Below are 288,358 nucleotides of genomic sequence, written 5' to 3'. Positions count from 1 at the left end.
AATAGATTACCTAGGGTTGGTGAAGAGGGGAAGCATGCAAGATGCTAGCTCTTGGCTCTACATAGTGTACCCCAAATTGGTGAAGAATAATATCTTGTTCAAACTCCCATAATACAAATTGATGAATGATAGACTTTTCTTTTATATAATCTGGTTAATCAAAGGGGATTGTGCAAAGAGATTATCTATGGAAACTATCACCCAAGTAGCACAAGTAGGTGCTTATTTTATCCATTTTAACATATTAACATATATCTAGTCTGTAGGGACCCTTATGTGTCCAAAGAATCTTCCTTGTTATCTATTTGATAGCATGATATTATTGGAGATAGCTAGGTAATTGGCATGCACCTATGGTAGGGTAATAAAGTAATACAACAAGACATGGGTGTGGCCTATCACCATTAGAGATTTTGAGTTCAAGAAAAGTAGGATATAGCCACCTATGAAATTGAATTAGATCAGTATATCTTGGATGACAATCCAGTGTCCTAGCCCTACTTTGATAATTTTGGGATGGTTCAGCATCTCGTAGGAATGCATTTCACACCTGATGTTTCTATTGAAGATCACTAGATGAATTATGTAAATGACTACAACATTCAAATTAGGAATTATTGTATGATGAGTCTACAACTTGTAGAAAGATCTCTCAATCTAGATATACCTTTGAATATATGGAACAAGGATAGCATAGATGTGTTGGACCCACTATACAAGAAGGAAAAAATCTTTGAGAGGCCCATAATGAATGTCAAGATTGGGTAGGAAGAGAATGATGACATACAACATTAGGCCAGGCATGTCATTCAATTGAATAGGGATTAGGTGAGGAAGCCTTTCCACTTGGATCTAGTTCCTAATGTACCAACATTGCAAGCTATAGTGAGGCCCAAGAAAGGTAAATGAAGTGAATTCACAATTCAAACCTACCAAGAAAAGTCCCCGGTGCAATCACATAATATATACTGTCATGAGCAGGAAGTGGCATACTCCTTTAGTGATGGGGTCATGGGGAAGAAAAGAAAGAAGGTCATACTGGAGGAGAAATCCTAGATAGAAGAGGGTTAGAGTGAAGAAGAACATGATCTGGAAGAGGAAGCTCTAGCTCCACCCAAAGAAGCCCCAACCTAAATAGAGGCCTCTTCATCAGTACCAAAAAGGACTAGAACCAAAAAATTGATAATAGGAGAAAAGAGGAGGAATTTGAAGAAGAAGAAGAGCACTCCATCTCCTTAAATCATAGAGACCATACCCAAAGAAGAAGAGGAAGAGAAAGGGGAAGAGATTGAATATATTCCTCTCAATAGGAGAACTCAGTCAATAAGGGTTACAAAAGAAGAGAGATAAATAAGTGTGACCTAGATGCCTCCCTCCATTTTGGAATAATTAATTCAACTTAAGGGTCTATGGACCTAGAAAAAGAGGGATAGATCACATCATTGGAAGGGGATGGCTTAAACATCTTTGATCTCTCTGAGTTCAATTTCATGCATACTAGGACTCATCTAGAGGGGCGAGTAATAAGGAACACTCCACAAAGAGAATCATTGGGTGAGGATTAGAATCAATCACCTCCACTTCAACAAGGACCAGTGAGCATACTACCTCCACCACCAAGAAACCCACAGTTACCTCCTCCTCCACCATCAAAATAGGTAGCTATCCCACTACCACCACTAATCATTGAATCTAATAGTTAAATGGTACAAGGGGATGACTTCTAGCAACTCCACATTGATAAGGTTTCAAAGGAAGGATATATGTCGGAGAGAGGGAATGAACACCTATATTGGAATTAGGAATCTCTCCTTCAAGGATGATGGTAGCTACTCCAATAGCCAAGCCATCCAAAATGAAGAAGACCCTAGAGAGGGGTGATAAAGGAAAGAGGCTAGTTTCAACAATGATCTCATCATTAGGCCAATACATGTCTCCTATGGGTACTACTCCAGCATGGTTTAAGTGAGAGGTATTGACTCACTAAATGAGATGTGTAGAATATAAGGAGGCAAAAGGATTGGAGGCATTGACGAAGGTAGTGACAATGTCAACACCTATTTAGGGTGATCCTAAGAAACTAGCCTTCATCATGAGGAACCAAAGAAATGATTTGATAGCTCATATTTCTATTCCTCATCCCCATGCATATGTTGAGGATATTTCTCCTAAAAAATATCAAGTGAAGGAAGTAGTGTTGGGTAAGGCCACCCAAGACACAACCAAATTTTTGACCACCATGGGCCTTAAACAAGTGTTCTAGAGCTTGGATGAAGATGAGGCTAATATTTTGGAGTTGAGAAAGAAGAAGAATTTTATATAAGAGTATGTGAAGGAGATATTTGGTCTATTAGATCTTGACCATCCTAAGATTACCCTATCTAATGGCCTTAACAAATGATCGCTAGCTTGAGAATAAAGTGGTATCACAATTTTGAAGATAGAGGTGTACAAATTATTGAGTCAAATATGAACTCATTGCTAGTTATACACAAGAATTCAAATAGGCTAGTTACTATAGCAGACCGGGATTTTGCATTGATGGATGAAGTAGCCACTTGGACTAATGACCTGAAAGTATTGCAAACAATTAAGGGTGAGAGATATTGAATGTTGTGAGATATATATTCAGTAGAAGATTTAGATAAAGTAGATGATTGGATAGAGAAAATAGTGACTCTCAATATGGTAAGGATTTTGCTATATAAGAATATCATAGATGTGAAGAAAAGAGCCCTCAGTCAAAATTTTAAAGCTAATAGATATTTTATTCTGTCTAGTTTGAAGATTTTTGAAGATGACACCATAACTCAGTTGTGCTATAGCAAATTAATAGTGCAATAGTTTCAAGCCTTTTTCGAAATTGCATCCTCCAAAGATGATGTTAGGTGCATTTTTAAATCTGAGGAAGTAATCACAGAGTTAGACTTCAAGCTATAAAATTTTGTAGGGGTTGGGTAAGAATTTAGTGAGTATCAATGAGAAATGAGAATAAAGTATGAAGCCCTATACTTGCCTGATACCCTAGAGATCACCACAATGATTCAAAAGTTTAATTTGGCACATCCAAATGTCATATTGGTGGAAGGGTCACAAAACCCAAATGTTGGAAGTTGAAATTTTGACACTTAGACAAATATTGTTAATTTTGGTTTTGTCACCTCTGAAGGTGCATAGGTACGCTAGTGCAAAGGTGCGGTATTTTTGAAGGTGTGCATGTATACCAACAATTATGGATCATTACAGTGGTGTCGACAATTAACTACTAGTTCCATTTTCTGAGCATTTCATGCACCAAAAATGTGTTTTGACAGTAGTATAATTGATGGAGACATACAGTCAAGCCAGATTTAGCATCTTAAAAACTACCAAAGACTCAGGTCATCTATAGACTTATCCCATCTTATCTTCTCCTTCTTTATGAGTTTTTGAGTCATCTAAAGGTCCATGCACCATGAAATTAATAAAATAAAGAGTGTAGGCCTACTTAACACCTAGTTAGGAGTCTGTTTGTACATAATTTACTTAAAATTAGTGATTTTAGAATGTTCTTTGTAAGGAAAAATCCCTAAAAAAAAATTGATTAAGGATGAGGTTTCCTATAAATACATAGATGTAATATATATTATAGGCCAATATTGTAATGCAATAAAGCATGCTATTGATGCTATCATTATGTGTGCAGTGTTTCTTGCTAGAATGTGTGTTTTCTTTATGAATTTTTTGTTCATGAATAGTGATGGAGCCAATGGTTTTATTGTATTTTAATTCTTGTGTGATCAATTAGTTTTGGTGTTTGTCATTTTCTAACAAATTCCTCTATTGCAACGAATTAGAGAAAGGATCACCTTCGAGTTCTTGCATAGTGATTTGTCTCATGTAAGAACACTTTTCGTGGCTATCTAATTTGATGATTTATGAAATATCTTATGAATTTCATTTTTCCTTTGATGGTTGCATCGGTGGAGTTGAGGACACACTGCTCCTAATTTCATTGGTTTTCTACTTGATCCTTTCAAAGATTTAATTTGTAGAAACATTATTAGTTTGACTTTTGTCCATTAGGTATTTCATTTTTAGAAATTTCCTTTAATTTCGTGTTACCCTAACTTGGTTATTTTCTTTTGAACATGTGGTTAGAATAGCATTTCATATAGTTGCATTGTTATATATTGCATTCATCATAAAATGAAAAATACAAAAAATACAATTTTCTGTAGATTGTATTTCTTCAAAAGTTTTGCATATTAAAGTACCAGCAAAGGCCTCCTTGTAAATATTTTAAGAGAGAAAATTGTAAGGATTTATGTCATTGACATTGTACAAAATGACAACTCAACACATACCTTATGAAATCTAAACATTCTAGAATTTATTTTCTCATGCAAATGCATGAGTGCAGTTCGAATAATAATCTCCTTATTAAAATAAAAAATTTCTTTTGTCATTTTGATTTTTTAGTTGCAAGTCAAATACCTCCTTAATTAGAAAATTAACATATTTATCTCCCTGAGGTGGAATATGTTAAAGTGACACTATAGCACTAGTTGGTGCAACTTGCACTATACTTAATTGTCTTGAAGAGATTTCCTTGTCTTCACTTGGAGGCATAACTACTCATAATTCAACTTCCTTTTGTTCCAACAAACTTACTTGAGTATGTAGACTAGTGGATATCCTCAATTTATTTCAATGGGCAGAAAAAATATGCCTAAACTTCTCTTGTAACTCTCCATATTTCCTCTCCTTTCCTTTGGCCACATCATGCACATAAGAGACACATTCATTTAGGTCACATTTTGATTAAGAGAGTTTTTCATCTTTTACTCTTTGTAAGACTATGTTACGTTTGATGCTAGTATTTTCATCAACAATTTCCTTTCTAGAAGTAGAGGAAGAGAATGACCAAGTAGCTAGAGCAACAAGATCCTCACTGTAGTACATTCCTCTAGTAGGTTTATCAAACTCCTTGATATTTGGTTTCTTTCACCTCAATTCTTGTATGTTTGAGTCAAATGCTACAACATCTACTATATTAAGATTTGGTAACAATAGGATTCCTAATTATTAAAAAAAATTCTCTTGTCTTCTAGGATAATAGCCTCAAATCTACTCATCATCTCTCCTTTGATTTCTTATATGAGTTCTTCAGTAATAGTTCTAGGCCTTTGTAGCTACTTCTCTTCTATTTTTTGAAGACATTATGGCCTATAATTTTTCCAAAGTAATTTCTTGAAGGCTACTGACTTGATAAATTCACCATCTTCAATAAATTCCTTGTAAGCCTTTGCTCTTACATCTCTAGGAAAAATTCCCTTTATCTTATATGTGGTCATATTGGGAACAAGTTCCATAGACACTTAAAGAATTCCTTCATTTAAAAATTCCTCATATATATAGAGGTAATCCTATTCCTTATCATCTTCCTCAAAGATATCCACTTCTTCTAATTGCTCCACATCTTGAGTGGACATTACATCTCTTGAGGCTTCCTTTCCTTAAGGCACAAAGTCATAGTGCCTACAAGATGGTGAAGGTGGAGTAGGTGGCCTTAGAGACTATGGAGAAGGGGTTCTTCTAATTGGATCATCTACTTCCTATCCGTCTAGAATTACTAGTTCCATTAGTTTTCTATAGACTTCTTCTTGTGATATATTTTTAGGCCACCTTCAATTGTTGACATTTTTGCAAGCTCCTAACCTTGAGGCTTTCACTCCACTCTTAGCCTCTTTTTCTTCCTTTTTAATCTTCTAGAATCATGTTAGGGCCCTTCAAGAGTAAATATAGGGCTTCTACATCATCCACAAATGTTACTTTTGATGCCTTAATGCTTCCACATTTCTTATTCAAGTATCATACACACCTAATAAATTTCCAAGGATTATTCTTAGGTTTTGAGCCCAAGTCTTGGCATCTAGTAGTGAACCATAATTTGGATCTACTTTGTGATTCTCATAAAATAAATCTTTGAAATTATTCCAATACCTTTTCTTTCTCTTATGAGATTCCATATTCTCATCATTCTAATTATATCTTCTAGAAAATTAAACTCATGTTCACCCTTTGGTATCATCCTAATCTTACTCATTAGCATCTAATAAAACCCTTCGATGTCATTTACCCTCTTGGAACTAACATCCATATTGTAGAAATGAGTAACTAAACTATATCCTTTTCCCCTCTATATTATTGTAAAATGATGAAAAATTGTGAGATCAAGGAAGAAGGTTTCTTTGTTGACCTTTGCTAGAAATTCAATAACTTGGAGCATGTCAATATGCCTCATAACCCCAAGAGATCCAATTTTCAATGGGGCATACCTAGGAAACACAAAAGGTCTCCCTAAGAAACCATAAATTATGATAATAGATCTGTGTGGGTAGAAATATACATCACTCCACTAGTGACACAATTTTGGGATAGTATTACAATATATTGGTCATAAGAATGTAAACAAGAAATGAGGATTCTAATCAACTGACAAGATGATTGACCATAATTGCACTAGTAATGTCTCATCATCTATTTTAAATTCCATGTATACATGCTTGGCAAAGTATTATATTTTGTGGAAAAGGATCATGTGCATAAGTAATGAATACCATCTACAATATGTTGTCTCTCCTCTGTCTAAGGCTTCCAACCCTTCACTAATTTTGGCCTCTAGGTATTAAGGGAAATCATAAATTGGTGCAGTTCCACATTTATGTATCCCCAAGCACATCCACATTTTTGACTTGCTAAATTTTCCCGTGTTAGTTAATCCTAGCACTTGATATAAAGCAATGTGTGTGTTCAACAAGTTGTCATCATAGTTATCTACATTACCCATAATATATGACACAGTTATAGGTGTTAGCTTGATCTCGTCCACCTCTTTTAAGAATTGAGTTATTAAGTTATGTACCACATCTTGCCTAACTTCATTGAAATTATCCTCAAATATTTTGAAATCAATTTCATTGGTCACACTTAGGGTTGGGTGGAGATCGAAAGATTTCCTAATGCACTACACTAACTTTCAATAAGACCTCTCTATCTAAATCCCTAATTGTCTGTATAATTAGATCAGATTTTGATGCTAGCTCCAATAGTAAATCTATATCCAAAAAAATTATAGGAACCACTAATTTCCCAAGGTCATACTGCCACCCATTATAGAAATGGATCATATATTAGCTTGAACATACCACCGAAAAACATATAAACCCTTAATTGGCATGATTGTGTCATGGATATTTCCATACTTATCCTTCAGACTTGGGCATACCTCATTCTTCAATGTTTTCCATTCCTTCGGGGCAGCCCTAACCTCCTTGGATAAGGGGAATTGATCAATAAAATTATCTTTTAGGTACCTATCCTCATAATTGAATTGACTAGAATGTTTCTTGGGTGACATTTTGACAATTTTGAGTTACTACGAAGACTAGGGTTTCATAAGCGTTAGAAAATTAAGACTAAGGTTTTGATAGAAACCAAACATACAATAGAGATCCTATAATTTCAATCCTTTGTGAAAATAATAATTGGGAATTTAAAGATGGCTTTACATTACTTACTTGCCCTTTTGCTTAGAAATTTCACTCGAGATTTTGCCTCAAATTCTTCTTCTACAAGTGGACATAATTATATCTAGGATCTCAAATTCTTTAAGATGGAAATGATAGAATAATTCAACAATTTTAAGTCCTTCAAAGTTTCATTAACTTACAGTAGAACCTGTTTGTCTAAATCCCTAATTGTCTTTATAATTGGATCTTATTTTGCTGCTAGCTCCAATAGTAAATCTATATCCAAGAAAAATGTAGGAACCACTAATTTCTGAAGGTCATACTACCACACATTGTACAAAGGGATTCATGTATTATCTTGACCATACCACCTCCTTAAAATATCTAAACCCTTAATTAGCATAATTGAGTCATGGATATTTCCATACTTATCCTTTAGACCTAGGCGTACCTCATTCTTTAATGTCTTCCATTCCTTTGAGTCACCCCTACCCTTTTTGGATAAGGGTAATTGATTGATAAAATCATCTTGTAGGAACCTATCCTCATAATTTAATTTTCCAAAATGTTTATTGGGTTGTATTTTCACAATTTTGAGTTACTAAGAAGACTAGGGTTTTACAAGGGTTTTCCAATTAAGACTAAGGCTTCAAAAACTACCAAACATACTAGATAAATCCTACAATTTTAATCCTTTGTGAAAATAATTATTCAAAATTTGAAGATGGATTTCTATTGCTTACTTGCCCTTTGCTAAGAAAATTTTCTCTATATTTTGTCTCAAATTCTTCTTTTACAAGTGGACGCAATTATCTCTAGGATCTCAAATGGTCTAAGATGGCAATGACAGGATGATTCAATAGTTTTAAGTCCTTTAAAGCTGCATTAACTCTTGAGTGCATGTGACATAACTTTAGTTGTTAATGAAAATATTTTCCTCCCATCCTAGTACAAAATTTGAATCTGCATCGTTGATCTTTGTTTCTCTTGTATCTGATTGCTAATACCTCCATCTACGTTGACCATCCCTATCATTACCTTGGACTCATTGTTCAACCAATGAAAAATGAGAAGAGATGTTTCATAGAATCCTTTGAAATTTCAACATCTTTGGGAAGAGAGGCCACATATTCTCATATCATGTTTTCAAGGGGATCAACCTGTTGGTGTTTTAAAAGGTACTAAAACTACTAAGCGACAAAAAGCTTAGTACCAGAATGACAGTACATACACAATCTAAAGACTAGCCTATTCTTATCAACAATTGCATATGTAAGGTATTTGGACCCAACTTCAACAAAACCATAGATGGTTTTCTACTCTTTTGGCTCTGCAAAACCAGGGTGGGTATACCCAGGGATGGTTCAAATATGAAACGACTATATGAGGATTATTCCTAGTTTCATTATGATTCTCATTTCAAAATCCTCAAATATATATATAATTCTTACTAATCTTGCCAAACACATCCCATAAACAGATATGGCCAAGAAGTCTTCTATAGATCTGTAGACGTTTTTAACAACAATGGCTAACTGAAGCTAAAAAGATTTCATGCAGACAAGTGCTGGCCAACTTTGAAGATCTATAGGAAATAAAAGTAAAATTTGATTTGATGATGTATTTGAACAACCATTTGTAAGATACTTCTCTTTTAGCTGAAATAACTTGATCAGTGCCTAATCCATTGGGGTTTTAGAGTCTATAGCAAAATCTAAAATCTAATTTGTTGCCTTACAACAAATTGTATCAGCAATTCTTATCAGAATTTATCATTCAAAATCCTTTTCAATACTTAAGGAATCTTATCACATTCATCAAAGCTTTTACTTAATCCATTGAATTAATAGCAATGATAGATGGATATACAACCTAACTAGATTGCATTCAATTGCACAGGCTTTTACTCATACAACATCAAGGTAGCTAAGTATTGAGTAGAAGACAAAATTCAGAAAGAAATGATATGGGGATAGTTCATAGTTTGTATTCATTTCCTTTGAAAATGGTACATCTTTTACAATAAATTCAGAATAGCCTTCAGAAATAAACATAGTTCATTCTATCTTCATGTATTTTCAGAAAATTTGATAGAGAAACACATTACAAACTTGCCTTCAAAATTTGGACCAAAAACTAGACTAAGCACAATACTTAGAAGAAAAAGAATTCGGACCCTTCTTTAGCCTTGGGATCTCACTTAAATAGTGTGAGATGCAACAAGCTTCAGGCTAAACAAATGACAGGTGTCCTTCTAAAGACAGGAACAAAATAACAGAAAGGTTAATTACAACAAACATTTCTTGGTGGGTCCCTTTCTGTTATGCTTCTTATTTGTTGAGATACAAATAAAAACAATCTGATCTTACAATCAATCTTCATCCTCGGAGTAAGTAGCCATGAGGTTTGAAAGTGATGTGTTGTCTTCAGTTATCTGTAAATTTACTTCAGCCTGGGGAGTTTCTGTGTCCTCAGTATTAACTTCGGGGGTGATTGTTACTTTTTTACCTTCTTCCTCATCATCTTTTGATATTTGTTCCAAAAACTGATTTTTCCATTTATTAAAAACATCATCCTCTGGCCAATCAAAACTTAGAGCTTCTCTTTGTATGTTTATTAAAGAATTTGCACTTTCTTCTAAATCATCAAATTCTTTCTTCATAGCAGTATAAAACAACTGTAGCTCTTCACTTGTATTTGCCCAGAACTAGTGGCCAGCCTCACTCATAATGTTTATTATTCTTTCATTGAATAACTCATCTATCTCCCTGTTCCATTTTTCCTTTACCTTTAATGTATCAACAGATTCTAAAGCATAAGAAAATAGGGTGAATTTTTCAGCAATATATTTGGAAAAACAGAGTGTTAATCTTCTCTGTAAAGAATCTCTTTCATCACCAAAACTCTCTAGCTTATTTAACAAATCAAAAATCTTCTCAACTTGGTGATAAGGCATTTGGACTGCAGATATACATATGATTGTAATATAATTATTTCTCTCCCTCCATTTCTGCGCAAGAGATGTCAGTCTATCCTTTTCTTTATTCAACTCATCCAAAAAGGTTATAATTCTTGTCAACTGATCATAAAAAGTTGACCATTGTATTTTATCCCTCAAATATATTACACCCTGCTTTAACTTTTCTTCATATTGATTTCTCAATTTTATCTGCAACTCATGCAACTTTATTTTTCTTCTTCAAATTCCTCTGTAGTATAGAATTGTGGCCTTTCAAGGGTGTCAGGTATTTCAATGATAGGGGTTGATCCAACAAATGACTGTGAAGGGTACATAATTCTAGGCGTACTGGATTCTCCCACCTTTCTTTTCCCAAGTATCTTCTCCAATTGAGATACCCTGTTTTCCAGCTCAATTCTCTTTTTTACTTCTTAATTGTAGGCATCCACCACTATTTCATACTTATTCTGCAAATTAGTCATTTCCTTTTCTTCTCTCTCTGCAGTGGCCAAGGAAAATTTAGAATAGTCCACATTCATGTAGGTTGCTTGTACATTTGAAGTATCAGCGACCCTCCTCACAATGATATTCCCTGTTAGTCCTGAATCATCAGGCTGTAATGGAGTAGTCCTGGATCCTCTTCTTAGTGACCACATAACAAGGGCAGCTTGATCATTATTGAATGTTGTCCCTAAGAATTCCTTTTTATCTGGATCCTATAATCCTAAATTATTTGATACATAATTAAAAATTAATGCATCAGCAATATCCCAATTGGGCAATAATAAAATAGTTGCATTTTTCACCATCTGTCTACCCTTGTCAGGGGTTATATTTTGGAATTCCTGTATCATCTATTCTTTTATTTGATTCTGAATGGAGGCTTCATCCATTTTTGGATGTTCTACTTTCATATCCCTACACCTTTGTTCAAAAATGTGCATGTTTGCCCTCCATGCAAACTGATGAAAAGCCCTAGATTTAAAAAAATTGTTATCAGACAAAAATTGTTGACTGGCCTGCTCCAAAACAAGGTCTAATTCCCTTCGTCTGAAATCTGCTACAGTCAATTCAAAACTTGGCACATGAGGCTCCTGGGGGTTCCCTTCATCAATTTCTACTTGAGTGACAAAAACTCCTCCTTGCGACCCCATTTGTTCAATTTGCTCATTGGTGAGCTACTCTTCCTCAATTCTCATTGGAGTTTGGGAAGGTGAGTAACCTTCATCATGGGATTCTTCTTCCCTTATTATTTTTCTTCTTTTGGGAGAAGGTTCAGGGGGTCTTTCTTCAAGGACAGTACTAGTAGATTCAATTACCTATTTTTCTTTGTTTACAATGGGCATCTGCTCTCGAATAATAGTATATCCTGTCCTCTTTCGGACAACCAGTGGACCTACTCCTATGTTAGGGGTGAAACCCAATTTCCTCATAACTTCTCTGGCTTTATCTGGAAAAGAATCAATAAAATGTTGTTTCTTTTCATTCATTACCTCCATTATTTCTGAAAATGTACTCATGAGTTTATTTATCCTATCTACATTATTTGTAGCATTATTAAGAGGACTGTAATCTTTGTCAAAACAATTACTGAATTCCAAAACTTTTGAATAGACTCTCCATTTTTCTTTCTTTGTTTCTTGTTCCTGGAGAGAATATTCATTTCTTATTATATCTTCAGGGAAATAAAATTCATGTTGACTTGGACGAAGCTTGATTCTATGTCTAAGAGCAGAATTAAAGAAGTCTTCTGTGTCACAAAAATGAGCATGAGATATTGCCATCTTATACCGATCCAAAAATTTGTAGAGGAAGATCCACCCTTCTTTAGTGATTACAAAATAGTGAGCTATAGTGCAAGTAGGAAAAATTGATCCTGTTCCTCTTTTGTGCAAAAAGGTTTCCTCCACTCCTCCTAACTGCCATAAAAATTCAGCTACCCCTACCTTTAAAGGTACCTGATAGGGTAGTACATGGGGTGTCCCTTTGAAACCATAGACCCTAATGACAGTTGAGACTGGATATGGGATGATATCTCCCCAATTATGTGACACTTTTAAACTATGGGGTCTATCCATAGGCCTAACAAGATGCATTAGTGCCTTAGGAATTCTGGGATTGTCACTTAATATGAGGCATCTTAGTTTAGAAGCAAAATGCCTATCAAATCTGACAAAACTAGCATTTTCTGACTCCCAAGTCATGTTTGCACTCCACAATTGAACTGGTAGTGCCTCCCCCTCTTGTTCCCTATTTAAAACCATTTCTTTAGCGAAATATGTAGCCCCCTTAAAAAGGAACATATGCATCAATAGGGAGTACTGACCCCAGACCTTTTCCACCTTGCCCTTTGCAATCCCCACCAATCCATTATGAATCTCATTAGCCAGGTAAGATGCAAAATCAAAAATTATTTCTACACCAAAAGAAGAGATTTGGGTGATCATATACATGAAGCTCACTGGAATAAAGTCTTCTTCACCCTCTCCGAACACTCTGCACAGGGTCATGTATATTTCTATTGCCCTAGCATTAAAGCATGATTTCTTGAAAGGTTCTTTAGAAGATGATGTTATTGTTGGTAGATTTCCAATCTTGCCTATGTGGGCTTTCAATGCACCTTGTCTAACTATATCCCTTTTGGACATATATTCTTTTTCTAACTCTATCAAATTAATGGGCACATGATACATGGTGAGAGGTCCCAAACTGAAAACCTTCCTAATTTCTTTTGGATTGATGGTGATTAAAACCTCACCATCCATTCTTCTCACTACCTTAGTGGCTGGATCATAGCTTTTTGCTACAGTTTCAAGCAGTTCATAATCCATAAACACACTGGGAACAACAAGCTTTCCAAGGTCAAAATTCCATATATTGGCATGAGGGGCATATAATTTCCTCTCTGCGAACCATTTTTTGAACAGACTCAAACCAGTTTGAGAAGTCTGAGCATCCTGAACCCAATTACCCTTATCATACAATCCATTAGCTACCCTTAGCCTAGGGTTCAATGAGGTTAACCTCTTAACTTGTGTTGTCTCTACAGTAGACTCAGGAAGCAACTCAAGCAAATCATCATGCACATTCCTATCCAAATAATTTACTGCACCTGAAAATCCCTTCTTTGGAGGCATCTTGGACTTATTTTTCACAGAACTGGAAGGCCTACGAGGATTATGGTAGTATTACTTACTTGAATTTTTTCTTTTTTTTCCTCTGTATTTCCGCAAACTTTTTGCGAACAGACAACTTCACAATTTCTACCAGGCTTTGGCACACTTTCCTTCAGTAATTGCTTCTGCACAAGAATGGCTTCAAATCTTTGCTCGCGTAAGATGAAACTGATGAAATCTCTCTGTATTATACTCTATTTTTTCTCACGAACGATGCTTTCATGTCTAATTAATACAAGGAGTGGCACTACATTTTGTGTTTAAAACTGCACCGTCGATCTTTAAAAATCCTACGATCATGTGATACGGAGAGAACAACTAGGAGTTGCATTTGACATGTCAGTCACTTTACCCAATGAGAACTTAGCACGTGTATCATTCTTTCCTTGATGGCACTTGTATCTGGACCTACTGACATCTGAGGACACGTGTCAGCATGTCGCTACTTCGTTATGCATAAAAAACAAGCATCTTGTCATAGCGAAGCAGCGACAATCATCGATCTGATTCAGAATCAATCAAATGATATGCTACTGGGTTTTCTTAGAAAGAAAATGGTGGGCCCTATTTTCTATGTCGCTATAATTATCTCCCTTGCAACTCTTCATAGAAAGAAAGTGATAGTCGTTGATCACATACTCAATCAAGGGTGAGGAGACTGTGCGGGGTCTTCTGATTCATACTCGCTATGTCGCATGGCTTAAAAAACATGCAATTTTGCATAGCGAGGTAGCGAGGGCCGTTGATTGCGTTCCAAGCTAACGTTCAGGATGTCTTTGCACATTTGGTCAGAAAAGCATTAATTAAAACAAAGATCTCTGCATAGTTGGTACCTAACAAAAATTTGTTGTAGTCCTAATTATCATTCCATGTCACCAAAGGTCATCGTCGATCTTTCTTTTTTACAGGGCCTCGCTACTTCGCTAATGGTGAAGTATCTAATTTTTTCGATAGCAAGGTAGCGAGCTCTGACATTTTAATGAATTCCGTACCAAAAAATGCAAGGGACAGAAGATAATAATTTATGTTTCTTAAACTACTTCTAACAACGGCATTTATGACTTGTCACGCCACCTGGTGAAGTCGAGGCACCGAAAAAATGCAACGTCACCGCCCCTTCAAACTTTACGGGGCCTCGCTACTTCGCTAACAATGAAGTGTCTAATTTTTTTGATAGCGAGGTGGAGAAGCGTCAAAAAAATCATCATTTTGACTCTATTTTTAGATATTCTACTGGGTCCCCTTCCTTGTTTGGACGGTAGTTGCAACGTGTACCTGCACAATAAATCATTCAGAAAACCAATGTCCGACCACCGTATCTTCACTTTGCGGTCCTGCCTCATAAAATACTTAGCACTCGCTACCTCACATGGATTAAAAAGCACGCAATTCTTCATAGCGAGGTAACGACAACGGTAGATCTACTTGGATCTGACGGTTGGAAAGATTGAGAAAAAGGGGAATCTCGAGGAAACAAAAAAAAAAGGGACAGAATATTCGTCTCACTTGAAAATTCAAAAGTTTCGCACTCGACAGTTTATGAATAGATAGAACATAGGGTTTTCATGAGTTTTTTCTTATGGATGGATTATCCAGAAACCCTATGTTTCACTTAGAAATAAAAAATTTGACTTTTCTATAATTTAACAAAAACCTCTGTTGCACAAAAAGTCAGACCAACACAACCCTCACAAAATATGAAGGTCAACGATCTTCATCCCCAATGTTTGTTTAATGTTTAATATTCATTAATGAAAGATTAAGTCATTTGTTGATATAGTGCATGTGTAGAATCTTCCTTTTAATTGGCTCAAACTCCCTTAGTGTTGTAAGGACATGTGGAGACATTTCATGTCTTTAAATTTGAGGAGAGAGAACCTCATGAAAAGACAATAACTATCAATCCATCTTCGTTTAAGCTCATGTTTCACCAGTTGCATTCGGGCCCACTGAAACCATCCATATGGACCAATAATATCTCAAATCCCTATTGACTCCTTAGGTCCCATAGAGAACTTCCCTTGCATCAGCGTTGGACACACATCAAGTTCTCACTTTTTAGTGTGATCTTCTACAAACATCCTAAAAATGTGACGGTCATCTAATCTTCTCTATAGGATCCCTCTTCAAATAACATTCCTCCAAACTTGGTGACATGTGGAATTATCCTATGTTTTTATGTAAGTTCCTTTAGATCCTCTAAAAACATGAAAGTCTTTTCACTATCTCCTTTATCAACTATTTTTTTGTCCCACCATGTCCTATCTAAGTTGGAACCAAATGAACTAATAAAGGAGGAATAATTATGTTGAGTCACCAGGTCCCACCATGATCCCCTAAGCCCAAGCTTCCTTCTATGTGAAACATCACTTGAGAACCTGGGACCACCCTACAACACATATACACATCTCATATTTTTGTATTTTTTTCTATCAGTTCTCCAAAAATATGATGACCATTAGATCTTGGTCCCACCTCATCTGCACAAGAAAATGCTTAAAACAATTACATACCAACATTATAACATTTAAAAAAGGTGTGGACCCCAATGGAAAACTAAACAATAAGTTATAAACACCTAAGGACACAAGGGGAACTCAACATATGACATGACGACCCTTACTTAAGTCACATTATTAGAAGGAAAATTTTCATGAGGTCAAGACATATCATTTAAAATACTAGGTAAAGGGGAACTACCTTTCATGACATAAGGAACCTCATTTAAGTTACTTAAAATTTTACTTTAAAATATAAAATTTGGAGGGTTTTTCACTCAACAACTAAGGTCTTTAATTTTATAGGGTAACTTCTCATTTGACTATACACAAAAACCCTAGTTCTGGTTAGTCCAACAATTCCCCCCTCAACCTTACCCAAGGAAATTCAAACCTGTGACCAAGCTCTGATACCATTTGTTACAAGCTAGAGTTTTTGTTACACCAAAAGATCAACCTATTAATGCTTGATACAACCACTAGACATATAGAACACAGGAGGCAGCTAAACCATGTCACAAATCCCAGAGGGGAAGGCTAGAGGTGAGTCCAACATTGGTCCCCTTTATTTTATATTTTATAAATGATTCTTTGTGATATTATTTAATTTTTAGGACCATTCAATTAATTAACCTAATTAAAATATTCAATTAAAAATTGGGGACATTACGAATCCTCGCCGCCCAAAGATTGCTTGTCCTCAAGAAATTCGCAAACTCTATGATCCATATCATGTGTAGATGCAGATTTCTCTATCTACTGAAAACTCCATGCTTATTTAGGATTACATGTACATAAATTAATTCAATTCAGATGAGTATTCTACTAGTTGGGCTCTGTTGCATCACTCTATTATAAACATTGCTATATCCAAAACCAATAGGATCCCAAGGGAGACAATCATTAAATACATTGATGTCTAGATCCACAACCTTCATGCAATCATCAATCTCCTTAGGAACTTTACAGTACATCTAGATTCTATTATTTTTATGAGGAAGTCCTTCACATGGAAAAATTGCAGTCATGCACAACTTAGGCTCAACTAAAGGATAAACTTCATATTCAACCAACTGGGGTTACTCGTGCAAGGAATCATCAGTAGCATCTCCATAAAGTTGAATAACTACTGGTAGAGATTTCTCATTTAGAGGATCACTGATATGACCTAAATTTTAAAGTTGATCCATGAGTGTTGGTTCCATGAAATAAATACATGCATCTTCTTCACCATTTTTTTCATCTTGAAGTTCCAGGTACTCTCCACTTGTAGGCATAGAAAAAGATTCTTCCAAATCCTCATGTGACTCTTTATTTTCCTCTTGTACCTATATCACTTCATCTTGTGGCCACTTATTAATCTCCTATGTTAGACCATTATTAAAGAGTTTATTATGCTGAGATGACAGATACTTCATTCATAATTCTATATAATCCTTAAAAGATATGTCTCTCTCACATCAACCAATCACCCAATCTTGCTTAATTTTCTTTAGTGTCTCAACCAACATGGGAGTTCTCATTTTCTATTGCTCTACCCTAGGAATGAATGTTTTCATAGATGGCCTTATACATGTTAAGAGATTGAGTGTTTCTTTTGACCATTCATAGAGCCTTTATTGACTTCTTATCTCTCTCATTGTATCAATCAACCCATGACTAAGTGTCATAATTTGAACTCAATACTTGATAGGCTGGAAATGTTACTAGCTTTGATATCACTATAATGTTGTAAAATAAATCTATGTTAGCAGGTGATCTATGAAAATATGAAATACTAACAACAGACTTGATCAAACAATAGAGAAGACCTCCAAAAAATAATGACCATTGTACTAAGTGTGCCAAGATCATCAATTGGTAACCAAATAAGATTATAGTTGAAAGCAGTGATGGTTCTCTAATTTTCTAGATCCATGAAAATTATTACAAGTGACAGAATAGGGTGAGCATTGAATCCCATCGAAACCAAAATAGCCAGGTAGGGAAGATCTTTCACTTCCAAAATGGTGAATAATCTAGAACTCCAATAGAAATTTGCAAATACAAATAAACAACCCAAATCACACCCAAAAAACTACCTACATATCGTACATAAATACCCCTCCAAAGAAAAAGTGTTGAGGGTTTACAAAAGAGTGTCAACACGACAAACACCTACAAATAATTAACATGATTTGGTCCCCTTTATTTATTTATTATTGAAATTAATTACAAAGCATGTGCTCATTTAAGAAACAATATGATAATTACAAGATCATTCAAGCTCCTTTTGAGAAACCACACTAGAAACAACATTTGGAAGACTAAGAGTCACAACTTAGAATCCACTTTTTTACAATGAGACAAATACAACCAATAGAAGACCAAGAGTCACAACTTAGAATTCCACAAAGATGTCCCTCCTGGGATTTGAACTAAGGTCTCCACAATGAGAAGTCATCACTTCAACCAACTAAGATAGATGCCTTATACTATTTTTTATATTGAAATCATTTACATATCTTGTTCTCATTCAAGAAACAATATGAGAATTGCATGCTTATTCAAACTTCTTTCAAGCAACCACACTAGAAACAACATTTGGAAGACCAAGAGTCACAACTTAGAATTCCATAAATATTTCCTTCTTGGGATTTGAACCAAGGTCCCCACAATGAGAAGTTATTGCTTCAACCAACTAAGCTAAACCCTTTGGATGTCCCCTTTATTTTATAAATTAGTCCTTGTGATATTATTTAATTTTTAGGACCATTCAATTAATTAACCTAATTAAAATATTCTATTAAAAAGTAGGGATATTACAACATGGTCTACCATTCATGGAAATTAAAAATCTCTAGCAAAAGTATTTCTTCAAAAACTATCCATGAACTGGCAGTTCAAGAAGATTAGCAAAAAGCTCCTTATTAATATATGAGTCATCCCCCTACTTATTATGAATCAGGTATGGCCCCAACCAAATAGGATCATACTTCCCATGTTTTCCTTTGTCTTCCAATCTAACATTCTAGAGTAGTACCATCATCTGGCTCAAACTTCCTATTTGTTGACTTCTTATCATATAGGCATTTCATTTGTAGCTATAACTTGGCATTCCCAGTTGATACTTCCCTCCTAGTTTCATCCAACTCAAGGATATCATTCAGTCTATACTTCATTTCATCGGTAGTATCATCCTCATATTTTTTAATAAATTTATACATTCCAATTAAATTTTTCTGAGGAATCTTGCATGAATCTCGTATACCAAATCAAATAGTGTAGAATCAATTGCCTTCTTCATTGTTACTTGATCTGCCCATACTACTAAAGGTAACTTAGAATCCCAAGCCTTCTATATCTCATCTAGAATCATTTTAATAACCTTCAAGATTGTTTTATTACTAGATTTTGCCTACCCATTCTGCTAAGGGTGGTATGGAGAAGAAGTGGACCTCGTTGTTCCATACTTATCACAAGATTGGATATACTCATATAACCTAAAACACATAGAATTGTCTGTCACAATTTTTTTAGGGCATACAAATCTAATGAAAATATTATTAATAATGAAATCATTAACTACTTTTCTAGTGGATTTCTAGTTGGGATAACTTGCACCCACTTTGTGATGTAATATGTTACTACTAATATCCAAGAGTGACCACCACTATATTTATTGGAAATTTCACCTATGAAATCTATACCACATTATTTAAAAGGTGCTTGTACTTCCACTAGCTTCAAAGGTAAATTCCCAAATAACTTCAATTTTCTTGCAGACCTTTGGCAAGCATCACATTTCTGCACCAGCTCATGAGAATCCCTAAACAAAGTGGGCTACTAAAACCCAACCTTTATTACCTTGTGATATGTGGTCTTTTCCATGTAATGACCCCACATACACCACTATGCATTTCACTCATAAACTTAATTGAATCATCTTGGTCTACACATTTCAAAAGTACACCTTTTGTACTTCTCCACCATACTTTTCCATTAACAATGATATATATGATGGCTTGAAGCTTTAGTGCTCATTTTTCATTAACATTCAGTTTAGGAGGAGTAAACATGTATTGTAAGTAATGAATAACATCTTTGTACCAATCATAAGAATCCATGTCACACACATATGGCCTATGGTCATCATCCACTTGATTTATTTGATTTGTGTCTAGGTTTGACTGTGTCATCAACTTTGACAATCCCTAGCCTCTAATATGAACATCAATGTTGAACTCTTGGATTCTATTAATCCACTTGCACCTTCTACCTGATACCTCTTGTTGAGAGAAAATGTCTTTAATAATAACACTTGAGACAAAAGCAACCATTGTTTCTCCCATTAAGTAACACCTAAATGATTTGACCACTTTTACCAAAGCATATATCTATTTCTCATTGAAATCATACTTTAGATCTACTACTTGATGGGAATTACTAAAAAAAGGCTATTGGTTGTTCAAAACCTTATCATTTTTCTAGAGTAATATTGTTGCAACTGTGTGGAATGAAGAAAAATAAAATATGTGCATGGGTTTTTTGTAATTAGGAATTCTCAACACTGGTGCATCCTTGATTGCTTTTTTAATGTTATAGAATGCAATGATTAGTTCTCCATCCCATTTATTCTATGCTCCTTTTTTTAGCATATTTGATATGGGCCTACTAATCTCTACAAGATTTTTTGCAAACCTTCTCAAACCTATCCAAAAAATGAGTGGATGTCTTTCACGTTTTTGGGCCTAGGAATCTTATCTATTACAGCAACCCTTTTTGGATCTATCCTAACCCCCTCCTTGGATACTAAATTACCTAGGATCTTATCTTTAGTTACTCCAAATGCATATTTTCTTGGGTTATGAGAGACATCATACTCCAACGCCCTTACAAAATAATATATCAAGATGTTTACAATAATCTTATTATTTCTTGGAGTAAGCACTAAGGTCATCTTGATATATCACCACGAACATATCTATAAAGTCAACAAAGGCTAGATGTATAGCCCTTTGAAAAGATGCTCCAGCATTAGTGAGTCTAAATGACATTCTTACATATATAAAGGACCTCATGGTGTAGTGAAAGAATTTATGCATTGTTCAACTTCATCCACCAATACTCAGTTATACCCAAAGAAACCATCCATCATTGATATTAGTTTAGAGCATGTTACTCTTTGTCACATAGCCTCCATTTTTGGTAGCCTATAAATGTCTCTTAATGAGGAAATGTTTAAATTTGAGACCTAGGTAGAGTGCCTAACTGGTTTTATAGTACCTCCATCTCTGAGTTTCATCAACTCTTCTAGCATCTTTGGAGCCACAGTGGGGTTTATTGGCCTTTACTTTTCCCTTAATGGATTAGCATTTTCTTTGAGAAGAATAACATGTTTGAAAAGTTCATCCCTATAGGCCTTTAAATCATTGTATGACCATGCAAAAAAAATGCTTTTATTTCCTTAACAGCTCAATCAGATATTTTCGTACAATAGGAGATAATTATTTACCTATATATACCTGCTTGGGAGCTTCACTTTTTCCTAAATTTATCTCCTCCAACTCCTCTGAATTCTTGTCTTTAATATCTTATTCCACCATGTCTTTGTTATCAAAGATTCTTTCCATAACAACTAAGCTTTTCGGAACCTTGTTAGTCTTGAGCTATATCATGTCATTACAAAAATAGTGTCCTTCTCATCTACCATATCCAAAAATGCACTATAATTGAATTCCTAACTATGATACTTACCTTTATAGTTGAAAAAATTCTAAATATCTTAGTCATCTTAGAACACTTTCCAATTTTCAACATTGTTTGGAATTAAAGGCCTGGTTTACACTTAACCCTTAGATACTCCTGCAAATGTTACATCCTTGGGTTTGATAGCCACATTTTTAAATAAGTATTCCAAATTTTTGTTAGATCTATCCATCCATGTGATGCCAAATGCATCAAAAGCCTAAATTTTATCCCAAATAGCATTCCTATATTGCTTTATCCTTTTGTTCTTTGATGCATATGACTATCTGATTTGTGACACTACTAACTTAGGGTCACTAATTACATGCAAGCATTTAATACCATGTTTTGTAGCCAATTTTAAACCTAAGAGAAGTGCTTCATATTTTGCAATATTATTTGTGCATGTGAAATCCAAAGTAAAAGAATATCTAAAGATTTTCTTTTTAGGTGAAATCAAAACCACTCTAGCAAACTAGCACCAACTCCTTTAGAATTTGCACCATCAAAATACATGGTCTATAGATCTCCCTTTTCAGAGCTAGTCTTTACTTCTTGTACTGTCAGTGTAGATGTTTTTTCCTTTTTCCAAGACAATGATCTTCACTCTAAAAGCATTGATGTGTGTCTATAAGAAACATGATGTATCATTGTCTATATTCTCCTCAATAATATGAGTGACTCTTGGTTCTCTATTTACTTTCATAGCCTTATCATCTATGTGACAAGTGGCAAATAATAGATCACACCGCATGCTACTCCCCAATAGTAGCACTCACTTTTTTGATAACAACATGTCATACTAAGGGGTAATATCCACTACTAATACACTCATATTGAGGTCTTTTTAGGATATGTAGCCAACTTATATGGTAATGCAAAAATAGTCTCTATGATAGGAACTTCCCAGGAATCAAGGGCACAACACCTTCCATTTTTTCTATCAACCTTTAAGCTTAAGGATTCCATTGTTTTGAAAGTCATAATAGTATTTGAAGCACCTAAGTCAATCATAAAATTATTTAGTGTTTTCCCATTTATAATGAGGCTTAGGAAAAAAGGATCAATATTTTGAATGTATGCAGCTACAAAACTATCCAGGTACATAGGAGGGATCTAAGATACTACCCTCTCTTATTCTTTAATCTTATGTGACACTTCTACTTTATCTCCTAAAAAATTTGTATCTTTAGTAATATCAGATTTTCCAATGGTTCCCAACCATACCAAAGCTTTATTCTTATGCTCTTTATTCTAAACCTCTTAGATAAAGGAACCTTTATAGTGATTTGTGAAAGCATGAATAACATATCTACATGAACATAAGGGGGGATCTTAACAAATATACCTTTATCATTTAGATGTAGGAGCATCCTGATTTGCCTTACTATCCTGCTCATCTTTGTGCATTCTATCAATCATTGTCAAGTTGTAGTTATTGCCAAGTTTTTTTATTGGCTGAGTGCATTTTTGTTGATTTGCAGTAATGAATGAGTTCCCTATGTTGGCCTAGTTCCTATTTTGGTTGAGTCTTGTGGTTGTCAAGTTTTTTCAAGTGTCAATTGATCTCATTGATTTTTTGATGCTTGATTCCTTCTTTTATCGAGTTTGTATGTGATTGGTTCCTAGTGTAAGATGACTTGTTCATTTAATTTGGTCAACCTTCTCTAATGTGAAGATTTATAATCTTCTATAAGTTTTTTTAGCAAGAATAAGTAGGTGTTTCTAGGATTAGGTTAGAGTAGTGCTTAGAGAGTTAGAATAAAATGCAAATGATCATGGAGGAGCAATTTTAGAGTCTATATTTGTAGAGATCGTGGATCTTGAATTTATAATTTGTAATCCTTTTGTTGGCCACAACTTGGAAGGCCTCACAATTGGGCATGTTTATGGATAATCTAATGAATCAATAAAGATATTGTTTTCTCTCTCTTCATAGTGTTGTTCTCTATGTTTTCATTTTTTTGTGTTTACTAAGAAAGGTGTTTGGATAGTTAGGTGCACCTCTGGCCCTAATTTTCAACCTCCCTTGTGTCACCTCAATTAGTTGGCTTGTAATGGTCTCCACATGATTATAAATCTTCACCTCAAGTATTGTCATTATTCAAGTATATTTCTTCTTCTCTATATTTTGAGCTATTGTAACCTTCTTAGGTTCCTACCTTTTTCCCTTTACATCCTTTACTTTCATCACTAGTGGATCCTTGTCTTTTCTTACATCAGGAATCTTATGAGTGATATCCTTAATGAATATCTTAGATAGCTTGCCAACATCACCATTTACAACCCTATTCCTCAAGTTGTAGTGCTTTAAACCTAATCCATCATATCTATTATTATGGAAATTTCCTCTTTTGATGGTTTTCTCAAACTTATATGGCTTACATCAGATACTATATTACATGCTCTATCATCCATTTCTTCATTATTATCAGAAAATACTTGTTGATGGAAAGATTCATAACTATTTCTTTAAATATTTCCATCCAATTTTGACGCATCTTGATTTGATTCATCATTATGTTCATAATAAGAACTTACCAAGTTCCAAGCTACATTGTCTGGATTTTATTCATTAACAACTTCTTCTGGCTTAGATTGCTAAAATTCAGAAATTGACTGGACAATTACACAATAGTTAGGGGAATGAAGAGACTAACAAGCCATATAGAAGGGGACACCTTCTACAACATTTATTGAGTTCCTCTGCAATGGATAGCATGTAACCTTTTCATTATTACCCTTAGTAGTATTAGTAATAGGCTTACCATCCTTCCATTAAGTAATATAAGGAAAGTTTTTTGTACTTTAATGTCTGTTGGAGTTATTATTACCAAATTATGATTTATCATTAGAAGACCCTTTATTATTGTTACCAAGAGCAGGTTTTAGATCCTTTAGCATATTCAAGACTTTATCCAACTTGTCTTCCTCTGGTTTTTTATTTCTAGCGAGCTTGTCATTTTCTCTTTTTTTCCCCTTGTAAACCAAAAAACTTAAGGTCATCCATTCTCCCCAACTTTCCCAAGGCTCTCCTATTGTTCTCAATATTTATCAAAATCCTAAAAGAATCCCTCAATGTCTTGGGGTCATTATCTCTTAGTATGTATGTCATTTAACTATCAAATGCATTAAAATAGGTTATTAGGTACACATTTTCATCTAGCCTCATGACTTGGAAAAAAATGTACATTTCCTTTTGAAATCTAACATTAAAATCAAAGGTAGACTCATTCTAGTCTTTCCTGATGTTGTTAAAATCATTTAACACAAATCCTGCATTGGTGTTATCCTCATATTGATATTTGAGACATTTCTCATGGTCATCACATGAACTAATATTATCATCAGTCTCCTTAACCAATCTCTAGCATCTTCTATGAGGGAATGAACAAAAAATTCCATGACTACATCTTTATGTTCTACTTCATAGTCATTCAACATGTCAATGAAGTTCCTAAGGTAATGCTTGGTTAAATGATTGAATTGGAAATTAAGGCTTGTGTTCATGGATTGGACATCCAAGATATCATCCAAAAATCTTCATTAGACCCATTTAGTTATTAACAATGATGTTTGCAAGGCATATGCTTTAAACCTCTTTAATTATCATTTCTATCCTATAGAATTAAGAACAAAAATACTAAATCTATATGCAAGTGTAAGAAACTTTAATTAAATGACAAAAATGGAAATACAAAAAGGATTCTACATTGTTTGCCTTTGTTGCAAGAATAACTAATGGTTCTGTTACCAATGATTGTAGGAGCAATAGAGTTCTTACTTAATCCTAACACAATGAAAACTAATTCTACTAACTAGGGTCGCTCACCAAGTTGGGCCCCTTGGATGAGTGAATAACTACAAATTCAAGCTCAAATACTTAAAACACAAAAATGATAATTTTATTGATATTAGATCATAAGATAGTAAAAATTGGAAAATGATAGTCTATATCTGAAAATGCTATCACAATTACAATCTCCCTTTCAACTAACTAATAGGGCTTGATTCAACATCTTTATTTAAAGCAACTACAAAAACTAAATTCCTAAGATTTAGCCTCAACAAAAGAGGATACAACAACATAATAAATTATATCATTATGACACACATCTCAGCTAAATAGATCTTCCAGCAAATATAGCACATATCAACTTCTAGATTTACACAATGATTACCAGTTATGTTGACCCGATCTTCAACTACATCATGAATACATAGTGGTTGCATAACCTTGTCATTAATTCTTTGTGCACACTCCTTCCTTTGAATTGTTCCTACAAAATATTAGTACGCATGAAATATACCAAAGCACATATTCATTCCAATAACTCATAATATGATTTTAATGCACACATAAACCAACCCTTTCTCACAATATTTGGCTGCAAGAACCTACCCCTTATAAGTAAGAAAGGAAAAAGAATTCATATCTTATAAACACACATATATAACCTTATTTATATCATATAAGTCTTTAATTATAGTAGTATGTTCATGAAACAATACAAAGTCAAGAAGCCATAGAAAAGAAGAGTAAACATAGGTTTATACAAAATGTCATAATAAAAATTCTTCAAACTATTAAAGGAGTAACCCCTTCAATAACCATTAAAACCTATAATTTTATACCATTTCTTGAGCCCATCATTCCCCCTAACTTAGGGGTTTGGTTGTCCTCCAACAATTATGTAGTTTGTGACTCTTGTCTTTAGCCTAGAATCCTCTACTACACTAACCTTTGATCCTCATGTCTGCCAACTCCAACAATATCCTTTAGATTCCTTCAACTTCTCCCAAATCTGTACTTTGACAGCCATGTCATGCTCATTCACAATCTTGTTGATTCCCAATAGTGGGTGTATGAGTAAAGGTGGTTACAATTGGAGTTGAATCCATAAGCTTCCTCCGCTTTGGCCCAACATTACATATCATGGGGCTCATTGGCTAGCCATAATTAAGTTCTGGAGAGAATGTGGCTCTCAGAGTTGTAAACCGTGGAAAATTTGTATCCATTACTGAGCTATTGATTTTTTTACCTCCTTCAACTCGCTTTTCTGAAATTCCTTAAATTCTGCATAAGTAGCCTTCCTAAGAGGCTTAATGTTCTCTTCCCCTTGATCACTAATTTTTATCTTCACGAAATCATAAGAATATGCATGTTGGTCTTTTTCCTCAAGTCTTAGATATAATGGCTCCAATTCCTCTACTTCTTGGTATGGTCTAGCCTGATTCTCTTTGGTAATCTCATTCTGACATAAATTCTATGAGTTGGATATCCCCTACATGCATTAAGGGATTCTATTCCTTATCATCCATAATAGTTAGGTTATGCATGTATAGATCACATAAAAAAAATTAATGGTTGTAGGAGATTGTTGAAATCCATAATAGAATTCATGGAGAGTGTTTAAAGAGGATTTAAGGCCTTGAACAACCCAAGTCATCTTATAATTTATCATTTTTTATTAATGGAATAAAGCACAAACCTATGTTGGAGGTCTACACTAAAGGAGTTTGGGAACTAATATAGTCAATTGGGTGACCTCATCATCTAATACCATAATATTTTCCTCTTTTTCCAACAACTCTAATTGTTGATTATTATTAATTTTCTGCATTTTCTTCTTTTTCTCCATCCACATAGCCTTGTTAGTTAAAAACTATTGGTAAAGAATAAGGCCTTCTACTAGTAGTGTGGAAAGGTCTAGTACAAGCATTGGTCCCTGATCATGAATATCTACCCACCTAGAACCATCATCATTGTTTATATCATTTCTTTTGGACTTGTCTAATTGAATATTAGCAGTAAAATTTTCTTTTCGTTAGACTAAAGCTTCATTAACAAATTGTTTCATAGCTTTCTCAACAATTCTTACATTAACAGTAGGTAAATATTCATCAAGATTATGTGGATCATCATTTAGAGGTTGTTCTTGTTCATTACCAGAAAAAAATATGGTATCATTATCAGACTCACACACAGTTTGATGATCTTCTCTTTTTCTTCAAAAAATGAATTTATCATGATCAGAATCATTGCCACTATTGTCACCCCTAATATGAACAACATCTTCCTGAGATTGACTAGGATCTTGTGGCACATTTTCTAAACCTATTCCCAATTCTTCATCCTTTTCATGTTCAAGGATTTCTTCATTAATTTTAGAGGTATCTACTTGAGGAATTCCATCAGCAATATTGTCTACAGAACCTTTAGAGATTCACTTATTTTGCCTCATAGGTGTTTCATGTTTAGACATTTTTTTTCTCCTTCATCGAAGATTCTCCTTTAGCACAAGCTATAGGAGTCTCTTTTTGGAATTTATTTCTTTTAACAGAGGATGAAGTCATGATATTTTTATCGTTAAAATTCCTTGACCCTTCTATTTGATTTGGGTTTGTTTTTCCCAAACTCTGAACTAGTTCTTTCTCACCTATACTTGCAGAAGTCCTAGTTTTTACACCAGCCTATGATTGGGGTGATGCAGGGTTATCTTTAGTCACAAGTTTTTCTTTTCCTTTCCTTTTAGTAGGAACAGATGGTGATTTTTCCACCACTTTTTTCTTTTTTTGACTAGATTACCTAGGGCTCTCTGAGTGCTTGATGAATATAGTCCATTCTAAAATTTTGATAGTATAAGTTTCTGTAGCAATCCTTCTTCCTATTCCTAAGCCCCTAGGTCCTCCACTTGTTGGAAAAATGCACTCATTCACAAAAAATCATCCCATTAAAAAGTAGAACTCTAATATAAGGCTCTCTCAACTAGTAATTTAACCAAATAGTGGTTTGAGACCAAATTTGTCTTACCTTCTTGAACAAATGCAACTCATTTCTTCAAAAGACTAAATAAGAAATTTGAAAGGTTGGTCGATATGTTGGCATGCCTAAAATAGCTGAGAAGCTTAAAATAAATACTATGCAACCATTGATGCCTTCCCTTAGATGTAATGTACTACATAATAAATAGAGCACATTGGTTGTAGGGTTCCTGAACAAATACTCACCTTGTGTCATGCCTTCTATCTATTTCCAATGGCATGTCTATATGCAAGGTGAATTGTGCTCTTGCCAAACATAGGTCCATGTCCTCTTCAAAAACTTTTCCTTCTAATGGTAACCCAAAGACTTCTACAATTATTTCTTGGTTACATTCAACCCTAAGCCCTTTTATCATGGCTACCCCCTTGTCTAAGGAATTCACGAGTTGAAATGCAATCTCCTCATCCCAAGCTATAGGCTTATGAAAATACTGAAGTCATCCACGATTTTCAAACAATATCCAATAGTCATTATCTTGGAGGATAATATTATGAATTGTGGGTTCATGCTGAATTAGATCTCCCTTCATTGTTATGCTAACAAGAATTCACCAAGAGGAAAACACAAAATTGGAAAAATAAAATAGAAGGCAAATTGCAAAGATTTATAGAGCACCTTATAAATGATAGCAAGCATAAAATAAATAAAATCTTTAAAATAACTATAATGATCATCTCAAATCATGCCATAACATAATATCATGTAATTATTACACTTACCTCTCATCCTTTCATCCTATAAATGCCTATGTTTTCATACCTTTGAAAGGAAGGTAAATGTCACATCATTCTAATAAGTTTGAAAGCTATGATATGGCATATCTTCAAATGATCACCTACAATACAACATATTAACTTATCATGCAATCATAAGATATAATGTGCATAAAATAAGATTTTCACACTATTCCCTCCCCAACTTAAAAGAAGGTGTGTATCCCACCATGAATTGAGAGTAAAGGATAATAGAAATACACAAAAAACTTAACTATGAAATTAGAGAAAATGAATGGTATGTACGATTGCATGGTACTAACCTAGCACTATAGTTGGACAAAATATTGTTATGTCATATGGTTAAATGTTGAAGTGGGGGTGAAGTGGATGGGTAGTATGGATAGAAGGTGATATGGATTTATTATGGAGAAAGTGAGGAATTGTTATGAACTTTGATCAAAGTCAAAGAAGTAGGGCATGTTGAGTAGAAGACCTAGGTTCCTCAATTGTAGGAGGTTCAACCAAATTGAATTGCTACAATAATTCCACTTTACTCTGAGGTTTATTGTAGATTTTAAATCTATGAACATTCACCATTAATTTGAACTTGATAAGATTAATTATGGACAACTGCATAGCTCCAAAATTATACACTACTTCAATTTCATATGGTCCCAATCATCTAGTTTGGAACATACCTAGATTATGTTGATATTTGGAGTCATAGAGTAGTGCCCAATCACCCACACTAAATTTCTTATCCTTAATAAATCTATCATGCCATTTCTTGCATTGTTTTTGTTTTTTTTAACTTGGTATTATGCAAGGCACATTTTCAAAACTTGTCAAGTCCATCTAGTTGTAGAATGTGTTCTTCTTGGGCATCATGGAGATCAATGTAGTGTGGAGTGTTTTGTGCTTAAACGCAATTGGAATCATAGTTTTTTTTCCCATAGACCAATTTAAAAGGAGTAAATCATGTTTTTGTCTTCCATGTTTTCCTATATGCCCATAATGCCTCTACAAGCTTGGATTCCTAGTCCTTCTTATGTATTTAAACAAACTTTGTCAAATTGCTTCTGGTTCCCTATTTGTTATCTTGGCTTGACCATTAGCTTTAGGATGGTAAGGAAATGATTTACCAGGTCAAATTTTATATCCATTCATAAGGGAATCAATGATATTAGATATAAATTGGGCTCCTTGATTAGCCACTGATTCTCTAGGTACGCCAAATCTTGTAAAAGTGACTTCATATAAGAATTATGCAATATTATTACCCCTAGAATATTTCATTGACATAATCAGTACATACAAAAATTTAAGATTTACCTTTTGATGGAGGGTCTATTGGTCCAACAAAATCTATTCCCCATTTGTCAAATGGTGTAACAACTACTTGTGGTTGCAGGGGCATTTCATCTTATTTAGTTGGTCTACCCATTTATTGACATTTATCACATTTCTTGGTGTATTTTGTTTCATCCTTATGAAGAGCTGGCCAATAATGACCAATTGTCAACATTTTGAATTTCATCCTTTTAGCTACAAAATGTCTGCTACATGGATCATCATGGAAGGCCTGCAAGATATCATAAATTTCATCTTCTCTGAAACATATGCACATAACTTGATCAAGTCTAGTATAAAACATGCAACCAACTATCCAAGAAAAATTGAAACTCTTTTCAGCTAGTACTCTTCTACCTTTAGGAGAGAAATGAGTTGGGGTTCACCCCATGGTGAGATAATTGGCGATGTTAGCATACCATGGATTGTTTTATATCAAAGAGAAAAAAATGTTCATCTAGGAAGCTATCATCAATGATTGTAGGATCATTAGGCATCTATAACCATGAAAAAAAATATGCCACTACATTAGCCTTCCCTGGATTATCTATTACTTTGATGTCAAATTCATGCATGAGTAATAACCAATGAGATAATCTTCCTAAAATGGCAGGCTTATTCATGAGGTGCTTGATGACAACATGGTCAGTGTGCAAAAAGTTTTTATAACTAGTGATGTAATGTCTAAATTTGTTAAGTGCATAAATAAAAGAAAACAAATTTTTTTCTTTGATAGTATGATTCAATTCAACTCCCTGCAAATTTGTGTTGATATAGTAGATAGCATGCTCAACAGTTTCTTCCTTTTGACCTAACACAACACTTATGGCATAATCTAAAGCATCAATATGAATATGAAACAAAATGTTTCAATTGGCACCTCTAAGTATAGGTCCTTTAGTCAAGACATCTTTGAGTTTCTAAAATGATTTCTCACATTCTTGAATCCCATGAAAATTCAGAATCCTTCTTTAGAAAATTATACAATGGAGCCCCTATTTGGCTGAAATATTTTATGAATCTCCTATAGTAACAAACATGTCTAAGAAAACTTCCAACATCCTCTTTTTTTTCAGGTGTAGGTAGAGTGTTGGTCACTTCTATCTTATTAGGATCCGCTTGGATGTCACTTGGAAAAATGTAGTAACCAAACACAACTCCTTCCTCCATCATCATATAACATTTCTCACTATTAAATGAAAGGTTGTGTTCCTATAATCTCTTCAAAAATTTATCCAAATTGGATTTAGCTTCTTCAAAATTAGATCCATAAATAGTGAAATCATCCATATAGATTTCCATATAGTTAGCATACATATCAAAGAAAATACTTATCACAACTAATTGAAAGGTAGCAAGAGCATTACACAATCGAAAGGGTAATATTGAATAAGAAAATTTTCCCCAAGGGTAGGTAAGATTTATCTTATCCTAATCCTTTATTTCTATTTGAATCTAGTTATACCCACTAAATCCATCTAGGAAAGAGAAATACTTCTTCCCAGCTAGATTGTCAAGAACCTAATCAATCAAAGATAAGGTAAAGTGATCTCTTTTAGTTGTTGTATTAAGTTCCCTATAATCCACACATACCCTCCTTTTACCTCCTTTCTTGGGGACTATTACCAAAGGTGAGACCCATTGACTATCTAAAATATTGTAGGTGAACTTAGCACCTAAAAGTTTTTGTAGTTTAGCTTTCACTATATCTCACAATGCTATATTGAGTCTTCTATGGGGCTACCTTCTAGGTTTGTACTTTGGTGTGATGTAAATTCTATTAGTATAGAGTTTTGGGTCAATTCCTTTCATATCTGTGTAGTCCCAAGTGAATGCTTACTAATTCTCTTGTAGCAACTTAAGGATACTTTCTAGGTTGGCATGAGTAAAGCTCTTATTTACATTCATCTCAATTCCTAGACTTACTTCAACTTGAGTCACCTTATCTAACATTGATAACTCAAAAAAAAATTGGATGTCCTAATCTCATGAGGTAACAAGGTATAGAGGTAACTAGTGGTTGCAGTAAAATGAGGTGTATCTTTAGGAGGAAGAATTGTCTATAATGAAAAATTATGATCAATACATAGAGGAGAATCTTCATCATATTCATTAAACAAGATGGTTACAAGGATATCATCATCATTTTAAGGAATCATAAATGGGTTTCTATCAATCACTATGAGTTGACTCAATGAATTTACCTTAGGTTCATCATCACCTAAATTAGGACACACAGCTTGATTATCTTTCAAAAGTGGTGTAGCAGGGGATTATAAGGCTAACTTCTTAATAGTGGAACCATTAGATATGGTCATCTTTCCTGAATGACAAGTGATGCAATCATCTAGTGTGGCTAACCAAGGCCTTCCATGGATAATAGGATAACCTCCTAAAGTTTCTTTCGGTGATAAGCTAATAAAATCTACTAGATATTCCCAAGAATCTAAAGTAACTATGACATCCTTAATCATGCCATCAGGTTTGACTATAGAACTATCAACAAGCTAAAGTATGGTTGGGATTTCTCTTATACCAATAATATTCAAGTGTAAAAGTACTTCCCTAGTCATTACATTAATGGATTTTCCTAGGTATATCAAAGCATTTTATACTTGGACCCCATCAATATGAACTATGATGATTGGACTCCCTGGGTCAGCATATTTCAAAACTATAGATTTATTCAGCATGAGGTCGGACAATAGACCCATAACATAGATAGTTTGGGGGTCCTTGTGCTTCCTACCAAGTTATTTAATGCAAGCTTCTTTAATAGCTTTAGTATATGTTGTAATTTCCTTTAGATCATATAATAATGGTATTTTTTATTGTCATTTGCTCCAACTGTGTGATTAGCTCTCCAACAAAAGGATTTTCAAGAGGAATAGAGGATTGGACAAGTCTTTGTGAAAATGGTGGAGACTTGACCATAGAAGACTATGGTGGAACATAAAGGAATTCATCATTTGAGGCATCCTCAGAAGTAACTTCAATTATTACTAAACCTTTAGGAGTTGGAAGAGTGATTCCAGACCTAAGGTGAATATCATTGATTCAATAAGTTTGTTGTTGAGTATCATTGGAGGAATACACTTTCTTTTGAGCAGACATGTTATTCGGATTTGGTGTTGGCTAAGTAGGCAACTAGTTTTTTTTGGGTGGATTGGTATTGGCTACAAGATGATGTGGCATTAAAGCTTTCTACTAAGGTTGTTGTAAGGCATTATATTATTGATTAAGTTGTCACTAAGATGACTATTGCTAGTGATTTTGTGGGCCTTACCATTGATTGGATTGCGACTGCCAGTTTTGTTGTTGTACAGGGCTTGCCAATTTGGCTATTGTCATTGGTCAAGTGGAGGTTGTTGCCAAGGTTGGTTATTCCACATGGGTTGAGATTGAGTAGGATAAGAAGGATTCCAATTATTTGGGTTTAAAAAATTAGAATTTTTCCATTGATTATTAAAATTCCCTAAAAAATTAATAGGGTCTTGAGGCATACCTTGTCTTTGAGCCCATGGTCTTCTTTGAGAAATGTACAATATATCTCCATTGTCATCAATTTCTTTGAACTCTACTAGAATATATTGTGTTTGAGTTTCCAAATTAGCAACCATCTTACCTTTACAATTCCTCTTCTTCTATTGATAGTGAGAGAATAATTCGGCTAACATAGCATCAACTTCTTCATGTTTCCTTTTGGCTTGCATTGTATCCAACTAATTTTCAACATCATTAATAATGTCTTGCTTTAAGTCAAACAAAAAATTTGAAAGATCCAATTTGATACACCAACTCCACTAGTCTTCAAGGAATTAGAATGAATTCCTCTTCCTTTCTCTATATTATCCCTTGAGTAATTCTTGTAGTACCTCTTGATATCCTCCAACATGCTTTGTGTAATGTCTCCTCCAACCATGAGGTCCGAGGCTTGTACACAAGTCTCCTCCATGCCCCTTAAAAAATGATTCTTTTGAGATGATGAATTCAACTGATGTTCAATATTCCTTTGCAAGTTATAGAGGAAACTTGAAACATAATCTTTAAGAGTCTCATCCTCTTTTTGATGCATCTTGAATATATCATCTCCTCTCATACTTCCTCTACAATAATATTTTTATTTGGAAAGAAGCAAGTTCTTCATTCCATACCAATCTACTCTAGCATTATCTCCTAACTCCATTAACCATCTTAGAGTTGCCTCTTTTAGAGTAGAGGGAAACAATTTCAGCTTATGAGAATCAAGTGTATAGTCATACCCACTCTAGAGAATTTCAAATTCGAAGAGAAAGGTCTCAAGGTCTTCAGTAATTAAGCCATAGAACTTGGGAAGTGCAAACACATGAAGATTTTTCATAATATTGTTATCCTAGAGGTCCAGTATAGCAAATGGAAAGGTGTCTTGCTCCATTCTGAGTGGTGGTGGTTGATTTCCTTGTTGATAATCACAATGGCTAAAGGATTATCCTAATATATAAGCGCAACCAAAATGTTATTCAAGCCTAATGATTCATCATATGATGATGAAGGAAGGTTTACATGGTAGGTTGCTAAAGGATTTTCCAATGGTGGTTCTTCTACAATAGCTTGGTATTCTTCAAAGGGCCAGTCTTCTTCTTACTCCTTAGGGTGTTGGGCTTCTTGCTTAGGATACACAATTTCTTCTATTTCAAATGAATCGTTCTAAGGAAGAAATCTCCCAAGATAGTTACTTTGCCTATTCATACGGATAAAGTAACACTAAGTTTGACTTAAATGAAACTGTAAACAATTGATTATACATACAAACTCCTAAAAATGACCCTCAAAAAAGGTTTAAATTTACACCATCCCCAACAACGGCCCCAAAAATGCTTGGTTAACTAATTGAACTAGAAACTAAGGCTTGTGCTCATGGATTAGACATCCAAGATAGCATCCAAAACTCTTCATTAGACCCATTACTTATCAACTAGTAATGTAAACTTGAAGTGATGTATGCAAAGTATATGTTTAAAACATCTTTAATTGTCATTTCTATCCTACAAAATTAAGAATAGAAATAGTAAATATATATATGAAAGTGTAAGAAACCTTAACCAAATGACAAAAATAGAAATACAAATAGGATTCTACATTGTTTTCCTTTGCTACAAGAACAACTAATGGTTTTGTTACTAATGGCTCCAGGAGCAACAAAGTTCTTAGTTAATGCTAACACAATGAAAACTAATTCTACCAACTAGGTTTGTTCACAAAGTGGGCCCCCTTGGATGAGTGAACAACTACAAATTCAAATTCAAATACTTAAAACACAATAATGGTGATTTTATTGATATCAGATCAAAAAATAGTACAAACTAGAAAATGATAGTCTATATTTGAAAATGCTATTGCAATTACAATCTCCCTTTCAACTAACTCATAGGGCTTGATTCAATAGTTTTATTTAAAGAAACTACAAAAACTAAATTCCTAAGATCTAGCCTCAATAGAAACATAATAAATTACATCATGATGATGCACATCTCGGTTGAACAAATCTTCCAACAAATATAGCACACAACAATTTATGGATTTATGTAGCAGTTATCAATTATGTTGACCTAATATTTAGTTACATCATAAATACATAGTGGATGCATAACCTTGTCATTAATTCCTTTGCACACACTTTTTCCTTTGACTTGTTCCGATAAATAAAAAGCATTCATATCTTATAAACACACACATACATAATCTTATTTATTTCATATAAGTATTTAACCATAGAATTATGTCCATCAAACTATATAAAGTTAGGAAAACATTGAAAAGGAGTGTAAACATAGGTTTATACATAATATCATAATAAAAATTCTTCAAACTATTAAAGGAGAAACCCCTTCAATAACCATAAAAACCTATAATCTTATGTCATTTCCTAATCCCATCAGTTGTTATTCTCCACTAATGGAATTGTTACCAGAAAATTTTGTGACCTTATCCCTTAATTCATTAGGTAAAGGATTAGGATATCCTAGAGTCCCTGCAAAGCTTATTTGCATGTATCTTTCTAAATTTGTAGGTCTTCTTTGAAAGCCTGAGCTACCACTAACACTCAGCCCAATAGCATTAACTATTGTTCATAAATTATTGTTTGTTACTCATGTAGACAAATTTTTGCTTGTTGTAGTAGAGGAAATCATGGGACCAGTTTGGGAAGTGCTTGTATTACTTATCAAAAGACCACAAGAAACTCCAGAAGACATACCTTGAGAAGAAGAAACTTGTCCAACAACAACACAAGAAGATTATTTAATGAATTGAATCATTCTCCTAATCTCTATAGCCTTAGCCTTATTTTCAGCCTTCTTTGGTCAGATCTTCCTACTCTTTTCTAGATTTCTTTGGTTCTAGATCAATCCTAGACATGACTAGTGCACTCTTTGAAGATATTGCAAGCTCTTTGATCTTTAAACCCACCACCTTTTTCTTACCTCTATTTGAAACTTTGGCTACAAGTTCTATTGTACTTTCTTCAATACTAGTATCATCTACAGGTTTGTAAGGGTGAATCTAGGTTATGGCAGGTCCCTCTTTTTGTTGTAAAGAATTTTCCTCTTCTTGACACTTAGACCTTATTACTCCAAGATCACCAAAAAGATTTGCATGCAAAGATGCATATTTCTCTTCTGATTTCTTCTTTTTCTCTTTTAAAAAAGTCATTCTTCTCAGCAAAATCTCTATTTCTATGAGTGTGTTCATGGTTATCTTTTCTTTATTTATTTATTCAAACATATAAATTTGGCATCTTCTTCTACAACTTTCTATGTGAGAGCATCTAACTTAGTGAAAATATCATCAGCATTGACAGTTGTATCTTATGATTATGTGATATCATCAAGATCTATAAGATTTACCCCAATAAAAGGAATATGTTCTAGATGAGACACTCTAGGTTGGGTACTCCTTGATCTCCCTCACTGATTGATTCCTTTAGAACCACTTTTCCTGAAAAAACATCTCCACAAGATGAAATAGTTTTATCCTAATATATCCCTTCATCCTGTAAAGGAGTAGTAAAATGTTCACCTAGAAGCCTAGTATTCTTAGATCCAGAGATCAAGGATGAGGACTCCTTCTCTTTTATGAGTTGATTCTAGGGATTACCTTTAACATTATCCCTAGGTCTCTAGGAATGACTAGACTCTCCTCTTTTTTTATGCCAATTCCTTCTACCACCTTGTGGTAACTCCATTTATAGTGGGACCTTAGGGTGTTCTCATCATGTTTTTTTTTTCTCGTCATCCATTTATTAAAATATGAACAAATCACTAGTTAGGAAACCTTGACCAAGTCACCACCGACTAAGAGAAATAAGAGTTTTCTAATGAAAAACCTTAAGAATCTAAAAAAGGCTAAATTAACCCCACATGGAATAAACCCCTTACTTTGTGACGAATGTGATTGTCTTCACTGGCCCACTTACAATACAAAACATTCAACACTTACACTAGAAGTCTAATCAAACACATTAGCAACATAGTGCACAAGAAAATAACTCTATCACACAATGCAAGGAGACTAGTTTGACACAAATATCATAAAATCTCTTACACAACACTTATGTAGTGTGTCCCTAGTAGAGTTGCCATTTTGTTGGCTCCTAATTTGACAAGGTTTTAATCACATTTTGGAATGTGAAATATACCTAGGATTTAGCTAAGAACCATGAACAGTATATCCAATCAAACCAATAGGACCAACTAACACGACAATGTAGTCTTCTTCCCTTTGAACTCTGCAAGGTTCAGATAGATATAAATGGGAGTAACATACACGTCTTCTATAGCAAAATACAAATATTAATCCCAATTAAGTAGATGGTTTCCCTTAATTTTTCTAACTTAAAATAAACCCAAAGAAATGCAAGATGGATAATCTTCCATAGTCAATGATTTTTAAGTCAAGTATGTACAAATTCTTTCAGATCCTCACTATAAAATAAAATAAAAGGTTTTTTGAATAAATATTTGTGAACTTGTGCAAGCCTAGATGTTTTCTTAGAATAACAAAATGAGAAATGATTTATCCATTGGGCTTTTATTCATAAATCTTACAAAACAACCTAAAATCTACTCCTTCACCTTGTGAATAAGATCAATACATAATTAAGATCTCATACTTATCAAAATATCCTCATGAAATCCTTCAATTCCCTCACAACACACTAAGCATTTATTTTAGTTCAATTACACTAATAATAAAACATGAGATGGGGTATAATCCTAAATGAGTTATAACTAGAACCCAATTTACTTGCTATTGAGTTATAGAAAATTAAAGAACAAAATGAGAAGAGACAAGATCTGAATCGAGCAACTTGAATGGCTTCTTCATTTGTATTAATTTTCTTGAAATAATAAAATTAAAGTATTATATCTATGAATCAAATCAGCTCAAGATGGATTCAAACCATTATAATTATATTTCCTCCATTAATGAGAAAAATAAAAATACAACACTACATAGCACTAGACCAACTTAAAATAGAAACATGTTATTTTATTCTTCAAAATTAGAACCCTTTTTCAAGTCTTGGGAACTCATTTATAGAGATGAGTTACAACAAGTAGGGTATAATTTAGTGGCTAATATTCATAAATTGGCTAATTTTAGAATTTTTTGGCTAGTAATTTGGCTAATAATTTAAGATTTGATACAACCTAAATCGCCATAGTTTTATAAAATTCAGTTCTAGAATATTTAAAATCGCTCAATAATTTATTTTATTGAAAAATTTAAACTCAAATATTCGCCACAATATTCATTACATGAATAGATTTGAGTTACCTAAATATAATATATTATTGGAGAAATTAAATTGAACTGACCAATAATTATCATAATTATAGTTAATTTAGGGATATATCACCAATATTTATTATTCACTATTGATTTAAAGTATATGTAACGATTCTCATAACATTCCACAAGATAAAAAAATGTTCAATTTTGATTTGTAATATTTCATGATGATTAATGAACTTCCTATTATTATTGAGATTCGTCAATATTTTATACAAAAAAAATTATGATTCAAAAATAATCGCCAAAATTAATCATATTTAGAATAAAAAATTGAGAGATTCGCCAATATAAATAATTTTGTTATTTCAAAATAATGAAAGATTTGCCAATATTTTATATCTTTTTTTGGAGGTGGCTTTCTTAAAGTTGACCCTGACAACAAGCTTCAGAATTGGAGGTAAATGAAACATGTCACTTGATCATTTGACAAAATTAATATGGTTATAATAAAACATATGACTTACTATGGAAAATGTGTGCAATTAGCCTTTTACCAGCCTAATGTGACATCTCTTGATTTACATGACTCTTTTCGTTCTCTTCTTAACTGTATGTCACTATCAAAAGGGAATATCTTTGAAAATCATTATTGTTTAGATGGGCCCTCATTGTTAGAGTCATTAGTAAGGATGTAACTTTTTACCCACTCCTTATACGCATCATCAGTTGGTCATTTGTGCTCAAGGATCTAATCTTCCACCTATCTATATGGATTATATTTTGTTCTAGCATGTGTAACCTCTTTCTCAAAATTTTCATAAAATACCCAAGAATCTACTAACATTGAAATATACTCCTGAAAAAGTGTCATATTCGTATCTTGTGCTATTATTTTCACCATAGCATTTACCTTAGTGATGGACTTGGTTCTCCAAACAGAAAATTCTTTTACACTTTTATCTTCTTTCATAATAGGGTACCGGTGTGTCTTAAAACCCTTCTAAATTGTCCTTTAGCTCCATTACTTTAGTTTCAATATAATCTAGCAAAACTAAAAATTTCTTAAGTGATTTAACAATTTTAATAGTGGTCATAGCATCTAGAGGAGCATTTGGGTCTACCCTTACACAATTCAATTTTTTTTATCTTTTCAATCCTATTCACCCACTTTTGATAAGTTTCTTTGACCAACATTTTATCATTTTCCAGCTTGTTAATGGAAAAATATAGAAATGAACATACCTGATGCAATCTGAACATTATAGAATTTATTTTCTCATGTAAATGCATGAGTGCAATTTAGACAATAATCTCCTTGTTAAAATAAAAATTTCTTTTGTCATTTTCAATTTTTAGTTGCATATTAACCACCTCCTCAATTAGATAAATGACATATTTATCTCCCCTAGGTGGAATCTGTTGAAGTGGCACTATAACACTAGCTGGTGTAACTAGCACTATACTCAACTATCTTAAAGAGCTTTCTATATCTTCACTTAGAGGCCTAACTGATTCTAATTTAGGTACCTTTTGTTCAAACAAACTTACTTTAGTTTACATAGTAGGGGTTATCTTAAATTTATTTTCATAAGCATCAAAAGAATTCCTATACTTCTCTTGTAACTCTTCATATTTCCTCTCCTTTCATTTTTGCACATCATGCACATAAGAGGCATATTCTTTTAGGTCAAAAATTGATTTAGAGAGCTTTGCATCTTCTACTCTGTATAAGACTATGTTACCTCTAGTGCTACTATTTTCATCAACAATTTCCTTCCTAGAAGTAGAGGTAGAGAATAACCAAGTAGTTAGAGAAGCAAGATCCTCACTAAAGTGCATTCCTCTGGTGGGTTTATTAGACTGCTTGATATTTGGTCTATTTGACCTCATTTATTGCATGACTGAGTCAAATGCCACAACATCTACTATATTAATATTTGGTAGCAATAGGGATCCTAATTCTTTTACAATTTTTCTCCCTTCTTCTAGGGTGATAGTGTCAAATCTATTCACCATCTCTCCTTCAATTTCTGTTATGAGTTCTTCAATATCAGCTCCAAGCCTTTGTGGCTTCTTTTCTTCTATTTTCTAAAGACATTCTAGCTCATAATGTTGCTAAATTAATTTATTGAATGCCATTGATTTAATGAATTCATCATCTTCAACAAATTCCCTACAAGCCTCTACTCTTGCATCTCTAGGTAAAATTCCCTTTAGCTCTTATGTGGTAATATTGGAAATAGGGGCCCTGGGAACTTGAAGAAGTCCTTCATTTAACAATTCCTCTAGTATATAGAGATAATCTTCTTCCTCATCATCATCCTCAAGGATATCCACTTCCCGTGATTGATCCACATCTTGAGTAGATATTACATCTCTTGAGACTCCCTTTTCTTTAGGCACAGAGTCATGGTGTCTACCAAATGGTGAAGGTGGAATGGGTGACCTTGGAGACTATTGAGAAGAGAATTTTCTAATTGGATCATTTGCTTCATGTCCCTCCAAAATGACTAGTTCCACTAGTTTTCTAGCAGACTTCTTCCTATGATATACCTTTAGGCCACCTTGAGTCCTTGATCTTTTTTCTCACTCCCCACCTTGAGGCTCTAGCTCCTCTCTTGGCCTCTTTTGTTATAATCATACATTAATGGCCTTCAATAGTAAGTCTAGGCATTCTACATCTTCCACAAATATGATTTTTGATGCCTTAACTCTGCCAAGTTTCTCATTTATAGTATCATATAGACGTGAGAAATTTCCAAGGACTATTCTCAAATTTTCAGCCCATAGTGGATCATAATTGGGATCCACTCTGTGAATATCATCTAATAAAAATTTGAAAACATGACAATATATTTTCTTTCTCTTCTAAGATTCCATACCCTCGTCATTTCTGATTATATCTTTTGGAAATTTAAACTCATGCCCACCCTTTGGTGTCATCCTAATACTACCCATGATAATATAATAAAAAATTTGATGTCATTTATCCTCTTAGAACTAACATCCATATTGTAGGGCCTAAGTAACTAAACTGTATCCTTATGTCCCCTCTTTATCATTGTAAAATGATGAAAATTGTGAGATGAGGAAAGAAGGTTCCTTTGTTGGCCTTTGTTGGAAAATTAGTATCTTGGAGCATGAAAATCTTCCTCATAACCCCAAGAAATCCAATTCTCAATGGTACATACCTAGGAAACACAAAATATCTCCATGGGAAACCATATATTTTGATAACATATGTGTGTGGGTAGAAATACACATCACCCTAATGGTGAAACAATTTTGGAATAACATTACAATCTATTGACCTTAAGAATGTAAACAAGAAATAAGGAAAGTTTCTAACAAAAGAAAATATTCTTCTCCTAAGATCCATTCTAGATTAATTTTCAAATAATGTAAAATTTGGCTCATTCAAATCAACGGACAAGATGGTTGACCATAATTGCACTGGTAATGTCTCATCATCTATTTCAAATTTTGTGTACACATGTTTGGAAAAATAGTCTTTGTTGAGGAAAATGACCATGTGCATAAGTAATGAATACCATCTTTAAAAAATTGTGTCTCCTTTATCTAAGGTTGCTAGTCCTTCACTAAATCTGGCCTCTAGGTACTAACAAAAATCATAAATCACTGCAATTACACATTTTTGTATCCCTACACACGTCCACATTTCTAACTTGTTGAATGTTCCCTTATTAGTTAATCCTAGAACTTAATATAAAGGAGTGTGTGTATTCAACAAGGTTTCATCATAGTGCTCTACATTACCCATAGTAGATGACAGAGCTATAGGTGTTAGCTTGATCCCATCCACCTCTTTTAAGAAAGGAGATATTAAGTTATGTACCACATTTGGCCCAGCTTGATTGAAAGCATCTTTAAACATTTTGAAATCAATTTCATCAGTCACACTTAGGGCTAGGTGGAGATCGAAATATTTCCTAATGGACTTAGTATCAACTTTCAATAAGAGCTCCCTGTCTAAATCCCTAATTATCTTTGTAATTGGATCATATTTTTCTACTAGTTCCAATAGTAAATTTATATCCAAGAAAATTATAGGAACCACCAATTTCCCAAGGTCATAGTGCCACACATTGTAGAAAGGGATTCATGTATTATCTTGACCATGCCACCTCCTAAAAACATATAAACCCTTAATCGACATGATTGTGTCATGGATATTTCCATACTGATCCTTTAGACCTAAGCATACCTCATTTTTCATTGTCTTCCATTCTCTTGAGGCATCCCTACCCTCCTTGGATAAGGGTAATTGATCAATAAAATTATCTTTTAGGCACCTATCATCATAATTTAATTGGCTAGAATGTTTCTTGGGTGACATTTTCATAATTTTTAAGACTAGGGTTTCATAAGAGATAGCAAATTAAGACTAGGTTTCGACAGTAACCAAACATACAAGAGAAATCCTAAAATTTCAATCCTTTGTGAAAATAATAATTGGGAATTCAAAGATGGCTTTATGTTACTTACTTTCCCTTTATGAGAAATTTCACTCAGGATCTTTCCTCAAATTCCTCTTCTATAAGAGGACACAATTATCTCTAGGATCTCAAATTCTCTAAGATGGCAATGATGGAATGATTCGACATTTTTAAGTCCTTAAAAGCTTCATTATCTCTTGAATTCATGTGGCACAACTCTAGTTGTTAATGAAAATCTTTTCCCCTCATCATAGTACAAAATTTGAATTTGCATCGTCAATTGTTGTTTCTGTTGCATCTAACAGTTAATATCTCCTTTTGATCTACATTGACAATCCCTATCATCACCTAGGACCCATTTTTCAACCAATGAAAGATGAGAAGAGATGTCACATGGACTCCTTTGAAATTTCAACATCTTTGGGAAGAGAGGCCACATGTTCTTATCTCATTTGTACTCCAAAAAAATGTCAGACCTCACAAAAATATGTGGATCATCAATCTTCATCCTTGATGTTTATTCAACATTGAATAATTATCAATGAAAGATTAAGTCATAGCCATTGATTTTTAAAGTGTGCATAATCTTCCTTTTAAATGGATCAAACTACTTGAGCATTGTAAGGACATGTAGAAACATCTCATGTTTTTGCATTCTAGGAGAGAGAGCCTCACGAAAACATGAGAACTATCGATCCTTCTTCTTTTAAGCTCGTGTGTCACCAGCTATGTTCAAGCTCATTGATATCATCCATGTAGACCAATAACATCTCAAGTTCCTATAGAATCTTCAAGTCTCACCAAGCACTTCCTTTGCATCAACCTTGGATACGCATCAAGATCTCACATTTTTGTGTGATCTTCTGGAGACACCCCAAAAATGTGATGGTCATTCGATCTTCTCTATGGGGTCCCTCTTCAAATGAAACTCATCCAAACCTAGGGATATGTGGCATCATCCCATTTTTCACATGAGTTCCTTTAGATCTTCCAAAAATATGATAGCCATTTGATTCTCTCCTTTAGTAACTACGCATTGGTCCCACCATGTCGTATTCGAGCTGGAACCACATGGACCAATAAAGGAGGAATTTTCCTTCTAAGTCACTAGGTCCCACCACAATCCCCTAAGCTCAAGCTTCTTTCTATGTGGAAGAATCTTGCATCTTTGTGTTGGATGAGAGAGAACATTCTGAAGAATTAGAGTTGTCAATTTTCCTTTAGTTAAAACTCATCACTTGAGAACCTAGGCCCATCGTGCAACATGCATATGCATCTCATAATTTTACATTTGTTTCTATTATTTCTTTGAAAATATGATGGTTTTTAGATATTTTTCCACATCATCTACACAAGAAAAGACTTAAAACAATTATATACCAAGGTTAAGACATTTAGAAAAGGTGTTGACCCCAACAAAAAACTAAAAAATAAGTTGGAAACACCTAAGGACACAAGGGAAACTCAAAATATGACATGACAACCCTTACTTGAGTCACATTATTACAAGGAAAATTTTCACGGGGTGAAGACATATCATTTAAAATACTAGGTAAAAGGGAACTCCCTTTCATGACATAAAGACACTCATTTAAGTTAATTAAAAGTAACCTTAGAATATAAAGTTTGGAAGGTTTTTCACTTAGTAGCTAGGGTCTTTCATTTTTTAGGGTAACTTCTTAGTCGACTATAGACAAAAAACCCCAATTTTGACTAGACACAAAGGACACAAATTACCACCATGACAATTTTTATAACTAGTTGAAAATAGTGACTACAACCCCCAAGGCCAAAAATGACTTCACTATTATAAAATTTGTGGGGAGTTTTTTTTTCTATTGGATGACATATTCTATCCCTAATTTTGTAACTACCATAATTCTTGTGTAAAATGGTGAAGGGATAGGGATTTTATGATGTATGATGATTTAGTTTCTTCTTGTGATGGTAGTGAGTTGCAAGGGATTATAGATTGTAATCAGGTTAAAATAATGCGATAATAATATTGGACTAATTATTTGGTGGATGTGGCCCAAGGATTGGATGAACCATGTTCAATATTTGTGGCTTTTGTTCATTTATGTTTATTTTGTTCCTTTGTGATATTTTCTATATTTTCATGTAACTATTATTTTCTATCTAACTAATCCTAACATCTTGGATGACATAAACCTTTTCACCAATGGTAGAAAGATCACAACAATGTGAAGATATAGTTGCAAAATAGAGGTACAAGTTATGTGATAATGACCAAGAAGTTGGGAAAAAGGACTACAAGAATGCTCTAGGAGATTAAAATAACCAAATAAGATGAAAATGTGAGAAATAGGTGAATGAAAATGGTACAGACCCAAAATGCATGAAAGGAAAAGTTCTTAAATAACCTAGATGGAACCCACACATAAATCCATCATTGTGAGTGTTATAACCATAGGTTAGTGGGTTTGTAACACTCAAACAATCCTTTGCACATTTGTAGATTCAAAAATGGGAGCACACCATGCACACATCTCCATAGTAGACATTGTTGACTTTATAGTCAAGTTTTTTTATTACTGACATACACAATTAATCAGATGGTTAGCAACTAATGAGCTTATCTTGCAATTTATAGTGTTAACCAAGTAATTTAGGCTATACCGAGTTCTATAGTTGCTACCGAGTTCTAGGAACAATATTCAGTTCACACTAAGTAGTATCTACCAAGTTGGTAATTATCAGTGTAAACTGAGTTTCATAGTGTTTACCAAGTCTCTCAATGAAAACTGAGTTCTCTAGTTTTTACCAAGTTCACAGCTTCAGTAATGTAAATCTAGTGTTGACTAAGCTATGCAGCATCAACCAAGTGATTCAATTTATATTCCAAGTTTCACAATGTTCACCGAGTCACCAGTGTAGACTAAGTTCAAACTACTTGGAAGTGATTAATATGAGCTAAGCTTCTAAATCTACTAAGTGCATGACAATGTCAAGCATTGACAATGGTTGTTGAGTGTTATAACCTCACTGAGTTTGTCTTTAGAACTTGAGTACCTACAATTGGGCTAACTTTGTGTATTTTGGTGAAACTTGTATTGTAGCCAACTTTGATGAATTGAAAATTGGATTGGTATATATGTAATTTATTGTACCACATTGAATTAAATAATTATTGATGCAGGAATATGAAAAATTAATTATAAAAGTAGAAGTGCAAAGTAAGAAGGCTAAAAGCAGTATAAGGAGCAACAAATATTTATCCATCATAGCAAGGTGATCATTATACTCCAAGGGAATTTCATTCAACAAATCAAAGTTGCAGATCGAAGATCAGCCACTGGTTCATCCTAACAGGTGGAACAGTTAAATACTTTCACTAAGTAGACTTAACAATCTCTTATAAATCTCTTTACTAAGTGCATACTTCATTGTATGTTTGTAAATCCTTTTGCAAGGTGGACCTAGTAGTCCTCATTGCTCGTAATAGGGAAGATCATCAAAAGTGATCATTGTAAGCCTTAATAGGCCAACTTTATACTACAGTACTAAGGCTTGTGGGTATCATCCCCACCCCAATTTTACTTTCTATTTGAAAGGTTTTTGGGTTACCATATTGTGTGTCAAAGTGTATGAATTTTTTAATGCTTTAAGTTTTTCATACATACAATTAGATCATAATACGTATGAAGGATTAATTGGTGAATTAAAATTAAGTTTTATTGGTTACTAAGTCACCCCTCCCCTCTCAGTAACATAGTCTATCTTATATTTCCAACAATTGGTATCAGAGCTTTGTGGTTCTCAAAGAAGAAGTTTAACATCTTGAGCAAATATCAGAGGCAATGGAGGTATTCAGACTTGATAAGGCTATTGACAATGAAAAGATAGATTTGGAATTAGCTATTGGGCAACTTAAGAAAGCAAAGGAGAAACTTTCTCAACCCCTAAAAAGAAGAAAAGATCTTGCAATAAAGATGAATGCAAAACTTTGCACTAATGAAATAATTAAAGATATCTATTCAGAAAGTAATTCAGATGAAGCTAATTAAACAATTAGAGAACTATTAGAAAAGAATGGTATACTTCAAAAAGAGGTAAGGAATCTGAAAAGAGAACAAGAAATTCAATTAGTAATATTATGTGAAGTCATGGAAGAGAAAAATGAGATAAAAAAAGAGATAGGAGGAAAGAACCATTAAATTTGGCATATATCCCTTCAACAGGAAAACTTTATTAATTAGCTTACTAATGCAAATGAAGAAATCGTGAATCTAAGATTAGAGAATGAAATATTACAGAATGATCTAAACACTAAAAGGAAACCCAATTAAAGGATGATGAAATCTCAAGTAGACATGAATCATTTAAATGAGAAAATCCAATACAGAGAGAAAGGCAAAGCAGTAATTGGATATACAAAAGAAGGTGAATCATCCAAGCAAGGAGCTCAAAAGAATCAAAGACCTACTTGCAATCACTATGGTAAGATAGGTCATACATCAAACAAATGTTGGAGTAATGGAAAAGGTAAATTCAATGAAAAATGCTACAATTGCAATAAGCATGGTCATAGACCTAATGAATGCAAAGAGAAACCTAAATTTGAAGGCAAATGTCACAAATGCAAAAAGAATGGGCACAAATCTTATGAGTGCAAAACTAAGATATTGAACCTAGAAGAATAGATTGTAAAAGTTATATTTGGTTGGCATTGCAACACATGGTGTAGATGTCACTACTATGGAGAATTTGGACACATTGGAATAAAGTATGTAAAACATCACATAAGGATAAGAGACACCACTAGAAGATGCTTCATTTGTACAAAGCTTGGACACTTCACCAAGAACTGTATGAACACTGGAAGAATTGAAGATGAAAAGAAAGCCAAGGCTAACAACAACAGAAAGTAGATGAGATAGCAATGGATTCTAAAATCTTTTGAGACTGCAAGTTCAAGCAATGAAGCACATGTCACTCAAGAACTAGGTGACTCAAACATTTGTACTTGATCTCCCACAAGGATAACTGGAACTAAGATTTTGAAGTGAACAATTTACATAAGTTCCAATTAGTCAGAAGGAAAGATCCATATCAGCATTCAAGATGTAAAGGGATCACCAAGTTTCTAAGGAAATTCTAGACCTTACTAAGCTAGGTCAAGTTGCAAGACCCTATCAAGCAAGGTTGGGAGCAACTAAATTGTTGTATAGACACCAATTCATGGATTACTCTACCAAGAAATTAATTCAAATCAAGTGGAAGATAGTTTTTCATCAAGCACATGAATGTACCAAGCATTATAGAAATTGGAAAGTGAAATTTGTTAAAAGAGGTGAAATCGAATTCATTTGTCACCATAAATTTTCAAAGAGCTATATGCAAAGAGATATTTCTATGCATCCAAGTGATCTATGTGAATTTTTGTTGAGGTTTTTCATGTTATTTAAAAACCCTATTGAACATGGAATCCTCCAGCAACAAAGCCAAGAAGGGGTCCGAGATGTTGGTTTGAGGAGTTGAGTGGAAAGCACTAGACTTCAAGTTGAGTCTGACAATTGTGGAAACGCTTGATCCTACCAAATCTCAATCACAGATCCCACCTAAGGTATTGTTGGTTAATGATATTCACTTGCATTTTCATTTTTTAATTCAAGACATTGGAACACTATAAATGGATAAAACTCTATAAAATTTGTTTGTGAATATTGTGTTAAAACCCGAGCATCAACACTTGGAAACCAAGGGTTTAATCCATATTCCACATATACCCTAAGTTTTAGATAAAATGGATAAGGTTTATCCTTATTCATGTACACAATGGGTAGCTATGGTTGGAGTAGCATATTCTCATAACAAAGAAAATGATTCATTGAATCACAGGGCTCCCAATGTTTACCACGGCAAAGACTACCAAAACCCTAAGTTAGGTAGAACTGGAAAAGAAAACTCTTGCCGAACGGGATGGAAGAGGTATGAAGATCAAATATGTATCTAACATGGAGCTAAAGTTTGGAATTCATGTAATAGCACACAAAGTATGTATCTCTAGTCATCTTAACAACATATCATGTGAGGCAATTGATCTTGCTCTCAAAGTGGTGAAGAACAAAATGTCCTTCGACCTTGTCGAGTTAATGTTGAACCAATTCAACAAAAACATGGAGAGCATCAGAACTTCAAAGAATAACTCATGTAAGTTTGGTTCACTTTTAAGCTATTTATTTTTCTTTGTAAAAAAGTTTTTCCCTTCAAAAGGTACAATTGTATGGAGAAAAGATGTGCCTTTATTATATCAAATCAATGAGTATATAACAAAGATGGGTGAAAACTATGTCAGTATCATGGATAATTATTTTGATTCATTCAAAGAAAAGATGAATAATAGATTTAGAATTCCCAAGAAACTTGTAGAAGATTACAAGGATGATTTTTTTTTATGGTAGACTGTGATAAGGTATACATACAAGCAGTCCAACCTAGAGTGGTGTGGGTTAAGCCTCTAGGCTATGAGGTTAATATTGATGACACCAGGGACATCATTGAAGCATTATTGAATGAACCTTTAGATCCCAAGGCCACATATTTTGGTACATATGATGAAGCCAAAGCCATAATTGAACTAGAGATAAAGCTTCCTTAGGCTATCAACAAAGGAAAGAAGAGGATAGAAAAACTAAGACAAACTAGTTCTACTCTCATATTGACAGAAGGTAAAGGAGATGATATAATTGAAGATGATGTAGAAGATGAGGTAGATGGAGCAAAATCAGAAGAAGAAGAGCCGATCAAGAAGAAAGGTAAGGTTATTATAACCAAACCTACCAAATCATCTACTATAGTATTTACAAGAAGAAAATCTAGAAAGAAATTGAAATTAGGTGAAGAAGTAGAGGATGTGATTTTCAAACAACCTCCACCTACATTTCAAGACAGATTGAAACAGATTGATTCTAGAGCTGGCATGGAAAGTTTTAAATCATTGAGATATGAAACCAGAAATGTAGAAGAAAAGAAATAAGTTGAAGACATGATTATGTCTAAGCTAGGCAAATGGAAATATTCACCTGATCAACTTGCACAAAAAATTCCCAAAGAATTGATGGAAAGAATCAAGCCAAGATGGGAACATGCCAAGAAGAATGCAAAGGACATATATGAGAAAACTTTGAGGCAACTCATGTCGAGTCTTAATGACAAAGAAATAAAAGAGTCCATGAAGTAGAATGAAGAAAAAATCACTTTGAAATTTAACACTTGCTTAATACTAATCAATGAAATTGAACATGTGGTGAAGAATGCCACTAATAGATGGAAGAATATCTACAATCTTCATCATAAGAGTATTTTTTGTTCATGTTAGTGATAAAGAATATGATGAAGGTGAAAAGGAAGAAGAGGACAATGATGATGATGATGAAACAAATGATGATAATAAAGATGAAGAGGAGCAAGAAGAGGAAGCCACTGAGGAGAATCTCCTTGAGATTTTGAGCATTGAGGAAACTAACCCTAAAAAGACTATAGCAGTGGTTATGGCCTCATTTCCTTACTCTTAGGGAAATTTTTTAAAGCCATCAAGCTCAGAGAAAGATTCTATCAAGTTGGTTGTGGCAAACACTACAAATCCAAGCACTTAGCCAATCTCTGCAACTATTCAGCTAAGTACTTCATTAAATGAAGTGATCAACACTTCATCTACCGAGTAGTCAGTGCTTCCTCCTTCGTTAGTTTTGGCTACTCAGCAACAAGGTATTTCTTCAATTAGTGCAATGTCTACTTTTGTTGCTAGTCCTTCCATTTCCACTATTGTTACTATTCCAAGTATGGAAGTAATTAGTACAAAGATAGTTGAGAGCAAGCCTCAATCAAGTACTAAGGTTTCTAGCAAAGGAAAAGATCAGGAAGAAGAAATTGATCTTGATGAGGATATAGTTATCTTGAATTAGGATATCTGTACTTTGAATCCTAATCAAATTCATATATTAGGTGAGCTATTAAAAATTAAAGCTAAGAAATGGAGGCTTAGAGAGGAGAGAAATAGGGAAAATCAAGTGCTGGAAGATGCAAAGAACATTCTTGCAGATGCACTCAACGCTGAGGTTGATCCCTCTCAACCTATTTTGGCTCAATTAGTAGAAGTGGTTCAAAAATTCAATGAAGATTTGAATGGGAAATAAAAATTGTTGCAAAGAGAAAAGAATAAATTTAAAAACAAAGTATTAGAACTAGTTGCATAGAAGATTACAATATATTAAGTAGACTTGTCTACTATTCTAACCTCATTGGAAACCTTTGCCAATAATGTCACTTCTCTATTCGGTAAACTATGTGATACATCTATGTTTACTCAAGAAATCAAAGATAAACTCTCCAAGATAGATTAAGACCTAAAGACAAGTACACACCAATTGTCACTTGACCCAAGCTATAGTTCTACTCATTACACAAAGATCAGATTTCTGACTGATATGCAAGTAAAATTAATAAGGGAAGAAGCCAGGATAAGGGCCACACTTGTAGATATACAAGGAATGATTCTTCTAAACATGGATACATTGTAGAAACACATTGTAGATGCCAAAACTCTCATCCATGATAACAACTTCTCCATAGTTGATCACATGATGGAGCTATTCGCAAAAGTTTAGATTGCATTGCATGCAAGCAAAGTGTTACAAGAAAATTGGGACAAGAAAATGTCACTAATTTTAAAGGTGCATTCTAACTTCTTGTCACATTTTGGCATAATTGTATAGCACACACCTTTGGTATTTATGTCAAAAAGGGGGAGAATATGTAAAAAGGAAAGAATCTGTGATATTGCAATAAAAGGGGGAGAAGATGAGAAGATATATAATATATAAAGTATGTTGAATATATATGTATGGGGGAGCATCATAATATTATACATATACATGAATGGATATTCATATAAACATCTCTTATAAAAGCCATTTTGAAAAATCTCAAAAACATAGTATGCTACCGAGTTGAAGACACAAGATGGAGACTAAAGATTTTTTTGAATTTTTTTTGAATTCAGTTTTGTTTGATAAGTGTTTTTGTCACTAATGCCAAAGGGGGAGATTGTTGACATTACAGTCAAGTTTGTTTATTAGTTACATACACACTAAATCAGATGGTTAGTAGCTACTAAGCTTATCTTGTAGTTTACAATGTTAACCAAGTAATTTAGGCTATACCAAGTTCTACAGTTGCTACCGAGTTCCAGGAACAATATTCAATTTGCACCTAGTAGTATCTACCAAGTTGGTAATTATCAATGTAAGCTGAGTTTCATAGTGTTTACCAAGTTTCTTGATGCAAACCAAGCTTTCTAGTGTTTACCGAGTTTGCAACTTTAGGAATGTAAATCTAGTGTTGACTGAGCTATGCAGCATCAACCAAGTGATTCAGTTTATATGTCAAGTTTTGTAGTGTTCATCGAGTCCCCAGTATAGAGAAAGTTTAGACAACTTGGAAGTGATTAGTATGAGCTGACCTTCTTCATCTACCGAGTGCATAATGATGCTAAGCATTGACAATGGTTGCCAAGTGTTAAAACCTTGTTGAGTTTGTCTTAGGAACTTGAGTACCTACAATTGGGCCAACTTTGTGTATTTTGGTGAAACTTGTATTGTAGCCAACTTTCATGAACTAAAAATTAGATTGGTATATATGTAATATATTGTATCACATTGAATGAATGAAGTAATGATGCATGAATATGAAAAGATAATTATAAGAGTAGAAGTGTGAAGTAAGAAGGCTAAAAGTAGTATAAGGAGTAGAAAAGGTTTATTCATCATAGCAAGGTGATCATTATACTCCAAGGGAATCTCATTCAGCAAATCAAAGTTGTAGATTGGAGATTAGCCATAGGTTTATCCTAATAGGCGGAACAGTTAAATCCTTTTGCTAGGTAGACTTAACATTCTTTTATAAATCTCTTTACCAAGTGCATACCTCACTATATGTTTGTAAATCCTTTTGCAAGGTGCACCTAGAAGTCTTTATTGCTCCTAATAGGGTAGATCATCAGAAGTGATCATTGTAGGCCTTAACAGGAAAAATTTATATTGCAGTGCTAAAGCTTGTGGGTATCATCCCCACCCTAGTTTTACTTTCTATTTGGAAGGTTTTTGGGTTACCATGTTGTGTGTCAAACTGTATGAATGTTTTAATGCTTTTAGTTTTTCATACATACAATCAGATTAGAATACATATGAAGGATTAATTGGTGAATTAAGATTAAGTTTTATTGGTTACTGATTCACCCCTCCCCTCTCAGTAACATAGCCTATCTTATATTTCCAATAGACACATGTTTGAAGATCACCAATCCATCATACATGGAATTGAGATAGAAAGGTAACAAGGATGAGCAATGGTGATGTTATTTGTCCCTTGTTGTAAGGAGGGAAAAGTATAAGAATGACATTTACATGGGGGTGTAAATTTTACACAATTACATTTTTTCCCCCCACTTTAGCGAGTATATCATCAATAGGAGGAGAGTGCAAAGGTTAATTGAGGGAATATAAATTAGCTATAGAAATTCAATCATGTGGAGTTTCCCATAGCTAAGAATTCTTCATATGACATTGAGTTGGATATAACATACTTGGGTATGCTAGATGATAAAGACAACTATGATATAGATCATTAGAAGGTATGTTGATACTCCTTGGAATTTGTGTAAGTCATATGATAGTGAAATTTTGATAGTACTCTAGCATGCATAATGGAAGATAGATAGGAATGTGATAGAGAGACTTTGATATTACATCGACATATGTAGTGATTACTAGATAGACATATTATATGGTGGCATAAAATACTTATCAATGGTTTGTCCCCACTAAGGTAAGTGATTGGTGGTTTGTCCCCTACTGAGGCAAGTGATTGGTGGTTTTTCCCCCACTAATGCAAGTTGATTGGTGGTTTGGCCTTGAAAAATGCAAGCTAGTTGGTGGTTTGGCCCCAACTAAGCCAACTTGATATTGAAATTTTAAAAGGTCTTTTGAGATAAATCGTTATTTGTAGAGACATTGCTAGATAAAAATAGAAAAGAATATAACACAATCCCCCTTGGAATGTAATATGCTTCTCAAGGAGAACATAAATAATACCAAGAAAGAAAGAAAGATGTTATGGCATGGATAAATATGACATATTGTCTTAAATTTCACTAGGTGACACATATATCCACAACATCTTGTACAAATACATAGGGGGATCTGATAGGATTGGGTTAGAATCCAAAAATGAGGAAAAATATCCACTCTCAGGGTATATATTATAACCTCCATATGAATATGAGTTTGAATAAAGACACATGAAAACAAAAATGAAAATTTTGGGTAAAAATTGAAGGGGTGCCTAAATGCGGGCAACACTTTGCATCATCCAAAAATTTCAAACTGAAGATCATGAAAGAGATAGTAATAAGATAAAATAAAAAAGAAGGCTTACAAAATATAACTTCCAATTTCCACATACCAACTTAGCATAAGGCCCTCCAAGAGGGAGAAATAATAAAGGACATGCATGGGGGAACATGTATAAATATCATTTAATATATAGATGTAGAAGTGATTCCAACCCTTACATATTATCCATTAATAGATCATCATCCTCTTAGTCTCAGTCATATTGGGAGGAAGGTTACTATTGCAACGAAAAGGATAAAAGGGTAATCCCAAGTGCCTCACTAGTAGCTATATCTAAGGATAAAGTATTTGATAGATCCTCATCCAAGAGATCGACCATGGTCAATAAGAGGGATCTTTGAATCTCACTATCAACACTATAATATCATTAAGAGAGTCAAAGATACAAGTGTTAGTGCTTGCAAGGGACCTTGTGGAACTATCATGAAGAAGCATCCCCAAGGAACTCTACGAAAAGGGTGGAAATGAACTTGGGAGAAGTTGGAACTTGCTCTATTATAAGAACTGGTGTATAAAGAAGATTCACAAGACTATAATTGTGACATTTGAACTCAAGGAATAGACACCACTCAAGCTTGCACTTACAGGAAGGAGGAGAGTTCCTTTAATCTACTACGGTTGGCTTTAGGATATCTAAGAATAGAGTAGGGTGATGGTATGGGGAGACAAAGAAGGAATAAATGAAGTGAGCATGAATATTCTTGGAATAACTTGTGTATGCAACATATTCATAGGTTCAAATAATGGAGGGATGTCAAGAAGGGAAGTGATAAGTGGTGTCTCCTACGATGGAAAGATGAAAACCTAGGCCCACTTGGCATGAGGCCCAATAGTCACTCCTAGTGAAGGCGAGATCATGAAAAAGGTTACAGATAGTTGGGGATTTTCAATGGTGGGAGAAGAGATTTATGTGGATATTAAAGAAGGTATATACACATGCCTTGAAGATATACTATTTACCTTCTTAATGACCACTTGAGCTAGAGCTTTTGTTTCTTCTCATGCACAAGCTAAATTTTGTGCAAGTGCATGCCTAGATGAAGTAGTGCATAGGAGAAACACAATCCTACTCCATATGAGAGATTAGTGGTATCATTAATGAAACTATGTATGGTCCCCTTGATAAAGTAGGAGGTAGGGATAAGGACCAGGGTGTTGGGGTCTCAGTCATAGGTGACCTTCCCCTTTTACCTACAAGCATCTAGAAGACTAAGAGGTGTCCTCAAAGGTTAAGTGGTAGGTTCCAAGGATGATGGTGAAAATTTATGGTTATTTATGCTCTATTCATAAAAGGTAGGATGGGGAATGTTTGTTATGATTATGAGAGTAGGAGGCATGTGCACCTTTGGTATAGGCAATGTAGGTGCCTTCCCTTTGTTTTTGTGTGTGGTAGATGCATAAACATAAGATATCATTGGAGGTTGCATAACCTTTGGTAGTCTAGGGGGTTTATTTTGAGGTACATGTTTCTCTAAACGTCAATGAAGAAGGGGTTAACAAGGTAGCATGATACACCTTGCAAGAGGGTGGGATGTTTGAAGTTTCCCTAACATGTAACCTCATTTCCCTAGTCGTGTATACCTTATAAGAAAGGAATGTGACATCTTGTCAAAGATGTAGGGGTATAATTGCTTCGGGAAAAATAATCAATAGATAATCCCCCACAATAAACCAATGGATGGTAACTAGTTTCCTAGATTGTATAGATTATCCTCTCATGTGCTAACATAGAAAACTTGTGGATTACTAATGGAATTACTCCCATGGAGGTCAACAAAGGGATACCTAGCTTGATTATGAAGATATCTTATTTAGCGATTATGATGGAGGTGGTAAAAATGAACTTGGGCTCCACCTAAATAGTCAAGATGGTAGACCCCAAGGGGGGAATGATCATTTTCATATGTATAGATAATAACATCAAAGTTGTCATATTGGTCTAGGCCACTAACAAAGAGGGCCTCCTTTATAATCACATTAACTTAGCTCAAGGTTCTACCAAGACACCCTTGATAGCAAAGCTACTAATAGAAGTTGAGATGTAAAGAGGAGTAGGATTTCCACTATAAGACTCATCCAGAGGGGTGAAGGATATGGCCATCTTGGGAAATCTTTGGGTTTGAAGGAAGATAGGTGTGATATTCACCATGATCATAACTCAACTATCATAGTGCCTTGAATGGTTTTTGTTTTCTTTTAATTCATGTTGAGCTAGAAAAAAATGGGAGAAGAAAATAATGTACCAACCTACATGTAGATTAAAACCTCAAGGATTACACAATTCCCTTCAAATGACCTTAGTAATCTAGTTAGGACTGCTAGGTAGATGGTACCTTAGATATATATGACTTCATGGGTTAATGTAGATGTATTTTACTAAGATATGTGATGAAAATTTGAAGACTTGTCAAGTGTGTAAATGTTTATGTGAATAAACAATTTATTATAAGAATAGAAAAGACTAACTATGGGGAATGAAACCTAAACTTCATTAACTCACAACCATTTACTGAAGCACAATCCCAATCACTACAACATGAGTGACAAACACTAGCATGGTACACTGGTGTCCTACATAGACAAAGTACAAACATATATAATATAAAAAGAAAGAAACTACAAAATAAAGTAATGACTATTTAATATGACAATGTGAAAAGAAAAAAATGCAACCAAAATAAATGAAGATAATCTAAATCCAAAATCAAAATGACCAAATACAATGAGATTGATTGAACTATGACTTGTATACTTTAAAAAAAAATTAAAAAGGAACACAACAGATCAGAACCTAGTTTGGAGGTTAATATTGTGTTCCTAGTGAAGTCTCTAACCAACCCTCAAACACATTATAGAAGCTTGCATAATCACACTAAGAAGACTTTTTTGTGGTAATTTGAGAGGTTTTCCTCAATCAAATCTCCACTATGGTATCTCCACCTCCATGAGAAATTGTTTAGGCATGATATTTTAGTGATAGATAATCGAGATAGAGTTAATATCAATAACATGCAAATAAATATTATAGAGATAAATAATATGCTAAGACATAGTGAGGATATGGAGTAAGATTTCTTAATAAGAGTTGCAATCTAGAATGCATGAGATGAGAAGCTATATGTGAGCTTGGATGGCTTGAACTTGTTTATCAATGGTGAAAAAAACTACAACAATATGAAGATATGGATGCAAAATAGAGGTATGAAGTGATGGGACAATGAATAAGAAGATGGAAATAATAGGCTTCATGAATGCTTAAGAAGATTAAAATGAGTAACCAAGAAGATACAAATGTGAGAGAGAGATGAATGAAGATTGTAGAGACCAATAATGTATGAAAGGAAGGGTTTTTGAATAACTCATAGGTAGTCCACATATAAAGCATTATCACAGGTATTCCAACTACAAGATGATAGTTTTATAACACTTAAATGGTCATCTTCGTGTCTATAGATTCATAGATGAGAGCATGTTGTGTGGAAACCTCCATAATGTGCATGTGTCCAAAGATTGATAGGACTTCATACATGGAATTAAAGTAGAAATGTGGCAATGATGAGTGAGGGTAACAATTTTTGTGTAAAGAGCAGAAAGTATAAAAATTGCATATATGTGTGGGTGTAAAATTTATACGGTTATAGGTTTAACCTAAGATGAAATTTCAAGAAATATACCTTAGGAGATTGGATTCACTGAGTTACTTGTAGGCCCACAAACATAGAAATAAATTTCCAAACTTGATATTCTAGATTTTTTTTTCTATGTTCCTCCTAATGTAAGAGGTAATCTCATGTGGAGATGATTAGAAAATAATGCACTTCAATAGGAGTTAGATATGTGGATGAGTAGGGGATCCCTTTTAGGGAGTGACCAATTTTCGGTAAGTACCTCCAAAAACCTTTCATCTCACAACAAGGGGGTACATATGGTGAGTAAAATAAAAGGGCAACATAATGCTTGAGCACTACAATGATGCACATTGGATAAGACGTAGGCTTATAGTTAACTTGTCTATTATAAATATTTCATTCAAAATTTTTGGCTATAAAATCCATTACAAAGGTCTCCCACCCTTGATAAATAAAGGTTCTTTCTTTTAAAAGTACTAAATTAGAGTTGATCCCAAGATAATTCCATTAATTATACCATTGAGTACAATTGCATTTTATTTTATGGTGGGTTGAATTGCTTAGCTTTGGTTGTATCCCACTTGGGTCATTCCCTCTCACCAACCTTTTTAAGGAAAACTCATAAGGTGGGGTCACTACATATAATTACATTGCTTTAAAAAAGGAAAGGATCTAGTTGGGTTTGATTATTTGATCATCGAAAAGAGGGGAGAGCATATCCCTACCACTTCTATCCATAAGACCATAAAACACTTGATTCTTTCCTTGACCTTTTTAACTAAGTGTGATCATAGTGTACTTTATATTTTGATCATCCAAAAGAGGGGAAAGCTTATCCCTACCACTTTGATCCACATGAATAAAATGTGTCTTAATTATTCTATATTTTCAACATAGAAAGAAAAATAGTCAATTTAGTGCAAAACTTTTTAAGCATAAAGCTACAAGTTAATATCAAATATATTATCAACTCAAATGTTAGAAATTAATCTAATAGTTACTGTTTAAATATATTTACACATTGTATTTTGTTTGATACTATTGGAGAATTTTTACATGATTATAAAAGGAGTTTGCTTCTTCTTCAGATATTTTCTCCCTTTCCATTCTAGTCTTGAGGAATTATCAAAGAAATCTTGGAATTCAATTGAATTTTCTTTAGCCTTGTACCTCCTACCATCTTTAAACATAATAACACAAATTAAATTTTTGATATTTCACATTCTAAAAAAGTAAGTAAACGTGCAATAAAATTCAATAAATGTAACATGCTTTAAGTCAAATCCAAATTTTTTTTGAAGTAAATACAATGTTATTTAATTGGAATGCAAGAAGAAACAACTAAAATTCTATTTGTTTTGAGTTAAATGCAATGAAATTAATGTCAAATGCAATATATTGGTCTTGTTAGACATCTACCACAAATCTTGCAAGGAAATATATCAAAATTTTTGATCAAATTCATAAAGTTAAATGTGAACATACATAAATCACAAGCAATGTTAATTTAGTTAAACGAGACAAAATATACTGTGAATGCGACAAATGTTAGTTCAAATACAATAATATTTAATCTAAATGTGATGAATTTTGTGTCAAATGCAATGAAATTTTCTTTAAATGCTACTTCAACAATTATCGAGACCCTAAAGGAAAATTTGCAAAGAAAATTTGATCAAAATGTTAGAAAATAAGGGTGTGGGTCACACGATGGGCACCAATAAATGTATATCATTTCTAGTGTCACATACACCAATGAAACATTAGATTAGAGAGTTATTTCAAATCAAGATGAAGCATTGAAAAATATAAGAAGGAACTCTATAAGGGAATCACAATATTGTCTTGTCAAAGGGACCTATTTGAACTATTTATTTTTTCTAAGTAGCAGGTAAGATCTCATATATGACAACTTGGTAAACTATAATTTGATGAAGATGAAGGTTAAATGCTCTTAGTATACAATATATTGATGATTTGATATGATATTCATGATGAATTATGCTAAATGACTCCAAAATTGAACTTATTGATGAAGATCTAAGATCAATTTAAACTAAATGCTAAGATATTTAACACACAATTGAGCTAAAATGATGAAAAATGCAAGATGGCCTATGAAATTGAACTAAACTAGATGTAATGTAAGGGAAATTTGTCATTATAAGGATGCTTGAATGGAAATGGAGTGCAAAAAAATATCATTATTCTTATGCCCAAAATGAAGTGGATGATATTACTAAGAAAAATGCTCCCTCTTTATAAGATTTTTCAAAGCAGTGGGGTGTATTTTTTATGAATGGTCAAGATTGATTGCTGAAAATGAATGGCCAAGATTGAAAAGGTAAATTGGTGATTTGTGTTCTTTCATACCATTGGATGCAATTGTGGAATATTCTTGGAAATATTCTTTTAGTTTGTTGAGGGGAAATGAGTATTACTAGCACTTGTGCCATAGGAGGTGCAAGGGAATAGTTGATACACAACTTTGGATGTCACAAGTTTGACAATTGGTAACTTATTAAAAGATTTAATCCCTTTTAAAATCTTTTGATGATTAAAATATTTAACATTAATTTGTATATATAAAATATTTTGCATGTGTGATCAATATGTAAATATAAAATATTTTATGTAATAGATAATAAGTCTACACAAATGAAGTAAGAGTTTGTGGGCTAACAATGTCAAACAAAATCTTATGTCATAAAAATTCTACGAAAGGACACTTCTTTGGTGTACATATCTTGGAGGACGGATTGATTGTCATATTGTAAAGATAATCCAATGCCCAATTTGGGTATTGAGGAGGAGATTTGTGTTCTTGGGTATATTCCCCTAGTGCATGAGGATTTCTCCACCAATTTATTTGCAATAAGACAAGAATTTGTGCATGTCAGATGACTCGGTGAAACTTTCTATAATTATAGGAAATATTGCAATAGTCAATGTTTAGTTTTGCAGCCTTATTTGTGAATAACTTAGATTATTATTTTTGTCATAGAGACAACTTTTCCAACTCATATCCATTTATTACACCAATGAGAAGCATGATTTTTTGTCATGTAAATGGTAATGACTTCCTTTTGTTAGTCTTGTTCAAATTATCTTGTTTTTGAAAATCTATGTAAAAAATTAGAAAGTATGCATATATAAATATAAAATAGACAATAATATGATTGTGGAATATACAATTTTTTGTTCAAGAAGCAAACTATAGCTTCTATGCTTTTCATTTTGGGAGAATTTTGAGGTTGTACAACCACGTCAATTGATATTGAATTGTGGGGAGACAATCTCTTTTAGTTTGTGTTGTTTCCTTTTTATGTAAGTTGTGTCAAACTGTACCTACATTAAAAAGAAATAAATTTAATTATAATTCTTATTTTTCTATATTTGTATTATGCATTTAAGTGTACAGAACATAGACCTCTATTTCTAAAGGTACAAAGTAGTTCTCCAATACTTCCCTTTATTATTATTTTTATTTGATCTATAGGAGATTCAAATTAGTACCTAATTAGTGGTAGTAACTATTAGGTAATAAATAAGCCACCAATATACAAGCTTGCTATTATAAATACTATAACAAAAAAATTCCATACCTGGGGGACCTTTTTTACAGTACCTTTGTCTCCCTTGATGTGTTGTATTTGGAATGAGTAGATATTTGTAAACATGGCATCATTTCATTTTGTATCTTGTCATTCTTAGGCATGATGTTTTGGACTGTGGTTTATTGTCTTACTTTTGTCAGTCGCCTTGAAAATATTTTTCCTAAAAATAATTCTAGTTTTTTTCAAATAATGTATTTGTGAACTTTGAGGAGACATTAAAATGGTGTGGTAATGTACCTTGTTTTTTGAGACACCTAGTAAACCTTTTATTTCTCCCTTTCTTGCTATATAGAGATGAAATGAGTAATTTGGCTAATTGAGAGTGTGTAATGACCTGATCTGGAAGAGTTTATACTTAGTATTTTATTTGTATTAGACACTATTAGGTAATAAAAAATAATAGTATACAATCTTGCCAGTATGAATATTGTTGAACTAATTTTTCATAAATGATTTACATTTTTTTGTGATGTTACTATATTAGGTAAATAAAAACTAATTATAATCAATTAGTTCCTAGTTACCTGGGGGCTTACTGGCCCATTCTCATTGCCTTCCCTTGGGGAATTGGTATGTTTACTTTTTGTGGATGACCAATTCAAAATAAGAGTTGAACAAAGGGAAGTTAGAAAGCATTAGATAACATTTATGTAAATATTCCCTAACACATAGAGGGCATCATTGAAATAGCAAAATGACAAAATAAATATTTGATCTAAAGATTAAATGACAAATACATATGACTTTCTATCTATACCTCCTCTACTTTGAAACAATAAATGAAAACCCATTCTATAGAAAATCTAGCAAAGATAATAGGTAGTATATTAAATGAACAATTGACACTTAACATTATAAAAAATAGACAACTACCAAAATAATGACAATTGAAAATCCAATTTGAACCTCATTCATATGAATATGTCAAATACCTTTCAATATGTGAGTCTTCTCAAATTTGTGGCTTTTGAAATACTTTGACACTATATTTATAAGCAGAAGTTCAACACATCAGAAGATTTACAGATAATTTTTTAGGAAAATTGAAATACTCAAAAAATTGACAAACTTTTTACTGTATTTATTATTTAATAAAATAGAAAATTTATAAATAATAAGAAAATAGAAAATTTTCACTTTGCAAAATTATGGAGGAAGGGAAGGTCATATCCTTGTTCAAGAATTGTGGCTAGGGCAATAGGAAATTATGGAGGAAGGTATACATAATTTAAATCATTCTAATGTCTCTGGTCCCCTTCAAAAGATAGATTTAGTAGGACTTAATTCTCATCCAATTTCATCCTCAAGGTCGAATAGAAGAAAGGATGCCCTGCCTTAGAGACCTTCAAAAAATGTGAAACATGTTAAGGAAGAAAAATAATTGGATCGAGTAGTGATCAACCTATCTGAACATGAGATTAATTATGTTTAGAAAAGATGTGAGGATCGATGACTTTTTGCCTAATGGACATGCCCTAGAATGGAGGTATGTCTAGTTGCTAACTGGCTAAAAAATGTTCTAGATAAGCATGTTAACCTATATATGATAGAAAATGAATTTATATACTTGGCTTGTGACAGTTTATATCTTAGAAATAAGCTCATATATGAAGAAACCCTAGCTTTGAATGATTGTCCTATTAAATTTCTAGAATGAATCCCATTCTTTGATCCATATAAATCGACCAAATTCAAAGTAAAAAAAGAAAACCTTCTTCCTAATCTCTTGATTCATTTTTTGGTTGAAGATATACACAAAATTATAGGTCATAAATTAGATCATAGTTTGGGAAGATAGAATCAAATATTGCTTGTTCTAGTCTAATTATTATAGTTAGAGTAGATGTTATTGTAGTTAAAGTCAAAACCTTAGATATCAATGTAAGTGGTAAAACTTTCTTTGCCAATCCAAGACTGCCTAGGGGGTTTTTTAATAGGAGAACTAATTTCAATGGTCTCTTTTCCCAATGATGCCTATCATTGAGATCGAACATGTATCTCTCCTTCCATTAAAATCTCCCTTAATGAGAATGGTGGGGGTTTTACAATCCATTTGAGGGAAGAGTTGGAAGAGGGAGAGATCATGGAATGCCCTCCTTCCCTAAAATCAGTAATAATTAGGAAAAATATTGTTAAGGATGAACTCCCTCCGTAGTAATTGACTTAGTAGGCCTCTCCCTCCAAGGAATTAGCTCGATCTGGTCAGGAGGCAGGGGAAGTAGAGGAGGAGGAGGTTTTCTCTAACAAACCAACTCAATAAGAGGATATTCCAAGTGAGACCCAGAATGAAAGGAAGTAGAAGTCAACATGTTAATAAAGGCTCTGAATAATATGGTATTGGATGATCTAATGAATCAGTTATTGGATGATATTTGTCATGAGGAAGAGGTGAAGCTACAAAATTTCAATTTCAATTTTGAAAATTCTAGAAGCAAATCGTAGGAAAGAGGAAATAGGCTCTATCAATGATAAGTGTTTGATGAGGAGATCAACAAGGAATTTGCAAAGGATGAATTAGGTCCTTTAGGTTTAGGGTCTTCTCTCCCAAGAAAAGGAGCTCTAGATTGTGCAAAAATGTTGAAGAAGCGAGGCCAAAACTCCTTGCAAGATTTTAGAGCCAAACATGGGGAAGTCAAAGGTCCAATTAAACTTATCGATATTCTTAATGCAAGGAAGGGGAAGATCCTTCCCACAATGCCATGAATATCATTACTTGTAATGGTAGGGGCCTTAATTCCCCTAACAAACAATGTCTTCTAAAGAGTTGTATCTCTAATACTAAATCAAACATAATTCTTCTTCAAGAAACTAAATTGAATATCAATGAGATGGTTAAGTCTAAGAGGTCTCTAGGATGGAGGGAGGTAAGAGACTCTCCAGTAGAAGGATCATCAGATGAGCTCATGATGATATGGGATCCTGGGAATGTCTTTGTCTCCTCTTTAGAATTTCATAGAAATTGGATATGTAGGCTAGTTAAGGGTATTAGATCTAATTTTTGGTATAAGATTTTCAATGTCTATAGTCCAAATAAAAATAGAAAAAATTCTAGGCTTTGGATGGAACTAAAAGAGAGTCATAAATTATATCAAGAAGGTTTATGCATCCTTGGAGGGGGTTTTAATGCTATCCTTCATCCCTCGGAAAAATGAGGTGGAATTCAGTATCTATCTTTGGAAACAAAAGAGTTCTTTGATTGGGTTAATAGGCTAGGTTTGATGGAAGTAGCAAGCTTAAATAAAACCTTTACCTAGTATAATAGAATGAAAGAGTTTAGCAATATTACAAAGAGATTAGATAGGTTCTTTATTAACAGAGACTTGTCTTCTATTCCTATTTCTTTCCACTCTAAAGTTAAGCCTATATTAGGCTCAAATCACTTTTTTGTGGAACTAAGATTCTAGAATCTAGAGGATAAACATCCTAGTAATTGCCTTTTCAAATTTGAGAGAATGTGGCTTAAAGATGATAATTGTCTCAAACTAATTAAGCAATGGTGGGAATAAGCAAAAGTCTTGGGCTCCAAAATTTTCCAAGTGGTTAGTAAGATGGAAAAAATCAAACAAAAATTAAAGGAATGGAATTCAAAATTCTTTGGAATCATCTTTGAGGATAAGTTAACTTTGGAGGAAAATTTGGCTTCCTTTAATAAGGAAGTTATGGAGAATGGAATGGGTGAAATGTAGTTCCTAGAGCAAAAGAAACAACATTATGAAGTAGTCCTTACCAAATAAAAGCTTTTCTAGAGGAAAAATTTGAGAGAAGTGTGGCTAGAGGAAGGGGATAGCAAAAGTTTTTTCATAATAGCTCCAAATAGAGAAGGGTTATCAATTGTATTACATTTATCAAAGGAAGGGATAAGATCACAAAGTATTCTCTTGAGGAGATTAGTTTGGAGGCAGTCTCTTATTGTGAAGAAATATACAACAATGGGATTAGCTTTGATCTGCTTGCCCAATGAGATATTCTTGCTAATAACCCTAAACTAGTCTCTGGGGAGAAAAATAATATTTTATTGCAAAAGATATCTAATTCAGAAGTTGAATTATCTCTCAATCAAATGAATCCAAATAAGTTTCTAGGTCCAGATGGATACCCTTCATTTTTCTTTCAAAAAATTTGGAACTTCATTGTAGATGATATTACTAAGCCAATGGAAGGAATCAAGAATTTGGGTAAATTGCTATGCGAAGTTAATTATACTTTTATTTCTCTTATCCCTAAAAAGAAAATTTTGGACTATTTTGATGATTTTAGACATATTTCTCTATGCAATACTCAATATAAGCTCTTTGCAAAGATTATGGCCTCTAGGCTCTAGAAGTTTCTATCTAGTCTCATTAGTAAGAATCAAACAAGTTTTGTCCCTAGAAGATCTATATATGATGGTATCATAATAGCCCATAAGCTATTCATTATGTTCAAAGCAATAGATCCCCAAATATGCTCATTAAGTTATATATTAGTAAGGCATATGATAGGGTGGATTGGATTTTTTAATATAAATGTCTAGAAGCATATGGCTTCTCAAAATAGTGGATAGGATTAATCTTTGAATGTATCTCAACTCTAAAAATGTCTATTTTAGTAAATAGCTCCTCGGTTGGTTTTTTTAGTATCTCTTTGGGTCTAAGACAAGGGGACACAATATCCCCCTTCCTCTTTATTTTAATGGTAGACTTGTTAGAAAGGTTGATCTCTTAGGCTAGACCCCTAGGGGATATTAAAGGTATCCCCATAACTAGTAACCAAGATCCCACTACTCATCAACATTTTGTAGATGATACCATGTTATATTGAAAAAGCTCAAATGGGAGGCTCTAGCTCTCAAAAGTATCTTGAATAATTGCACTGAGGCATCAGGGCATGTAATTAACAAGGAAAAATTGGATATCTTTTTCTTTAATATTGATCCAACTTTGGGGAATCAAATATGTGCTATGCTAGATTTTAAACAAGGCACTATGCCTTTTAAATATCTAGACCTTCCCCTATATTCTGGTCACAATGTATCAATGTTTTGAGATCCACTCATAGAGAAAGCAAAAGGGAGAATGGTTGTTTAGAAAGGAAAGTGGTTGTCCTCAGCAGGAAGGAAAAGTATGGTTTCTTCAGTCTTGTAAGTGTTAGAGTAAATAATTAATTATTTATTCTATTTACTTAAGCTTACTTAGGTAAATGCATTTATTTAATATTTTGTATTTAATGCATGTAGTGGTTAGTTGTTGACAACATGGGAGTTTGTTCCCTTCTAGCATGTTCCACCTTTTGTGGATATGTGTTGAGTTGTCATCCTTATCTTCTACCACCTTTTAGCTTGTTCTACAAGCTTCCATGAGCTCTTTATAAGCAAGCTCTCTCATTGTATTTTCAAAAAAGGCATTGTGCATATTGTAAATACATTTTCTTCTTGTGTTTGCACATATTGTCTCTCATGTCCGTTTAGGGTTTTTCCCTTGCTCCATGCTCTTCCTCTTCTTGGCTTCTCTTTGATAGGTTCTCGCATGCAGGTGATCTTGGGCGTCTTCGGAGTTGGCTTTCATCAACTCCAATAGTTAGCTCAACCAATATATCAACTCTCTTGTATGGATCTTTTGAGAAATAAACTAAGTGACATTAATGGTTATCTTAGCTATTTTTTATGTCAAGGTAGTACAGAATTTATCCCTCCTCTCTTGGGACCAAGTTTACAGGTCAAAAGATCTAGGAGGAGCGGACATCAAAAATAGTAAATTTCAAGGAAAACCTTTAGGAGCTAAGTAGATTTGGTGTATGATTAGATCCCCCAACCTAAAATGGGTCAAGATGATAACTCATAAATATCTTTCTTCCCTTGATCTAGATAAATTTTTTAGAGAAAATAATCCTCCTAAAGGATCTAGGTTTTGGAATTTCCTATTGAAATGCAAACACATTGTCCAAGGTCATTTGTCTTGGAATCTAGGGCATGGTAGGGATGTTTTTTTTTTATCAGACTCTTGGAGAGGATATAAGGCCCTTGACCTTTATCCTTCCCTCCATCAATCCAAACCATATCTAGTTTCAAAATGGATACCAAAGATAAGGGATTATGTGACATTCAAGAACAATGGGCCAACTTGCCATTAGAAAGATCTAAATGCTGAGGATATTCCTTTAGAAGATAAAAGTATCCTCCAATCAATTCATTGTTCAAGGAAAATTTCCTTCAGGGGAGGGAAAGACTCCCTTATATAGGTCAACAATAATAATGGTGAGTACAATTCTAAACTAGGTTATAAGGTTTTAGAATCTCTCTAAGGTTTTTCTAAAAGTGATCGTCCTATAAAACTATGTTGGGATAAGTTATGCCTCCCTAAGGTATGATTCTTCTCTTGGATAGTCCTTTATGGAGGGCTCTCACTATAGAAAGATTGTGCAAGTTTGTATTTTAAGGTCCAACTAGATGTCCATTATGTGAAGCCAAGGAAGAGATGACAAATCATCTCTTTCTTCATTACCCCTATTCAATAAAGTTCTTGCAATGGCTTTGTTCTCAATTAGGCTAGTTGACAACCTTTCCTAATACTATTCTCAATATGTTGAAGTCTTAGCCTTTCTTAAAATCTAATAGAGGAACAAAAGATTTTTCAAGACAGTAAGATTTCAATCAATAAAATTATTAATAAGATAGAAATCTCAATAATTGAGTTTACAAATAATAGGTTGCTCAACTCTGATTTCAAACTAGCTAGGATGTCATATTGGGATGAGAAGATGCATGAATATTGGATTGGTTTAAAGATCCCACCTTTTCTAGGTAAAGTGGAATTTGAAGGAAAATCTTTAAAGGTTGAATGTGTATGGAAAATTCAAAAAAAATATGCTTCAAGTTAAATTTTGATGGAGATTCAAGAGGAAACCCAAGTAAAGCTAGCATAGGATGTTGTATTCACAATGACAAAGGGGAGGAAATTGCCAATATAGAAAAATTCATGGATGAGGCCACCAACAATTGGGCAAATTTTTTAGCTTTAGTAGAATACCTCTTGTTATGTAAATAATTGGGAATAAATAAGTTAGAAATTGAAGGAGACTCGGCTATAATCATCAACACTCTTAGGAAAGGATCCCTTTCCAACTGGAGGCTAGATGTTAAGCTCTTAGAAGCTCTAATACTACGCAATTCCTTTAACAAAAAAATAATTAACCACATTTATCAGGAAGGTAATAAGAGAGAAAATGAGCTAACTAACTTGGAAATTGTTAAATCTCTTCCAAATAATTAAATTTAGCATCGATCCCCACTTCAAATCCCTTAGGGCCTATTTGGATCATAGATTTGAGTAGGAATTAGAATTCAAAATTCTCAAAAATTTGTAATCCACTATTTGGGTGTGCAAAATGGAAATTGGAATTTGGGGAAATGTGAATTTGATATCCCCATTTGACCCCCAAAACAAGAATTCCATATCCCCTCAAAATACTTTTTATTTGGAATTCTTGTTTTAAAACCCATTTTAAATCTCATTTTTAGTTTGTAAATGAGGATTCCAACTAAAGTGAAATTTAATTGGGTTTGACATTAGGATGCCCATTTTTCCACCTATTTTTGCACATATTTTTGAAATTTAATTGGGTTGTAACCAAGAGAGTGAGGCTTTTCAAGAAATGGAACCCTTTGCATCTACTTTGGGAACTCTTTGAATGCCAATCTATAAAAATTAGTGAGTGTCGCTTAAAGATATTAGAAAGATTACTACGAGAATTCGTATGAATACAATTTTCTAAAATTGGCAAAAAAAATTCCACTATTGTTGCACCTACTCATATGTTTGGATTGAACAAAATAACTAGTACTACACATATCTAATACCTTGTGTCTTCCTTTCAACCTTTTCTTGATTTTTTATTTTGTAATGAACATAAACATTTTTGGCATGTGTGGAGTTGGAAGCACCATGAATAGGTCCATGAACAAATCGAAGATACAAATCATCTTTCTCACTGTAATTTTTATAATCATTTTTGAACCATATATTTGTATTTTGGACCAAACATGATTAGAATTGTTAGAGTAATTAGATATTTCCTAATTAACTCTAGTTTTCTTAAGCTAAACTTTAGGCATCTAATAATTAATTCTTTTATTAATTATTATGATGCAACCTAGGTTAGACCTTACTAGGGTTTCAATCTCCTTTATAAGGATGATTTATGTTTGTAATTATTATCCAATTCATTTTTTAATACAACAATTTATCTTTTTGCTCATCAAGAATGTCTCATCTATAGATCTGACAATTTCAGCCTCCATAGCTTTTGCCTCTCTCTTTCTGTGATAGGTGTTTGCATGCAGGTGATTCTTGGGAGCTATGGAGTTGATCTTTCATCAACTTCAACATGGTATTAGAGCTCTAGATCTTCATGTCCCTATTATGTTCATGAGAGATTTGGCATCAATTTTCAAATCTAAGTTTTTTCTTTCAGAGGTTTTAAGTTTTTAAAAGTGTTTTGTATTGGATCTTGGGGGGCTATTTTTTGAACCATTGTGAGCCCAAATAGACATCACCGTTGAGCTCATAGCACTAAAAAAACCCCATTTTCATATAAAATATGTCTAGTTTGGACGCTGTTGAAATCTGAAGCAAATTTTTTTTGCACCCAAGCCATTTTGACCTAGGCATGCAAATCGAGGTGATGATTGTTTTATTTGTCCAAAAAAAATGGAGGCATTTTGAGGGAACATACATCTTTAGGCTTTTGTTTTGGCGAAGGGCAATCTCATTTGTGCACTTGCATCCTCAAGCACACGTTTTTTGTGCCTGTTGCATGACCCATGGTCTATTTACTTGGGGGGACATGAGAATATAGTTTCCTTTCTATTAAAGGAAGACTATACTCTTTCCCATGTTAAGAATAACCATGGTGAAAGTGCTCTTTTCATGGCTACCAAGGAAGGACATACTAACATTGTTAGTAGATTGTTGCTTGTTATTCCCGATGAGATCTATGTTAGATGTGATGGCCAAACTCCTCTTCACCATGTTATCTTCATACAACACATAAGAAACTGTAGGCATGCCCCACGACCCCCATGTGACTTCAATCCATAATGTTTTTGAAGGTATTTGGTGTTTGTCTGACCTCCACCATGATGCACATGGACTCCTTATTTGGATTTTTTTTTTTGCACCTGCTATTTTTGAAGTGGATCATGGGTAGTTTATGGCATTTGTCTAGTTTATTGGGGTCTCATTTTGGAGATCTCTTTGCTCACCTTGGATAGGCCTCCCACGCGCTACAAGTCTGACATGACCCTCTGTCCACCTTGGGTCCTCTATGAGTTCTTGGTTTGGTGTGTAATTTCTAACATGCACTCGTAGTTTTTTGGCCTCTTCTTTTGGATATTCGCACCAATTTTGAGCTCCATGCATGTGAGGATTGTCATTGATTTTGAGGGAACTTATGGAGAGAGACATCACACTTTATGAGCACCACCCATTACGGTTTTTTACCATGACTTCAACATCATGCAATCTATAGTCCTTTGGTTTCCACACTTAAGTCTTTGTCAATCTTCAAGTAACTAAACTTAGCATGCCATGGTTTGCAATTTCAATTCAGCACATGCAATCACACACTCTTACCTTGGCTTGGTTGTGCAACTCCATCTCCATGTCAACTTCATCCACCTGTACTTTCATGACCCCAACATATTTCTAACTCCAAGTTTGATGTGCTTGGTGGAGTTAGTAGATGTTGCTATGGATCAAGACTTTTTCCCATGCTCAGCTATTTATTTTGGAGATTTTTAAGGTGGTTTTATGCTTTTGAAACTTGCCCTATATGCCCATGATTTGACCTATGGACTTTGATGCTTATATTGATAGGAGATTTATTTTGGCATGTTTTTCCATGGTTTGTGTATTTCATAGTTGGTATTCACCCATGATTTTGTGTTCATCTATGAGTTTAGTGGGCCCCACACAAAAAAATCTCAGAGACTTTAGACTAGTTGTTTTATCTCTGTGATGGTATTTTTTCCCCTTATTTGGAAATTTTTCCACACATGTAACATTTTTTCACATCTTTTATTGGCTATTGGATTTTTTCCTAGCACTGACCCTTTGATCGGGCTCTTGTTTCTAGCGGTTGGACTTTTCTCCAGCAGGAGTCATTTTTATGACTTTTTTTGCCTCAACAACCATTTTCTTGTAAAATTTGGGCTTGTCACTTACTAACATCAGCATTGCATCAGCATTGTCACATCTTCAGGCTCTGTTTGAACCTACCGTCATGTTTTTACTCATATCTTAGGCATATAGACTCTATTTTTTGAAAATGAGATTATGCCAGAAAGCTAGTTTCAAGTCCGTCATAGTGGTATAGTTAGTTTTTAGTTTTTATACTTTTTTAATGGCATTTTCTACTATCAAAGTCAAGAGTTCAATTTTGCACTCTGGGAGACATGTCTTGAGCATCCGATCTTTGATTTGGGAATTCTTTATATCATTGGAAAGCTCTTTCTAAGCTCTTTCCAGTGATGCTAGTTGTTTTTTCAGATTGTGGTCTAGTCACATTCTATTCAGTCTTTTGCATTTTTGCATTTTGGTGGATATCTTGGTTATTTTAGGTCTAGAGATTGATTTTGTTGCTTCAGATGATTTTTCATGACTTGAATTATCTATTGTATTAGTCTTATGTCTCTTTTGGTCTATTTAGACATCATTTATGTGTGTCCTTGCAAACTCACTGAGATAAAGTGTCATATTGCATCTGTATTTTCTTTTCAATAGTTTTGCCCTATTTTTCCTTCTGATTTGAGTAGTGTCATTTGAGGACACTCATGCAAATTATTGTATTCTTGGGATTCACCGTGTTTTCTATCTCATTGTACATGCACTACTCTGATTAAAGTGCCATGGGGGGTTGATGGTTTGCCTTTGTTTTCCATCTTCATTTGTCTAGTGAGTGATCCTTCTGTGACATTTTCCTCATGAGGTGTCTAAGATTGATCACCTCAGTACACACATATGTACTATTTTGTGCATCTTGATCATGGTTCCTTGACATACAGTTCTTTTGGTCCACTTTTCTAGTTACCTATCACCTAAACCTTGTCTGCATTAGGGGAGGTTCTTCTATTGTTTCTCATACTTCCTTTGTTTGATTTATCAACTCTTTAGGCTTTGGTGTTTCATGCCATCTGCATCTTCAAGTTCAGTTGTTTGCCTTTGTGTGCCTCCAAATTTGGTGTAGATTAAAATCTTCTCTAACTGATTAGGTTCTATTTTAGTGGAGGTTCTTCAGATCAAAAATTACTTTTGATAGAGCTTTGCAGCTTCTACATGCTTCAGTGGTGTTCTTCATGATCATTTTTTGTTCTTGTCTTCTAGGACATTCCCTAGTTTGGAGGCTTCTTCAATCCTTCACTAGTTTCTTTTCAGCATTATTTCCATCTCTTTTCGAAGTAGGGTTTTTCCCATGTGGTTTTGTCTATTTCTCCTCTTTTTAGAGATTTGGCTATGCTTGGGTACCTCATTAGGCCTTGTTTGTCGAGACCGAATTCTACTTTTTGTAGTAGTTTCTAAGTTTTAGCTACTCCGTAAGTTTATCTTACAGGGGGGTGTTAGAGTAATTAGATATTTCTTAATTAACTCTAGTTTGCTTAAGCTAAACTTTAGACATCTAATAATTAATTCTTTTATTTATTTATTTTTATTTTTTTGGAAAAGGGGTAAACATTTATTCAATCAAAGCCAAAAATTACAGAAGGCCTCAGGCCCAGAGGAACCAAAAACAACCACAAAAACAATTAAATCCTATCCTTTTCCACTAACTGCTCAAAATTCCAATATAATCAGCAGGAAGTCCATCCCTTCCTACAATGTCCCAACCAACTCCTCTCCCTGACGCCCAAGGAATATGACAAAAAGAGATCCAATCCACATAACTACTCAGATACAAAATATCTTTAACAATAGAGGCTAACTACAAATTAACATCATCCACACTCTAGTTATTAATCATATCCACAACAATCTGAGAATCTAACTCACAAATAATCTTCCTCCATCCCAAAGAACATCTCCGCTCAATAGCTAGATTAATGACAAGGGCCTCCATCATATTATTAGAATGAATCCCTTTATAAATAGAGAAAAGAAAGATAACTTCATCATTCATACCTCTTCCAATACCACCAATACATGTCTGTCCAGGGTTCCCATGGGAAGAGCCATCAGTATTAATTTTACAGATGCCCATCGAAGGCAACCTCAACCTCCCCACTCTACAAACCTTTCTCTTGAGCAGTTGAGATCTCTTACCGCTTATGCATATCATTCCTCTATCCACCAATCCCAAATTCCTTACTATACTATAATCTCCAGGGTCCACATGTTTAGTCATATCACACTTGGCATAGATAGTTTCCTGGAGTCTTCTTAGAATCATATGCCATAGTTTAGTGACTCCCAAACTAGAGTTGCAAAAGATCTTGTGATTACATTCCAGCCAAAGATCTCATATAATGAGAGTAGGTCCAAGAACAAAAATCACCTAGAGGAAAGTGGTTTTCACTAGGAGTCTACCAAGGCTTTCCCAAAATTCAATAAGAGACTCGGCATGAATGCAACCATGACACCATGCCTCCCACCACTTATGCCAGATTTCTCTAGAGAGAGAGCATGAGAAGAATAAGTGGGATACACTCTCCCCATTCAACATATAGAGGGAACAGAGAGATGGCCTATGGAACCCTCTTTTCTAAAGGTTATCCCGAGTGAGACATTTCCTTTGGGCCACCGACCATAAGAACAAATTACACTTAGGCCAAGAAAACTTATTCCAAACCTTCTTCTAGCAGGGAACTTCAATTAGTCCATGTCATTGTTTATCCAACCAAGTATAACCTTGGGCCACACTGAACTTTCCCTTAGGACACAGACCTCAAGCAAGGATATCCTTGTCTTTAGAGGAGTTGCATAGCCTATTGGAGATGATACTAGCAAGTTTAGCCTAAATCTCCATGGAACCACCCAAAGGCCACTCTCATGGATCCTTCCAATAAGCCACATCCACTAAGCCACATTGTTTGACAGTCTTGAATTGTGCCACTTAGTCCATCCTACAACAGTAAAGATATGACAAAGAGGTTGGAGATGGGGGTAGTTGGAAAGAATGGGAGGATGACCATCCCATGAATCCTACCAAAACAAAGCACTTTATCCCTCATTTCATATCTATAAAATTCCTTCCTTGATAAGATGAGCTCCCTTTTTAAGAGTATCCAAAATAAAGGAACCTTTCCTAGCTAGAGCTAGTCTTGGGATATCTTGACAATCTACTTCTGGAAAATACTTTTGGGCTAGAATCTTAGCCGAATCTCAATCCTGATTATTGCACCACCTCCAATATAACATAGCAGCCAAAGCCTTGGCAACAAGAGCCATACATTTAAGCCCTAGACCCCCAGCAAACTTTGGCAAGAAAACCGTGTCCCAATTGACTAAGCTCCACTTTCAAGAGAGAAGATTACCTGACCAAAGAAATTGTCAAGACAAAGCATCAAATTCTTTCATAACACTAGTAGGGGGAGATTTCACAAGACACCTATAAATGGGAAGAGCCTGAATCACTTTCTTGAGAAGGATAACTATCCCAGTGGAAGAGAGCCACCTATTAGTCTAGTAGCTCACCTTGCTATGAAATTTATCAAAATAGTCCTTCCAATAATCCTTCAGATGAGCTCCCATAGATAACAGGACTCCAAGGTATATCAGAGGAAGAGAGCCAATATGAAACCTGAGAATCCTTATAATCTTGTGGTGGATCAGCTGTGGAGTATTAAAGAAATAAATGGATGACTTACCTTCATTGATTTATTTCCCAGGAGCTCTCAAATAAGTGTCTAAAATCATTCTAAAATTTCTTGCCTCATTGATTGTAGCCAAGCCCATTAGTCTAGTATAATCCACGAATTGGAGGTGCAAGTATGCTGGGATATTATTATTCCATTCCACCCATGAACAAGCCCTTGTTCAGCTTGAAATTTAATAAATCTACCTAAACCCCCACCATAATGATAAAGAGGTATGGAGATAGAGGATCCCCCTGCCAAAGTCCTCAAGAAGCAAAAAATCATTCAATAAGTTCTCCATTAATAAGAATAGTAAAGGATGGGGAAGTCACATAGCTGAGAATCCAATCAACCCATTCCACATCAAATCCAAAAGCTAGAAGCATTCTACTCAAGAATTCCTAGCTAACATGGTCATATGCTTTAGCCAAATCCAGCTTAATAAACATGCCCTTTTCCTTGGAAGTAGCTAGAGTGGATAACCTTAGATGCACTGACAACCCCATCAAAGATCTGTCTATCACCAGAAAAGTCTCCCTACTCCTCGGAGATAAAAGTAAGAAAATAAGACTTGAGCCTTTTAGCAATTAATTTGGTGATATTTTGTAAGTAACATTACACAAAGCAATAGGCCTGAATTGATCCAAACTGTTAGCCCCATCAATCTTGGGAATGAGAGCCAAGAAGGTAGCATTCAAAGACTTGAGCATTTGTTTATTCTTATGTGATTCTTGGACCACTTCAATAAGATCAAATTCAATAATCTCCCAAAAATTCTTGGAAAAATTCAATGGGAAAACCATCCAGGCTTGGAGCTTTACCTTTCTTCATACCAAAAACCACCTTCTCCAGCTCATCTAACAAAATAGGTTGCAAGAGATTCCTATTCATATCATTAGAAACCAATTGGGGAATAAAATATAAAATGGTCCTTGCCTCCACCATTGGAATTGGTTCCTCCTTAGAGAAAAGTTGGGAAAAGTATTTAATGCCCTCTAGAGAAATATCCTCTTTAGAAGAGAGTTGAGCTCCAGAAGTAGAGATGAGAGAGGAGATATAACTACCAGACCTACAAGCTTTAACCATGTTATAAAAGAAAGCAATTTTCATGTCTCCCTACTGTAGCCAATCCACAAATTTTTCTTTCGAAAGATTTTCTCTTGAAGCTCCCACTCCTCTAACCCCCTTAGAGCAGAGGACTCTGCAGAAATTAAATCCATAGTCATTCCTTGGTCCCTGATTTGGCGAGTGACACTGTCCAGCCTAGATTGGGTCACCAGCTTTTGGTCCTAAAGATTCCCAAAGCACTGTTTGCTCCACTTTTTAAGCTTAAATTTCACATGTTGAAGCCTCTTCTCAAAGGAGAACATGGCAGTACCATGAGGAGGCCTACCCTCATGCCACAAAACTATCATAAGATCCTGTAGAGAGGGATCTCTTAACCACATCAGTTGAAACTTGAAAGAGGCATTTTTAGTAGCCTTAAAGGGAATGACATAAAGCTTAATAGACCAATGATCAAAGATTCTCCAATCAAGAACTTATTATCTAGTAGACTATTTGACATCCATCCAAAAGCAAGAAACTAAGAACCTGTCCATCCTTTCAGAAATGACCTCTATCCCACTCCTTCTGTTATTCTAGGTGAAGGTACCATTTCCAAGTTTTACATCAATGAGATTTAGAGAACCAATATTATCTCTTAGCATATTTGAAGAAGGGCCCAACGAAGCAACCCCACCTCTCTTTTCCTCTAAACTAGTAAAAACATTAAAATCCCCCGCAACAATCTAGGAGAGGAAAGGATCTAAGGAGTGAACAAAAGTGATGTGAGACCACACAAGAGATTTATCATCCAAATCATTAGGAGAATAAATATTAGAAAGCATGCACCTTTCTCCAATCTCAAAGTGGGAAGCAATCAAAGAGATAGAAGACCTACTCAAAATCCACCATAGAGGGGTCACCTTGCTAGGATTGCAAAGATGGGAAATTCCACCATAGATACTTTGAGCACCCACTCCCTACTAGCTACCATGGGGCCACAACTTTGGCCCACAGCTATCCAAACCATCAACTATAAGCTTAGTTTCCTAAATGAAAAAAAAAATTGGAGAATGAGAATTTATTAATCTACGGATAGTCTTTTTGTCTAGGGATGGTGTTCAACCCCCTCACATTCTAGGAGAGAATAATCATTTAGAAGGTTGTGAGAAGTGGGAATCAATGAGATTCACAAACCTTGACTCAACTAATGTCTTCGCCATCATCTTAACCTTCTCCTACTCAGTCTTCCTTCCGCTCTTGGTATACTTCTCTGAGGGCCTTTTTTTAAGGGCTTTTGATGTAAACTTGAAGAAGGTGCAACTTAAGTACCTTTTGTAATATCTGGCATCCCTTTCTGGGAAAGGAGAGTAGAAGTAGTGGTATTTGAATTGCCCCCAGGTTGTGCCCCCCCAACTCCCCCACCCTCGAGGACACCACAATCCTTCTCCTAAGTTGGCTCATCCAAAAGAATTGGCTGACCATGTTTCTCTTTTGGTAACCGAGCTAGACTCCTTACCTGCTCCCCCTGAGACCCCAAATGAGATCCATCCCCCAAGGGCAGATCAACTAGTATATCTTCCTCTTGCACCAAATTATCTAGAACATTAAACCTATTAAAAATGTCATCATTATGTCTGTCCATCCAAGTTCTCTTCTTCCCTTTCCCTTTGTTGTATGGCTTAACTAGGACAAAACCTTCCTTGTCTGTAGATCCCTCTAACATAGGGGCCTCACCCTTGTCATCCTTAGGGGCCAGAGCAGTAGAAAAAAATGGTTGAGAGAATTAATTTCAAGGACACTTATGTTTTAAGTGCCTATACTCAAGACATATCATGCATCTAAAAGGTAAGGTCTCATAATCCAATTGTTGAACACAAGAGGTAGGGCCCAAGAAATTTTTGATAGATTCAGGCAATGGATTGTTAAGATCAACCTCAACACAAATCCATGCATATGAAATTATCTTATGATCTTCAATCTATGTAGTTGATCCTATAGGTTTTCCAAGTAGTGGCAAAATTGAGAGAAGAATATCCTCTCTCCAAAATTCCAAAGGTAGTCTTGGTAGACGAACCCACAATGGTAACCGAGAGGAAATCTCCTCAAAAAAATTAGACTCTATGTGCTAGGGTTTGATAAAAAGCCCTACCTGGTTAAAGAAATATGGACCACCTTCAAACACCTTATTCATGTTTGTCATATTCAAAAAAAAACCAGAAAATAGTTATTGGCAGTGAGGAGAATCTCCATATCCCTTCAGGATTCCAAATCTGATGTGCACATGATTCTAACACAGGAAGAGAGAGACAGATACCCAAAAACTTACAAATGAGCACATGCTTGATCCAGTATTCCACATCCTCTGAAATCTTCTTATGTTGAATAACCAATACTGGTTGATCATTTGATCACTCCAGACACTCATTCACCTTTTTAATTTGAATAAAACCCTTCGAAGATGAAGCATCAACCCCAGTTGGGATATTATTAGCCTGACCCTTATCCTCCATCTACATCAACATGGAGGAATCATCCATCTCCATATCAGTGGATAAATTTTGAGACACAAGGATCTTTGATTGCCCCATGTCTAAACCTTAAAAAAAACCCTATCCCTAATTTGAAGTCCCCTTACCTTCGAATACCAACAAACTATCCTGTACCATACACAACAAAAGAGTGGAATCCATGCACTCTAGGCCCAACCCCAACCAACCCTAATCCCCAATCTTCTACCAAGAAACCCCACAAACACTTTTGCAAGCACTCTCCCCACCATTCCTTGCAATAGCAAACATCCACCATCTACAGCAAGGAAGTTGCGTCCCTAAATGCAAGAAAGAAATGCCAAAGAAGAGAAGGCTTAGGACATGCAAGCCCTAGCTACTTTGGTTTGAGTAGATCACACCAACACCATCCTTCACCATCTCTCAAGTGATGATACTTAGTTAGCATTCTTTTATTAATTATTATGATGTAACCTAGGTTGGACCTTTTTAGGGTTTTGATCTCCTTTATAAGGACAATCTCTCCTTGTAATTATTATCTAATTCAATTTTGAATACAATAATTTATCTTTTTGCTCATAAAGAATGTATCATCTATGGATCTAGCAATTTCAACCTCCATAAATTTTTCCTCTCTTTCTGTGACAGGTGTTTGCATGTAGATGATTCTTGGGAGCTGTGGGTTTGATCTTTCATCAACTTCAAAATGTTGAAGTGTGTTTGCATGTAGATGATTCTTGGGAGATATGGGGTTGATCTTTCATCAACTCCAACATCAAAGATCAACCCCACATCTCCCAAGAATCACCTGCATGCAAACACATGTCATAGAAGAGAGAAGCAAAAGGCTATGGAGGCTGAAATTGCCATATCCATAGATGAGACATTCTTGATGAGAAAAAAAGAGATTGTTATTATCAAAAGTAAATTGGTTAATTACAAAGAGAGATCATCCTTATAAAGGAGATCAAAACTCGAAAAAGGTCTAACCTAGGTTGTATCATAATAATTAATAAAAGAATTAATATGAACAAATTGAAGATATGAATCGTCTTTCTCACTATAACTTTTATAATCATTTTTTGAACCATATATTTGTATTTTGGACCAAACGGGATTAGAATAATAAATTCCAAATATCAAATATTTTTGGGTTTGAACCAAATAGTCCCAAAATAAATTTTGAAAACCATAATCTAGATCTCAAGTTCCAAAATCCCAAATCAAGGATTTCAAATTTCAATTCCTAAATCATATTTCAGCAACCAAACTGGCCCTTATGAAATTATTTTTAGAATATACATAATAGAATTATTATCTTTTCAATATTATACCAAGAGGTGTGGCTAATTTTTTTTCCCTTTATTCAACATTGATTCTCTTAGCACACTCATAAATCTTTGAGATGCGAGGAAACTATTGACCATATGAAAGCATTAATCCATTTGCCCTTTTTCAGTTATCACCAGATTTATATGTTTTAGGTTGGTATGCATGGATGAAAGATTTTTAAATTATTCAAATACTTTAATTTGTTTCTTTTTGTTTTAAATTAGATGCTCTATCGATTTATTTTTGTCTTATGTCTAAGGATCTTAATGTTTTCTTCTATTTATATATTTCTAAGATTTTTCTAACCCCCTAACTAGTAGCTTAGAGCTTATGTTGGTGTTGATTTCAGGACACACATAAGGAAGGGCTAACGAAGGAATTAAGGAATCTCTCCCAAAGTTTAATTCTTTTTTTTATTCATTGGTTTGGATTTTACAGAGGCAATATGAAAAGACTATCACCCAGCTTTTTTCTCTTAGTACCCCACGAGTTTAATTGTATCACCTATTTCTTTATTAATATATGGTTGAGGCCTATTGCTTATCAAAATAAAATAAATTTATATTTATTATTTTAATTATTTAAAAATATTTTTTATTTTATTTTATTGTCAATATATATCTTTTTTTTAAAAAAAAAATCAGTAAATAGCCAAAGCCTAGATTAATTATTATTATATGTTAAGCGAAGATAGATTTGAACCAAAGACCTCCCACATGAGAGGCTCACAAGTTACCATTGCATTGTAGACTTTTGCCTATCTTATTGTCAATATTAAAACTAATTTAAAAAAATTCAATTAATATGATTCTATTTTATTTAATACAAATCTATTTTATTTGTTATTATAGAGATTTAAATATCTTATAATTATTTATTTTAATTTCAATATTTATATTTAATAAAAATTATTTAATATTAATTATTTTAATTATCAAAAAATAGATTAAAAAATATTTTTTGATTTTATTGTCAAAATTAGAAATATATTTTTTCAATTAAAACAAATATGTTTTATTTAATACAAATATTTTTTTTGTTTTATAGATAATTAGGAATCTTATTATTGTTTATTTCAATTATATTTTTATTTAATTAAAAAATAATTTAATTTATTATTTTAGTTAATGAAAAATAGATAATAACCTTTTTTGGATTTTATTGATTAAAAAAAATTAAATTGTATTTTTTTTCAATTAATACAACTCTATTTTATTTTTTATTATATGGATCTAGGAATATTATTTTGTTAATTTTTGTAGTTTTTTTAATTAAATAAATAGTTGATATTTGTTCTTATAAAAAATAAACTATTGAGAAAATATTTATTTAATTTTTAATAAGAAAAGTAATTTTAAATTTGTTGTCTATAGTTTTGAAGATATTATTATAATTTTTTAAAATGTGAAGCTATTATTATTGTATTTAATTTTTTTCTCTTTTATTTACATAAGGATATTAGTGTTTTTTAATTAATAAAAAGGATAATTTGTACTGACTGCTTTAATTAATAAAAATTTGATAAAAATTGTATTTTTAATTTTATTGTTAAAAGAACTATTGAATTAAAGAAGAAATAAACTTGTTATACTATCATTTACTAAGAAAATATACAAATTTTATTATACTATCATTTTACTTATACTTTTAATACTTTCTTCCATTGATACATACCCCTTTTTTACCAAAAAAGCATAAATTTTGTATTGTTTTACAATTAATTTTATTCATTCTGCTATTATTTTATATAACTTTATTATTTAATTTAATTTTAAAATTTGTGAAAAAAGAGGGGTAAAAACTTTATTAAAGAATAGAAAGAACCATTACAAAGAAAGCACGGACCTAGGGTCCCAAGAAAGCCAAAGCACCTCCCCACACATAACTAAAACAACCCTCACCATCATCTATCACCATTCTCAATGCCATCCACATCCAAAATATTCATTAGGTCCAGACGACACTCCCAAGGAATTAACTCCCACTCCTCAATTTTCCATCCCTCAACATACTCAGAAGCCCACTTCGCCAAACAATCAGTAACCCTATTCCATTCCCTTGGGATATGGACGAAAGTCACCATTTCCATCAGAGAACAAATCCTTAAAATTTGTTGGACAATCCTAGCCAATTGCTAGTTAACATCAGCCACTTTCTGCTCAATAACCAGATTGATCAACACCTGAGAATCAAATTCACAAACTATCCTTCTCCACCCCAAAGCATGAGCTCTCTCAAGAGCAACAAGAATAGCCAGGCCTTCAACCCATTTGATGGTCTGAACCCCTTCATAGATCGAAAAGATAAAGATCATAGTGCCTCGAGAGTCTCTACCAATCCCGCCAATATCGACTGGACCCAGATTACCCCTTGAAGAACCATCAGTATTGATCTTCAACACAACAAGGGGAGGGGCCTACCACTTTCCAACTCTATCAACTTTTTGCCTCTCACGATGTCGTCTCTTATCCCTGGCCAAGGCCATAAATGATCCCAAAATCCCCAATCTTTCAACTAGCTCCACATCACTCTTCTCCAAAGGGAATTCCACGTCACACTTAGCTAAAATTGTCTCTTGAACCATGCCTAGAACCCTTAGCCAAACTTGCTGCACTAACCTCTGCTACCCAAAAAATATCCTCTGATTACGCTCCAGCCAAATCTGCCACAACAAGAATATAGGCCCCACAAGCCACACCTCTTGCAGAAAAGGAGCCATAGAAAGGGGTCGACCCATTCCCTACCAAAATTCAATCAAGGAAGAAGCATGAACACATAGAGTATTCCAAACACCCCACCAAAAGTGCCAAAGTTGCATGGCAAAAGGGCAACGAAAGAACATGTGGGCTGAATCCTCCTCATTAGCCCCACACATAACACAAATAGATGGGCCAAGAAATCCTCTCTTTCAAATATTATCCCAGGTCAAACACTTCTTCCAAGCCAACATCCAAACAAAACAACTACATTTTGGCCATGAAAGCTTATTCCAAACCTTTTTCCACCATTGCATTTCAGGCCCAACCAACTTATGAGACATCAACCTGTTGTAACCATAAGCAACAGTATAGATTCCCTTAGGATTGGGAGACCAAGTAAGCACATCATCTTCCTGGAGAGAGCAACATCTTCAACTAGATAGAATATTATGTAGCACATTACACTCCTCGTGTAACCCATTAACCAGCCATTTCTCTGGGGGCTTCCATCTTGCCATCTCTAACTGATCACAGAGATAAAAGGACTTGAAATCCCTCACTCGAGACCAGCCAGCCTCCTGAAATTGCTGACAAAGAAGCCCCAAATTGGGGAACTGAGAAGTGATGGGAGGATACCCATCCCAAGAATCCGACTAGAATAGGGTCGCCTCCCCTCCCTTGCAGATCCAAAATAATTCATCCTTGATAAGCATGGCTCCTTTCTTAAGGGTGTCTCAAATCGAAGATCCCTTTCCCATAAGGGGGTATCTAAAGATGTCAAGAGGAGAAATTCCTAGAAGGTACTTATGAGAAATAATCCTAGCCCAGCTCTTATCCTACTCATTACACCACCGCCAATACAGTTTAGCCGCCAAAGCTTCCCCAGTCAAAGCTGATTGTCTGAGGCCCAATCCACCATACTATTTCAGGCTACACACCACTTCCCATCTAACCAAACTCCATTTAGAGGACTGCAAGCAACTAGCCCATAAACATTGGTGCACCACAGAATCAAGATCCTTCAGAAAGCCCATAGGAGCAACTTGGAGCATGCATCTATAAATGGGTAGAGCTTGCACTACAGACTTAATCAACTGGACCCGACCAACAAATGATAGCTAGCGATGAGTCCAATGGTTAACTTTCACCCAAAATTTATCCAAAATAATCTGCCAAGACTCTCTGGGGAGTTTACTCACCGAGATGGGAATACCGAGATACATTAGTGGAAGAATCTCAATCTAGAATCTTAATGTTTGGGCAATCCTTTGCTGAATAGGGCCCAGAGTGTTGAAGAAGAAGATAAAAGACTTTCCTTCATTGATTTGCTAACCAGAGGCAATCATGTACACATCCAAGATCCTTCGAAGATTAGAGGCATCCCTCATAGTGGCCATCCCCATCAAAGAAGTGTCATCCACAAATTGTAGGTGAGTTTGCGGAGGTAATGCACCCCCCGACTTCCAACCCTGGATAAGGCCCAATTCCACATTTTGTTTAATCCATCTCCCCAAACCTTCAGCCGAAAGAATGAACAAATAAGGACTAGGGAGAGGATCCCCCTGACAAAGACCCCTCGAGGCTCCAAAAAGATCAGAATGACTTCCATTGATAAGCACTGAAAAGGATACTGAGGTAACACAACTCCTAACCCATTGAATCCAATCTTTTGCAAATCCAAAAACGCTAAGAACCCGCCAAAGGAAGGACAATCTAACTCTATCATACGCCTTAGCCATGTCCAGTTTAATAAACATTGCCTTTTCCTTTGACTTGGCCACAGAGTGGATAACCTCAGTTGCAATGACAATCCCATCAAGAATTTTCTTATCGACAATAAAACCATTTGCTCTTCAGAGATCAAATTAAAAATCCGCTTCTTCAATCTGTCAGCCATAAGTTTAGAAATAATTTTATAAATAACATTGCATAAAGAAATGGGCCTGAATTGGCTCAACCTATCCGCCCCCTCCATTTTGGGGACAAGGGCAAGAAAAGCAGCATTGAGAGCCCTTAACAGCTGCTTGTTCTATTGAGATTCACGAACCACCGCCAAGAGGTCAAATTTGATGATTTCCCAGAATTCTTGAAAAAACTCAATCGGGAAACCATCTAGACCTGGAGCTTTCCCCTTCTTCATATTAAACACAGTCCCTTCAAGCTCTTCTAACAAAATATCCCTCCTGAGTTGCTGATTCATATTTTCAGAAACAAGAGAAGGGATACAAGAAAGAATTTGCTCCTCCTTAGGAGACCCCCGTTGCAAGTCCTCACGAAAGAGAGACTCAAAATACCGCATTGCCTCACTAGAGATATTCGAGAAGGAAGAAAGATATTCACCCCTATCATTAACCAATCTAGTAATAGAATTACCCTGTCACCTAGCTTTCAGAGAGTTGAAGAAGAAAGCAGTATTTTTATCCCCTTCCTGAAGCCACTCAATCTGAGCCTTCTGTTTCCAGTACAATTCCTCCACAACTCCCATTCTTCCAGCAATTTCACAGCCCGAGCCTCATCCTGAAGCAGTTTAGCTGTAAACCCCTCCTCCCTAATTTTCGTTTTAATGTCATCCAGAACTGCTTGGGCCAACACCTTATCCTGGAAGACATTCACAAAATACAGATGGTTCCACCATTTAAGCTCAAATTTAACATATTGAAGGAGTTTAGCAAAGACATACATTGATGTGCCAAATGCTGGTCTCCCCCTCCTCCACCATTTAGAAACCAAATCATTTAGTGAAGGATCCGGTAACCACATGAGTTGGAACTTGAAGGAAGGCTTACAGAGTGTGCGAGTAAATTTTTTAGTCAGCTTAATAGGCCAATGGTCCGATCCACTCCAATCCAAGATCTCCGAGCAAGAAGACCACATCCCTCCAACCCAATAACAAGAAACCAAAAACTGATCTAACCTTTCTGCAATCCAAGACTCACCAACCCGACAGTTGTTCCAAGTAAATCGGCCATTATTTGGTTTGATATCAACAAGGTTCAAGGAATTGATGTTCTCTCTAAGCAACAATGCAGAGGGCTCCAACCTTCCATTACCTCCACTTTTCTCATCCAGCTCAGAAATCGCATTGAAATCTCCTGCCATAATCCAAGGATAGAAGGGCATCATACTACGAACCAATCTAATGTGAGATCACAAACCTCATTTACCCTGGAAATCAGTAGGAGCATAAATATTAGAGAATAATATGACTTCTCCTATCTCTAGGCTAGTAGAAATCATAGACATAGAGGACCTAGAGGAGATCCACCAAAGCGGTTGGATTCTTCTAGGATTCCATAAACAAACCAAACCCCTAGAAGCTCCATGAGCTCCAATACTCCGACTCTCCCCATTTCTCCACAACTTAGGAATCAGACCCTGCATATTCTCAATAGATAACTTAGTTTCTTGCAAAAAAATGACGTCAGGACGTTTCCTTCTGATTAACTTTTGAACTGCCTTTTGTCTAGGGCCGCTGTTCAAGCCCCTTACATTCCATGATAGAACTATCATTTTAAGGGGCTTGTGAAAATAGAATCCAAAGGCTTAACAACCCCTAACTCTACCAAATTCTCCCCAGCAAGTTTAATCTTTTCCATATCCTTTTTACGGCCAGGTTTGCCAAACCTCTCTGCCCCACTCTTCTTAATATCGTTCTGTAAAATGCCTAGTTTAGGAGGAGGCTTGGGCTTTGCTATTGAGTTTGAGCCATTTTTCCCCCCCATAAATGAAGAATCCACTCCTACTGAGGAAACAATGGCCAATGGTTCCTGTAGCTCAGGGAATCCTCCTTGCTAATCTATTTCCAAGTGTTGACATCCCTCCTCCTGTGGGTCCATAGAAGCCTCCAGAACAAGCTCCTCCTGAACTAAATCCACAAGCCCCTCATGATCCAAGTTGATCAAACCTGAGTTCACTTCCTATTGACTGAGCTCATCCAAAACTTCAAACCTGTTGAATGTACCATCATCATACTTTTCATTAAAAGGCCTCTTACGACCCCTATTATGATTGTGAGACTTAACCTGCACAAAACCATCAGAAGCCCCGACCTCATCCGAAGAAATGCCCTTTCCCTTGTCTGTTGTAGGAAGATTATTCAAAGGCTGAGCCTCCCTAGTCTTGAATATTGGGCACCTCCGTTGCAAATGACCATATTCTCAGCAGAGCCGACATCGAAAAGGGAGGGTTTCATAGTCTAACTACTGCACCCCGCACACATTTCTATTGCATCTAGTAAAGGCCTACTTAGATCAATTTCAACACAAATATGAGCAAAAGTCATTACCTTTTTTCCCAAGGTCTGCGATGACATTCCTATAGGATTACCAATCATCGAGGCCAAAAGATGCAGCACATCCTCACGACAACGTTCCACTGGGAGTCGTGGTAGCCGAACCCACACCGAGACACAGGTTGGAAGTTCCTCTATAGGGTTAAATCTGGCATGCCATGGCTTGATAAACAACCCTACCTTATTATAAAAATAAGGCCCCCCCTCAAATACCCGATTACGATCAGCAGTGCAATTAAAGGTAACCATGAAATAATTGTTTGCCAATAACATAATGTCCATTTCCCCTTCCGGTTCCCAAGTCCTCCGAGCCCACGCCTCCAAAAATTGCAATGACATCCTTATCCCCAAAAACTTATAGTATAATGAGTGATTCGAAAAGTACTCAACATCTTCTGCAATCATCACAACTGGGATAACCAGCTTAGGCCTCTCCTTGCACTTCTCAAGACAACCATTAGTCTTCAAAAATCTTGAACCATTAGATGGCCCCAAATCAGCATTTCCAGGATTTGGAGCAAATAAGTTATTATGAAAGGTCTTCATCCCTTGATTCGAAGACTTCGAGCCTAAAGCTGCTCGAAAATCCAGTTTAGAACCTCTCACCATCCTTTCATCTGTGGAGTCTACCATAATGCTAGGGCACCACCCACCCCAGAACGTTTAAGAGGCAATCCACCCCTCACCCTGAGTCGGGGTCTAGCCAACTCTTCCCAGCAAACCTCTGTATCCACCCTATCTCAGAAACCAAATGGTAGCAAATCAAAAAACACCTGTGGAAAAGATCCCACTACCCCCGTGCACGACAAAATAGAGCAACAAGCGCAGCCTACAACCCGTTCACCCTCAACTTCTCCCCTTCCCACAACTCGGCCTAACCCCAAGCGTAGGAAGAAGAGCCTCCCAATGCTCGACCCTGCAGACTCAAAATCAACCCCAGCGCAACAGAGTCAAACAAAAGTCAGACATAGCTAGGGCACGAATGCCCTAGCTCAGAATGCACAGACTCGCATCGCCATCGTCTGATATTCCACTTTTGATCTTCTAATTTTAAAATTGTTGTTTACTAAAAAAAATAATTTCTATCGATTAGCATTTATTTATGTTTTTTCATATAAAAGATTTTTTATTTTTTTGAATTAATAAGAAAGATTATTAGAGATAACTTAAATTTTTCATTTGTTCGATAAACAACCAAAGTTTAGATTACTTATTATCATGTGTTGAAATTAATTGTTATTGTGTTAAATTTGAGTAGGTTTGAACCCAAGACCTCCCACATGAGAGGCTCACAAATTACCGTTGTGTTGTAGGCTCTTGCCTTAAAAAAATTATTGATTATAATTTATTTATATTTTTTCATTTTAGAATATATATTGTTTAGATTTAATTTATAATTCTAGAGATTTAGATATCTTATTATTATTTATTTTAGTTTTAGTATTTTTTTAATTTTCAAATTGTTATTTAAAACTAATAAAATTTACTATAAATTAATATATATTTTCATCTAAGAGAATATTTAGATATTTAGATTTTTAATTAATAAAAATAATAATTAGTAATGATTATTTTACTTAATAAAATTTATATAACAAGACATTTTTTGATTTTATTGTCAATTTATTTCTTTTTGATCTGTAGTGAAATATATATTATTAATTCAAAATAAAAGATTACAAAGGAGTTAGCCCAAAGCTAAATCAATCCAAAAAACCACCTTATTGAACTATCCTTCTATTACACCTATAGCGACCAACTAGATCTTCTGATATCCAGCTTCAAATATGACAGCCCAACAAAACCAAAAGGACCCAACATGTTCTCTTTATTCCAAAATGTGGAAAACAAAATTGAACATTGATAGCAAAGACAAACCATTTGAAATCATTACATAACTGACACCAGAAAATCAAGCGAACCAAGTGGATGCATCCTGCATGGAAAGGTTTGGAATTGACACTACTGAAATTGTCCTCCTCCTCTTTGACTTGGCAACATTTGAGCCCTACCCCTAACAAACCTCTCTCATCTGGCACGAGTAGATTTGTTGGAGGCCAATATTAAGTATTATGATTAAATGAGCCATGTGCCAAGTGCATCATCCAAACAAACCCCTATTGTCCAATCGATTTTTGATCCTTGGCAAGTATTGAGTGAGCCCCACTATGACATGCCAATTCATACATATACTTGTGCCAATTAAGAATTACCACATCTAAATCACATGGACCAAGTCATGATCGTTACTAGCCAATGATTCATTGAATCAAGTTTTAAAGGATATTGGTTCGTTCAATTCTTCTAGTGCAATGTTGCTAACCCATTTAACCAAAGGAACATTCCATTGTTCAAATTTTGGCATGCCCAGTTAACCAAAGGAACGTTCCAACCTTCAATAAGTAGGAGTTATGCAAGCGTAGTTAAATTTCTCCAATTCAAAAGATTCATGATGATATTAAATTTTTAATAAGAAAAGTAATTTTAAGTTTGGTGTATATAGTTTTAAAAATATTATTATAAAAAAATTAAATGTAAAGATATTAATATTGTATTTTATTTTTTTCTATTTTATTCGTGTAAAGATATTATTATTTTTTAATTAATAAAAATAATAATTTGTAATGATTGCTTTAATTAATAAAAATAGTATTTTTTCTTTTATTGTTAAAAGAACTATTAAATTAAAGAAGAAATAAACTTGTTATACTATCATTTAGTGAGAAAATATACAAACTTTATTATATTATCATTTTACTTATACTTTTAATACTTTCTTCCATTGATACATATCTTTTTTTTACCAAAAAACTTAAATTTTGTGTTGTTTTACAATTAATTTTATTCATTCTGCTATTGTTTTATACAATATTATTGTTTAGTAAAAAATTAATCTATATTTATTAGAATTTATTTATGTTTTTCAATATAAAAGATTTTTGAATTTTTTTTTTAAAAAAAATTAATATGAAAGATAATTATAAATGATTATTTTACTTAATAAAAAATGGATAATAAAATATTCTTTGATTTTATTGTCAAATTATTAACTAAAATTAGAAATATATTTAATAAATTATTATGTAATGATTATTTTACTTATTAACTTAATTTTTTTATTTGTTTGATAAAGACCAAAACTTAGATTGATTATTATTCTGTACTAAAATTAATTGGTATTAAGTGTTAAGCTCAAGTAGGTTCAAACCCAAGACCTCCCATGTGAGAGCCTCACAAGTTACCGTTGTGTTGTAGGTTCTTGCCTTAAACAAAATTATTGATTATAATTTATTTGTATTTTTTTACTTTAGAATATATATATTGTTTAAATTTTATTTATTATTCTAGAGATTTAAATATCTCATTATTGTTTATTTTAATTTTTTGTATTAATTTTTTCTAACTTTCTAATTGTTATTTGATAATAAAAAAATTTATATATTTTCACCTAAGGAAATTTTTTGAAAAAGATTTTTAATTAATAAAAAAAGATAGTAATGATTATTTTACTTAATAAAAAAAAATATAACAAGACATTTTTTGATTTTAAGATTACAAAGGAGTTAGCCCAAAGCTAAATCAATCCAAAAAACCATCTTACTAAACTATTCTTCTATTACCACTATAGAGACCAACTAGATCTTCTAATATCCAGCTTCAAATATGACAGCCCAACAAAACCAAAAGGACCCACATGTTCTATTTATTCCAAAATGTGGAAAACAAAATTGAACATCGATAGCAAAGACAAACTATTTGAAACCATTACAGAACTGACACCAAAAAATCAAGCGAACCAATTGGACGCATCTTGCATGGAAAGGTTTGGAATTGGCACTACTAAAATTGTTCTCCTCCTTTTTGACTTGGTAGCAAAAAGGACCAGCAAAGCCCAAAAAGGACCAGTCGAGCCCCTCTTGGGATTGGCAATAGTGAGATTTCACTCATTTGTCATGTTATCTAGATATGTAGCCTTCAGTATTCTGACCCTCCTCTGATTGGGTTGTGAGTATATTTGCCATACTAACTTTTCTCCCATTGCTAGGTTCATTAACTTTAAATCATGCAGTCCAATTCCTCCCTGTCTTTTTGGTAGGCATACCTTGTTCCACACCATTAATGGGAAATCGTCATGCTCCCTACGTCCATTCCAAAGGAACTTACACATTTTTGTTAAAAGACAAGAATGACCTTAATTAGTTGGGATTTTGAAGCAAGACATGTGATAAATTGACATTGCCAATATTACTAATTTTAACATGAGTATACATCCAGCCAAGGTCAGCCATTTGCTTCTCCAATCCTCCATGTGCCCAAAGTAGCCATCTATCAATTCCCTCCAATATTTTGTCTTTGCAACAATAGAGAAGAAAGTAACACCAAGGAACTTGCTTGGCAATTTGCCAATACAAATTCCAAACACATCTTCTATGTTTCATTATGATCCCATATTTGTATTCATAATTTTTTTGTCAAATTATTAACTACAATTAGAAATATATAAAAAAAATCATTATGTAATGATTATTTTACTTAATAAAAAAACTTAATTTCTATTGACTATAATTTATTTATATTTTTCACTTTAAAATTTCATTTTGATTTTATAATTAATAAAAAAGATAATTAGTAATAATTATTTTACTGAACAAAAAATAGATAAAAAGAGTTTTTAAAAATAAAATTAGAAGTATATCATATTGATCATCGTCTTCTTAACATGAATAGATTTTTTGACCATTGCAAAATAGTTTTAAGATTTTTTAAAGGTAGTTTTGTAGCTTTTTAAGTGCTTTCATGGCGTGAGACAAATTTTCTGTAAAAGGTTACAAGGCAATCCCACATTAAAAGTCTATTAGCTAATTAATTCTTTTTAATTGATCAACTAAGTCATAGATGAGGTGGAAAATAGATTTGAATATATTAGAATTGAATTATTTTTAAGAAATAATTAATTAACGTGAATTATATAATTGAAATGTTTAATTCAATTACATAGTGGATTTTTAAAAACTAGCTTATATATATATATATATATGGAAGCCAAGAGTTATCGATTCTTTTATATATATATATATATATATATGGAAGCCAAGAGTTGTCAATTCTTTAATTTTTTTATAATGTTATTAAATTAAAGCCAAGAGTTATTGATATATATATAAAAGCATATAAGCTAGTAGCAATGACATGCCAACATGAAATTAGAAAATAATTATTTATATTTAATTTGATTATTCTTATGGATTAATTTACTTTTTAAAAAAAATTATGATTGTGTTTATAATTTTGTGTGGGTAAAACATTTCTTATGGTAACCATTGAATTTGGTTGAAAGTCCAAATATGTTTAGGGTAAAATTGTGCTAGGTATAGGGGATAATTGGATTTACTATTGAAATCAACTTCTACATGAGTTGAGGATTTTTATTCTAGTTTGTTTAAGTTGTTAATTCAACTTGATATAGGTTAATGGTTCAATTTACATAAACCTCTATAAAATTCCATTCAAGTATAGGAGATAATTTGAATTACTATTAAAATCAACTTCTACATGAGTTGGATTTTGATTCTATTTTTTCAAAGTTGTTAATTCAACTTGATATAGGTTAATGGTTCAATTTACATAAACATGTGTATGGTTCTATTCAATATAGGGCATTGATTTGATTATGCTCCTTTTAGGTTGGGCTTAGAAATAAAGTGATTGTACAAATAGGTTTGGATTTTTGCTCTAGGATTAAGACTATGGTCCAATACAATTTACCTTTGGATTATCTTCAATGTTTAATTAAAGTGATTTTGAATTGTTTTTACACATTATTTCTCATTTAAATAAGGGGTTAGAGTTATAAGTAAGATTAGATATCACTTTTTAAAATTATAGGTTCATAAAGTGATTTTATTTTCATAAGTTTTTTGAGATTTAACCACTCTTACTTTTATTTATAGTGTTAAAGTAGAATTGGGATTATAGTCTAAATTAGCACCCAAATTGACGTGAGGTTAATGTAAGAACTTCATACTTTTACAAATGGAATAGATTATATGTTGTTAAGTGTTGTATTGTTTTAAGGTACAATTAACAAATATTAGTATAAATGGATCTTTGAAACATAAATATCATAGCTAATATTGAATTTAGTAATTTTAAAGTAATGAATCATGAATTTAACATTTTTCACAAAATTGATTATTAAAAATTAAACTTTACAATAGCACATATTTTTTTCATCAAATAAGATTGAAACATTTGAAATTGATGATAACATTTTTTTTATTTGTCAAAATACAATACATCAACTTATTTCTAAAGATTTTAATCTATTTTCTTCATCTTTCTACTTTGCAAGTTATTTTCCCTTCTTCATTTTTTCATATTAATCATATGTGAAGGGTGGCATTATTCTTAGTCCTTCAAAAGACTTTACATGAGATATGACAACAAATGCCATTCCTACTCTTTCGGTCGGTCCTATATCAATAGTGGTTTATTCAAGTGTCAAACCTTGTGATTTGTGTATTGTCAAGGCCCAAGCCAATCCTAATGGTATTTGTATTGTAGAACCTCTTTGTCTTGCACTCATTTGTGGATTTTGATCATCACATGGTAATCCAAAATAACTATCAAACTTAACCATTACATATGTTGGTAGTTTCGGTGGTGTACTTCCAGGTTTGTAGACAATATTTTGAATATAACCTAAAGCACCATTCACAAGACGTGCTTGTATCCTAAGATTTGATGTTATATCATTCTTGCATTCTTACTCATCAATAATTCCATGTCAAGCTCATCATGAGAACTTCCCTCAAATAAATTAGTATTTCCTACTTTTGTGGCAATACTACGTGCAATGGGTTGTTTAAGACTATATAATTTCTTCCTGATATGATTTTGAACATTATCATTTGTAGAGAACAAATGAATGTTTTTGTCAGAATCTTCATTGATTTTTGTAGAAATATTTATTTGTGTTCTTAACATTAGCAATTTCCCATCATCAATTCTAGGCTCTGCTTCTTTGAGGTTTGTCAATAGTTGATGAAATTTCTTTTGTTTATTATCTTCTCCAACTTCTCCAACTTGTCTAAATACTTTGTTTATGGTTAACACAGTTTTGAATTTTTCTCATAATATCTTTGCTCGACTATTGCTTGCATAAGTTGGCCTATCTCTTACTAGAGGTAGTTGACCCAAGTCTCCAACTAAAATCATAGAAATTCTTGCAATCACATAAACTAAATTAAAAAAATATTAAAAAATTATTGCATTAATATATTTTTTATGAAAATTAATTGCAATTGTACATGTACCTCCAAAGTTTATATGTCCATTTTGCGGAAAGGCTTGACAAAGTTGAGAATCTATGTTCTCTAGAAGTTTCTCTACAAAAAGATCATTTCATCAATCAATATATATTTGATGTGTGTCATTTCTTCTTGACCACTTGTGAGTCATGTTCCCTCAAGTTGATTAAAATCTTTTATTGGAATTCTTAACTTAGAATGAATTGTAGAGGCTGCTATGTTGAATGTTGTAACTCCAGTTGGTGCAAGTAATAGAAGGGGAGATTTATTAGGAATTGTATTTTTTTGAAGACCTTCACTGATTGCATGAATAAGATATGACTTTCCTATTCTTGGTGTTCCTTGAATTATTATAAATAATGGTAACTCATTTTGATTATTTTGATGATGTGACATGATTATATTCATTGCCTTTTGTTGTTTATCACTCAGACTTGCAAAGTTGATATCTTGTGCTATATCATCCTTTTTAAGGCATCCATTTTCTCACATCATATTTATAAAATTGATTGCTTGAGATGTGTAGTCATCACCTATATATTCATTAGACCAGACTATCTCCCTATCAATATCCCTTCTTCCCAACATATCTATCTCTGAAACTTGCATTATCTGGTCATGATGTAGTCTAGATATGATTTCCCATTCATGCTCTATAGTGTTTTCGTGTAATATTTCATTGTTTTCACTTTTTGAGTCACTAATATTTTCATTATTTTCTAAAGTTGTTGTTTGTTCAACATGCCAAGGGTTATAATTAAAGACTCCTAGTTTGTTTTTATAGAATCATTGGTATCACCAATATCTCTCTTTATGTTATGAAATGGTTTGTAAAGTAAAAGTTCAGCAAAATAGAAACCAACAATTTTTTTTTATTCACATTAAGGGATAGATAAGAACCTTGGAAACAATCTAACAATGGCTGCCTTTTCCCTTAGCTCCCATTTGTTATTTATTCTTTGTTTAGGATTATATATCCATGATTTAGCTGCATCTATGAGTGTGATAGCTTCCATAGAAAATGGCCTTGTTCTATATCCATCAATCATTGATTTTGTATGTTCCTCATTGCACGTATCAACACAAATAACTATAGGTTTGAATATCTCTCGTGAAACATTAAGATTAACAAATCTTCTACTACACTCAACCAATGGAAGCTCTAAAAGCATGTGACAAGTTTCTTGAGCTCCAATATCTCTTTCTATAATAGTTTCAGTCACAAATTTCCTATATGCCTTTGAAGCTAGATCATCAGGATTCTCTATATTTGCAAGTTGCACGAGAATCTCTTTTTTGTTTTTGCAGCATATTTGGCAATATATTTTATCACTGCATATTTTCACAAAACTGGTTGCCAGTCTATATTATCTCTCCACAATTGAAGCATGTATCGATTGTGAGAATTGACTCTATCATCATTTCTTTCTACCTCAAATTTTTTGTCACCATTTTCAATATCTATGTATAATTTTGATTCATTCAAATTTAAAGCCCAAGGAGCAGTGTACCTATGATTCAATATGAATATTTTTTAAAAGAATATCACTCCAAAAAAGTGTTCAATTTGTATATTGAAATTTGGATTTGTAAAGAAAAAATATCTACAAACCATTCTTCCTTTTTTTCCCTTAAACATGCACCTTCTTTACACATTGTGTGTCTTTGAACCATGTTCAAAATTTCTTCAATCTTGATCGATATTAATTCTAGCAAGTTGTCTTGTATTTTTAAGACATGGGTGTTGACCAATAACCTAAAATATTTAAGATGTAAACTATGAATATATTGATTACTTTCTAGTAAGTATTTTGACTAACATAGAAAAAAATTAATATATTATGTACATTATTTTTATACCTGTATGTTTCTTTGATGCAGATCTACTCTTGGATTCCATGAATGGATTATGGAATGAAAATATCTTTCAACAATCTTTATTTGTTGTTTATTAGACCAATCTATACTATCCATACTCAGTGCTCCATGTAACCATAAGAAGCCATGAAAATGTGGTGAACCCTTGTTGTCATTCATATATGCACCAGAAATATTTAACATTTAAGCATTTTTTGAATACTTCTTTTCTAAATATTGAATTTATTAAATGCATGTAGTAGGAAACTATATGAGGATAGTCAATAACATTTTGTTTTCTCCATAATTGAGCTTCACGAGGATCTATAGGTGGTGTACCTAGCATTAATGCATGTAAATTTGACCAATACAAATCAAATGAACTCAAAGTAAAAAATATTGTTGGCATTCCAATTTGACGAAGCAAGTTGGATAATTTTCCTTGACATTTTGTCCAATACAATCGTGTACCTCTTAATGTCATACCAAATTGCATTAGTTTATCAGCTAGATAAGAGTTTGGCAAGTTTTCCATGTGTTCATGCAGTTCATTTATGGTAATAGGAAATCATGGTGGTTTCTTTTAGTGACTATTGTTGTTGAATTTTGTGTACGATGCCTCATTACCATATTATTCATAAAGTATTGAAACCTTGGGTGTTTTCCAAAGTGATGATCCCTATATCATATCAAGTGCTTCACATACTCATGTAGATATACTTTTCTTATCCACGGTTCTAACCAATCACAATTACCATATGCAAATAATGTTGGAAATGCCATATCAAATAAACTTGAAGTTATATACTCATTGATTGGAGATATCCCAATTGCATGCCAGTCAACAAATGTAGTGGGATCTATATTTGGATTTTTAACCCATGCTTGGATTAATTACATTTCTTGTTGGACATCAAGAAGTTTTGAAGCCATTGAGTTTATGTGCTCTATAATATTGGCATCATTTGTTTCCACAATTGGACCAAAAAACACAATATTATTTAAGTCTAAATCGAATTCCATGTGTCTTGTCTTCATTCTTTCAAAGATATTGGAATCACAATTTCTTTCCAAATTATCTAGTGCATTGTAATCAATTATAACATCTGAATAAAACTTTTCATGTCTTATTTTGTAATGTAGTGCTCTATACACATGCCCTCTATTTACTGTAAAGTTATAATTCGTGTAACATTGATCTTTTCTTTGAACTATTATTATGGGCAATTATTTTATTGAATGTGGTAGAATTTTGGAGATCTATTCAATAATTTTGGAGATCTATTCAATATTTTATGGAAAAGATATTGTATGTCCTTTGTATTTATATTGATCACCCGTTGCACATGTGACTTATATAATTGGACTTACACAAGCAATCAACATTTCTTCGACTTGAGTTAAATTAGCAAGTTCATGTGGTTGTGGTCCTAGATCCATATTATTTGAGGTAGAAAACCTATTGTTTCCCCTTAGTTGCTTACACCTACTACATATAGAACCCTGTGAAGTGCAAAATACTTTTATTCCAAGATAACATGAACTTGACATATATAACACATTGCCAGAGAAATAAAACCATCTAGCTGGTGTCGAAACCTTAATTGAATATTATGAAAATAATCTTCAAGAATACCACAAGGATTATCTATATTTTGTACATTATTTTATCTTCATCTATTGCTTTCTTTTTAAGGGACATGTTGACTATTTTGTGGAATATTTTGAGTGAATATTGATCCATCATTTTGAACATTCATTTCAATATTTTCATAAGAATGATATTATTCCCTTTTATTTGGTTGTCGATGTATTTCCCACCTATCTCCTATATCACAATGAGAATGTTTCTCATAACTTTGTTGAGGAAGACCTTCTAATATATTTGTATCATCTCTATTGTGAGCACCCAATTCATCTATTTCTCTTTCTATTCTTTGTATGACATATCTACACCTATTTGTCTCATTTTGTCTATGTTTTTTCTCCTCCCTTTCAATATCTATCATTTGTTCTCATTTCCTTCTATGATACTCCCTTTGATAATCCCTTCGATGTTTCCTTTTTTGTTCCTCTGATTCAAAATTCATTATTTGTCACGGCACAACTACAAAATAAGTGATATTTTGAGAAAATTAATATATGTATTATGTGTCTCTATTGATAAATGTTCATCTTGTTTCATTAGAACAATTTATTCACTTGTATAAATTTCAGTCATTTTTATATCCATACTTTGTAAGTGTGAACAATGTTTGTGAGATTGGTTAATTTTGATTGACTATAAAATTTAACTTTTAAAATCATCTTCCTATTACATCTAACTTGACAAAGTCTAACTAAAACTCCAATACAAATTTGTAAATTATATTATGAGAAAATTATTTGCAACCAATCATCATTAAGTTTCTTTTATTCTTAACATCATTTTTTAAAATAAAAAACCCCAAGATGACAAATATAAAAAATAAATAAAAAACTTTCACCACATATAAAAAATTAATTATAATTCTTATTTTCAAAATTCTCAATGTTACTGAGCTATAGATGATCATGTCTTCAATTTGATCCAATCATACGTGGCCTCCAAGCACAAGGGTTAAAAAGTTTGCACAACTCCATACTTAATACATTTAACTTGGTATAATCATCTAATATTTATTTTGAAAAGAACACTCACATCAAGACTTGTGTAAATAATGTGAACTCTCCATCTTAATTTCCTATGTACCAATAGAATGTTATCTCTATATCTGTAGGCTACAGGTTGATTCTCAGCCACATAACAAAATATTATTATTTAATAAAATTGGGGACATTACAGTCTTGAGATGAACACATTACGGTAAAAGTAAATCAAGGTGTCTACAAAGTACGTGAAGAATTACAGAAGCACTAGAATTCATAGTGTTCACAACCATTTGATTCTCTTCTATAATGAGTGAAGCCTTTTATCTTTCATTTTTTCTTTGAAATAAAATGGAAAAATAATTTTACATATTATTTGATAATTAAGCAAAAATAATTGTACACATTGATATTCTTAAATAGATGTATAAGTGAATTTTTTTACAACCCTAAAAGTAAAACATTAAAGTACATTGTCAAGGATGTTATTACATATCTGTGGAAAATGTCATTATAAAAAGTTTTTTGATAATGGAGTTATATAGCACTATTCATTCAATTTAATATATCTTAAATAAAATCATTTTGAAAAGATAAATCTACATTCTTAGTTCCTTTAAAAAGAAAGACCAAAGACTACAACATTGAGAACAATCTATGAAGTTGTAAAGATTCACTATAATGATCAATGCCTTATCACAACAATAACCCATTTTAGGTTTGCATGAGTTTGCACACATTTATTTTTGAGTTTATGGAGCATTTACGACTCTTGTTTTTTACTTCTCTATTCACAAAGTGTAGTGCCTACCCTCGTTCACATCTTTTCTGGACATATTGTTGCTATTATTATCAGACTATGATGGACTAGTTTTATGTTGATGGATTAGTGGAATTGTTTTGAGACTATCAAACATTATGTTATGGATTCAGAGGTTATGTGATGAGATCATTTAGACTTTATATTTCATGCATACATGATGATCATTATATTGTTTTCAGTTATTGTTGATGATTAGTTGATGGTTATTATCTCATGTGTTTTATTATGGATACTTACCCCATACTTGCATGTGTATGGTGTGTGTGTTTTCTTATTGTATGGCATTTCTAATATGGTTAAGGAAGGGAGTTGTAGTCACTTGCTTAGTCGGGATCTACACTATGCACCACTTCTTGCCATTGTCTATTTAGCTTAGCATTATATATTGTATGTACATGCATGGTTTTTCTGCAAGTTGCAGGTACCGGGTATCGACTTCCCTGAATTGCTAGGATGAACGTACCCTATTATACTATCTCAATGATAAGAGAAGGGAGATAAATTCTCAATTCCAAATCCCAAACCTTTAAGCCAATTGTCCTAGTGAGGTAGGACAAGTATCTGGATATTTTACCCACCGAATGTGTCGGATGACATAATTCGTGATTTTTAACCCTTTAGACTGAGTTTGTGTGATTTGCTCTATGATGACTTTTCATATTTTATCTTGGAGGTCTATGGTGAATTTTCTATTAATTAAGTCTTAATAAATAGATTTAATCAATAAATTAATTATTTGAGAAAATTAATATAAAATATCATGTTATTTGATATTTTGATTATAATTAATTAAATGGGGATTAATTGAAGAAAAATAAATAAATAAAAGAAAATTAGAAAATTTAAAATTAATAATAATAAAATAATAATAAATTAATAAATAAATAATAATAAAAGTTATAAGAATTAAAATGAAAGTTATAAATATTTAAATAGAAATTATATAAAAAGTGAATTAGAGTTATAAGCTTGCATGGAGATTTGATGTTTTTATGCATATTTGATGATTTTATTATGAATTATCTTTTGTGATTTTGAGATTTATGATTCCATGAGCATTAGGGTAGGATATCTGCATGTAGTGATGGGAAGTGGCTTGCAATGGGGGCCGAGGCCCTAAGAGGCTGATAGGGTAACTCATTGTAAGTTAGAATAATAAGTGATAACATTCACACCTAATACTAACTGAATGAACCTAAAAAGATAAGTGTTTTGTTCTCGCCCATGCCTTGAGTGCTTGTACAGGCTAGGATGGGAGTAGTGAGAACGCGTGGTTGTGACCTTGCATTCCGTAGTATGCCTTGTCAGTATGAGAGGATACTTGTGGCCGCATGAGATCAGTATGGACCTGTGGAATTTAGCTAACTGCCAGGGTAACTTGTATGTGATAAATGCAATGACACGTTCCCGCTTGCATAGTAGGTTCCTACATGTCATTGTGTGCCTCTGGGGATTAGATGTCAGATTTTGTGTTTGGAACCTTTGAGTTAGTATACTTTTAGGATTCCTGGACTTATAGAGATTTGTGCTATGTGATTTTGTTAGCCTGTTTGGGACTTGAGATTATCTCCTCAGCACGGTGGGAGTGGACCACTTAGGTACCACACGGTCGGGTGGTAGTGTATTTTCCACTCTTATAATTTGAGATTCATTGAGACATCGTGGCTGATGCGTCCTTCATAATGGTGGAAATGTATCCTTTTCATTGATGATTAGCATATGTTAGATGATGTTATCTTATGCTTATATTTGCATGTTAGATTACTTTCTACATATGATGTTATATATGTTAGGAGTGACATTCCTACTATGTTAGTACTGATGATCTCTTCAGTGATTTGGAATGTTACGCACGGAGGGATGGCTAGGATCCACGATGGTCTAATGATGCTATTAACAGTTGGGAGGAACCGTGCACTTAGTTTATTATGTTGATCTTTATGATGGATGTATTTGTCTTCTATGATGATGTATCATGTGTATCATGTGATTATCTTTACTTTGATGTATCATGGATTAGAATAGGATGATGTACCTTATTCTATGTATGTATATTCTTTTGAGCTTGTCATACCCTGTGACATGTATAGTGGATGATTGAGTATTTGAAATGTAATGTATAAACATTGGACTTATCATTATTATTTCATGTGGATGTTGTACTAGATGGATTCATGTATGCTAAATGTTTCTAGATGTAATCCAACGTTAAGGGATCTTAAAGAATGTAATCTGATTATATATGTTATGCTTACTTTTAGATGGACATTACTATTGCTTCCGTTATTGTGCAGAAGTTATATGTGGTATTTACTTTCATGAAAAAAGAAAAAAAGCTACTAAACTTAGTGAAAATTTTAGGTTAATTCTTTGGATCCCTTGGCGGGGCATTACACAAAGAAAGAGAGTATATGCAGTAGTAAAAAAATATATAAATATCAAATTTAATAGAAAGCTAATAGTTAAAGAAGGGAACCTAAAAAATTTCTATAGGAAGCTAATAGAATCCTTGCTCATGCACTTACTCCCTATTAGAAATTATTAACGAACATTATCCCTAAATCAAGCATAGCTCTAACTAAGCTAGATTAAAAATATATATCTTCTTCACAATAAGTTCTTATCTACAAATACCCAATTCTCCCCTTTCCAAATTTGAATACTTCAATAAATAAATTTATAATTTTTCCCTATCTTAAAAAATAATTAAATAAGTAAATCTAATTGAAGAAAAATAAATAGAAAACTTTAAATTTAAAAATAAAACATTTATTTTGAAACGTTTAAACAATTTTGTCATTTCCATCAAGAGTACATCACATCTATTGCATTAAGTAATAGTCTATTTATAATAAAAGAAATCACCAAGGTCATATAAGATGGAAAAGAGGATTTGAAAAGAACAAGTTACTTTCTCATTTCAAATGTGAAAACATAGCATATTAAATCCAATATATTTGCCAAATTGTTTTACACATATATAAAACCCTAATTCATTACAATATTCCATTTGAAAGAATATAGAATAAAAACTCTCATCACACATTTATTTATTGAACTTAGGTTATTTAGACTACATTACATTTATTTATCAACAATGCTCTTTTGTGCAAACTATTTTCAAACAGAACATGTTTATTGGAACTTTTGTTATTACTATGGTTGTAACCTTTGAGAATGTCTCATATCTTAATCACTTTTATTTATGATTCAAACAATAACTTTGGTGTTGAATCCTTTTGTAGCTTGGGTCTACTTTTAAAGTTTGTATTCATTAAATTTTAACGCACTTGATATTTTCATTTGAATAGAGCCCAATGATCATATTTAATAATTTAAATAAATACTTAATTATCAAATACAATAAAAACATATTACTTTTTGAAGGATGATAACAAAATACTCAAGTCAAAGCTTTGTTCTTCGCATCCTCCTCATAACAACAATAATTTTTCTAACATATAATAATATATTATAAAATGAAATAAAATACATTAAAATTTGATCTATCCCCTTATAGTTTTTTAGATTTAAAAATCATCGAACAATTGCAAACTACATACCTCAAAATAAAATACATTAAAATTTGATCTATCCCCTTACAATTTTTCAGATTTAAAAATCATTGAGAAATTACAAACTACATACCTCAAAACTATGCATATTTCAGGAAAAAACATAGATTTGGAATTGTAATCATCTATTCTCTCCATGCCATCTCAAACTGTCTTTGCATAGAAATTAATTTGTAGGTGTGTAACAAGCTAGCTTTTTCATTGACAAGCTATGCTATACATTTCATTATAATGTAAAATTGAAATAGTTAGCTTTCTTGGATACTTATATATTGGACGATGAAGATTTGAGTTTGATCTGAAAGTTAAGCAGTTATTTTTATGTACACAGATGGCTCATCCTCGTGCAATTGTAAGAAGCCTCTCGGCTTAATTAAATTACTTGAATTTAATTAATTATGTTGTTGACCATTTTTAGGTGTATACACTAACGAGCTTTCCATCCTCTAAATCAAGTACAACATTAGCAATTGTTTCCTTGTCTATCTCTCTCATGAACTTGTTGATATTCTTAATAGCTAAGGGTGAAATGATGAACCATTTTCAAAATCTTGTGAGGAAGGAGAACTCCCTTCATCTCATAGTAATAATAATAATAGTAACCAAACACTCTAAGATGCAAATATTCTTGCCTTGTTTGAGAGACTCTAATATTTAATAAGAATAATTAGTAATTATCAATTAATATTAATATATACTTTTATGATGTTTATTATAAATATGCTAGTTTAATGTTTTTACAAAAGATTATATAATTATAAACAAGATTATATGTTGAACATTTTAAAATGAAATTAGAAAATTAGAAAGTTTTAGAATATATACACACATGATTTCATTTATTTAAAATAAAGATATTTGGAATTCAAAGTAGTTTTTAATAGTATAATTTTCATTAAACATATACATATATGACTCTCATTTCTTTCATTTACAAATCAATGAAACTAATTAAGAGTTATTTGAATATTGAGGTCTTATACACATATTTTTCGCAAGCACTATGTCCCTCTAAATTTCTAATCGATATTTATGAATAGTGCTAATTATCATAGTGTTAATTTTATTTTTTATTATCTATTTTTATTTCTAACCAGTTCAACTTAAAACTTTACATTATTATTATATCAAAATATTCTTGAATTAAATTGTTCCAACATATTATTATTATTTTTAATATTTTTTTAAATAATTATCATTAGAATTAACTTATCAAAATAAGTTTACATTTTAATTTTAAGTATAAAAATATTATTATATTATAATTAAAATATATATATAATTAAAATTAAATTTATTAAATTTATAATCATTTTATATTTAATTATATTTACATATAAAATTAAAACTAAGAGACAAGTACTAAACCATTTTATGACACTTGTGACAATTAACAATATTAATTACATATTTAAAAAATAAAACTATATATATATAATTTCCTTTCTAAAAAAGTAACACATTTACAATTCATATTTATATCGATATTATTTGTGTTTTATGAGTACAAGTGTGGATGCTCTTTAAATATTTTGTAAGTTACTCCTTGAAAACTAAAGAGCTAATGTGAACTTGTTGTAGGGGAAGAAAATTGCAACAACATATAAAGAAAATGCTAATCTTAAGAATATAAAGGTTGTATATTGTATACATTGTAAATTTACAAATAAATTATATAAGAACTTCTCATTCTATATTTATTGTAATAATTAAGGCAATAGCCTACAATGCATTGGTAAATTGCGAGCCTCTCATCGGGGAGGTCTTGAGTTCGAGTCTACTCACGATTAACACATAATAATAATTAACCTTAATATTAATAATAAAAAACACTACGAGAGCGAGGAAATTTAGGGAGAATCCCTAGAATTCCAATAATATTGGGATCCAAAAAGAAAAGAAAGTTGAACATAGAATACCAAACGTGTATATATGGTTAGTATTATTAATCAACAAAATTATTTCTAATTAGTTTTCCTTGAAATGATTTTCTATTTTAAAAACTTTAATTTTAAGATCATCATCCTGTGTAACTCTATTATTTTTACGTATTATAAATTCTTAAATTAAACATAGAATAATTTATCTCGTAATTATGTGTTTATCATTTGATATTTGATTCTTGAGAAACAAATTCATTATCACAAGTGGAATATATAGTAATAACCAATGTAAGATAATATCTTGAAACTTTATCACATTTTAATTTAGTTTTCCTTGTCACGACTATCAAGACTACCATTGTTGATGCACAATTGCAAGTTAATAAATAAATAAACAAGAGTTGTGATACAACTGGAGTCCCACCTAATGTAAAAATGAGTTAAGATTGAAATGAAATATACATTGATGACTTTGATTAAATAAATTTGCAATAAATTAGTATTGTGAATTTTATAAATAATAATGATAATAAATAATATTTAAAATATTATTTTATTACAAGTTAATAAATTATATATATATATATATATATTATAGATAATTATTGTATATAAACTAAAGTTTAGATATATTATTAATAAATATTTTGTAAAGAAATAAAATGTTGATTTTGTCAAAAATAATTTTAATGTGATATATATATATATATATATATATATATATAAACTTTTATAAAAAAGTAAATTTTTTACATCAAGAGTTATGTGAGAATATGTAAAGTTTAGATATATTATCAATAAATATTTTGTAAAGAAATAAAATATTGATTTTGTAAAATGTAATTTTATTGTAATTTATAATATTTAATCATGTAAATATAATTATATGTTGAATTATATAAATATTAATATCAACTTTTATAAAAAGTAAAATTTTGACATCAACTTATACTTTTACTTGAGAGTTATGAGAGAATATTTAAAGTGTAATATTAGAATATTTTAAAAAATTTAGAAGAAAAATGAAAAAAATCACTAGCAAAAATATGATAAACCAATCATAAATAAGAAATAGTTTTTCAAAAATAAAAATAAAAATAAGATAATTGTAAAATATTATAAATATAATATAATTTTTTTACAAGGTGGTCAAACTAATTGTAGAAAATGAGATGAAAACATAAGTCTCCGCCTATATAGACTATAGATGGGACTAATATATAAAAACAAATTATTGCCTCACAACCTTTAGTCCATATACAAATCATCACCTCCTAACCTTAAGTCTAGATTATATTTGGTGTTGGTGTTATGGGCCTCCTCTAGTAGGAAAGGGAGCCTCCAAAATAGGCGTATGCTGCTTAGAGTGGCAAACACGCACACTGTATTCTTTAGTAAAAGGCGAAAGTATAGTTCGCTTTCTCTTCACCATGCGACTCCGTGAACAGTGAAGCATATGAATGCTACTTTTTACACCATCTCTACTCGGTTGGATTAATAACTACAATAACTACAAATTTCAAGAAGAGGATCGTAGTCTGTTGGAAATAAAAATTTACACCATCTCTGTTCGGCTGGATCTTCTTAGGAATGTGGGATTAATACCTACAAATTTCAAGAAGAGGATCTAGGATGTTGGAAATAATAACTTCCAACAATGCGGGGATAGCTCAGTTGGGAGAGCGTCAGACTGAAGATCTGAAGGTCACATGTTTGATCCACGTTCACCACACATAATGCAATGTCGTCCAATTATGCTTTGTTCTGATTTCTACACCAAAAATAAATTGGTATTGTTTTTCCATATGACAGAGTGGCTTTTCAATGCGTTCTTTTTTCAGACGAAATTACAACAATATTATTTTGTGAATTAATTCTTTGACGCGCCTATTTGCTAAAAATGCTTTTTTTTTTCGCGTGGTCTCTATACGGCAATTTGCCCAACTCCACTTTGGGCTGATGTTTCCACCAAACAAATCAGAGGATTATTTTATGTTATCGACCAATTCAAAATGCCCTGATTATTCTCTTTAAGACTTGCAAGAAGCTTTGTCCACGAGAAGGCTACCTAATTGTTGGTTTCTACTGGTAGTAGCATGTAAAATGGTATAATTGCCCTTGTTATGTTGCGTCTTGATAAGCTTAGCAATCTTGAATTCCATTGATATTTAATAAAAGGTAGTCTCACTTCTTCTATGATCTAACACACTTCTGAGGGGTCCAATGCCTGTTAGGGTTTTGGGATTCATAGTACCTATTTGCCTTTGAGATATAAAGAATATAAGTAAAATATTGTGTTCATATTGTCTACCGGAGCCCTATAGATTTTGTATTTTAATATGCACCCTAGATCCTCTACAAAAGAGAATTTTTTTAATTTTGATATAAATCATATGGGTTGTTGTAATAGATGAGACATGTTGTTGCAATAAAACATATTTCTAGCAATATTACATAAAGATTGAGTTAGGAAAATATTCAAGAGATATAGAAGAGAGTTGCATACGTTGTTTTTTCACAATGTGAGTTGTTCTAGGTGAGCTTCTATTGTTATTCTAATAATTGTATATGGATTGTTTTGCATTTTGAAGTATTTGTTGTTGGCAAATGTCAAGAGAATGTAGAGGTCATTTAACGACTTGACTCTAGATATCATTGTGAATGTTAGGCCCTACTATTCTACCCTACCAACATTGGTGGTTCTTATATACAACATTAGGCCTTGGAGTTTGTGAAATGCCTATAGCTCATGCTCATGCCACTATGGGACTTAGGAGCAACTACCATTGGGTAAATCAGGACATAATTGAGAAGGGAGACACGAGACACTCATCTTGGGTTCTTAGGGAAGGCTCAATGGAACAAGAGGAAAACAACACAAGGAGAGAGTGCTTATAATCATCACATGATATAATGTGGAGAATCATTTTTTTATGTGCTTTAAACAAATGAATTGAATAACAAATCAAAATCTTCAATGTAATAATAAAGACATAATATTTTAATTTCATAAAATGTTTTATATTTTATGTTTTTGACAAAAGAGTTAGATAGAATATTAAAAACTTTGATTATTCAATGTAATAATAAAGACAATATTTAATTCTAACAACATGATACTTTAATATTTACGTAAATTTAATTATAGTAACTTATATTCTTTGTAAATTTTGACTTAGGTTACCAACTTTTGTAATATTTATGATAAATTTAAAATTCAACTAAAACAATCAATGAAATAAAAAAAAATGAATAATAATAATATATCATTCTTTAAATAATTATGAGATAAACCTAAACTACAACAAAGCATAATATTAATTTGACTATGTGTATACTAGAAGTCCATTTAGTGGTCCAATATATGGAAAAGTAATTTGTAGCATAAGGCACAATCAATGATTCAACAAAATTAAGATTGGTGGAAAAAATGTCCTATTACACCTATGAACAATGACCTAAAAATACCCAAGGTAAATTCTCAGAATTGTGAACTTCAATAGCCTCGAAGTACTTTAAATAGTAGCTAAGATTTAATATAAAAAACAATGAAAGTTATAAATAAACTCCTATAATTGAAATAACCATGTCAATGCCTTTCCTTTTAAACAATAGTAGATAAAACACAATTGGCACCAAAAGAAAATAGAGATAAGAATACAGGAGACAACCTTACTTTGTACACCTACAATTTCTAACTCATACGTCAAAATTTGTCAATTTTTTGGTGAACCTCCATAGGTCAGTGAAGAGCTTAAAGTTAACCTTTCGACTTTTTTGCATTTATAGAGCTCTTTGCAGAATTCGTCAAGTGTGAGTTAGTCTAAAAGCACCATTTTAAAATGTTCACTGAGGACCTGTTATGATCACCCCCCAATAGTCCCTCACCAAAAAAATAGTAATTTTTCTACAAATGAATCAATCAACAACCAAGAAAATAAAACAAATGATCAACTATTAGTACATGTGTGATCAACTATTACTACATGTGCTATCATTTTTTGGGGCTTGCTTTTTATAAGTGGTAATTGGGGGAAATCTATAATGGTAGATGTAGCAGTCATTGGAGCATGTGCGACTACTGGGTAGTGTCCCCTAGTTATACAATTGCTTAAAAAGATTCAAATAGTTAGTAAAAATTAACTATTGAATCATTTGGTAAAATACAAATTTATATGAATATAAAAATACATTGATTATACTTGGTAGGGATATACATGTACTATCAAAAAAATTATATTCATTTACTCTAGAATGGTTAGCATGACATTTTGACGTCATGTATGGTGCAACTTATATGCATCTTTTTGCAATGAAAATATAATGAACTTAGATTACTAACATTGCATACGGGTGCATATAAGTTGCCCTATACCCACTAGCTGACATTTCTATTTGTACTTTTTTGAACTAAAAAATGAGTTTAAGTTGATTGTCCACTCCCTCCCCTTTTCATTATTCATGACCAAAAAAACTTTTTAAAAGAAGAAAATGAAATTGTTGTAAATAAAAGAAATTAACACAATCAAGTCATAAGCTTAAATTCAATCTTACTTATTTAGATTCACAAATAACCAAATTGTTAATTTTTAACTTGGAGAATGTCTAAAAGCTTTGTGAAGATATTTATGTCAATTAATGCAACAACGTAGATAAACAACTTACCAATTTGAGAGGAAACAATTACATCACAAGAAAATAAAAGCAATAGTGAAAAAAAAAAACATTTTAATGGAATACAGTGCATACCCATAACTATACACACATCTTTTAGTGATATAGCCATAACCTTACCCATTTATTAGTTTGGCCTGGAATTAGAGTAAAAGGGTTGATTGTAACCAATGATTAAAATATTTTTTGATAGTACAAAGGTCCCTTTTTGTTACAAGCATGAAGTATGCAAGCAAAAGTTGTGGAATTTGGCTTTACCCTACCAATTGTATTCCCTTCGTATTTTTTGATGCTTTCCAATAACTCCATCATGATATTACATTTCTTTGAGGTATTAGGAAAGGAAAGGGGCTTTTATAGTCCACTACACCAGCCATATTTTTTGGGTTGACATATGGTGACAGTTATATGAGACTACCTCGTGCTCCTTTTCGAGAGGTACCTAACTACACTACAAATGAGGCCTACATACCCTACCCACCAATAGGATTTGAACTTGTGACCTCTCTTTCAAGAGTACAAGTTATCCCCCACTAGGCCAACTCAGGCTACATCATTATATCAAACAAGTCATGTACATTATCCATGCTTCCATAGTTTCCATAAATGCCTACCACAACTATTGCAACTATGAAATTTAACAAAATTTATCATTTTTTTACTTAGATAATATGCATGTCCTCTCTGTCATCAATGAACACTGGAAGTTCAAAGAAATCCATGTTTAGAATTTCATTTAACTTTATTTCAGACAAGTAAGAACCGACTCCTTCAGGGCTATAATTGACTCATCAACTACCTGTCTCTAAAAAAATATTATCTTAGATGACGAGAAATTGTTTAGTTAAGCTCTAGGGATGGTAGCTTTATATGGTCAACCCTACACTCTACGTTTTTAATGGGGTAGTTTTAGATTATGTTAGTCTAATAATTATGTTAATTTTTTCTTAACTCCTATGACAAGTCAAACTTATAATAAATATATAATTTAATTTACATATAAAATTATAACTAATAGAGAAATACTAAGCCATTTCATAACACTTGTTACAAATAACAACATATATATATATATATGTATGTATGTATGTATGTATGTATGTATGTATGTATGTATGTATGATTTTCATTTCCTTTCTAAAAACTTAACATATTTACAATTCAAAATATATTTTAAAATTATAAAATTTCATTGAAATGAATTACATATACTAAATGAAAATTAGTACATATATATTACATTATAAAATTAGTACATATATAGTACATCCCTACTAAATACCTCGGTGCATCTACATTACATTTTGCTTTTGATTAAGCCGAGAGGCTTTCTATAGTGGAAGCATTCATCAATGTAAACATTTGCCTATTTTAATAAAATTTGATGTTTGTTTGAATGTTTATGATGTGTTGAGTTGGTAGAATGGTGAGCTGGCAGATTGACAACAATTACGGATACGATGGAGAGGCGGTGGATTAGTTACATACTATCATTTATTGCATGTTTCTTTTTCTTTCTTGACCAAACAAATTCTTTTGTATTCTAATCATTGATTCCTGATATCGAAGCTATTGCATAAGTTGATTTTGCTTGAGTTTGCTTGCTGTATGGTTTTTCTCCCAAAGAAACTCTGAATAAATATTTATCTTCAATTATTTTTTCTATGCTACACTTAATTGGAAGAGTGTGAAGATGCATTGAATTTCCTTGGTTTGTCCTTTGCATGTATCTTTTATTTTCATAAGATGGTGAATCTCATCCTTGAGATGCAGGTTTCTCAGATTTTCAAGTGAGTGAGGAATAGATCTATAACAAAACACAAACGAGGTATGTTTCAATTATGAAGGTTGATATGCTGAAATTGACACTCATTGCCATAAGAGTTCATAATTCAGAGGTGTCACAAGCCTGATAATTATGATTATGGAGTGCTTTTTCTCAGTTAGATGGCAAGACAATTATCACTTAGTATATCTTAATATGGAAATGTTGCAAATTTTATAATGATCTATGGTAGGAAATTGGTTGCATTTGGCTAATTTACTCCTTGAATTTTAAATAGAGGCTTCCTTGGCATTTGATGGGATTCCAATGGCAAAGGCTTGTGTATCTACAAGGGAGATCAAAGTCGCCCAAGGAATTGACAAGTTACAACCCTCTATAAATCTTGAAGAAATTGCTAACCTAAAGTTATTATAAATTGTAGGAATCCAAAATGTTACAAGGAACATGTATTCAAATTTGAATCTAAAACAAAAAGCTCATCAATGCAAAAAGATACTCCAATCTTTGAGATCAAGTGAAAAACAAAATCATCAGATAGCTTGAATTTTCATCTACATTTGTTTGAGAAAGCTCATTTATAGAGCCAAAAGAGATTTTTATCCACACCTCTTCATCTACGAGCATTTTGTAATATTGAGGCTAAGTTATCTCTAATTTTTTCATTTGCAATTAAATTTTGTGGGTGTGTATTTGTGATTTGTGCAAGAAGGCCTTCAATTTAGGACTTGCAGTTTTTTGCATTGGCAAATCATTCTTACATTCCAATTTGGTTTGAAAGAGAGATAATCTTGTAATTTCAAGGTAACCTTTTCTTTTTCTGAAGCATTATACTTAGCACAATTATTTTTGAATTAGAATGTTTCTTTAATTAGATATTAAAAAAGGAAATTTTGTCTTTTCTCTTATTATTATTAATTCATTAAATTAATGTGCTTCCAACTACAATTAATGTACAACTGGTAACAAAAATAAAAATCACCTCATATATGACAAGAGCATGATAACAAATCATCCTATTATTTCTTTAAAAACAATGAATTAGTTATTATTTTAAAGAATTTTTTATGTAACTATCATAAGTGGCATAAGGGTAGAAGGGTATGTGGAGGTACAAATCAGAGCAGGTGAGAGAGTCGTAATAGAATCAAATTTAATTTAGAAACTTACTTATAAGAATCATAAAATTTGACTTTCAATACTAAATACAATGCATTATTTTCATTTTTTAGTTGATTTTTGAAAAAATATAATACAAACATATCTCAACAATCCAATAAAACATTCAATTTAGAAAGAAAAATTAAGATTTTTTAAATTATAAAATAAAAATTGTTTGAAAATTAGAAAGTACATGAAGAAACTAAATAAAAGAATAAATTGCAATAATTTTACAACTTGATTTTTAAGAAAAATAAAGGAAAAAAATCCAAAGAGAAGAAATTGGCCATTGGCAAACAACTCTTTTATATGTTTTTTTCCCCATTGTTTCATATCAAAAGATATTTTTATCTGTAAGAATAATCTCATTTTTTGTGATCAATAAATATTAAAATATTTGATTTAGGGCTAAAAAATTCACCTTCATTGTAATTTTTTTTTGAATGTTTAGTAGTTTCTAACCTATTAACTAACACATATTTTTATTACAATATTATATATATTATAATTTTATTTTTTATAGACCATGTATATCTTAAACTATAAGTCAACCCTAATACTAATATTAATATCACCTAATTAATAAAAAAAATTAAATTGGATATCTTGATTATGAATTTTATATTTATTATACAAAATTTTAATTAAAATTTTAGATATTTATCAAACATCCAACTCAGGGTCAATTAACCATAGATATCTTTAACTATAGGCATCTAAACTATTAGAATTAGAATTTATAAGAGTTTTTTTTAATAGAAGCTGACATGATTATAATGATTACATTCTAAACTAAACCAAGCATTGTTAGATAATTGTCAAGAATTTTCAAATGTTCAATTTTGATAATAATTTGTAAAATATTTTTTTGTGGAATAGTTTCTAAGTTATAAATTATAAAAAATTATATTATTTTATTTTAGAAATCTTTGCATACAAGATCTTTTAGTATGTTGAAGTGGACATAATTTATTTATTAGTTTAAGTTAATCATAGACACCACTTAATTGGTAATATAATCAATTAATTTTTAAACTTTAAGATTTAGTTTTCTATAAATATTTAATTATTTTAAAAAATTGGAAAAAAGAGTTAGATATTACATAAAAAATTATAACTAAGGTTGAAATTTATAAATTTGGACAAACCTTAGAATGTAGTCAAACTTGCAAAGATAAACTTAAACGAAGTTCTAGAAGTAAAGTTAAATTTTGAATGTTAAGGGAATGCTTTGAAATAAAATTTGAGTTTACAAATAAAATTAAGTTTTATAAATAAATTCAAAGCATATACATGTAATCAATTTTGAAAATGACCCTGTGACATGTGAGAGGGAGTGAGACAAGGGAAAAATGGTGACACATGAAGTAGACACTATGAGAGAGGGCGAGAGATAAATATATAGGAGACAAAAAAGTAGGTAGTAATAAATGTAGAAAACATTAGAGGGGGAGAGGGAAGTGTGAGAAACATGAGGTAGACATAGAGAGAAAAATTGAGAGATAAAGTGATATGAGGGAAGAGACATGCATGAGAGAAAGTGAGATAAGAGGATATAAGGCAGGAGACATGCATTTGAGAGAGAAATAATGAGTGATAAGGAGATGTGTGTGTGTGCACGCGCGTGCGTGAGAGAGAGAGAGAGAGGGCATCTATGAGAAAGAGTAGGAGAAAGGTAAGAGGTGGTGGGAAATAGGAGAAGGAGAGAGAGAGAGAGATTTCAATTCTAAATTTAATTTTAATTACTTAAAGAATATTTTAATTTTATTAATTATTATACATGTGGTAATACATTCTTTATTTTCAAAGAGAATCTATTGGATTAAATATATTTTTGAAGTGAATATATAAAATATCATATTTTTAATAACTATAATTTACTCTTGTAGAATAACAATAATAGTGTCTTTCATTCTGCATCGTGACTACTACTAGCTTTGTCTATTTTCATAATCTGACTAAGCGCATTAGAAGGATATGTCTCAGCTTATTTTATATATATAAAATATATATAAGCTAGTAGATATGTACAATCAAAATTCAAAATGTGGCAAAACCTAAACGGGAAAAACAAGCAAACTGCAATCATTAAAAACACTCAAAAATTAAAATTATTCTGACGTTTCGGAGCGACTGTGTCATCGTCACTGCAGCAATACAAAGTTTTTGAGCAGTAGTAAGCGAGTAAGGCATTCTGTAACAACCGTAAATTTTTTATTTCTAATCTTGGCATCAACTCGAACGGTAGCTGTTTTACGATTTAGTAGTGTGACCTGCATCTCTCTCTCTCTCTCTCTATATGTTTCTGTACGCCTTAGTGTAGGAAATGATCTGTAGCAATAGGAATATATTCACATTCATTTGAACTTTAGGTTGCAAAGAGTTAAAAAAAACGATTCTTAATTGTTTGATATGCAAAGTAACGTGAATCATTTAATCCGTGCATCAATTATACTAGTTCGACAGATATGCCCTTGGATGTGCAACTGTAACTTTCATTCAGTACCATCTATATGAAACGCAGTTTCTTGGTTTATCTGCAATTAATTGAATTTTTGAGTTGTAAGTATAAAATTTAAAAAAGAAGAAGAGTAAGTTCGTGGCACGAATATGCTCTCTAATTCAAAAAGGCAAATACTGATGGTGGTTGCAGAAAACTATAATGGTGGAGCCGGAACAAAAGAGTGAACCAGTACTGCCATGGATGCGACAGCCGGTGGAGGTTGATTTATGTGAAGAATCACCAATAGAGCTAGTCCCTTGCCTGGACCCTCGGTATGATCATGTTTTCAATTATTTGAGTTTCACGTCCTTACCTTTGGTAATACTAATTTTTTGTGCACTTCAATATAATATTGAATGGCGTGTTGCTATCTCATTGGAAGGATATATTGATGATTGGTTATTACCAAAAATCATGTTTCCATTTATTTTGAGAATTGAATATATTAAACTGTAATTTTTTTTTTTTTAACATAATCATTCAGTGTTAGTGTCTGGGTACCCCAACCATGCAAGCGCACTCTCAAAATATCAAGAATATTTTTTTTAATAAAAATATTTGGCGAGAGATTTTTTGTTTAATATTTCTTCTAAGATTAAATCTGTGTCGATAAGCATGACAATTCGTCTTTTTGTAATTCAACTAGGTGAGTTCTTCACACAAATTGAAGTTATGAATAACTTTATTAGGACTGGAGTTTTCAAGTACTGATTGATTCAGTTAGTACTCATCGCCCACTATTTTAGCTTTGTTTCTGAGTGAAGCAAGCTATCCATTTCTATGCCCATGATTTTGCTTAGAAATGGATAGTGCCAACTAAACCAGAAGCCTTTGATGCTTTTGAAACGTGCATAGCTGTTTTAAAGGAGGATTAAATGGAGACCTTGTTGACACCTGACCAGAGATCATCTTATTGGCCACATTTGTATTTCATTTGATCTCATCTCATATGTCCATGTAATTTGTCCCTAGCCTTATGTTTTAGCTCCATGTCTATTGCCTTGGTCAAGCAATTCTGTGGTGCAGGGCCAAACTCCGCCTGCTATGAATTCACAAAAAATCACTGAAAAATGACACTAATTGCACCAAAATGAAAAATTTGCAGAACACAAAATTTACAAATGGCCTTTTTTGGCCTCTCTAAAACTCACTAGCAAACAGCTCTCTCTCCGTTCTCTTAACCACAACGGTGACCCTTATTCTCTTCTTTGTTTGTGATCATTCTATTCTACTCAGCCCTTCATGTTTGAACAGCTGCTTCTCTCGTCAGGCCTACACAGCAGCTTCAACATTCACCCCCTTTCTGAATACCTCCACTGCCTACTGCACAGTGTCTTTCTCGAATCTCCTCCATGCTCTCACATCGCTTCCTCTCCCTTATTCCCTAAAACTCGTATGCAGGGGAAGCCTTATTTATTTTAACTGCCCCCTTTTCCATGTGCTAATCCTCACACCTTAGCACTCATTGCAGCTCTATTTCTTTTCCTTGTCCATTGTGATTTATTTCCTAGCTGCCTGACCACCACATTCTTTCCTCCTGTTCCTAATGAATAATGCCTTCAGCGTTTCTGGATTTCCTTTCTTGGCCTTTTCCCACTGATGAATGTCAATGGCCCTCGGGATGCTCGAAAAAAGTTGTGAGATTTAGCATTGGACATGCCATTTCTATTTGCTTGGACATGGCTAAAGCCTATTCAACAAATCCATCATGTCCATTTCCTGAAATTGTAACGTTCCTCTGCAGAATTCTGTATAACATCTTATGTACCCTGTTACATATTTCATAGCTTCTGCCAGTTATCAAATGATTGAGGCCAATTATGAAAAACACACAGGGTGCACCAACCTTGGGAGGGAAGAATGGTGCAAATCCATCACTAGCTTGCTTGGGCTTTTGATAAAGACAAGCCTTTAGATGCATTTCATTGGATACACCATTAGCAGTAAGATGACCAAGAGATTTAACAATCTTATTTAGTCTTTGGTGATAATCAAGCATCTGCTTCCACATTGCCATGAACCTTACTCCAAGACTCCCATGTTGGCTCATGCAGGAAGATGCACAGTACATACTCCTTGCACAATAATGAAATCACAGTTGTTGAATGATCAAAGTGCTGAGAAAGAACCTGAGCTGAAGCCAGCAATATGGACAGATATCAAAGTCATTATCCAAAACTGAAGTAAATGCAGTAAAACAAACAATTGTTTTTTTGGTTGATGCTAATTGCTTCAGACCTGAGATGTTCCTGCATCATTTTGCCAAGAATGATTCAATTATATCTGGAGTACTCAGCGGAAAGAAATTTATTAACAAAACCATTTTGTCACTATAATTAATTTTCATATTTGGTAAAGTGTCCTTGGTCTAATTCTTGGATTGCATTCATGTGGGTTGGTTCTTAGTTTGTTTGAAATTAAGGAATTTTTTCATAGTTTGTGTTTTTATGTTTTGTTTCATTGTTGAGTGGTTACCAGCAGTTGCATGCCACTTAAGTGACTAGCTTTTTTTTAATATGGTGATTGGGTAGGGGTTAGCATGGATCTACAGCTTGACTTAGTGGGTTTAGTGCCTGTCTCCTAATCTGCAGCAATGTCCATATTATTGGTATAGCAACATCTTGTGTCGAATCTCTTTTAACAAATAGCGACATATGGTTTTAATTGAGTCAATGGTGCAACAAGTCCAAGCCCATTGGGAGGTATACTTGGTAGAGTGAAGTGGATCCTTTTCTCGAAGGTAGAGGTTTGTGGCTAAATGGTAGTGTTTCATTGGTTCTATAGACCTATGGGTTAAATCATTTGCACTTTGATGATCTAGGGATATGTGAAAAGATTTGATTATTTGGATGAGTTGTTTTGAATTGGATGATCTTTGAAGCTTAGAATAAAGATTGAAGTCATTTAGAAGCGGGATCCAACAGATGTGATGAAGATACAATTTGAATTTGACTAACTTTTGTGGATCAGCATATGGTTTCATTCAATGCATGGATGATCTATAGATCTTGTAATTGTTGATCTCAAAGGTAAGATGATCACAACTATTGATCTGTACAAATGCTTAAGTGGACTTCAAAAGCATGAAGTGTATGATCAATGAGCGTAGTGTGTCCATGTGTTGTCCTCAATTTTGACATCACAAAATTGAGGCAAACCTACAGATTTTTCTAATGGATTCGTAGACCCATCCTCTTTGTTTTACACATTGATGAGGCATCATGAAAACAATTCATTATCTCCGAATTCTTCTTTGTGTAGTCTTGTCTATGTGTTCTTTTGAAGGTTTTCTGTCGAGATTATCCCCAATTGTTTGTAGGGAGGAGTTTTCCTTCTCCAATTGCAGACACTCAATTTTTGGTTAACTTTCTCGTCTTTTCTTTATTTTTCTTTGTGTTGTAAATAGTTTTTGCTTTTGTTTTTTCCTTAGGTGAACAACCCTTGGAATTCCGCTCGATTCGAGCTAACCTAGGTCCAAAACGGAGTTGTCTAGCTCAAGTTATAAGGGAAAAAGTAAGGTTTTTTCAAGACAACTGCATGTTTTTATTAAAAACCTCATAAAAGTGGACAATTTATATTGACAATTGCATGATGAAAGTTATATTTGATATTTAAAGTGGGTTTTGCGGTCCATTTTAAAATTTCAAGTCATTTTGAGATGATTTGACCATAGTTTTTTGTGTTTTATGAAAATAGCTTATTTTAAGGTTATTTTTCAAGTTACTTTATTAAAACTATACTTAAATATTAAATATAATTGCACGAGACAACTTAAGTGTATAAGTGGGATTTTTATTTCATATTGCATATATCCATATGCAAAATACTACATGAAAATCCACTTTCAATAACTTCGAAGTCCCAACATCATTAAAAATGTGCTTTTTAAATGCAGTTAACTGCATATGTAATTGTGTTTAAAGTTCATTTTTAATAATTAAATGCACATGTGTTTTTAATTCACCATTTAAAGTGGGTTTTTGAAACTCATTTACATGTAAATGTAAATCAAGATGAGTTCTTTATTCATTTTAAACCAAAGTGGTGATTTTGTACTCAAATACATATGTTTTTAATTAAAAAAATATGCTTTCCTTTAATTCTAAGTCATAACTGGCGATTTATTGAGCCAAGTGCACATGTTTTATAAAACATGTAAATGCTATTAAAATGTGCGTTTGGACTTGTAAATTCCACTTGGAGCAAAAGTGGAGATTTTATATCATGTTGCCTATATTTCTTAATATGCATATGCTTCCTAAAAATGCGTTTTCATTAGCAATTGAAAAGGTCAACTAAGAGTGGCGATTTTTGGTGGATATGCATGTATTTTATAACATGCGTTTGCTCCCAAAAGTTGTGTTTTCCTCTATTGAAGGCTAAGTGACAATTTTTTGAGGAGAAGCTTATTGTTTAATACATGCTTTTCATTCAAGAAATTCCGTTTTTCACTTGCAACATGGATTTGGAGGACTTTTGTGCATCTTTTTCACATGAAAACGTTCCCCAAAAGTGTGTCCATGTATTAGCAACACATTGCCACATGTAATCCTTCAAAAAAGACATTTTTTTGACCAAAATACAAGGCGTTTTTGGGTTTTTTTCTCAAGTGGCGATTTTGGGAGTGATTGCATGTCACATGCTACATGCATTTGGTCAAAAACAGCTCGTCTAGGGCACTTTTTTGCCAAAAATGACTCATTTGTGAGTTTTTTCTACATTCAAATTTTTCCAAAGAACTTTCTAAGGTAAGGGTTTTTATTTCCAGCTTGTTCGTCATCATTTCCAAGCTTAAAATGATTCCCTAGATGCTGTTTTTGAATGCATTCGCACATGGCTTTGATTTGGTCAAAGTTTGTTCCATTTTTTGGGCATTGTATCTCTCCAACTATCTTCACATGTCCAAATTCGAATCTTGACTATCCTCAATGTTTGAAATTTTAAATCTATATAAGTCTTGTGATATTGGACAAATCTAAAATCCTGAATCTCTTAGATTTATTTCAGATTTGCTCAAGTTTTGGATAAATACTTGTTTTTCTCATTCTTGGTGGAGTTGAGGTAAATTTCCTTGGTTATTTTCCTTAATTTGTATATATTTGCTTTGTTTGTTCTTCCAAGTCTTTGTCATTTCCATTTTCAGATTTGCATGTTTTTGTGCATATGAAGTTGTTCTTCCTATCTTCCGCTCTTCTTCTCCAAAGTTGCATATGCAAGGTCTCATCTTACTTGCATATGTAGTTGGGTGTAAGATCCCGTTCTTAAGAGAAAGATGAGTTCATTTTTCCCTCACATATGAATGCAAGTTAAAACCCCACCATTACGCATTCCGTGTAAACTCCATATGGCTGCCCTATGGTTGAAGAAGAATTTCCCACATGCTTGCCGGATACATAGTATGATTTACTCCTATTTAAGCATGTTGTGTTTTCATGTCATTAGATTTCATTCCTCACTTGCATATTTTAAAGTTCACTGTTCGCATATGCAATCCACTCCAAAAAAACTTGTTTTTGGTTATTTTAGCTATTTTTGAGCCATTCTGAGCTTGACCCATTTGTTCATTCGCTGTCCTTAATCATTTCATCCATTCTCCCTAGCCATACCTTGCCTAAAATCCACGTATTTACATCAAAAGCTTTCGTTGGACTCCTCACATGACGATGTTCATACACTATGGAACTTTCATGTGACAGTTACATAGGCACACCATTAATGTCAAGAGAAGTTACACCAACAAATGGGAAAGAGACGGTTGCTGGATTGAATGACATTCTCAAGTCACTCAATCATCAAATCGAGTTGCTAGATAGAGATCTTGGTGGTTGGAACTATTTGGATGTCTTGTGTGAGTACAAAGTCATCACGTCTGTTGAAATGTACCATGATTACGCACATGTGATGACCAACAAAGAGAAAGTTTTGCAAGGACTCGTAAAAGATGCAAAGGTAGCAGTAGCTAGCATAACTAGCCAAGAAAGCATGATCAGAGAAGCATTCAGAGGGCTATCAAACGAAATCATCACTAAAGATAACGAAATCAAGAATCAAGAAGATGTTCTTATAGAATTTACAGAGGCCATCTGCTTATAGCTTGACGTAGATGACTTCAACATCAGTGTACTGGATACATTTGCAAGTTGGAAGTATTCATTGAAGAATTTGCAAAATCAAATGGAGATTTTTAACAAAGAGATATCTGGAGCAGCAAACATATTCAGGAAGGTTACAATGTTCTCGCAACATACCAATAAACTAGATGCTGTAGTTGTATGTGAGTCCTTGCAGAAGTTTGGAGAGCCGATTGATACCATGTGAATACCTCAAATTAGATTTTTATATGCTTTAAGTAGAATAGCAGTAGGGCAGTTTCATGTAAAGAGCATCTATGTTGTAAGTATAGGATAACATGTACGTGTACAACCAACGCATGTAGTTAAGTTGCAATCGCATTAGGCATGTAATTTTGAATAAAGTCAAAGTAGTTTGTTAGAGATAAGCCAAGGTGGTTGTGAATTTCCCCTTTCTTCTCCACCTTTCTCTCTCCTATTTTCCTATATAAAGGAGGGAGCTCATTGTAAATAGTCATCTTTTGGCAAGGCATGAAAATTCTATCAATTTGTATTGTGCAGTCTAAGACTTTGTGCTTGGATGTAAATCAGATTACTTTCAATATAAGAGGAAACTTGCTTTCAAACTTTGTGTTGATTCAAGTTGTTATGTGACAACATTCTCTGGATATTGATTGTGAGTTTTGGAGCTTTGCTCTAGAGGGATTTGAATTTAGTCGTGCAGACATTGAGCTGCCTATTGCATTAAAAGCCAATTTGAACTTTTGAAGACTTTGTGCTGCAGAAGAACAAATTGTAAGAGATAGCAGTGACTGTAATCACTTAGAGTTGAAGACTTCAGGCTTCAATTGTAAGTGTTATTGAATTTGAGGGTATTCAGTAAGAAACTTTGTGCCTTACTGGTTATTCTGCTTGAATCTTCATTCGAGACAAGTGTGTGAGACTTTGGTTTCTTGTTTTTGTTTCAAAAATTATAAAAGTAAAGTGCTGTATCGGTGTTGTTCTTACGTCCATTCCAGGGGCATTGGTATTATCGTAGCAATAAGACACTTTTTGTTAAGTTGGAAAGTTAGAGTTGTATGCAAATCATTCCTAAAAAAAGAGGAATTGATCAAGAGAACCATCCTTTTTGTAAGTTCAGTTAAGTTCCTATTGAAGCCACCTATGGTAAGAAGGGAGCCTCCCCTATTGCTGAGAGGAGAGAGAAATCTCTTGAAATGTTGCCTAAAGTTACAATTTTATAAGTTGTAGTCAGTGATGTACAATTTTTTTAGCCAACACAATGTGTCTCAATCTTGTTGCAAATTGTAGATCTCTAAACTAACGGGTCACAAATCCTAGGTATCAATAGATAATTTCAACACATAGGTCTTGAAGATGACAATCTTGGCCATTGATTTTGATCAAAGTTTAATAAAGGTCTATTAAGCAATCAAGGGAATGTGTAAAGGAAACATGACATATCATGATTTTTTCTTATTGGTTGAAGAGTGATTTACATGAAACTTTTGCACAAGTTTATTGTTATGAGTTTGAATAAGATAATACCATGTGGAGTCTAGTGGTAAAATGATGGCAGTCTCATTCTATCTATTTAATATTTTTCCCTTTTAGGTTCACCATACTTTTCAAAGACTATTAAGACTGCAGATCACTTAATCATTTGTCGCGATTTCAATGTCATGCCTGTAAAATAGAGTACTATTGAGAGTGTATAACAAAGTAATTGGAAAATATTTGCTTGTTATTAACAGTGATCGAGAGATCAATTGTAAAGAATAGAAACATTTTATTCTAAATAAGAGAAAACTAACAGTTATCTATAGCTAACTAAAGAATAGAAACATTCTATTTTAGAAACAAAAAATTAAATATTAGAAACATTCTAATATTTATAGAAGATTACAATATATAATCATTAGATACTAAACAGAGATAATAGAAACTATCTATTATCGTAATACCCTCCCTTAATATCTATCTAGAGCACGAAACTGTCAAAAAGCGTAAAAGGCAAATTCTGTCTGCTTAGAGTGCTCCACATTGTTCGTTGTGAGCTGCGAACCAGATTGCTTAGATAGGGCAGCTAAGTGCTTTCAACATTCAACCTTCATGTGCCCAAACTTGTGGCAATAGTTGTATTGAACGTTTTTCTTGCAGGAGCCTTTTGAATCTGGAGTAGAGGATGTCTGCTGAGTAGACTACTAATGGTACATTGGATAATACTCCAAAACTTTGCAGATGAGCATAATGCTCCAAAACAAACCGCAAAAAGCCATGATTTTTAAGAGAAAATAATAAAAACTGAACATAGTTTTTGGAGTGAAAAATCAATCAAAACCCAACATGATTTTTGAGGTGAAAAATCAATCAAAAGCCTACATGATTTCTGAGGTGAAAAATCAATCAAAACTTGACAATACAAAGCTTTATTTTTTAGGAAAAACGATAAAACCCAATAGATATTTTTTGAGAAAAAAATTACAAACCCACAAAGGAATCCCACACAACTTTGTGAATTACAGATCATAAATTTTTAAGGGAAAATTTATAGAAACCCATAAGAAATTTACCTTAAAAATTTATGGAAACCCATAAGAAATTTATTTTTTTAGGGAAAAAAATATGAAAACCCATTAGAAATTTTATGAGGAATTTTTTATGAAAACCCACTAGAGTTTTTAAGGGAGGCAAAACATGAGACTTTGCATGGTAAAGCAACACATGCAAACAACATGCAAGTAAATGCAACAAACATGCAAGTACATGCAACTCTAAAAAAGTAGAGACCTAGAAAATTTGAAGGGTGACCCAAAAGAGAGCTCCGAAAACCTAGAAAGAACATGTCAGTTTCTGGATTGGATGGCTCAAAAATTGAGGCACTCAGAAAAATTTGACGACAACCCATTTGAGCTCTCGAAAAACCCACCAAGAATGAGGAATCAGAAAATTTTTCCGAACCCGAAAATAAGGTTTTGAACAAAAATGGCCCTGCTGCAAAAAAAACCCACAAAAAATGGCAGAAATGTGCAGAAAAAATAGACAGATTTGGACAGAAATGGGTTGCAGAACCGAACCAAAAGTCGTCGGATTCATATCTCTCAGATCGAAAAGCCTACTTGGATTATAGAGAGAGCTGGAAGCAAATATGCATGCACATAATTTCGAAATAAAAGGCAGATAATTTCAACCAAGAAATTATAATTATTTTTGAAAAAATTAGAGTATTGGCTTTGTTACCATATTACAAAGTAATTGTAAAATATTTGTTTCTTATTAATAGTGATGAAGAGATCAATTTATACAAGAGATCTGAACGATGTTTTCTTAAGAAACAATCGTAAAGATTAGAAACATTCTATTCTAGCTAAGAGAAAACTAACAATTATCTACAACTAACTAAAGAATATAAATATTCTATTCTAGAAATAGAAAACTAAATATTAGAAACATTCTAATATTTAGAGAAGATTACAATAGATGATCATTAGATACTAAACTGATAAAGGGCCACACCACCCTTACCCACTCACAATCAAGAAAGCAACAATATGGAGACCAAGAGAAATAAAAAAAAATGCTCCACAAGCAATTTTATTATACTTGAAAATCCTTACAACACCCACAAGATGATATGATAGATATGACTTCTTCAAAAATAAGTTTACAAATTCTTCAACATAAGAGAAATCTCAAATAAGAGCACACCAAGAGCTTCATCAAGAATTTCTACTTCAAGAGCTACACCTTTAGAGCTTTCACACCTTGAAGTCTTCACACCTTCTAGCTTCTACTTCTCAAACCTGATTAGAAATGCTCATATGCCTTGCTTAAATAGACACTTACCACCCAATGAATGACTTATCCACAACCTTCTAGAATTCCACCTACACAATATCCACAATCTTCTAAAACTTCCATAACCTTCTAGAATTACAACTAAGCACCACCATGTGGCCTAATTAGAAAATTACATTTCCTTTATGGATCACAACAAATATTAAATGCAAGATTTAAGAAACTTTCCACAAGCTTCTAAGATGCCACCTACACACCTCGATTAATGTAATGACAACTATTTTTCTTATTTTTCTATTTATGCCACCTATGCACCTCGAAAATAAAAATCCTCTTTTCCTTTCTTTTCTCTTTTTTATTTTTTATTATTTCCCCTCTAATTTTCGTCACTTTCTCTCTCCTCCACAATTTTTTTTTAATTTTATTTTAAATTTTAAATTTTACATTCAATATGTCTCCCCTTTATTTTGGATGCAAGATGCTCCTGCATCATAAACAAAGATAATAGAAACTCTCTATTATCATAATAGAGTGGGGGTGGCAAGGTGAATCAATAGTAACTAAATCTTAAAAGTTTATTGCAATCCAATTAAATCTTTTGATCAATTGCTTTTAAACTGAATACTGAACTAAAAGCACCAAACTGAAAATTGAAAAGAAACACCGCACAAAGATATGATGTGGAAAGTTGGAAACCAAGGATGAGAAAAACCATGGTGAGAATGGCAGGTAGGATCTACTTTCCTAATCTACCCTCACAAAGAAGCAACGTCTTTTAGGACACCAACCGAAGGAATAAACATCTCTGTCTGTACCATCTGATTACAATTCAAAGAACTCAATCACCTCTGAGCACCAACTCAACAACACACAAAAATAATGTCTTAACACCTTTTCTAAGCAACATGCATCTTTTGAGAATCTGATGCAAAAGTGAAGTCTGATTAAATAGAAGAGTAAAATAATGAGAATCAAATATTTTTTTCAATCTGTTAAGCCTCTGCACTGAGTCAAATATTACAGCGCTTTTCTAAAGATCTGCACTATGTCAAATTGATATCAAATCAAACATTTTAGATTTACAAGACCTTTATTTCTCTGTAAGTCTGAAAGTCATATTTATCACTGTTTTGTTGCACTTAATAAACAAGGCTTTTAAAATGCTGTTATATTCCAAGAAAACACTGGTGTCTATGTTGCAGCAGTCTAAATGTATGATACTGAACATTAAACACAATGTACTTTATACCTGAAAACATTAAACACTGTGACTCATCTTCAGAACAGTAAACTCTTTCTTTTCCACTTCACAGCAGCGACCTCCTTGTTTCCACACTTTCTAAGCATGCATTATATTAATCAAAATGTACACACAACACTTTGTACTTCTTTTCATGCAACATACTGTAATGTTCCCGTTATAAAATAAATAATAATTTAATCTTTGTAACGGTAAAATTGATTTATTTTATCTCGGACCCATTTTTATTTTTGTTTTTGTAGTTTGTGTCGCCGTCGGCTATCTTTGTACATCCTTGGAAAGGTTTTCCCGATGGGTATTTAAGCACGGCTTGTAAGAAGTTTGGAGTCATGATTTTGATTATATCTCTCTGCACTGCAGATTCTTGGAGTTCGGAATTGTTCGCCATTTCGGAAGTGAAAGATCTTCCCTATTTGGCCTGTGCCGTTTCGGTGGGATTCAACCCTCACCCTATTCCGTCTGTATACTTCTCGGTTCAAATCTGGCAAATCGAAGCTCTATCATTTGCAAATTGATTCTCATGTGATTGAATGAATAAGGTATTTCACCAAAACGTTTTGTGTTTTCCTTGCACTTCACTTTCCATTCTATTGTTTGTAAATTCCGTCTTCATTCCATATTCACTCTGCCTGTGCAACTTACATTAACCGTACTACTCTCCTTGTTCCACCGTACAGTCTTCTTGTACGGCTTCCCATTTTCATTACTCCCACTACACCTCTGTACCTTCAGTGCTTATCTATTTTCCCCACCGTACATCCTGCTGTATGGCATATTGCGTCTACATTCTGTACACTACCCTCACCTCCCTTCCACGTCACCGTATTGCCCTTTCTACTCCTCGTATGACATAGCAGACACCATCCTTCCATTAATGTACGACCACTGTTCATTATCCTTCCATAGTAGCCATCGTACGACCATCTTACATAACCGTACGACTTCATATGGTAATTGTACGGCCATATTTCCACACCGTACGACTCATTTCTCTGAAGTACGACCTACCCCCAATCACCGTGCAGTCTGCATAATCCTTGTCTTGGCGTACAGACACTTATAAGGTAGAATATTGTAGGATTCCAACCGTATAGCTTCTTGTTCATACTTCCCACCACCGTACATCCTCTGCAAACCCAGTATCATCACCGTACGGCTACTCCAGTCAACACCTCCTCATAGTACGAACTTCATTCAAAGGCATAGTTATAGTCATTCATTGTAACATTAGTTTGCTAGTTAATCCATTGCACGTCAGGAACATTACAGTGGTATCAGAGTTGTTCGATCTTGCTAGCTTGTGGACGGTGAATGAGAGTTTATAGCCAGAAGAGGAGAAGGACACATTCCGTTGATCAAATGGCTAACGAATGGGAACTGACGGGCGCTGAACTTGTGGCACTTCTGAGGGAATTTGCGCAGAATCAGGTATAGGTCACTGATACATAGCGACTTATGGAAGAAACTCTTAATAAGTTGGCGGAGAACAAAATATCTGGGGAACAAAATGGTCACAGCGCGGACTCAGTATCGGGTAAAGCACACCCTCAGCCAGCACGCTCTTGACCTTCCATGCCGACCTTCCCACCACGAATAGAAGCACATCACGGAGAGAGATTACCAACTTTCGAAGAGATAAAAGAGGACTGGAGGAATGCGAACCTTGAAGAAGACATTTCCTACAAAGATTACACAAATCTGAGAATGAGATACTCAGGAGGCAAAAATAGAGGAGGATGCTTTAACGATGATCTCAAGAGAAAATTGAGTAAGGTGAATTTGTCTCCATTTGACGGATTGGGTTCCATTTCAGCACAAGCGTGGGTGATGAAAGCCGATACCTACTTCCAGCTGAATCCTATGCTAGAAGAAGCTATCAAATTTGCCGCGTTGCACTTGGAGGGAGTTGCGCACAAATGGTGGCACCACGACACCATCACATTAGGGCATGATCAAATAAAGACCTATGCAGAATTTACGGAGAAATTAATAGAACGATTTGATGGGAAAGACCTTGAGCTCAATTTCAAAGAGCTGGCGCAACTGAGGCAAATTGGATCGGTGGATCAGTTCGTTGCGAAATTTCAGTGTCTTTTTGTGTTGGTCACGAACATCTCTGAAAGAAGGCGGGTTGTGCTCTTTATGGACGGACTGGCAGAACCACTGAAGGGTTGGGTGAAGGGATTCAATCTGTCTACCTTGTCGGAAGCAATCAGTAAGGCATGAAGTATGGCATTGTCGTTGACATCAACCTCATCCTCTCGAAGTCACTCACATTCGAAACCGCCGACGCTTTCGAGGGACAAACCTCTGCCCAAGAAGCCGTCATTGGATGAAGCTACCCGATAGGAACTTCGAAGGAAGAAATTGTGTTTCAATTGCAATGGCCCTTGGGAGCCTGGCCACTGATGCCTCAGGAAGGGAAAGATCCATTACATCGAGGTGGTGTTCGATGACGAGGACGAACACGAACAAGAAGAAATGTTGGTTGAAGATGACCAACCTAGTACTGACACCAACATGGCTAGTCTAAACCGTACGGAGAGGATTGCCACCTTGGTATAGCGCAAAGGATCCATTGCATTGGTTGTCAGTCCGAGGTGCACAGTTTTCCGTGTGTGGGGTACCCTTCAAGGACAAAGGGTTACAGTGATGTTGGATAACGGAGCTACTTTGAATTTCATAAATTCATCCTTGGTAAAGCGAATAAGTCTCCCTACGGAAGCACATGTAGGCTTTCAGGTCAAGGTTGCCGGAGGGACCTTCTTGCCTTGCACGCACCTTGTTCCTTAGCTGAGCATCACAATGGCGAATCACACGGTGACGGAGGACTTTTTCATAGTGGACCTCGCTGACATGGAAGTCATTTTTGGCATACAGTGGATGGAGACCCTTGATGAGTACACTCAGAGTTTCAAACAGATGGACTTCACTTTTGTGGTTGACGGAAAGAAGGTTGTCCTCCGAGGGATGGCAAATGAAGGGCCAAAGGAAGTTTTTGCGCATCAGACGAAGGCAATCTTGCGGCACGATGATGTTGTGTGGACTGCGCATTGTTTTATCTCGGCGGAACCTATAAAGGGGCACCGAACACCTCCACAGGATGATGAACTCCAGGATATCTTAAGTAGGCATGAAAAAGTTTTCATGGATATTCCTCCTGGCATACCACCTCACCGGGGGCTTGAACACACAATCGAGTTGGAATCAGGGGCAAAACCAGTCATAACCACATTGTACCGCCACCCCAAGAAATTCAAGGATGAGATCGAATAGACGATTTAGGAATTGCTTGAGAAAGGATGGATCCGTCCCAGTTCTAGCCTGTTTGCGTCATCCGTGGTGTTGGTCAAAAAAGAGGACGAAACGATGTGCATGTGTGTGGACTATCGCGCGCTGAACAAAAGAACAATAAAGAACAGGTATCCCATCCCACGGATAGATGAGCTGTTGGATGAACTACATGGCGCGGTCTATTTTTCAAAAATAGATCTTTGCTTCGGATACCATCAGATTCGAATGAGGGAAAAAGATGTGGAGAAAACGACTTTTTGTTGCCACTATGGACACTATGAGTTCCTGGTCATGCCGTTTGGATTGACCAATGCATTTGCTACTTTTCAATCATGCATGAACCGCATCTTCAACGAACAGTTGCATAAGTATCTATTAGTATTCTTTGATTATCTTATTTATAGCAGGACATGGGAGGAGCACCTGAAGCATCTGAATGAAGTTCTGAGTATCATGGAGGAACAATCCCTGTTCGCCAACTAGTCCAAATGTGAGTTTGGTATGATAGAGATATTGTACTTGGGGCATGTTGTCAGTAAATATGGGGTTCAAGTGCATCAGGAGAAGGTTCAGGCTATCCTCGACTAGCCTCCCCCAAAATCACTCACGGATCTGCGAGGATTCTTTGGATTGTGCAGTTACTACAGGTGATTTGTCAAAGGATTTTCTCAGCTCAGTGCACCTTTAACGGATCTGACGAAGAAGGGGGCTTTCCAGTGGAATGAAGAAGCACAACTCACCTTTGATAAGCTAAAAGAAGCCATGAGCACTTGCCCAGTTCTTGCACTGCCTAACTTCACCCGACCGTTCATTTTGGAATGCGACGCGTCTGGGGAGGGCATTGGAGCGGTTCTGATGCAGGATAGACACCCCATCGCCTATGAGAGCAGGAAGCTTACACTAGCAAAATGCTTGTATTCCATTTACGACAAAGAAATGTTGGCCGTCGTACATGCACTAACCAAGTTTCGGCAGTATTTGGTAGGTACCAACTTTTTCGTCCGTACGGATCACAATAGTCTAAAATATTTTCTGGAGCAGCAGGACTTGAACGAATGACAACAAAAATAGGTAAGCAAAGTTCAGTCTTTTGATTTCAACATTGAATATGTAAAAGGGAAGAACAATGTTATTGCAAATGCTTTATCCAAAAAACCCACCATCTGCTCGCTAGACCAGAGCTCAGCTGACTGGAAGGCGCAACTGTTAGTAGAATATTCCAAGAGTACATTTCCTGTGAAATAATGGATGGCCACACCCACGATGATCGGTACAGAGTGGTGGATGATATCATCAACTATAAAGATCGGATATACCTGGTGCCCGAATCCAAACTGAAACGGAAGATTCTGAAGGAAGTACACAACTCACCTCTGGCTGGACATCCCAGCTTCCATAAAACTTACAGAAGCATTCGGGAGAGATTTTCATGGAAGGGATTGAAAAGGGACGTGTTGTAGCATGTAAGAGAATGTACGGTTTGCCAATAGAACAAGTCCAAACACACTCTTCCTGCCGAGCTGCTACAACCTTTGCCTATTCCTGAACATAAGTGGGAAAGTATATTCATGGACTTCATAACAGGTTTTCCCAAGGTGAACGGAAAGGACTGCATCTTCATGGTGGTTGACAGATTGACAAAGTATGCTCACTTCTTTGCCATCCCCTTGGACCTTCAGGCTGCACAAGTCATCGATCTATTTTTTAGAGAAGTCTTTCGCCTGCACAGATTACCTTGATACATTGTCAGTGATCGGGATCGACGATTCGTCAGTATTTTCTAGACAGAATTGTTTCAGATGGCAGGGACAAAATTATCACCAAGCATGAGTTACCACCCGCAGATAGACAGTCAAACTGAGATTATGAACAAATGGCTCGAAGGCTACCTTCGAAAGTACGTCTCGGCACAACGATGAGTGTGGCTAAAATGGATCCATCTCGGGGAGTATTGCTCCAATACCACGTATCACATGTCTATCAAGATGGCGCCATTCAAAGCTCTGTACGGGCACGGACGTCTCTCCTTCATCGACACAGTTCTGGTTGACAGTTGCGCTCCAAGGGCGAAGGATTGGCTTCAGGAGGGATAGGACTACTGAGGAGCTTGAAAGAGAACCTGCAGCAAGCACAAAATCGACAGAAGGTGTACGTCGATAGACACCGGATATAGAGGAGTTTCGAAGTGGGGGATCTGGTCTATCTCCGGCTTCAACCATACCGATAGTCTTAGTTAAAAGGAACATGTAAGGAGAAATTGAAGCCACGCTTTTATGGTCCCTATCGCGTGATCTGTCGCATTGGTGAGGTAGCGTACAAACTGGAACTTCCGGAGGGTAGCTGCATTCACAATGTCTTCCATGTTTCATGTCTGAAGAAGGCTATAGGGCAAAATGTCACAGTCGCTATCGACCTTTCGCCACTCAATGAGGAAGGGAAGCTCATTTTGGAACCTGCCGAGATTCTCGAAGTGCGTGAAAAAGCCCTATGGAACCGCATTGTGAAGGAATACTTGGTACGCTGGCGACACCTATCGTTGGACGATGCAATGTGGGAAGGCGAGCACATCCTCCAGCACCCAGCATTGCACTTGCTTGAGGACAAGCAAATTTTGGGACGGGAGGACTGTAATGTTCCCATTATAAAATAAATAATAATTTAATCTTTGTAACGGGCCGATTGATTTATTTTATCTTGGACCCATTTTTATTTTTGTTTTTGTAGTTTGTGTCGCCATCGGCTATCTTTGGACACCCTCAGAAAGGTTTTCCCGATAGGTATTTAAGCACGGCTTGTAGGAAGTCTGGAGTCATGCTTTTGATTATATCTCTCTGTATTGCGGATTCTTGTTGGAGTTTGGAATTGTTCGCCATTTCGGAAGTGAAAGATCTTCCCTATTTGGCATGTATGGTTTCGGTGGGATTCAACCCTCACCCTATTCTGTCTGTATACTTCTCGGTTCAAATCTGGCAAATCAAAGCTCTATCATTTGCAAATTGATTCTCATGTGATTGAATGAATAAGGTATTTCACCAAAACATTCTGTGTTTTCCTTGCACTTCACTTTCCATTCTATTGTCTGCAAATTCCATCTTCATTCCGTATTCACTCTCTGCTTGTGCAACTCACATTAACCGTACTGCTCTCCTTGTTCCACCGTACGGTCTTCTTGTATGGCTTCCCATTTTCATTACTCCCACTACACCTCTGTACCTTCAGTGCTCATCTATTTTCCCCACCGTATGGCCTGTTGTATGGCATATTGCGTCTACATTCCGTACACTACCCTCACCTCCCTTCCATGTCATTGTACTGCCCTTTCTACTCCCCGTACAACACAATAGACACCACCCTTCCATTAACGTACGACTTGTTCATTATCCTTCCATAGTAGCCACCGTACGACCATCTTACATAACCGTATGACTTCATATGGTAATCGTACGACCATATTTCCACATCGTAGGACTCATTTCTCTGAAGTACGGCCTACCCCCAATCACCATATAGTCTGCATAATCCTTGTCTTGGCGTACGAACACTTATAAGGCAAAATATTGTAGGATTCCAACCGTACGACTTCTTGTTCATACTTCCCACCACCGTACATCCTCTGCAAACCCAGTATCATCACCGTACGGCTACTCCAGTCAGCACCTCCTCATAGTACGGACTTAATTCAAAGGCATAGTTGCAGTCATTCATTGTAACATCAGTCTGCTAATTAATCCATTGCACGTCAGGAACAATACACATACTTAGAACTTTTCATCAGGCTTTTAAACAGACCCATGTACTCACAATTTTGTATTCTTCAAACTTGTATGGTTGTCTTAATTTCAAGGCACACCTTTTTAATCCATTGGACCCTAATCTGCCTTTTATATTTGAACAAGTTGCTTTAGATGTTATAGGAAATCGTAATACTTCACCTACACATAGTATAATTGTCACATCATCTTAGCAAGCTATTGAGTTTTCCAAGTTGACGGCAAGACAACTAAAATGGAATTTGTTGGTGACATGAATCGTTTTAATAATCAATTCATTTGCTTTGATAAATACATTCTTCCTATGAAGTTGACTCCTTTTTATATGTGGTTTATAAATTCTTTCTATTCAAAACTTGGCTAGTTCTATGCACCTTTTTGGATTCATTTTTGAATCATTCTTTTGCTTTGGAAAACAACCTGATATGAAGAGTTTAACAAATGAGTCATAATGATTTCTTATGCATGGAAGGTTATTCTTAATAACAATCAATGTTTCCAAATTGAAGTTACGTGTTTGCAGTATTACATTGGCATACCATCATTCTTCCATTCATTGTTCTAGCCTGACTTATCATAGGTGGGGACAAATCATTATTCAGAAGTGGCCAGAATAATATACTCAAAGCCATAATACCCAATCAAACTTGTCCTTCGGTTATTGCTCTTTCCACCATTTTAGTCATGTTCAGATCAATAGAAATTAGTATGACTTTGATAATGTATATAATGTGTCCCTATGTTGTAGTAATATATTTGATGACTCTACCCGCCAGTGCTGGCAACAAATAGGGACACATGTTGAACGGAATGGTCTGGAAACCTCAGGGCCTCCTAAAGGTAAAGTGTGAGGCACAACTAATTAGTATATCTAAAGAATGCAGGAAGAGATTGCATCTCTTTGAATAAGTAGTAGAATCTCCCTTTGATCTCATAATAGATGTGGTGGTGGGAAATGAAGTGGGGCTCCGTTTCAACCACCTCTAAATCGCAGAGCTAACAAACCCTATCCTCCCTATCCAACTAATTATTGGTTTGGTGTGAACCCACTCTGAAAGAACCAAGATGTATGTCGAGTGTAGGCAACCAACTATAAGAGAGATATAAGGGACAAATAATGATCTTGTCTTATATATCAAGAAAGTAATCCACGTAGAAAACTATCTTCGGGAAAAGCCCCTCAATAGGTCTCACACTAGTGGCGAAGATATATTGCCTACAGATGTCCATCCCCACATGAGTGTTCAGCTCCTATGGGACAACATAATATGAGTTGGTGCATCCAACAAGTACTGGAAAAGGAGAAGGCGACCAATATTGATCCCAATCAAACTTAGGAGGGTCGAGGCCTGAGCAGACCGACCCTTGACCTAACCCAAGGAATTTGAACCTGCAATGGCCTCCGAGAAGCGGTAGGCCAAATAGGAGTATTTGAGACATCCCTGCAAAGAATTGACAAAGTGCTTAAGGTGATGTAAAAATCAAACAAGGTCAAAGACAATCCTTGGTCGGAAAGGGTGGGTCTCAAACTTAGCAAAGACAATATTGTAAGGTGTAGATTGTTACCATTTGATAATGCGTCGAAGGAGGAGAGTCTGGACTTGCTCCACAGAAGCCGAGTCAGACTCCAACAAAGACGATCCCCAAACCACAAACCCATAGAGCACAATTGGTTGGATAAAGTATCGTCAAGGGTCAGCTTGGACGCGGTGTCTTGGAAGTGATGTTGGAAACACTGTCGCTCAATAAGGGCCAAGGAACCATACCCCTTTGTTGACAGGAGGCTGCATAGTGGGTCTCATACTGAATCAAGGGGTAGAGAACTTAGCTCCCAAGTATGTGTATGAAGAAGAGATCCCCACCTCTGTGTCCTGGAAAAATAAGTAGAGGTAAGAGGTCTTGAGGCAATTGAAGACCATCACCTTGGTCCTCCCTCGATTTATTGTCAGTCGTTGAGAGTCGCAAAAGGAAACAAGGCCATCAAAGAGTCTCTATAAACTCTTAGGGGAAGATGCCAGCAGGACCACATTATCTGCAAAAAGAAAGATGGAGATCAACACTTGGTGTAAGAGACACCCATCTCCCACTAGTGAGTGTGCCTGAGAAATGTCTCCAACTCATCGATGTAAAGTCCAAACAAGGTAGAATTTAATGGATAACCTCACTTTACCCCAATGGTGCTATAGACGAGTTTCAATATCCCATAAGGGATCACCATGCACACAAAAACGATCTCATAGAGTCTTATGATGACAATCAAGAGAGTCTCGAAGAGACTATTGTCAGATTGTCTCTGGAAAAGCTCTCTCCTAGAAATAGAGTCAAAATCTTTGTGGAAATCCACAAAGCAACAATACACATCCGAGCAGCAATGACGAGCCTCCTCAATTACAACCCCGAGGGTCAAGATGTGGTCCATTGTTTGATAATCATATTAGAAGCCTGCCTTTCCTCTAGCCTGAATAATTTCGCCGATTCAACTTTGGGGAAAGGATATTATGCAAGACAATAGCATAAAGCTTCAGATAGGTGTGCCCAACCATAATAGTCTTGTAGTTGTTGGGGTATGAAGCTGGTCCCCCCTTATGGATCGGGTGGATGATATGTCGTGACCAAGAGGAGCAGAATCTGGTGCAAGCAATTGTGTTGAAGAGGTTAGTGAGGAAGGGGCCCAAAACAATGTTGCCAAGCTTGAAGAGTTCTACTTGGAACCTTCCTCATTTGTGGCCTTGCTATTGTTCATGTATATCATGGAGTGTGGAGGTGTGGGAGATGAGGGAGTCGTGGTCTAGGGTGGGGGAGAGGGTGATTGGCAGGGAAAAAGGGTGCGCCAGAAGGTCTTGGGGTGCCAAAGGGGAAGCTCTAAGGGCACGGCTATGAAACATATTTCAGCGACATGTTTAGGAACACAAGTAGCTGATTTATTCTTTCGAGGGATCGTAGGGCTACATTGGATGCCTAGGAGCATAGTGAGTGATCAAGTTCTTACGCCTCTTTTGATATTATCTTTTCAGATTGAGTGTGACTGAGCTCACTCCTAGCACATGCTACTACCCACAAACAGATGGATAACCATATATGAATGGTTGAGCGTTGTATTGCCTTCATAAATTCCCTTGTGCAGCTCGTTCTAGCTGCTAGTACTTGTGTCCTCTTCAATTAATTGTATGTTCACTTCCATGTCCTTAATCCAAATGATAGCTTTATCTTTTATCTCATTGTTGTTTTAATTACTAACCTGGAGATATATTAGAATACAATTGACACATTGTTCTTAAATATATCAATCTAGATATGGTGCATACCAAGGTTTATAATATGGCAATTGAGGTTGGTTCATTCATATTCAAAGGTAATTTGCCCTATATATGTCATGTATTATCTGTTACAGCAGTAACTTCATTTATCAATTATTGCTCTGATCTATGTTTGTCTTCTTGTTTCAAGCAAAAGAAGCTCATGTATTCAATTTAATATCTTCATGAATTATATACTTCGTAGGCTAGAAAATGCTTTGCGGAATATTGGAGTGAAAACGCTGTTTCCTGTACAAGTGGCAGCTTGGCAAGAGACAATTGGACCTGGTGCTGCAGAACGGGATCTATGTATTTGTACACCAACAGGAAGTGGGAAGACTCTAGCATATGCATTACCAATTGTTCAGATGCTTTCAACACGCACTTTGCAGCATCTTCGAGCTCTAGTTGTACTTCCTACTCGTGATCTTGCAATCCAGGTTTAGTCTCAAACTTATGTCATAAATGCAATTATTGCTTGCAATCTTCTCAGAGATAAATTTGAACTGTTGTGTCAGACTTATTTAAAAAAGGCAAACAGAAAAATACTTTCTATAAGATAAAAAGTAAAGATAGTTCAACTGATAGAATTGCACAAGATTGGGTGCTGTTTAATGACTTGATTGTTCAATTGGTGGTCCAAATATGTGAAATTTCAAACTAAACATATTTAATGTCTTGTTTGATTTTAGTAGCCTTAAAGGAATGACAACTACTTTTCCTATATCTTCCCAGACCCAAAGATAGGTGAAGTTATTTTTTTGACTGGTTTTTGGAAATAATTCCCTATTATGCATTCTGATTTTGAGAAGGATTTTAACATTTACTGTTATGCATCTGAGCATACTATGTCACCCATCCTGTTGCAGAAGAATGAACTAAGAATTGAAGCCCCAATTGCCTCTATGAGTGTGCCATTTAAGGAGCATGAGCTGAATTATTCCCCTACAGAGAAACATGCCTATGCCATAATTAAAGCTTTAAAGAATTTTAGGTTTTACATTATGCACTCTCGTACTGTAGTATTTGTCCTTGATTGCACTGTAAAGAGCATATTGACTCGGCAAGTTATTGGCTATAAAAAAGAGGTACTTGGGTGGCAAAAATACAAGAGTATGATATTGATGCCAAACTCACTAACTTGGTCAGAGGGAAGGGACAATGTAAGATGACGGTTGAAAGTAAACCTACTAAAGAAGGAAGCTCACCACCACTACTCTTTACAAGTACCAATGGTGAATGCTTCTTTGATGTGACCCATTTATTAACTTATGCTGAGTTTCCACTTCATTTATTCGCCAAGGAGGGAAGGAATCTGAAGCTGAAAGCAGGTAAATATTTCATATGGGAGGGAAATTTTTACAAGAAAGGAGTAGATGGTACATTTTTTAGATATGTGGCTCAAGAGCAGTAGAGAAACTGTTAGAAGTGTTTCAAAATGAAACATGTGGAGGACATTTCTTTGCATCTGTGACAACTTTCAAAATCCTTTCCCAGAGATTTTACTGGCTAGGCATGTTCAAAGATGCTTATGAATGGGTGTAGTGTGAGAAGTGCATAAAGTTCACCAATAGGCCTCAACTAGCTGCTTTGCCGCTTAGACTAGTAGTTATCGAAGATCCTTTCAGCAATGGGGGTTACATTTCATTGGACCCATAAACCCTAATTTGAGTGTAGGACACACTCGTATCTTAATTGCCATAGATTACTTCATTAAGTGGGTAGAAGTTATCCCAATAAAGAACACTACTATTGAAGTAGTCTTTAATTTCTTGAAAGAAAATATTTTGGTGAGATTTGGTGTTACTAAAAAAATATTGGCTGATAATGCTAACAATTATTCTTCCTTGGAGTTTTCTCGTCTGGTATGACTATGGGATGAATCTAACCCACTCATTAGATTACTATCCACAAGGCAATGAGCAGGCTGAATCAAGAAATAAGAGACTTATTTTCTATTATCAAGAAGTTGGTGGATGAGAAAAGGGGATGACACAAAAATATTCATGAAGCTTTGTGGGCTGATAGAGTCATATATAAAAGGGCAATATGAATGTCTCCATCGCAGTTGGTATGTGGCTTTGAATGAGCTTTGCCGATCCCACTAGAACTATCAATGCTAAATTTAAGAAATTGCATTGAGCATGGACAACTCCAATCTTAATTAGAAAAGAGAATCATGCATTTGACCTAACTTGATGAATGGAGGGTTGAAGTGGTTGATAGAATTTCTAGACATCAAGAATCTGTGAAAAAGTTAGTTGATAGAAAAGCTAAACAAAGGAAGTTTGCAGTTATTGATTCAGTTATGTTATGGGATTGCAGGAGAGAACCAAAAAGGGCTCACAAGAAATTTGATTCCTTGTGGAAAGGTCCATTTGTAATCAGAAAAATGCTTAGAGAGAATGCTTTTCAACTGGCCTACCGGGATGGTACATGTGAGCTTTTCACACCATTGCTCGATTGCAAATAAGGATCCCCTTTGTTTTGCTTTATTAGTTAGTCATTTTTAATTAGTTGTTTTGCTTTGGTTGTAGCTTGGAAGCCTTTTGAGATCTTGAAGGTTTTAGAACTTGAAGTCTTAGGAAGAATTGAGGTGAAAAGTTGTTTGGGGTGTGAGTCAAAGCCTTATAGGAAATAATTTTTTTTCAGGTTTCTAGTCCTTAGTCAAAATTTTCACCAACTTGGTAGAAGAGCCTTGTTACGTCATGATTTTCACTCAACTTGCAAAGCTCTCAAACTTGAGGCTAGAGTATGAAATGTTAATGAGAAGTGATGGATATGCTCAAGACTGAGGAGAAATATAAAATGGCTCTCAAAAATGGTGTAACTGCCATTAAGGATATCGAAATTTCAATCAATCCCACACATTGCAACCATGGAAATTGGGATTAGGAGGATCAAGTGAAATGTATGGAGTGCATGAACTAATCAGTTCAACACTTTGTCAAGTTTCGATGATGGACTTATGTGTGCCAAAGAACTTGACAAATTCCATTTCAGCTATGTATGGAGCCCAACTAAAGTGCAATTTCTACCCAAGGGTTTGAACATGAGCCTAGTGAGCCCTTTGTTTCCTCCACGACAAGGTTTGAACATGAGTCCAAAATCAAGTACATTTTTTGCCCCAAGCTTGTGCGAGCCCAAGGAGGTGACAAATACTGCACTAGCACATGAAGTGGAGCCCAAGGAAGGGTAAATTTCTGAGTATGCAAGGTGATGAAAAGCCCAAGTGCATGACATTTTTTGATTTAACACATGATGTTCGATCCCAAGACTACTACAAATTCTGATTGGGTCATGATGGTGCCCAAGCGGAGGTCGAAATCCGTTTTTTGTTCGAGCTCAAGGCCACAACGAATTCTGGTTTAATGTTTCACTCAACAAGAAGACAATTTCTGCCCAAGAGATGAGAAAAATCCACCTTTGATGGAGTGTAAGAGGACTACAATTTCTGCCATGCTCAAGTGGAGCTCAAGAGGGAGACAAAATAAAAAAATGCAAGCTTAAAAACCCTACGATTTCAGTCCACTAATTGCAATTACAATGTTTCTAGGAGGGGGCAAGTCAGGTTGGCGAAAGGGTCATATAAAAGAATGCATATTTCATTTTATTGCAAATCAATTGGATTATATCAAGTCAGCCTAGCCAAAGGAACATGTCTCCAGACCTCAAACCCCTATAAAGATAGGGTGTTGAAATTCATTTCAATCACCAAAAATAATTTGATTAAGCAGAGAAGACTTCCTTTTAGGGGTGAGATACTTGAGACAACTGCAGGTCTGAATCAAGTAGAAGTTGAATTTACCAAGGAAAATCAGATTTAGTGGGAGCAAAATTGAAGATCTGTGTAAAAATTGGAAATCTGAAATTTTAAAAAGCCTTTTAAGGGTTCAAATACTTGAAGATCTGAATTTATAAACTCAGAATTTTCTTATCAAAGCAAGCAAGGAATGCTTCGCAACAAATTTGCAATGGGAATTAAGGTATTAGAATGAATGTTTCTTTGGAAAATCTGAACTTAAATGAAAGATCTGAGCTTAGCATCTTCAGAATTGCATAGTAGAATCGTTAGAATAAGGTTCTAAGGAATTTCTAATCAATCTTGTAGGACCTTAAGGACTTTTGATTTTAATATGCATCTAGAGATCATTTGAATTAGAAAATGTAAGGAGTAGGGGAGGTTTCATATTACAGTTTTATAGACTCAATACAATTATATTCTTGTTGTGCAAAGTGAAATGTATAAGGAGTTCAAGCTAACAGAGGTTTTTTTATCACTTCAAGACTACAAACAAGAGGTAGACAAGGAGGATCTATAATGGCATGGAAACTTCGAGTATCAACAAGTTGTAAGTCATTTATTAAAGGGATAAGCAAGATGGGGTTTGAAATCAAGAGTCAAAATGAAGGTGTAAATCCAAGTCCAAGTCATCAAGAAGATTAAGACCAAGACATCCCAATTTTAAGCTCAAGCAATCTCAGCAACTCTTCAATTAGAAGATTTCTAAATTTAGAAGATGGAGGAGATTATTACAATCTCAAATGTCCTTTGGAAATCCAAGGTCAGTTAATGATCCAACCACATGAAGCACCTCGTCACTTTTACAAGATCAAGGCAAGATAAAATCCAAGCTATTTAGGATGAAGAACTTCAAAGGGTAGAAAAAATTAATAAAGACAAAGCAATTTGGGAATATGAACCATCACAATTAACTAACGACTTGATATGTTGAGTATCAAGAGATGTCTCTCTATTACCGTGAATCAATTAAGTTTACAAAGAGTAACATGTTGAGGTGGCCAATTAACCAAAGGACTTCAATTCCACGTGTCCAATTCTTTCAATCGAATTGTTCTAAGTGTACTTGTGGGAAACATTTAATGTCTTAACCTTACCAATTTTCTCATTGGCCCACAAGATGGTGCCTTATTGTAATTGGTCAACATTTAATCCTTGTAGTGGGTAGTTGAATTAGGGTTGTGCCAGATCAAGCTTGGCAACTATTGATCTCAAGTCAATGTCACTCGCTCATTGTATCGAAGGCAAGGCCTTATTTGAAAAGGGAGAGACTTGGAGAAATTGTTATTATGATGTTGTCAAAGTAATTCTAGATTCATTGTTGTCATCATGGTGGATTTCTTGCGTTGTTGTTGGAGTATTGCATGGTTTCTACATTTCCTCACTTAGAGTAAGATTTTATTTATGTTGAGTAGATGAATGAAAGATGTTGGTGAATTATGGTGAAACACCTCTTCATACCTTTTATTGCTTGTTGATTGGAAGTAGAAATTTAAGGTTGGTTTGAACTAATTGTAAACACTTAACTTCAATTGAAAATTTTCATTTGGGTTGCACCATCGTTGGGTATTTGAATGAGTGCTTGCAATATGAAAATCATTCACACATCCTTAGAAGATTGCACTCTCCTTTGTATAGTTGATTTGGCGAAGCAAGGACTAGTTTAGTTTCATTTCACCTTCAATAATCCCTTGCATTGCTAGAGTTAGCTTAGCTTTTTGAAACTTCTCCTTTTTTCACTTTGTTTTGTTAAAAGTAGTTGAAGAGTTGAGAGTGTCAAATCATTTGCATTAGAAAGTTGATATTCCATTGAATAAGTCCCTATGTGTTTGCCAACAAACCACATCAGAAAAAATGAGTTACGTCAAACAAGAATAGGAACCTTGAGTTGCTTCTATGATCTTTCTTGCAATCTTTAGCATATGTAGTTTCTTTGTTCAAGAGAGGATTAGATATATCATGTTTCATCTTGTAATACTAAGTGTTTCATCCTGCATTTTGGAGTGGTCATAAAACTCACATCAAGAATACACTATTGCCTCTTGCCTATAATGAGTAAGATCTCAAATTATATGCTTGGTATCTAAGCAATTCAATTGCTTCTTGTACTAGAGTTTACTATTTTCATAGTGCTAAGGTTTTTGTTGACTCTGTTTCCCTTTGAAATAAGGCCTTTGGCCAACTGTTCTGGATTCTTTACTTCTTGTTGAGTCCTTGTCCCCCTTCAGAGCCCATTGCTACCCTAAAATTTCAATTTTTGGTCCCCACCTTGGAACTCAAGTTCTGGTTCAAACATTGTCCTTAGTATTTAGTTTGCCTTTACTTTTTCACTAAGTCTTGATTCATAGTTGACCCTTTGTCCAAATTTTGCACACAATCGGTAAACTCTAAAGTTTTCGAACCTATTGCTCAAGTGAAAAAAGTTCATAGAACCATTGATTGCCAGACGATTTTGTAGGTTCAAGTCTTATTGTTGGTAATGTGCATTAAAGGAGTTTTTAGGTCGATTAGTTGGGTAACTCTTGAACCTTTGTAACCCTTCATCCTTTTGGTTCATAAGCTACCAAATTTGCCGATCACCCTACTACTCTTCAATATGTTTCTTGTCATTGATTGCCACTATTAGTGGTGTCTTTATAGTTGGCTAGTGAAAGAATTTCTGGATACATGTACCCCCTGGTTGTTGTGGTCCAAAAGCACAAAAGTTGTCGACAACCTAACTTCAAGAGATTTCTCATTCTTGAAGGTGTGATTTTTTCGAGGTATTAACAAGTGTGATGCTTTGATGGTTGGTTAGGTAGTGAACGATATGCAAGTATGTTGGCACTATTTCTGAAAGAAGAATGAAGGACTCCCTATTGCATCCCCTATTTTGGCTATTTTTAAAATATTCTATATAGCCATTTAGACTTATTGCGAAGATTGAGTTGATTGGTTAAATTAGTTATTCGTTATGGTTTCATGTGAAGTTGAAGTGTTGATTATGTGTTATGATTCGTGAGAACTAGAAATATTGGTTATTTGTTATGATATTATGGTAATATGATTATTTGGTTTTGATTAAATGATTGGAAATACGTTATCGCCATGGTAAATTTCTTTTTGAGGAACGTGACGAAGGCAGGGGGGAAGCATTTCGAGAGAGGGGATGGGGCTTGTGGGCACCAACCCATAATTGAATCAGTTACCTAAATTTTCACCCCTGGCTGAATTTAGGTAGAGCCTTAGTGATGCCAAACAAAGGTGCATATTATGTTTTGCCAAGTACAAGAGCTTTGATTTCATGTAAAACAATAAGCTGAAACATTACATATCAAGAAGAAAGAGCACCACATAAAATTCATTTTTACATGCTTTTTTTGAAAATGTAATCCTTTATTGATCATATATGTTCAAATGTTTCACACAAGCTGTGAAACTAGCTAAAGGACAAATTCAAATCTTGAGTTTGAAAACATGAATACATATGTGTAAAAAGAAGAACTGAGGCATAAAGAGTCATAGGGGCCAGCCATTGCTTGAATGACTGGCGATGTTGCTGCTCACTTTGACCATGTACGCTCCTGATGCTTTGTTGCTCCTGTTTTCCTGTGTTCCAGTGCCAAATCCTGCAATCACAAGAGAGGAGGGGGTTAGATCTAGTGGATCCAAGCAATGACTAGCTTATCTCACAATCATGCACCACACATGCATCCATATTGCCAAACCCAAATCCTGATCTGTTTTCTAACTAGTTAGTTTCATGTGCAGCAACAGGTGCTCTGATTAGTGAGTGGACATAAACGAGGCTCCCACAAGGGTTTGAGCCCAGCTCGCTAATAAGAGATAAAGTGATCAGCAATCAAAGTGAAACACATGCAAGTACCATAGATAATCAACAGATAAACAGAGTATATATATATATATGTGAGCAGCAATCATTAGACTGTTTGATCAATAAAAGTGGTATCTATTGTCATAGGAAATAGCATTCATTCCATAGATCAACAAAGAATGCATGCAGCCATCATGGAACAAGTACACTTGAAGAGGTATCTACATCTCAAATACATCAATGGACAATAATGACATGTTGTCATGAGCACTGTTTTTTAAATGTCAAAAGGCAACCAATATAGAAAAGTGCAGTCATCTTTTGGCACATTTAGAAATGCTAAAGGATAGTAGCAATATATATATATATCAAAGCGAGAATGGCAGGACTTGAAACAGAGGAAGAGTGGTGTTGTATGAGAGTTTAGCTTTATTCCTAATACTCAATGTGTATATGTTAGCATATTGAAAGCTATAGGGAAGATAAAGACAAGGACAATTATATCTTCAAAACAGTGAACAACAGAAGACAGAAAATTTTGGCATTGAATGCAAATGAGGCTTTTTAAGTGGCAGATTTGTCTTTCATTTGAAGTCTTACAGTTTGAGTTAGTTTAGCATATGGATATTATAAACCTGAATCTTAAAAGCAATCAACATTTACTTGGTGAGTTTCCATAACATTTGAATGCAGTCGAAATGAGAGAGGTGCAGTTTCATGAATCGCATGGATTAATGCATGCTACAACAAGCAAATGACTAAAGATGTATTAAAGACTGTAATATAAAATGGTGAGTATGATCAATGCAATACAATGATACAAAGCAAGATTCTGGCCTCAAGGAAGCTACAATGTTGTAGTGAGATACAACAGTATCATCGTCAATATCATGAAAGTAAAATTTGTATCTTGATGCTGCTAGAGAAGCCCGGGTAAGATGGTAAAGCAATGATAGTGTTAAACAATACAAGGCAATAATTAAATGCATGTGATTAGATCACATAGATTGAGGACTTAAGTTTAAAGAGCATTAAAGTACAGAATTGAACCCAGCAAGAGCAAATATGGCAGCCAAGGTAGGCTACAGCCATTCAGGGAGCAGCAAGGGTCTCATGAAGTAGGTTGCAGCTCGAACCGAGTATGTACATGAGCTTTTACATGTCAAAGTATAGGTGCAGCAAAGGCATACATTAGAAGGTTCGGAAGTCTTTCTCAGCAGGACCATTCTTTCAAAATGCTAGAATTTGTAGAAGGAAAGAACTCATGAAAGGTTTTGTATGTTTCATACAAGTTATAGACTTGCAAACAGCAGCAATGATAAACAATTGCAATGAAGCTAGGGTTCGAGAAAGTTGGCCCAAGTTGTGTTTTGTACAATTCCGAACCCTGTGGAGAAAGCCATTATTTTCCAGAAAGCAACAGTATCAATAGAGGATGGAGCTCATAATTATTTAAGGCATGGATATATTATTAAACCATTCAGAGTACCTTATAGAGAGTGATCTGAGATGCAGTAATTATTTGCAAATGACAGTGAAAGTAGAGCCATAATAAGCTGCAAGAAATAATTATTTTTGCATTTTGTTGCACAAATAGAGAAATTTCTTATCCACAGGCCAGACTTGAAGAAATAGAAGCAAAGAAACAAGGAGGTACTCACATGAATCACTCTGAGGATGAAAGATGAGCTCATAATGCATATAAAATTTCAAGTTCAAGCTGTAGAAGCCCTTATTATTTTCATGGCGGCATTACCAGCAGTGTGAAGAAGCAAGCAAAAAAAAAATTCCACGTAGTTTGACCCAGAAGGCCCTCTTTCTTCCATTCATGGACTCCAACAGAGAAATATCAGAAAAACATGCCCAGAAAGCTCTAGATTCAAGCGACAAAAATGGCTTCAAAACGTTAACAAAACCCTTGCATGTCCTCTCGCGGTGGCCAACAAAGGATGAAGACAGAAAATGAAGAATTTTTACATAATTTTTAACCGAATATCTCCAAAGTTCTCTGAAGTTGCAAGGGAAATACTCACCAAATAATGAAATTTGGAAGAGGAAAGCACCCAGAAAATGTCTAAGAGCAGCCACCAAATTACTTGCAAGGCTTCAACATCATCCATGCAATGAGTCACAGAAAAAAAAGCACTCAGCAAGTCCAGGTTTAAACAAAAAAATGGCCTCAAAGGGTTCCAACAGCCCTCTTTCTTCCATGAGCAAAATAGGAAGGTGATATTTTGCAGATTTTCCCAAGCTCGATCTCACAAAATGCACAGGAACTAGATTTAAAAGCTTCAGCATGAGAGAAAACCAAAAATGCCCAAAGACTTCAGATTTGAGCCACAAAATAGACTCAATAAAACTTCATAAAGCCTTCAGGCTCTTGTTTTTAGGATGGCTAAAGCAGCAGGGAAGAAGCATGCAAAAAATGGATGAAAGTAAGGGTTGGATGCGCGGTCTATGCATAAGATGTTCTCAGAATTTCATAGGTCCTCAAACCCTCATACTAGTAGCAAAGCGTTCTCTTCCCATTTGTAAGTGTTGAAGTGATATGCCTTTCATCTTTTAGGATATTTAGCTATGCCTAGAAGTTTCCTTTTCCCATTGGTGTTTTTATGGAAATTTTTTATATTTCCATGCCTTTTTTCTTTTCCATCCCGTGGATATCCCTTGCAAATGCCAAGTGCGTCCTTTCAAGCTTTGAAGTATTAGTATATTACATCCCAAATTTTGACCTAATTTAAAATATAGCCATTGAGGTTCACATGAAGTCAGTTGACAGTTTAATTTGTTATAATCTTGTGAAATGGTAAGATGGTTAGTCGTTATAATTTCAAGTGAGGATAACAAATTAGTTGATCATTTATCACGAATTCATGGAATTGAAAAGGCAGCTAGCCATTATGATTATTTATAACTTATTATGATAATATGATTTAATTGTGGAGAAATTCCTTGCAGGAACACTCCGAAGGGGTGGAAGCATTGTCAGAAAAGAATTAGGCACAAGAGCATCACCATCACTGAGCAGACGGGTTGAGAACCTAGTGACTTGAAACAAGAATACATTTGCGGATCCACATGAGCTATTTAAATAAATAAATTGAGAAACATAAAATAATAGAGTTAAAAAATAAAACATACCTCAAAGGATTTTTGATCTTTCATCATATCATTTTAATAAATATTTATATACGTGCATATAAATATTAAAATGATTTGGCACCATCATAATTTAATAATTTAACAAAAGTGATGTTTACATTTACGTATAAGATTATAATAATATTAAAAATACAATAACATTTGAATTATAATATTCGAATTATAATCTTCCAACTCTATTCTTTCCATTTTAATATTCTTGCTTTTAACCGATTAAACACTTGGCATGATAAATCAATTTAATATTTAGCAATTCGAATTGTCTTATAATCTTTCCAACCTTATCTTCCAACCTTGTATTTTTTCCTCTTTTTGTTTTAATCGAATTAAACACTTGGGAATTCAAATGGACATCTTGGAAACCGATAGAAGAATGAAGTTGTGAATTGACCAAGGCAGATCATTCTTCTCTCCTTTTCATTATTTGAAACGTTTTCATTTTAAGCCGAGTATAGTCATTCTCAGCAAAACATTCTTCCAACTTCTCAGCCAAAATACCCTGCTCTTCTTTACACTACTGGCGTCTGAAATTTGTAAACATGTCTCAATTAGCAGGTGAGCAAGAAGCCAACAAGAGTTCTGGCCTAGGGACGGGAGGAGCCATGTCAAAGCCTAATCACAGGTCACGAATATATGTAATCGCATGTCATAAATTTCTTCCTTCTTTTAAGTATAAGCCCGACTACAGTCGGCTACGCATTGCTAGGAATGAAAGAAATACAATCTAAGCATTCATAATTTATAGTTCTTCCTTCAATGAGTATAATGTCTGAATTACAGTCGGCTACATAATGATAGGATTGAGAATAAAACAATATATGTTTTCATGTTCATAACTTCTTCCTTTTCTGATTAGAATATCTGACCATAACCGGCTGTGCATTGCTGGATTAAGAATAAATTTATAATACCTTGCTGTTGGTCCCTGCATTACATAGAGATCATTGAAGATCTTCATCGAATATCCTTGTGTTTAAACATCATTTATGAATGCAAATGGTAGTTGTAGAAACCTGAATGATTGTATTAAACGACATCAATAACTATGCTATCATAATCAGAATACTTATAGATTCTCTAACACCTAGGATTCACCAACAAAGTTTGCCATGAAATGTTGAAGAGGTGTAAATAATATCAGAATACTCATAGATTCTCTAACCTTGAGGAATTCACCGGCAAAGATACCATGAAATGTTGAAGAGGTGTAAATAATAACAGAATGCTCATAATTTTACAGACATCGAGGAATTCACCGGCAAAGAAGCCATGAAATGGTGAAAAGGTGAGATGGAGTCTGCAATGACTTAGAAAATAAAAGTCAGATTGGATACATTAAATCTAGAATAATATCATGTATAATCTTGTTATAGTAGCTCTTGTTGTCAAGTTGAATGGTGTGTTTAAATACTAGGATGCTCAGTGGATGATAGATGTTCCAACCCCAATTCCGGGTAGGGAGGACCTTTCTTGTTAGAGATTGTGTGGGGATATGTTATGGTCCGAGGTTGGGTGGTTAAGCCCCTGACAATGTTTCACCTCTCCCCAAGTTGTCAGACATACAACAAACACAGATAAGCTATGCATTCAATTGGTTACTGGAAACAGGTAATTTTACTTTATGATGTATATGCAAGATGAAGGTAAGATTAAATGAGTTATATCATTGTTACAATTATTTTACATTTAGTTGTGAGAGATAGATTTATCTGATGGATTGTTATATCAATCTTTCATTTATATGAATGATAAATATGAGCATATCTTTTAATCTTGAGATTGCCACCATTTAGTTAAGCAATTGGAAGGAAAGGAATGATACAGTGGTATCTGAAGCCCTAATTGATTTCATGGTATTTGAAGCTCTAATTGATTCTGTGGTATTTGGAGCCCTAAATGATACAGCGGTATCTGAAGCCCTAATTGATTTAGTGGTATCTGATGCCCTAAATGATCCAATGGTAAATGATGCCTTAATTGATACAGTAGTATGTGATGCCCTAATTTAATATAGTGGTATTTATCGTCATTTGATTTTGATTTAGCAATAATGGATGGAAGTTGTTATATGATATTGTTATAGTGGTATTTGTGGACTAATCTGGGTGATTGCAGAAGCATCCCTACAATGTTTTCTTGATTCAAATTCCATGGCATGTGGTTTTTAACTTCTATAGTAATTTCATTGATGGTGTTTTCAGCTCTTTGTTAAGAAATTTTGTTTAACTGATTTTAATCGTCAATCTCTTTCATATGAATGAAACTGATTTAAGTGTCTTCCTATGAAAATGAAGTAATAACTGTATTTCTTGGATATTTTAGTTGTTAATTAAGACTTGGGAAAACGGGATGTTACATAGTATATGGAATGTAACATATCCTTGCCTAGATCTTTCAAAGGTAGAATAAGTGTTTTACTTTCATCACTTTTAAAATGTATATTATAATCTTTATTATTATTTTAATAGATATTGATTATATTAATGGTATTATTAAGTGATGAGTTAAATCACTTAATAATAAGATTAATCTAATAAGTATTAATTAAAATAATAAACATTTTTATCTTTCATACTTATATCACTCCTTAATATATATTACATAATCCATAATTTATTTTATTTTTTCATAGATATATTATCAATTTGATTAATAATATTATTAAGCGATTTAACTTTATAATACCATTAATACAATAATAATATATATTAATAAATAAATAAATAAATAAATAAATAAAGAACTATGAATTATGTATTATTATTATTAATTTGGTATAAGTATCAAAGACTTATAATTCATTTATCTACTTAATTTTTTAAATATTGACTAGATAAATGAATTACTCATGAATTGTGATGTAAAAATAAAATATTTGCTTTACCTTTAAAAGTCAAGGCTGGATATTTTGTAGAGTTATTGCAAAGTTCTAAGCTGTAGTGATGGGATGAAAAGTCAGACAGAGTTATTGCATTTCAAAGACTTGTGAGTGCTTATTTTGGAGATATGACTGCATTTATGATGGGTCTTTAGGATGATATTTTGGGGCCATGCCATATGGGCCATTTATACACCTTTTTGAAGTCTTTTGGGGGCTCAAAAAGTGCCGTATTGACTGAACTCGCCCAAGGAGTTGGTGTTTGCATTTATGATGTAGTTGGATGTAAAATTGCATAAGTATGAGCTTGAGGCTTATTTGTAGAGGTGCCAGTTTTTATGCAGAGGTAGTTTTGGAGTGATCTCTTTGAGTCCATGATATTTTTGCAGACTACGTTCTAACCAGTTTGATGAATGTTATTGTGCTAACTTTGAAGCTTGAATAAAGAATAGTTTGGAAGCCATTTTTTCGTGTGTAAGTAACTGATTTGATGTTATTTTTGTGATTTATCTTGAATCCTTGAGCTAATATCTTAGATTTATCATCTGCAAGTGAATTTTGGAATAGCCTTATAGGTTATAAGCTGTGAAATTGTGCTTCATTTTAGGTTGTTAACTGAGAATATCATTATTTTTGTTAGCATTTTGTTTGAAGTCTATCCTTCTTATAAAGCGATTATATATGAGTTTTCTAAGATTAGTATTGTGCCAATATTGAATTGTTTAGTAAAGCTTCATTGTGTCAAGTCAATTATCTTCTCATCTTAATGTTTTGGTGTATCACCTTAAGTTCCAATTATGGTTACCTTTTCGGTATCTAAATTTTATGCAAGAAATCCTTCTTACCCTTTTCTAGCCAAGTATTCTACATTCCTGCATCAATATTAGGTGAAAACATCTCATGGGAACCGGCCTAGAACTCGAAGATTTACTCCAATTTTGGGTAACCCACAGACCCAAGAGTATTTCCATGTTTCTTGAAGTGACTGGGTTTTAGGATTTAGTCAGGGTGCAACTTTTAGAAATAATAGAACCAACAGGTATGAGTCCTGACCATCACGACCAAAGGAAAAGAACTAGGCAAGCAAGGGTATATTGAGTGACCACCATGAGCTAACTGAGTCAACACACTTAATAAGATAATGAAGTGAACGGACTAAGAACAATTGTTACCTTTATGATTTGGGTCGACCTCAAAACTTCTTGGTTATGTGAAACATGTTCTAGTATAATGATACCATGGTACTTACATGTACTTATACATGTACATACATATATACTTACATAGCTGTATATTCAAATATGACGTACTTGACTGTATACATTTACTTAAAATACGACATATACAAAAAAATATGTATATTTAGAATACTATGTATATGTGTACATACATATACAAATATATGTGGATACAAGATGGTGTCATTATACTAAAGCATTAGGAGCAAATCAATATTTCCACCTTATGTCAATGTTTTAATATTATTTCCATCGGCCTTTATTTTATGGCTTTTAATATTTCAATCAAGAATGTAATTGACAATCACCACCCTCCTAGTCATCTTGCACGTAAATCTTATTTGGAGATTATAGCTTGTAAGTGGGCGTGCTTGAAGAGAAGTAAGGTATCTCTTTGCTCTGTGATAAGCATTCACACCTACGATTCATTCTTCTAGCAACAACCAACCATACCAAGCTCATTGCTATTCTCTCCGATACTTGCGATCTATTCTTCCAACATCAGCGAGCCATTACAAGCTCTCTTTTACTTCTTCCATGTACTGACGATCATAGCCACAATAGACCTAAGGAGCCGAGTTAGGCATTCACGAGCTTTTGCTAGCAGTGATGAGCCCAAGGTTTAAAGTCCAACCTAGAGCTCTGATACCATATGTTACATACGAATTTTCCTAGCCTTAACTAACAACTAGTAAATCATTGAACCCAATTACTTTTTATAGTCACATGCATGAAAAGACAGTTATAACCTAAGTTGCCGATTTGGGTTCGGGGACGGGTTCGGGTTCGTGGGTTCGGACAATTTTTGTTTCCCCATTTGGGTTTGTGGGTGGGTTCGTGAGTATATATATATATAGACACACACACAAAAGAGAAACATGCATAGTTGCAAAACAAAGTGATTTCACAATATGAACATTTGTTGCTTGATCATTGATCAATGCCAAATGCCAATGATAAACATTAAATACTCGCTCATTAATCTATCTTCATGATTGTAAAGAAAATTATACATTGAATTACTAAATTGCAAAACATAGACTAGTTCATCAAATAATACATTGAATTACTAAATTGCAAAACAAAGACTAGTTCATCAAATAATAGAGTTTGAAACATGATAGATGACTAGTGTTTAGTAGTTTATCAATAATCATAGTATCAAATGCCTTTCAAGGGTCAAATCGATCATTTTAAAATGAGGGATCAATGGCTTCATCCCCAACTGCAACCATATCTAGATCTTCATCATTGGAACCCAAACTGGTTCCACTAGTCCCATATGATGCTATATCATCATCCTCGTCCTTGACATAAGGGATTAGATGAGTGAAATGTTTTTTATTAAGTTCCTTTGAGAGTTGCATAAGAAAACAATTAAAAAAACACTCTTTAAAGTTGTTTTAGCCTCGGGTTTGCTGTGGGTTTGTCCGAGTTCGCTCCAGCAAAGACCTCGACGAATCCATTGGCAAAACTAAGGACCCTACCCGGACTCGCAGCGAACTCGGGGGCAAATCCAGACCCGTGTGGACCTGGACCCGAATCCGGGCAGTAGTGGACGAATCCAGCTTCTTAGGTTATAACATATAATTTGCATCTTCATATGGAAAAGGGGTTATAGTAGATTAACTAAATTCTAAATAAATGCCCTTACCAACAGAATGAAGGAAAACTTAATTTAAATACTTGACTAACTACTTGAAATACTGAAAAGGAATATTACATCATAACTAACTATAACATAATTCAATTGAACTTGAAGAACATAACAAAAGTAAAATACCCGATAAAGAGACATGAATGCGAATTTGTTCTATGTTGAGAAAGTCCTTGCATGAGGTGGAGAGGAGAAGCATTGTCAAAGGCTTATCCTCCCAGCCATAGACCCTAAGTATCCCTACACAATCTCAACTGAGAAAGGCCCTCCCTGCTCAAGATAAGGCACAAGAACACCACTTGTCCTGCCATTGAGCATCTTGGTGTTAGAGTGTCAACTTGACAGTCAGCTAGGCTAGGGACTCCTTCCATCAACTTATCCTTCCGACTACAAGCTATCCTGACCTCTAGTGATCACAACAACATATGCCACTAAACCTATATGGACACTATGTGCCAATCACCAACCGTTCAAATGGACAACAAGACCATACCCTTTTCCCACCATGAGTTGGCTCGGTTATAGATTTAGTTATTAAGCTCTTTTAATGCTTATCATGTTTTGACTCAACTCCTTTACTTGCAGGAATACTTCATGGTTATTAGTTTACACCTCTCATCTTGACCATACTTGGTCATCCTAGATGATCTTGGGTGTGACTGTCCTTTATTCTTGAGTAGTTTCATATGTCTTTGCAATCATTGATATTTTCTGTTAAGCAAAAAGAATATGCATGTATTTCAAGTATTACATCTTTTCATGAGATAAGGCTTCCCTCGTCTCAAAGGTATATGGTATAATAATTTTGTACGAGGGAAGTACAACTCGTGACATTATTAAATTGGATAGAAGTGACATAACAGATCAAGAGATTATAACTATAATACTAAAGCTGAAACTTTATTGGATGACATGCATACGAATTTGATTATTGCTGTTGGTTCCGTGCTAACTTGCAGAAGAATGGATGTATCTCCCGCGGCTTGGAGAGCTTAGAGAGATAAACATATATGATGAGTGGAGACGGTATTTTCTGCTGAATGTCGTGAGATTCTTTGAGAGAGAGGAAGAAGGTAGTGGGTGGCGTTGGGAACATATATGCTTAATGGCTCCATACTTGTTTGGAGGAGTTATGGTTCTTGGAAGCTTTGCAAGGTGGAAGCAGTTAGATTATGCATTAAGTCAAAAAAAGAAAAGAAAAGAAGGTGGCGACGTTTACATATTTGAGCTAAATTGAAAATCATAAAAGAGAAGGGTGGCAATGGACCCCATGATATTTTAAATTGCTATCAAATGAAATAATAATAGATAATAGTGTTCTTCCCCATGACTTTTTTTAATAAGACTATAGTATCTATATATGTTTGCACGAATTTTATATATATATATATATATATATATATATATATATATGTTATTTTTCAAACATGTGTAACATTATATATATGTCATATTTTAAAGATACGTAGACATACATATATGCATATGTAACACACACATCCTTACGTAAATACTATGGTGTTATTAGAGTAATTCATGTTTGACAAATGAAGGATTCCAATTCATCCAAATAATCGATTTAAAGGTAACAATTGATTTATTAGATTAAAAGTATATTATGTTTCAATCTAGTTAGCTCATGGTGGACATCTGGTATACTCTTGTTGCTTAGCCCACTTTTGCCTGACCATGGTGCCTTAGGGTCATACTTGATTGTTTAGTAGCAGTAGGTTGGTGCCCTCATACCCTATTCCCTCTCTGGCAATGCTCCTCCCCCTTCATTCCATTCGTGCAAAAAGAGTTGATAGGTGAAAGCATTCATCTTTCAAAGGAAATCTAGTTATCATAACTAATAACTTACTTGATTAACCATCAAAAAATATCATAACGAATAACCTCAGCTTTCGTTTCACAAGACATATAACAGATAACCAATATTTCCACCATGCATTTCGAATTGTCTTAAATATCAACAATAATAAAAAATGGGGATGTAACAGCATTGATTTACCATAGCATGGTACCATAGTGGGTCAATGGGATCATGTAATATAACCTTTTTAGCTGTTGTTTAAGATGAGTTGTTAGCCCATCACTGTGACCCTCGTGAACTAATGCTATGGATAGGGGGTTGCTTTTGTTTGAGCCAGTGGCTATGTTCTCACTCTAGCGGTCGAGTATGTTCAAGATTGCTCTTCGTTTGAGTTAGATAGGCACACTTACTATTTATAGTATCTCTTTTTGGTAAGTCAAAGTTTCTATCTTTTGCAGGGCACCTAAATAGTTTGCTAGCAGTGTGGAGTTGTGACATTGACGAAGCGTATAGTTTTGGACTTACTATTTAGGGTAAGTCAAATTATGGTCAAAGCTATTTTTTTGTAGGGGTACTTAGACTCATATTATGCATAGTGGTTAACTCATTCATTAGGTGGCTTAGTCTTGGAGACTTACTATTTATAGTAAGTCAATGGATGTTAGATAGGGACCCTTACTATTTTTAGTAAGGTAGTTGGATACACAATGGATATAATGGTTAGTTTCCAAGTTCAATTGGAAATGACAAATTATGATTAAGGATGGAGTTACATTGTTATAATTATTATTAAAGTTATACTTTAATAATAATTGATTTTTAAGTCCATATCATTTATAAATTAAGTGCACTTTATTTAAAGGGAGATATAAGTGTTAAGTATAGTTTATACTATGCACTAAATGGAGGGGTTATAATTGAATATTATATGGAATTGCAATAAAAGCAAATGGTATCGGAAGCTGACTATTTTTTTAAGTTATAAGAAGAGTATTTTTGAAGATATCTCTTGGAAAATTATATAAAGCCAAGGTAAGAGAAAGTGAGTTCATTTGATGACTAGTGCGTTTCCTTTTGTTTCTGTGGAGAAGAAATTGAAACAAAGGTTTCAGATTTCAAGCTTGAAGTATGGTGAATTCTTTTAAGTTATATACACATAGTGAATTGGTGAAACACACAATAAATTGTGCAGTTAGAATGGCTTCAAGCAGGAGTCATCATTGAGTTTTCTTGGATTAGATGGGTGCGGATTTTCTTTATATTTGTGGTGTTTTTCAGCATACTGAACTTTAGGAGACGTGGCTCATAGTGGCTGAGATTAGCATTCCAATTAGCAGTTGTACGTGAATTACACCAGCCACAGGTTATATATTGTTTTTACGATGGTTTTAGGGAAGTGACTTGAGCAATAAAGGGAATTTGTTTGGCATTTGAGGCCTCTAATATCTTCAATTGTGTGAATTGGAAGGGATTATTATTTTTATGGAGACAATTCTATGAATGTTGAAGAAATAACACAACTAGTGCTTACCAGGTTTTTACATTATTTGCTTGATATTATTAAGTCTCCATAAATTACAAATTGATTCGTTAGAAATATTTTGGGAATTGAAAGGATGTATGACAAGTGTTTGTGAAAATGTCTATTGGTTTTAGATGCACTTTTTACATGTAGAAATCATATGTATGCATTCACAAAGACAAAAAGGATTGCATTTGCATTTTAGTTCTTTGCCTAGATATCTTAGTAATCATGTGCAAGCATTTAAACTTCATTTAAAACCATTCCAAACAAGAAAAAACAATATGAAAAGTCGTTTTTACAAGAATCCACTTTGAGAGGGTGCAAAGTGTTTGACAAAATGTCTAACATCCATAATTGAAGTTACAACCATTGGAGTTATAATTGGTGCGAGTATAATAATAAATGATAGTGATTACAATTTTGGCATGCAAAACTTTGAATTATAAACTAATTAGCTCATTGAGAAGAGAAATGACAATAAACCATTGTTAGAAGAAAAATATCTTATGTATGAAGGAAGCAATTAGCAAAATATAGTTGATAACAATAATAAAATTAGAAAGGTTGCTTATCGAAGTGAAGTGAAGGTGATTAATAAAAATGAAACTCCTCTATGTAGGACACTTCTATTCACCAAAGACACAAGAGTATATAGGGAAGGAGATAAGCGCATGCCAACCAGGTATTCATTCAAGCCATTTGGGAAGTCCATAGGATGTAAAGAATTTGAAATGAAATATAGGTTTGGCAATATAACATATACAAACATATACGATAATAACAAATGGAGAATAAATGCAAATTATTCCCCATGTAAATGTAAGTGTAATAACAATGAATATATATTTGTATTTGTACCAAATGGAATCAGTTTCAGTTTAGACTCCCGAATAGTAAGCAAGAAAGGATTATAATAATGTTTACGCAAAATATAGAGAAAGGAGAAACATAGAAATTTGGATAGGCATTATGCATTGCATAAAGCCGACAATTTATATATGGAAGGATGTGGAGTAAAACCACAAGATAAGGAGAAGGAAAGACTTTCAAAAGATAGTTATACAAGTGCTCTATGATACGTACAAAATCAAAGATTGAGCAAGATTGCCATTAACTTCGTAGCATTTGGATAAACATGGAAATCAAGGTACTAGTATAAGGAGTGAAGACTTCATGCATCGACACAATAAAGATAGCCATGAAGATTGAAAATGGTTATAAGAGTAATCGGGTAAGACACAAATATGTGACAGATAACATGGTACAATGTAGACAGACCACGTGAATCTCCCCTTGCCTACGGGATATAAAGAGTACAAAAGGCTGATAGGAGCCTATTGGACATCATGCTCAAAGGTAACTAAATGTATAAAGTTATTCGTTTCCATTTAAGATAGGTCATACATTATATATATATATATATATATATATATAATGCAAATGCACTATTACTTAATTAAAAGTTGATGTTAATGAATAGATTATACACACACACACACACACACACACGTGTGGATGTATATGTTGAATTTTAATATATACAAAAGGACAATATATAGGTAGTAATTTTATTAATTAAAATCAGTTAATATTTCATAAAGGAAATAATGGAACCCCTTATAAAGAGAAGACCTCAAACTCTTTGCGTCGGTATTAGAGAGGGGCATAATATCCATTTGGCTAATGCAATAGAGATGGAACTCAATTTCCTAGCATCACTATCAGAGATGGGTAAAATTTCTATTTGGCTGATGCAATGGAGATGGAATACAATGTCTTAGTGTCACTATTAGAGATTGGTGTAACTACTCATTTGGCTGACATGATAGAGATGGATATTTATTGCCCGTATTAGAGATCACCATAATCTCCCATTTGGCTAGCTGCCATCCTAATGGTTATAATCTCTATAATTTTGGTATGTGAGAGTTATCTCCATCTGACCAACATGCTTGAGCCCAAGAAATCTCTATAATGCCAATATGTGAGATTAATAATCTCCATCTGGACGACATGCCTGAGATTATCATTATCTGTACAATGTCTGTATGAGAGATTAATATTTCCATTTGATTGACATGCCTAAGATTGATGTGGCAAAATATTCTGATTATGTCAACATATGCATATGTAATTGGCACTCGATAGAGGATGTCCCATCCAAGAACCTTAAGGGGTGCACTCCAGAGAAGGCAGTGGAGTAACTAATGGTTAGGAAATCCAATCTAGAGACGTCTTTAAGGTTGGGGTTAGGATAGAGGGTAGAATAGTGTAGTTGGATTTGTTATTATTGTGATTCTAACAATTATTTGTAGGTTTTATGCATTCCATGCTAACCCTAGTAGTGGGGACATTTCAATGGTATTAGAGCATAATCCTGCCATCTTGTGAGGGAAAATCATGCATTACGCATCTACGTGTATGGTTGGTGTCTTCATGCATATATTGAACCAGAATAATTAGAATAACAAATTCATGGTAACTTACAAAATTTGATAGGCACTAATAGGAGATAGCTTAGAATGATCTCTTTCGAAAAACTTGTCTTGAATTTAGTTAAAAATTCTAGTGTCAAACCCTAAGTAGAGTTTATATATTTGCTCGAGGACAAGCAAACATGGGACAACTGTCATGAGCCCAAATCCATGTATACACTATGTCTAGATATTGCTAAAATAATATTAAAGTCTATTTAATGTTAATCAATAATTAATTTCTAAATGCTATAAATTAATAATCAATCAACATAATATGATCAGTTAGATAACATAAATTTAATATGCATTAATCAATATATCATTGACAAAACCTATCCTACATACTAATCATAAGTTTGATTATCATATGAGCAACAAGTTATGCAACTAATCCAAATAAGATCACATCAATTGAGAAAATTTACTCATTTTGAATAGGCTATCCCTCAAAGCATCTCATAGATGTTAACCTATAACGAGGTATGAAGGATCACATACAATCATATGAGTATAGGCTAAGACATGGCTAAACATTGATCATATGTTATAGGAAATTAATAGCTAATGATAATTAGACTAATATCAAAACTGGTGAAAGTAAATCAAGAAATGATATTGATTACGATGTTGGCATGCGAAACTTTGAATTATAAACTAATTAGCTCATTGGGAAGTAACATGGCAATAAATCATTGCTAGAAGAAAAATATCAATTATGTATGAAGGAAGCAATTAGCAAAATATAGTTGATAATAATAATAAAATTAGAAATGTTGCTTATGGAAGTGAAGCGGAGGTGATTACTAAAAATGAAACTCTTCTATGTAGAAGGATGCCTCTCTTCACCAAAGACATGAGAGTATATAGGGAGGAGATAACTGTAGACCAACCGATATTCGTTTATGCCATTTGGGAAGTCCATAGCACGTTAAGAATTTGAAATGAAATAAAGGTATGGTAGTATAACATATACAAACATGGATACCATAATAACAATTAAAGAATAATTGACAATTGTTCCCCACATGGAAGTGTAATAACCTAAGTTGTCGATTCGGGTTCGGGGACAGATTTGGGTTCAGGGTTCGGGTTTGTAGGTTTGGACAAACTTTTTTTTTTCCCATTTGGGTTCATCAATGGGTTCGTGAGTATATATATATATATATTATATATGTGTGTGTGCAAAAAATAATGAGAAACGTGCATAATTGTAAAACGAACTTACTAAGTCATTTCACAGTATGAATAGATCAATGTTACTTGATCATTGTTCAATGCCAAATGTCAAAGGTAAACATTAAATACTCACTCCTTAATCTATGTTCATGATTGTAAAGAAAATCATACATTGAATTACTAAATTGCAAAATGAAATTTCAAAACATAAACTAGTTCATTAGATTGACATATAATAAAGTTTGAAACATAATGATATATGATAAATGTTTAATAGTTTATCAATGATCATAGACTCATAGTATCAAAGATGCAAATGCCCTTCAAGAGTCAAATGGGTCATCAAAAGATGAGGGATCAATGGCTTCATCCCCATCTATATCTACATCCTCATCATTGGAACCCAAGCCAGTTCCACTAGCCCCAGATGCTGTCACATCCTTCTCATCCTCAACATCTAGCAAGACAATTCTAGCTAGATCTTGGATAGTCATATCCAAGTTAGTAGTCTCGGGTAATACATACCACAACTTCTCTGACCTCTTGTAATTTGGATCTTTGCGTAACAGTAATCACCAGTTTTTGTGAATATATACTAGGTCCTCTGATTTCTTGGAACCCAACTAGTTATGCTTCATTGAGTGGACCACTCAACAGTAGAAGAGCTCGCAACCTAGAGAGACAACCAACAAAATTTAAAAAAATTAGAAATTGTAAATTATAATACAATAGGAATTTAAGAGTGCTAATTCTACAAGCTAGGTGGCCATAAAAAGGAGAAAAAAAAGAAACTTAAATACTTACTTGTGACAGGATCTTAATGGCAAGAGGTTGGAGGTACATGTAAGCTTGCCCATGTAAGTATCACCATCCAATAGTGTCCATTCTACTTTGGTCATTGATTGCATCAAGGTCTCCATTTTTTCCTGACTCTCTTCTAACATTTGATGCCACCTAAGGATCGCTAAAGAGCTTGCTTAATGCCCTTTTGTACCCACTAGCAACCTCAAGATCTCTGTATGGTGCCACTCTACCAGGAATAGAAAGTATCTCACCGCTATAATACTTGGGAGAAAGTGAATATGCCAAGAGGTGTAACGGTGTAGTCATTTTGTTCCAATGATGTAGAATAATTTTCTCCACCTGTTTGTAGAAAGTTTCCTCAGGATCCTAATCTTTCCTTTGAATGACCTGGAATGTCAAATGATGTTCATGTAAGTTATTTTGATGTAGTGTTAATTAAAACAAAAAATCAAAATTTCTCAATAAACAAGGATAAAGTATTGTAGACAAATTTAAACTTATCATTTTCTTTCTCTCTAGCATGGAGTCCATGGCATCATATATGTCCCCCAAATGAGGCTCATCAGTGTCGGCAAACCAAAGCATAGACATGATGTGCTCGGTGAATTCTAATACATATTCCACCCTATACCAAAAATCATCACTCAAGATGAAATCCTTTGCATTTTCAGCCCTTTTTGTACCAACTTGCTTCCATCCACCCCATTGGTAGCTAATAACCATTTGGCAAAATACATGTTTTACTCTCACAAGTCGTCTAAGGACGATTGTGTGCGAAGCAAACCTTGTTTTAGCAACCTATTACCATATTAATTCAAATTGTAAGTTAATTACACATTTCAAATATGTACATTGTAAGCAACACAAAAAACATTTTATTCAATTATGTAAAGTATGACACAAAGATAAATGAAACTAAATACAGTTTAAAATTTACCTTTAATAATTCCAAGCGGGAGAAAGTTCTGAAAATTGCTTGTGACATATGGTGGTTTGTCACAAACATTTGGATCTCCTCACCCTCCTCATACACTTTTTTCACCCATTCAATTTGGGTGCCAATTGCTTTCATCACCAAGTTCAAGGAGTGGATAGTGCATGGTGTCCAAAAGATATGATCATAATGTGCTTCTACCAAAGCACCTGCAGCCCTACAAACTTTAGCATTGTTCGTTATTACGTGGACAACATTTTCAACTCCCATGGACTCTATGAATTCAATGAGAAGATTGACAATAAAATTTGCATCCTTTACCTACCTTTCATAATCAACTGCCTTAAAAAACATTGCCCTTTTGGGTGAGACAACAATCACATTTATTAATGGATGGTTTTTGCAATTTTTTCGTCTATCAAAGACAATACTCACTCGTTTGGATCCAAGAATCTCTTATTGGTTTGAGGAGGGTGTGTACATTCTTTCTCTCACTATGCAAAATGGTGGTTCTCAACTTTTCATATCCAAGGCCTTGATAACCATGAGGTGCTTCATTTATTGCTTGCACCATCTCTCTCTAATATGGTGATCTCACTAGATTGAATGGAACACCATTTGTAAAGAGGCAACCTCGAACCTTTGTGTCAGCGATTTCTCTCAGTTCATTTTGAAATGCCTTACCTAATGAGCCTCTCTTGCGGGATGGGGGTGTTTCTATTTCTTCTTCATCCATAGAAGGGGTAGGTAGGAAGGGATGTTGTGTGGTGGCTGTTTGAGAGGATGGTGTTGATGGTTTTTGCTTTGTTCTATCTTTTTCCCTCTTTGACACTAACCTATCAGCCTCTTGTTTCTCTTTTAACATGCCTGCTATTTGAGAAGCTGGCAACCCCTTCCTATCTCCACCTGGGGGCCCCTTACACATGCTAATCCCTTGACCTACAAGATCTATGAAATGATGTTCAACTCAGTAATATGAGCTTCTATATTGGGTTTGGCAACAATTGCATTTCCTTATATACCCTCCCCCTCCAACACATTGCTCAATTCTTGTTGTATACCTCCACAAAGGAGAACTTTGATCAATTTTAAATCTTTGGGATCCCTCCCCACCCACTGAACTTTGACCACTCATTCTTGCAATCTATAACAAAAATAAATAAATAAAATTCAAAACTTATACAAGAACTCGATAAAATTTTAGAACAATAAAAAAACTAAAAACAAACTATCAAAGAAGCAAAGGGAAGGATCAACTGCATACTTGGAACATTCAACACTAATTATTGGAAGGATATGAGACTCCACAAACAATCTCTACAACCTTCTCTTCAAACTTGCAAAATGGTCACACCAAAATGAGAGAGCAAAATGGGAAAGAAAATGAGAGATTAGATGAATAAAATGTTTCTTATTGCACTTCTTTTAGGGTTACAAACAAAAAAAATTTTTTTATATTTGTGTTTATGACTTATTTCTTAGGGTTACAAACAAAAAAATAATGGTTATAAGTTATAAATTATAAGATAGGTATAAATTATAAATGAAAATGAATAAGTTTATACCTTTAGTTACCTTTGAGCATGATGTCCAATAGGCTCTCGTTAGCCTTTCATCCTCTATACTTCCCATAGACAAGGGAAGATTCGTGTGGTCTATCCCTACATCGTACCTTTTGATGTGTTCGTGCCTTGGCTCGTTACTCTTATAATCATTTTCGATCTTTATACCTATCTTTATTGTGTTGTGCATGAGGTCTTAACTCCTTATAGCAGTGCTTTTGTTCTCATGTTTTATCCAAATATAAAAATTTAGATATATATGTATGTATGTATGCATGCGTGTATATATAGGTATGTGTATATATATGTATATAAAGTTGATGTTAATGAATACACACATAGACATATGTGTTGTTATTTTGTATATATAAAATGACAATATTTAGTTAATAATTTTATTAATCAAAATCAGTTATATAGGGAAGATCTCAAGCTCTTTGCTTCAGTATCAAAGATGGGCATAGTACCCATTTGGCTGTTCCAATAGAGATGAAACTCAATTTCCTAGTATCAATATCAAAGATGGGTAATATTTCCATTCGGCTGATGCAATTGAGATGGAATGCAAACTCTTAATGTCAATATCATAGAGGGGTGTAACTACTCATTTGGTTGACATGACAGAGATGGAAATTTAGTGTCCGTATCAGAGATGGGCATCATCTCCCATTTGGCCAGCACCATCCTAATGGTTATAATCTCTATAATGTTGGTATGCGTGAACTATTACCATCTGACCAACATGCTTGAGACCGAGGAATCTCTATAATGCCAGCACGTGAGATTAATAATCTCCATTTGACTGACATGCCTAAGATTATAATCATCTCTACAATGTTGGTATGAGAGATTAATATCTCTATTTGACTGACATGCCTGAGATTGATGTGGCAGAATAGTCTTATGATGTCAAGATATGCATATGTGATTGGCCTTGGATAGAGAGTGTCCTGTCCAAAAAGAACCTTCGGTGGTGCACTCTAGAAAAGACAGTGGAATAACTAAGGGTCAAGACACCCAAATTGGAGACGTCTTTAAGGTTGGGGTTAGGATAGAGGGTAGAAAAGTATAGTTGGATTTTTTATCATTGTGATTCTAACAATTGTTTGCAGGTTTTAATCATTCTTGGCTAACCCCAATATGGGGACATTACAGCTGGATTCTGAAAGTTCAAGCCAAAATCTTTAATCTTGTCAATCCCAATACAGGTGATCTAGAGGATATGAGGAACCTTGTTTGTCAAATGCATCTTTTGCTCTATCACAGGGGTCAATGCCCAAGGTTGAGATCTTTTGGAAGCCAAACTCGAGAATGATTCCAACGGTGACACTTAGAGTGCTTTACTTTTTTTTAGTGTTATGTGCTCTTCTTTTTACTTTTTTTTTGACCCTTTTCACTAATGAATAGAGTTTTAAAATTTATGTAAAAATATAATTAAATGCTCCTGTAGAGAAATTCTAATTTTGAAAAATATAGACTGAAGGCTGTATTATTTTACAAATGCATGTCCTAACATAAATTTTCAAACAATGTATGCATGTATTGCATGAAGCTTTTTTTAATATGTATGGTAGTTTATCATTAGTAGTTTGTACCCAGCTTAACATAGAAAAATAGTTTAAGAAATACAGACTGAATCCTGTTTTATTTCTCAAAAGCAAGTTAAATATAAATTATGCAGTAATACATGCTTCAACTATTTTATGCAGATTATTGTGACATTCGTAGAGATTTATGAGCAGTAACTTGTATCCAACAACATACCGTGATATTATGTTTTTACCATATTTCTGTGTTGTTTTACATGTAGAAGTGGAAATTGTCATTTTCTTTATGGTTTCTGGTCTTTCGTTTATTTAGAGTTGACAACTAAGCTGCCATGCAATGCCATTACTAATTTTTGGAGTCTCTCCAGCAGTCCTTTTGTTTCGTTTATTCATGAATGGTTAATGATAATAGGGTAAGGACTTAATGATGCAAAGAAGATAATTTTTTCAGTTCAGTAACATTCTCTGTCCTGTATTCTGACAGGTAAAGGCAGTCTTTGATTCAATTGCACCAGCAGTGGGTTTATCAGTAGGCTTGTCCATTGGACAGAATCCAGTTGCAGCTGATGCTGCTCAAATTGTTAGACACCCTAAGAATGTCCTGGGAATGTTCGGTGAGCCTGAGGATATGGATAAAAATTCTATCATGTCTGTAGATGTGCTTGTTGCTACACCTGGAAAGCTGATGGATCATATTTCGGGTACAAAGGGGTTCACTTTAGAATATCTTCGCTATTTGGTATGCAATTGGGAACAGTTTCTTTCTTCCAAATAAATGTGAGAAAGTACTTATCTATTGATATAACGGGATGCCGTCAACAAATTTTGTGATCATGTGGAAGCTTAACACCTTTTTGTCTTTTGGAATAAACTGACATTTTATTTAGGAGACACCTGAATGCCAGCTCAATGATAATCGCATGTTCTCCTGCGTGTTCTTATTCCAGTACCTTTGTTGAGTGTTTTATGCCAACCGCTTTCTTGAATTATTTGCTGTGTGATTTTGATCCGTAAGTTGTATTTGTTGCAGAGGAAAAATAGATTGTATGATTTTTTTCCTTTTTTAATTTGAATACTAAGTTGCTTTAGATGTTAGACATTGAGCCTAAAATCATGCTTTTGATTTATTTTTATATTAGTTTCTCCTAGAATGATTCAATTGAATGATAAAGTGATGGAAAACTTCGAGGACATTGCGTTATAAGGTTCTGAATTGATCACTTGATTGATTTAGGCACTGTGCTTTTGTTATAATTTTGTGTGTGAAAGGTCATTCTTTTAGTTCAGTAGTTATTATTCTTTTGGCTTTCTAGTTGCTCTAGATAATATAGACCCTGTTCAGAGATGTGTGATTATGAAGTCTTTTGAGCTGCTCTTTTAATTAAATGAATAATTAAGCATTTGTCTTATGCTTTATGCTTTCTTTCCCTTGTAGCGAATATGAACTTGAGCAGACCAATTATGAATATCCTAGTTTTCTTTAGATGTTGGGTGCTACATTTGCAATTTTTGTATCTAGAGTAACTGCTAGGGATTACTTTTACAATAATTTGCATTAAATGCGAATCAAAGCTCTTTTCATGTGAAGATAAGAGCTTTGACATTCTAACAAATAATGATCAATATTAAAGTATACTGTTTGGGCATGAAAGAAGCTGATTCTGTGTAAATTTCTTGTAATGTCCCTGATATTATTAAATGATATAATTAAATAATAATCTATATATGGCCCCAAAATGTAATATTATCATCTCTTGGCCCTTTTTATTTTTATTGTTGGTAATATTTTTGGCCGAGTCAACACATTTGTACTTCTTCGAGAAGTTTCCCCAAAGCCATATTTAAGGCCGCATCTTTTGTAGTTGTAGGTATGGGAGTTTGACATTTCTTTTTCTATGTGCGAACTTCTAGTTGGAGTTTTGTGTTTTGCCATTTCAGAGTTGAAAGATCCTCCTTACTTAGCATCCACAGTTTTGATGGAGCAATCCTCACCCTATTTTGCTATGCTCTTAATCTAGGATTATTGTACTCTGTAGTGCTATTATGTATTAACATAATTTCCTCTTGCATGTGCGAGTTCCGTACTTGTGTTTGTTACTGCAAGTTATTGTTCTGTTTACTTGTGTCAATTGACAACTAACCACACGAAGGACGACTAACCACACAAAGGGAGTCCAATATTTCAGACTTGTCGTTTGACTCCAAGCTTGTCAGACGAAGTAGCTCATGCACTATATGGATGCCTCAACATCCACCATATGATCATTAATATCTTTGCTGCTAGGTGTAATAATACAACTGTGTGGTTGGCTTTGTTAAATATTAACCTGATAGTCATACTGGTCTGAGAAGTGCAGACCGCACCTTAGTCGTCTCCCATTATATCATATGTTAGCCTTTATATGCACTAGGCTTGGCAATGAGATAGGCGGCGATCCTTGGAAGAAACTACATCTTGTACTAATCATAACAATTTGTTATGTTAGTTAAGCATTTAATTATTTCCTTGAGGCACCGATTTCTTCAAGTGGTGTCTGGGCTGACTTAGGGAAGGTCATGTTCCTTTAAGGGACATGCCCTTTGGTCTTGAAATAAATGGTAGGTATTATTGTAGTTTGAGGACACACAATAATCACAAGTCTGCTCCTTCAAGCAATACTGCCTGATACGAATTTATTGTAGAGACAGTTAAATTCAGAACAACATTCAACATTCTAATAACTCTTTCTACATTCAGAAATAAAGAAGATTATCTACAGCAGTAAAGGATATTAGAAAAGTTTGATTTTTATAACAAAATTTGCAAAAAGTTTACATGGTATCAGAGCTCTGGTAGTCGAACCTAGGCTCTGCAAATTAAGTAATCAGACCTTATATATATCTAGCATCATTCTCCTATCTTCAATGGAATACACAATCAGACACGAGGACAGGTTTGATGGGAAAGAATACTTTGATGTTTGGAAATTCAGAATCATGATGATTCTTGAAGAAAATGATGTAAAACAATTTGTTGATTCAGCATCCAAACAACCTCCAGTTGAACCTTATAAATCTATTTGGAGTAAAGGAAATAGGAAAACCATTTAGATCATATTAGATGGAGTAAAAAATGATATCGTACCTATGCTAACAAAATATTAGAAAACATTTGCTATGATGAATGCACTACTAAATGCATATGAGTTTAACAATGCAACCAGAGTTCTAGCACTAAAAAGGCAACTAAATCACATACAAATAAAGAAGGGAGAATCGATAAATTCTTACTTCCAAAGAGCTGCCAGCTTAAGAGATGAATTTGCAAGTATAGGAACCATCATTAGTGACACGAAACTGACACTAATGGCTATAGACGGATTACCAGATTCACGGGAAACTTTTGCTCAAGGAATAAGTGCTAGAGATAAACTTTCTGACTTCAATTGACTTAAGGGAGATTGTCTTCAGGAAGAATCCAGAAAACTAAAGAAAGGAGGGAAATTGAAAACGAAAGATGAAGAACTTCATGTTCTTAATACAAACTCCTATAAAGGCAAAAAGAAGCATTTCAAGAAGAAAGGGGGTAATCAAAAGACTGACAAATCTAAGAAAGATCTATCCAAAATAAAGTGCTTCAAATGTGAAAAGTTTGGACACTATAGATTTAATTGCCCTGAGAATTCTAAACAACAAGTGAACTGTACAAATGTCACTAGGGAAGAAGATAACTACGATCTCGAGAATTGTGTATTGTATTCGTCACTATCAAATGAAGTCTCAAGTAAAGCATGGATAATTGATAGTGGATCATCTAGACATATAATAGGATACAAAGAAGCACTAGACTCTATATTAGAAAAGGTTAATGGCAAAGTCACCATCGGTGATAATTCAGCACATTCCCTCGAAGGAATTGGAAATTGCACCTTGAAACTAAAATTAGGAAATTCTCTTCTTCTCAAAGGAGTACTCTATGTACCAGGAATAAAGAGAAATCTAATCTCGGTTACAACACTTGAAGATGATGGACATAATATTGCATTCATGGACGATAAAGTAATAACTTGGGCTAAGAACTCCTTAATTAAGAAAGTGAAGTTGATTGGTCAGAGAAAAGGGTATTTGTATGAATTAAATTCAGAACCTAGTCGACCTATTTACGCTTTAATTCATGAAGCTATAGACATAAATGAAATATGGCACAGCAGGTTAAGACATCTAAATTTCAAAACTTTATAACTATGGAGAAGATGGTTACTGGTTTACCTAAACTAAATAAAGACCACTCAATCATATGCAAAGGGTGCGCTCTAGGTAAGAACACCAAAGGTCCATTTAATGATAGCACTAGAAAAACCAACAATGTTTTGGAATTAATTCATTCAGATTTATGTGGACCTATGTCTGTTCCTTCTCTTGGAGGATTCTGGTACTATATTTTGTTCATAGATGACTTCTTTAGGAAAACATGGATTTACTTCTTAAAGTGCAAAGAATCAGAAGAAATCCTAAAGAGATTTAAAGAATTCAAAACATTAACTAAAAACTTATTAGGACATAAAATTAAAACTCTTAGAACTGATAATGGAGGGGAATACACTTTAGATTTGTTTAAAAGGTTTTGTAAAGAAATAGGAATTAAGAGGGAGTATACTGTTCCTTATAATCTAGAACAAAACGGGGTAGCAGAATGAAAGAATAGAACAATTATAGAAGCTATTAGAGTTATGATATTTGATCAAAATCTAGAATATTATCTTTGGGTAGGTGCCTCTTGTACTGCTGTCTATATTTAAAACAGAAGACCTCACTCTTACCTTAGAGATAAAACTCTTGAAGAAGTCTTTACTAAGGTTAAACCCAATATAAGTCATCTTAGGATTTTCGGGTGCCCTGAATATATCCATGTTCCAAAAGAAAAGAGAACTAAGTTAGAACCCTCCGGTAGGAAAGGTATTTTTTGTAGGGTATAGTGAAACATCTAAAGCATATAGGATTTTCATACCTGGACAGAAAAGTATTGAACTTAGTAGGGATGTAATTTTTGAAGAAGATCTAGCATTCAAAAGAGCCCAAAGTTCTGAAGAACCCTCTCCTTTACCTAGTTTTGAAAGAAATACTGAGTCTGAGTCTCAGAGGCAGAACAAAGAAGAAATTGAAGATAAAATCAGAATCATAATCTCGGAGAAACTAAAAATTCTAAGAAAAGACCACTTCGGGCCATTAAACAGTCGAGGAAGCACAAGACTTTGCTGCACCTTCTAGAATGGTCAGAGAAAGCAAAAGACCCAAAAGATTTTATAGTTATACAACAAACGTGAATGATTTGTCCAAAACAAAAGCAACCAATCCTTCAGATGCTATTAAACATACAGCTTGGAAAGAAGCTATGATAGAAGAATACCAATCTATTATGAAGAATGATGTTTGGGAAATTGTTCCAAGACTTAAAGGAAAATTTGTTGTTTCTTCCAAGTGGATATTTAAAATAAAGCATGCTGCTAACAGTAGCACGGAGAAATATAAAGCCAGATTTGTAGCCAAAGGATTTTCTCAGAAAGAAGGGATTGATTATGAAGAAACTTTTGCTCCTTTTGCAGATATATCTCTATAAGAGCAGTTCTAGCCATTGCAACATTGAAGGGATGGAAAGTACATTAGATAGATATAAAAACAACATTCCTAAATGGAAAGATTACAAAAGAAGTATATTTGGAGCAACTTAAAGGATTTGAAACTCACGATCCTAATGTTTTTGTTTGCAGGCTCAAGAAAGCTCTCTATGGGCTTAAGTAGGCTCCGAGGGCTTGGTATGAAAGAATTGATAAGTATCTCACTGGCTTAGGATTCTCCAAAAATGAAGCCAATCCAAATTTATATTATATAAGGGATAAAGATGATATGGTAATTCTAATATTGTATGTTAATGATTTATTAATAACAAGTGATGATTATCTCATAGATCAATGTAAAAAAGATCTAATTAGAGAATTTGAGATGAAAGACTTGGGACTCCTTCATTACTTCCTAGGATTGGAAGTACGGCAGAATTCTGACAACATTATACTTAATCAAGGGAAATATACATCATATATTTTGAAGAGATTTGGAATGTGGAATTGCAAGTCTATGTCTTCTCCAATGGAGACTACTCTACATAAACTTAAAGAAGTAGCAACAGAATCACCTTCCATAGATTCCACTCTTTATAGACAAACGATTGGGTCCCTTATGTATTTGGTAAATACAAGACCTAATATTTGCTATGTTGTTAATGCCTTAAGTTATTTTATGTGCGAGCCAAAGGAGATTCATCTAGTTGTAGTCAAACACATTATGAGATACTTGCAAGGCACTCTTAATCTTGGGCTCAAATATGAGAAAGTTGATTTAGATTTACATGGATTCACTAACTTAGATTGGGTGTTAAAGACAAAAAAAATACTTCAAGATGCTATTTCAGTTTAGGATCAGCAATGATATCTTGGATATGTAGAAAGTAGTCTTCAGTAGCATAAAGTTCCACAGAAGTCGAATACATTGCAGCAACGATGGCCTTTTGAGAAGCAGTTTGGCTTAGAAAGTTACTTGTGAGATTATTTGGCAAGCCATGAATCCTACGACTATTCATTGTGATAATCAGAGATCCATTAAGCTTTCGGTGAATCCAGTTTTTCATGACAGGTCCAAGCATATTGAAAATTCTTACCATTATGTAAGAGATATAGTAGACAAGAACACTGTAAAATTAGAATACATTTGTACTACAGATCAGACAACAAATATTTTCACCAAACCTCTATCTAGAGTGAAGATAGATCACTTCAGGAAAATACTTGGTATGGTTGAATTGTAATTCATTTGTATTCTTTACATTATTAATAAAATAATTTTATTTTTTAGGCAATTGACTGTTATGGGCTCCACCATTTGTATTCATTATTTAAGAGGTGATGATCTCTGAGGTAATGAATGCTTGTATTAAAGACATAATGAGAGATGATGATCCCTCAGATAATATATGGAATAGTATAAAAGTACTATTAGATCTAGGTGAGTTCAAGATTAGTTGTGAGATAAGCATTTCCATGTCTATGAATCACAACTTGGATAAAGGAAGAATATATTCTTCAGACTTTATCCTGTATTCTAATAGATCTTAACTCAAGATCAAGTTGTGATATAGGTTGCTAGTTCCTATGAATCGCAACCTGGATAAACGAAGGACTTAATCATTCTTTAGATTTTATCCTGTGTATGGCATTATATGCAATACTGACATCACTAGTATAAAGTGATCAGTCATATCAAAAGATGGTTATATGACTCAGTATCATATGTTACATGATACCATTTTTCTCAGAAGACTTAGATAGATATAGAGAATCAATCTATGCTTATTCATTGTAATTGATGATGCTAGATATGTTATCTATCAGTATGATTATCAAGTTAAGAGGGAGTGTTAAATATTAACTTGATAGTCATACTGGTCTGAGAAGTGCAGACCACACCTTAATATTCTCCCATTATATCATATGTTAGCCTTTATATGCACTAGACTTGGCAATGAGATATGCGGCAATCCTTGGAAGAAACTACATCTTGTACTAACCATAACAATTTGTTATGTTAGTTAAGCATTTAATTATTTCCTTGAGGCACCGATTTCTTCAAGTGGTGTTTGGGCCGACCTAGGGAAGGTCATGTTCCTTTAAGGGACATGCCCTTTGGTCTTGATATAAATGGTAGGTATTATTGTAGTTTGAGGACACACAATAATCACAAGTTTGCTCCTTCAAGCAATACTGTCCCATACAAATTTATTGCAGAGACAATTAAATTTAGAACAACATTCAACATTTTGATAACTCCTACATTCAGAAATAAAGAAGATTATCTACAGCAGTAAAGGATATTAGAAAAGTCTGATTTTTATAAAAAAATTTGCAGAAAGTTTACATGGTATTAGAGCTCTGGTAGTTGAACCTAGGCTCTGCAAATTAAGTAATCAGACCTTATATATATCTAGCATCATTCTCCTATCTTCAATGGCATACACAATCAGACACGAGGACAAGTTTGATGGGAAAAAATACTTTGATGCTTGGAGATTCAGAATCATGATGATTCTTGAAGAAAATGATGTAAAACAATTTGTTGATTCAGCATCCAAACAACCTCCAGTTGAACAATGGTAAAATGCACAATTATGTCTCATTTGCACTATCACTATCAAGGGACGTGTTTGTACTTGAGTCACTCTATTTATGTAGATGTGACTCATAGAATGGAATCCAAACCAACACTAGGTGCACCTCATCTAATTTCTTAACACATTCTGCCAAACTCAAAGTTGCAAGGCACTATGAACTGCAACTAGTCTTCGCTTGTCTAGAGGTAATTCTTTTTATCAAGTGGATGAAGTTATTTGTTGACCAACTCCTCTCTACGATAAAAGGATTAGCAAACTGTTATAGTAGGTGAGTATCAAGCTGCCTTAGCTGTGGTGTTGCCTTCCCATGCCATGACCATCTACATCGATTTTTTTGAGCAAGAGTGATCCAATTTTCTCTAGCCCCTTGCATCCTTTTAATTTCTTTAAAACAAATCTAACTATTTTTTGCATTTTTGTTGTTGGGGGCACCTAACCAAACCTGTGATAGTTAAGAGATGTTTTAGATAATGTCTGATGTCTCAAAGACATCCTACTTCTATGGAGGGTGTGATAGGAATTTGTACTCCATTTCCTCACAGATCGGATGCTTGCTGTCTTGGGTCAGCTGGCCACAGTAGTGTTGCCCTGCATAAACTAGTATATAGTTGATAAACATCAAGGTGTATAATGTCTGAAAATTTGGAAACAAAAAATTGACATAGATCTAGTACTGTTCTAATCGTTGTAGATTAAAATTGAAATCCTTGTACACATAACTTAATCCTTTGTCTATAGAAAGTCATGGATACAGTAGAGCTAAGGGAGAAGCATCATCTGCACAGAAGTATTATATGCATACTGAAGTGTCTTGATGATAAGGGATATATCTGCATTGATAGTGAAACCAAATGCCTTCACCAAACCAACATGAAACCAAATCTGGATGCTTAAAACGATAGCTGAGAACTCTGGTATCTCAACCTTGTGCAAGTTTATCAATTGCAGCACCAGGCTTTATGTTATTACATTTTCCGACAGTAGTGTGGGAGATCCGATATGGATGGAAGGTTGGTCAAACTGTATATGCATTGGGAATTCATTATGTGCGAGCAGAATGTTGTGAGCAAAGGAAATCCATAAGAAGGATGCAGAGTGTATTAGCAGTGCAGAAATTTGAGATTATTTGCTAATTGTATATTGATCTGTTGGAGTGAGTACAATTCTGAAGGGCATAGCCTGTTGCTCACAAATTGTAATTAAAAGTAATGTGATTCGATTATAAACATGAATCAACTAACAGAGGGAAATTTATAAGAGCATATCTGAAATCTGATAGAATCACAGAAATATTGGCTTGAGAGAGAATAAGCAACCTTTGTATGAGAGCGACCTTAGTATGAAGTGTTGAAATTCATGTTGATTCCTATTGTTGAAAACATATTAATTTGAATTAAGGGAGAAGAGTTAGAAAATCTATTTCAAATGAAATAGAAACAGTGAAATACATGTTATGAACAGTTTGTCATCGTTCCAGATTTGGTTGCCCACATGCATCATTGATAGTAATGATTTCCTAGTTGGGTTTCTCATTGTATATTTTGTAATTAAGTATTTTTGTCTACTTTCTTAAGTACTAAAAGAAAGACCTGTATTTAGCTTCCATTTTGTTGAAGTTGACAGAATTCATTTGAACCAGTCATGGAGGCACTTAAGGGTTTCTTGGGAGTACACTGAAGGCATTTTTGAGAATGAATAGAAGTTTTATGGCGGCCAAGAACAAGCTTTTATTTTAATAATGAACTTATCTTTTACACTGCAAGTGTTGGAAAAGAACCTGAAGAAAGATTAATATGGAAACTATGCAATTCTACATGTTTTTCATTATTTGAATTCATGGTCAACATTTAATTTTTTTTAATTGCATCTTATTTACTGGTACAAGTTTTCTTTACTCAATATTTTAAAACTCATATCAGCCAATAAGATGATCGGACTAAACAGTATGATCTCAAAATCTGAAACTAAAATTATATATGCTTGAAATATCTGTAGGTGGTTGATGAAACTGACAGGCTACTTAGGGAAGCATATCAAGATTGGCTTCCTAATGTACTAAGTGCAGTAAAATTAAATGGCTGTGGAGACATTCGTACAAGCCTAGGTTCCATAACAACCCATAGAAGAGGGTAAGAAATAGTATTGAGTGAGTTAATTTTCCAGCATTTACTATCTACTTTTTCTTGTTATAAGGGTTGTGATTTTGATTTCCCCTTCATTAGAGAGTTTATTTGACATTTATGATGTCATTTCTGCTGCTTGGTGTTATCTTCTTTATGATAGTGGTGTGGAAAGAGGATTCAAGGATAAAACCTATCCTAGAGTTATGAAGATGATTTTATCTGCTACACTGACTAGAGATCCTAGCAAACTTGCTCAGCTTGCTCTCCATCAGCCCTTGTTCTTGTCGTTTAACAGTTCTAAAAAGCGCTACATGCTTCCTGAACAACTCGAAAATTATATAGTGGTATGGTGTATTTTGTTTCTACTTTTATATTGTAATTAATAAAATCTATCTCATTGAATTAGCTAATTGGAAACATATAATATTGAACGAACAAATTGTTGATCTTTAAGTACTACTAACTTCTTAAAAGTTAATTTCATTGCGTTATTTTTGAATAGACTTGTATTTCAGAGCTTGTAGTATGAATATGTGAATTTATATTCAGTGGAAGAATACTCATAAAAGACCAGTTATTTTTTTCATGGCAGACTTGCGAATCAAAGCTGAAGCCTCTGTATTTAGTAGCTTTACTACAGCGCTTGCAAGGGGAGCAAACAGTTATTTTTACGTCTTCTGTGGTTTCTACCCATAGGTTAAGCACACTACTTAACTCTTTCGAGGGCTTGCCATTTAGGATCACCGAGTTTTCACGAGAACACCATCAATCCTTACGAAGGTAAACTTGATAGGTAAAACAAATATTGTTAACTGTTGTCTGCTATGCTATTCAAAATGTTTATTTTGCAAATGTGTCTATCATGTTTGCAATTTATTCATGTGGATGATAATTGGCTTTGCATTTCCACAATTTGATTAGAATGAGTAGAATAGAGAAATTATTTGTGTATTTTTATACAAGCTGTGTATTTTGATGGGTGAAGATGGAATATTTCTTTTTCATTGGGAAGCTCTGTGCTTATCAAGGATAATCAAGTTTTGGCGAAAAACAATGTCATTATTGTATCCTTAGTTAGAGTTCAGTCCATTGCTTACAATTTGTTGTTTGGATACAGTAAAGTGTTGAACTCATTCAGAGCGGGAAATGTGCAAGTTCTTGTTGCTTCTGATGTATTTACCCGTGGGATGGATGTGGAAGGTGTGATGAATGTGGTCAATTATGACATGCCTAAGTTTACAAAGACATATGTTCACCGTGCTGGTCGTACTGCCAGAGCAGGGCGCTCAGGACGCTGTTTTACCTTATTGCTAAGGGAGGAGGTACTTAAATGACTGATGAAACAACTACCTTGCATGTGTATTTTGTAATAGCCAATTATAATGACAGTTTGCGCAAATAACACGAGCATCCATAAAGTTACATAACTTAATAATTACATATCTAATTTCTGTTCCAACTTAATAATATTTTTGGTTGTTATTGTACTCTTGTTTTATGTGCCTGTGAACCTGTTTAAGGCTGATTAATCATCACAATGCATATTTAATTTAATGGTTACATTGATTCTTTTGCTTGTAAGGGATAAGTGCTTGATGTGCAGGCTCTTATTATATATAGGTTTTCTGTGCTATATTATCTTGTAGTATATGACAATCTCAACTGGGGTTCCAAAATATCCTGTGGTGGAAACAACACAAAAAAATGCAATATGATTGTCAATAGGCTATTCATAGATGTAATCATTGTAGCAAAAAGCTTTCTTCACTCAGAAAAAATCATAAAAAAGAAATAAAATGTAAAAATATTTCTTTTCTAATTTAAGTGCCTGTTACTTAATTTTAACACATGTTAAAATTAAGTTCTGAAAATTCAAATTTTATTTGCTGAAAACACTTTCATTTGATATTTGAAAGAATATAAATGTCCTTGTATCATTCATTTCATGAATATACATTTGATATTTCACACATAATGATGAAATAATGAAGGCAAAGTATCTCACACAAATCGAGAATACAATTGCTATCTTTCATACGTACTAAGAACAAGAGAAATAAAATATATGAGAGAAAGTCAGAGATAACCAGTCATTGCCTTTCAGACTTTGACTGGTTAGATGTTCTCTGCTGCTGTATTGTCACTCATGGTTCAGTTTTTGATCCAGTAAGCTCCAGGTTCTTCGTTTCCCTGCAAGAGAAAGAGGTGGGGTTAGATCTTTATGATCTAAGCAATGACTAGTTATCTATAACCACATACTCGCACACATCATATTCTTCTTATTTTTGAATACATACAAAAAATAACAAGTGTATTCTAGATTTTCATATACAAATTACGGAGAAGTATTTTGTGAGTGTCACGAGCCTGTGTTCGAATCTCATGAGATACTATTCCAAATATCAGGAAAAGAAAGAGTGAGTTGCTGAAAAACAGAGCACTGCGACAAAGAACTCATGGTGGAGACAACAGCTACAGATTATGACCGTATTCAGTGAGTAAGATTTTCTGAAAATAAATAAGACAAGCTGCAAAATTTCTCATAGGAAATGCTTAAAGATCAGTATGAAGATACTACAGAGCACTACTAGTATGGCTTTTCAGATTTGTGAAAAAAGTAAAGTATACTTACAGAGTAAAATCAAACATCTTCAGCAAAATCCACCTTTATTTTGATAGACACAGGAGAGTGTGAAATGGATCAAAGGAAAAGTCTTGATACAGACCCCAAAGGTGGATATATAAATTATATCTCAATGTCTTTGGAATAATAAAGAAAACTCACTTAAGCACTGTGTAAAAACAGCACATATGATTGGTCCAAGCAGCAAAAGAGTTTGAGATGCAAATTTTAAGCTATGGGGGAAATTAACCAAATATCAAGTCTTAAATGAATATCCAGAAGCAACAGATTAGGTATGTTCAGAGATAAGAAGAATTGCCAAAATGCCTTTTAAACGGTATTTATAAATATGTTAAAATCTGTGCATCTATTGGAACAATTCTAAATATCCAGGCCTAATGGCTACACAATATGGGCATTGTGATGAAGACCTATATCGTGCAAGACTTCCTTAAAGGTCTTATTTGACTGATTCTGAGTGAATTACTAAGACTGTGGTTAGAAACTTAGCATGGAAAGCAATCAGCAGTTAAAAATCATCTAAAAAAAAGCAAAAGGCTGGAGTTACAAGCACAGCGTGACCATGTTAAAATGAATGCTGAAATTCTGTAGAAAGAAGAGTCTCCAGCAGAGCATGGACAAATGACAAGAAAACAGGTCCAAAGTCACAAGAATGCAGCAATACACTATCAAATAGCTTCATATATGACATCCTACTAATATTTTAGGAGTTGAGATTCAAGCTCCAAAATGCAACGATCATATGAAAGTAGAAGAACAACAGAAAAACAAGAAGCTACAAATTCAAGCTCAGCTCAAGGGGACAATGGAAAAAACTGATCTGAAGAAAAGAGAGCTTTAAATTAAACAAGTTTTCCTACAGCCATGGCTACATTTACAAGGAGAGAACCTTTCATAATTTTGCTGAGGTTCATCCAGATTTTTATTAGGGAAAATAAAAGCAAATATTCAAGGAGATTCTTACTATAAACTAATTTGAAGAGAAAAGCTCGAAAATGTTTAAAAGTTTTCAAAATCAAGTTGTGGAAACCCTTGCATATCCTTTCATGGTGGCCAGCTAAGTCCCCGGCATCAAAATCAGAAGAAATATGCTACTGTTCAGCACGAAAGATACCCAAAATGCAGAGAAATCTGCGTTTTGTTTTACCAGCAAAACCCTCTTACTTCCATCACAACATTCAAAGTTTTAGCATATGAAAAGAAGGCTTTAAAAAATGCCCAGAAAGCTACAGGTTCAAGTCACAAATCACCGTCAAAGCTTCACCAAAATTTCCTTTTTTAAATCCGAATGGCAGCTTCTCCAAAATGTTGTTAAACATGTAAAAAAAAACAGCAGATAAAAGACAAGACTGGCGTCTCCAAGGCACAAACAGATTTATCACAAACAGTTACAACAAATTCGAATGGCAGCTTAAATCAAATTATTAGCTGGTTGTAAAGAAACAATATTACCTCTCTACTAAACGACTTCCAGTCATATCAGCTTCAGCAAGGAAGAAAAATTTTCCATTCATGGCGGCTGCAGTAAATGTTCAAAGTATCTTCAAAACCCTTGCCGCAGTTTTCCCTCAAGTTCTCAGCTCTCCAAAATGAAGGCGATGAAAATAAAGAAGATTAGGGTAGTAAAACGTTTTTTTTTTTTCCTTTCTCCTTTTGTATAAAATGTGAAGTCCGTCGACTTAGAAGAAGTTTTTTTTTATAATGTTTTATGTCATGAGGGTGGAAGAGTTAAGTGTTAGCATTTTAACACTTAGGTTTTTTTTTGTAAATATTTGCATTTTGAATAGGATTATTTATTGGTATTTTATAAACCATTTTATAATCTTGTTTAATTAAATGCAAATGTATAGACATTTTCAAAGTCATATATCTTTTTCAAATCTTGAACTTAGGGATTTCAAATTAGTTATGACAGGTGTTTGGAGGAGAAAAAGGAGGATAAATAGTAGCTGAAGACTTGGTATTTTGAATTATTGAGGAGAGATTGTAGGGTTTTATTTTTAGGTCGAATTTAGACTTTGACTAAGCTTTTCAGAGGTCTTTTATGACCAGTTAGAGTATTTTGGGGGATTTTGACATGAGTCATGGGTCTCATTATGACTTAGTGCAGTTGTTACAAACTGAGTCATCTTCTTGATAAGTTTTGACTCCCTTTTTGTAGCCTGTTTTTCTGAATTCGACCCAGGTTGGGATTGTATTTAGAAAAATTTCTGAAATCATTTAGGAGGTTCGGATTATGCAGAGGGAGGCTCTCGTGACAATTTTTATGTCCTTGGCAGTTTTCATGCAAAATTTTGTAACTCTTTTGGCGACTAGTAAATACTGGCAGCATTTTGGAGCAGTTTTCTATCAGATTCAAGCCTTCTTTCTTCCTATGTTTTTGTGTCAAATGCATGATTGATGAGAGATATACGTGAGTTAATAATTCCTTATTTTCTTTTGTCTCATCTATTACCTTGTTGCAGGAGTGTATGTTATATGTAGGTTATAATTTGTGTCTAAGTTAAATTTGGTTTTCATGTGAAGAATTTATCTTCCTTGCTAATCTGTTTAAGGACCTTATTATGAAATATTAATGCATATCTATACAGAATAGAAGTGTTTTATCTCTAGTTATAGAGTTCATATAGTCTTCTTAAGAAAACCATTATTTTCTCAGTTTTCCTGTCACATTTGGTGTATCACCTGGTTCTTTAGTTTAAGTTACAAATTATAAGTTCATTTCTAGCAATTCTAACTCTTTTCCCCATAAGTTTAAAGTAGTTTCATATATTAACCAGAGATTATCCAATAGGAACCGGCCTAGAATCTGGAGGTTTCATTTCTGGGTACGCATGTCTCACATACAGAAATGACTCCCATGTTAGGCAGGATTGTTAAACTAGTATAGTTTAATAGGGTGCAAATCCTTAGCCTTAACAGTGCCAGTTAAAGGAAAATAAAACTACTTATTCATTCAGTGTGCTTCGTAACATTTTTTATGTTCTACATTTTAAAATCATGGTTGAGGTTTCGGGGTTGTAGTCTTCAGCAGGGCAAAGGCCACATAGACCTTGGTGGCACATGTCATTTTTCAAAATTTCATCACTTTGAACCAACCTCCAAGCTCTTCAAAATATGCAGGTGTTGGGGCCATTAAGCAGCAATTCGGTCTTAATCAAAAGGGAATAATATAGATATTTACTGAAAAATGAGCTCCCTTGAGTGCACCGTAATTGGTCCAATTTTCGCTAATTTCGGAAATCCAAATCTGCAATTTAAAAATGCGATTTTGATGGAAAATTCAAAAAGCAAACATTTTACACAAATTTTAAAAGAATGATGAAGAACATGCAGTTTGTAGAAATGCCATTTAGAATCGTGTGAGCAATTAGAGGAAAAAAACTGGCAGTTCAATAATTGTTTCAGGGAACAGAAGAAAAATCAGTGATCAAACATAGATTGGATAGCAAAGTGGGCCAAATGGTGATTTACTGAAAGTTTTTGCTACAGTGTGTGTGGGTGAAAAGTCTATTATAAATTTTGCTCACAGAGTCTATGTGTGGCTCATGAGAAAAGGATTGATTTTCCTAATACCTTTGTTATGGACTGACTTCATTGCATTTGCATTTAAATACATAGTATGATAAGAGTCGATCTCATATTTCGCATATGTGGAACAATATTTTTCAATGAAAAAACACATGGATTAAAGTAGAGAATGATTAGTATCAACCATCTTTAGTGATTGCTTATAAAATATAAATACTCCCTAACTAATTCATCATTACTAATCTTAAGATTTAGAAATTCGATACAAGTGCTTGCTCTTGTATAAAGTATGCTTAAGAAGGAAGATGTATCCTTAGAGTAGTGATACTCAATTCGAATTTCTAAAAGTTGATCTAGTAGTTGTTGGAGTAGTTGTAGGGACATGTCTCTTCATACGTCATCCACAATATAAATATTAGAGAGATATTGTTGCCTTTGAAAAACACATACCGAACAGGCAGTGCCATTACATTTACTGCAATCATCTTTAACATAGTTACAGAGAAGTGCTGTGATCAGAATCTGATATTAGAGCATACAAATTACCTTCACTGTAACATGCTAATTTTTCCCACTTCTAAATAAACAATTAATTATAAACACATAAACAATATCTTTCATATTCACATGTAAACAGTTATAACAACTACCCCAAGTATTCAAAAGAAAGGGATCTGTAACATGCAATTTTCCATCCTGTATAATTGGTTTAAATTAACTAAAAAAAGAATAAACGTTTTATTTCAGATTCACATGAATAACAGTTATAAGATCTAATTATATATTCAAATGAAAGAACAATGGATATAACAAATTAATTGAATACTGGTCTATTGAAAAGAATAATTGATTTAACTACATTAACCACCTAAACAAACATCAACTGGAAATGCGAAAAACATAAAGGTAAAGTACCTGACAAGAAGTTATTTTGCTTGCTGATCATATCCTTGTATTCTGCAAGTCTTGGCATCTGGTGGAGAGTAGAAGCATTGCCAAGGGCTTAATCTCCCAACTATGGACCCTTAAGTATCCCTACACAATCTCAACTGAAAAAAGTCCTCCCTGCCCTGGGATTAGGCTTGGGACCCCACTGCCCCGCCACTAAGCATCCTAGTGTTAGAGTGTCGGCTTGGCAACCAGCTAGGCTATGGGCACCTTCCATTAACTTGTCTACCAACTATTAGCAACCTTGACCTCTAGTGCTCACAGCAGCAAGCATGCTGCTAACCTGCCTTGGCTAAGGATTTGTGTGGGCACTATATACATGATCACCCACCACTCGACATGACAAAGAAGATCTATGCATTGGACTACCATGAGCTGACTCAGTTTGTAAGGTTGCTTATATTCATTACTTGTTTATTAGTTACTGATTTCTTTCTCTTATCATGTAGGGATAACCCTTTGTTCATTGATTATTAGTCCACACCCTTCATCTCAACCTTGTTGGTCATCCTTGATGAATTTCCCGGGGGTGGCTGTCTAAACATTGTATAATCATAGCCAAATACATAATGCCCAGCCTAGGCTTATGGCTAACATCAATGTAAAAGTTTCATGATGCTTTATGATTGTTTTCTAATCTCTTCCTGAGAGTGTTGTCTCTTATCTCAGAGGCAATATAAAAGACGCCCCTTAAGAGTATTCCACTGGTTGGATCTCTTCCAAGTTAAAACAAAAATTCTGAAAAGAAAATTATTACTGGTTGCAACAGATTATCCAACTCTTGTACATATTTGCAAAATCAGACATAAGTAAATAAACATTTCATTCAGAGCTAGGCTCTAACTATGATACCATTGCTTTGTTTTAACTTCCAAGCTAAAGCTTCCAGACTCATACAAAAAATAAAAAAAGAATAATGACACACAGAGAATGCACAACCCGGGAAGGTAATTTCTCTTCCTTGTGCTAGAGGAAGTTGGTATGCTTGGCATGACTTCTTGGCACCTAGTGGTAATTGAATTCAAAGTATTATTATCCCATGACACTGGGGTTGCAATCATAGAGTAGAAACCAACAATGTGCAGCCTCCAATAATAAATCACAACACTGCGTGTGTGGCATGATAGTGTCGCAGAATCAATGTGCAAGAGGAACCTCTAATATGAATTGTGGAACAGTATGTGATTGTGGTATAATATAGAATGAGTCTTAGAACAATATGTGATTGTGATGGAAAGAACTTTAGAATAATATCTCTGAAATGTAGGTGCGATTTCATTAAGAGCCATCACACATAAAATCTTGTCTCTCTTGGTTGCATGCTCGGTTACAAGCAAGGAGGTAGAAGGTGTCAAAAAGAGTTACAAAACAAAGAGCAATCAGTAACATATGTGGCAATATCATATGATTAACATGGCCACCGATAAATATTAAAACCTGCTGAAGATTATAAGGAATATGACTGCACATTATATAAAATAATATTAAGAACATTGCCAAGGTTGAAAATAATAACTAAAACATTGACATAAAATGGAAATAATATTTTTACTCATACGTTTACCATAATGATACTTTACTTTATTAATATATAAACAATTGTTCTTAGCTCGATTTATGCTTAGCAATTTCTTATATATATATATATATATATATATATATATATATATATATATATATATATATATATATATATATATATATATATATATATCTCAATGTTAAAACACTCAACGAGTCTGAGCAGGACTTGGCGAATCCCGAGACAAGTCGGCTAAAACGAGGTTGGCTGCCTTTGGACTCTGACTCAGCCGAGCCCATTAGGCTAACTTGGTTGGCAACCAAAGCCCATAAAGTTGCAAAAAAAACTGTTAAAATGTTATTTCCTTTTTTTTTTGGTTTGTAATGCATGACTAAGACCTAAAAAGGTCATTCTATCACTTTCAAACACAAAGAATAGATAAAGAAGACTTAAGAGGAGTATTGGCATTTTTCAGCTCAGGTAGGATAATTTATACAAATATAACATTTAAGCATAAGTTGCATTTATTTTCTTTCTTATACTTTTAAGTTATATTTGTATAAATACTGTCAGGATGTTTGAGATAGGTTTCCACTTCATAGGAGTCAAAATGCAGATTCTAGATTTTGGGAGTTTTCATAATATTCTAGGCTTAGCCAAATTTCAAGATTCAACATGCCTTCAACAATGTTATCTCCTGCAACTTCTCTGGGCTATTTGAGGTCAAAATGAAGTTGGAAGTTGATGATCCTTTCTTTAGCGATGAAGACTTGGAGTTGGTTGATTAGGTGGATCGAGAGGTAGAGGCATTGGCAATGGCAGTGGAGGAGGCTAGAGCATGAGGAGATCTTGTGAGGACCCTGAGGCTGAGAGTAATGGATTTGACCCGAATTATGAGGATGAGTATGAGGATGAGGAGGATGATCATGATGAGTATGTCACTAAGGTTCAACACCACACGCAAGGAGGGAGGATGGCTCTAGAGTCTTCCATGACCTATCGTAGCATACTCGTAGGAGGATATAGGATACTATGAGCCTTTATTTTGATATATGTTTTGAACTTTTGATTCCATAGATTGCATATACCATGAATACTGTAGACATTTGACAGTTACACTATATTTCTATTATGTTATTTAGTTAACTTTAAGTAATTTCTTTCAAAAATTTGCATTTATACTTAAGTGATCTATTGAAAGTTGTGTATGTGTACAAAGTAGCTTCTATTTATCTCAATTATTGTGTATTTGATGTTAATTGGCTAAATGATACATGAAAAACCTTAAAATCCTTAAAAATCTTTGAATTTCATGGGTTTTTTAATTGCTGAGTCCGAGTCCGAGTCCGAGCCGAGTTCAAGGCTGGTAACATTGATATATATGTTGTCCTGGTTAGCTCACGGTAATCATGTGGTATACTCCTCGCTTGCCTAGTCTTGTTTTCCATTGACCAAGGTGGTTTAGTACCCATACATGTTAGCTCAATGGTAGGTGGTGCCCTCATGCCCTTTCCTTTTCTGGCAATGCTTTCCCCCTTCGTCATGTTCCTGCAAAAGTAGTTTATTAAGGCAATCGCATATATCCAAGTTGTTTAATCAAAATCAAATAATCATATTAGCTTAACCACTTGCCCTTCGTATAACATCCTAACAAAACCATTATTCCAAGTTCCCATGAAATTATGATGAATAACCAACACTTCCATTTCATATGAAACCATAATGATTAAGTTACTTAACCAATCAACTCAACTTCACATGAGGTCTCAACAACTGTAAGGAATATTTTATAGTTAAGCAAAAATAGGGATGTAAATACCCTTCCCCTTGTGTTTGATCTTCCTTTATGAACCTTTGCAATTTAAAACATTTAAAAGAAAATTCGCAATACAAGGTATATATATCGCATCATGAAATCATCTCATTCTAGTTTGAATCACAATCTGAGGTGAAATCAAGATCAAAGCCTATCATTCCCTTATCTCAATGCTTTCCAGAAAATGCTTACACAATACTATAAGATCAAAAGCGAAACACACACCTACTTGTGTTTACTTTACCATACCCGTGCTCCCTTTACCATGCCATAGCATCACTTTGAATTTAGGATATTCTATTCCATGTTCTTGTCTCACTCAAGTAGACATGCGACATTTTTAGTTCATTTCTCATACCAACAACTTGTATAAGAGAATTTTCGATGTTTTATATTCAAGAGCAAAAATAATCATTCAAAGACTTGTAATTCTTTAACTAGCATAACTTTATCTCAAGTAATTAAATCATTCATACATACCATCTAATATATGGTACTCATTAAATGAATAAAGTCGATCACTTGAAAGGATTAGTGGATCTATGTTTCCATTTATGTGACCTGGGCGTTCATGCCCATCTTATCACAATAATATTTCAATAGAATTTAAAAATCACTTCATGATAGAAATGTATTTCATCTCTAAAAAAAAATAGAAGTCCAACAAGTCTTTTGTTTTAATGTGATTAAGCATTCACATTTCGTCAATGTAAGACAAGTGCACTTAATATAAACATAAGCATCCCAATTCATCATGATAATTTATTATCATATGGAATCAATACAACATGTGTAGTACAACCATAATATACTAAGGAAGATCATAATACATCCAATCAAGATCATCAAGGTCATAATAAACATGGTACCTCATTATCTGTATCCCAATCTCCTAAGCCACTGGACTACATGTCCACATGCAAATCTTGAAATGGAAATGTGGCCCAAATGCTTGTATGTTCTTTTCTCAAAACATTCCAATTGTGTCTCAGACCCTATGTCCGATCTTTCCACAAAACTTTATATTTTTGTGGGATTCTACCTATAGAAATCACAACCATAGGGTGCTTAGCTCCTCTCACTTGTCCACAATTAAGTTCACAATAATATGCTTTGATAAAAATAGGTTTCATGCAATGTCTCATATATACTCACCAGTGTGTTACTAATATAAAAAGGTTCATAGAGATAAATTTCTAGAAATTTCCTCTTCCCATAAAGGTCCATAAAATGCTTCTCATAGCATCAATTCATATCATATATCTTGTTCAATATCATTTATTTCATACAATGTATTTCCAATCTATACACCTATGTGCATACTAATTCAAATGTTTAGATGCAAGTAAAATATTTGCAATCTACTCCCTTAGTGTAACATAGAACTCACATCCTAGCCACCCCAAAATCAAGTTCAAAAAATTTCAAATTGTATCCACAAGGTCATAAGAAAGGAAAATTAAAAGTAAATAAGTGAACAAACCCATGCTTGGTAGAAACACATTTCGTGGCTAGCCGGTCGCAAGAAGCTAAATGAAGGATTCAAGCTAGTCCTTCATCACTTTCAAGTTCATCAAATTTGAAGATAAATGAAAATCAACTCGCATTTACAAAGTGAGTATTGCTGGCCACAAAGAGGGAGTAGAAGCTACACTACACCTTGCATCCCAAGGTGCTCTAAGAACATGTCAACTTGTAGAAAATATATTATCATGCTATTACATATTCAACATAGATTTGTTAATTCTCTTTTTTTTTGAAATCCCAAGCAATATGATACATTTTTCACAAATTTTCCATGAATTACATTTTAATACTTGCCATGTTGAACTATTTTTCCAAGCATCTTATGACATTGTCGTATCATAATCTTTCCTCAATCAACTGATCTTGTCATTTCCTATTTTCTTCCCTTGTATAACACATGCAAATTGGATTACATTATATTACATATTTCCATCTTTTGTCACAAGCCAAGCTTTCAATAATAGGAAAGCACTCATACCTTTAGTGCAAAATCAGCCATCATTTAAAGAGACAATAACTCAGAGTTTTATGTTCTTTCTTGGCTACATAAATGTAGATAAATAGGCATTAAACTATATGTGTATGATAAATAGCTTAGTTACCGATTCGGGATATGAATCCAATTCGGGCATGTGAATAAGATATGTGGATTTGTGATTTTTTTTTTCCCAATTAGGATTCGTGAATATATATATATATATATATATATATATATATATATATATATATATATATATATATATATATATATATATATATATATATATAAGGTCATTTTAGCATTAGAAAGCAAAAAAAAAATTTAAAAAAGTCATATTAAATAACTTAGACTCACTTAAACCCGTCGATCCTTGAGGATTCATGCCCAGGATTCGTGCAGATGCAGGTAGGATCCTTGTTTTACATAGTGGATTCGTGGCCCACGAATCCGGACGAATCCATTGTGTAAAACAAGGATCCTGCCCGGATCTGCATGAATCCAGGCACGAATCCGGATCCGGATCTGACCTGAATCCGAATCCAGCCTCTAGGGCACGAATTTGGTAACTAAGATAAATAGGCATTAAACTATATGTGTATCCTACACACAATGTACCTCATAATTGTTCACATAAAGGAACGTCCATAATGAAAGAAGTAGCCGTCATACAGTCTCAAATAACATCATATCACAATGTATTCAAAATTTGAAATAGTAATAGCCAGCTATAATTTATGTTTTTGGGAAGAGGTGGGGAAGTTTCTAGAAGATCTCATCATAATCCTCCCATGTAGCATCATGTCACAGTGTTTTAAAATTACAAAATAATAACCAAGTTGCATACTACCTTAAAATCAAATAATAGCACACGCATACCTGTGCTTGCTTATCGGACCTTGATATCACATGGATTTGTTCCCACTAGTAGACACTTCATATCTACTTCCTATCATACTCATACATACACACTCAAAATGCTTTTATTTCATTCACAAAGTCAATAGCTTATGGTGATAACATTTCAATTCAAATATCAAGAGTCGATATTACCTTTTAAGCTGTAATTTCTTAACTCAGCTCATCTTTAGATCATAAATTGATCATAAGTAACTGAAATAAGTTAGTTATATGTGCCACCTAGCAAAGGGTTCCCATTGGGTAGGTAGATCATCTAGGCATGCTCACCAATTACCTGAAAAGATTAGGGAATCCACTTTTCCTATTCATGTGACCTAGGCCCTTATGCCCATCTCGTCACCACAATATTTCCAAATAAAAATTATGTCAAAACATACATTTATCATAAATAAGCATTGACAGTTTCATCTATGCAAGTGTGCTTAGTCTAGGAAGGAGCACAAAATGTGATGTATGGCCTTCTTGCCATATAATTATCATTAGAGGATAAACACAAGATATAAAAAAAAGGTTGAGGTGCTTTCTTGCCCATCCATGAAGCCTTGCACTCCCTTGGGATCCTCCCTAACACGTAGAATTCCCAACCCTATAATGCCCATGAGTCTCAACACAATAAAAAGGCAGGAGGTATCTAGCGCAGCCGTAATATAGACTATTTTCCACATAAGTCTAAATATTTCTAATCTAGAAAATATATGCACATAGCTTTGGCCAAGCATTTTAGTACCTGATTTATACTGGCAAGTAGAGTGAAAGAGGGAAGCATCACTTCTACCCTTACTTGTCTGTCCACATTCGACACCCATCACCTGAAGGTAAGTTCCCCAATCTCATACATAGCAAGTAAGATGATGAAAATTTCAATGCAAGAGGAAGAATGACATGTTCTTCACAATCTAATTCCTTTTTTTTGATTGGTTACAGTCTACTTCCTTCTATATATCCTATCAATGTTTCCACAAATAAACGTGATAGAGAACACCACTTTACATCATAGATCTAGCAACATACAAACACACCCTAGCCACTTAAAGATCAAAAGAAATCTCAATATCATGGTTCATAACTTTCAATTCAAGTCCAAAAAGTGGAGAGCAAAATCTTAACTACCATTTCATATGAGCAAGAATGTAATTGCATAAAGTATAATGCTAATCATGCAACTGAAAGAAATAACTAATTACAAATCAAGGTTTAGATCACACCGCATCAAGAGAAGTAGAAACTGGTCTGTACTGTACAAGTCTAGGCATTTGGATCTAGTGTAATCCCCACTCATTCTCTACTGAAAATGGCCCTATCCTGCACAGAATAAGGCATGTGTACACCATCTCGTCTTGCCACGTGGGCATCTTGGTGTTAGAGTTGTCAACTACACAGTCGACTAAATGACGGGTACCTCCCAACAACCTCTCTATCCGACTATGAGTTATTCTGACCTCTATTGATCATAGAAACATTAGTCGCCACTAAACCTACCTCGAGAAGGGATTTACATGAACACTATGTGCCCAATCACCCACTGCTCGACTTGATAGATTATCTAGATTCCAATTATGTTGTTTTTCATACTTCTGATTCATCTTTCTAATTTTGCCGGTTTATCCATTTGTCCAATTCATATGGACTACACTACTCATCTCAACGCTTCTTGGCTATCTTTGATGCTCTCTGGTGTGATTTTCTAGCTTGCATGATCAATTATGTAAAGTAAATCGAAAATCCCGATTTTCCTACCCTTAACTAAGATATCATATCATTGAACACAATTACTTTTTTAGTATTCATGAGCATGAAAAGGCAATTATAATAGCTATTTAGATGTTCATATGGAAGAGCTTAATGGCTAAGAAGCATTCATTTGTTTTCTCCATATTTTCCATCTTGGTTTGAGTGTCCCGCAAGACTTGGACCAGCAGGTCTGTGGGATTTTGAGGAATGGTCCCATTGGACACCTCATTCTTTACATTGTTTTTGTTGTTTGTTTCCTAAAATATACAACTGGTTCCTTTATCAATATTATGCTTTCATACATATGTTTAGGAAGAGGGAAGATATAATTGTTTGCTCAAAATAGTTTAAGTGCAAAATGACATTTGTTCTCATTATTTTCAGTAAACAAAGTAGAGATCTGTTGCCACTGCAACCATATTTATTTACAAAATTTCTCTCTTCGGAGGGTACATAGAGATACTTTAAGAAAATTTCTTAAGGAAAACAGACACCCTAGTCCTGGGTATCATGTCTGTTTTTTTCCTTGGGTTGTTTTTTGCTCTTTACAAGGTACATGATAGATCATAAGTGGATTTATTTGTTTGGAATTCCATGTTTGAATAAATTTGTTTCTCATAATTGCCTTTTTGGCAAGAGTACACATGACTCGTTCCTTCTTGATCCAAAGGAAGGCACGGGCTAGAGTTTTATTGTCCTTAGGTATAGTACAACAAGAGTAATCAAATTTTGGCATGTTCTTAATTAGAAAGAAGAATATAAGATGGCAAGGTTTCTTTCGAGGAGTAATTCGGGTGTGCATCCTATTTCCATTTTAACATTACATTTTCAGTTTTCTAAGCAAGACAATAATGAGCCCAAGGTTCAGTGTCAAACCCAGAGGTCTGATACCATACATAACATGCTGATTTTTTCCATTTCTAAATAAGCAATTAATTATAAACAAATAAACAATATCTTTCATACATTAGAATATTATAATGTTTCTTTAATGGTCATCTTAGTTAGTCTTTAGTTTATTAGGTAGTTTCTATTTCCATCTTTAGTTCACGATTGTTTCTTTGAGAAACATCTTCTTTGTAAATGTATATAAGGAGCTTTCATCTCTTTTGTTTAATACAACTACAACAACATTGATTTACCATAACATGGTATCAAAGTAGGTTGATGGGATTTCATAAAATTTGGTGAATTTTTAAAGAAATATTCGAGCCTCTTCTAATTTGGCATTTTTTTTAGAAATTTATTTTTCGATGTTTTAAATGAAAATCGTAAGAAGTATTTTATGAAACTTTTGTGATTCATTTTTAAGGATTTTAGTTGGAAATTGCAAACCTGAATAAGGGTTTTGATCCCACGATTTCTTGGTTGCAACAAAAGTCTATTATTTGAGGGTTGCATGTACTTGCATGTGCTGCTTTACCATGCGAAATCTCGTGTTTTGTCTCCCTTAAAGAATTATTTAATGGGATTTCATAACTTTTTCCTTCAAAAATTTTGGTGGGTTTTCATAATTTTTTCCCTTCAAATTTTTTTTATGGGTTTCTATAATATTTCCCTTAAAACTTTCTGATTTTGCAATTTGCAAAGTTGCATGGGATTTGTTTGTTGGTTTTTTCCTTCAAAAATTATCTAGTGGGTTTTACTGTTTTTCCCAAAAAATGAAGCTTTGTATTGTTCAGTTTTGATTGATTTTTCACCTCACAAATCATGTTGGGTTTTGATCAATTTTTCTTCAAAAAATTGTGCCTTTTTATAGTCTATTTTGGGGCATCATTCTCATCTGCAAAGTTTGGAGGGTTTGACAATTTTTCTGCAAAATTGTGCTAGTTGTTCTCAGTGTTTGTCTCTGTCTCCAGGGAAGAGAAGCTCCATTATCGAACATTAGGTTGGATATTTTATGGTCAAATGTTTTGCTGATTCTAGGAAGGTTAATGGGAAACTTATCTCAATGGAAGAGTCAGTGGCAAACTCGTCTTTTTTTGCAGGGCATTCTGAAGAAGGGGGCACCCTTTTTTGTTTTTTTTGGATAGTTTCTTGGTCATTAACATTTTGCAGATCTAGGAAGGGTCTCAACAACAACAAAATGTTTTGAAGAATTTGTGAGCAAAAGACAACAGTTAGATAATGACCATATAAGGAGGGTATTCGAATATTATAATGTTTCTTGTATGGTCATGTTCCCTAGTCCTTTGTTTATTAGGTAGTTTCTATTTCCTTTTTTAGTTCACGATTGTTTATTTTAGAAACATTGTTTTTGTAACTCTATATAAGGAGCTTTCATCCCCTTTGTTAAATACAACTACAACAAAATTGATTTACCATAACATCATATTCATATGAAACCAATTATAACAACTACCCTAAGTATTCAAATCAAAGGGTTCTGTAACATGCAATTTTTCCATCCTATATAATTGGTTTAAATTAACAAAAAAAAGAATAAACATTTTATTTCAGATTCACATGAAGGATAGTTATAACGACCATTTCATATTCACATGAATACAATTATAACATCTAATTATATATTAAAATGAAAGAACAACGGATATAAGAGTTAAATTCAATCCTAGTCTATTGAAAAGAATAACTGATTTAACTACATTAACCACCTAATCATACATCAACTAGAAATGCAAAAAACATAAAAGTAAAGTACCTGATAAGAAGTTATCTTGCATGCAAATTATATCCTTATATTGTGCAATTCTTGGCATCTAGTGGAGAGAAGTATTGCCAAGGCATTAACTTCCCAACCGCGGACCCTTAAATATCCTCATAGAATCTCAATTGAGAAAGACCCTCCCTATATTGGGATTAGGCTTGGGACACCATTGACCTACCAACTGCTAGCAACCCTGACCTTTAGTGATTACAACAACAAGCATGCCACTAACCTACCTTGGCTAAGGATTTGTGTGGGCACAATGTACCCGATCACCCACTGCTCGATTTGACAAACAAGACCTATGCATTGGGCTTATATTCATTACTTGTTTATTATTTACTGATTTCTTTCTCTTATCATGTAGGGATAACCCATCATCCATTGATTATTAGTGCACCCTTCATCTTGACCATGCCAGTCATCCTTGATGAGTTTCTTGGGTGACTGTCTAAACATTGTATAATCACAACCAAATACATTTTTCCTAGCCTTGGCTTATGGCTAACATTAATGTAAAAGGTTCATGATGCTTTATGATTGTTTTATGATCTCTTTCTAAGAGGGGTCACCAAAAAAATTGCTTGATAATGTTGGGACCCGCAACTATGTCTTCTCCTGCGACCCGCGACCTTTTCTCCTGCTACGACTTCTCTCATGCTCGAGCTCTTGTCTCCCGCGATGACGTTTTCCATAGCCATCGTTAGGGTTCCTTCTACGTCGTTTTTGGTGTCCATGTATTCCTTGCTGGCGGTCGTGTGCATGTTTGCCTTCTGCTTGAGTGTGGTCATGTGCCCTTTTTCCTAGGTGATTGCTGTCATCTGTTTTTCTTTTTTGCGACTGTTGGTGTATGTGAGTTCCTTGGCGGTGGTAGTGTGCCCTTCTCTCTCCTGTGTGACTGTATCTGTCTTTCGCTCAAGTTATGCTTCAGATGTGATCGTCTGCTATCTGTCTTGGATGTTTATGACTGTGATTAACTCGAGTTTCTTCACTTCCTCCTCCTTTGTCAACTGTTGTGGATAGTATTGTAGATGCTATCGTTCTTTGTTTTTGTGGGGTTTTACACATACAACTCCGAGTTTTTGTGGCATAATTCTTTTTTGCATTGTTCGTTTGGTGACGACTGCTACTGTTTCTGCTACTTCTTCCTCTTACGTTTGTAGGCTGGTGTGGGTTTCTATTTGTCTCTCGTGGATTCCATCCCCCTCACGTGTGGACTGTTTCTTTGCATGCTGGTTCTCTGTGGGCATCTTTCTTGTGGTCTATGGATTCTTGAGAATGTCTGATGTTGGTGATTCTTGTTCATCACAAGGTCAACAACCTCTGACCTATGACCGGCTCTGTGATAGGATTTCCAAGTTGGAGATGGATAACCAACAACTTAGAGAGCAAATTGTCTCTTTAACTAATACTATTTTAGAACTCAAAACTATCGCAAGTACCAATTCGTCTTAGATCCATTGTTTCTCGGATACTTTCACCTTCGAGACTGTAGGTTTACAAACCTAATATTCAGTTCATTATTGAGCAGCTTGATGGGTTGGATATCATCAAAGAGCAACAATCAGAAGTCGTAGCGAAACATTCTTCTCTGTTCTCTGAAACCGAAGTAAAAGTGAAATCGTGGGCCTCTCTCTGCAATAATACAACTGCTACTACGCCTTTAGCTAGTTTCGACAGGATGGTTTAGGGGAAAATTGATGACGAGTGGGTAAGTCGGGCTCATGAACTCAATCTACGGGTTCGCGGTCTTCCTCTGACTTCTGACCCTCTCTCTGCGAGACGTTCTTTCCTTTGTGATCAGCTTGGTATTTCCGACATGCTAGATAATGCTGGTTTGGCCATGGTGATATTTTGTTCATTTGGTTTCTCACACTTTCAGACAGGCTTCATGCTCTCAGAGCTAAGAGGAAGTTCTCTCTTCCTTCTAAGATTTTCCTAGACAAAGATCTTACGAGGACTCAGGTTGCAGAGCTGAAACATGCTCATGGTATTGTGGTAGAGGGTAGACGGGTTGGTAAATAGCCAGTTATTAGGAATCTTAAAGCAGTTATTCGAGATTCTCCCTAATGGTTGGGAAGCGAGACAGGTCTCCAAGACCAAATGACAGTCTCGCTAGTAGTCTGACAAGAGGGATACCCCCACTTGCTCTCTCCTTGTTAACTGCTGGAATGGTAATGGTTCTTTATGATCATTACCCGGTCTTTTACACGATGCAGTAGGGTTCGCTGATATACTTGTCATCACTAAGACCCACAAGAGTCCTGTGTGTCCTCTTTTGGGGTTTATAGTTTATCAGTGGTTATTCGTTGTAGAGAAGAGGTTCGTGCTTCTAGTGGGGTCTGTGGATCTAGTGGTGCTGCCCGTTTGATTAGAGATTCAATTTTCAACCATTCTTCTACTGTCCACTCCGATACATTTGCCAGGTCCATGTGGGTCCATATTGACCATAAGTGTCACCGACAGAGAGATTTCTTCATTGCTATTTGCTATTTCCCACCAGCTTCCTCCCATTATGCTATTTATGGTATCGAGAATTGAGACCCTTATGTTGACCTTAGCGAGAGTGTTTCTCAGTTTGCTTCTTTAGGTGACATCATCATTCTTGGTGATTTCAATGCAAGGACTAGAGAACTCCAAACTCTGCTTTATGACCGACGCTTTGATTCCATTTGCTCTACTGAGATTGATCAGACTACTTTGGGGCTTTAGCGTATTTTTGAGGGTGTTCTTGGACCGATTTCCTGATATGGTCGTCATTTTTTGCAACTGTGTGAGTATTTCGGTCTAGTGATCTTGAACGGTCTTTCTTGCTTTCCTGGTTCAAAGCTCTTTACTTGCTGGCCTCATTGTGGGGGTGTTAGTATGGTTGATTATGCCCTCACCTCTCCCTGCTTCATCTCCTTCATTCACAGCTTCACCATCTTGCGCCTTCGTCTTGCGGATCATGCTCTCCTTCGTATCCATTTTTGTCTTCCTCCACATTCATCGCCACTTCTTCAGTCACCTCATCTTGTCCCTTCCACTGCTCGTTCCCTTGCTTGCTTCAGTTTCCCTAATGGTGACAGTGAGCTTTTTTCCTTTCATCTTTTGAGACTCCTTAATCCTACGTGTTTTGCTAACTCTTGTGAGGCCTCCTCCATGTTTGATTTGCTTGCGACAACCATTTGGAAGTCTGGCATCCTTTCCATACCTCACCGCCCTTCACTCTCCCTTCGCAGAAAACGCAATAATACATGCCCTATGAACCAATGGTTTGATGTTGACTCAAAGCGTTTCATTGCTTAGTACGATCTACTTTTGAGGCTCACTCCCTTGATTATGCTCACCTTCGGTTGTCTTACCTTCGTTTTCTTTGCAGAAACAATCCTTTACTGCTTCCTAGCGTAAATCCCTTTGCTCCACATTGATCTGTAATCCCTAGCCTTTTTGGTGCACTCTTTTCCCCCGCTCTACCCCTCCATCTCCCATCCTTGACTTTTGCTTCCTAACCACTCACACCATGGCTCTTTATGACATTCTTGGGTAGCCTTCCATTCATCCCATTCTGCCACCTTTCTATCACCTGTTCACCCCCTCTCACATTTACGAGGCCATCAGATCCATGAGATGTAGCAGAGCGGCAGATGATGAGGGGTTCCAGGTTGAACTCTTCAAGTTTGGTGCCTCCATTCTGGGCCCCTATCTCTCCATATTATTTAATAAGGTGATTTGTACTGGGTTTCTGATTTCTTGGTATAAACATCTGATTTATCCAATCCATAAGACCGATTTTGCATGTGATCTTGGGAATTATAGGACTGTTATGATCGGACACACATTTGCCAAATTATATGCTACAACACTCAATGCTATGTTATCGAGAAAGCTTGACAGGAAGGGTTGTGGAGCTAGAGGTCAGGTTGGTTTCTAGTCTGACTACCAGACTATGGATCATATTTTCACTTTACGAGCTATTATGGAGGAGGCTAGACACAGATCAGAGAAAGTTTACTGCTGCTTTGTTTATTTTCGCAAGGCTTTTGATTCTGTTCCTAGGATGGCTTTATTTCAGAGGCTTCAGGAGATTGGGATTTCAGAGATGTTCCTAACGACTATCATGAGACTCTACAAAATTGTTATGGGTAGATTCAGGACTCCTGATGGTTTCTCAATCTCGATCCATAGCACCATTGGGGTTAAACAAGGCTGTCCTCTCTCTCCCACTTTGTTCGGTTTGTATATTGATGAGCTTGAGGACTTCCTTTTGAAGTCTTTGCTCCCAGGTGACAGTGGCTACTTACACTAGGTTTTGATCTCTATTCTTCTTTTTGTGGATGATGTGATTCTTCTCGCTTCTTCTAAAGGCTTCTGGATGGTTTGGCTTCCTTTTGTGTTCAGAGATAGCTAGAGGTTAACTTGGGTAAGACTTGGGTTATGATCTTTAATTGCCTTAAGACTTTTCATCTTCATTTCTTTTTTCAGGGATAGGAGATTGAGATCACCTCTTCTTATATGTATCTAGGAGTCAAGTTTTCTGGGCCTTGTTTTAGTATGAGACCAACGATACAGTCCAGAATTAGCAAGGGTATGGGTTCTCTTGCTATGCTTGAGAAATAATGCTTCAGACACCATTTTCAGGATACCTCGTCCAAGTTATCTCTCTTGGACTCCCTTGTTCATTGATTGTTCTTTATGGCTCAGTGGTTTGGGGGCCTTCTCTCCTTAGTTCTGATTGAGCCTCGATCGAGGGGGTTCAGACATTGCTTCTACGACGCATCATTAGATGTCACAGATTCACTCCTCACAATTCTTGCCGAGTTTGGTGCTCATCCCTTCAGTCTTGCAGCTATATTTGATCTGGTTTGGTTCCTTCATTTCCTGTGTGGTTTTGCGTATTTGGTTGGTGAATGTGATAGATATTCCTATCTGGCATATTGCTCTTCAGTTGCTATTGCACGTTCCGATACTAGCTCTCGGGCTCGGTAAGCACAAGCATATTCTCTGTTGAGCTCGATTGGGATTGATATTGATTGTCTCCCTCCTTGTCAGTTTTCTTTGAATGCCCCTGCTCATCTCCTCCCATCTAGATAGGAGTTAAATGAGCATGTCAGACTTGATATTTACAGACCGTATATTACTACTACTTGGACTGACCCTCATGGTGGCTTACGTTCGAGAATGACCTTCTATGCGGAGCACTTTCTGGAGATCAGTGATGGGATTATTGTCCGTCCTAGTTACCTTTCTCGACGGTGGAGTCATGCCCTTCGTATCTCTCTGGGGTCTTCTAGAGTTGGTTCTCACCGTCTTCGTGCTCAGACAGATCATCATATTGATAGAGGAGAACGAATCTGTAAGTTGTGTATTTTAGTTGAGGTCAAGATGGAGACTCACTGTATTTTGCGATGCCCTATCTTTTACGAGATCAAAGGGAGATTTTATTGTCTGTTCTGGGACAACTTCTCTCTTTCTGCTTTCTTGAGTTATTGTGACCAGTGGTGTCTTGCACTCTATCTTCAAGAAGCCACTCTACTTTGTGATAGTACTCAACAATTACTACTTCCCCACCGACATTGCTCCGATCAACCTATTACTACTTTTTTTGCACCCTTATCTCCTTTACGGGGTGTGAAAAGGCCGACTACTTCTACGAGTTCTGCTGGTCATTCCAGATCCGTTAGATCTCACAGCGGTTACTTACGTCAATGATACTCCATGAGTTCGCAGAGACAGTTCAGGGCTCCTATTCACTTATAGTCTTATCCTTTTTTGATTGATTTCTTTTTGCCAAGGAAAGACTCGTAGTCTTCTCCTTGTCCTATCTCTTGTTTCTTGTTATTTCTTGTTGTTGTTCGCTTTTCTTAGAGACAGTTTGGTGCTCCAGCTATTTTCACTTGTTTGGTTGTAAACTCTTAGTCCCATAGACCTTTTGTGGTCTTTTGTTGGACATTAATAATCTTATCTGATTTTATCTTAACTTAGAGGGGATATAGAAGACATACCTGTATAAGTATTGCACTGGTTGGATCTCTTCTGAGTTAAAACAAAAATTCTGAAAAGAAAATTATTACTGGTTGCAACAAATTATCCAACTCTTGTGCATATTTGAAAAATCAGACATAAGTAAATAAATAGTTTGTTTTGAGCTAGGCTCCAACTATGATACCATTGCTTCCTTTTAACTTCTAGGCTAAAGCTTCTTGACTCATACAACAAATTAAAGAGAATATCGACACAGAGAGAGTGCACGGCCAGGGATGGGAATTTCTCTTCCTTGTGCTGGAGGAAGCTGGTATGCTCGACACGGCTTCTTGGCACATACTGGTAATTGAATTCAAACTATTATTATTCCATGACTTTGGGGTTGCAAACACAAAGTAGAAACCAATGATGTGCAGCCTCCAATAATAAATCGTGACACTATGTGCTTGACACGATAGGTTTGCAGAATCAATGTGCAAGAGGAACCTCTGATATGAATTGCAGAATGGTATGTGATTGTGGTATAATATGGAATGAATCTCAGAACAATATGAGACTGCGATGGAAAGAACTTCAGAACAATATGTGATTGTGATGGTATGAAATTCAGAACAAGACATGACTACGATATCTCTCTGAAATGTAGTTGTGAATGATATTCATTAATAGCCATCACACAAAATCTTGTTTGTCTGGGCTGCATGCTCGGTTAGGAGAAAGATGGTAGAAGGTGGCAAAATGAACTACAAAACCAAGAGAAATTGGTAACATATGTGGTAATATCATATTATTAAAGTGGCCACCGAGAAATATTAAGGCCCGCTGAAGATTATAAGGAATAAGGCCACACATGATATAAAGTAATATTAAAAACATTGCCAAGGTTGGAAATAATAACTAAAACATTGTCATAAGATGGAAATAACATTTCTACTCCATATTATTACCATAATGATACTTCATTAATATATAAACAATTGTTCTCAGTTTGATTTATGCTTAGTAATTTCTTTTATTATTTAATCACGTGTGTGTGTGTATCCGGTTAGCTCATGGTAATCACTTGGTATACTCCTTGCTTGGCTAGTCTGGTTTTCCCTTGACCAAGGTAGTTTAGGACCCATACTTGTTAGCTCAATGGTAGGTGGTGCCTTTATGCCCTTTCCTTTTCTGGAAAGGCTTCTCCCCTTTGTCGCGTTCCTACAAACGTAGTTTATCAAGGCAATCACATATATCCAAGTTGTTTAATCATAATCAAATTATTATATTAGCTAAACCACTTGCCCTTTGTATAACATCATAATGAAACCATTATTCCAAGTTCCCACGAAATTATAACAAATAACCAACACTTTCATTTCACATGAAACCATAATGATTAATTAACCAGTCAACTCAACTTTGGATGAGGTCTCAATGACTATAAGGAATAATTTATAACTAGGCAAAAATAGGGTTGTAACATTGATCAACAAATTCATTGGACAAGTCATAACTGATATTCTCTATGAAAGACGATGTTAAAGGCTAAATGTTTTTGATATTTATGGACGAGAAGAGATGTAGTTTATTGTTTGCCTTATGTCCTTCGAATGCAGAAGTTCGCATCATATTTGGTTGTCCTCTGTGGTAGTTCTCGGGCAAACAAGCAAATAAAACACAAATATCTCACCGAGAGCAATAGGATTATTTGTCTTATTTGAAAACAAAAAATGACAATTTTAAGTGTTGGGCCCAATACAATAAAAATATTTAGGAATAACCTTGCGAGGCGGTAAATGTCGTTTGTACACATGGCATTTGAGTGTTTATTAGAAGGAAAATAAGAAAGATATGGCACCAGGGGTCTCACCATATGCCAAGCAAAATATAAATGGAAGCTGAACATAACACAGTCATCTAAAGATGATGGAAGGAAAATATATTAAGAACAAGACAAGGTGAGAACATACACTGAATCAGAATGGGAGATATACAATCAGCGATTAAAGAGAAACTTACAGTCAACAAAGGAACTAAGTCCTACAACAACCATATGTGAGTCAAGGATTGGAGACAAGAAACGAGATAGAGATATGGGAAAATGATATTAAAAGGACATGAGCACATACTTCTCATTACTACCGGCTGAGATTTATCATGAAGCATATTTGGAAAGGGCAACCCTTATGGGTGCGATCCTTGAAACATAGAACAAAGACAATATATATATATATATTATAAAAGTAACAGAACCGAAGTATAGAAATTACTTGACCTTATATATATATATATATATATTATAAAAGTAACAGAACTGAAGTATAGAAATTACTTGACCTTACAACGAACACCCCACGAGGACTGCACCTAAGGGGGATATAACATTTATATATACGTAAAGGCTTAAACAAAACTGCCAGCTTCAAATCAATCCAATCGGTTGGTTCAATAACAAAATCATTTACGTAGTATCTGTTAACCAATATTTTTGAATGAATATACTTGATGTTCTGAATGTAAGGTTGAAGTATATGTAAATAGTCCCCAAAATCTAACAATTTATATAGGGATATTACAGAAATATTTAGAGCAACTCGACAAGTTAGAAGGTGAAAATAATAAAGAGTGAAGGAAAATTTAGAAGCAAGTTTAATAAAACACAAAAAGGGATGTGGAATGGAATGGCTCAATAATTTTATGAGAAAGGCAAGACTATTACAGACGCATGAATCCATTTTGACCACAGAATAAAGCAAAGGAAGTATTAATACAAAAAGGTATGTTCATAATAAGATCAATATATATTAAATAGAAAGGGTATGAAATGGAAGAATAGAAGAATGAAAATATGGTTTTTGTAAAATCATTTATATTTATATAAAGAAGTGTAAATAAAAGTCTCAATGAGAAGCTAAAATATTAGTAATCCAAGTGCCTCATGAAAATGAGCCATGTCTAGAGATACTATCTCTAAAGGATATTAAGTGAGATAAGTAGTTTCCGATTATTATATCTTGAGAACTATCTTTTACTTCTTGTAGTTAATCTCTTATTTTATTTCTATCCATACGAAAAGAAGCTATTTGCCTTGATATTTTCTGAGGATGTTATCACAAGAAAAGGAGGATTGATATCGGATTCAAAGGGAGTATGACCCTCCATCAAAAGCATTATTGGATGAGGAGCTCAGAAGATTGATATTTAGAGGGAGTCTGAAAATCCATGTGTGTGACTACATGATTTTAATGGGGCTACCTCCGCTACCTCCTATGTACATCATAAGGAAGTGACAACTTCCAAATGATTGTCATTTGTATTTGTAGAAGTGAAAGTTGACGATCTTACAATAAGTTAATGATGGATATCTTACGATGTCTAAGCAGATCATGATAGATTATATCTTGCGTGGTGGCTTAAGCTCCTTAAACGGACCATGAATGTTCCTACAATAAGTATCATTGAGGATAATGTGCACATACCTTATGAACATTTTTTAGTACTTGGTGAATGTTATGCAACTTGATGTTCAAGACTCAGAGTACTTGTTGAATATGCGACTTGATGTTCAGGAGACCATTTCTAAAAGTACTTGGTGAATATCTTGCAACCTGACATTCAGGAGGCCATTACTCATTACTCACAGTATTTGATCAATGTCATCTGGCTTGACATTCAGGAGGCCACTACTCTTGATATCATCAGATGATATCTAAATGGTGGATATCTTCTAATCAAAGATATTCTTAAAACTTGCCATTCCAGATTTTACGTTAAGGTACTATTATATTTTGTGTTTATCCTCCCTAGCTAAGAGGGAGTGTTGATGTTTGGCAGCTTCAGTCGGATAAACCTATGGAGACAATATAGATATGCCATCATATTAATTAAATGAGTATGTGTTAATGAAGAGACATGTTCTATGTAGGGACATATCTCTCCATGCCTCATCCACAATATAAATATTAGAGAGATCACTGCCTTAGAAAAACACATACCGAACAGGCAGTGCTATTACATTTGCAGCAATTATCTTTAACACACAACACCCCTCAAGATCGCTGACAAACCAAGATAGCTTCCACAAGAGAGTGTGACAAGGATGGATTGCTTCAAAAGTGCAAGATTTATTGATTATTGATAACTAACATATTGGTCATACCAAATGTACAAGAGAGCCCTTGCTTATCAAGGCAAGGTGATTAGGTAGGATGACAACTAGCCTTGATACAAACATTAAGTGGATGATGCAAATATTAAATGCTAAGTGACCAAAAGTAAATAATGAGACATGGCTGCATTATAAGGAACATTTTAAAATGCCACATAGGACAACTAACTTATGATGCAAGAGCATCTTGGGTTCTTAGCCATCTTGCATCAACCAAAAATATTTTTGTTTTAGTTTGTTCTTAGTTTTCCAGTTTGTATAGTCCCATCGGTTATTTGAGTTACATCTTGTGCAATTGGGGACTTATATAGGGCCTCGTTGTGGACTGTTTTCTAGGATTGTAGCTTATTGGGTCAACACTTTCTCAAGTTATGGTGGATTCTTATTGGGTTAATATGTTCTTGCCAGTTTCTTGACCTTTTCACAAATTCTGATCTTGCGATAGGAAATCTCTATATGTGATGGTCGGCAACGTACATTATTATGTTCCTGGTTTGTGTGAGGACCTGAATCTCAGCTCACTAGCTCTTATATGTGTTCTAAACTGAGTTCTATGTGATTTTGGACCTGACCTATTTGTGATAATATTATTCTTGTTCTTGGGAAATGTAATTCATTTTTTGGCCGACCTGCATGTTGTGCAGCCTATATATTGCATTGTAATAGATCTCGTAAGGTATTATTAGAGAGGATTATGATTAATCAAAGGATTAAGGTCTTGGTTTGAATATTTCCTAAGTAATTAGGTTTGTTTTGCTTGGCATGTACGAAGGTAATTTGCCAACTTGATGTACTTGAAATCAAATTAAATAAAGACAAATCTACGTTTGTTCTGTCATCTTCTTTGTTGTTTCTGTCGTGTTTACTCTTGCTGCACGCTTGGAAAGATCTCTTTGAGGTCCCTCTGTGCATGACTGCACCAAGTTGTATCAGAGCTAAGGTTTCATTCCTTGTGGAGATTGAGTCAATGGTTCGTGTTACAAAGCCCTAATTAATTTGTTGTGGGGTAGCAGACTTATGATATGAGCTGCAATTGCAAATGACCTGCAAATATGGTTTGTGGAAGGAGATAAGCAGATCCAGGCATGGTGGACATCTTGAGACAAATTGGAGACAGAGTGGAAACTGCCGAAAGAAGAGGTAGACATATTGAAGATGTGAGTGAGGATCAAGTTGAAGAAGTTGCAATTGAAGTTGAAGAACCTATACTTGAGCAAGGAGATGAATGATTTCTTGGAGCCCTAACAAAAGTGAATGCCAAACCGCATTTGAACCCTCATAATTATGATGGCAAGTTGGATTTTGATGAATTGTTTGATTGGTTCAATGAGATGGAGGAATATTTCAAATATGAAAGCACCAATGCAGCCAAGAAGGCAAAGTATGCCAATATCAAGTTGAGAGAGCATGCATTTTAATGTTGGGAACACTTGCAGTTGGATAGACAAGAGAGGAAAGGAGAAGATCAAGTCATGAGAGAAGATGGTGAATAAGTTGAAAGCCAAGTTTTTACTAGGAGGCTGCCAAGTTAATTTAATGGGGAAATTGCAAATCCCAAGGCAAAAGGATTCTGATGTTACTGAGGAGTTCTACATGTCGGATATCAAATTTGGTCATACAGATGATGAGGTTGAAAGGATTGCAAGGTATTTGAATGGTTTAAAGATCAATTCAAGATGAGATTAGTCTGGTCAAAATGCAAAGTATTGCAAAAGCTTATTAGTTTTCCCTAAAGGCAAAAGAAAAGTTGAATAAAAGGCATGACCATAGACAAAGAGGAAGAGGTAGATCATTTGTTGAAGGTAGATCTTACCTTGATAAAGGTAAGTTAGAATGGAAAAAAGAAAGTTTACTTAAAAGAGGTGGAAGAAGTTACCCTAGAGGTAATGGATATAGTATCTATAGGAGGAAAGAAGTTTGTTTAAAGGAACTTGCTTCAAATGTGTGGAAGGACATCAAGATTTTGAATGAACCCAAGGAAAGAAGACTAGTTACAATAACATGAATGCATTTGTAGAAGAATTGATTGAATCTATGAACTGATTTGAGGATGAAGAAACCCTAATGGTGAAGAGAGCCCTATGTCACGAGGAACAAGATAAGGAACCGGTGATGAGGAAAAGTTGGTTCAAGACTAGATGGAAAGCTAAGGACAAATGTTAGAAAGTCATCATTAAGAACGAGAGTTCATATAATATAAGCATCAAAGGAGTTAGTTACCAAGTTGTAATTGCCAAGGTTGAAGCATTCAAAGCCCTACCAGATTAGGTGGATCAAGGATGATCATAAGGTTTTGGTAAGTGAACAATGTCTTGTGAGATTGAAGATTGGACCTTATCACGAAGAAGTTCTTTGTGATATTATGCCTATGGATGTTGCCATATCTTGTTGGATAGACCATGACACTATAATAGACGAGCATTGCATAATGGTAGAAGTAATAGGTGTACCTAGTGGCTAATGGGACAAGAAAAGTGTTGTTACCTTTGGTAGAGAACCCTAAGAATGAGAAGAATACTACAGTCAAAATTTTCTTGGTTGAAGGTAGGAAATTCTTGGATGATTTGAAGAACGAAAGTATGCATTATGCTTTTGCAATGTCCCCATTTCTAGTATAAGATTTAATAATTAATAAATAGAAAAAGATAAAATTAAAAACAAAAACAAAAACAAATTAATGAACAAATAAAAATCATAGTACAATATTTTATTAATACAAATATAACTTATATAATAATGAATTATTATACGATGAATAATAATACATATAGTAGTATATTAATGTCTTAATTTGTAAAAGTAATATATATTAAAATTGAAGAAGACAATTACTATTGGAAAATCTAGAAGCTCGGGGATGTAAGGGCTTGTTTTCACTGCAAGCTAAATGGCCATAATCGTAAAGATTGCCCCTTGTTGCAAAATATCCAAAAGAATTTTAAGGCCCCTAATAATAGTAACATTTGTAATGCAAAGAGTAAGACTAGAGAAAAACCCAATTGTGTGTCCATGGCTAGGGTGCATGTTGACATACAAAATGATGCTCCTAACTTTGGAGAAGAGTTAATAGACAACTATTTAGGACAATTTGTCACTCTGACTAATCCTCTGTATGAGGAAGATTATGTTGTTCTTATGGCCAATCATGAGGAGAGTAACGGTTCTCCAAACCCTTTTGCTTCCAAGCCACAGTATATCTCAGTTAGTAGAGAGAAAGTTAATGATGATAATGCTCCAATTTTGAATGCTCAATAGTTGGCTATTAAAAAGACTAATAATAAGGCCAACTCTGGGGTAGACAATGCATCCCTAGTTCATAATAATGTTTTCCCTCGCTCCAAGCCTATCGAAATAAAATTTTTGACTTTGAATGATTCGACCCTCAATATTGCTACATCCCAGGCTGAAGGTGAGGAAGCCTTTACAGAAGTTGTTAATGAAAAAAATAGAAAAGGAAAACTTATGAAAGAACCGATAGTGGAAAGAATTGTGAAAGGAGTAGTAAAATATAGGACAATGCCATCTAGATTGTTTCAATAGGCTATGTAAGCCTAACAACACATCTAATAGTCAATGATGAACTTACATATACATAGTTGGAACATTAGAGGTCTCGAAATGCCACATAGAAAGTATATTGTGAGAAATTGGTACAGTAAGCTTCATATAAAGATATTATATGTTTACAAGAAATTAAAGTCTTAGGGTACCATGCTTTTAACACCCTCAAATTCCTTTGGGATAAAGCTAAGTGTTTATATTTTGGTCACCAAGGAGGCAAGGGGGGTGTGGCGTTATTAATAAGTCCCAACTTGGTTTACAGTTTGGTCTCCTACAATCTCTCCTTGTCATAGGGCTATTTCGGCAATCTTCAAGGACATTGATGTTAGCATTTGCAATATCTATGCTCCAAATGACTATAGAGATAGATCTAGATTGTGGGACTAGTTGATAATCTTCCAAAGAACAATTGAATCTTTATAGGAGATTTTGATAAGATTGAGGATTATCAAGATAAGAGTGGTGGGATAAGACATGAATGGAAAGGTAATGAACTATTCTTCTGGCCCAAATTTAAAAGAAGATTCAAAATCAAGGATCCTCTTGAAAACTGCAAACATGAATTTGAAGGGATCTGGTTTACTTGGTGTAACAATCAAGCCAACTGTAGAAGAATTTATTGTAGATTGGATAGGGTCTATCTGAATCCCTTTATCTTTGCATTTCTTCACTATCCAGGGAAGTCCCCCATTAGTGTCATGTCGGCCAGTCTTTCTAATCACTCTCCTATCTCTATTAATATTTAACTTGCGCATGATAAGTGGGGTACTCCTAAGATTAGAAAAGCCCCTTTCAAATTAAATACCTCCTTGTTAGATGATGAAGATACAAATAATGCCATTAGAAATGCATGCGTTCTCTCTAAATTTTGCAATGGCAATTGCTCTTTTAGACATAATTGGGAGGCTATGGTTGATACTTGGAGGAAGTTGTTTCAAATCATTGGGACTAAGGAAGCTAAAGAAAAAAGAATGAAAGAGAATATATATCAAAAGAGATTGAATGAAATTGAAAAATATTTACAAGAAAAAGGTAATGACGTTGTCCTAGAAATTGATTTGATTAATACTAAAATGCAATTGAGGAAAATCCAGAATCATAAAATTCAAGGGCAAAAAGTTAGGGCCAAGACCAATTGGCTTAAGGATGGAGATAAAGGGTCTAAATATTTCTTTAACCTCATCAAAGCTAAGCAGTCTAGAGAAAATATCGAGTCTATACAGACTGACAATGACCTCACTAGTAACAACAAAGAGATTTTGTGTGCTTTCCATAATTATTACAAAGACCTCTTCACTTCTGAGATGGATTGTGACAGGGTAGAGGGCCTTAGAGATTGCCTGAAATTTATCCTCCACAAAGTCAATAGCAAGCTAAAACTCTTAGCTAGAGCATTGACATTTAGGAGATTGAGAACACTATTAACTCCATGGCAAATGGGAAGTCACTTGGTCTTGATGGTATACCTACAAAATATTATGAAAAGAACAAAAAATGGACTGCTATAGAACTACTTCAGTTATATGATGAGGCTTATGAAGTGGGCTCCTTTGGTGAAAATATTAACCGAGGAGTGATCAAGTTGTTGCCTAAAGGAGGTGATAAATCTCAAGTTAAAAACTGGAGAACAATCACTCTTTTAAACTTTATAAGATTATTGCCAAGCTTCTAGCTAGAAGGATTGCTCTTATGCTTAATGATATTGTTTTAGTTTCACATATCGGCATCATCAAAGGGAGACACATTCTTGAAAATCTGATCACTAGTTGGGAGGCCATGCAATGGGCTAGAGATAGTGGGCAAAATGCTGGTATGATCCTCCTTGATTTGAAAAGGCCAGTGACAAAATTGAATGGCAATTTGTGTTAGGAGTTTTACAACTATGGGTTTTCCTCCCATCATCTGCAAACGAGTGAACATTCTTTTCAAAGATGCTTCTACTGTCATTGAGCTCAATGGAGAACTCTAAGAGTCTATTGTTCTTAGTAGATCTATTAGGTAAGGTTACCCTCTTGCCCCTTCTTTGTTTGTGTTCGCAGCAGATGCTATGTATTATGTTCTCAAAACCAATGAATTAGGTCCCCCCCCCCCTTAAAGGTATCAAGCTTCCTAATAATGATGAGTTGATCTTAGAACAGTTTGCTGATGACACAACCTTGTTTATTATTCTAGAAGACGTTAATTTTTACAACATGCTTTATAGGCTCCTTTTCCTGTAGAGCCTCTAGAACAAAAATCTCTCAAATGAAATCTTCTATTATTGAATGGGATGATTCCCCCCTAGTTGGATCCTGAATAAAGGTTGGCAATAGATGGGCATCATAAAATTGTGAGATACTTACGCATACCTTTCTCTGTGAATCCTGTCGTCGGTAAAACTGTGTATTAGTCGACGGGTCTCTTTGGGAAGGTTCTTTTTATGTAGCCGACAAGTCCCTTCGGGAAGGTTCTTTTTATGTAGCTGACGGGCCCTTCGGTAATTTTCATGTAGCCAATAGACCCCTTCGGGAAGGTTCTTCGGAAAGTATTTATACACCCTTCGGGATCATTGTAATCATCATCATAAGCATAATGTAATGTCTTTGGCGTATGCGAATAATAAAAGCAGTTCTGCTATTCTTGTCTATTGTCTGTGTGCCTTAATCTATTTAACCCCTACGGTAAACCCAACTGCTGGTCGGACTGGGGAAGGCCTTACCTCGTGCTGCTAGGGTGTTGCTACTGTAACTGCCTGCTGAGGTGCTGTAGTCATCACTATTAGCTGTCATGTCTGTCCAAACCTTGGTATGTGAGCCATGTGCAGACCCGCGCCACATATTTCTTATTCATCCTGTAAGATTGCTTCCGTACAGGCACTGCTCCTTCGACTCGTGGGATGCGGTGCACACACAACTCCGGCGGTACTCCTTTCAGATCCTTGTATGTCCATGCGAATACATCCTTGTATTCCAAAAATATTTTGAATGTTGCTGCTTTTAGTACTGGATCCTAGTTATCTTCTACCAGTATGTTTCTTGGTTTCGCCTCATCTCCCAAATTCATGGTTTGTAGTGTGGCTTTGTTGTATTTGATTGGCTCCCCCTCATTGAATGCATGGGCGGCTGTTTCATCCAGCAACACATCCCCCTCTTTTATTTCTTTGAATTCTCTTGGAAATTCATCTCTGTTGTGCCCTTCCTCTATTGTCAGTACGTTGCAGCTCTGGAACAGCTCATAGTCCTCCATTTGCCAGTGGAAAAGACTGTTCACCGAATCCAAATTGTCGTCTGTTGATCCTCCTTCCAACCGCAGGACTCCCTCCTCATTTGGTTCCATACGTTGCCTCCCTTCATCCTCTTCTTCGGAATCTGATGACAGAGCTTCTTCCCCCACTATTTGGGTGTGTAAATCAATGATGAATTTTTGCCCTTTGCTCTTGAGTGACAGAGTATTCTTCTTCCAGTCATGTTTAACTTTGGCTTGTATGAGCTATCCTCGGCCCAGAATGGCATTGTATCCTTTCCTCTTGAGCGGGATGACGACGAAGTCTAGCAGGAATGATTGTGTGCCAATAGTCACGGGCTGTGTCATTAGGACTCCCAATGGTTTGATCCTGTGCTGGTCCGCTATTAGTAATTGGAATGTAGGTGGCCACAATGTTGGCTGCCCTAACCTCTTCCAGGTATCCTCTGGGAACACATTCACGCCGAACCCTCCATCCACAATTGTGTCTGTCAGGACAGTTCCCAAAATTCCCATTTCGACGACTGCCGGATACTGTCCGGATGAGAGGGCTAGCAGCATTCGGTCTTGGGCACTTGTGCCACTTTCTTTCTCCCTTCCATGTTCTGCTGGTAATTAATTTATTTAACCTATTATATGCTCTGTGTAATTGTCTAGAGTCCTTTGAGCATTTTTTCTTTAAATGCAGTTTTGCTTGCGAGATTTGGTCTTTGTTCTTTGGTAACCATGTTAAGTGGAAGCATAAACAATGTCTGTCTTGGCATGAAATCCTTGCTCGTTTTGTTGATAAGTTTGATTCTAAGCTTAATTCTTTTTGGTTTGCTGTTACTAATGAAGTGTTGTGGTTCCTCTGGAAGCAAAGGAATGAGGAAATCTTTCAGCATAGGCAGCGGGACCTTACTGGGTTTTCTATGAATCTCACCCTCTCTCACATATTGTCTTAGGTCATGGCCATTCTGGAGGTGCCAAGAGAAAGATTCCTCTCTCTAATCAAAGAAGGCAACACGATCATTTTCAAGGAGGACATTCAGCTGTCCAACTTTGTGGCTACAGACTTTGGTACTAGTTCATATAATTATGGTAGGCAGCAAGAGCCAGGGCCTAATTCTGTAGAAGACATTAATTTGCAGAACTCTCAAGTTACTAAAGTGAACTTGACTTGTGACACTCATGCTCTTGGTTTCAATAGTACTCGAGGATTTTTCTTTCTATGGAGATGGCTGGGGTAATCCATTCTATAGGAGCAATAACAATGAAAACAATTTTTTTTTCTGAGAGGAAGTCTCCTACTATGGGGATGGCTGGGGTCACCCCATTTACAAGAGCAGTAGCAATGATTGTTGGAACTAGTGTTTTTTAGTGTTTTCAGATATCTCTTTTGTCTCTTGTTAATACTGTCACTACTGTATATCTGATCTAATTGTAACTATGGCATATCTAGTTTGATGATAATTCCAGACTGAATTTCTCGACATATTTTTTGATCTTCTTTGTTGCTTTTGTACTCCAGTTGATAATCTATATCTAATGAAAGAAAGTAATATATAATAAAAATAGTACATTGATTAAATAACATAATAATAATATAATTAAATTTAATATATTTTCACATAACATCATAATATATGCTAATAATGACCCCCAATTCTTTATAAGTAGCAACTAATATGAGATTAAGGTTACGATGCAGGATTCACTTAAACATTAATATTGTGAAGGGATAAGACACGCCTCTTAAGGCAACAATTTATAATTTTATTTTTGTCGGTTTATTTATTTATTACTTGATTATTTTATTTTACCATTCAATCATAAACCAAATAGGGTACATCAGACTTCACATCCATCTCAGTTTGGAAGTCCAACATCATGTCTTGCATCATCACTATCATTTTATCATTCGAAGATGTTGGAATTGATGGAGCAGGGGGCTGAGGTTGGTATATATTTTGAGCATATTGGCCATTTGGTTTTGCCAAAGAATTTGGGCCATAGCCAGGTTGTGGCTGAGAATGATATTGATAATAGGAGGGCTAAGAGGAAGTGTTATCATGCTATGGTGGGGGAGAAATAATCATTTCTATGAAACGGATCCATACTATAGCTTCATAATGTTGCAAATCACAAAAAATATGAACAAACATAAAATATCAATATATGATCTTTATACATACAAACATTTTAATTGCTTGAAAGTTGAAACCAATAGATTTGCACTAAGAGTCACCATGGTGTTTGAAAAAAATGCCTCCAAAGGCTGATGGCACTAAGAATAGCACCCAGATTCTTAGTGAACGATGCTTGAATTGGGTAACTAGTGGACCTATGCAACTAGATCCATGTCCCATTAGTCATGCGAAAAACTGTTAACACAAAAGTTTGCACCCTACCTAACATGTTATCCCTAGGCCACCTTGTCTAACATGGAAATAACCTCCAAGTGTGGGACTTGCTCTTTGAGGCTAAATCTTCAGAGAAAGCTAGCTTCCTCACAATCAAGATGCACCTAAACTATGACTTTTGAGGAAGAAGGAGAAGAATTGCAGAAAGGGAAATGTAGTGATGCACCATATTGAAACTTGGTTACTATCTTTTCCTATAATACACATAATATCAATAAAATCTGATCTACACATACCTTGACACTATTCTACCCTCCTAGAAACCATATATGGACCAGAACTAATGAAATGGTGCAAAAGAAACAACTTTCATGATGCAACACCCATAAGCACATTTGATACAACAAACAATTTAGAAGAATAAAAGAGAAACCTTCAACACTAGGAAAGATCTCAGAGAAGATATTTGAAAGGAAAAACGAGTCAAAAAAACAAAGATTTTATTAACATATAGTGAAACGAAAATACAGTTATTGAGCATAATGCTACTGCAATTAAAAGAAAAGAACCCAAAATATGTACAAAGATTGCCTTTTAAAGAGCTGACATAAGTCAGATTACAACCTTGAAGTTCAATTCCCGACCATGGTGGAGTTGGGTTACAAAAGGAGAAGTAAATGAAAATTAGATAAATTCTTTGATTTTTGCGTGAACATTCATCCATAAAGAGACAGAAAAGGAAAAAACTAGCGCATCCAATAGTTGAAAGATATTTATGACGAAAGAAAATCCCTACAGATCATAAAGAGGCATGGGGATGCATTGGCGTTGTGTTGACATAGCTAAAGAAGTCTTTCGACATTAAATAATAGCCTTTGATTAGGTGCCCGAGGTGTAACCAATCAAATCGTGCCACTAGAAAAAAATTGATGAGATGGTTAACACGACATGTTAACCCCACCACGCATACTTGTAAATAACATTGTCATGCGTGAAGAATAGACCTAGAGCACCAATAAAATTGAGAATCGTTTAAAAGGACAACCTAGATACAACACAAAAATCCCTAAATACAAGATTAAAACTCAATTCTTGATCAAGAAGCTCTTGATCAGACAACTAGCATGGCTTTGTAACAAATAACACAAATAAGGATGAAAAAAATGCAAAATGACAAAATTCCACCATTTCGCAAGCTATCATTTTGCTCTTTGTGAAATTGCGAAAAGTGGATAACACATCGTGTTATTGCACCCGGTGACATTGATTGTCGCCATTTCGCAAGGATCCCAGACAACTTGTTGCGAAAATGTTAGAAACTAGGGCCATTAATCATTGGGAAAATGCACGACGTAAAACTATGATAAAAATGTGGGAAAAACATTCACCCAAAATACCTATTGGTCAAATAGAAAGAAGCTAAGTGGAAAAACGTGACTAGTTTTTCCATTTTCCAAGTGGAAAAGAGGAACCCTTCTAAACAAGGATGACACAAAGATTAGCTATCATGACATATTAACCCACTGTAAAAGAGTTCAGCTCATGATGAAATATCTTAGATTAGATATCTATGATGGGCTGAATGGGGGCAAAAATAGCCAGTAGTTTCCATATTTTACCTCAAATTTAAATTAAATATCATTTATTAATATTTAATCATATGCAACATAAAATTACCTGCTGCCACATTTGCAGCTTCATTATCTATGAAGATTTGCACCATATTCTCTACTCCCAACTTTTTGATAACATTCTCCAACATTAGTGTCATTTTTTGTGTATTTTTCACCTTGTAGGAGGCATCAATCGATTTCCGCAACAGCACATTGTCCTTGCAAGCAACAATTGTTTTAATAATGGTCTAGTTTCTTCCATTTTTCCACTCTCTAGAAAGAATGGTGCAGCCAAATGTACTCCGCTTTTTTGTGCTCATTGATTGCTCTTGCCCTATCAACTACATTTATGAGCAACCTACAAAACAAACTGAAATCAAGTCTTAGTACACAATTTTGATTTGATAAACAAGGAAAAACAATTTAAAAAAAAGAAAAAAGAAATAGAGTGGATTTTGATTATTTACTTACCTCCCACCCAAATCCTTGCAAGAAGGAGCCTTGTACCCTTCTCCTGAAACTGTCATTGCAATCACCAAATTTAGCCGATAATGATTCTAAACCACACACAATGGGATGTTGGAATACCAAAAATAGCACATGTAATCTCTGTTTTCTCATATGCCTCCTTCCATCAAGTGGCCTCTAATGATAGTCGTGCTCCAGTTTTGTTACTGGGCACAGAATGATTGCCTATCCTTGATGTTTATGGTGGTGAATAAACAGGCGCTCTACTAGAGGAAGCAAAAGCAGTAAAAGAGGAGGCACTCTGTTTGAGGATACGTGGGCCACAAAAAGAGCCCACTATGCTCTCAAGTGCTTCTTCTTCTCCTTTAATGCCAATTGGAGCATCTTGAGATTCAACTATGTATGCCCTTCATAGCTAATCTTCCCCTCTTCCTTGCATTTTTTTCTCTTTCCCAATTGCAAGTAGGGCATGAACAAATCTTTTTATCTCTTTTGTAGTTTTGTCACCTTTTTTGTATCATGCTTGTTAATGCCTACAAAGTGGTATTTGAAGTGGTTTATGCCTCCAAAAATTACTTTCTCACATTTTTGCAAATCACATTTCCAGGATCCTTGGTTGTTTCATAAGCATATCTCTATATCTTATCTCTAGCACTTTTGGGATGAGTGCTTATATATCTAGAAGGGCATGGTTCTAGTGGTTACTCTTCTACCATGCTGAACTAATTGTTAGGCGTTAATTGCTGCCCTGCACAAAGAAATTAAAAACACAATAAATATTTTAGTTAAACAATCAAACAAACTATCTAAATTAGTTTCAATATTTTTAGACATTATTCAAAGTTTTAAAAACTAAACAAATTATGAGGGTTTGATATTCTAAAAATACTAGGTATCAAAAAATAAAATCGTGAAAGATTCAACAAAACTTGTCAAAAATAGTGTTGAATCTTGTTTTATTGATTCAAATTCATTTCTAGCTACATAGGAATGATTTTGTATTCATTTAGATGCAACAAAAAATGAAGAGAATGTTTCAAAAATACATAGAAAGAAACTCAGCAAACTTGCCTGGTTATGCAATTTGTTTTGAAGATTGGTTGAAATCCGACTTAAATCCATTCGAATCTGCCTCCAATACTTTGCAATCACCTAACAAGGACTTGGAGGCCTCCTTTCCTCCACTCACAAACAAAATCACTGCAAATAAGAAAATAATATCAAAACTGCCATTTTGTGCATTTTAACTCAGGTGTACAGGCACAAGCAAGCTTTTTTGGCAATTTTCCCTATTAATTAACCAGCCCAGCTGAAAAGTTTGGCAAAAAATTGAGACTCGGGGATTAATCGACGATTTAGTCCAACTATGATTAAATGTATTTCTTATTTAATCTAATATACTTCATTTTATAAATGATCCAATTTGCAATTGCTGCTTGATCAATCTATATGTGCTCTAAATAGGATTGATATTTTATTATATAGTAATCTTGAGCAGATTCCTTATACCAGATTTTAGTTTGATTAATCTTTGTCTACCCCCATTTTCTCATCATGCCATTCTCTTATAAGGTTATATCCCATCATTGTTTACCGTGCAGGTAAAGAAATCAACGCATACAGACAATAATAGCAGAATAGCAGAATTATATTGGCAATAGCAGATGAATAATGGTTTACAAAGATCCCAGACAGGCTATAAATACTACCGTTGAACCTTCCTGAAGGAGTCCGTCGGCCACAAATATTCTATCCGTTGCAAACTATCTACCGACGATGTCGGCTACAGAATACAGAAACATCGCCGGACCGTCGGCTACAGAATACAGAAACACCGCCGGACCGTCGGCTACAGAATACAGAAAACCGCCGGACCGTCGGCTACAAAATACAGAAACACCGCCGGACCGTCGGCTACATAATACAGAAACACCGCCGGACCATCGGCTACAGAATACAAAATACCGCCGGACCGTCGGCTACAGAATACAGAAACACTGCTGGACCGTCGGCTATAGAATACAGAAACAACGCCGGACCGTCGGCTACAGAATACAGGAACACTGCCGGACCGTCGGCTACAGAATACAAAAACACCGCCGGACTGTCGGCTACAGAATACAGAAACACCGCCGGACCGTCGGCTACAGAATACAAAATACCGTCGGAACCATCTAGTCAGCTAACACCATCCCCCCCAAAAAGAAAAGTCGTCTCCTGACGACTGACAAAATATCTGAGACAAATTAACAAACAAAATACATTAACAGAGTGACAACAACAAGAGAAATCTACTTCTGACACATCACTGTCACCTTCGTCCCGTGCCTGTAGCCTCTGCTAACACAACACTGCCTCCTTGATGAAGCTGACCTTGATAGCCACCTGTGTTGCTTTCTTTGTTTTCAATTCCTCGGTACCTTGAGCCAAGTGTCGCTGCACTGCCTCCAATTGGATGATCAGCTCCTCCCGAGCTCTCTACGCATCCACCAAGATAGCCTCACAGCCAACACTTGCTCCCACTGCCTCTGGTACACAGAAAGTCCATGCCTGCAGCAACTTCAACTCTTCTCAACTGGTCAGACTCCCACGACTGATATCCACAACGATTGGGGGTCCAGGGGGCAACGCCCCGGGTGCGCTCCCTGTCGCAGTATAGGGTGGGGTCGAGGGGTAGCGCCCCTCGCCGCTAAGACCAAATTAGCACTTCGAAACCCACACAAAAATGCACGGAACACACCATTTCTGTCATTATCTGCCGATTCTGCACTCTTTCTGGCAACCACGGATGTGTTCCCTTCCCTTTGGCATCATCTGTCACTCATTCTGAACAACTTGATTCTGTCGTCGTTTTTTATTTTTAATTTTTACACTGCTTCCTCTACAATCCACTACAAATCCCTTTGCACATAGAAATTCTTTTTCTTCTGGTAGAACAAGCACTCTTCTTTATGTCTTTGTTTTCCCGTGGAAGTCTGGCTGGAGGAGGGAATGGAGTTTGGCGGGAATGTTTTTTACCCATGGCCTTTCTTTTTACCGGCGAAGACTGCCTGCGGACCTTCCCTTGTTACCGGCGGAGAAAGACAAGTTTTATGCCCGCGGTCTTGTTTTTGGTGGAAGAGAAACTCTGACTGGCGGAGCTGAATCTTTTAATTACACCTGCGTCCTTTCCGCGGCCTTACTTTTCTTACCCACGGGCTATCTTTCCTTACTTGTGGCCATTCTTCTCCTCCCCGCGGCCTTTCTTCTCCTACCCACGGCCTGGTGGAGGAAGTTTTTTTTTTTTATAAAAAATTTGTGCCCGCGGACAGCTGCTCGCGGGGCTTATAATCACCTGCAGACAGATTGTCCGCGAGACCATCCGCAGCTTTCTCTGCCCACGGCCAACCTGTCCGCGGGACTTTCAGTGCTCGCGGACAAACAGTTGTCCGTGGGACTTCTACTGCCCGCGGACAAGCAGTTGCCCGCAGGCCTTTCTGTCCGCGGGCCCCTTTTTAAAATTTTTTTTTTTATTCTTTTTTTTTTTTTCAATTTTTTATTTTTTATTTTATTTTATTTTATTTTTTTATTTTTTTAATTTTTTTCCAAAAGAAATCAAATAACAGAGGTACCTCCATTTTGCCTCCAGGCGTCACCATTCTGCAATGATGACGGAGTCAGCTGGCCATCCTGTGACAGTGACGGAGTCTTCCTGGCACCATATATTTTGAATTTGGATCTGTTGACTGCCGGAGGTATCTTTTGCCCGTCCAGAGTTGATAATCTGATCGCTCCATTGTCGCTGACCTTCTGAATCTGATATGGTCCAAGCCATCTGGCTTTAAACTTTTCCACTTTGATTTTATTCCGACCGTCGTACGTCTGACGTTTGTTCTGTGCCACCTCCGTCGCCCACTGTGCCTGCGGTCGTCGTGCAACTGGATTATTTCTTTGTTGTCGGTGCCCTTCCACTAATTTTATGCTGCGGTGTAACCTTTTCTTTCCGCGCGGTCCATTCACCATGTCCCAAACAGTGGGATCTTTCGTTTTTCTGTGTTCAAACTGTATGTTCTTCCTCTCAGCTTTAGCCATGGTAGCTTTTCCTTCTTTCGCTTCCCTGCATTCCTCCGGACATTCATTTTCCTCCCTTTTCTCATCTTCGTCGACCCTTAGCATATTGCAACTCGGAAAGAGTTCGTAGTCTTCTATTTGCCAGTGGTAAAGGCCATTCACCGAATCCAGGTCGTCGTCATTCGATCCTCCATCAAGTCTCAATACTCCTCCTTCATCCGGTTCCATTCTCCTCTTTCCTTTGTCATCACTCTCGCCTTCACTGTCAGAATCTGACAATGCTGCCTCCTCGCCAACCATTTGCATGTGCAGGTCAATTATGAATCTTTTGCCTCCGCGCTCCATTGATAGGGTATTGCGTTTTCAATCATGTTTTACTTTTGCTTGCACCAACCAATCCCGTCCCAGAATAGCATCATATCCTTTTCTTTTTAATAGAATGACCACAAAATCCAATAAAAATGGTTGCGTACCAATGGTTACCGGTTGCGCCCTCAAGATTCCCAACGGTTTGATTCCGTGCTGGTCCGCGGTGAGCAACTGGAATGTAGGTGGCCACAACGTCAGCTTTCCCAACTTCCAGGTATCCTCCGGTAAGACATTCACGCCGGACCCTCTGTCAACAATTGTCTCTGTCAAAACATTTCCCAAAATCCCCATCTCGACGACCGCCGGATGCCGTCCGGAGGTGAGTGCCAGCAGCATTGGGTCTGTTGTCATCACTTCCCTACTATTCCTTCTTGTGTCCTCCGGTGCTTTCGAAAACGGTGTATGATTCAGAATGGCCGTCCGTAACTGGGGCATTGTGAGAAGGAGGTCACTTATCTTGACTGGTATCTCCGTTTGTAAGATCTGTCGTACAATGTTTTGTTCTGCAAAGTTCTTTGCCAAGGTGCCGGTGATATCCTTCAATTGAGATGTCCCTGCTGACGATGCCTTTGCAATGTCCGCCTGCGCTTCTCCCACTTTTCTCTTTTCCTTCGCTTGCCTCCGTGTAATTGCCAGAACCTCCTTTACATCTGTGCCAACAGTGATCAAGTTTACTCCAGCCTTTGGACACTTGGAATCTTTGTGATCGCCGGGTCCGCACCATCTGCATAATAATTTCGGTGTTTGCCGCTGTACAATCCCGCGCAAAATGACCCCACAAATTACATGCTCGACATTGAACGATCGGCCGTCCGTTTGCATCATACTGAGTTCGACTTCGGCTCCCATTATTATTGTTATTATTGTTATTATTTTGCCCTCTGTTATTATTCCTGTATCCTTCGGATGTAGCACTGGCGGTATTCGTGTTTCCGCTACTACCCGATGGGGAAGCCTCCTGTGTGAGAAACACCTGCGGAGATCCTCTTGTCTTCATGTTAAAGGGGCACTCCTTTGTCGAATGGCCCATGATCTAACAAATGTCACAGAATTGGTTCTTTGGACACGATCCTTTAATATGCCCGTCTGTCTTACACTCTGTGCACCATAGCTCACTGCCTTTTGGCTCCTTCTGCATGTTTTTAAATTCCTTCATCATACAAACCATATCCTTCTGTAGGGCACGAACCTTCTTGTTGCTGCCTTCGTCGTCGCTGCTATCATCTCCGGCAGGCTCATCGTCATCAGAATTAGAGGAGCTAGTTTTCTTCTTCTTTGTCTTCTGTTCACTTTCAAGGTCCAGTGCTCTGTTATACGCATCCACATATGATGACGATGGGAAAAATTTCAGTTTCCTCCGCAACTGTGAGCGTAGGCCATCCACAAACCACCTTTTCTGCAATCCGTCCGCTGGCTTGCTTTCCATTTTTTTTATTAAGTCTTTTAATCTCCTGGCGTAGACACAGACAGTTTCGTGCTTCCCTTGCTTGGTATTGAAAATTTCCGCTACGATTTCATTATCATCCCGCAAGAGTTTAAATTCTGCCAAGAACTCCTTTTTAATGTTATCCCATGTATCCAGCTTCTGCAGATCCATATCCGAAAACCAATCAATCGCGACACCTCGTAGGGTTGCCGGAAATTGCCTGGCCCATTCGTCGGCATTTGTTATTCCATTTGCCCGCCAGATTGTCTCACATGTCTTACAATGTCGGATGGGGTCGGCTGTACCATCGCCTTCGAATTTCGGCAACTTCTCTTTGGGTCTTGCCATCGCAACATTGGAGGTCTGCACTGTCACATCGGAGGTCTGCACTCCTACACTGGCAATCGACACTCCTACACTGGCAGTCGGCACTCCCACACCGGCAGTCCGAACTCCCACACCGGCGGTCGGCACTTCCACACCGGCGGTCGGCACTCCCACACCGGCAGTCTGAATCCCCACACCGGCGGTCTGCACTCCCGCACCGGAGGTGTCGACAACTGCGAACCTTGGTGAAGAAGAAGGATCCTCTAAAATTGTTTCCTGCGGAAGTCTATCCTGGACGAAGAGATCACTCCACGCTCGTGCTCCGTTGGCACTGCGAGCCGTGTAAGTCGATGCTCTTCCGTCAGAGTTTTCCTCCCTTGGAGAACACAAGTTCAAGAACTCCTCCCGTGCTTCTTCCACCAATTCCACCCGCTGCTGAGTCTCCTCCAACAAGTCCTCCGCACTCCTGTTTCTGTCGGCAAGCTTTTGGAACCTCCTTCGGCGGTTTGCCTGCTGTGCTAGAATTAAATGTTCTTGTGCAGTACGGATTCCATCTTTTCCCTTCGCCTTATTCCGATTCTTGTTAAGCTGATTTGGCATTAGTCTTCATTCTTCCCACCTTCCAGATTCATAAGGCAACGGCGCCAAATGTTTATCGTGCAGGTAAATAAATCAACGCATACAGACAATAATAGCAGAATAGCAGAATTATATTCGCAATAGCAAATGAATAATGGTTTACAAAGATCCCAGACGGGCTATAAATACTATCGCCGAACCTTCCCGAAGGAGTCCGTCGACCACAAATATTCTATCCGCTACAAACTATCTATCGACAACGTCGGCTATAGAATACAGAAACATCGCCGGACCGTCGGCTACAGAATATAGAAACACCACCGGACCGTCGGCTAGAGAATACAAAATACCGCCGGACCGTCGGCTACAGAATACAGAAACACCGCCGGACTGTCGGCTACAAAATACAGAAACACCATTGGACCGTCGGCTACAGAATACAAAATACCGCTGGACCGTCGGCTACAGAATATAGAAACACCGCCGGACCGTCGGCTCCAGAATGCAGAAACACCGCCGGACCGTCGGCTACAGAATACAGAAACACCGCCGGACCGTCGGCTACAGAATACAAAAACACCGCCGGAACGTCGGCTACAGAATACAGAAACACCGCCGGACCGTCGGCTACAGAATACAAAATACCGTCGGAACCATCCAGTTAGCTAACAATCATTATCTTTAAAGGAGTGCGACCCTTGGTATTGTTGTCTTTCTACGAAGGATTGTGTTTTATTGACCAAATGTAGTTCACCTTCTCTGTTTAACCCACTAATTAAGATAATTATCACATTATTTAATCTTAAGTTAAGATCATTGATACTAATGGATTACTTCTTGCATCATCATGATGGGTGTCCCTTATCAAGTTAGTTGATGTTTATGACAAATTTCCCCTACTTGCTCATTGTACCATCTTTAAGAAAGTTGCAAAGTCTGTCAAAACAATTTTCTTAGGGTATGGTTATTTTAATTATGGTGAGGATATGATAGTCTAGCCTTCCCAAGATTGCTTGTTGTTAGGTAATGATAGTTTAATCAAATCTTTTAATGCTAGGGTCCCTAGGCTAACGCTAGGAGATTTGTGATCTTTAGGTCTTCCTTGTGATATAATTAACTTTTGCTGCGCAACTCTGATATTGGCCAAGGCTTTGAGAATTTGTAATTTTAAAGACAAGTTTTCTCTCATCACTCTGAGATAAGGAACAAATACATCTTGTAATAACATCAAAAACTGATTTGGACTGATCCAATGTCGGCACAATAACATGAGTGGCATCTATGACCTCAAATCTAATAACTTTATATCCTTTTGGTTCACTCTAGTTGTTCTCATATTCTAGATCAATTAAAAGAATAAAAATCTCATGATAGGAACATGTTGTATCCTAATCTGTAATATCCCGCTCGGATATTCTCCCCCAAATCTCCTCATATATTTTAGAAATATAAAGATAAACATATGCAGCAGTTTTCAAAATAATCAATAATAAAACCAACATGTACTTAGATTAAAACTGTTACAATCGTTATTGCATTATAATAATCGGCAACACAATAACAAAATATATCCAACCCTAAACACAATAGTAAGAGTCAGATTGGATAAACAAAGAACCTGAAATACAATTACGAATTCTGTTGCTAATCCACCACTGTTGATGAGTTGGGTTGCCGTCCAATCTACCAGTATGTGTGAAGGTTTCTGTCCTTGGGTTTTAGAAAGAAATGTAGAAGCTTCTTCAAATTTTCCAAGAAAAATCCCACAATCAAACTGAATCCAGGCATGCCAAATGAGTCTCCATTCCTTCTTTTATTGTGTTACTATGGCTCTTCAACTTCCCCTTCTCTTTCTTTTGTCCTATTCCTATTTTGTCACCCATTTTCCTTTTTGATTAAAATGACTTTTGAATGATTTGCATTCAGCTCCAAATATGTCTCCTTATAATTATTTTATGAGCTGGACTTATAATCTTTCTAATGTCCCAAAAAGGGGACTTTACAGTCCATGCTCCTTGAGATTGTTTGTCCTCGAGTAATCATAAATCTATAAATCAATACCAGGATCCTATATATCGGTGCAAGTTGCTCTATAGCTCATTTTGGAAACTTTGGTATCAAGACGTGCCATGCTGTGAAATCAAATATCAGTATGCAGCATATACCTCAGTAAGATCCTTGGATGCCAAGTCATCTTGAAAAACACCACTACACTTGTGATATTACTATCAAGATTTAATTGTGTGATTTTCGAGTCAAACTCATTGACCCATGTTTCATGAGTAGTGATTCAACATGAATCCATCTCTCGTGAGAATAAATGGAACACTTAGCACTCATTGGATCTAGGTGATGCTGACAGGGGTGAAGCACCGGGACTTCCTAGGAGGTCACCCATCCTAGTACTACTCCAGCCTAAGTGCGCTTAACTACAAAGTTTCCTCCATGGTTAAACCCAAAGCTTGCAACCCCATTTGCAAAACCTTCACCAAGTGTTGTGCCTTATGAACCATTCATTAGAAAGCCCCTTAAGCTCATCAATTGATAAGTAGGAGATAATTTCCACAGCAAGTCAAATTGTGATATTACTATCAAGATTTAGCTGTGTGATTTTCGAGTCAAACTCATTGACCTATGTTTCATGAGTAGTGATTCAACATGAATCCATCTCTCATGAGAATAAATGGAACACTTAGCACTCATTGGATCTAGGTGATGCTCACAAGGGTGAAGCATTGGGACTTCTTGGGAGGTCACCCATCCCAGTACTACTCCAGCCTGAGCGCACTTAACTACGGAGTTTCCTCCATGGTTAAACCCAACGCTTGCAACCCCATTTGCAAAACCTTCACCAAGTGTTGTGCCTTATGAACCATTCATTAGAAAGCCCCTTAAGCTCATCAAGCTCATTAGAAATTATCTCCTACTTATTAACCACTACACTTGTTTGTCGCATTACTCTGAAGTTAAAAGTCCATGCCCCAAGCTATGATCCCAATCACTATGATCCTTGAAAAACAATGCTCCTATCCTATCGACACCTACATCCCAAGTCAGCCTATCAACTCGATCCTAGGAGTAGAATAGATGTCCATCAATCCACCATGGTCATGTATCAGCCACATGAGCAAGCAGATCACTTCAACAATGCCAAAATTATCTCCACCATGCACAAAGATCATCTCATAAGACCACCATATGTTGCTTCTATAAAATGTAATGACATCCAAAATGGTGCTGAAGTTATCACTATTTGTGTATTGGAAAGAATTCCATCTCATGTGCACTATCTAACACATATTCATACCTCTGCAAATGCCCATGCAACTCCACTCCTGTAGACCAAGCTAAATCTGAGAATGTCATAGTAGATCCAACAGGGCAGCCACAAATAACTGAAAAAGGGGTAAGGATAAAGTCTCCAATTAAGAAGTAGATGGCTGCCATATCATAAAAACTTGGCGTCAAATCTCTAGGAGGACTGTAAAAGCCCTCAGTGTGCATTGGGGAAAACTCTGAAATTTTTGACTCACCACATGTATTGTCAATCAAATCTTCACGTCCATTGACAAAATATTCACCATCACATAAAATATCAGAACTAGAATCACTTTGTTAAAATTCATCCTCATGATATTGTGAAGATATGCAACTGCTGTTATAAAAATCAGAACTCTTTTGCTTGACTTCTTGCTGGTTCTTAGGGTCTTCTTTAGTATAAAGTATCTCATTTGGATAAGGAAAAATGGAAATACCAAGTAAATCTTCATTCTCACCAAGGGTATGGGTTCCTTCTACAATTTTTATGATCTCCTTGGTTTTAGAGTTAAGATCATCTTCCTCGTGAGTGGCTGCCAAAGAAACCTGATTTTCAGCCTGATGTGATGAGTAACGCGTCATACTTAGTTAAAGACAAATCTCATCTACCTCTTTTGTATCATTTGCATATTTAGTGGCTATATCTCATGTTTGAGCAACTTCAAATAATCTGATTTCATCTTTTTCAATGCCCTCTTAATTGTGTGAAGGTATGCACTATTAATTCCACTCACTATCCGCTTTTCTCTTTTGACAATTCGTACTTCCCACATTGTTTCTTCAACGTATTTTTGAGTATTGTCAAAATGCACTAAGGCTGCAACAACCATGTCATCTGAGACCTTAAGCTTGTCCTCCAAATTGTATGCTCCAAATTCCTCATCTAGACATAAGCTTTCAGATTTTTCATTCTAATCTGCTCCTATAGTGTCATCCACATGGTCTAGCTCATGGTTACAATTTTGAACAACCCATAGGTTGGACTATTTCCCATTTCATTAAAAGTATTCTCCTCCACCTCGAAATGTCTAGTCTCATCTTCTACTTTGTCATCATTTTCAATTGACTCATAATCGGGGAAAATTTAATTTTCTTTATTGGGAACATCAAAATGCTCATTAATAAAAACTTCCAAGTCACTGGTACTAAGAGGCTAGAGTATCCTTTACCATTATCCAACTCCTTACAAGCTTGGGTATCATTATGTTGGAGCTGAACTGTGGGTTCTTAACTTCCTCATCGCTGATCTGAACTTCTTTGGCTGATTCTACTTCCTTGTTGCCCTTACAAATGTGAGCAAGTGATCAAGAAAACTTGCAAGCAAACAAGTTTTCTCTTTCCTCGTTTGGTTCTTGCTCATCTCCTGAGATCTTGCAACATGTATGCCCATTAATGTCAACTCACTGCCCGTCATGTGATCTTGAAACCTCTCACTTTTATGCTCAATCAATTCCTCCATGAACTCATAAGCAGTTAGTTAAATTTTGTATTCCCCTCTCCAGAATGCTAACAAATTTGATTGTAATTGTTTGCATACTTCATCATCCTCATCTAAGGTTAGGAACATGATAGTTCTATTGCATGGTCTCACCTTGTCTGGATGATGCTTCCTAAACTCACTCAAAAAATGTTGAAACAACTGAAGAATCATTCCTTCAACAGCTGAGATCCAACACGATGATGAAAAATGTGGTTTTTGCTGTAAGTTCCAAGATCTTAGCCCTCTTACCAAAAGTAGGACTTTTAACATCATGTAGTCCACCTAGGTTGTCCACAACCAGTTGCATAACCTTCTTCAAGATGCTATCATTGAAGGTGTAACAAGAGTTGTTATTCTGATAATTTCACTAGGGCAAGAGGCAACCAATAGTCTTACTTAGCATTTAGATGTTCAGTTAATCTGTATTATTGCACTAAGGCAACCATGAAGGGCTGCAAAGCCCAATTCAAAAGCCTCCAATCAAACTGATCCATTTGGATATACATGAATCCAATTCTTCCAGCTTGGTAAGATCACCATCCATACTTTTCATAGAGCTCAATTGCAGTCCAATGATGTACAATTCATTCCCTATTGCTTCTTTCAGCAAGTTTCCTAATTCTCCACAATTAAAGGTGTTCTTAATTTCTTTTGAGAACACCTTGCTTTTCAGATTTTCCATTGTATTTATCTTGGTTTGTTTCCACCAAAACTGATGCATCAAAAGACTGTCCCTGTTTCCACTGAAAATTTGTCAAACAATTTGCACACAATCTGATTTGCCGAGTTTAGTTGAACCTGGTGCAAATTTTTTTTAGAATGAATATGTAATAGGCTGCCTGAACTGCCTATAATTCTCTCTGAATATCTGTCAGCAGATTTGGTTGCGAAGGAATTTCCTTTCTGAGTTTTATGTGTGTCAAATGGCAGAGTATATTTTTATTTTTCTCAATATTTCAATTTAATTTGTATATGTATGCAGTTTTTTTGTCATAATGCAAGATTCAATCAACAATTAACATAGCAATATTAGATGGCATGTGAGAGTGTGGAGAAGGGAGCATCTAAGTTTATCACCACAAGCCGTTAGGGTGGGTACACACTAGCTAGGTGTACAAGTCTTCAATCCAGCCGGGTATCACACATGGAGGCAGGCTTCCCTCAGCCGCATGAGTGTTATACTTTGTATTACGTAGAACATTAAAGTTGGCAATCACCGAAATATTGGTGCCAACTGTGGTATTGTTTTGTCGAGTCTGAAATCGTGTGAAGAAAGCATAGTTGTGAGTCATCCTTAATGTAACACTCTGAACTACTTGGTTGACTTCTCGTTGAAGTATCGACTATCACCACAGTTCAAACAAGAACTAGTCTCCCAAATTAATCGACGACTACCTTTTTGAATGCCAACATCTCATCTATTTGATTCCGTGAAAGCAGTGGTTCTGTAGTAGTAATCTCTGTTTGAATGATTACTGGGTAGTCAAATAATCAAATATCTGTGCAACAGTTACTGAAATCAAATTGTTAGGACCCGGCCAATATATGAAGAGACGTAATTAGATTGTTCAAGTTTAAACCTTCCCGTAAAGTGTTGGATGGGAGTGCGAGTTGCATATTCTCGACAAACATTATCGTCATCAGAGAACCATGTCTGACCTGCAGAAGCTCAAAGAACCGTTATCGCTGAAAGAGTGGTAACTCCAAGAGTTAGCGTTGGCGTTATTGAAGGGAAGCTTATACAAGTGTATCATTGCTTTTCAGTTATGACAGTGAAGGAATTGTTAGTATACATCGATAAATTCCTTGATATCAATAAGTCTTAAAAAGATAACAAATGTTTGTTTTTTATGAGACGAGTTTCAAAAGTGATGACAAAGCACTTACATGGTTGATATTTCACATTCTGTTATGGTGAGTTGGACATAGGTTCTAGTAGAGCGGAAAATACGTGGGACTCCAGATACATCCCTTATACTACCATCGGGAGCTAATTTTTAGCTGATTGTAGGGACTAGCGTTGTCGTTACATATTCGCTACCTGATTGGAGAGTTATAATATTTTAGGAATGACGACAGATTAATGATTGGCTCTCATTGCCAGACGTCCCAGGCATTATGTTGGAACAAGGCAATTGAAACAAGGAGTTAAATGATAAAGGTAGAGTAGCAAAGGATGTTGAAACATAACAGATTATTTTGAAGCTGTGTCTGAAGAAGTCCACGGCACATTTGTTCTGTTGTTCAGCACCGAAGCTCAATACCCCTATACTGGTCTTAGGAAACTTCACGCTTAAATTTAAAACCTGAAAAAAAATGAAAGATCTGACATATCAGGCTACAAAACTTGATTTTGAGAGTCTTGTAAAGAGATATGGGAATCTTATCATTGTTTTGAATCTTATCAAGGGACATGAGAAGAAGCCTCGAGAAAGTATTCTATGTGCAGAGTTCGCCAATGCTCTTAAACAAATTAACAAAGATCTTCCTGAGGATAGTCAATTGAAGTTCATGCACTGGAATTTACATAAATTTTTAGAAATCAACCAACCAATGTTTTACAACTGTTAGTGAATTTGGCAGTCGATTCTTTGGACAGCATTGGATTCTTTTATAGTTGGATAACTTCTAACATGAAAATTGACTAGCAGCAGTCAAGGAATAAATTGGAATAGTAGGGCACCAGTTTACACCTCCATATGATTTTCATTCCCATGAAGCAGTTGATGATGTTTTCTTTACACAGGCAACAATTGAGAACACAGGAGCTTATGAATTGCTGAAACGGGCTCCATTCTTAGTCTTGTTCTCAAATCGTGTTCAAATTTATACTTCACAATTAGCTGCAGACTCCATTTGGTATGAGATTTGAGAGCCTAGCTAACTCTCACCAAAAGAGAAGGAAGAAAGCTATCAGAGCCGTCTATACAGGGACCAGATGCATGCCGGATTGCTCGATGGCCTAAGAGGAACTCAATTACATGCTATAGCCATATCATGTCCTAAAAATTCATGCCATTATAAATTGAACAGTGTTGTAAGCAAGAAAGGCTCAGGAATTTCATAGCTCTAGGTTCTTATAGATTTTCCTGATTCTTATCAAGTTCAAAATATAGGGTTTGGATAAAATCAGGGAAGGTACTATGAAGCTACACACACAATTAGCCTAGAATTTTGAATCCGATATAAGAGTAGAAATACTTGACATATATAGAGAGTATAAAAAACTTCCTACCCTAGTTCAGAATGACTTATCGTTCCGTGATTACATAGATTTTCATACAGAGAACCAAAATAAGACTAATGTGGCAAAAATGAGGTATTTGGAATTAGCTCAGGATATCCTTGCAAAAGACCAGTGCAAAAATGTGTACAAAGAATTTCCAGCAGACCAAAATCATCTAATAGAGGGTCTTAAAAAAGAAGAGCAGTCAACCACCATTGATTTGCAGCCTTCTTGTGATCACGCAAAAGATGTTACACAAGGTGCAAGTTTCTATGTTTGTGATTTGGAGATTAGCTTTGACAGGCAGGTTGATGAGATCGGTTGCACACGAGATAATAGCAGGTTGGAGTCCTTGTATGATGAGCCTTTATATGCAAATGATAACATGACAACACTTTGGCCTCTGCATACAAATCAAAAAAACGAGGGAAAGGAGGCATATGATTTTGAGAGGTTCGATGAACCAAATATTTCTTATGCCCATGACATAAATTTAGAGGAACAATCCAAGATGACACTGCAAGACGATGAACCGCTTCTACAAGACAACAATGAAATGTATACCTTAAAGAACTAGCTAAAGGTTAGTGAAGACATGGTTGTGTTATCTTTGGTACGTTATGATAGAACTCACAAGATGGTTGAGGATCTCTATAGAAAGGTTCAAAAGGGAGGGGAAGGAGATTGGCTTGTTGCTGATTTGCAGGTGATCAAAACAACTCTCGAAACTATGAAATCAGATTATTTATGTTTGTTGTCCGATAGGGATTATATTCTTAAGGTTGCTGAAATACATGTTGATCAATCAAATAAAGAAAGGAAGGAGATTATGGAGCTCAATAGAGAGCTTAAGTATACTCATGAGGCATTAGATGAGGCTCAGATTTCTCTTCAGGAAGCAAAAAATCAGATTAGGATCACGAATCACTCTCGGAAACATGAGGGTAAAGAGAGGTAGGAGTTTTTTCAAGAAGTAATTGATGAACTTGATAGCATTCAGTAGACGTATGACTTGGATAGCTACCCCAAACGATCAAGTACCAAAAATTCAGATCTCATTCAGTTTGTAGACAACCCTTTGTTTGAAGTAGATGCAGATTGGACTTCCGATAATGCCCTTTTTGTGATAAACAAGGGAACTCTTTTTGATTGCCATGAAGAGGATGATTTTGATTTCAGAATATTGGAACCTGGTACAACTCGTAGCAGTGAAACTTGGTCACTAGATGGGAGTGGTGAATTGATTGTTGTTGCTTGTCATTGGATCAGTCCAAATATGGTTCTTGATTTCCACCCATATAGAAGTTGGATGGATTTCCTACATCTTTTGACTAGATCTTGGTGGAGAATTGATGAGAGTTATGTTTCAATCATAGTGAATGGCTTTACAGCTTCATACTTACTCATAGCACTTGTGTACTTGGGGGTTCTCTAGACTTATGATGACGTTATGGCTTTTGATGTGCCCGTGATGTTAGTTTCAGCTTTTGAGCAGCTCATTTCTTTCATCATTTATTTAGGTCGGGTTGTCACCATATACTAGGTTATACATAGCCCCTTGATACATTTCTACCTCATCATATCAGATGGTCATGGCAACAAGGTTTGGGATCTAGGTGTTGACAATATGTATCTATGGCTTATTGAGGATTTTGTTGTAGTTACTACTCTGTTTGAGGCTGGATGCGATGATGATTAAAGTCGTACAATTTATAGGTGTAGGGTTTCTTCATAGAGTTATATGGGATCTAAGGATCCAATTGACAGATAGATTGTAGAGTGACACCTTGCTTTGTAGTATGGCCGGATTTGTTTTCAATTTGGGCTGCAGAGCAACCTGTAGATCCATATGGGATCTTGGTACTAATTGCTTGAGGACAAGCAATTTAAAGGAGGGGAGATTTGTAATGTCCCCTTTTTGGGACATTAGAAAATATTAAAGGACACATTAATATGATATAAAAATTGACTATGAAAGCATGGGCTCTTATTATAAAATGTCAATTTAATATTCAAAGTAGGCTAAAGATGACAAGGAGAGATAAGATGAAAAGCCAAGAGGGAAGTCGAAGAGTCACAGCTGTGAGAATAAAAGGAGAAGAGACTCTTTCTTTTGACATGCTTAGGTTTATGATTCAGATTTCAATTGCTCTCTTGCAAGAGTTATTTGGAAAGCTTCAGCTTTCATCTAGCATGAGGATGTCAACCCTCATGCTGGTAGACTGTGGACGCAAAACCATTGTCCGTGGAGACGTCACATCAAGTGTCTCGTGCATGCTTACAGGTTCTTTTCTTAGTATTCCAATCCGACTATAAAATTGTGTTTAAGATTGGATTTTGCATGCTAGTTATTGTATTGCTGAGGTATAATGCAATAACATATTTTTAAGAGACTTTATGAGAATTTACTGGTGTATATTGTTGGTTTGTAATGCATCTTCATATGTTTAAGTTCTAAATATTATTTTGAGAAAGAAATCGAGTAAATATTTGGTTTGGGATATTTCACAAACCATTAGATGCTGGCATGTAATCCTCAGAGCTATGGAGTTCCCGTGAAATGGCTTGGTTTGACGAGAGTGTAGTTCAATATTGGTACAATTCACCAAACCCCTTTAGCTGGTAGTCCCAATCTTAATAAAAGAACTTAATCCCTTCATGAGAATTTTTTTTGTGGATCATAAATGCCAAACATTAGTATCAAGAAAATGATTCCAATTTAGGAAACAATAAATGGTTTGTATGATAGGCTCAAAGAATATTGCACAATCATAATATTTTGTAACGCTTAGTAGTGTTTCAAGAGAATCCCACTATTCAACCCTTGTAATGGTGTCCACTGAAAACCTCTGGTAATGTTGCCATAAAATATTATTGTCTTTGAACTATAGTCTTTGCTAAAAGATAAAACCTTTTAATAGTCCAAGCACATTAATATTTATGTCGATAAATATTTCACTGAGGCTATAGTCCCGCAATTAAATTATCTTGCACATTTTATAAAGCCCGATAAGCATTGAGAAACATCGCCCTTAATAACTTTTTCACCACATTTAACTTTATTGGCCACCCCCACACAACTGAATTCACTAATATGGCTTGGGTTTATTATTTTTTTCTTCCAGATGGCTTCCATAGGTTGTCCTCGCCATAAGCATTTATCCTCGGCAGCTATTCATGTGACATGTTATGGTAATGTCTCCGCAAATATAACTTCCATGTGATAATTTTTGAAATACCCACAAATAATAATTTCCTCACTTCATTGGAAGCTATCCTTCAATTAGTTGAAATAATTAAATATTTCTTCAATGGCATCAAGAATGACTATAGTCTGCCAATATTAACAGTGCAAACGTTATCGTCTTAGAAAAGTAAGGAAACAGGCCCACAAATATCCTGACTCGACTATAATCAATATAAACTCAGACCAAATTTCGATTTAGCGGATTTATAATATTCCAATAGTGTGTAAAACATAATGTAAATTGAGCCCTCAAAAATAAAATTAATATATTCTCCTCAAAGATTCATTCCAATTTGGTAACTCCACAATTATGTAAGCTGAGGTGGTACACAGTAACAATGTTAAACACTTTCAAATGCTTGCCCTTGATATATTTACAATTCTGTAAAGGTTCGACACAAAAAATACAGGACCCCCCCTTTTTTTGGTTTTGTCCAAGACTTTAGGAGCATGGCAATAAATAATTAGTGTTGGTTATCATGTATCAAAAGGCTTCCTAAAAAAAAATCTTCAAATTGAGAATGTTGTGTAATGATGCCAAGGAACTCTAGGATAAATATGTGCTTGGTAACAAATATGCTGACCCCTGTTTCAATGCTATGAAGTTCTTTTGCTGTAAAGAATGCCATGACAAATTTCTGGCCTCCTAAGAGAAATTTGTATATATGCTAAGTTGCTGGATTCACTCCAAAAACCTCAAATTCGACATTCGATTCCCTGAAATTCGTAGTCAGTTCGAAGTCTTATCAAATTCGTCTATTGCCTACAAAATTCCTTGCGGATTCGATATTTTGAACCCTGGTTGATTTTGGGGGAATTTGTAGCAAATGTGTTAAATGTTGTGGAGCCCGGGCAGAATTTCAATGAATTTATAGCAGCTTTGGCAAATGACATTATTTTGTTGACTTTTCAACATTGGAGTAAAGCACTTTTTGAGTAGCAACGAACCTAAAATGACCCCGTTTTGGTCTATAATGCAGCAAAATACCTAAAATGTGTATTATGATAATATCAAGCAAATCAGGTGAACCTAAAACGGGTATGATCTCCAGCAGCCTACAATGTGTCTCTTCCTAAACCCAGAATGACCTGAGCTCTAATTCCATGAAGCACTGCTTGAAAAGCTAAGGCTCCTAAATATTCTAGGACCAATTGCAAAGTTTCAGAGACATTTCAAGTTTACCCATAGAGCAAAATCTGCCAACAGAATATAGCAGTAAGAAATTCCAAATTAAAAGACACTATTTGATTTACAATTTTTACTTTCATCCAACCGAAATACCATACCTTATTCTCTATTTAGCTTTTCTTGTCATTTCTGACCATTATCTTACTGAATTACCAGATTTGCTTGATATTATGGCTACTAACTAATATTTTGCTAAATTGCTTTAATATTATGTTTATATATATATATATATAATTTAAATATTTTTTTTTTTGTACAAACGAGCCCAAAACGAATCCGAACCTAGCCCAATTTTTTTTGAACGAATTTCGAACCCGCATCCGAACTAGAATCCGAACCGGCAACTTAGTATATATATTTAACGAACGATCCCCCAAAACTAATTAAAGTGAAAGATTAATAACAACTCCCATAGAGATTCATTGTAACAATAATATTTCACCCAGGCTTACTTTTATATATATTGAGTCCACAAGTTATTAACTCTCTGATATATAGAGTTCTTAATCTATCCTTCAAATATAATACTCAGAACCAACGAATCTTGATATTGCACATTAGTACTTCAAACTCTGGAAATGTCCCATATTTTTCTTATTCATAAATCCTCACAGGAACAATTCGGATAAAATATTTCTCAAATTTACCTCTGATAAAACTTTTTTGTAAATGTGATTCAAATAAAAATTCACAAGCTAGTAGGAAAACCAGCTTTGATACCACTGTAACATCCCCTCTGGATATTCTCCCCTAAATTTCCTCAAATTTATTTTAGAAATATACAAATAGACTTATGCAACAGATTTTAGAATATCCAGTAATGAAACCAGCATGTACTCAAACTGTTATTGCATTATAATAATCAACAGTACAATAAAAAAATATAATCCAATCCTAAACACAGTAGTAACAATCAGATCGGATAAACAAAGAACCTGAAATACAATTGTAAATTCCATTGAGAATCCACCACCGTTGATGAACTGGGTTGCTGTCCAATCGACCAGTATGGCTGAAGGTTTCTGTCCTCAGGTTTCAAAAAGAAATCTCAAAGCTTCCTCAATTTCTCCAAGAGAAATCCCAAAATCAAAATGGATCCAAGCATACGAAATGTGTCTCCATTCCTTCTTTTAGTGCATCACTATGACTCTTCAGCTTCCCTTTCTCTGTGTTTCATCCTCTTCCCCCTTTGTCACCCTTTTCCCTTATTAATTAAAATGACTTAAAGAATCTGCATTCAGCTCCAAATAAGTCACCTTAAAATTATTTTATGAGTTGGACTTATAATTTTTCTAATGTCACAAAAAGGAGACATTACATAATCATAGATATTCATGGCAAAGGCATTCTGTAAATACACCATATATGAACCAAATACAGAGGATAACATAAAACACAAAGCATACACATGGATATATGAAGACATAGAGCATACACGATTTGCTTAGACATAGAGAAGGATATTCTCCATGACAAGCCTTCCTTGCTTGCTAATCATATCATCTTTAAGAAAATTGTGAAATTTTTTTGAGATGATATCCTTAAAGCATAATTATTCTTATTATGGCAGGGATATGATGATATCCACCTTCCTCTTCACCAGATTTATCTTGGTAGTTGCATGTTGCCATATGGTCCTATCAAATTTTTTCTGGGAAACTTTCTTGTACCTAGGAATATGATATCATAATATATTTAGGTGGATGGAGATGCTGACATGTAGTATAAATCCCTAATGTTAGTTATATTGAGTTGTGTGGATAGCTTGTAGAATAAATTATATTAGGTGATGAGTGGGCTTTGACTAAGATTGTGCCTCCATTATGTTATTAGGAGAAATAGATAAAGGAGGTGATTATCATCGCACGGAGGTGTATTGATCATGATATTGTGTGGGATTATGCCTTCATTAAGTTATTAGGAGGTCTAGATCAAAATAACGAGACTCGGACCCGGCTTGGACTCGGCAAGGGTAAGTTGACTCGTGACCTGGCTTGAACTCGCCTGTGACTCAACGGTGACTCAGCAAAGTGATAAAACCCTTGAAATTTAGAGATTTTTTTGGATTTAAATTAATTCCATGCACCCATTATTGAATAAAGATTAAAGACACAATAACATCATAAAATAGAAGGTAATTTGATCACCTACATAAAATACATTGATTACATAACTACAAAGGCAAAAAAATAAAAATCAGCCGAGTCAGATGAGTCAACCAAGTCACCTAGGCAAGTCAGCCAAGTCACCCAGCCGAGTCAGCTTAGTTGACCTGCCAAACTAGGGTCACGAGTCATTTTGACCTGGCTGAGGTAACTTGACACATGGACTCGGACGACTTGCCCGAATCGCGGCGAGTCTCGTTACTATGGTCTAGATAAAGGAGGTGATTATCATTGAAGGAGGTGTGTTGAACATGATATTATGTCTAGGATCTCTTGGAGACATAGTGTAGAGTGGCTTCTCTTGTAAGGAGTATTGTTTGGTGTTACCTTACTTCAAGGATTTATATTATTTTTAAACTAGGGCATGTTGGCCCACAAACATCTTGTGTTATGTGAGATCTATCTTCTACATTGTCTTATATCCATCATGATTGTGTAGATCTTACTAAGTGGAAGAGTTTTTGAAGATTTGACTATATCTGTCATAGTTGGAAACCTTGCCAAAACCAAAAACTCGATGAGTCCTAGAAAAAGAATTCAGGAAAAACTCCACAGTTCTCAGCAAAAACTCAGGAAATTAAAAAATTGCTTAAAATCAATTAGAAGTCCATTTTTTAAATGCAAAATCCAACAAGAAGATGCATCCAATGAGTCAATAAATGAGAACACAAAAGAAACAATCTGAGTCTAGATATATTTAAACGCATACTAGGTACAAAATCGCATTCTCATGAGGAATTTTAATGACTAGAAGCGAAATAGTAAATAGTTTTTGTAAGACTGAAAGTAAATACATCATTACAATTACATCTTCCTCTTTCATGTTGTTATATGGAGTCTAATCAGATTCGGAGGTTAATTTTTCCCCATTTTCATCACTGCAGTTTCATTTAAGATTTTTTCCAACGGGGATTTGGAGGCAGCACCCCCAATATGAGGTGAAGGGGCAACTGGAGTAGAGGGTCTGATTTTTCTTCAAAAGCCACCTCAAATCTGCTCCAAATTGACAGAAATCAGTTTGCAAGGGTTTCGAAGACTATTTCCCCCCTAGGCAAAATAGAAGTGAACAAATGAGAAACACTTCCCTTTAAATGGTGGAATGAGACCACGTGGAGTTTTTAAGCCGACTTGCCGAGTTTTTGCCAAAAACTTTGCAAGTAGAAGTCAGGAAAACTTGCAGAGCCCAAGAACTCAGTGAGTTTTTTCAACTTGCCTAGTACTGTGTCAGTGTTCCATCTATGATATTTGTCAAACGGATGCAAGTTATTTTTAGTTTAGTTTGTAGGATCATCTAGGGAAGCTACACTCAAAAATCAAATATCTATCATCAATGTTGAGTCGGTTATTACCCATATGTGTCTTTCATAGATTCGCTCTACATTGCAAATCCCAAAAATTTTCTGTTTTACATTTTAGGAAAGCTTATGAAAATTCATTTAGGGTCAATTATTTGTATGTTTTGTTTTGAACTTTTGAGGCTAACAATAGTATTAGATGATTATGTCAAAGTTTGGTCAACTAGATTTGGTGAGAAGGTGATGCATTGAAATAATTTTTTTAGAACCCTAGTTTTAATGGAGTTTCCTAAATTTGATGGAAGTGGAGTGCATCAGAATGGTGGAATCAATATAAAAGAATTGATTGGGGAAAGCAAGGTTTTACTCGTTTTTTTCCCTTAGCTTAAAGGATTTTTTTAATTTATTAAAACAACAGATTAACATATATTAACAGACAAATGCAACTATTGCAGCTGGCAATCAAATAGTGGAATAATAAATTAATGAAAGAATAGGAAACTCAAGAAAATTGTGTGTAGATCCTCAATCTGCACCTTGTTCTTTCCAACAGTAATGATAGGGTTTTTAGTTTAATACAATGACATGACTTATTCTGATTCTACATTCCCAACAGACATTACTAATATTCAATTTCTATTTCTCATAAGGAGTTTTATTTTTCTGCATTAAGCTTATTTTGTATTTCTACATGTTTTCTCTGGTGTTGTGTCTTTAATTTCTACTTCTGCATATATTTAAACTTTTAGAAGCTAAGAAATAAATTGCCGTAATCTTTCTTTTCCTTTTTGTTTTGCAGTAATTCTGAATGTTTATGTTCTTGCAGATCAAACGCTTCCAGAAGCTTCTAAATAAAGCTGATAATAATAATTACAGCAGTTACAAACTACCAGCAGAATCGATAGAAGAACTTCATCCTTTTTATTTTGCAGGTATACTGATTTTCTTTTGATGTGTAATACATCAGAGGTTTGAGATTAAGAAATAGAATTGAACTGTTTTACAACTGGCATCTTTTCTAGCATTCATCACTTTTTTGAATATATACCTATTGTGTTATTTTCATTTATCAAGAAAAAATATGATTTCTGATAAAAAAATTTATAATTCTTGTAGCAATTATGCTTTTATACATTTCAGCTCTTGAGACTGACCATATTTATTTTCCATTGGATGACAAACTCAGCATTGTCAAAGTTGAAAGAAATTGTGGAATCTGAAACAACTGGACGTGAAAACTGCTCTTCCCTCTTGATCGCAAGCAAAGCTGAAGAATGGATTAACAATGTAGATGACAGAACTATGTAATGTTAAAGCTGGAGTTTAGAATGTCTTGCTAACTAGATATTAATTTCTTAAGTCTATGACAAGATTTATTAGAGTTTTCTGAAATGTTTTGCCTATCAGCATCCAATCTAGCTTGAGGTGTACACCTCAAACTGAATTTTAGTTAAAAGGTTGGAAAAGTAGTACACTGTTCACTACCCTGCGTATTTGGTTTATTTTGGTGTCTCTTCATTGTGGTCTTCAAAGAAAATAAATCCATAAAACTGCAAAATATTTAAATAATTATAATTGGTTGGTTCAAGTGCTTAAATGGTAAACTTATTGTAGGTGGAGATTTTAGTATAACTACATCCAAAGCTGAATAACTAATTACCATGGAGCAAACTTGTGTTGTAGCTTCTTTATGGTAAGCACACTTAAAGGTTCAGCAAAGATCCATGCTAAAAAAGGAAATTCAAATCTGTGTTCCACAGGGATGCGTTTTCGACCTTGAGCATTGCGTTGCCATCACCATTGCTGTCCTCAAGAAACATGGAGAACAGGGGATGGCTCCCTCAAGGAAACCGAGGACATGTCTCTTACATTTTTAATAAAGACATTTTTTTCTTAAACTAGAGTAAAGGTAGAGTATGCTTTCAGTTTTCTTTAGTTCTATTTTAAAGTTGATACGTGGCAATCTTATGTTCATCAAGCCAAATGTATTATTTGAGAAAGGTCACACGCACATGCACACGCACACACACACACACACACACACACACACGCACACACACACCATGTACACACATGCACACACAAAAATGCATATAATTGGGACATTGAAACAACTGCACAGATCTACAAGGATGATGACACTATATTCAACATTTTCCTCCTTGACATATACATTGCGAATAAATAGAAATATAAAAAATATCGAGTACTAGGAATCAGGCCCGCAACCTTCTTGCGTTATCATTTTTTTTTGGGTGCCAACAGGCTTGGTCATTGAATCTGCAACATTTTGTTTGGTGTCCACCTTCAGCACTCATCTATTTTTCAATGATTTCTTAAGCAAAATGGTATTATAAATCCACATGCTTTGTGTGAGACTGATATTTTTCGCCAAGAAGTGCACTATTTTTATTGCATCCAATTTGATTAGTCTTGCAATCAAAACACAATGACCACACAAAATCTTTGTATAGAAAAGCAATCACGGGCTACATCTTGCTCATCTAAAACACTACGCTGCCAAACAAAGTATATAAATCGCCACTAGTGAACCTCTAAGTCTCAAAACCATTGACCCAATGTGCATCAACATGGCCATATATGTCCAACCTCTTATCAAAACTATCAGGTCTGACATTTAGTTACTGATTGTGCTAGCAGAAGACACAAGCATGTGCCTAAAATTGTCGTCACTTTTGGACTAGATGTGCAAATAAAGGAATATTTACTGGCTTACAACCCTGAAAGTAAAATCTACACAAAATATCCTCATTATGCTAACTTTGTGTCCACTGAATCTTTTTGTTTCCTCTATCCCTCTATATTTTTATTCTAACGTATATACTTGGATAACCTCAAACCCTTTATTTGAGCTTAAAGCTCTCTAACCATTCCTTTTATGAGAAAAAAAATCTAATCCACATACAAGCAAGTGATTAGGATATGACCATCAATACTTGTAGCACATGTTTAATGCTCTTCTCCACTTCTAATAAAGCCCAATTTCATGACAAACAAATAAAAAATATTACACCATAGTAGGGGTGATTATCTTAAACCACATAGATGCCTTTTCAACTTGCATACCACATTTCTTTATCTCTTACTTTAAAAGTTTTAGGCTATTATACAAATATTTCCTCTTCGAGATCTCTAGGTAAGAATGCAATTTTGATATCCATTTTCTATACTCAAAGTTATATAGAGATATCTAATGTCACTAAATTCAACCCCTTGCTTTCAAAATAGCCCTTGCCAAATAGTCTAACCTACCCTTCAAATGAATTGTCCACCACAATTTATTGTATGTATTCATTTTCAACTAAAGACATTGTGTCCTTCTACAAAAATATCAGATCATCGCTGTTGTGTGGATATAGAGCCATCATCTTGATGAAGACACAACCAAAGACCAGAATGAACACACAGGAAAAAGAAAATATTATTATAAAAAAAAAATGCCCTATGGGCTTACAACAATATGATTCTAGAGAAAGAAATCCTCCACACAGTGTGTTCCCTTTAACTCCACTAAGAGCTACCTTTACAATGCCAGGAATGTTCTTAAATAAGTACCAAATGGTATAGGGTTAGGAATATATTCTAGAATATGCTAGTTGGCATCCACCGCCAAAATAGAAGGTTTCAAAAATCTCATTAGAAGTCGGTGTAAAATTAGAAGAATTTAGAAACGGTAGTCCAACTTCTGGAAGGCATAAGTTTTGAACCGTAACTTCGATTGACAAACCGTTTACATTTTTGGAAGGCTCTTGAAGCACTCTACAACCCTATGGACTAGTTTCGCTCGTCCCCCATTTTTCGGCCTTGTACGAGGTCGTTTAGTGCCCTATATCTGACTTTGAAGCGCTCTTAGGAGGTCTCTAGGAAAATTAAAACTGCAATAACTTTCTAATCGTAAAGCCTTTTGACTTGATTATTTTTCTGGAGTGTTTTAAATTACAAGTACAATCATCCCTCCAAATTACACCTTTTAACTCATCATAATTTTGGCTCAATTACAAAATAACTCATTTTCTACATTTACACGTATCCCAAGGTGCTTAAAAACTAATAAAACTCTAACCCAAAAAACTAATAGTGGAATTGTGAGAGTTGGAACCTTTATTTGACCCAAATGGGTATCTAGAAATGAAAACACATTAAGTAGAAACTATCTCTAAACATATTTTTGGGTGATACAAGATTGCCCTTACACCACTAGATGCTCCTGCATCAAACACCCAGGGTAGATTGAAAAGTGACCCTGTCACTTTATGGTAGAGGAAAATCCAAAAGGGCAACCTCTGCTGTTGATATCCAAGTTGAGTCCTCTATTGGTCGTCCTTTCCACTTCACCAGGTACTCTTCATACTGCCTATTTTTGGTACTCTTGCCCACACGACTATCCAGAATCTCTTCTATCTCCTCCTTAGAAGTAGGAATTGGACATGGTTCCAGCATCAACCCCTCATCTGCACCATCATCATGATATTATGTTAAGTCTGCAATGTTGAAGATAGGAAAAATGTGAATCCCATCTAGCAACTCCACCTCATATGCATTTCTCGAGTCATGTTTCTTCAAAATTTTACAGGGACCAAATTTCTTCATCTTCAGCTTGTTGTAAGTACCCACTAGAAACCGTTCCTTTCGTAAGTGTACCATAACCAAATCCCCTACTTGGAACTCCTTATGTCTTCTCCTTTGATCTGCCCTGATTTTATACTGTTGATTCATCTTGGTGATGTGTGCATGGACCTCGTCATGTAGGCTCTTGATATATACAATAAATTCTTCTGCCTCGACACTTGTCCTCTCCCCTTGATCCATTTTCCTCAATTCTGGTGCAGTCCATGGACTACTTCCATACACAATTTGGAATGATGATATACCAGTACTCATATGTACAAAATTATTGTAAGAAAATTTTGCTTGTGGCAGAATCAAATCCCATCCCTTGGGCTTATCTCCCACTAGACACCTCATCAAATTGCCCAAACTTCTATTTACCACTTCGGTCTGTCTGTTAGATTGCAGATGATGTGTAGAACTGAACCTCAAGTTTGTCCTCAACTTCTTCCATAAAGTCCTCCAGAAATACCTTACAAATTTAGTATCTCTGTCAGAAACAATACTCTTTGGGAGACCATGTAGTCTCACCACCTCTCTAAAAAACAAATCTGCAATATGTACAACATCACGAGTCTTGTGGCATGGGATGAAATGTGTCATCTTGGAGGACCTATCAACCACCATAAATACTAAGTCATTACCCCTTTGTGTCCTTGGCAATCCAAGAACAAAATCCATACTTATGTCCTCCCATGGCTTCAATGGAATAGGTAATGGCTGATAGAGTCCCGTATTGTGACTAAATCCCTTGGCTACTTGACATACTTGACAACTTTGTACAAACTTGTTCACATCTTGCAACATTTGAGGCCAAAAATAATGTTCTCTAAGAATGGAAATGGTCTTATCTCGACCAAAGTGTACTGCCATCCCCCCATTGTGCTTCTCCTTGATCAAATTTTTCCTCATGGAACTCCTTGGAATGCATAATTGACTGCCCTTGAACAACATACCATCCTAAATCAAATGATCTAGCCACCTGGTCCTATCTACAGTAATAGGTTCTTTACAAGCCTTCCATGCTTCAACAAAATCAAGATCCTTAGGGTACAAATTCTTGAGTTCATCAAACCCAACCACTTCAACTTGCATTACTGCCAGCAACAACTGTCTCCTACTCAATGCATCTGCAACCCTAATAGACCTTCCACTTCTATGTTTCAACACAAATGTATAGCTCTGCAAGAATTCTATCCACTTCATATGTCTTTGGTTCAATTTACCTTGGCTATTTAGGTACTGCAATGCCTGGTGATCAGTATACAAGACAAATTCTTTTGGCAATAAATAATGCCTCCATTTCTTTAAGGCTTGAACGATTGCATAGAACTCCTGATCATAAACATAATACTTCTTCTTTGCATCATTCAATTTTTCACTAAAATATGCAATAGACTTACCTTCTCGGCTCAATATGGCCCCAATAGCACTGCCACTAGCATCACAATCTACTTGGAACACTTTACTGAAATCTGGAAGTGCCAACACAGGTTGCTCTGTCACCTTCTTCTTCAACAATTCAAAACTCCTTGCAACTACTATAGTCCACTTGAACTCTTTTCTATCCCCCTTTATTGTTTTAGTCAAGGGTGCACATATGCCACTGAAATTTTTAATGAACTTCTTCTAAAAACTAACCAGACCATGAAATGATCTCACCTCAGTAGCAGACCTTGGAGTAGGCCATTCCAAGATGGCTTTTACCTTCTCTAGATCCATTTTGAGATCCTCAGATGATACAACAAACCCCAAGTAGACTAACTCCCTTTTTACAAAGCTACACTTTTTTAAATTAATCAACATTTCCTCTTCTCTCAACCTTTCAAGGACTCTATGAATGTGCAATAAATGTTCATCCAAAGTCTTACTGAAAATTAAAATATCATCCAAATAGACAATAACAAATTTTCCCAAGAACTTCTTTAGTACCTCATTCATAAGCCGCATAAAGGTGCTTGGCGCATTGGTCAGTCCAAAGGGCATGACTAACCACTCATATAGACCCTCCTTGGTCTTGAATGCAATCTTCCACTCATCTCCCTCTCTTATCTATATTTGATGATAGCCACTCTTGAGATCTATCTTTGTGAAGTATTGGGCTCCACTCAAGCAGTCCGTAAGCCCATCTATTATTGGCAAAGGAAATTGATACTTGATGGTTATTTTGTTTATAGCGCAGGAGTTTGTACACATTCTCCACTCTCCATCCTTCTTTGGTGTCAGTACTGTAGGTACTGCACATGGACTTAGGCTCTCTCAAATCAAACCCTTCCTCAATAGCTCTTGAACTTGTCTATTTAACTCCTCAGTTTCAGTAGGAGTCATCCTATGAGTAGCCTTGTTAGGAAATCTAGCTCCAAGGATTAAATCTATTTGATGACTGATCTGCCTTACTAGTGGCAACCCTTCTGGAACATTATCAGAGATGACATCTCCATACTCACTTAATAAGCTTGAAACTTTAGGCGGAATTTCACTACTACCTTCCTTATCTCTTCTAGGAATCAAAGCATAACACATACTCTGATGTTTCATGCCATCTAAAAATTTTCTTCCATCAACAAGACATATCCAAGCAATATTGCATACCTTTTCACCTTCCTTTATCATGGGCTTCAGTTTGTGATGAACTCCATCCTTTGTCAGAGAGTATGTATTTGCATGACCATCATGTACAACATGTCTATCAAATTGCCACGGTCTTCTCAACAATAAATGGCAGGCATCCATTGGAATAATGTCATAGAGAACTTCATCATGGTAACTCCCACTCTTGAACTTCACCAAACACTGTTCACTGACTAGGACCTTATGATCATCCTTCACCCAAGCAATCCGATAGGGTTGGGGGTGTTTCTCCCCTTTGAGCTTTAGCTTAGAGACCATCTCTTCAGAGACCAAGTTGTTAGTGCTGCCACCATCAATAATCACATCACAACACTTATCCTCGCACTTGCACCTAGTACAAAACAAATTCCTCCTTTGTCCAGGTTCAGTCTCTCCGCTTAGTAAGACCCTTTTATTTACGAGAACCTCTCCTCTTTTTGCATCCTCAAAATGTGATGACTGTGCATCCTCATCCACATGAGCAACCCTTGCTTGACCATCAACTCTCCTATCTGTCCTTCCTTCTTGTTGAGGGCATTCAAATGCACGATGACCTTTTTCATTACAATGAAAACAGGTATGACAAAAGCCTCCTCTTCTTGATCCTTGTCCACATCCTCTACCTCTTCCTCTCTGATCTCCAAAATTTTGATTATGGGAGCGGTTGAAACCCTCATTTCTCTAATTTTTGCTAGTACCCACATCTTCATTTTTCTTTTGGGTCTCATTTCGGCCTCCAGATGACCTACTATCGTCCCTTCCTCCTTGACCATGCCCTTTTTGCCTTCCTTCAAACCTTTTATTTAGTTTCTCTTCAACTCGTAGGGCAAACTGGTATGCCTCTTCAATGCTAGTCATTCTAACCAGACTTAACTCCTCCTGAATGCTATGTCATAACCCACTGAGGTAACGGGCAACCTTCTCCTTATTTGCTTCTGCACACCCTACCCTAATAAGAAGTCAATAAAATTCCTCCATATATTCCTAAATAGATTTTCGTTCTTGCTTTAGTCCTTGCATTTTCTTGAACAAATCAAGCTCGTAGTCAACAGGAATGAACTGCTTCTTTAGTTTGTCGACCATGCGATCCCATCTTGTGATTTTCTCCTTTCCTCTTTTATTTCTTTCTAGTTGAATTTCTTGCCACTAGATTTTGGCATGGCCTTTCATTTTGGCCTTCACAAACTTAACCCTATTTGGATCCCTAATATCCTCATACTCAAAATACTCCTCTAGTTCATTGATCCAGTCGATCAATTCATTCGGGTTTAGATTTCCTGAAAACATATCCACATCAATATTAGGTCTTTTTCCAAGCTTAGAAATGGCCCTAAAAAGCCTCTCCTCTGCTTGATTTTAGGACTTCCCCTTCGTCTTTCCCTTCCTGTCTAATATTTTCTTCTTCTTCATTTTCTTCCTCACTTTCGTTGCTTGCGGCAACATTTAGTCCTCTACGGATCTCCTCCTGCAATGCTTGAACTTGTCTCTGGAGGGATCTAACCTCAAGAGTAACAACTCCGGCCCTTCCACCACATTCTTTTCGTGGAGGCATCTTCTTATCTCAAACCCACAACCACATAGTCTTGGTGCAAACTGCCTCACAGTCGGTGCTCTATCTACACACTTAGGAAAACTTGCTCTAATAACACTTGATGAAGACACAACCAAAGACCAGAATGAACACACAGGAAAAGAGAAATATTATTATCAATGAAAAATGCCCTATGGGCTTACAACAATATGATTTTGGAGAAAGAAATCCTCCACACAGTACCTTCTCCCTAACTCCACTAAGGGCTACCTTTACAATGCCAGGAATGTTCTTAAATAAGCCCCAAATGGTTTAGGGTTACGAATACATTGTAGAATATGCCAGTTGGCATCCACCGGCAAGACAGAAGGTTCCAAAAATCTCGTTAGAAGTCGGTGTAAAATTAGAAGAATCTAGAAACGATAGTCCAACTTTCGGAAGGCGTAACTTTTGAACCGTAACTTCGATTGATGAACCGTTTACATTTTCGGAAAGCTCTCGAAGCGCTCTACAATCCTATGAACCAACTTTGTTCGTCCCCCTTTTTTCGGCCCCGTACGAGGCCGTTTAGTGCCCCATATCTGACTTTGAAGCACTCTTAGGAGGTCTCTAGGAAAATTAAAACTGCAATAACTTTATAACCGTAAAGCCTTTTGACCTAATTCTTTTTCTGGAGTGTTTTAAATTACAAGTAAAATCATCCCTCCAAATTAAACCCTCTAACTCATCATAATTTTGGCTCGATTACAAAATAACTCATTTTCTACATTTACATGTATCCCAAGGTGCTTAAAAACTAATAAAACTCTAACCCAAAAAACTAATAGTGGAACTGTGAGAGTTGGAACTTTTATTTGACCTAAATGGGTATCCATAAATGAAAACACATTAAACATAAACTGTCTCTAAGCATATTTTTGGGTGATACAGGATTGCCCTTACACCACTAGATGCTCCTGCATCACATCTCCACTTCATAGCCTTCTACAATTCTCACTTTCTTCAACAAGGATAGCTTTGAAGTAGGACCTTAGTCCATCATCAATAATAAGAAAATAAACTATAGAAGAAAATCTAATGGACTATGCCTATAAGTTGGATTTCATTTCATTAAGGTTCTTCTTAAGGTCAGGGTATGTAATTATATTGCTTCTTGTTCTATATCTTCAATATGCCTAGAACTCACTCAAATCCTTATCTTCCTCTCCATATTCCTCATGTCCCTATTTTCCAATATGTGCATCTCCCTAATAAAGTTAAAGTGGAATAATTTATGGAATCTTTTCCTTTGGTTGTTCAAGTACAAAAATAGCTTCAAGTTCTTTGAAAATAACATCTAAGCAGTTTATTTAGTGGATTCCAAACCTTGTATGTTCTTACCATATCCTAATAAAATGTATTTCTATACTTTTGGATAAAACGAAGGCCACTTTGTTTTTGCCATGTGAACATACATGTCACAACCAAAGACTTGTGAATGTGAAATAGATAAATTTATAGTTGTCCTTGTTGGTTCTCAAAATTGTTGGTTGAAAACCTACAAGCCTTGCTTGCTTTATGTTGGGAAATCAACACAATTTTGGTCAACAAAGATGGTTGAAACACAATTACTTAGCCTTCACATTTTAGGCTCTAAAAAACCTAGGTGGTTGTACCTAAATCAATGTTTCCTAAGGAAATCTTAAGGCTCAATAATGCAAACTTTATAGTTGATGCTCTTGAGTTGGCAAGTCCTTCTCAAGGAGAAATCAAATGTAATAATATTAATAAGGTGAATGGAAATACAAATAATAGACTCATGCAATACTATCGACAAAATTTCACCAGTTTACAATTGTACATATTAACTCTTAATGAATATACAAAGACCGGTCTTTAATCCATTGGGCAACACAGAGTCAATTCTCACATAATCCAATCATCAATACCTTAGGAGACAGTGTGCACCCTATCAACCATTGGACAAATAAGATATAAATATAATTTCTAGTCTAAATGTTTTTAACTCAATCAAAGTAGGCCAATTAGATAGATACCATAAATCGGTATGAAAATATCTGATGAAACAAGTTCATGTATTATTCTCATCTATGAAAACAACAACATAAGCCAAAGGGACAATAGAGGATGAGGAATTAAAAACAATATGCCATTGAAAAAGGAAATATCATCATAGTTACTCAATTCATAAGGAAATACAACAAAGTAGTTTCATTGCATATCCAACAAGAATTTGCACGAAAATAGAAAATTACTTCATAATGCTTCTGCTGTAAAGCAATACTCCATGTTGTATAAAAAAATGATCTTATATCTCTATCTTGAAAATATTTTTCCTTAAATAGGGGTCTTGGTACCTTTTCTTATAAAATGAAAAGGTGCACATAGCTTTGGACCCTTTCATAAACATAAATAGCTATTAACTAAAAGCATAATTGGAAAACACGACCATAACATTAATTATCCTTTGTTTCATCAACAACCACGATCTCTTCTAGAGCATCATCACAAACCTTGAGGCAGACATCGATCCATTTAGCAATCTGGGCCTAAGTAGGCCATACAATTTTTCAAACTGTTGTGACAAAAGCTTGCAAATCCACGCACTTCTTCCCTCGTGCTATCTTCATGTTTGTTGTGAACTTTGCAAATTTTACCTCTGTAGCAATTATCTTGTTTAACAATTTGTGGAATAAATCAATTTGGAAATTTTGTTCCTCCCTGAATTTGGCTATTACTACTTGTGGTAATTTTGTGAATTAATGCCTCCATTCTTCTAGTTGTTTGATCTTTCCTTCTTCATTCTTAATGGTGGGGAGACAGGAATGGTACAGAGAAGCATGTGATGTCCCCAATTTCAGAATAGGTTTAAATAGGAAATAAGGATTAAATTACCAACATTAGATTATTAAAATAATATAATAATAATTATTATCTATTTTAAAATACAAATATTATACTATTGGATATATTTAATCTAAAATATATAATAGTATTAAAGTTAAATATAAATTATAATATATTTTATATATAATAACATATCATTATAGACTTACCAGGATGGGTGCTTGGTTAGAATATTATTAGAGCCATTAAGGAGAATTTTAAAACTCAGAGGAAAACTGATCAAAGCTTTCAAATTGATAATCCTTTGCAATCTGAAGGTTCTAACTTGAAAACTGATAATCCAAGATCGATCATAAAATGGAACGTTCTTCCTAATGGATGGATTAAAGGGAAGTTTGATGGAGCTGCTAAGGGCAATCCGGGAAGAGCAGGATGTGGAGGTTTCTTGAGAGATCATGTGGGAAATGTTATAGATGCTATTGCAGTTCCTAAAGGTCATTCTAATAGCCATATTGCTGAAGCTATAATTGCCATGTATACTATGAAGTTAGCTGTTGATATGGGGTATCTTAAATTATGGTTGGAAGGTGACTCATTGAATATTATTAGTACTCTAAATAATAAAAACTCAATTTCATGGTCGATAGAGGCTGCGGTTAAGGAGATCAAATCCCTAATTCATAAATTTGAAAAAGTGATCATATCCCATACATATCAAGAGGCCGATGGAGTTGCTGACTGGATAGCCAACCATGCTGTTCAGGCGGGGTATAAGGTGAGCTTGATGAATTAAATAAGCATGTTGATCTTAAAGCTCTTATTAATTATGATGCCATTCATTCGAAAGTGGGAAAGATTTGCCAAGATTAGAAATTTAATGATTTTATGGACTGGGCTTATGGCTGTCAGATTACCTTCCTTGAGGAAGTACATTCATGTGAATGTAATGTGGCCTTTGCACGTATCATCAAAAAAGCGAGCTTCATTTGAAGTGACGAAAACTTGGTTTCATTTAAACCTATTTACTCTCTACATTTGGTTGTTTCTGGTTTTAGCCTCTTTCTGTTCTCTGCAAATGGGGGGTGAACCATAGAAGCAAGAACCTAAAAAGCGTGATAATTGGAAGGCTCGGAAGGATGTTTGGAAGATTTTATAGAAAGGGAAGGTGATCAGTTACCTAGAGCGTCTGCATGGTTTTAAACCTCATGTCACGACCGCCTTTTTAAAAAATTGGTCTGATGATAGGGTCACTCTTCATGGAGTCACTGTGAAATTAACGGAGGACTTCATAGCTAAGATCACGAGGCTCCCCACGGTTGGTATTAAGTTCACCAAACAAACCAGTATCTCTAACGCTACCTACAAAAAATTCTCGAAGATGAATGCTGAGGAGAAACAACTGGAAAATAATGTAGATTTCTTTGATGTGGAACAGATAAAAGAAATTTGGCTGGATGTGCTATGTTGTATCCATGAGTATTTCATCCTCGATGGTAGAAATAAAGGAGTCCATAAATTTCTTTTTTTTTTTTCTCAATCATTTTAGACATAAGGATAGACTTTCTTTCCCTTTTTATCTGCAATTTTCTTTGCTTCAAAGTTTGTATGCTCATAGGAAGAAGGAGTCTCATCCTATTTTGCATGAAGGTCTGATACTTCTCATAGAGGGTTACTATAAAAATAAATCGATAGCCTCCACTCCTCCTATTGACAAACATAAGGTTTCTCACTCTAAAAGGAGTAAGAAGGAGGACAATGTTAAAGGAAAAGAGAAGGTTCTTAAACTTAAACCCTTTGATTCTCAAAAACAAATTATGGAAGAGGATTCTAAGTCTGAGAATACTGAAAGCCCTGAGAATGATATCCCTGAGGAAGAGGAAGGTACGGATGTTGGGGATTTAAGTTCCAATTTGGAAGGGTATCCAGAGACCAAAGGAAAAAATGAGAAAGGGAATGAGGAAGACAAAAGTGAAGGAAACTCAGAATAGAGTAACTTTGATAATGAGGGCAATCAGACTATTTTTGGTGGAGGTGATAAAGACAAAGAAAAATAAGTTGAGAATCCTTTTGATATGAGAAAGGAGGATCATATGGTTAAGCGTACTTCACCTGCTAGGGAGATTGAGGGACAAGATAAGGAGGACCTTGTTCACAATGAGGACCCTGTCGAGACTAGGGAGGAGGAACTGATGGAAAGGGAGGGACGTATCGACAAGGTTGGTTCCCCTCCTCATGAGATTGCAGAAGACACCAGTGACTCTCCGTAGACGGAAACCAAACTTTCCTTCTTGCATTCTGCCAAGCTCAAATCTGATTCCATTCTACAAGTTGATTCATGGATTTATAATGAATTGATGGGGCTGAAGAAGAAAGTGGAAACTCTGCAACACAACCAAGATACTGATTGTGCCAAAATCAGCCAATTGGAGGTGCAAATGGGAGATATCCCAAATAAACTTAAAGAGTATGAGAAAAATCTCAGAATGCTTTTCAAGGAAAGTGGAACAAAGATGGAACATGTTACATCTAGTATCTATGCTGTCGCTGCAAGCCTTGGAAAAAGAGCTAATGAAGAAATTATATCTTCTGAGGGTCCAAGCAAGAGAACAAGGTAGAGCTTGAGGAAGATAGCCTTGAAAGCTGCTACTTCTTTAGCTGCTGACTCCATCCAGGATACTACTGCAATTGGTAAGGAGGCTATCAAGATGATTATGGAGCTGCAATAACAGCTTTGGGTCTTGTTTTTTGGTTTTGTTCCTGTTTTGGTCCTATTTGCTAGTTGTAGTAAATGGTTCTTGTTTTTGGTCTTGTTTACTAGTTTTCGGTCTAAACTATATTTGAGGTTCCAGGTCCTTGTAAAATCTGGGTACTTTTATTGGAATATGTTTGTGGTTTTAGGTCCCTGTAAAACCTGATTTTGATGTTGTTTTTCAGTAGGTTTCATGATTTTTTTCTTAGTGGTTATTATTGCTATATCTTTTCTCTTGCTGTTAAAGGGTTTCGGGGCCCCTTCAAAACTTGCTTTTACCGTAATCTAAAAAACATATCATTATAGACATATACCTATTGAAATAATAATAACATAATATATATAGAAATATATAACAATTATTATTATATTTTACTATATAATAATAAATATTAATATATTAAGCATATAGGTTATGAGTTATCTAATTAAAGTATAAATAATGGATTAATATTAATAAATAATAATATTATATTATATTAATAAAAAATAATATAATATACAAATTAATAATATAATATACAAATTAAATGAAAAAATGTGTCTCCTCTCTTATTACTATATTAAAAGAAGTATTATGTTAGTATGGGGATATGAAATGGATTTTATAAAGTCAAATATAAATCGAAAGAAAAAATGAGTAATATCTTGAAAGGGGACATTACAAATGGTATTAGAGCAGATTCTTTTTCCAGCCTGTGAGTTTAAGGACCGTATAGAATATGGTTATGAATGACAACCAAATAGAGTATGGAGGAATAACTATCATTGACAATGGAAGATTGAGCATCATGTACTCCTGGTAGTCAAACATTTTTTTAGAGAAGACAACATAGTGGCTAAGATGGAGCAGGTCTTGGATTTTGAAGTGAACGCTTATTGATGACATAAATAAGATGTAGCAGTACCATCTTGAATAGTTATCGCTATAAGTTACAATTGGCAAGAATAAATCAGATGCAACCTATAAATCATAAAGACATTTCATTTCAACATCTCTCAACAATTACAAACAAAAAAGAAACCAATTCATATTGCAGACCAGTTGCTCCATGTGAAGGAGATGAAAAAGATCACGGGGAATACACCTGTGGTTCATTCTGCGAATAATAAAATCAATTTCTTTATACACCACATACCATCGATGTTGGAAGATCTGATTGTTGAAAGAGTCAAAGAAAGAATAATAATTGGAAAAAAGGCAAATGTTAATGATTATTCCACTTTGTAGCATTTGAAAGAAGAACTCTATGGAGAGGGAAATCTTATCGACCCTTACTATTTGTCATGTGTACCATCGAAGAGATGATCATGAAGTAGCCTATAGGTGGTCAAATAAAGGAAACAAAATCAAAAGACGAGTGTTGGTAGTCACACATGATATGGAGGATCAAAGGAAGGATTGAAACATGACAGAGACCAGGATCAAGGTTCAATACAATTATGAGAATAACGCCTAACAATAAGGAGAAATTGAATACCCGTTAAATCTATATTGATTGATATGATTGAAATTGACATTTTGTATATCCCAAACAAAATATTAAAAGTTTAAATAATACCAAACTACTTGTCAGTGGATAAAATATTTGGCTGAGCATGTTAGATACCCTAAGAAAATATCTGGGAATCATCTTCGTACCTTCATTGTTTGATAACTCTTGGATAGAATTGAGGTGTTGATTTTAAGGCACAGACTTAGAAGATTTATGGACCACGTATTCTAATACTTCAATTCAAATCTTAAGAACATTGAGCATATGATTTGAACTTTTTTTTCAATGTTTTGCACCTATTGGAATCTATAAAAATACTTGTAACTAAACTTCAGAACAGAATAAAGCATTTTATTAGCAATGCAATGAAGAGTGGTGGAAGACTAAAGACAGGGATACTACATTGTAAAATAACATATGACCTCTCCTCATTTTGAGATACCAAATTCAATAGAATACTATACATCTATGTAAAGTGAAACTCTGGCCTTTCATGGTTATTGATGGGCCTTCTGAGAAGCCAATAATTGAAGTCACGTTCAAAGGAGAGAAGAAGCTGGAGGAATTAATATCAATGTGACTCTTTTGTTATAGTTAGGAAATAATACTAGTGAAACAAGAAACATCTTTAATACAAATAATTCATCCTTATTCAAGAGATGGAATCAAGCACAGATAGATATATAATACAAGGAATAAGATTAGTGATAGGAGAGGATACAACGAAGACAAATGAAGATAAATGCTAATAAGTATATGTAAAGATGTACCCAACATAAAGCAATTCCATGGACTTCATGCAGAGAGAAGTTAAGGTAATGAGGTAAGTTATATATTTTCTTAATATATTTTATTATGAAATAATTGTAGTGTCTTTCTTATGATTGACACATTTTGTTATTTTGATGAATTTTGAATAGTCTAATATTTACTATCAACGATTCTAATAAGATGAAATTGATTTTTAAAGTTTATAGCTAATAACCAAATAATGATTGAATAGAATTAAGTTTCCAAATTTCTAATATTGAATTCTAAGTGAGATTAATTTTCAACCATTATCACAAATAATATTGTTAAGTAAAATCAACAAGATTATCTAAGGTTGTCACCTTCCAAGATAAGATAAGGCTGGCGGTGGAATGGGCTGGGTGATACCATTTAGAGATACTAGGTAAGGCTTGTGATGAGATGGGCATTGGGATGCATCATCCAAGGGTACTAGGTAAGGCCTACAATGGAGCGAATAGCCTGGGATACATCATACCAAGGCACTATCTTTGAGATGATGATCAGAGAGAGATAACAATAATGAGGGAGAACGGTGAGGCCCGTGATTGGGTGACAGGGCACCCTATTATAGTTTCTCCTCCCGTACTCAGAAAATGATGAGTTAATAAATGAACTATACTTTTGATTGACAAGTCACTAAATTGAGACCATAAATACCTTGTTAGGGGATTGATATAAGGAAATCCTGAAAAGGAAAGTTTATATATAAGTGTGTACTAACAATTTTTTTGTGGTTGCAGGTTCACAATCAAGGAATTGCATAATGTGTGTCTTCATCTGTCTGCATCATGTTTGCTTCAAGTCTTCATCTATCTGCATCATGTTTGCTTCATGTCTTCATCTATATGCAAGGTGTTTGCTTCATGTTTTCATCTGTCTACATCATGTATGCTTCGCGCTTTCATGCATTCATGTGACTACTTTTTTCTGCTTCGTGTTTTCATTCATTAAGATGTATATTTTATAAATCTCTTAAGCCTTTTGTATGCAGATATGTTTTGTATCTATGAAGGAGTTTGTGTATGAATGATTTTTCTTGAGGACAAGAAAACTCGAGAGGGGAGGACTATGATGTCCCCAATTTCAGAATAGGTTTTAATAGGAAATAAGGATTAAATTACCAACATTTGATTATTAAAATAACATAATAATAATAATTATTATCTATTTTAAAATACGAATATTATACTATTGGATATATTTAATCTAAAATATATATAATAATATTAAAGTTAAATATAAATTATAATATATTTTATATATAATAACATATCATTATAGACATATACATATTGAAACAATAATAACATAATATATATAGAAATATATATCAACTGTTATTATATTTTACTATACAATAATAAATATGAATATATTAAGCATATAGGTTATGAGTTATCTAATTAAAGTATATATAATGGATTAATATTAATAATATTATATTAATAAATAATAATATAATATTAATGTTAATAATATAATATACAAATTAAATGAAAAGACGTGTCTCTTCTCTTATTACTATATAAAAAGAAGTATTATGTTAGTATGGGGATATGAAATGGATTTTATAAAGTTAAATATAAATTGAAGCAAAAAATGAGTAATATCTTGAAAGGGGACATTACAAAGCAATAATATTCAACTTGTCTTCCAACTTTGGATGTTCTTGGCTTATATAACTCAAATTCTTTGAAACAACATAAATAAAATTAATAGTAGTTTTTATCTGTGTGGGGGCATTAGGATCCCTCTTTGTAACTTCAAAGAGTTGCTTAATTCATACCTAGAAGGTACCCATTTTCTTTCCATCTCACAGAGTATCTTTTCCTTTCATAGAGAAACCTAACATATTGCCAATGTTGTTAAACCCCTCATACACTTCATCACATTTTACAAAACAAGGTTCACTCTATAAACATGAATTTCCTCCAATATTTTGAAAGTGCATTACTTGTGATCAACGTCTATGGTTATTTCTTTGTTCTAGTTTTCAACATCAACATATGTAGATTATGAACCACTATGGCTTGAGAAAATTCAAATTTTGAACCATGTAGTTCTTTCTCCAATCTCCTAGTTTTGACATGCATTTTATTTATGATTGAATTCATTTCGATTTCTCTTCTTTGCAATTCTATAATCATTTCATTCATATGTTTAATCTGAGCCTGATTAAACATAGATTCGTGTGTTAATCTGCTACAACAAGCATGAGATCCGTATTATCTACTATTTGTACTAAGACCATCCTCTCTTCTCCTTTTGATATGTCAATCATTCTTGGTTTGTTTCCTTTAAATGTTACCTAAGTGGCAAGGGTTCTGTCTTAGGATCATACACTCTCCCCTCAACCTTATCCAATGATTCAAACTTTGACACAAATGTAGAGTCTTCTTGTGTCCTCACTTGATCAAGTAAAAAAAAATCCTCTAATGTCAAACTCGGGAGAATCAAAATATCACTCTTTTTAAACATCTCTCTAGCCTCCTCCCCAGTACATGGGATGTTATCCAAGTTCAATTCATCTATTATCTGCAGAACAATTGCAGCATGCTGAGATTCATCGACTCCCTCAAGTCTTTTCTTCTTCTTTTCATCAAAATACTTCATCTTATATCTTATCCAAAAGTCTTTGAACTCCCAAGTCTGATTGAAGTTATCCTGCTCATTGAACCTAAGGGAAATGGCTTCACTCTCATCATCAGTATCAATTGGATCATCAACGAGCATTGTCTGAGCATAATAACCATGATTATCCTCAGAAAACTTAGGGGGTGGTTCCAATATCTCAGTATATTTCTTCTTCTTTAGTTCCCTAACAATTTCCACTGACCCTTCATTATCTAAACTTCATAAGATTCCCAAGGAGTAAAAGTCTCATCTTCTATCTAAGGTATGGTAGCATGTGGTGCAAAACTTGTGCTTGCTAGGTTCATCTTTCTTTTCTTTTCTTGAGGTGGTAAAGGAGATGTTTGTTCCATATTCTTTTCTATTGCTTGTTCAACATATTCCTTATATAAATCCTCAAAGTCCTAAATGCATTTTTCAATTCTAATAATTTCACAATCTTCTTCAAGATGAAAATGAGGCAAGCCTTTGCTCAACCTCTGATTTTGTATCCTATTCAAGACATTCCATTTCTTAAACCTTTGGCATATGTCTTGTTTATTATCACAATTGCTGACAATAACATTTTTAATGTTCAACTGATGAGAAAACCTGGCTTTTATAGTTTAAAATGTCCCTCAAAATCATAATTCTTGCTCTTATCACTAGCCAACTAGAACTTATTCATAAGGTCCTCTTGAACTTCTTGAATCTTGTTACATCCAATTACATATCCATCAAACTTTATAAAACCTGGCATCATGTTTCCCTTCTTCCTTGGTTGGATGTATTCTTTCTCAACCCACAATAATTGTTATATGAATTCTAAGAAGCCAAATCTTTTAGAGACAAACACGGGAAGGTTGTGAAGTGGTTGTCTACACCAATATAACCTAATCAAGGAATATTTTGGTTGAAGAATCCAATCACCCAAGTTGTACATACAACCCTTGTTAGCCAAAAGCTCCTTGGGTCTCAACGTATTATTACTTGACTTTGGCATTCAGGTGATAGTTCCCCCAAGAACTCTTACTATCGACTGCACAAACACATCCCTGAAGGTTATGAAATCCCCATTGGTAGCATGTGTATCCCAAAGTGGGCACCTTAACTGAATGGGTTGTCTACTAGCTTCCTCATCAATTGTGGCTAACTTCATGGAGTTCCTAAATTGGCTGACATTTTGATGAAGAATAAAGTAACATAACATGGAATAACTCTTAAAGGACTTGGTAGCTTTCCACCTCATCAATCGATTGTGAACGATTTTCTCAATCACACTGGCAAAATCAAACTCCAAATATGTTTGAGGGTTTTGTATTTTCATGCACATATACATGTAATCAAACAAAAATTTCCGTTGCTCTTATTCTCTAAAAAATTGTAACCATGAATAGAAAGTGTATTTGAAAAAATCCATAAAGGACTCAATGGAGTGAGGACCCATATGATTAACATACATAATTATGTTTTTGTGGACCCTATACATGAATTGTGCAATCTCCGTGAATGTAACAAACTTCATAGTCTTCTGATATTCATTTTTGAAGTGTTCCCTATCAATTTTTGTTAGGGCTTGAGTGCTTAGTCCAAAAAATTCTTCAATACAAAATTGTGTGATGACTAACAAAGGCACTCTGTCCATTTTCCTTATAGTCCTAGTGTCTGGCTCATAATGATTTTCTATGAAATCTATGAGCTCTGTATCCACAAGTACATTTGGGACCATAATCTTACCTAAATCTAACCTCCATGGATTGTCCCTAGGTTCCTTCTTATATTTATTTGTATAGAAATACCATAACAAAGCTCTACCATGCAATGGAAGGTTAGAATCTCTACAATTCTCAAAATTTTCCACAAAGAAAGACTTCTGGTCACTTGAAGAGGTATCATGAAATATTTCTATCAACATCAAACTATTTTTCTCAATGGGAACTTCTTTTGATTTCTTAGTACTAGAATCTTCTTTAACATGCATCTTTATCAAATGAGTAATATCTAGAGAAAGAAAAAGCTTGAACTTACTATTTTATGCATTTTTCCCAAAATGCTTTCAAATCTTCTTTGGCAGCTTCTGTCCCAGCTCCGCTTGTATGAAGTTATGAAAAAGACCCCTTTTGCCAAAGCGATTAATTTACTTTCATTCTGCAATCAATATTCATAAATTTTTGTGCATACATCCACTTCACAAATTGTCTAATGTGTCATAGCACTTGAGTACTTGTTTCGTACTTCAAGCTATTAAGTTAATAATTTATCCTTATTCAATAAAAACTATTTTCCATTCTTGCATCTTTGTTTTGAAATCATCTCCAAAATTGTGACTTTCAGAATTTCAATAAGCCTCATTATCTTCTCTCCTAAAATTGTGATTTCAAAATTTATCCTTTTAGTTCTTTATGAAATAACAATTTCAGGAACCTTTTTCCTAGTTGTGAATCATGATTTTAGAGATCATGGATTTGGGTAATAGTGAAATAGCGATTTGAAAGACCTTATATATTTAATTCTCTAAAATAATGACATTTTACCTTTTCACTGATGACTAGATTCCTACGTTTTGAAATAACAAAAAACACATGGAATCAAGATTTTGAACAAGGATTTATTAGGGTCTATTAGTCCTCTCATAAGGATTTTATCAATAGTTGTACAAGAAGATTTGTTAACTAAGTAATGATTAGTAAAAATGTCTTCTACCCAAAATATCATATCCAATTGTGCATCAAATAGAACACTTCCAACTATTTATATTTAGGAAGGAATCTAGAGTTATGAATTTGTATATAGAGCTAGTAGCTATGTGCGAGCTTAGGAAACAAGGAGATTGCTTGGTGGCTTGCCAACACAAGTTTAGATCTTTCTCAGAGTTTCTACCAAATTGTTATGTTGTTACAAATCTGTGCTAGCTGAGAGTGAGTTGGATCCTATGAGGTCTTGTAGAATTGTTACTATGATTTTTTTAAAATTTGGTTGTAACCAAGAATGCCTTACAGCCTAACACATTGCATGTAATTAGTTATTTTATAAATAGGGAAGAGAGAAATAGATTCTTGGACAAGCTATTTGTTAACATATTGAAACAAATAAAAAGAGGAAAGAAAGATTAATTAGATGAACAAGTGAGGCTTGAAAAAATAAGACTTATGGCTACTAGGGTTAATGGTAATTTTTTGGGGAAAATGATACTAAAAATTTTAGAGATACTGCTAATGCTAATACTAATGTCTTTGGAGACCATAATGCTAATGCTAATTATATAAACTCATTTACAAATTTTGGAAACAATGACAACGAATCTCTTGCTAGGACTCCAAGATCTCATCTTGAGGACTATGTGTATCCACCTAAATGTTCCCATAATAGTCAACCTTCACATAGATCACAACATGAAAGTAAGGTAGAAAATGATATTACTATCAAAGATGTCATGAGGTTCCAACAAGATGACTACTTTCAAAAAATCATGCTCAAAACTTTGGAACAAAATGGACATCAATATTTTATCCACTTGGCCTCTAGAGGATGAAAACTACCACATGATTTTGATGTGCAAAGGCTTGTTCAAAAAAGATAACCTACTAATACTAAGATTTTGAGGAAACAAGTCCAAGACCTCTAGAAAAAATTTGCATGCATGGAAAAGGAAAAGGAAAAGTCTAATTCTCTATTCTCCATAGAATCTATATGTGCACACCCTTTTGACAAGAGTCTCTATATGATGCCTTTTCCATGAGATGTTGAGATTCTGAAATATGAAAAATATGATGGCAATGGGGATCCATATGATCACATAAGACAATCCTCTCATGAGACTCTTCCCAAGGAGTTTGAATAGACAAGCCATGGAATGGTTTATAAAGATTGCACCTCCCCTCAAGTATTTTGACGAGTTTGCACAAAAGTTTATACAACACTATTCCTACAACATCCAACATCTTGTCATGATACTTGACTTGTGCAACATCAAATAAAAATAGGGCGAGCCTTCTGTCACCTACTTACTATTATGGAGGAAGTTGCACTCTAAGTACTCTTGACAAATTCTTAAAAATGAAAAGATTGAAATCTTTGTTAGCACTCTTGTAACTCAACTATACTATGACCTAAGGAATGAGTATTCCTTGATTTTAATGACATGATTATGAGTGTGTATTGTGTAAGGGATGTTGTTAAAAAGGGGGAGATAACCTTGATCAGAGACAAGACTAGTGGAAATAGAAATACCAAAGACAAAGGTAAACCTTGGAATAGAAATAAATATGTGGTCAGTAATGGGGTAGTTGTTGTACCTAAAACCAAAGAGCGCATCTTCAACTTGGCTAATGTCATTCTAGCCACCAAAGAAAAAGAGGCTGCAAAGATAATTGACTCAAACAAGCCCAAGGTCACACAAACCTCAAATCCTAAACATATCTTCACTCCTTTGGTTGGTTCTTATGGTGTGATACTCAAAGCCTTGCTTGCCAACAAGATAATTATAGTGGCTAATAGTTCAAGTCCTTATGATCTCAATTTTAGGTCTTTGTGGTGGAGAGAGGATAATTTATAGAATTATCACATGAATAAGGGTCACAATACTAAAAATTGCATTAAAGTGAAAAACATCATATAAGACCTTATTGAGGGCAAAAAATTTAGTGTAGATGGAGTTGTTAAGAAATATGATAAAAAAATCTTTCAAGGAACCTCTTCCTAAATACAAGAAAGAGGATATGTCAAATGCTAACAAGAAAAAAAATGATGCTAAGATCAACTATACCCACACAAACACAAAAAAAATCATTCATATGCTTGAACCTGTTGATGGGAGCATTCACATGGTAAGAACAAAGTATAATGAACCTAACTATGATACAAATGATGAGAGATTTGGGCTAAGATTGAGGGATTTTGGTTCCTTATAAACACAAAATTCTAGTGAGCACAGATCTATGATCATGCTTAGGGGTGAAACCTCTTCCTCTCATGGTGAAAGACTAAACACTATTACTAGGAGTAACCTAAGGTTGTTCTTAAAGCTCTAAATACCTCATATAGTCAAATCCTAAGAAAGTAATGTCTTCATCTTCCAAGAGAATGTCTGCTACTACCAAGTCCACCTATGACCCTATGGATCAATTTCAATGTACCCCTGGACAAATCCTTATTTTTGAGCTGCTAGAGTAATCCTCTTTGCACATGGTGATCTTAGAGAAAGCACTACGTACAACTAGTGTCCCCACTAATATTGACACTGATAAGTTTCAGGTTATGGTTAACCATATCTCTGCTCCACACTACCTAACATTTTTTGAGGAAGATGAAAAAACACTTAGCCATCCATATAACCACACATTCCATATTGAGGTTCTAATATATCATACTCGATTTGGACATGTGTTGATAAACAATGGTACTAGGTTGAATATTTGTTCTTTAAATGTTGTCAAATAATTGGGTCTATACTACTACCAAGTCCACCTATGACTCTGTGGATCAATTTCAATGTACCCCTGCACAAATCCTTATTTTTGAGCTACTAGAGTAATCCTCTTTGCACATGGTGATCTTAGATAAAGCACTATGTACAACTAGTGTCCCCACTGACATTGGCACTAATAAGTTTCAGGTTATGGTTAACTATATCTCTGCTCCACACTACCTAACATTTTTTGAGGAAGATGAAAAAACACTTAGCCATCCATATAAACACACATTCCATATTGAGGTTCAAATATATCATACTCGATTCAGACATGTGTTGATAAACAATGGTATTGGGTTGAATATTTGTTCTTTAAATGTTGTCAAATACTTGGCTCTTTCTAAATTTTCTATTGGACCTAGAAGAAAAAATACTATGAAGACTTATGATAAGGTTGAATGGTCTTCTAAAGGTCATGTGGTCTTTCCAATTTGAAGTTTTCCTATTGTAAAAGATGTGGTTATCCAATATCTTGACACAACTCTTGCATACAACATCTTTCTAGGAAGACATTGGATACATGACATGTAGGATGTCCCATCTTCTTATAAAAAATATATCAAGTTCCTGTTTAATGGTGCAATTTTTTTAATTCTTGGAGATAATTCTATAATAATCAACACACTTACTACTACTACATCCTTGGTACCAAATAATAGGGTTGCTAATGAGGCTAGAACTAGCTAATTATGAGAGATAGCTTAAGATGATGAATGTTGGTATTGGATAATACACTCTTGGACCCATTTTTGTACTTCCAATTTGCTCTCATTCTTATGGGAAACCATCTAAAAAATTGACACCTTCATCTTTAGTTGTAATAGTCAATGGGATTTTTTTCTAGTGCTTAGTCCCACTAGAAGATGAAAAAGAAGATCAAGCTATTAGGGATTGGATCTATAGAGAAGAGGAGACACCTAATGAGGTCACGCTTTCTACTACTATTTCTCCTAAGGAATATGGAAAGGGCTATTAATTCCTTAGAAAGATGGGTTATCTAGGACATGGTCCTTTGACTAATAGTAAATATGATTTTATTGAACCTATGAGTCACATTGATGGATGCAAAAGTAAATACACTATTGTCTTAGGTTATGTTGTTGATGATGGATTTCCCATCTATGATCAAGAACCTCGTACTACTAGCGATTCAAAAGAAGAAACACAACATGTTGCTACTACTACTTTAGAAGATAAGGACTATGTTCCTTCCACCTCTATTCTTTGGGGTGAAACTAAACAACCTAATGACCATAGTGTTGAGGTGTCTACTTCTAGACAATTAGACTTTGATGAATCAGACGTGGAAGATCCTTATAGAGATAGAATCAAGAGGAATATTTCTTGTCTTATAGAATGTAACCAAATGATTAATTTTGATGAGTATGAGTGGGATTCTCTCTTGGTTTTATCTCATGAATTGGGGGTTAATGTTATACATGCCTATGATAACCATGCTGACATAGTTGATGGGTCACCTATAGGGTCTGATGATTTGAAATCACAACTTGCCTTAGTGGATTATGTTGACCTTGCTAGGGATCAACTTAATTTGAGTATCTTTGAAGATTTTCTTATAGATTTTGACTTTCTTGTCATTGGAGATGACTCCCTTTGCATTAAAAACTTGGAATCTTCTACCTAACTACCACCAATGAGCCCTCTACCAACATGAAATAAAAAAATATCAAGTACCATAACCACAAAATAAAAAGAAAAAAGAAAAAGAGAAAGTTATTTTATGGCATAAACCACTTTATATAAGTGTTAGAACCTAAAAATAGTAAAAATAAAGACATTTCCAAGGGTGAAAACTTGTTTGAGGCACTTGATGATGAGGTACTTGATAGTTTACCCATCTGCTTTTAGGAGAGATCATTAGTATTAATTGAGCTTACAGAACCTATCAATCTTGGAATAGAGGAGGCTCCCAAAATCATACACTTAGCTCAATCCTTTTTAGCTAAAGAGAAGGAATAGTTTAATTAGTTCTTCCGAGAAAAAAAGATAAACTTTTCTTAGACTTATGTAGATATGCTTGGCCTTGATATTGATCTTATTATTCATCATTTATCCATAGCTCCAGGTTTCAAGCCCATAAAACAAAACTTAAGAAAGATGCATCGATATGTAGCTCCCTTTATGAAGGCTAAAGTAGAAAAGCTATTAAGTGCCAAATTCATAAGAGCCAAAGACTATGCAAAATAGATCTCCAATATTATTCTTGTCTCAAGGCATAATAAATCTATTTGCATGTGCACTAACTTTCAAGACTTAAATAAGGCATCCCCTAAGGATGAATTTTCACTCCCTAACATTGATATGAAAGTGGACATGATTGTAGGCTATGAGATGTATTATTTAATGGATGGGTTCTTAGATTATAACTAAATCAAGGTAGCTCCAAATGTTCAAGAGAAAACCTCTTCCACTTGTGCATAGGGTAATTTTTGCTAGAATGCCATGTCATTTGGACTAAATAATGCTAGTGCTAAATTCTAGAGGGCTATGAAAAGTATTTTACATGACATGATGCATAAGAATATGGAGGACCTTGTAGATGAAACTTTAGCTAAATATAAGAAAATGAATACTCACTTGGATGGCTTGAGTTTGATTTTTTATCACATGGAACAAATTTAACATAGGATAAATCCTAAGAAATGTGCCTTGGGCATCACTTTTGGAAATCTATTAGGATATATCATATCTATTAAGGGAATTGATGTTGATCCTAAAAAAGTTCAAGAAATTGTTGAAATACCTCCTAATTGAAATATTAGCCAATTAAGGAGTATTCAAGGGTGCCTTCAATCAATAAGGAGGTTTACATCTCAAGTAGTTGATAGATCACAGCCTTTCAACAAGAAATTACATAAGGGGTCTACATGTGTTTGGATTGAAGAATGTGACAAGAGCCTTAATCAGATCAAATGATACTTGGCTAAGCGTCCTATCCTAGGAAAATAATTAATTTTGTACATCTCAACTACAACTACTTCCGTAGGGGCATTATTAATAGAACCTGATGAAAATGGAAAGGATCAATATATTTACTATATTAGTATAACTCTAGTTTCTTATGAGGTAAACTATAATAATGTTTAGAAGGCTTTTCTCCTTGTAGTGTTTTCATCTCAAGAAATTTGACACTATATGTTGGCTCATACGACACACTTGGTTGCCAAGATTGATCCTCTTAAATACCTCTTAAGTAAAGCTAATCTCACTGATGGACTTGCTAAATGGATGATGATTCTTTTAGAAATTCACATTTAGTATGTTGGATGCAAAGCTATAAAAGGACAAGCTATTGTTGATTGACTTTCTAATTTTCCTCTTCAAGACAATGCTCCTATGAAAAATGACTTTCTAGATTCATCTATCATGTATGTCACTCAAAGATTTGGGAAGATATTCTTTGATAGATCTCATATTCATAACGGTGCTGGTGTTGGCCTCTTGTTTGTTATTGCTCATGGTTATAATATTCCTAAATCCTACAAATTATTTTTTCCTTGTACAAACATCATAACTAAATATGAAGCTATTACAAATGGGATAAATTTAGCCATTGAATGGAGGATTATGGAGCTACACATCTTTGGAGACTCCCAACTTGTTATCAATCAAATCAACAATGACTACCAAACTAAGGATGACAATTTGATGCTTTGAGGAACTATTTCACTTTTACTACCTTGCAAAAAATTCCTTGGGCTAAGAATAAGGTTGTTGATGCTATGACTATCTTGACATCTATTTAATAACTTCAAGAAGATAAGTCTAGGTCATCTTGCTTGTGATTCCCATGAGAATTGAGTCCTTTCTATTATTTTTGGTCATTACTCTTCCTACTACACCACTATATACTCCTAAATCATACCTAATAACTTAACTCACAATGAGAAGCATCAACTCATTTGCAATGCCTCAGACTATACCCTTATCTCTGGTGACTTGTTTAGAAAGGGTCTAGATGGAACACTTCTTAGGTTATTAGAGAAGGATGAATCTGAATGAGCATTAATTAAATTCCATGATGGAATTTGTGGGTCTCAATCTAATGGCCTTGCAATTTCTCAAAACTACTTAGGGATTATTAATATTGGTCTACTATGCAAGTTCATGTCGTGAGGTATGCTAAGTCCTACAAGAAATGTCAGCTTCATGGTAACACGATTCATGCTCTGGGACATGATTTGACACCTTCTATCACACATTGGCTTTTTCAGAAGCAGGCCTTTGACTTAGTTGGAAAGATCCATCCTAGCTCTTCTAGCAAACACAAATTCATCATTATAGTTATTGAGTACTTTACTAAATGGGTTGGAGTTGTCCCTCTTTCTACTACTACTAAAACCATGTATCCCTATTCATACTAAATCATATAATTTGTCACTATGGTGTCCCTTCATCCATTGTCACTAATAATGAAGAACAATTTAAGAATAAGGATCCAAGGAAACTATAGTGTCCCTTCATCCATTGTCATTAATAATAGAGGACAATTTAAGAATAAGGATCTAAGGAAATTATGCAAGAGATTTAAGATCAAACAAGATTGGTCCTCGATATACTATCCTCAAGGGAATAAAACTATTCACAAATCTAGGAGAGATTGATACTTATAGATTAATCTTGCACTATGGGTTTATAGGACTAGCATACACATGCCTACTCAGGTTATACCTTTTTCTCTAGTCTACAAATCTAAGGTTATTCTACCTTTAGAAGTGAAGATTCTTTCCTTGTGAGTCTCTTTGAAAGGATTAAGTACAAATGAGGACTATAGAGCTATGAGAATCCAAAAACTCGAACTCCTATATGAACGATGTAAGGTTTCTTTTGATCACATAAGAGCATTTCAAAAAAGGATGTCTACTATCTATTATAAGAAAGTTCATCCTAGGGAGTTTTGGGTTGGCGAACTTCCTTAGAGAGGATTCAAAGAATCAACAAAATGGGGAACAAAAAGTAAAGTTTGAACCTAATTGGATGGGTCCTTACATTATTACTATTTCTTTTAGATTTGGTGTTTATCAACTCTCTATATTTTAGGGAGAAAAACTCCCTGAGCCTATCAACACAATGCACCTAAAGAAGTTTTATGCTTAGCGCTTTCACAACTCAGACCTTGTACATACTTTATGATCTTGAAAAAATCTACAAAAAAAAAATGATATATGGTCCTAAAAAAATTCTAAAATTCTGAAAAATCCTAAAAAATGATCATCTTAGTAAAAATCTACCAATAGGTGCTTTGATGAATCACCAAAAAAAAAATCTCAAAAATATTTATTTTTTATAAAATTCCTAAAAAAAAAGAAAAATTGAGCCAAGTGGTGAAAACTTAGGAGTAGGCACCACTTGAGACCATGGAACTTATATCTATCGACATATTTATTTGCACTCTAAACTACTCCATTTCATATCTTTTTGCCTTTGATAGTTTGGAATTGATCCTTGTCTAATTCTAGAGGGAATGAAATGTATAGCCTACTGGGTCTCATTGTTGTGTTGACATTTCTTTGAAAAATATCTAGATAATTTTTTTCAACACTTCCCCTTGACATATTCGAGTGTTTCTCAACACTTATTGGATACTTTGGCTACAGTCTAGGATGTTGTGAGATTTCTCACTGGAAGACTTAAGTCTTAGGAAGATAGTCATGTGACTTTCAAACAGACGCTTAAACTAAAAATTGACTGAGACTTGTTGGATTATTTTCTTTATGTACTATCTATGATAATTTATTTGTTGAGTTTTTCTTCCCTAATTGTCTCTCGAGAATTTCATCAAACTAGAGGACTGGGAGCATGGGGCATGTCTTCCTTTCATTTTTGTCTATAGGTGTACTTTATAGATCTTAGGTGTCTTGAGAATCTTACTAGACCCACTTGATGCTTAGGATCTCCAAAGTTATGTCCTTGTCTATCTTCTGCAAGACTGTTCTTATGGACATCTCAACATTTTGTGTCTCGATGCTAGCATAATATTGCTACAATAAACCTAGGGAATCTATCTGCACTGTCATCTTGACCTTTATATCTTTGATGCATAGGTTGTTTCCCACACTTCTATTCGATATAGATCATATTCATATCCTCATAGTTATACTACTAATGATTTTATCATCTTTTGATGTTCCTAATAAGAATCGATGATAAAATAGGACCTACTTATATAACCCTTGAAATTGTGCCTTTGCGTACTAGCTTGCATTATATGGTTTATTCTATCTTAGCTTTGTATTTGATTGTCAAGAGGGTCTTCCTTATCTTTCATGGATGTGTCAGTCAACTGCATTCACCTTCTTCTTGATCATGTCTTTGTCTTCCTGTTGATTTTATCATCTCATATTATCTTCTTTTCATGTCATTACAAGGGGTTAATCCTATCATCATATCTAATCTATTCGAGTGCTAAATTTTCAAATCATGAGTCCATATCATAACATAGAGCTAGACATATGAGAGAGATATCAAAATATTTAAGAGCATATAACATATCAACATGAGTACCAAATAAGCATACATGAACATGAGCATATATTATCAACATCACATAGCTACATAAACAACTAGTGTTGAAACATAAATCCTTCACATGAACATAAAAAGAGATAAATATACAATGCCAAGACTTGAATCCAGTATCTGATATAAATGGTGGAATATCTAGTCTATATGCAACATGAGTACAAAATCTTGATTTATGTATTAGATGATACATCAATATATCAAAATAATAGAGCTCTAGCTACACCCTATGACTGGTTCCTTCTCTCTTATGTAGGTGGTGGAGGTGGAGGTACATGGGTCCTATCTAGTGGTTGTGCAACTTCCTCTGATCTATCTACTCTCTCTATATATAGAGAGGCACTTGTCACTCTAGGGGAACTACTACTATATATACACCAAAGAAGTAGGCTACTTTAGCCCCATTCTTATCTACATCATGTCACAATCTTAATACGTCATCTCATAGAACTCTCTCTCTCTCTCTCTCTCTCTCTCTCTCTCTCAAACACACACACACACGCACGCGCGCACGCATGCACATGCACACACACAAACTACTAGTCCCTAATTGCAATAGCAATCCTTGCATGTTGGAGCTCTAGCTCCACTTCTCTGATCCTCTAGTCTCACTTATCCTCTCCTCCTTCTATATCAAGTTGATCCTTTCTATGACCCCTGTCCCTCTCTTTTTCCACTCGAGGTTGCTTGATTAGTCTCTCCTCCTCTAGCTTATCCTCCTCCTCTACCCTCCCCCTACTCCAAGGTCAAGTAGAAAATTGATTACTAGATGGATCCTAGCTCTTGGATCCATTAGGCCTATCCTATCCCTTACCTTCTCTCCCTCCATCTCCTCCATAACCCCAATATCTCCCTTATCTTTGTTGTTTAGTTGTACAACATCTGAGGTAGTGAACCTCAATAATTGATGTTCTCTCATCTATCTCATTTAATCTCCTAAGGTCCTCACTTTTGTCATCTTTGATAGTAGATCTTAGGCTATCAACTATAAATACCATTTCTCATGGAAACATGTTGCGTAGCTCAGCATAAACATCCAACCCTAACCCTCCTTATCCCTGTACCTATCATAGGTGGCAATCTCATTAGCCACCCACTATCTCCTCACAAACTATCATCATAATCTACTAATGAAAAATATCTCCACTAATCGCAGATGTCTCCCTAATAGAGGTCTACTGCAAAACATATCATCCAACTCACCTCTCACCTCTGTCCAATCCTCACAGCTGACATAAGGCCTCCACTTGAATGATGCCAAGTAATCCAATAGATGCTTGTAGTATGATGTATCGCCACTGCATGGTTATGCTATGAACCCTAAATATCTATATTTAAAGGGTTTCCCCCTCCCTCTTAGTTGTGCCTTAGGTCACACCACAACAATGTGATCCTAGACCCATGCTTATGCCAAAATAGTGCCACAAGCCTAGCTCTTTTCCCTCTTATAGATAATATTGTGTAACTCATGATATATGTCTATTAGGAGGGTGGGATGCCAAGCCATCCATTTTTATTTGTCCAGCAAGTCCATCACTAATATCCCTCAAACTTTGTTCAGTAATAAAGCCCTATCCTATCAAAGAGCACACAATGTAAACCACTGAATAGTTCCCACTTAATGTTCTATCATCTTCTCCCATAGTATGTATATGTCCAGGATCATATCACCTGAAACATTTCTTGAATGCATCCCTGTCCTCCTCTAGGGATTGATCAAAGTATACCTGCAACCTAACTATTTTACACATTAGAATTGATATCAACAAGACTAAATCATAAATGATAATTAAAATTGATCAACAATACTCATATGATCTCCCATGCATGGAATCCAAATGATCCTATACACATCATCTAGTGTGATGGTGGACTCTTTAGTTGGTAGATGGAAGGTATTATGCCCATTGTGCTACCACTTAGCTAACCTTTTCAAGGGGCCTTGGTTTTCTTGGATATGGGGAAACTATAGTAAGTTTCCAAATCCCATGTCTTTATGTGTATCCCTCTATGCAAGATCTAGCTGGGGCACAAGTCTCAAACCCACAACCTTCAAATCTTAGATAGACAAGTTTGGAAATTTCTCCTACATCAAAAACACATGCAAACACATCAGTACATTTAATATGAGAATCAAAATGAAACTAAGAACATCACTACTCAACTAGAAGAGCAATAAACTAAGTCTCGATGATACAAAATGACACAATTCCTAAGTGCACTTCATTATTGGTTGAACAAGTATCATATGATATGTTCTTACGTTACTTTCTTATGATATGATACCTCATCCATAATCATATGACTAATGGGTATGAGTGATATGATAAACCCTATAACTCTTAGATGATACTTTCTAAAGACTAGAACTATTGTATTATTCTTTGCAAAATATTGGTACAATACTTTTATAGTATCATATGATATTTTGACCTAACCTATAAAATAAGGCAAAAAAACATGAAAAATGCTCAAAGCCACTCAAAATGAAGTTCATATATTAGTTATTTATTAGGGTAGCATATCGTTGGATTGGTTGTGTAGCTGACTAAGCTCAAATCAGTGTCTCTTGATGGGAACCCTCATCTCTTCCATGGTGCTCTCTCTCTCTCTCTCTCTCTCTCTCTCTCTCTCTCTCTCTCTCTCTCTCTCTCTCTCTCTCTCTCTATATATATATATATGCTCTAGAATCTAAAAATAAAATAAGACGAATGATTTAAAAATGACCCCATGGGCCCCTTATATACCTTTTTGACCTAATGTTTGAACTCCTTGGATTTCCACAAAATTTTTACCCTTACCTAATTTTAATGTCTTGGATCTATTTTCAGGATTAACATCAAAATCCGAGTTCATCTTGATGGTGAAAACCACATTTTAAAATTTGGCCTTCTTTTGTGCAGTTGATTGACCTTTTAAGGCTTAATATTTGAATCATTTCTACTCTTTGCACCTCTCTTTTCATCTCATTTCCCATTTATCCTTATATTTGACCTAATTCTTATGCTTTATCTATCTAGTAAAATCTAGGCACACTATGACATATCTTTAACCATTGGTGGTCAAAATTTGGTCTTGATCTCTTATCTATCATCATGGATCTTGTCTTTTCTTGATTTCACCATACCTATATCATTTTTTCATTTCCTTTATATCATTTCAATTTCAATGCTGAGGTTGAAAGAATATTATATTTGCAAATCTGCATCTATCTACATTGGGCTTGTTAATACTCATCTTAGGTTCTAATTTCTCTCGACTTAGTTTATCTACTTTCTTTTTCCTTGGACATATTAGTGCTCGTGTTGGATATTGATTATTCATTCATGATCATCTATCTTTATGTTCTTTTTCCTTCAAAGTCTGATCTCTTTATCAGCTTCTATCTTGATATCTTCATTCTTTGACTTAAAGTGTTACCAAATCAATGACACATTAGTCAAAGAGGGGAAAATGCAATCACCCAAAAATGGTCCTTTAGACTATGACCCCCCCTTTTAGCAATTTTACCTAATTTACCTATTACTTATCTTTGATCAAATTATTACTTTACTATTTATTTTATTATAACCACCATATCCTATGTCTCTTATTTATTTGAAAGAACTTGTCCCCTTTCAACTGAATAAAATCTCCAAAGTCCCACTTATCCTAAAATGTGCACATGAAATTTTTTATTCCCATATTTAAAATAATAATAAAAGAAAGAGAATTTTTGTCTCACATGAGGTGCACACTTTCCAAGGTGGGTGGGATATTGTTTCTTCTCCACACATCTTTTGCCTCCTAAACATATCCATTGATCTTTCTTAGGTGAGATTCTTGTACACATGGATCACTTAAGACTCATTCTCTACCCTTGATTTTGCCTCTTATTCTCTATAATATATTTCTCTTTAAAGGAGGCTCTCTCCCCATTCTCTCATCTTTTACAGTCTATACTATTGTTATGCTATAGTTTTTCTTAGAGATTTTGGAATACTCAGGGTACTTGGAGCACTCACTTTACACTCATCTTGCACTTTCATTTAGCTTAGTTTCCTTTTATGCACTTTTTAGCTCACATAGTCTAATTCGGGGATCTTGTAACTCTTTGTTATTTTCCTCTTGCATTTTCATTTCAGTTATCTTACTTGTATTGCATTTCATACTTTGATTCTTGGATATTGACATTCTTGCCTCTACACTTTGAATCTTCCATTCTATAGTGCATCTTTCAAGGGTTGCATAATCTAGATTCATTTGAGAGCCACACTCTTATAACTCTTGCAAGTCATAGATATAAATCTATAGGCCATATCTTGAGATTCTCTTCATCATGGGTATTCTCAAGTACCAAGGGTCTATCGAAGTGTGTAAACATTTTATAAAAATAGGTCTAGCTAGTGCTTGTACTACCTATTAAGGTTTGGGAACCCCAAAAATAACCAACGTCCCTCACAATTCATAGTTCATGTACATGTCCTCCAAAGTGACTTTCATCTTCTCTGTCATGAGATAGAAGGTGGTTGTCTTTGAATGCTAGTGCTCATAGATTTCTACAACCATCACCATGTATGTTCTCCTATGGGGAATACATGTCAAATACCCCAAGTCAATCACATCAATCTTGACCTAGTTTGGGTATCCAAAATAGTCATCTTATTTTAATACTATAGCTTATCTCTCCTATGAGGCCAATTGATCTACATACCACTACATCCACAATTAACATATTTTAGCCTTAGAATTACTTTTTAACTCTCCATAGACCATCCCACCACAATTTTATAACATTTCTCTATCCCACCATTAAGTTTTATCCCTTATCCTTGGTCCCACCATCTAGGGACCACTTTCTTGCAAGCCCCCCAAACCAAATGGGAACATATTCCTGCCTAAAATTAAAGGCAAGAATGAAAATCCATCTAAAACTCAACCTACATTGGTAGTTCTTTGAGAAATTTCTTGTGATATCATGCTTTTCAAAATCTTAAGTAGAAATGAAAGAAAAATGAAAAATAAAAAGTGTTGGGTGTAGGACTATCATTCGGTCTACTATCTTGTGCTATCAAACTATCCTCACAACCTCAACCTAGTGTGTTAAATTTCCTTGTCCAACCATCTCCTCAATCCAAAAAAGAGCTTGCAAAAAACAAGAAAATAATACAAAAAAGTAATATAAGTAAATTCCTTCTCACTTCCTAGACTCTTTTATAGGATCATCTTTGAGTCAATTCCCCCCTCCTCGGTGACTCCTTTTCCCCCTCCCCCTTTTATTTTTGCATCCTAATTGCAATTTAATCCCCTTAAGCCATATTTTTTCCTTTTTGCATCTTGTCTTTTGTCTTGGTTCTCTTTCCTTTTGAGATGTTTTTGGGCCTTATTTTGTCTCTTTGCCACCTTCTTGAGGGGGCATTACCTAGTTTAGTCTCTCCTCTCTCTTTTTGAGATAGGGGCAATTGTGTTTCTTTAAAAATATTTTTCATGTCGCCTAATATTTTCAAAATTTCTTTGAAATAGTGTTGTCCCAATACTATATCAAAGAGGGGAAAAATGTAGGTACAAAAATATATTTATATAATTAGGTAATCCTATTTAGTCATCTTCTAATGAATTATTAATTAAGTATTTAATATTTAATTAATTTATGTCATCCTTGGCTAGTTTTTGATCATTAAAAGAAGCAAGAGGGTGCTGGACCATATAACAAATCTAGTGTATTAATAGAACATTAATAACAATAGAAGTTTTTCAACACACAAATAAAAACCCACAATTTGCCACTATCAAAAATAAAAAATGTAAAGTTCAAAGTATCAATAGTACTAAAAGTAGAGTCTTGCTGCATAATAATGAAAAAAATAGTATCTATGTTGTAATAATCCACCTTGAGTTCTTATATAATATAAGAATTTTCCTAAGGAAAGAATGAAATGCCAAGATCAAGGAACACAAAAGATAGCACTAGAGAGACAAGAGAAAATCTAATGAGAATGGATTAATCAGACAATTGGATGAATACATCATAGAAATGCCTTGTATATAAAGGAAATCAAGATGACTAGGAGTCACGCAAGAGATAGCATAAAAACTAAGCACATGTCCACCAAGAATGGATTATCAGGATCCATTGTGCATGAATGTAAGTGCAATAATGAGAGGATAAGAATACAAAGGTATATCTCATAAATAGATATATTAGAAAACATGTGCTCAATTGGAGTGCAAACTACTATGTTATCTACATGAAAACTCATATGAATATGCAAACTCCTAGGTATCTACATGAAAACTAATATGAAAATGAATTAACCTAAGTAAACTTAAGTAAAGTGTAAATAGTAAATACTTATTTACACCAACACCCCCCCTTAAGTGCAACTTAGGGGAATGCACTTAAGATCACAAAAGCTAAATAATAATGCAAGATGGGTCCCAGCTATTAGGCCATGTTAGGTACCCATGCACAAGACACAAGTTCAAAATATAGATGTAATGCAATCTCTCATAAGGTGAAGAAAGAGGGAAAACCACATGGAAAAAATCCCCTCCAAAAAGAGAGAGATAAGAACGATAAGAGAAAATGAGAGAGAAGAAGACCTCATGTGAGGAAAATATCCCCCTCATAAGAGAGAAGAAGTGGAAGAGAGACCAAGTATCCCCCCCTCAATGTAGGATGTACACCCATGGTAGATACTCCGGGCACAATGTAGAAACTATTGCACGAGTGTAGGACAAAAATCCTCCCCTTAGGCAAAAATAAGACCAAAAGTTTATCAATGAAGCCTCCCCCATTTATAGGAAGAAACCTCAAAATGTGTGGAATCCTTGTAACCTACTCAAGTTCCCCCATGTCAATACTAAAAATTGTCTCCTCCAAATAATGTGTACTATGTCACTCTGTTGAAAGGCCAGGATCAACTGAGGATGAATGTAGAATATTAACCAAAGAATCAAGCATCTCATCTAAAGAGAAAGTCACCTCCTCCAACTATTGTATCAAAGTATCTACTATCATATCAACCTCGAAAGAATGATCAAGTAGAAAATGAAGTTGAGGGTTAGAATGCTCCCTCGCAAAAACTAAAGAAGGACCATCTTCACCAAAGAGAATATGAATGTCATCAATAATGTCTTCGAAATCTACAATGTAGGAATCCACAATCAATTTGGAAATGTCCATCAAGTAGTCATCCCATGGAATTGAGTTAGGAAGACAATCGATGGTTTTATGAATACAAGCATAATTAGGAGCAATAGTAGATGAAATATTAGTAGGAGGAGAAGCTATGGATGGCTCAAGAACTTGATCACATGTGAGAATACCGAAGTTCAAGTAGCCAAAGTCCTTCTCAAAGTCAAAAATGTCACTAGAAGTTTGATCAAAATTTGCTAAGAAATCACTATCATCATCATGAGAAAATTATTAGACATATTGTAGCCAAGAGGCATGATCAAATTACCCTATAGTAATGATCTTTTTAATCTCATATTGGTTTTGAAAGTGAGTATCTATACACTTAAGTCACTGACTTAGCTCATGCTGAAGAAGTAACATATGCCAAGCACAACATGTAAATTAGAGCATACCGAGTAAACAGTGAGTGCTAAGTCACTCATATGCTGAGTCACTCAAGTGTTGAGAAGATAGTATGTGCTGAGTGATTCAGATGCTGAGTGACAACATTGAAGTCATAGTATGTGCCAAGCAGTAGGGAATTTAGATTTCGAGTAACACAGTTTTGTCACAGTTGTTTGTATTAGCACAAACTACTATGTAAACCATTTTTGAGCCAACTTAAGGATTGAATAACAATATTTTGGTGATAAGGACAAATATTAAGTTGGAATATCTATGTATTACATGCACTCAATCAGGTAAAGTGAAGGTTTAAGTGGAAATATGGATGAATCACAGTCTTTGATTCATACCTAAATCTAAGTCACCTAGGTCTTCTTAAGGAGGAAAAACCCTAAACTTCTTATGAGTGAGAAGGGAATGAATGAATTATCAAGGATATTTTTGCATGCACAGACTAGGAGATTCATGTTGACCAAGGCATTATGATCTAAATTGAATTGTAGAATTAGTTAAATGAGAACAAAAGAAGGAAAGAATGAACAATAGAGAGACATTTGATCAAGAAGGATCAAGTACATAGTAGAATAGAGGTGATCTATCATCAAGCATTAGAGTGCTAACCATAGGATAATTGCTGAGACATTCTAACAGGTGAATCAGTTAAATCTCTTAACACAGTAGTCCTAACGGACTGTATTGAAATCTTTTGCCAAGGTGCTTACTTAATTATGAATTGCAGTCATTTAATTAGGCACATTTCTAATAGGGTGTTGGAACCCTTTAACAGGGTGAGACCAACCAATCTTTCTAAGCTTTTAACGAGGCAAACCTTTCATAGGGTAGATCGTGTTTCATGATCAAACATTGTAACCTTTATTGTATACACTTTATTACCACGGTAGTGAAGATTTGTGGGTGTCATCCCCACCCCAGTTTTACCTTCTCATTGGAGGGTATCTGGGTAATCATTTCTTATGTCATGTATGTGTGGATGTTTATTTATATACATGCTTTAGATGTATATTCTTTACATGTCATTTTAGTTTACTCATTGAATATGTGAAATGGATGTGTGGTGAATATTTTTTATGGGTTAAAGTTTAAAGCAATGATTGACCTCCCCTCCTCTTAGAAATTTACCTTTCCTATTGTAATTCCAACAATTGGTATCAGAGCTTAGTTCTTTGAAAGTGAAGCCTAACAACTTTAAAGAAAATATCTTGGAAATGAAAGTCGACAAGTTGGGAAAGATCATTGAGAACTAGGAAATTGAAATACAACTCATTCTACATCAGATGAATGAACCAAGAGATGATCTAAATAAATTGTTGAGAAGAAGGAAGGAAATTTCTATTGAGGAGAATGACACAAAATACCATGAGATGGACACTACTAAGCTATTTGCAAATGGAAACTCTAATGAATTTGATGCAACCATTGCAAATCTAATGGAAAAGAACAAAACCCTAACTGAAGAGATTAGAAATCTTAAGATAGAGCAAGAATCATGAGCCATATTACTATGTGAGGTGACAAAATAGAAAAAGATAGCTATGGAAGAAAAAGTCATGGTTGAAGATAAAAAAGAGATTTTTGACCAGAAAACTAGAGGAGAAATCATTAGAGGTAACTAAGATTGCTAACATGCAATTAGAAACTTTGAGTCAAATGATGAATACAAACCATGAACTGAATGCCAAGGACATTGAGATAACAATACTGAAGTTGCAGAATGAACAATTGAACAATGACCTAAAAAGGGAAAAGGAGTTCGTTGAAAGTTTCAATAAACCAAATGAAGCTATCAAGTACTTTGAAAAGTTGATGAGATCTCCTAGATCTAACAATGATACATTTGGACTAGGATACACATGTAATGAAGAAGGAGAACCATACAAAAGTGTTGAAGAAAGAAGTAACAAAGGTAAGAACTCAAAACCTACTTATCATAATTGTGGTAAGAAAGGAAATACTACTAATGTGTGCTGGAGAAAGACTGAAAATTAGAATGTTAAGTATAAGAGCATGGGTCACTACCATAAGTGAAACAAACAAGGTCATCAAGCACATGAATGCAGAACCAAGACCATGCACACTCAAATATTTGAAGAATATTGTTATAACTATCAAAAGTATGGACATAGAGCTTTTGAGTTTAGATCTAAATCCATGTGGTCATCAAAAAAGAAAATAAAGGTAAATAACAATGACAACTTTTATAACTAGGATTATAACACAAGGTATAGTTTTCTCTACTATCAAGAGTATGGACATGTTCTTGAAAACTGTATTAGAACACACTTTAGGAGTGACTACAAAAGGTGGTGGACTCAAACCACATGTTTTAGCTATTTGAAGACTAGTCACATAAGCTGATATTGTCCAAAAAGGTCAAAGGCACCAAGTTGTGAGTTTAAAAAAGGAAAGGTAGACATTGAAAATGTTAGAGATGAGATGAAAAAGACATGGAAGAGAAAGGAGGATTGCAACACATCAAGTGCAGATGGGATCACTTCACCCAATGGGTTAAGTGATCATACCTCATCAAAATAAGCAATGAAGAGGTATGTGGGATTGATATTTATAAGTTATACCATACATCATTTCCAAGGATTTAATTCTGAAAAGATTACATATGCATGAATAAAGATGTAAAGTGTTATTAGAAATCAAGGAAAAATCTTTAAAGTTTTGTTAGCTTTTTCATGTTATTGTCAAGCATGAAAAGTTCTTATGGTTGCTAAGTAAAATATTAGTGGATTATGAGCTAATGAAATTGGTTATTTGAGGCTAATATCATAATGGTTGTTGAGTGAATGGAAATACATGTGGATGCCGAGTGAGCCAAAAATCAGTCGATGTCGAGCTTACAGTTGTGTAAGCACTTTGCATTAATTGTAATGTTTTAAAGATAATTTGATTGATTTCTTCTCATTCAACATCATTTGAATTTGAGAAAGAAGACAAACAGCTAAAGGTGATTTGGAGAATTTCATTTGAGCATTTATAGGAGATTTGAATAGCTGTTCGACACCATTTCATTAGGATTTGTAAGGTATTTACCATGTGTTAAGCTATGTAGTTTCAAATTTTTCAAACCCTAGATTTATGTGATGGAATCTAGCTCTTTGAAAGTGGAAGGTGTAGAGAGAAAAGAGGTTTTAAATATTCATTTAATTAGCAATGAGATTAAACAATCTATTTTGAAGGCTATTGTAGATATAGCACATAAGTAGGATCCCTCCAGTGCATTGTCTATGATATCGCTGCAAGTCTTAATGATACAAGATGTTAGAAATTGTTATACTTGCAAGATTCAAATAGGTGACATGGAAATTAGAGAAGAATAAAGAAGACTATGTGAAAATGGTGCATTTATGGTAGAATACAACATTTTTGAGAAGAAAGGCTTAACTTCTGCCCTAGATTTTCCAAATGTCTTCAAAATTGAGTGGATTAGGATAGTCTCAAGAAGAATTCATGACAACTCAGTATGGTTAGAGGATGGGTCGATTAAAATTAAAAAGAAAATTGTTCATAGGGTAATAGGGTATCCAACCCTAGATTTTCCAAAGACTGTGAGAAGTGAGTCAAAGGAAGTCATTGAAAAGAATATAGGATCCATATGGAACAAAAGGGGAATGACCATTGACACAATCATAGATCCCCTGATAGCTTTTGCATTGAGGGTAATAGCACAAAATTTTTATCAATCAAGTAGATTAAATAGTGTACCTTGCATTGTAGTGAACATGGGCTACAATATTGTGAAGAAAGATCATACTTATGATCTTGTTGATTTGCAGTTGCAACAATTGATTGAAAATCTAGGAGCTATAAGGAAAACAAAGAGTGCTCAGTGCAAATTTGGATCTATTTTGGTATGTATTTTCTTCTATGTACATAATACATTTCCTACATCTGGTAAGGTTGCATGGAAGACAAATAGATCAATTGTAGTAAAGATAGGAAAATTCATTGAACAATTAGGTAATAACTTTGAGTCAATAATGACTAGTTATTTTGAAGACTTTAAACAATTTATGAAGAAGATATTAAGGATTCTAGTCTCACTAGTGGAGAAACATTATGATGATGTTTACTTGCTAGTTGATACTGATCACACATATGTACAAGAAACAATTCCTAGAGTGAGATGGCTAAGGCCATTAGGTTAAGAGATAAATGTTGATGATGCCTCTATAGCAATCACAACATTACTTTTAGAAGAAGTGGACAAAGAAGCCAAAGCATTTAGTAACTATGAATTGGCCAAATCAAAAATCACTATGGATTTGAAGATTGCCTCTATAATCAAGAAGAATAAAAAATTGGTCAAAAAACTAAAAGAAAAATTTGGTGAAGGAGTCGAGGAAGAGGAAGAAGAGGAAGAAGAACAAGAAGAAGAAGACACATAGGCTCAAGGACCATTGGCACTAACACAAGGCCAGGGAGAGGATCAACAAGAAGAGGAAATAGAAACTGCAGAAGGTGCCAAGGGAGAAGAAGCCAAGGAAGTACCTATTCCTACTAACAAGAAGAAAAGAAAGGAAAATATGCATGTAGTGACAAGACCAAAGAAGGTTGCAAAACCTAGTCAGCCCAAACCAACAACACCTACCACAAGGGCTAGTACAAGAGTCACTGCATAGAAGGCTAAAGAGGTAGCCAAGTCTGAAGAATAGGAAGGTGGAGCATAGAAAAGACTAATAAGAAAGTATGTTTCTCAAGATGAATCTGACAAGGAGAAGATTGAACTTGATGACAATAGCCAATTCCAAGTGGTAAGTCATAGTCCCTCCTTAGACCTAGATAATTTAAGTGAGAGCATTATAAACAATGTTGATTTGTTAGGTTTCTCTCACATTGAATTTGATAACCTTGGAAAGATTGAGAAGGCATAGTTGAGGGAGGCACTGAGATGAATATTGATGATTAGGAAACAACTAAGGAAGAGTAGTAACCAGATAAGAGTGTACAAGATATACAAATGTCGAGTGCTAGCCCTCTATATGTAATAAGTGCAAGTACTAAAACTATCATAGTAAAGGATGTTTTTGATCCTACTGATTATCATATCAACCCCCTAATAGAGGAAGATTTGAAAAAAATACTTATCAAATCTACATTACAAGCCAAATTATGTGACAACCCTGTATTGGTAAGTGTAGATGAAATTCAAAAGTCAGAGACTATGACTACATGGGAGGAAGTGAAAACACAAGAAACACCTACAATCACTCCTCAAGTCACAAGTGTACAACCTTCACAACCCTTAGTTGTATATCAAAGGAAGGAGATAATAGGATGCATTGTCAATACACTCATGGAAGGCACTCCAGTCTCAAAAAATGTACAAGAATCTAAAAAAGACAAGGTTGAGACAGTTGGAGTAGACAAGGTGGAAACACAAATAAATGATGGGATACAAAGCCAAATAGGTCAGGTAGATGTACCTACACCTCCAACATAATCTCAAGGTCCAATTGAAATCCAAAGGGTAGAAAAGGACAAGTTTGAAGAGATAAATTTGACACCCAAGCCAAAGGAGCTAGAAGCAATTCAAGCATTGGTGACATTACCAGAGTCAAGAACTCCTTCCAGTCAAACTCTTCAGAGGCCAAGAATAGATGCAACACCATTACAATTCTTAGTGTCGAGTCCTTGCTCATCTAAGGCATAAGAGGTAATTACTTATGGAGATGTTATCCTAGATGAATAAATTGTATTGCCTAAGTTTAATTATGTAGCAATAAGAATTGAGTAGATGGGTATACTACAAGAGGCCCTAGCAAGAAAGAAACATCAAGAACTACTCAGAAGGGAACATAGGTAGAAGCAAGATTTGATTGAGATCAAAGAAATTTTCTTAGATGCATTCAGTTTGCCTACTCTAGATGAAACAAATCCTATCATTGAACAACTGACCAACATAGTGGAAAGAGTAAGTAATATAGACCTAGAGACTAATGTCAAATTATTAGAATGGTCTAAAAAGAAGTTTCAAAATAAAGTGAATGAAAAGATATCTAGTGATATAACACTAACATAGGTTGCATTGGAAACTATGATAGATAGTGTGAAGAAGGTACTAGAGAACATTTTCTCTCTATACACCAAATTATATAATCCTACACTCTTCACATAGGAGATAAGGAATCACATCCTGATCTTGGAGAGTCAAATGCAGTCATTCGAAGAAAAATTGCCCATGACTCTTGCTCAAAGTGAGAAACAATTTGGGAACCTTTTGCAAACCCAAAGTTAGTTAGCAAAATTACAAGTAGATGAAGCCAACACAAAAGCTAAATTGATTAGCATCTAGTCTACACTGACTCCTCACATGGAGATTTTACACAAGGAGCTAGGCTATGCAGAAACACTTATGAAGAAAGAACCCAATGTTTCTAAATTAAATGGCTTAGTACACCTTGCTGCCAAGTTGGCTATCCAAATTAAGTCTTTGGAGGTAGCATGTGATAATTTGGATGCAACACTTATTATTATACTTGAGGTCCATAAATACTTTTTGGACAAATACACTATTAGTGTATAACCCATTGACATTAGTGTGAAAAGGGGGGAGTAAGAGAAACGGGGGAGCAAGACTGGGGGAGGAAGAGAAAGTGGGAGGGAAAGCATAAAATAGAGAAAGAGTATCAGTAAAGGGACATCTACTCAGCAAGAGAAATATTTTGATACAGAGTACAAATAAAACAGATCAAACAACTCAAGGGGAGTTATAAGATTTTGAGATATAAGTCATGTTGCAAAATTTTGATATTTTGAAATTTTGTATAGAAGCAGAATAGTCATTTATGTTATGCTCATAAGAATAAGAGTATTAATGTATGACCAAGTTCTCTTGACACTCATATCAAAGGGGGATATTGTTAATCTTAGATTGGTTTTGACAAGTGAGTTTCTATACACTTAAGTCATTTACTTAGTTCATGCCAAACAAGTAACATATGTCGAGCACAACATGTAAATTAGAGCATGGCGAGTAAATAGTGACTGTCGAGTCACTCATATGCCAAGTCACTCAAGTTTCGAGTAGACAGTATGTGCTGAGTGATTCAAGAACTGAGAAATCTATGCATGTCGAGTCATTTAGATGCCTAGTGACAACATCAAAGTCACAACATGTGTCAAGCACCAAGGATTTTAGATGTCAAGTAACATAGTTTTGCCATAGTTGATTATATTGGCACAAACTACTATGTAAACCATTTTTGGGCGACTTAAGAATTAAATTATTATATTTTGGTGATAAGGATGGATCTTAAGTTGGAATCCCTATGTATTACATGCACCCAATCAGGTAAAGGGAAGGTTTAAGTAGCAATATGGATGAATCACAACCATTAATTCATACCTAACCATAAGTCACCTAGGTCTTCTTAAGGAGGAAAAACCCTAAGATTCTTATGAGAGAGAAGGGAATGAATGAGTGATCAAGGAGAGTTTTTCATGCACAAACTAGGACATTCATGGTGACCAAGGCATTATGATCTAATTGAATTACAAAATCAATTAAAGGAGAATAGAGGAAGGAAATAGTGAATAGATCAAGTACATAGTAGAATAGAGGTGATTTGTCATCAAGCATCAGAGTGCTAACCACAGGATCATTGCTAAGACATTCTAATAGGTGAATTAGTTAAATCTCGTAATAGAGTAGTCCTAGCAAATTGTATTCAAGTCCTCTAACAACGTGCTTACTTAATTGTGAGTTGAAGTTCTTTAATTAGGCCCACTTCTAATAGGGTATTGAAATCATTTAATAGGGTGAGACCTAATAGTCTTTGTAAGCTTTTAATAGGGTAGACCTTTCATGGGGTAGATCATGTTTCATGATCAAACATTGTAACCTTCATTAGATACACTTTATTACTGCAGCAGTGAAGATTTGTGGGTGTCATCCCCACCCCAGTTTTACCTTCTCATTGGGGGGTCTCTAGGTAATCATATCTTGTGTCATGTATGTGTGAATGCTTACTTGTTTACATGCTTTAGATGTATATGCTTTACATGATATTTCAGTTTACTCATTGAATATGTGAGATGGATGTGTGGTGAATATTTTTATGGGTTAAAGTCTAAAGCATTTATTCACCCCCCCCGACCTCTCAGAAATTTACCTTTCTTATTCTAATTCCAACAAACCTCTCCTATTTCCAAGTCTCTAATAATAATTGAATTAGGTGTGAATTCCGCAATCCTCCTTGTATCCCCATGAGTGAGATGATTGATGGATAGAAGATTATGACATAGGCAAGGTACACACACCACATCTTTGAAGTATCCCTCCCCCTTATCAATAGTTCCTTTCCCAATTAAATTCATATTTAAGTATGATTTCTCATCAAAATAGGTGGAGTATAACAAGGATCAAAAGATGAAAACATAGACTGTGAAGATGTCATATGATGTGAAGCCCTTGAATCTAAAATCCATCTCCCTAAATCATGACTTGAAGTAGCAACTAAGGCTTGACCTTTTCTCATGTGATCCCTTCCTTTATAAAAATTTGAATGTGAAGAAGGGGATGAAGTAGTCATTTTTGAAGGTAGACTAATTTGATTCTTCTTAGGAAGATTCATGAGTTCAGCTATCTCCTTCTTATCATGATGATGTTATTCATGAACATTAATCTTGCAACATGCACAAGTGAGATACTCCTTCTTGGATGATTTTCCTTTAATGGTGGAGTTTTCTTGTGGTGAGGAGGTTGAGTGTTCTTTCTCTTCTTGTGAATTTTGTTGCTATGATTTCTAGTTCTTGTTAGACCCCGTTCCTTGATTAACTTTACTAGACACCAATGCTTTAGACTTTGAAGACTTGAGAATCCCCATGCACATCAAGTTTGATTGCTCTACCATCAAAATCTTTGTGAATGAATCAAATGATGGTGTAGGAAGAACCTCAGGTCAACTTATGAGAGTTGAAGCTAGAAACAAATGATGCATACTTTGAAGGAAGTTTTCTCACCAAATTATGGATCAATTTTTCATCCTCTATGGTAATTTCACAATCCTTAACCATTGACCTTAGCTCATGTGCCATGTTGATATAGTCTTGAATTATGTCAAATTTCTTAGGATCTAATGACATGAAATTTTTGTCAAGTTCAAAACCCCTAGCTCTATCTACTTTTGCATACAGGTTGGAAAACTTATCCCATGCTTCCTTTATAGTTTTACAATTATCAATATAGAAGATAAGATCATCATGTACATACTTCCTCAAAGTACCAATAGCAACCTTAATTTTGTGATTCCATTCATTTAGTTTATTAGGATCAGATGGTGCAACCATGGTTCCATCAATATAATCAATTAAACCTTTTTCCATCATTTTACTTCATGTTCTAATTTTCCATGTAGCATAATTATGTGGATTTAAAATTGGAAATCTAAGAACACATGATGAAAAATGAAAGAACACAAGAAAAAGAGAAGCAAAAACACTCAAGACACCCCCCAAAATCACTTAATCAAATAACCTCCCCAAAATGGATGATTTTGGCACTTTATACTTGGTGAGTGTACAATTTCCACTTATCAAAATGAGCCAAAGTGGACTTCTAATTTTGATGGTTACAACAAAAAATATGAAGCTATATCAGACTCAACAAGATAAGACACAAGATCTCTCAAGAATCTAATTAATTACAAGTGCCAAAATAGGCCAAAAATGACCAAAATTTGAAAGTACTATGTTCACTCAAAATTACTTCAAACTAATACTAGATCTAGAAAATAGACAAAAAATTATGCACTTTAAAAAAAAGCACTCGAGTATGTGTCCATATGAGCCTAAATGAATCCTTTGAAGTTGCAAAAATTGTGATTTGCAATTTTTAGAAAAATTCAGGAACAAAGATTAGAAAAAAACTTCAAAAATATGTAGACCACAAAATTCTATCCTAAAATAAAAAATTTTGCTCGAAAAAAGGAGTTCAGATGAGTGAGATATCGCTATTTGAAAATCACCTCTATAATTATTTTTCTTGAATCACTACCATCACACCTCTAAAAATCAAATGACTCTAGATTTCACCTTAGATGTCTAATTTTGATGAAACAAATGTTGTTTTAGGGGTTTCTTGACATTCTAAATGTGATGCCAACATCTGATTTGCACCAACAAGCTCTAATCTTGACCTACATAAAAAATATCTCCAATGGATATGCAATGAACACTCCTTCAACTTTGATACCATGTAAGAACCTACTTCAAGGTCTTATAAAATGTAAGAATCTTCCTAAGGCAAGAATGAAATTCCAAGATGAAGAAGCACAAAAGTTAGCACAAGAGAGATAAGAGATGATCCAATGTAATGTCCCCATCTCTTTAGCCTCTCAATAGATTTCTTAGCCTTTCGTCCTTCGAAGGATAAGTGGAAATAATTAAATTTATTTCTTATAAAGTCATTAAATAATTTAAAAATAAAAAAGATGACTTTATATTTAATTAATTTAATATTAGGGAATCGTCGAGAAGCATAGCTCATCTATTATTGGGAAGGAGGAAGCTTCCAGAATAGTGTGATAAGATAAAACTTATGATTCTTCTAGAAGGGGGGGGGGGCATGAATAATATAAATAGAGGAGAGAGCCTCATGGGAAGACATTCATATTTTTTATTAACATTTGCATGTGTATTTGTGGAGCCAAGAGCCTGCAAATAATCAATTTGTCTTTGGGAACAAAAACTCCCAATGATAGCAATTTTGAGGGTGTGAAACATCACTTGAATTATTGCCGATTAGAGGTGGTATTATAGTCACTTCATTGTGCCAAATTTGTGGCCAAGGGCCAGGTGTGAAGAGGAAGAATAAGTAGGGCATTTGCTACAAGAGCTTGTTGCAGGAACATTGTATTACCTTGTCATTAGGGCATAATACCTGGAGATATTGATTGCATTGTCAGTGAATACTCAAAGTGACTTCAAGAACCAAG

General features: G+C 34.8%; 1 protein-coding gene and 2 non-coding genes across 9 annotated transcripts; 2 read left to right on the top strand and 1 right to left on the bottom strand.

Annotated features, from left to right (window-relative positions):
- Positions 1 to 107,768: 107,768 nt before the first annotated feature.
- LOC149534644 (U5 spliceosomal RNA) lies at positions 107,769 to 107,891 on the bottom strand. Its single transcript, XR_016358211.1, has one exon. It is a non-coding gene; the product is annotated as a U5 spliceosomal RNA (small nuclear RNA).
- A 221-nt stretch (positions 107,892 to 108,112) lies between these two features.
- Positions 108,113 to 108,185, top strand: TRNAF-GAA (transfer RNA phenylalanine (anticodon GAA)). The gene has a single exon. It is a non-coding gene; the product is annotated as a tRNA-Phe (tRNA).
- Positions 108,186 to 116,120: 7,935 nt separating this feature from the next.
- On the top strand, positions 116,121 to 240,147 carry RH1 (RNA helicase 1). Of its 7 annotated transcripts, none has more exons than XM_089804752.1 (10): positions 116,121 to 116,255; positions 116,725 to 116,846; positions 138,270 to 138,504; positions 166,938 to 167,192; positions 176,646 to 176,779; positions 176,934 to 177,117; positions 177,366 to 177,553; positions 177,891 to 178,095; positions 239,377 to 239,482; positions 239,737 to 240,147. In XM_089804752.1, exons 2-10 carry the CDS (start codon positions 116,734 to 116,736, stop codon positions 239,856 to 239,858), a joined length of 1,542 nt encoding a protein of 513 aa, XP_089660878.1. In that variant the 5' UTR covers positions 116,121 to 116,255; positions 116,725 to 116,733; the 3' UTR covers positions 239,859 to 240,147. The 7 variants fall into 7 exon arrangements, with proteins under 7 accessions (XP_089660878.1, XP_089660884.1, XP_089660880.1 ...); XM_089804758.1 differs by having other exon boundaries at positions 116,190 to 116,255; positions 138,329 to 138,504; XM_089804754.1 differs by having other exon boundaries at positions 116,251 to 116,337.
- The last annotated feature ends 48,211 nt before the right edge of the window (positions 240,148 to 288,358 follow it).

Source organism: Cupressus sempervirens, chromosome 10, assembly GCF_028749045.1.
Source record: "Cupressus sempervirens isolate cs-2001-9-10 chromosome 10, ASM2874904v1, whole genome shotgun sequence".
In the NCBI taxonomy this organism is placed as follows: Eukaryota; Viridiplantae; Streptophyta; class Pinopsida; order Cupressales; family Cupressaceae; genus Cupressus; species Cupressus sempervirens.
The sequence above is the reverse complement of the archived record's forward strand: the minus strand, read 5'-3'. Positions and strand labels throughout refer to the sequence as shown.

What these genes read in the sequence shown, in the direction of transcription:
- RH1 (XM_089804752.1), top strand. Translation starts at nt 116,734, where the DNA reads ATGGTGGAGCCGGAACAAAAGAGTGAACCAGTACTGCCATGGATGCGA. An exon ending in ATAACAACCCATAGAAGAGG is followed by an intron (nt 176,780 to 176,933) that starts GTAAGAAATAGT and finishes TCTTTATGATAG; the next exon opens with TGGTGTGGAAAGAGGATTCA. An exon ending in AACTCGAAAATTATATAGTG is followed by an intron (nt 177,118 to 177,365) that starts GTATGGTGTATT and finishes TTTTCATGGCAG; the next exon opens with ACTTGCGAATCAAAGCTGAA.